We start from the raw sequence: 288,358 nt of genomic DNA on the forward strand, positions 1-288,358 counted from the left end.
CTGTTTCGAGCTGAAAACCTCCACATTTAAGCCTCTGTTGACCCAGGACGTCGTGACAGAACAGAGAAGTTTCAGAAGAGCTTGGGATCAGCAGTTTATCTGGACATTCCACTGTTAAAGGAGATTTTGTAATGAAAGATGTGCAGACGGATTGGCGCGTCAGCAGGGAGCCGGCGCGGCGCGCCGCCACAGGAAAAGCACCTCCGTGTTGATAACCATTTGTAAAAACCAGGTGGCTTTTGATGGCTTTCAGTAGAGTGAGTATCTGAGAAATTGTTTAACAGCTGGGACATGTTCCAGCTTGTCCTTAAGGCTTCCAAGAGAGGTGTTTCTCTGTGGCTCCAGGCCATGAGGGGCTGCCTGCCGACGCGCCAATCCGTCCGCACGTCTTTCATTACAAAATCTCCTTTAACTGTTGTGTGTTGGGGGGTGTGGCTGGATATTTTGGTGTTCTTTTCTTTTCTTTGCTCTTCAGGTGGCATGGAAACTGATTTGTCTGTGGAGAAGGTGCTGGCTGAAGAGTCCTCACCCTCATCAACATCATGTGTAGCACCTGTGACTGGTGCTCACATGCAACCTTAAAGACTTTCAGCTGAAGCAGATAATTGGATGGCGTTCTGCATTTAAGGCATGTGTGATTCAAGCAGAACTGCCGGGAACTCGACCTTGTGGTGTTCGTTTGTGGGGCGCTGGGGACCGCGCCTGGGTTTGACACATCGGGCCCGTGGGGCAGGGAGGGGTGAGGGACGCATGCTGTCAGCACACATCAAAGGTGATTAAGTGTTTGACTAATTGTTGATAGTGACTTGGTATTTTGTTGCGCAGTATACTTGAATTGTGATGAGGATTGTGCAGCTTGCTTCTCACTGCTGTGGCGTGCGGACAAGTGGTCCTCCACCTGTTGTGAGAAGCTGCTCATTTGCATAGAGCTTAAGATTCAGACCTGCATGTGTTGCTGGTGGTGTGTGTCTTGGATGTTGGTTGTAGCTGCTGACTTGCCTCGTCTCTTCTATGCTTCGCAGGGAGTCGGTTTGTCGTGTCCACCTGGGGGGTGTTTGGCGGTGGTAGTGGGTCCGGGAGCGCCGGGCTTCGATCCTTTTGGGCGCTGGGGAGCGTGCCAGCCTTCACTCCACCAGAAGGACGCTTTTTCAGTTCTTACACTTTGTTATGCACCAGTGGGTGAAATAAATACATTGTTTTTGTTGTTGGAGCCGCTTTCTGGTTGTTTTTGGCGCTGGGTTCCGTCTGACGCAGGTCCGCTCCTCAACCCGCGTCGACACATAACAGTAGTTCCCGGCCATTCCATAATGGACCCAGCGGCAGAGGCGGTTCCTTTTGCCGAAAAAGTTCAAGAACACTTGGAGAAAATATGGGAGCAATTACAGCATCTCGCAAACCAAATTAAACAAACAGACGCCCGTGTTATGGAGCTTGCAGCGCAAGCCGTTCCGCTTCCTGCTGCTCCAGCTGCGGCACCATCGATACTGGTGCAGATAACTCCGTCACCCAGAGATTCGGCGTCCGAACCGATTGTTTGTTGTCCGGAGCCTTGTGCGGGAGATGTCGAAGCCTGTGCTTCGTTTTTGATGCAATGTTCTCTGGTTTCTGCTCAGTCAGGTTGGAATGCCGCAGCTTTATGAGGAATGGTTGTAGATGGGTTAAATGAGTCATTAAAAGACGAGCCGGCAGTCCGTGACGAGCCAAACGATTTAGATGTGCTAATATCGTTGGTGATTCGTCTAGATGATCGGATGAAGGAGCGTGGACGCGAGAGAGGGCGGCCTTCAGAGCAGGTTTTTTCGTCTGGGCTGCCTCTTCTTCGCTCCACTGAGGCTCCTCCGACGGGACCTCTGGCTCCTCCTGTTGACGAGCCCATGCAGCTCGGACGAGCAGAGATTACTGTATTGCCCCGACATATAAACGTCAAGAAAAATAATGGTGACGTATCTCCAGGTGTTCTGGGACAGGCAAAATAACACACATAAAAAAAAAAAAATCTAGTACGGGTTAATGTTTTGTTTTCTTTAAATAGGGGTTATAATTTGTTTGGGGAGTCAGAGGCGTGTCTGGTGGAGTGAATGTTAGGCGGATAGAAGCCCGTCTGGGCTCACTTAATCGTTAATTTTTTATGTGTTTTAGGTATTTTCTGTTTGGGTTGTTGGGTCGTTTTATTTTGTTGTTTTTTATTTCTCTACATCCCTAACCCCAACCTCACTTGCCCCAAGACCGTTTGTCTTGTGGGTTGTGGGGTGGTGCAGGTTGGTCACGCTGAGCATTCTCAGAAGACCTCTGCACCTAGGGGGGGGGAGGTGTTAGAGGCGTTTTTCTTGGTTTGGTTAGGGCCCGGTTCCACTCCAGCCTCGGTGAGCCTTTGTACCGTTCGTCATTGGTGTTGCCGGGGTGTGGTGCAGCGGAGACTTACCTCAGTCGGAGGGGTGGGCCGATCTGTTGCCGTTCGCCATTTCGGTAGTTCCACCCCTCCCGAGAGGCTGGGGTATGGTCGAGTTGGGGCACCGGACGTATTTCCGGTTCTCCGCTGCGCCTTGGGGTTGGAGCTGGGTTAGTTTTTTCCTGTTCCCTTCTCCGGCTTAATGTTTTGAGCCGTTCGCCAAAGTTGAGCCGCCCAGGGGCTCTGGGAGGGACCCGGGGTCTTTCGGGGTGCCGGGGAGGGTAACAGGGTTTACGGTCGTTTTATATCCCCCCGGGGTTGTTTTTGGTAGTCCTCTGGGGGTTGATTTTTGATTTTGTTCTGTTTCCTTCCGGGTTCCACCTCCAGGGTTGATGGGACGGTCCTCTGGGGGGGAATTGGCTTGGGGCCAACTAGCCAAGTGTGACCGGGTCTGGGGTTCCGGGGTTGTGGGGAGGGTACCTCCTGAGGTTGATGGTACGGTCCTCTGGGGGGCGCCGTTTGCATAACATTAACAGTGGAATGTCCGGGATAAACTGGCTCATCCCGAGCTCTTCTGAAACTTCTCTGTTCTCTCACGATGTCCTGGGTCAACAGAGGCTTAAATTTGGAGGTTTTCAGCTCGAAACAGGCTGACGACGGCGCCTCAGAGCGTGGTGCGACGTCCCGCTCCGTGGGAAGTCCTTAAAGCGACAGTAAGACTCCATAATCTCTCATCAGCCATTAAAATGTTCACCAAAAACCAGCTGAATTTCTCGAAAGGTGTCCACTTCGATCTGCCTCACAGGTTCTGAAAAAATTTTGATAAAGCAAAGCGCCAGTCTCTTAGCAAGTTGTTAGACAAAGGAATTCCGACGGGAAGGGTGGACCACTCCTCACTCAAAGCCTGCCACAGGTGAATGACGTAACCGCAGGCGTGAAAAAACTCTCGCATGCCCACGAGGGTTCAAGCTTGGTCTGATGTAATCGCACGTGATTCAAATCCATATAGTTTTTGAAAAAAATAAAAGGGTCCTCGTATACTAATTACAACAAGGTGGAAAGTTTTTGGTGGGATGTTGGTGCCACTTCATTCATAAAAGAATTGGAACAGCTGATATTCATTATGCTGCATTTAAAGTGATGATTAAATTTGAAATGCTCATTAATTTTGAAAGGTATAATAACACTAGTACGCCCCTGATATTTGAACAATATTTGCATTTATTATCATCTCCTTTCTGTTACATTTGAAAGAACCTCAGAAAGCATGCACTGGCCCTGGGTTTGCTACTAAGAACATTAATAGGATATGTGTACGAAGTTCAACAATGCAAAACTCCCTTCTAAAGAACTATCGGTACATGACACTGTGTTATTCAATTTAATAACCCACACACCTTTAAATAATTTGGCAGTGTCATAAAACTAACATGTAGTTTGAAATAAACTGTACAAATTATAATTACTTTTGTCATTGACAGTGTTTGCCATCAATTTAACCTTAAATTGACATATTTATCAATGGAGCTTTGCAGAGCATCTTTCTTTCCTAAATCAAGCAAAGTCACCATTACAAATCCACAGAAACAGAGATTTAAAACTAGATAAATAGCCCCTGATATGTGAACAATATTTGGCATTTATTATCATCTCCTTTCTGTTACATTTGAAAGAACCTCAGAAAGCATGCACTGGCCCTGGCTTTGCTACTGAGAAGATTAATAGGATGTGTATACATAGTTCAACAATGCAAAACTCCCTTCTAAAAAACAATTATTAAGTCTGTACACAACACTGTGTTATTCAATTCAATAACCCACACACCTTTAAATAATCTTACATTGTCAGTGTCATAAAACGTACTTTGAAATAAACTGTACAAATTATAAATTACTTTTTATCATTGACAGTGTTTGCCATCAATTTACCCTTAAATTGACAGATTTATCAATGGAGCTTTGTGGAGCATCTTTCTTTCCTAAATCAAGTCACCAAATCCACAGAAACAGAGATTTAAACTTATATAAATAGTTATTTCTTTTATTTCTGTGAAAATACCTGAACTGGTGGTTTTTTTGTTGTTTGTTTTTTCTTGTTATGAATCCATAACCTACAGCAGGTTGTGAGTAGAACCCAGCTCACAAACTTCCTGTGCACCTGACAGGAGAGCCTGGCTGTGATCTTACTGCCAGCCAGTGTGGCGGTGAAACATTGCTCTGTGGTCATGTTCTGAGTCATCCACAGGTTATTCTTTAATGATGTGACTGTGGAATGTAATTTTATTTATTAATGAACTGAAATCAGTAAAAATATTCTATTGTACCTGCATTAATGGTAAATCACCACCAGGTGGAGATGTTGTTCCATTTCAAGAACCTTGAGTGTAGGCTGCTGTAGGACACAATGACAAACCTGTTGCTTATTGTAGTAGATTACTAACAGTGCTTAAATATGTCATATATACAGTGAATAAATTTAACATACTAACATAAACATCGCAATAAAGATGCTGAGTGCTTGCAGTATGTGCACCCTTAACTTTATTTCACAGTACTTTGTCTGAAAGCAGTTATCATAGTATTAAGAATTTATTTTTTTTTAAGAAAAACACATTGTTGTGCTCTGTTTGTTTCGATGCACTTGAACAATATTGTGGAACGTTGTAAAGGTATTCTCAACACTTATTAGACACAGAAGTGCTACAATATCAGTATTAAAACATGTTGATAAATAGCTAAATGAACTAGAACCTGACAGCACTCAGAAGATATGGAAATGTATTTATAAAATAACAACAAAAGGAGACTTGTCAACAATATCAACATTGGAAATAAAACAAAGAAGTTTACACATTTACACATTTCCCAAAATATTAAGGCGATTGCAATATTAAGTCAGACAACCAAGTCAACACTTCACAAAGTGATATGTAGCACATTCACATCAGGCTCAGCATGCTTCATATCACATTAAGGAATAACAACCTCTTGAATATAAGCAGCAATATTACATACAAATGACATAAAAAATGACTACTTTATGGAATATATGTCATCTAATAAACTGATTCTTTCACCTCAACTCTTCAAAAAGATCACAAACTTTGGTTTAGATTATATATTGAGCCTTCTTTCACATTTTTACTGGTAGTGATTTAAATCACAACTATTTTATTTTATTTTTATTTTTTTTTGTCACAAAGTCGCTATGTTATACATTCAGTAACCTTCTTTGACCTGGCCAAAACTGATGTTAGAGATGCAGATAGAAAATTTTTTTAATGATGATATTTATTAATGCTGAGAGTGGATCATTCGAAAAAATGTTGAAATTCCTGAAAATATACATTTAAAATTCGGTGGTCATGCAGTTTTGAAGACTTGTTGCAATCACATCAATTACTTTTTCTATTTTAAAAAAGTGGGATGAATATGCATGAAAAATAAGAAATGAAAGAAAAAAGATAGGTTCACCTTTTTACAACCCCAGTTATTTTAAATTGTTCATAGCGATTAAACCTCTGAGTGTGTCATTAACTTCTTGAATGACTGCTTTCTGTAAGAAATCCATTTTTGAAAAATTTGTTTCAAAAGGAATGAATGACAGTCAACTGAGAAGCTGTCCCGAGCATTACAAAGATCCACTGTACACTCAAAATAACAAGTACCATATTGTTCTGATATAAGATGATCTTGGTTATACACCACCCCCCTTTTCAAGGCATGTTAAAAAAAAAAAAATCTGAAGGTGAAATCTTTTTTGTAACAGAAATGCTTTAATTTGAAATGAATCCTAATAGAAGCATGTTTTATAAGCAGACCATTTTTCTTCAACTGTGTACTGCCAGACCTTGTGGGCTTGCTAGTGTCTTACAATATATTCTGTCACAGTGTTATTTCATGGATGCTTGAGAGTTAATTGATGATTTGGCTGTAATTCTGCTTAAAGTTTGCTTCTCCTCAGTTGCACAGGCTCCTTGTGCACATGACTTTTTTCTGCCAGCAAAAGCTGGTGCACATGGTGCTGTGTTTCATCCCAGTGTTTTCATTTTTTAAAAAGTGGCCACATGTGGATAATGCTTTTCCAGGAACCCAAAAAACATCTAATAAAAAAGAATTACATGGTTAAAAACACAATACTCACCAGCAACATTTGGACTCCATGTAACTGCTTCCACAAAAAGCGGAAGGGTTGTCACTACAGTCCAGGGGGATCCACTCATGTCAAGGTACTTGGTGCCACCTACTGTTGTGGATGTATCAAGATGTAAAAGTCTATATCCTGCATATACAATATGATTTTTTTTTCGTGATGTATTTCCACGAAACCAAAAACACTGGTCTTATATTCAGAACAATACAGCAAATAATGCCTACAACTGCATTCATAATTGTCAGCAGGTTAGTGGTACAACATCTGAAAAACTATGGCCAGCTATGCTTTTTTGTTATTATACACCAGTTTATATTAACCCTACATAAATCATTAAGTTAACTTTGTGCAGACTGTACAAAACTGATGCGATGGATGGTAATTACTTCTTTCAGAAAATTTAGGATTCCACCAGGATACGTGTTTGTCATCACAAAATACAAAAGCACATTAATAACTGCTTAGTGCAATTTTAAGGTTGGTGAAAATGGGGTTTTGACTTCTGACTTTAGACCTCTGCTGCAGCTGAAAATGAGGATTCTTTCGTAGGACATAAATGTAAAATGGTGTCACGCAAAAACCGCTCCTTCTAACAAATGTGTTCATAAATGGCGCATACAAGTGATGAGCAATGTAATAGAACCTCACTCATTCTAACATTTTTTTTCATATTTTGAGTTTTTTGCTCCAGTAAAACAGCTCATGAGTGATCCAGACCTGTCATATAAATAATCTGTTGTCGTTCAAACAGGTTTGAACAACAACAGGTTTCCACATCATAACTGATCTGTTTTATTTGCTGCTCTGTTTAATGCTACAATATCAACTGTAGTATGATTCTAAAGTAATTCTCATTGCCTGATATTAATTTATTATTAAGCTATTGCTTTATTATTTGGAAATACAAAGTGAGACCAGTCCTGGGAATATGAACACAACCTCATGCCTCCATTGATGAAGGTAGTAAAACCGTGGTCTTGTCCTGTAAGTAAAATCAAAATGTTATTTTATATATTTTAAATCATCATGATTAATCATCATGGTACAATGATATTTTTAACTGCAAAAACCGTGAAACAAAGTTTCCTTTAGAAACACATTTTGTTAATTAAATCACAATTTATATTTAGTTTAAAGATAATAATTCATGCATTCATTCATTTTCTGGTGCCCGCTTGCTTCAGTTAAGGGTCATGGGGCTATCATAGGGTGAAAGGCAGAGTACACCCTGGGACAGGATGCCAGTGTATTGCAGGTTTTAAAGATTAATGCAGTTGAAATGCTGTATTTACTGTGAATTCTTCATGAACATACCATGAATCATCATGAGCCTGTTTTGAATGAGCTATATAAACATATCGCAAAGAAAAACGTTAAGACTTGTTTATTAAAAAAGGTACAAATTCACAGCCGGTAAGTCAGGGATCAGTACCACATTCTCAAATTTTACTCGAGCATGTGGATGTCTGTCTGGTACAGTAGTGTTCAGAATAATAGTAGTGCTATGTGACTAAAAAGATTAATCCAAGTTTTGAATATATTTCTTATTGTTACATGGGAAACAAGGTACCAGTAGATTCAGTAGATTCTCACAAATCCAACAAGACCAAGCATTCATGATATGCACACTCTTAAGGCGATGAAATTGGGCTATTAGTAAAAAAAGTAGAAAAGGGGGTGTTCACAATAATAGTAGCATCTGCTGTTGACGCTACAAACTTAAAACTATTATGTCCAAACTGCTTTTTTAGCAATCCTGTGAATCACTAAAGTAGTATTAGTTGTATAACCACAGTTTTCATGATTTCTTCACATCTGCGAGGCATTCATTTTGTTGGTTTGGAACCAAGATTTTGCTCGTTTACTAGTGTGCTTGGGGTCATTGTCTTGTTGAAACACCCATTTCAAGGGCGTGTCCTCTTCAGCATAAGGCAACATGACCTCTTCAAGTATTTTGACATATCCAAACTGATCCATGATACCTGGTATGCGATATATAGGCCCAACACCATAGTAGGAGAAACATGCCCATATCATGATACTTGCACCACCATGCTTCACTGTCTTCACCTTGAACTGTGGCTTGAATTCAGAGTTTGGGGGTCATCTCACAAACTGTCCGCAGCCCTTGGACCCAAAAAGAACAATTTTACTCTCATCAGTCCACAAAATATTCCTCCATTTCTCTTTAGGCCAGTTGATGTGTTCTTTGGCAAACTGTAACCTCTTCTGCACATGTCTTTTATTTAGCAGAGGGAAGTTGCAGGGGATTCTTGCAAATAAATTAGCTTCACACAGGCATCTTCTAACTGTCACAGCACTTAGGTAACTCCAGTGTTTGATCATCCTGGAGCTGATCAATGGGTGAGCCTTTGCCATTCTCTTAATTCTTCTATCCATTTTGATGGTTGTTTTCCATTTTCTTCCACATACTCGTATATCTGGTTTTTTGTCCATTTTAAAGCATTGGAGATCATTGTAAATGAACAGCCTATACTTTTTTGCACCTGCGTATAAGTTTTCCCCTCTCCAATCAACTTTTTAATCAAACTACGTTGTTCTTCTGAACAATGTCTTGAACGTCCCATTTTCCTCAGGCTTTCAAAGAGAAAAGCATGTTCAACAGGTGCTGGCTTCATCCTTAAATAGGGGACACCTTATTCACACCTGTTTGTTCCACAAAATTGATGAACTCACTGACTGAATGCCACACTACTATTATTGTGAACACCCCCTTTTCTACTTTTTTTTACTAATAGCCCAATTTCATAGCCTTAAGAGTGTGCATATCATGAATGCTTGGGCTTGTTGGATTTGTGAGAATCTACTGAATCTACTGGTACCTTGTTTCCCATGTAACAATAAGAAATATATTCAAAACCTGGATTCATCTTTTTAGTCACATAGCACTACTATTATTCTGAACACTACTGTATATACCTTTAACAACATACAGGGGGAAAAAACCTTGCAGTAAAAAATAAATTTAACTTTCCTAGCAAGCAGCATCTTCCCTCTGAACAACTATGTATTTTGAGTTTTTGAACTCAGACTTTATGTGATATAGTACACTGGAAGAATGCTTGAAGCAAAATAAAAACAGTTGCCAACAGCATGAAATAAACATACAGTATATTAATATATATACATAAAAGCTGCCATAGACAGATCAGAATACATATCTGTTACATTCATCCATCTGACTCTCCTAAAACACAGCCAGAGAACATGGCGGCTTTCCCCCCATGCCGTTTACTACCAGACTTCAGAATTCACTAGCTTCACTACCAGAATTCCTTATCCTGCATGTGTATACTGTCTTTGGCCAATAGCGGCCACAATGCTTCCAAATTAAGACAATACCAGAAAATACAGAAAACTTTTACAAATACAGAAACACCTGCATCATTTCCATAACAGGTACAAGAATTGCATCAAAAATGTCGTGAAAATAGAAAAACGGTCACAGAGAACACAAATATATATATATTTATACAAACTACTCTAAAAAAATGATAATGTGTCTGCTGCAAATTCAGACAATACATGCAAACACGTTGCAAACTTTCACAACATTACAGAAGTGCACAACACAAGATTCTGCTGTGAGGTCTTTAACTGATTTCTACTATTCAGCGCACTGTAATTAAAACAATGAAACACAGAAATACAGCTAGCATAAGAGTAAAATGATGAATAAAGTTAATCAGCTCTGCCAACCAGGTAGAGATAAAGAGCAGTGCACCGCAAAAGCACTGAAAGGTCTGTAAGTAAAAGTCCTCGGAGCAGAAGCCGCTGTTTGTTTTGTGGGTACTTCCTTTGCATTGTGAAGCTTTGCAGTGTTTTTGTGTTTGGTTGCATTGTGTGAATTTGCACAGAATTGCTGCATTTGCTGCAGGTTATTTTGGTTTGCATTCTCTGAGGGCTCTTTTTTTTATTTGCAAGGCATCTTTGATACAAGTACCTGTTGTTGAACTGATGCAGCTATTTTTTTTCATTTATAAATGTTTTCTTCCTTTCCTGTTTTTAAAAAAATTCTATGATATTTTCACTTTTAGAGAAACTAATAACAATTTTAAGAAAACTAACACGTAACAATTTCTAAGATTTTGTACGGTTCCCAAACTGTGGAGAAACACTTGTAAACATTTCAGGTTTTTCTACTTTGGTAGCAAAGATACAAATGATGGTTGATGAAAGAAGACACAGCTCAACTATATCAAGCAAAAAATTTTATCAGATTCCTTCCAGTGAGTACAGAATTTAAGTGTAATTTAGGGGATGTTAAAAGAGACTCCAGGTATAGAAACCTTTAAAAATGAAAGGAAATAAAACTGATGCTGACCATTAAGCAGACAAACATCCTCATAGCTTTAAAGAAAAATAATTAAAAAAAAATTCTCATTTAATGAACTTGATGTCAGCTATGATTATGTTTCCATTTATACAGCAAACATAGAGAACCATATCTGTACATAGGTTTGTTGAATTAAATATACAGGGAAGAAATGAAGATCTTTTTAAATGAAGGCTTCAGATAGTTCTTCAAAAAACATATTGAGGTTCCAGGAGACATTTCTTCATATAGTAATTTCATTGTACACAACAACAAATCCACTGTCACAGGACTTGGCCAGGCGATACCCAATACTCTATTGTAACATATATATTCTTAATTTGCGATATATTGTCTCTGTAGATGAAGGTTCTCAGTCATCCAGGCTGGAGATACCTACAAATTCTCTTTCCAGCAACTGGGCTTCTTGTTGATCTTCAAGATGTTTCTCCCCTCATCACATCTTGAAAAACAATAAGAAGTCCAGTTGCTGTAGAAGACATTTCTAAACGTCTCTGTAATAGATAAAAGCTTTAATGTTTCACATAATGACAAATCTTTCATTTTAAGGGAGCGTACCCATTTTTTTCCTCATAGTTAAACGAGAACGTCATACACATCAGTTCTAATAATGAATCCTTTGTTTCCATTGTTACATGAGGTTCTTGTGTCACTTCAGTAAATTCCATTAAAAGTGCTTCAAGAGGTTAAGATTTATGTTGAGCTGATACTCCTTTCCAGTAGTCTAAAATATCATGCAGATCTTCGTCCTTCGCAAACTGGACTTTCTTGCGGAGCGCATGACCTGCGGCCATATACTCCTCATCTTTGTGTCGTTTTCGGTGGAGTTTGAATCGCTCCCAGATGCTGTGTGAAGGTTTGCAGTAGTACTCAGGGCTTGAGGAGTAACTTAGATTGTGATAGTGCGATGACAGTTGAGAATATGCTAAGTCTCTGGAGCGGGAATGAGTAAGAGGCTCCAGCATGGGTGACTTGTGGCTGTCAGGTCCTTCAAGCTCCTCGATCTGGGCATCGGGATACGAGTGTCGGTGGTCGCTGTACTGACGGATCTTCTCCGCCTCAGCCCTCAGGATGGCTGCAGCAGGTGTTACAGTGAGGATAGTCTCTCCTGTTGAGGACGTTTTCTCTATGTACTTGGATTCAGAGCGATAAGGCCTGGGGCTTCTCATGGGCCCTCCTGTGGCAGTGCTGGGCCTCTTTGGCGAGACATCTGAGGACCGATGCCTCTGCAGAGAATGGTGGTAGCTGTCCTTATAAGCTGGGGCCAGAAGCCCAGATTTGCTCTGCGGATGTTCTGATATTAGTACTAGCTGTGGCTCTGCAGTCGACACAGCTCCTGATTTCACCCCCTGAAAAGAGGTGGACTCTGACTTCAGAGCATCTATACAGTTATTTATTATCTGATTCACTTTATCCACCTCTTTCGCAATGGTGGAAATCTCCGCCACTGATCCCTGGCTATTCCCAGCCATTCCCATCTCACATTCACGGCGTTCATGATGATCCATGCTTCGCACTTCCATGTAATTTCCTTTCACCATTTTAGGTGTGTCGCTTATTTCTTGAAATTTGTACTGTTCTATTTCGCTTGCAGATGGTAAATACGGCATCCGAGTCATGCTGTCCCCTGCCAACAGTTGCTTCTGTGACATTCGAGAAATAGTCCCTCCTTCCAGTTCCTGGCTGTACTTAAGCTCCATGATATTTTTCTTCAGGTTACCTGATTTTTTGTGCTTTTCATCTTTTTGCCGCTTTTTCCTCAAGCAGTAGTAGACAAGACCCAGAAAAACAACCATGCTAAAGAGGCAGCCTAAAATTGTCATAATGTAATGAGTAGCCGTTGTGTTGTTTATCACTCTATCTTTTCCATTCCAAGGGCCAGTAGTGATTGTCAGACAGGTGTGGTTGTGTCGAAGAGAATTACGTATTGAGATGACACAGTATGTGTAGTTATTGTGGGGCTCGAGGTTTTTTAGATCAATATCTTCCTTAATATCTTTCAGATTCTGAATAATTGTCAGAAAACTGTTGTTGTACAGAACCAGAAGGTACATCTTTTTATAAGGATTGGGAATATGGACTGAGATGGTTGCAGCTGTATTTGAGACTTTCTTCACTTTCATCATAGGATTTACTTCCACATCATTGTTCATTGTACTAATTGTAATGTCTTCTGGTTCTGTCCCTGAGGGACAATCTTCCAGCCCACAAAGAGTTGAATCCGGTAGGGGACTAGTAGTCTCAGTGGGCACAGGAAGAAATGGTGTCACATTATCCTCAGTACACACAGTGTTGAGCATGTGAAGTGCATTTCGATATTTTGGATTGTTCGGATTCTGGCTCAGCAGGCTGTACCCAGAGATATCAGGTGGGGAGTCACACACCATACGTTCATTCGTCTTGTTCGGAAAATTGGAGAGCCATTTGACAAAACCAAATAACTCACATGAGCAGTTAAAAGGGTTAATGTACAGCTCGCAGGTGGTAAGCTTCGTCAAGCTGGTAAATGTGGCGCCATCTAGCTGCTGAATTCGGTTCATGGAAAGGTCAATGTTCTCTAGGTTGGGGCATTCCCAAAAGGCATTGGGTGTCACAGTCTCGATCAGGTTTGCCTGGAGGTAGAGGTACTGCAGCTTTCCTAAACCCCTGAGGATTCCCTCTGTCAGGTTCCGCAACTTGTTGAATCCCATTTGAAGGATTTGTAAGTTAAACTGAGCAGAAAAGGCCCCGTCCTCGATATAGGAGATCTCATTCTTTGTCAAGTTAAGGTAGGTTAAGTTGGCAAAGCGACTGAGGGCAGAATAATGGATACTTTTGATTTTGTTCTCATTCAGACGTAGGTCCACAATGGTGCTGTTGATATGCTGTGGCACAGCTTCATAAGGTGGTTGGTTTTGGCTACAAATTGCAAGCCATACAAAGCCCTTTTCACCCTCAATTAACCAGCAGTCTCCATTGACTCTGCCAATATGAGTCAAATATACAATGACTACAGACCAAAACAAGGCACTCGTCACCATGCCTAAGTTGCAGGCCATTGGTGCTTTTCTGAGGGTCATGTGCTGGACCAAACAATGAGAAGAGTTTTATACCACCGTGGTTACCCTACAGAAGAGTTGACTCTGTTGGTAAATCAGCTGGATGTTGAATTGTTCAGTGCTGGAAACAAAATCGTCTCATGAGCATCTTCATTGACAGATGGTAATGTCTCCATGTAAAAATCACAAAAAAAAATGTATTTCTCTTTTTGGTGAGTTTCATTCATTGGCCTCCTGTGAATTTGTGGTGATACGCAGGCGACATGTCACTGCTTCTCGTTGGATTGTGCTTTGTTCTTTAGCGGCTAACATCTTTAAACACTCTCATCTTATTATTCCTGCCACCGTCTTCTTCTGTGCATCTCTCTCATTTGCCTCGATGGATACCCTGCAAGACAAGCACACAGTGCAGGCAATAATGAGGTTTTTATCCAGATAAGGCATGCACACATTAAGAATATTGTATGTGTTACAAAATAATGTTGTCTGAGCTTGCAGTCAGAGGATTTATGTTTACTGTGAACCCTCCTCATTCATGGTCAACCAATTATTTTGTAGACAATTTAAGCAGTGTTTGCAGTCCCTGTGGCAGACTGCTATTAAAGGAAACCATTGGCCAATTACCACATGACAGGTTGGGAAAAGCAGGGTTGCTGTGTTCACACCATTAACCTGAGCACTGTCAGGTGCCACCAAAGCAGCCTGATGTTAAGAAGCTCCTTTAAATCAATTATACAACACCCTGAATAATGGGATTTTGGAAGAAACTGTTCAGGATGTTTCTCAAACAAACTTAAATAGTACAGTTGCCATGGAATATGGCTAAAAGGAAAAAATAAAGGTACATTACCATGATAAACCTGCAGACAGGCAAACTTTGCGTGTTGGTTCGGTTCTATACACGCTTCTAAATAATAATAATTCTAATTATAATAATATTAATAATAAAGAAGCAGAAAACTAACTGTATTCATTGTTCTTACAGACTTTGTATGAATGGTGGTTCAGCTGATGTGCCTGATTTTCTACAATATGCAAATACCAAAATAATGTTGATGATACAGCCTACAGTAGCAAATTACTTGCAAACTGTTGCAGAATCTGAATTACACAATGACAATCAGGGTGTCCTTACCTATTGGGTGTGTGTGTGCACGTGCATGAGGTCTTTATGTAACACTTATGGAGCTAAATCCAGGCCAAAAGTTTTGTAATCTGAAAATAAAAAAAAAGATTGAAAAAATAAATTTTGAAACTGAAATTTCAATGTTTGTTCTTGAATTTTATAATAATTTAAAAAGTATTATCAAAAATAAAAATAAGTGTAAGATATATATTTTTCAGTTTAAATATATTTTTGATTCAGCTCTGTAATTATTTTGAGCAAATAATTTATTTTCATTCATATTTATTTTTTTTCACTTTCAGATCTTTTTTTTCAGTTTCTTTTTTTCCCCTTTTTTCATTCTCTCTATTTTCTTTCACGCGCCAGCTGCGTAGTAATCCGCGATGGAGATGGGAGCAGAGTCATTACCTATCAAAGTGCCAACGTTTCCTGAAAGCAACATCATGTGAGGACTGATTGCTCTGCTGTCACTCACAATTCCACGCCCCTGTCAATCGAAGCCACACCCTCCCACACCAGAACGGGGCCAAAAGTTTGAAACTGAAAAAATAAGATCTGAAAGTGAAAAAAGTTCTGAAGGTGAAAAAGAAATATGAATGAAAATAAATTATTTGATCAAATAATTATTTAGCTGAATCAAAAATGTATTTAAACTGAAAAATATATATCTTACACTTATTTTTATAATACTTTTAAATGATTATAAAATTCAAGAACAAACATTGAATTTTCAGTTTCAGATTTTTTTTCAGATTACAAAACTTTTGGCCTGGATTTAGTTCCATAACATTGGTTACGTAAAGTCAAGTAATGACAAATATTCACTTTAGCTAGCTGACGTTAGCTAGATGAACTGTAACATAAGGCAAAAATCAGAAACTAGCTCACGTTAGCATAGACACATCACACAATCTAATTAGGAACTTCTAAAGGTAAGAAAGTAAACTTTATTAAACAAGCTACATAGCTACTGACAATCAACGACAATATTGTTTGCTTGGACCACAAACCACACATTGGACCACAGACGTATATGAGCCTTTGCAATGCAGACGAAACATTCAACTAAGAAATTGTTTGGGTCACTTTCAGGGTGTCTGAAATTCTATACAAGGTTTTCCAGGCATGAATATGTCAAATATAATATAATATTTACAATTACAGATGGATAAGCTGTTGTTTTTAACCTCCTTTGAGAGGTTTACCTTAAAGGAGACCTGCATTGAAATAAATGTGGTCAGATTTCAGAAAAGAAATAGCTGATATGTATTTATAAGACCCTTGTGAATGCAGTAAAGTAAATCTGTAAGCCCAAATTTGTAATTCAGCTGAGAAATATTCGTTTAAAAATGACAAAATTGCAGCTAACATTTAGCCCTCTGTGAAAACAGTTTGTACATCCGGATCACTTCCATGACGTTGGTGACAAGACGACGCGCTCCCGCCTTCAGTCCGATCCCGCATTGAAATTGATTTTATCTCTTAGTAATGTTACTGTTATACACATCCTGGTTTCAACATCCAAAAGTAAGCTGCAATGAATGTGAGATACAGCTCTGCTTGCTCAGATTCGGGGATCAGATCAGCGGCGGCATCGACAGCGGGCGACATTATTCCCTGACGCCTCGCTCTCACTGCCCCCAATACGCTTACCGAGTGCATGCGCTCGTTAAATGCCGCCGCGGCACTCACACCCCCGTGTCTGCTGTGCAGCCAGCACCACCTCTCTGTCTACTGAATGGAGTTGCAGCCAACTTGGCACAAGTCCAGAGACTATGCTCGCCATTTTAATGCAGTGCGCACGGTGACACCTGTTGCTCGCAAGGACAGACTTCTTGCTGCAAAATCGGCAGCGCCGCACGTCTCGGTAATCAGAGCCGCAGAGCTCCGTGGCCGCTGAGAGAGGTTTATATATTTTTAATGACTTGAATTCTTTGCGGGTCTCGCCTCCGTAGCCCGCGATGGTACACCGGAGGTGAAAGACAGTAGATTTTCAATGCGACACCACTCAATCAAACGGGCGTATGAAAAAGTCCACAAAAATAATTTTCAAGCACAAATAAAAGAAATGTGTACTCACCAAGCATACCGCAAGACAATATGAAGTTTTAAAAAGTAGATCCTTCCATATAAGACAAGAAAAAGGTGCAGATGCAAACTGACGTAAATACACAAATTACAGTTGGCGCTCGCAATGCATGCTGGGAGAGGGTCTTGTCCCTGACGTCTCGGCAGCGTCCATGATGAGAGGGACAATTTGCGGAGGGCTAAATGTTAGCTGTAAATTTGTCATTTTCAAATGAAGATTTCTCCGTTGAATGACAGATCTGGGCTTGCAGATTTACTTTACTATATTCAGAAGGATGTTATGTGTAAATATAAGTCATTTTTTGGTCCAAAGATCAGACTGCATTTATTTCAATGCAGGTCTACTTTAATATTCTTAATTGGAGGGGTTCAGACCCCCAGAAGACCACCTGTGCCAATTCTCTATCTAAGGAAAATATAATTTGTTAGAGTTTGTACCTTTACCAAAGTGCAAAATCGCCCATCTTGTAAATATGTAAAATATAGTTATTAAGTACAGCAAATGTTCTCCTTTGCTGTTTCGTAGAGATGCACCTCATAGTGTAAATGTGTCTACTCCATGTTAGATGTTGTGTCACATCAATTCCTTCGTAGAAGTGTTCCACACAATCATTTCGAAAATACCTTGGAGCTGTCTTTTAATTCAGAATCACCATAACATTTTATATTTTCTGTTTTAGGTCATTGTCAATCCTGTTTCATGTGATTGTCTGATTAGTTTTCCAGTCATCCTGATAATAAACCACCCAACAAAGAGCAGCGGTCAAAAACATTTTCTCCTTGGAAGTGATGACGCTGTTTGTTGCTCAGGTATGCAGTAGTGCTTCAAAGACTGCAATCACCCATAATAAAGCCTCTTCTGAAGCAATTTGTCTGACTGAATTAAACATGCAGCAAAGAGATATTTAAAACAAATAGTCATCCTTGTTGACAATTTAACTGCTATTTTACCAGATGTTGGTGTTATCAGAATAAGGGATTAGTCTAAAATGTGGTCAGTGTATCTAACCTTTACCATGCAGGACAAACATTCTTCTAATAAGTAAAATTTTGCATTATTTATTGAAACCATTTTGACTCTCTGTACTGTTCTAATGAAAGTGGACTCTGCAGATAATTGGTTAAACACCAGATTTCCCAAAAGGAGGAATAGAAGTTAGAATGATTTGATAATCTATACAACTAGTGGCTCTTTCTTTTCAGAACATTGCATTTAGTACTTAACGAGATTATTATGAACAGAATCTCTGAAAAGATTTAATTCAGTGCACAAAATGATGGATTTTCCACCATTAAAGCAAAACACCTGGATGCCGAGGTCCTTCACATCATGGTGTTAGGTACAGCCAAGCTTTCCATTCTGAGCATTCATTTTCCATTCATTTTGAATTCTGACCTGCTCATACTGTTCTTTTGTCCATATAGAGGATTTAGATAGATATAGAGGAAGGATTACTTCAAAACTACTTCATGGATTCTCACCAAATTTGCAGCACACATAGATATTAGGGCATGAAAGACTTCACTGAATTTTGGAGGTGATCCAGATCGGGATTCTGGATCACCTCCAAAATTTCAATGTGATGCATCCTTGCACAGGTTATTGAAAATTAATTGCATTTAGCAGGTGAAACGATAAATCAGTCTTATACAATTACACAAAAGTCAAACAATACATGGCTGTGCTCCCTCCTCCTCCCCCAATCACCACCACCACCTCCATCTGGAAGAGCACAGTAAAAATAGTAAAAAGATACAAGGTGTTTATGACTCCTGGACGTGGCACAGTCCCATTTTTACCATCACCACTGATTAACAGCAGAACACGTCTAGTTTGGTACACATCAAGTTCTGTGTAATTCATGCAATTGCTTCCCTTAAATTGTTCTTTCTCATCAGCTACAGTGCTGTGCATCACACTGCTTATAGGCAGGGCAGAACACTGTGGGAAAAAAAAGAAGAAACCTGGAGGTGATGTGTGGCCGCACACTGCCCTCTGTAATCTGTGCTCCATTTTTAATCTGGCATTGCTGGTTCCGACACAGGGCCAAGATGTGATGCCTTGTGGGGGGATGGCAGAGGGTGAGAAGGTAATTTTGACTGTTAGAGGACATGGTTTTAACACACAGAGATCATCACACTATTACAACTGAATAAATGTGACAGTTTGTAGCAGACAGAATCTACTTCAACCTGAAACACCACTCGCCACCTGAAGACCCACCCCGCTGTCATTTGACCTTTTTGGCTTGTAGCATTAGAATAACACAGGTAGTTCACTGCTGTTTCATAAATCATGTTGGAAATACACTTGTCTCACCATTGTAACATAATTAGGCTACTGACACTATGATAAAAGCGTGTTACTCCCCAGTGCAGTTATGCACACATACTCCAGTTCTGAGGGCAATGTGAGAGTCACGTTCAAAGTCTGGAATATCTACATCTACTACATCTGGCCCGGATGTATTTGCTGTCTGGGTATGGTTAGTCAAGCACATCAATCAATCAATCAATTTTTTTATATAGCGCCAAATCACAACAAACAGTTGCCCCAAGGCGCTTTATATTGTAAGGCAAGGCCATACAATAATTATGTAAAACCCCAACGGTCAAAACGACCCCCTGTGAGCAAGCACTTGGCTACAGTGGGAAAGAAAAACTCCCTTTTAACAGGAAGAAACCTCCAGCAGAACCAGGCTCAGGGAGGGGCAGTCTTCTGCTGGGACTGGTTGGGGCTGAGGGAGAGACCCAGGAAAAAGACATGCTGTGGAGGGCAGCAGAGACCTATCACTAATGATTAAATGCAGAGTGGTGCATACAGAGCAAAAAGAGAAAGAAACAGTGCATCATGGGAACCCCCCAGCAGTCTAAGTCTATAGCAACATAACTAAGGGATGGTTCAGGGTCACCTGATCCAGCCCTAACTATAAGCTTTAGCAAAAAGGAAAGTTTTAAGCCTAATCTTAAAAGTAGAGAGGGTGTCTGTCTCCCTGATCTGAATTGGGAGCTGGTTCCACAGGAGAGGAGCCTGAAAGCTGAAGGCTCTGCCTCCCATTCTACTCTTACAAACCCTAGGAACTACAAGTAAGCCTGCAGTCTGAGAACGAAGCGCTCTATTGGGGTGATATGGTACTATGAGGTCCCTAAGATAAGATGGGACCTGATTATTCAAAACCTTATAAGTAAGAAGAAGAATTTTAAATTCTATTCTAGAATTAACAGGAAGCCAATGAAGAGAGGCCAATATGGGTGAGATATGCTCTCTCCTTCTAGTCCCTGTCAGTACTCTAGCTGCAGCATTTTGGATTAACTGAAGGCTTTTCAGGGAACTTTTAGGACAACCTGATAATAATGAATTACAATAGTCCAGCCTAGAGGAAGTAAATGCATGAATTAGTTTTTCAGCATCACTCTGAGACAAGACCTTTCTAATTTTAGAGATATTGCGCAAATGCAAAAAAGCAGTCCTACATATTTGTTTAATATGCGCATTGAATGACATATCCTGATCAAAAATGACTCCAAGATTTCTCACAGTATTACTAGAGGTCAGGGTAATGCCATCCAGAGTAAGGATCTGGTTAGACACCACCGCAAAAGGACATGGGAGCAGTTGTCAAAAAAAAACAGACACAACTTTGGCCACAACTTTGGCCCCAATGAATGGCCTTCAAAAATTTGACTTTGGCCTGGGAAATTCCAGAACCCAGCTCAAAATACGTGCCAAGTTTGATGCAAATCCCAATGATGTCACTTGGGCAATTCCATAAACAACCTACGTACGTATGTGTGTACAGTTTTGACATCGGAGCTGGAAAATACAAACAAAACAACTTTGACATTTGACTCCAATGAGCTTGGCAAAACAAACCCTTTAAGGACAATTATGGAATTAAGTGTCAAACGCATATCAAGTCTGTTTGAAATTAGTGAAAGGACGCGAGAGTAGTAGGGGAACAGGCAGGCAGGCATACAGACAGACAGAGTGTTGCTTATAGTGTGGTTGTGTCACTGTTCAGTTACTTAAACACCTGAATGTATGAATATCTTCAACAGGTTTTCCTTATTGTGCCTTTCAGTGTGTAAATCTGCTGTAAATATTAAATGAGGAAGCTTGAAGTCATTATTAATCAGTTAATGCTTTTTTTTATAATTCCCAGGCTTTGCAGAACCTAAATATGGTAAATAACGTACAGTAATCTGTACTGTCTTGCTGTGAAAATACCAAAAACCTTTCCAATAAATGTTTTATTTAGAGACAAGCACCATAAAGAATTCTTTGGCACTGTGGGACTACATAACAACAACTGCTAGTAAACTCAATAAATAAGTAAATAAAATAAAACATGCTGGATTTCAGTAGGATGTGATCACATTTTTAGAGCTTCTTTGTTAATGTCCTGTGTAGGTTCAGTTTTGCCACTGTTCAAGCAAGGTAGCGTCCATGCACACTTCATAAAAGGTGATATTTTGGTGCACAAATGGATCAGGATTTTGACCTGTAGAAATGATTTATTTGCAAGTTTTATCTGCAGTGGAACTGCAATAATCACCTATTAAAGGCCAGACTTTCAAGTGCAGACAGAAAGGATAAATAAATGGTGTAGTTCGAGTCACCTAAACAGAACGGCTGTCATTACAAATCCACAGTCACGATGACAAAAAAAAAAAAAAAAAAATCACAGAGTAGCACTGAAGACACAAATTCTTTCAAAGACCCGGAGAGGAAAAAGGTTCCAAATGAAATGATCCATGAAATGAATATGAAGAACACAGCTCTACAGAATATCTGACAATGCAAAATGATGCATTGCTCTTAGTGTCTGGCCTTCGTAGTGCACGGTGGAGCCTGGCCTCCTCTGACCTTGGTACAGTACCCTCCAAAAGTAATGGGACGCTTGATATTTCACACATTTTAATTTGTTTATGCTATTTCAAATACAAAAAGTAATTCAGGCTTCTCAATATAAAAAAAATCTAAAAATATCTTCCTTACAATCAAACTCAAAGCAAATCTCAACAACTTGATAGAAATTACTTAAAAATGTAGATGCCAAGATGACGGGTTGCATAAGCAATGGGCCACTTTGGTATAATACCTGTAAATAATCACTTTGATTGCCAATTTTCTTCAGACAAGTCAGGGGATGGATACATGTACATTTCCAAGTCACTTGTCTTGGACTTATTTACATCAATTAGGATTTAATACAAACATTTTGCAATTTGCAATTTTACAAACATAAAATGAATGTATTCAGACAGGAAGCCAAACTGGGTTGTACAGGACAGTCAGGTGCTTAACATTTGAGAACATAAAGTAGCTGAAGGAAGGGATTAAATAAACAGAGATGGCCAACACATATACAGGGCTGGAAATTTGAATCTGCCTGGTCATACCCACAGCCGTCTATTTTGGGGGTAATTTTCAGTTAAACTTTAAAAAAAAGGGTACCAGTTTGTTCCCCATGTCATATAGTTTTTAGGGCTACATATTATAGTTTGGGAGTTTATCGCATATGGTGCAACACTGTGTGGTTTTACATAAATGACTATTTTGGGGGTAATTTTCAGTTCAACTTTTAAAAAAATAGTACCAGTTTGTTCCCCATGTCATGAGGCTTCAGAATGTATATAGTTTTTAGGGCTACATATTATAGTTTGGGAGTTTATCCCGGACAGACAGACGTAGCCCTTTATGTATACAGATGTGTATGTATGTATGTAAGTATGAACAGGGCGGGGTGTCTTGGACCTTGACAAATGTAGGCAAACTCTGTTCTTTTCTAGTCTGAAATAAAATGTACAGATCTGACAAACACAGTTGAGTGCATAGGAGCTAGCAGCCACTACCACTGGGCCACTTAAAGTGACCACAGCCCTAATTATCCCCCTGCTCCTTCCTCATGTACAGGGACTGTACATGTGGACAGTCAACACCATTATTCTGCACCAGGCTGTAAACATTTGTTTCTGCTGGAACATTGGGAATTTTAACATGGGGTCGATGGGGAGTGATTCACCTTTGGTGCCCCAAGTGTCCGTTCAAGAATCTTTAAGATTTGGCACTTCAGGGTTGGCTTCATTTCTCAGCAGTGGCAGTTGAGGCTTGGACCCAACCTTTGTTCCCTCACAGGGATTCTGTTACAAGTTGTTTTAGCATCTAAGTAAAATAACTTAAACCTCAATGAGCCTCCTGTAATTTCAAATGCATTGGCTTGTTTTTTTGTTTGTCCACAGCATTTGCTCGTGTCTCATCTGCAATTCAATTATGACGTCACCTTTAAACCATGCAGCAATCACTGTCCCTGTAGTTCCTCCTTATGGTAATCACAAAAGTACAGGGACATTAATACCGATAGGCTATGCGTTACATTTTGCATGACAAAATGACATTTTTGCATTGACGCATTGTTTTGTAACCCTGCATTGGCGTCCCAGCGAATTTGCATCACTTGTCAACAAAAACAACGTTACGCCGGTAGTGTTAAGTTGTTGGAGGGAAAACAAACCAGACAGCCACATTAAAATTAATTTTAGTGCATTCGTTTTATGCAAATCCCACCATACTCTGTATTCCGATGTCCAAATAAGCCTAAGGCAGACATCAGTGTTATGTTTCCTTATGAGAGCTGAGCTCTATTTGCCACCATAGACCCACTTTCCATAATGGCAGCAATCTGTATGGTCCAGTGGTAGTCCTGCGTGCAGCAGGCCAGAACAACCAAAGCATCAGAGCTGAGTAGATTCCACCTATCACACACAGGCAGCCATTCCACAGCCTTTTTTCCTCTCCACTTAGGCTTTATATTCTGTGTAATGAAGGCTTTTCTTTTTCTTTTGGTCTTCTGTGGATAACCTATTGAAACCCTGCTCCTGAAGAAAGGTTCAAAGGCAGTCTTATACATGTCTGTTTATGTTTTTCCAGAGCCCTTTTATGCTTCATGTGCTGCACACTCAGTATTTGACTTCATTTTTTTAAATGCCTGCATGCAGCTGCAGCAAATGTGAGGTGTATTGTTTTTGGTCCTGTGTGTCCACCTGCCTGTGTGCAAAATAAATAAATAAAAATCTATGGCTTTTCATTCAATTTGGACCAAACTTTGTCAAATGACTGAGGGTCAGCAAGTGTATTCATTCATTCATTCATCTTCTACCACTTAGTCCAATTATGGGTCGCGGGGGGCTGGAGCCTATCCCAGCAGTCACAGAGCGCGAGGCGGGGTACACCCAGGACAGGATGCCAGACTGTTGCAGGGCCACAAATAGACAAACAAACACAGACACACCCACACACACACCTACGTGTTGTGTGTTGGGGGGTTTGGCTGGACATTTTGGTGTTGTTTTCTTTTCTTTGCTCTCCAGGTGGTATGCAAACTGGTTTTTTCTGTGGAGAAGGTGCTGGCGGAAGAGTCCTTCACCTTCATCAGAACTATTGTCTGCACCTGCGGAGGATGTTCACGTGCAGGCCTAACGACTTGCAGCACCTGTGGACGATGCTCACGTGCAAACTTAAAGACTTTCAGCTGAAGCAAATAATGAGATGGCGTTCTGCATTTAAGCCATGAGTGATTCGAGCAGAATTGCCGGGAACTCGACCTTGTGACGTTCGTTTGTGAGACGCTGAGGACCGCGCCAGGGTTTGACACATCGTGCCTGTGAAGGAGGACGGGTGAGGGACACATGCTGTCAGCACACATCAGAGGTGATGATTGTCTGAATAAGTGTTAACAGTAATTTGGTATTTTGTTACGCAGTATATTTGAACATTGATGAGAATTGTGCAGTTTGCTCCTCACTGTCGTGGCGTACGGATTGATGATCCTCCACCTGTTTTGAGAAGCTGCTCATTTACATAAAGTTTAAATTCAGACCTGAATGTGTTGCTGATAGTGTGCGCCTTTGAAGGACATTTATTGTAGCTCTGTTGACTTACCTCACCTTTTCCGTCCTTCACAGTGTCAGTTTGTCGTATCCACCTGGGGGGTGTTCGGCGGTGAATCTGAGTCCAGAAGCACCGGGCTTTGATCCATTTGGGCGCTGGAGAGCACGCTGTCCTTCACCTCGCCAGACAACCGAACATTTATGTTGTACACAAATTATTGCACAGGAGGGAAATAAATTTGTTTTGTTTTTGGAACCGCTTTCTGGTTATTTAGCGCTGGGCCCTTGTCAGATGCTGGTTCGGTTCTCTGACCCACATCAGCACATAACAGTAGTTCCCGGCCATTCCAAAATGGACCCAGCGGCAGAAGCGGTTCCATTTGCGGAAAGAGTTCAAGAACACTTGGAGAAGATATGGGAGCAATTACAGCATCTCGCAAACCAAATTAAACAAACAGATGCCCGCATTACGGAGCTCGCAGCGCAAGCCGTTCCGCTTCCTGCTGCTCCAGCTGCAGCACCATCGATACCGGTGCAGATAACTCCGTCACCCAGAGATTCGGCTTCCGAACCAATTATTTGCCAACCGGAGCCTTATGCAGGAAACGTTGAAGCCTGTGCTCCGTTTTTGATGCAATGTTCTCTGGTTTTTGCTCAGCGACCGGCTTCCTTCTCTTCTGATGGTAGCCGTGTCTCATATGTGACAAATTGTGGTGACGCCTTAGCTTGGGTCACTGCGTTGTGGAGCAATAACTCTCCATTGTTAGGATCCTTTAAGGATTTCTACCGGGAGTTCCGATTGGTTTTTGACCATCCGGTGAAAACAAATACCGTTGCCCAACGGTTGCTGAATCTCAGGCAGGGGAGGTGGAGTGCGGCGGATTATTCCGTGGATTTCCGAATTTTTTCTGCTCAGTCCGGTTGGAATGCCGCAGCTTTGAGAGGAGTGTTTGTGGATGGTTTGAACGATTCATTAAAAGTCGAGCTAGCAGTCCATGACGAACCAAAAGATTTAGATGAGCTAATATCTTTGGCTATTCGTCTAGATGATCGGATAAAGGAGCGTGGACGTGAGAGAGGGCGGACATCAGAGCGGGTCTTTTCGTCTCAGGGCTTTCCCCAACACAGATCAGGGCTGCCTCTTCTTCGCCCCACTGAGACTCCTCCGACGGGACCTCTGGCTCCTTTTGCGGATGAGCCCATGCAGCTCGGACGAGCTGAAGCCGCCATATTGCCACGGTCACATAAGCGTCAAGAAAGATAATGATGACGTATCTCCAGGTGTTTTTAGACAGGCATAATAATGCACAAAAAAAAAAAAAAAAGGGGGCAGACCTTTGGTTATTTAGTTATTTGGTCTGTTTTTGTTTTCATTTAGGGGTTATAAATTGTTTAGGGACTTAGAGGCGGTTCTGGTGGAGTGAACGACTGGCAGTTTGGAGCTCGGCTGGACTCAGGTAATCGTATGTTTTCATTATTTGGACTTAGGTAATTTCTGTTTGAGGAATGGGTCGTTTTGTTTTGTTGTTTTTATTTCCCTGTTTCCCTAACCCCAACCTCACATGCTCTAAGACCGTTTGTCTTTTGGGTTGTGGGGTGGTGCAGGTTGGTTACGCTGAGCGTTTCTCAGAAAATCTCTGCACCTAGGGGGGGTTGTCAGGGGCATTTTTTTGGGGTTTGGTTGATGCCCGGTTCCACTCCAGCCCCGGTGGGCCTTTGACTGTTCGTCATTGGTGTTACCGGGGTGTGGTGCAGCAGGAACGTACCTCAGTCGGAGTGGTGGGCCGATCTGTGCCGTTCGCCATTTCGGTAGTTCCACCCCTCCCGATGGGCTGGTGGTATGGTCGGGTTGGGGCACCGGACGTATTTCTGGTTTTCCGCTGCGCTTAGGGGATGGGACTGGGTTAGTTTTTCCTGTTTCCTTCCCCAGCTTGGTAGTTTTGTGCCGTTTGCCAAAATTGAGCTGACAATAGGCTCTGGGAGTGATCTGGGGTCTTTCGGGGTGCTGGGGGGGGTAACAGGGTTTGCTGGTTGTTTTATTTGCCCCCGGGGTGGTTTAATGAAGTCCCCCGGGGGTTGGATTTTTTTGTTTTTTATGTTTCGTTCCAGGTTCCACCTCCAGGGTTGATGGGACGGTCCTCTGGGGAGGAATTGATTGTGGGGCCGACTAGCCAAGTGTGGCCGGGTCTGGGGTTCCTGGGTTGTGGGGAGGGTGCCTCCTGGGGTTGATGGTACGGTCCTCTGGGGGGCGCTGTTGCTCCATGTATACCTGGGGACCTCTGTGGGATTCCGGCTTTGGTTGTTACTCCTGGAACTGGCGGTAAAGGTCTTCTGGGGGGTGTTGGGCTCTGCACGTCGTTCTGGGGGGGGTTGTTTGTTATTTTTCTTTGTGAATTTATGTTTGTATTGTGTTGTTGGGGCTATGTTGGGTTATTGGATTTGGGAGTTTTTCTTTTCTTCCCGGGGTTGGATGGGCGGTCCCCTGGGGAGGATTTGGGTGGGTTTTGTGTTTTTCTTGTATGTTAGGTTGTATATGGGACTCTTTTGGGGTTTTTGTTGATGCCAGCCGGCCTTCCAGCCGCGGTGCCCTGTCCTGCTGTCTGCTGTGGACTTTGGGAGCGTTACGCCGTCGGCTTCCTGTCTTGGATCCCGGAATGAGGTGCTGTTCTCGGGTCTGGTCTGTTCGGTTGCCGGGAGGCTTCCCGTTGATGGGGGGGTACTGTTGTGTGTTGGGGGGTTTGGCTGGACATTTTGGTGTTGTTTTCTTTTCTTTACTCTCCAGGTGGTATGCAAACTGGTTTTTTCTGTGGAGAAGGTGCTGGTGGAAGAGTCCTTCACCTTCATCAGAACTATTGGCTGCACCTGCGGAGGATGTTCACGTGCAGGCCTAACGACTTGCAGCACCTGTGGACGATGCTCACGTGCAAACTTAAAGACTTTCAGCTGAAGCAAATAATGAGATGGCGTTCTGCATTTAAGCCATGAGTGATTCGAGCAGAATTGCCGGGAACTCGACCTTGTGACGTTCGTTTGTGAGACGCTGAGGACTGCGCCAGGGTTTGACACATCGTGCCTGTGAAGGAGGACGGGTGAGGGACACATGGTGTCAGCACACATCAGAGGTGATGATTGTCTGAATAAGTGTTAACAGTAATTTGGTATTTTGTTACGCAGTATATTTGAACATTGATGAGAATTGTGCAGTTTGCTCCTCACTGTCGTGGCGTACGGATTGATGATCCTCCACCTGTTGTGAGAAGCTGCTCATTTACATAAAGTTTAAATTCAGACCTGAATGTGTTGCTGATAGTGTGTGCCTTTGAAGGATATTTATTGTAGCTCTGTTGACTTACCTCACCTTTTCCGTCCTTCACAGTGTCAGTTTGTCGTATCCACCTGGGGGGTGTTCGGCGGTGAATCTAAGTCCAGAAGCGCCGGGCTTTGATCCATTTGGGCGCTGGAGAGCGCGCCGTCCTTCACCTCGCCAGACAACCGAACATTTATGTTGTACAGAAATTATTGCACAGGAGGGAAATAAATTTGTTTTGTTTTTGGAACCGCTTTCTGGTTATTTAGCGCTGGGTCCTTGTCAGATGCTGGTTCGGTTCTCTGACCCGCGTCAGCACATAACACTAAGGACAATTTTAAAGATTCCAATCCACCTAACCCGCATGTCTTTGGATGTGGGAGGAAACCGAAGCACCCAGAGGAAACCCATGCAAACACGGGGAGAACATGCAAACTCCACACAGAAAGGCCACGGGAATTGAACCCACAACCTTCTCGCTGTGAGGCAACAGTGCTAACCACTAATCCACCGTGCTGCCCTCAATGACTAAGTTATTTGTTTTTAACATACACTGTATGCCGGACAAAGCATGTATGACATCACCCGTAGGTTTTCTATAGAGACCTTAGTGCAGCAGATAAGAGAATATTTACAGAGGAATCCTTCAAATGGTGATGCAAGCACCAAAGCTACCGTAAATCCTCTTTTGAAAAAACTGTCCACTTGAATTTCCAGTAGGCAGCCACGTAGGGGTCAATTGAAGAATTACACAGGGGTCGAAATTTAAAGATGCTGAAAAATTCCTGAAAAACTCTTTTGTCCCTCAGGCCATCAGATTGTAAAACTCCTCACTAGGGGGGAGGAAGAGTAACAGGAAGACAGGGGACGGGAAGGAGAGGAACAGTTTAAGCCAGCAGCAAGCAGTATTTCTGGTATTTATATTTGTATTTACATTTTGCAAATTGTTTTTTAATTCTACTTTTGATACTCTGTGTGCTTCTTACCCTGTGTGCTGCTATACAGTGCTATTGGAACCTCACTTTCCCTGAGGGAGTCTTCCCAAGGGATTAATAAAGTTCTTTCTAATCTAATCTAATCTGAAGTTGTGTGTCACTGTTGTATTGGTCCCATGACCTTTGACCCGGTAACCTTGAAAGGTCAAACTCATCTGAAATGGCTACTTTGATTAATTTGTTAATGATACAGCTTTGGTTACTATCAAACACAAATATAACCTTGGCTCACATTGAAAGATCAAGCTTGAGTTCATAACATTGATTGCTGGATGCATTTCTAAACAAGGAAAAAGTCTGCAGAGGGGTGAAATGCTGAAAACAACAAAAAAGCAAGTTTCTCTCTGATGGTAACAAATTGGATTGTATATTCCTGGCTCTAAATGTGAATTGAGTGTCATAGTCTGCCATACAGAGCCGGAGGGGTGCATCTCCACCAAGAGCCAGGGCTTCAAGGCAAATTTTGACAGAATAAGCTCCAGAAAGCCATGGAGAAAACAAAACCCAAACATCAGCGCCAAGATACCCCTCAATAATGTCATATAGGAACCATGCTGACTGTACTGTCTATGGCCACCCTGTCTGGCTCTATCACACACCGTCTGTTTGTCAGTGCATCTGTCCAAAATATTTCATTATGCACACTAGAACTGAACACTTTTCTGTTCTGTGTCCAGACCTGCAGATAAGTCCGCTATCAAAAAAATCTGTTTTTATCATCTTGAACTGCTGCTTTTTGTTGTTTCTACCGCGCCTTTCTGTCTGCCGCATTGTCACAGGGAAGGTGCCTCTATCTCCGAGACCCGTCCTCATCCATACCAATGACTGGCCTTTATTTGATGGCATTGGAAATGCATGTACCTCTTGTTGGGAAGAATGAGAAACGTAAAGATGGGAAACCAGGAGTGAAGAATCAATTGAGTTGAAATGGAAGTGCTTCTCTGGGGGAAGGAAAACATCGGGCTCATTGAGGTACTGAATTGCTTTGGAGAGAAGGGGAATGAGGGCACACAGGCTTGGCTTACAAGAGATGATATTAAACTCATGCACTAATTACTCTGGGAATATTGCTTGGAAAAGAATTTATGGCCCCTTGTTCATTGAGCACTGTTTGCTAAAACTTAAACAACGAAGCAATGCAGTGGTTTGAATTCTCACACCAGTGCTGTCGAGCAGTGATTCCCAAAGTGTGGGACACAGTTCCTTGGTGGCTCATAAAGGTACTGCAAGTGTGGTGTCAGAGGGAATGAAAAATAATTTCTGTATTTTCTGGACTCTAATTCAAATTAGAGTATTAGTCACATCTGTCCAAAAAATGCATAATTAAGAGGAAAACATACATAATAAATAAAAAACAAAATAAAAAATCTGTGTATGTCATGGACATGATGAGTGAAGCTCTTCAGCATGTCACCATGTCATTTAGGTCCTGCAGACTTTTTTTTTTTGGAGTAAATGCTTTGGTAGAGCATGAGCATGGCTAAAACCTTTTCAGCTTCTGGGGGGTGCACAGCCCCCCCAGACCCCCCCACCTTTTTAAGCATTTTTCTTTTTTTGCCTACAATATGGCCAAATTATCATATCACAATATTGTCATATCAATATATGATATGAATATGATTTCACACAAAGTGCAGCAACAGTGAAAATTAAACATTCTTAAACAAAACAGTAATAATACCACACGCATTTTGCACTCATCATAAGCTTAGGGTACAGTGCCACCCAAAAGTATTGGAACACTTGGTATTTCACACATATTATGTTAGAAAGATTAAAAAAGAAAATAAGTTTATAAAATCAAACCTTCACTGTGCCTTGTGATAGAATCACTATGATGACCACTCCAAAATGGCATCCGCATTTCTTGCACCTCAGCAACCAATGCGTCTACGCTTCTTTATAATGCCTATGTTCGTCTACCATCGGTTTGTGACTTTTTCTGGCTTTTTACAACAATGTTGTCCGGTTTGTGGCTCTTTCTCCACTGGGGCTGAATTTTGTGCCATTTCCGGTTTGTGTCTTCGTCTACCATAGAGCGGGCTTTGTGCCGCTCGTATAAGTCACACAGCTGCAATTCAATTTCCATTCAATTTGATTTATTTTCATTTATATAGTGCCAAATCACAACAAAGTTGCTTCAAGGTGCTTCACACAAGTAAGGTCTAACCTTACTAACCCCCAGAACAGCAGTGGTAAGGAAAAACTCCCTCTGAGGAAGAAACCTCAAGCAGACCAGACTCAAAGGGGTGACCCCCTGCTTGGGCCATGCTACAGACATAAATTACAGAACAACTCACAAAACGAATATACAGGAAATGCTGTTGGTGCACAGGACAGGAGGGTCTCCAGCACAAATACCACACCCTTCTCTGCATGGAGCTGCACCTAAACAGAGAGAAAAAACAGAATCAGGCATCAGAAAGACAAGAAATACAGTATAAATTGCCAGCATTAAACAACAAGAAAAACAGGAAATACTAAGGTGATCGCCGGCCACTAGCCCTAAACTTCACTAAAAGACCCAGAATTTAGGTAAAGTTGAGGCCGTGACATGCTCCATTTCCTAATAAAATGAATTAAAAGAGTAAGAAGCGTAGAACTATACTATGCCAGTATGCTAGCCATATGAAAGGGAAAATAAGTGCGTCTTAAGTCTGGACTTGAAAGTCTCCACAAAATCTGACTGTTTTATTGATGCAGGGAGATCATTCCACAGAAAAGGGGCACGATAAGAGAAAGCTCTATGACCTGCAGACTTCTTATTCACCCTAGGGACACAAAGTAGTCCTGCACCCTGAGAACGCAAAGCCCGGGCCGATACGTAAGGTTTAATTAGGTCAGCTAGGTAGGGAGGTGCCAGTCCATGAACAATTTTATAGACTAGTAGAAGAACCTTAAAATCTGATCTCACTGGGACAGGAAGCCAGTGAAGGGATGCCAAAATGGGTGTAATGTGGTCAAACTTTCTGCTTTGTGTCAAAAGTCTGGCTGCAGCATTTTGAACCAATTGGAGACCCCTAATGCTGACCTGTGGAAAACCAGAAAATATAACATTGCAGTAGTCCAATCTTGAAGAGATAAAGACATGGATCAGGGTCTCAGCATCAGCCATAGACAGGATGGGACGAATCTTCACTATATTTTGCAAGTGGAAGAAAGCAGTCCTAGTAATATTTCTAATGTGGAGGTCAAAGGACAACATAGGATCAAAAATTACCCCAAGGTTCCTCACTTTGTCCATGTGATGTATGACACATGAACCTAGGCTAAGCATTAACTGGTCAAATTGATGCTAATGTCTCACTGGACCAAGAACCATGATTTCAGTCTTATCAGAGTTTAAAAGTAGAAGATTTCTAGACATTCAGCTTCTCACTGATGCAAGGCAGTCTTCTAAGGATTTTCTGTCAATGAGATTACCAGGAGTTATCGGCATGTATAACTGAGTATCATCAGCATAGCAGTGAAAGGTAATCCCAAAATGCCGCAATATGTGCCCAAGGGGTTCTATGTAAAGGGAGAAAAGCAGGGGGCCTAAGATGGACCTCTGTGGAACCCCAAATTTCATGTCATTAAGGTTAGAGGTTGTGTTCCTGTACAAAACACAGTGAGACCGACTGGTCAAGTATGACGTCAACCATGCAAGGGCACTCCCAGTAATCCCAAAATGATTTTCCAGCCTATCAAGTAGAATATGATCCAGGGAATCAAATGCAGTGCCAAAATATAACAGCACCAGAACCGTAGTGGTGTCCGAATCCATTGAAAGCAGAAGATCATTCACCACTTTGGTGAGAGCCGTCTCTGTGGAATGATATATTATAAAAGCAGACTGCAGCAGCTCAGAGAGATTATTCTCAGTAAGATAGTCCATGAGATGCTGTGACAATTAAAATGCTTAATAGATTGACAACCCATATATATATATATATATATATTATTTAGTCATTTTAATCCAATTACAAATCTGATTGGTTAGTCGTGTGAGATTTCAGCCATATAATATTGGGGTAATGGCAGCAAAATATTCAGCTGTTTCATATTGGGATGTATTATTCTGTGCCCTGACCAGTGTTTTGACGAGATGTCATTCCTGTTGAATGTCATTCCTGTCCTCCGTGCAACTGCATATGCACACGCATGCGCAGTATTGTCAGGACGCGGAACTGTCGATTTATGCGACAAAAACCACAATTTGACAGAACACTGGATGCGTGTGCTGCTAGCTGTTAGCGCTGTTAGCTGAGAGTGAGAGAAAGTCATGTACCGCCGCTGAAATGGATGAAAGTATTGATGTGGATTCTGATAACAGAATTACCTTTTCACATTTAATGAATTTGATGGATTTTCACATTTGATGGATTACTCCACACTCTGATCACTGTTGGAGCGACGCTGCCTCACGGTAAGCCTCGCTGACCAAGTTACCTACAGAAAAAGAAACTGTGCAAACAATGGAATTGTTGTCTGATGATTTGCAGACGTTCATGCTGTTATACGGTCGCAAATATCCATTTTACCGGCTCCTCTAACACGTTGCTGTAACACTCCTTTTTACCAGCTCCGCTAACGTGTCGCCAGTAAAGCTCAATTTGCTACCGTATAACCAGCATGAACATCCGCACATCATCAGACACAACAGAGTTATTCCCTAATTTTATTGTGGCCAGACTAAGGCACACCTGTGCAATAATCATGCTGTCTAATCAGCATCTTTATATGCCACAACTGTGAGGTGGGAAGGATTATCTCCAAAAAGGAAACATGCTCATTATTACAGATTTATACAGATTTTGAACAATATTTGAGACAAATAGGCAGAGGTGTCAAGTAACGAAGTACAAATACTTCGTTACTGTACTTAAGTACACTTTTTAGGTATCTATACTTTACTCTATTACTTATTTTTCTGCCTACTTCTGACTTCTACTCATTACATTTTCCACACAATTATCTGTACTTTCTATTCCTTACATTTTTAAAACAAACAGCCTCGTTACTCTTGGCTTCAGTTTAATGTTTATATATATCTATATATTTCACGTCATGTGCGCCTGTAATCAACTTTTCTGCAGCACGGCTTTGCTTTGAACCGTGAACCAATCGAAGCAGTGGTTCGCAGATTGAAGCAATGCTCCGACCTATTGCTTCGTTTATTCTGTCTTTTGCTTAATTTACCCACGCTAAAACCCTAAAGAGCATACTTCTGTGAGTATTATTTACCTTTTCTATGTTAAACCGACCTGTTATGGTCTTCTGAAACAGCTGATGTATTTTATAACTTAAAAACGGGAGCGACGCTAACGCGTTAGCATGTCTATGGCATTTTCAATGTTAAAACTTAGCATTAAGCAATTGCAGCTCTCGTCACGTTCGGGTGCATTTGTTTTCAAATTGTAATATTTCTTAAATTTATTTTTGTTTATATGTTAATAATCTAATGATTATTATATACAATTTTAGAGAAAGAGGCAAAAAGAACCTGAATAGAAACACAACAGAAAATATAAAAGCAACTAACAATGAACATACATAAATAAATACATACATAAATAAATAAGTGTTTCCTGTGAACACCTAGTGACTCTTCCACCTCCACTTCATCCCTGTCTTATTTAATGACAGTTTGTTTCGGTCAAACCATATTTTCAATTTGTTAATTTCTTCAGTGATTTTCTCCAGAACTATCTCCCAAACTAGAAAACTGAGAGAGAAAGAGCAGAATACTACTGGAATGAATTTGAATAAGGAAAGTTGTGTTGTTGTTTTTTTTTCCTTCACTAAATGGATGCTGCACTCACTGCAGTTTATTGTCTGGAATAGTCCCAGATTGCATTTCAGAGCTTCTAGAATTGAAACATTTTCGTGCAGGTGGTGTTGGGGGGTAATTTTGGGTTTTGGGTCTTGGGCCACATGTAGAACGAATCAGTTTTTAAATTAAGCTTTCAATTCATATAGTGGCATCTACCTTTTTTTAAAGGTTACTTTATACTTTTATACTTTAAGTAGGTTTTGGAGCACATACTTTTTCACTTTTACTTGAGTAAAGAGGTGAAGTTGATACTTCAACTTTTACCAGAGTGTTTTTAAACTGCAGTATCTATACTTCTACTTAAGTAACAAATGTGTGTACTTTTGACACCACTGCAAATAGGTCTTTGGTGTACAGGGTGTCCAAAAAAAAAGTGGCACAAAATAAAGCTATAGAAAATCTATACACTTTTGGATACTGATATCTGTCATATGACATCTTGAAGCATATTTCAGGGAATTTTATCTCTGGTGTTCATTTCTAATTTTGCCCCACTCTGTAAGTTTTGGTGTTCACAAGATGTGCTCAATATGTGCACCGCTCCTCTGGCTTGGCCAGCTCTCCCTTTGTTAACACTGAACAGTTCTATCAATTTGAAACTTCTTTACAATCCTCCATATTGTCTTTCTGTCTGGAGCTTTTCTAACTGCAAAATGACATTGATATTGTCATTGGGTTTGCACGATTGATTTAGTCACAAAGCAGAATTCCATCCATTTCCCTTTTTGCTCGATTGTAATCGGCATCCTCATTGGATCAGTCTCAAAACTACATCAGAATAAATTCCTCACATATATCTTGATGTCTGAAAAAAACAAAAAAAAAACAAAACAGAATTTAGAGTGGAATCCTACAAATGGTGATAAAAGCATTAAATTTGGCAGAAATAGTCCTCAGACAATCCTCTTTTGAAAAAACGGATTGGCTACTTGAATTTTCAGTTGATTTTCAGGTAGAGGTCAATTGAAGAATTACACAGAGGTCAAAATTAAAAGATGCTCCAATCATATTGAAAAATATTCTGCATTATTTGCCTGATCATAAAGATTCCAAAAAGGTATGGTTTGAACAGTCTGTAACTGAATTCTATGGAGTTATGGGATAAAAACAGCAAGAATGGTGACAAAGGTCAGTGTTAAAGTTGCTCCAATTTGGTAAAAAGTGATGCAAATTACTAGTTGAGTTAACACAGTTTTAAAAAGGAATAGTTTGGACCATGTATCATCCTTACTTATCATGTTAAGGGGTAACATATGTCACATGTCATAGAATCCAATAGACGTAGACCTTGTTTGACCTTTACTTTGGAGATCAAGCATTCAACACTGTCAACACTATTCCATTTATTAATCTTATTAGCTTAACCAATAATTTGCATCACTTTTTTTTTTACCAAAATTGGAGCAACTTTAACTTTTGACCCCTGTACAAAATGAAACTGACCTTTGTCACCATTCTTGCTGTTTTTATCTCGTAACTCCATAGAATTCAGTCACAGATAGTCCAAACTGTACCTTTTTGGAATCGTTATGATCAGGCAAATAATGTGGAATATTTTTTCAATATGATTGGAGCAACTTTTAATTTTGACCTCTGTGTAATTCTTCAATTGACCCCTACCTGACCACCGATTGAAAAGCCAAGTGGCCAATTGGTTTCTTTCAAAAGAGGAGTGTCTAAGGAGTATTTCTGCCGAATTTGATGCTTTTATCACCATTTGCATGATTGTTTCAGTTATCTGCTGCACTAGTTGGCACCTTTAACATCAGTGACAGCTTGGAGTCTTTTATGGTCGTTGTGGACGAGGCTCTCTGATGGTGAAGGTGCCACTGAATACGTCTTGGACTTTATTTACACCAATTATGAAGAAATACAAACAGTATGGCACTCTATGGAGTAGACAGTTCTCAAAAACTGAGTGAATGTGCAAGAAGGAGAAGAGTGAAGAAAGCCACCAAGACACCCAGACAACCCAGAAGAAGTTATAGGCGTATGTGGTTGTGATCGGAGAGACTGGGCTGAGTGCAAAGTCTGCATTTTGCCTCACTACTCTTAGCTTCATAGTGGAGTAGAGCGGAGAAGGATTTTCTTTCACCAAAACCGATCAAATCTCAGCTTGCATCTCAGACAATTTGTACCTTCTTTCAGGTCTTCTTTTTTAAGAAAATCCTCCTCTATGCCACTTCATCATGAAGATGTATAACCTTAAAGAATTACCCTTGAGCACCACACTTATCTCATGTTTTTTCAAGTTGGGTGAATATTTTAACAGTAGTTGGAGGGTTAATTCTGCCACTGTCCACATGGGATGATGTTTACAGGCTGGGTGACCACCTACAGACCTGGATGTAGATTTATCACCAAAACCAGTAGGGGTGGTGGCCAAGTGGTTAGTACGCTTGGCTTCAGTGCAGAAGGTTCCTGGTTCAAACCCCATCCCTGCCACATTTCTCCATGTAATGTGGAGTTGTGCCAAATCAACATGCAGATCCACCTTGGATTTGCTGTGGTAAAAACAAGGGAACAGCCAAAAGGGCTTACTTTTTTTAAACACAGAATGGGGCCTTTGGGTTTAACGCCTTGATCAACGACACTTTGACACACACATACGGTAACCACCAGCTCCTTAAAACTCCATAGAAAATCCTGTGTAACTGAGTTATGGTTGATTTTTATATAAGAGAATTAAATGTGCACCCATCAAACTTGGGCTACATTTGTTATCGTGCCCTATAATCTGACTTCAAATTGTGCAGAGCACAACAAAACACAAGCAGCATCTTACTTTTGCCAATTAGCAGAGATTTCTCCTAATTAGATGGAACTTAGCATCAGGATAAAAGCCATTACTCAAATGTATATTGATTTCAATTAATACTGTTAATAGAAATGTGTTAAATGTCAAATGTTAAATTCTTTTTGGATAATGAGACTAAGTATACCTTGGATAGAAAGTTTGGGGCCATACAGATATGCACAAGCACTGTGAATCTGAATATCTTCCCAAAGTTACATTCAACCTGTTTTACTACTTGGTATTCCACACTGGTGTCATACTTTGTAAAACTTTAAATGACTTACTGCCCTGCCATCACTTGTAAATTCCCAATACCTTACACTATTGTTCTTCAGCGTATTGAGAGTCCTTCAGCAGTCTCATGACCTAGTACGATTTAAGCTGAGACGAGACCAAAAAAAAAAAAAAAAAATCTCATTAGAGACTAAAAGCACTACTTTGTGCGACACCTCTTATAATGATGATAAGCCGTGGAAAATGGCAGGGAATCACAGTGTGCTCATGGAAACACAAGACACAGCAAAGGTCCACAGGTAGCATGAAAACAACATAATAAACTGCTTCTTCCAAAACAGGAAAGCAACATAGTGTTGTGACCTGTACAAAAGCACAAAAACTTGATTCCGAAACAAATCTGTAGCAGGGCAGCTCCATAGGATGAATACTCAACAAGGACAAAAAAAAGTGACTCGTGCAACTGAGAGCATTTATCAAAGGAACAGAAGCAACATATAGTTTAATTTAAATCTATATCTTTGAAACCAAGATATAACTTGGAATAACACCTGAAGGTTCAAATGCAATTTTCCAGACCATCAACTGACCATCTATTCGGCATGTTATTTTGGCCTTCGAGCCAAGCATCTGCCAAAGATGAATTTGCTGACACATGATATCTTGAAGTATTGCTGGGGCATTAAGTGTGACTGAAAGTGATATAAAACGCACTGTATAGGCAAATTTAACAGAGTTCCTTGGAGTCAACTCCCTAATGTGCATAATTTTATTAATATCCCAGTCTGAAAGAACGATAGCTCACTTATTCTGACAAAATCTGCGATAAGACAGCTCTCCTTATCATTGTCAATTACCTCGCCACGCTTGGCTAAAGTTTCACCACCAATTAACCTTCAGGAAGCTACTGGAGCTAATTCAATTGAGGCCATACAGCAAGACGGGGAGTTTGATTGGCAGCCCAACCTGCCTCAGTGTTGTGATTGACAAACTGTGAACAGTAGTGCGGCCATTCCCTCTGCTGCCTGTTTATATCCATGGGCGCAATTTGGTGGGGGATAGGGGGGACATGCCCCCCCACCTTTTCAACCAGGGGGAACAGAATATGGTATGTCCCCCCCACCTTCTGACATATATGTGTGTACTTGAAACATGCTATGCCAGTCTTATGTGCTAAACCATGTCAGTCTTATGTGCAAAACCATGTTAGAATAGTATCTTTGTTTCTGCAAGTTTGTATTTTTAGCAGCATTGACTTGTTTACAACACCTGTTTCTTGTTTGTTACATTCAGAATTTTCTGGGACTGCATTTGCCCAGATTTGAAACCAAAAATAATTGCCTCTAGGGACTAGTGTCTACACATAAGTATCAATGGACCATATGCTAATTTACTAACTTCTGAAAGTTAGAAACGGAAATCAGAAAAGCTATCTGGGACCTCAGAAAGCCCATCTGCAATTATTGCTTGATCTCCAAAATTAGTCTATGCAGCGAAATTATGTTCAGTATGAGTGTTGTCATTAGTGCCACTTTGAAAATTAAATTCATGATAAGTAATTTATCCTAAACTTATGATCTGTTATTTTTTCAAACTTATGCAAAAACAAATCTTGAGAAAAAAAATACAGTATGCGATAGTTAATAATTATTAAGAGCCTGGTCTTTCATATTTATGAATACATTTTACGACATTGCAGTTGTTTATGCTGGCTATTCTCAGAATAAAGTACTTATATCCATAGTTTCAAATTGCATAAGTCAAATGGTGTCCACTTTATGGTCTTCTCAAAACATTAAAATTACTGTTCTGGATGCTCAGAATGCATCTGAGCTTATCAAGAAACCGCTGGCTTCTGGGGGCCTAAAACGGCCCCCGGACCCCCGCCCTATGGGCTTCGGCCCTGCGGGCCTCGCACTTTACCCCCCCAATTTCTAGTTCTAAATTGCGCCTGTCTGTCTGACCTGGTTGACTGGCTGACACACTTTGGAAGAGGATGTGATTACATTGAGATCATTGTCACAAGAGTCCCAGAATGCAAGTTTTGACAGATGGCTCATTTTTTTCGGGGTAAGTGAAAATTGAATTTTCTTACCTAAAATTTGTTAGAAATAACCTGCTATGACCTAACTGTGAAATAATTGGAAGTGTCTTTAGGGATGGGTATCGAGAACCGGTTCCTTTCGGGTATTGTTAAGAAATGTTTCGATCCACCGACATCAATAAGCTTTGTGCTTAACGATTCTGTTATCGGTCCTTCAGAGTGGCAGTTGTTTTGGCGGGTGTTTGTCAGGAAAATGATCATTTCTCTACACTGATTACAGACCCTGCAGCGGGTCCTTAATCAACTTTTCTGCAGCGCGGCTTTGCTTTGACCCTTGAACCAATCGAAGCATGGTTCGCAGATTGAAGCAATGCTTCGGTCGATTGCTTCGTTTATTTCTTTCTTTCGCTTAATTTTCCCCCGCTAAAACCCTAAAGAGCATACGTCTCTGAGTATTATTTACCTTTTCTATGTTAAACTGACCTGTTATGGTCTTCTGAAACAGTTGATAGATGTATTTTATAACTTAAAAACGGGAGCGATGCTAACGCGTTAGCATGTCTATGGCATTTTCAATGTTAAAACTTAGCATTTAGCAGACCTGGTTGCTACAGACCTGGATGTAGATTTATCACCAAAACCAGTAGGGGTTTTAACATTTTCAATGTTAAAAGTTAGCATTTAGCAATTGCAGCCGTCATCATGTTCGGGTGCATTTGTTTTCAAATTGTAATATTCCTTAAATTTATTTTTGTTTATATATTAATAATCTAATGATTATTATATACAATTTTAGAGAAAGAGACAAAAAGAACCTGAATAGAAACACAACAGAAAATATATAATAGCAACTAACATAAATAAATAAATACATACAGAAATAACACCTAGTGACTCTCACACCTCCATTTCATCCCTGTCTTATTTAAGTTTAATGACAGTTTGTTTTGGTCAAACCATATTTTCAATATGTTAATTTCTTCAATGATTTCCTCCAGAACTATCTGACAAACTAGAAAACTGCTGCATCCTAGTAAGAGCAGAATACTACTGGAATGAATCTGAATAAGGAAAGTTGTATTTTTTTTTCTCACCTAAATGGATTCAGCACTCACTCCAGTTTATTGTCTGGAATAGTCCCAGATTGCATTTCAGAGCTTCTAGAATTCAAACATTTTCGTGCAGGTGGTGTTGGGGGGTAATTTTGGGTTTCAGCTTTCTTTTGTTTTTCACCACTTTCATCCCTGAATATGAGTTGTGATTCACTTTTGTGCGGATTAAAGTTACTAACTGGGACTCCTGTCTCGTTGCGAGAAAGAAACGAGAATCATCCTCCGTTCTGTTCACACAGCTCCAAACGTTGCGCGGCTCTCTGACAAGTCAAGATAGAATGATAGAATCCAGTCTGAATTAATAACTTCAAAGCGAAACACAGTTTTTTTATTTTTATTTATGTCCAGAGATCAAGGATACAGTGACTAATCTCATATTTATTTACTTTAAGACTCAAGGAAATACATAGAAAACCTGTAAAGCCTACTTTTAGTACAAAATTCACGAGGTATCGATAAGGGAATCGATAAGGAATCGGATCGATAAGCAGAATCGATAATGGCATCGATATCGATAAAACCTTATCAATACCCATCCCTAGTGTCTATACATACTAGATACGGTGTAGCAATCACTAATCAATCACCTAATTACAACCCAGTCACACACCCAAGTTGTCACATTTGACACAAAATGTTAGTTTTGACCAAAAGTCGATCTGTGACGAATCACGTACGCTTGTTGCATCACAAGGTGACTCTAACCCTAACCATAACTATAACTTCAGCCATAACCAAAACACAGATGATTGTTCCCTGATGATGCAGAAGTGAAGCAGGTCATTCCGTACCCATCACTAAATGAGACAATGGGGGCCCGAACTCATCACATCTCGGCAGAAAGACCAAGCATGAAAATGTGAGGAGTTGGGAGTGAGAAGGTATAGCTCATCAAGCATTAACAGCCACTAGGATTTTAACAAAATTCTATTTTTATACATTCAACAATGTGACACATGCTGTGCAACTTTTGAAAAGTCCACGAGTCTTTTACAAGTTAATTTTTGCTCAGGTGGTAGGATGTGCTGCTTATTAACTGAAGTGTATGTATGTATATATATATATATATATATATATATATATATATATGATTAATGATACATTTATTGTTATTTACATTAATTATTAAGATCCTGTTGTCTTATGTAAAATTTGTACATGTTCAATAAAGCCCCTCAATCAATCAATTATAAGCAATATTTATGTTTTAACAGCGTCTGCAGGAGGCCGTGGGTGTGTGCATACATGAGCTTTTGACAAGAGCAGAAGTTAGCTTTGGGTTAGCGGACGTTAGCGTGCATGGTGGCATCTGCCAAATGTCTTGTAAATCACTCCAGAGGTCCTATCGGGTTACAAAAACAGCATTTTCAGGTTTAGAAGTGTTTATTTATTTTGTTTTATAAAATATATGAGGTTATATTTGCACACAAACAAAACTGAGTTTGCAGCTAGCTAGACCAGCCTGCAGTGTCACCATGCTAACGTTCGTGAAATGTCTTTGAAATCACTTCAGAGGTATTATCGGGTTACAAAAACAGCGTTTACAGTATAAAAGTGTTTATTTCTCGCTTTTACATAATCTATGACAAAAGGTTATATTAACACACAAATGAAACAGAGTTTGCAGCTAGCTAGACCAGCCTGCAATGTCACCATGCTAATGTTTGAGAAATGTCTTGTAAACCACTTCAGAGGTGTTATCGGGTTACAGAAACAGCATTTACAGTTTTAGAAGTGTTTATTTTTTCGCTTTTATGTAATAATATATGATAAAGAGGTTATATTAACACACAAATGAAGTTTGCAGCTAGCGAGACCAGCCACTGACGTCACAGTGCTGCTCTACTCTGATAGGTTGTCACACCCCCCACCGCACACACAAAAAAGCAGAACAGAATGTGATTTTTTAACCTTTTAAAATAGGTCAAGGTTAGCCATCTCAGAACTTGTCCAATTTCTGTGTCCCAAGAATGTTCCTGTAAATTTGAAATAGGACTGGACTTATGTTGCGCACAGACAGATGGCCATATTTGAAAATAAGAAAATAACCAACAACAAAAAACCTCTCAAATGCTTACAGCTTTTCTTGATGCTGTTGTTGTGCAACAACTGTGTCACTATTTCAGCAGTGCCCTCTGATGCTCATAACACTCTGTTGTGTCCCTCTCCTGCAGAGGAGGTCTAACAGACCGGGGGCAGGTCTATTTTCCCTCAGACTCAATATGGAGGGTTGAGGGCGACAACAGAGGACCCACACTGTCGTCAGATTGAAAGGTTTTTGGTTCACAGCCGAATATTAAGTTTAGACGGAAGGAAGATCTCAACACAAGACGACAGGAGTGCAACTGGGAGAACATTTACCCCAGTTAAGCAAGAGGCTGCAATAAATAAACACTTTAAATGCTAATGGATATTTCTTGAAAAATAACTGGCATAAAATGCTCTGATACCATTGAGTGTAAGAATTTGCATTTTTATTGTGGTTTTCCAATTGAATGTACTTCTACAATCTACTGTCATGGAAAGGAAAGCAGCACTGGTTCTGGTAATGTAAAAGAGAAAGCTGCTGTTCCTTTATGAAGTAAAAATACTGACATGTTAATACACTAAGTCCTTGTACTGTTGGGAAATTATAGAACAGCTCTCACATTTAAGTCTCACTGTTATGGTCACGATGACCCTATTCACATTTGTTTTGCTCGTCTCCTGTGTGGGAGACATTTAATGTGGATACATCTCTCTCTATTTAAAGAAACAATAGCTTTCATGAGGTTTTTAATAGCTGGTTCCAACACTAACATGAATAATTTAACTCCTCTATATGAAGACAACTCTCACTCTCAAGAAGCCCTCATCTGCATTGGCGGGGACACATCTTCACTTGTAGGAGTGTGCATTGTCAATAAATGTCATATCTGTCATAACCTGCAAAGAAGACGAGGCAACGGCAGTTATCACTATACAACGAAGTATTAGGTCATATGTCTGGATTTATTAATTTTGGATAGATTCTTTATGTGGCTGACAAGATGAATGACTTCATCACATTGGTGTACTTGTACTTTGTTGAATGGACTCTTTTGTTTGATGCTTTACTTTGAAATTGGATTGGGCCTTGAAATAATTGTATTGTTTAGTTAAAAGTAAAAGTTTCAGATGGGGTCACCCTTTCATACTGAGGTTGACACATATCGTTGTGGCTCTTTTAAGCTTACTATATATATATATATATATATATATATATATATATATATATATATATATATATATATATATATATATATATATATATATATATACGAGGTCTGTTAGAAAAGTATCCAACCTTTTTATTTTTTTCAAAAACCTGATGGATTTGAATCACGTGTGCTTGCATGAGCCAACCTTGAACCTTCGTGCGCGTGCGTGAATTTTTTCACGCCTGTCGATTGCATCGTTTGCTTGTAAGCAGCCTTTGTGTGAGGATGGGTGTCGTCTCTCGTCGGATTTTCTTTGCAAGGAAAATGGCGGAACGACTGGAGCAGCGCGACTGCATCAAATTTTGCCAGAAACTGGGCAACAGCCAGGTGGAAACCATTCAGATTATTCAGACGGCTTTCGGTGACGATCCTCACCGCATGCGCACGAAGGTTCAAGCTTGGCTGATGCAATCACACGTGATTCAAATCCATATGGTTTTTGCAAAAAATAAAAAGGTCTGATACTTTTCTAACAGACCTCGTATATATATATATATATTAACCAAATGAAATGTCTACATTGTTGATGTAGAGTTACATAAAAAATAATATATCAAGGTCAATATTAAAACATAATACACACAATATTTACATGAACAAATAATATTTAATTTGTGTATTTTATACATGAGATTCCAGTTTGAATCAATTCATTGTTATTTTAAAATGTGTAAAATAGCAGAAAGAACTGAAATATGCAACTGCGCATCTATATATCTATATCTATATATATATATACACACACACACACTGTGAGGGATAACATGAGCTGAAAAGATTAAAAATGGTCTCACTGATGTATTTTATTCTCCATTTAAGATGCTGCGCTTTCATTTCTTTCACAGTTATCTTACAGACCACAGAAAGCTGAACGTGACATGGAAGCTTATGTACCAGAGACATCTGCCACAAACCTTTTTAAATACATTTTTTACAATTATCATATGTTATATGTCACTTAAATTAGGAATTTCATATAAACAGTGACTCACATAACATGAGTCTGAACATATGTAATAATTCGTTTACCAATTAAACTTATTGGAATGTTTTAGATAGAAATCACCTTAAAAATGAAATGCAGATATTGATAAGCGGAACTGTTATAGCCGGTAGCTACAGATCCTTTTTTCAAAGTCATTTGATTCAGGGTTTTTGACAATCAGCAAAAAACAGAAATCATGATTTAAGCTGCTACTGACTTTGGCATACATTGATGTGACTGCATATTGTATGTGTTGCATGCAACAACATACAGCACATTCATACAATGTAGCAGATTGACAAAAATCTCTGTGAAACGCCAGAGAAGGCTTTCCCCAGGGGTCCAAATATCCTGTCTTCTACACAGATCAACATAGCTCAGCAGAGGGTGACATTGTACTGGTGGAGCGAGACGTTTGTCGATGGTCCACTGACTTACTATAGGACATAGTTCAACTTCATCATCGGAGGGAGGCTGCATTCATAGCACACTCCAGTAACGAGCAGTAACGTAGCTTGGCAACGCTGATAATTGGCTCAATGTTCGTGACATCAGGTGATGTAGCCTTTATAACAACTTCAGCGTAACTGCGATTGTGTCGCTTACCACTCATACATAATCAAGACATTCTACACATTCCTTCACATTTCTTCATATTTCTACTTATTTCTTCATGCCCAAGGGATCCAGAGGATGTAATGCATCCAGTCAAGCCTCTGACGTCATCCAGCGGAGACCGGCGGAGCAGTAACTGTGTACTAGCGGAGGTGACGTAGTGTTAACGAAGCTAAAAGTGCTAACTTCTAAAGTGCTAAAAGTGTTAACTTTTAGCATGAATACTGCAGATTTTATGCATGTTGAAAAGTGTTGCCCTACTTATCAGATTTGATGGACAGAGAAGGCTGTAGACAAATGTGGGACTCGACACAGCAGCTCTGGTCAAAAGAGGTATTTACTGAATTACTCAGTGGGGTCTGGTACACAGAGAGGCAATGGTGTGGTCGGTAAAACAGGCAGGTGGTCAAAACACAACATGGCAGCAGGATTTGAAAACACTATGACATAGAGCTAGAAGCGAAGGCACAAGGTGCAACGATCAGGCGAAAAACCAATGCCACCAGTGACACCCAGTGATGAGCTGCAGATTGGAAACGTGTGTGGAACGATCCAGAGCAGGGTGTGGCCCAAACAGAGTGTAACGCTCTCCACCAAGCACCAAGAGAGACAGACAAAAAAGCCCAAGCTGAAAACACCCAGCCAGAGAAGTCACAATCCAAAATCTAAACTAAGCAAACAATAAAAACTAAACCCAAACAGCACAAAACCAGAACAAAATGAGACGAAGACCTAAACTAAACATGGCAGATAACCAGACAAAACACATTTCATGACACTACTAACAACTTAGCTGGCGGACCTCGGTGCTGGTTGACATTAATCAACTTTTCATCTTTGGAAGATCGTTGGGAGCTGGAGAAAACCAAAGGAATGCCAACACTTCCCCTGGGTGTGGCAGAGAGAAGCCTTCTTTCAAGAAGTGGACATGTATTGGTTGTCTGGTTGATTGCCATCCAGAGCTCCAAATTGATTCTACAGTGTAGTGGATTCAGTGACACCAAGGCATGCTCTCTGACCTGACCTGACCAATATTGATTTATGCCAACTTTCACACTGCGGCTACATATTGGTGTAGCGCTGACTCTTGCATCACTTAACCTTTACAGCACTATTAAATACGGCTCGGGTCCTTTCTATACAAATGGATGTTTCGCAGTGAACTCTGGAATGCATTTTTATTTTTAGCTCTGCATGCATACCAGAAAAACACTTATGTGCATCAGTGATTATAAGTGTTTTACTCAAGGACAAGACTGTGTGAAGGACTTGCTAGTTTTGAAGGGAGGATTTTTTTTTTTAGGTGTATGCACTTTCCGTGTCTTTAACTTTCGTCATAAAGTAAGTAAAGTGATCTGTAAGAATTATAATACGTTAGCACAGATGATAAGACAATTGGATGAGTTAAATTTTGGGAAGCACTAATGCTGAACTCCTGACGAAGTCATATGCTAGATTTTTATTTTATTTTTTTTAATTCTGATTGAGCAATGTATTTTCTACTCAGGTAATCACATGAATCATTAATCAATAGGTGCAAATGAGTAGTTCAGAATTTTAAATATGAATGTCACTGTCACTGAGAATGCCCAGTGTTCCATAAATCTTGCTGAAAGGGAGATAGTGATTAAAACCAAGTTGAGTTTACACAGTCACCATGTGTTGTCTGATTGATATCTTTGAGACAAAGGCCCTATTTTCCAACTAGAGCAAAGAGTTATTTAGTAGTTTCCACATGATGCCCTTGTGGTTTTCAATAATGAGTGGAAAGGTAGTCATTTGTGTGCTCATTGGTATTTTGTTGTAAATATGAGATGTGGTCAGGTGTGCTGGTGTGTTGGCATTGTCTGGCTGCAGAACATGGTACAACAAAGACCACCTTCCATACAGTAATCAGGTTTACAGTGCATGCAAAATCTATTGGTATACACAACAAAATTGGTATACCCATCAAGAAATACACAGCTTCACCCTACTGCTTTAACCTCCTAAGACCAGGAGGTTCTCATGAAACAAAACCTAGTATTATGGTCTAGACAACCAAAAATGTCATGTCCACATATGTGGATGCCAGGCCCTAGGAGGTTAAGGCTTCACCTCAGGGAGCTTTGGTGGTTGTTTCCTAGTAGTGCGCTCAGAAAAGATTGGTAAAACATGAACTCACCAGAAAACCTCTCACTTGCATCTACTTATGCAAGAGTGCTGTAGACCTGGTGCACTCCATCATGAAGGGGATGACAGGTAACACCCTTTCTGGTTTCATTCCTAACCCTAACCAAAATTGATTTGTGACAATGAAAATAAATCTAACTGGAATAAACAAGCTTAACATTATTTAAAATATCAATTAATTCAGGAAGACTAGGATTAGTAACTCGGAGATCCAATGTACTCGTTCATACAACATGAATGAATGGATTACAGATTGAATTTAAACAATTTTGACCATACTTACAAAAAAATAAAACCATTTGGATTCTAAGGTAGATGAATAAATTGAACTTAAATAATAAAATTAGATCTTAACAGCAAGCAGTGTTTATATAACATGACTGAATCTTCCAGCTTCTCCATTTTGGCTGCTGGTCACCACAGTAGATCTGAAATGTATCTGCATGTTGATTTGCCAGATGTTCTACACTGGATGTCCTTCCTGTCAAACTTTGCATTACATGGAGAGGGGGCACTTGTGACCTTGAATCAGGAACCCGCTGCTTGGAAAGCAAGCGCACTGCAGCACGGTGGCTTAGTAGTAGTTAGCACTGTTGCCTCGCAGCAAGAAGGTCATGAGTTCTGTTTGGAGCTTGCATGTTCTCCCCGTGTTTACGCGGGTTTCCTCTGGGTGCTCCGATTTCCTCCGATTTCCTCCCACATCTAAAGACATGCAGGTTAGGTGAATTGGAAACTTTAAATTGTCCAGGTCTCCCTTGCAAAAGAGGTCTCGATCTCAATGGGACTAACCTGGTTAAATAAAGGTTAAATCAAATCAAATCACTACCTACTTGGCCACCAACCTGCTCTGGTGTTCATGTAACGTAATCAAGACAAAGCAATTGCACAGATTTGATTAGATGGGAATGTGCTGCATGGTTCAATTACATAAATTCAACAAAATATATGTGCATATGATAGAATGTCAAATCACAGTCCAAAGTCAAGAACAACTTCATAAATCAATACTTACAATTATCTGTTGGGGTGCAAACAAATACCACTGGAGCAGAGATATGCATTGCGACATGTGAGGCAAAGATTTACTGATGCTTTTAGCAAAGGATGACAGCGGATTAAATTCATTTGAGTGGGGGGGGCTATTATTCACAACTATACTGATCCTTCACTTTCTTTCACCAATTTAAGGATCCCACAGTTTCTACAACTGATGGAGGCTAATCCCCAATATGCTTCAGGATAATCCCTTCAAATAAATCTTCTCTCGAGTCATCAATTAAATATCCAGGCTGATTGAGGTCACAATAATTTACAGCTCGATAGGATCTGATTGCTTGTTTTTACTGGGAATAGAAAAGTATCATGTCACTATTTGATGGCTATGAAATACTGAAATTAAGACCTTATTTTAAATGGTTTCTGCAAACGGTAAAGCACAAGTGAGCTCATTCACTTGCTCCACTGTGCTTTTAAAACCACCCAGCCTCATGCGATACGTGAAATGCAACACCCAGACAAAACGTCTTGGATAATTGATTACCTGACCTGACCCGCCACAATACGTATGCTTGAGTGGCAGCATGTCAGACACAGTGAAAAGCAACACCGGTGTAGCCTAAGGGCCTGTATTGTCACTATTGTTCTGCGCTCTTTACACATCTGATAACCTGCCATCTCCAAAAGTTCACAGATGACGATAAGATCCATCAGTCTGAGCAACAAGGGTGAGTACAGGTGATTTGATAGTTCTGTTGTTGCGGAAACAACCGCCCGAGTCTCAAAATGAACAAAACTACAGGGGAAATGGACAGGAAGCGATGGGACTCGATGGGATCAAACAAAAAGTGAACACCAAAGTGATAAAACAACAAGGAAAGGGCCAGGACTGAGTTCCTGAAATGTGCACAACAGATTCATGATTATCATATTATGCTGACAGGGTGGCATAAGGCTGCTGATACTCGCAGCTTAAACATGCCCATAAAGAAGCCTGACTGTGTGGTCAAACTGGAGCATCTAGAGGTAGTTGTGGAGAAGAGGATGGCAGCCAAGATCATTTCCATCCTGGCTAACCCCTCCCACCCCATCTGCAGCAGATGGGCAGCACTTTTCTTAACAGGCTTCAGGTGCTTGTGCCAACTGCCACCAGATGCCATAACAGCAACAATGAGAACAGGCTCAGCCTGATACTTTAGTATTGTGCATATTAGCTTTGGAAAAGAGTATCATGTTGCACCATATGTAGAGATAATAATATCACAATAATATCATTTATTTGTTTTGCACTAGACATTCAGACAGAATTTCTATTATCTGTCATTTTCAGTCTGCCGTTGCTTTTAGGGATGTAACAATGAACAAATATGAATTAAAATTGATTTTAAGCCTCATCACTACTCGTCTTCAAACTTACTAATCTGTACACCTGGAGTCCATGTGGACCACACCGGTCACTTTACGAGGTGTATTAGATAATCAATCAATCAATCAATCAATTTTTTTATATAGCGCCAAATCACAACAAACAGTTGCCCCAAGGCGCTTTATATTGTAAGGCAAGGCCATACAATAATTATGTAAAACCCCAACGGTCAAAACGACCCCCTGTGAGCAAGCACTTGGCTACAGTGGGAAGGAAAAACTCCCTTTTAACAGGAAGAAACCTCCAGCAGAACCAGGCTCAGGGAGGGAAGAAACCGACACTTTTATTTTTTTTAACTATATGGATTTGAATGATGTGCGATTACACCAATCATGCTTGAACCCTCGTGCGCATGCGTGAGTTTTTTCACACGTATCGGTGATGTCATTTCCCTGTGGGCAGGCCTTGAGTGAGATGTGGTTCAGCCCTCTCGGCTGAATTCCTTTGTTTCACACGCTGCTCGAGACGGCGCGCGTTGCTTTATCAAAATTTTTTTTGGACCTGTGAGGAATATCCGAGTGGACACTATTCGAGAAATTTAGCTGGTTTTTGGTGAAAAGTTTAACGGCTGATGAGAGATTATGGGGTATTTCTGTCGCTGTAAGGACTTCCCACGGAGCGGGTTGTCGCGCAACACTTCCAGGCGCCGTTGTCGGCCTGTTTTGAGCTGAAAACATCCTAATTTAAGGCTTAATTCACCCAGGACGTCGTGAGAGAACAGAGAAGATTCAGAAGAGGCCGGCATGAGGACTTTATGCGGACATTCCACTGTTTAAGGACATTTTTTAATGAAAGTCGTGCGCGCAAATTTGCCGAGTCGTTTCCGTGACGACTCGGCGAATCTGTGTGCGCCGCGACAGGAAAAACACCTCCGTGTTGAAAACCATTTGTAAAATTCAGGCGGCTTTTGATGGCTTTCAACAAGTGAGTAACTCAGAAATTGTTTAACAGCTTGGGCATGTTCCAACTTGCCTGTTAAGGTTTCCAACGGAGGTGTTTTTCCTGTCGCGACCCCCCGCGGTCGGGTCCGGCCCGACATGTGACTCTGCCCGCACGTTCTTTCATTACAAAATGTCCGTTAACAATGGAATGTCCGAATAAACTCATGCTGACTTCTTCTGAAAGTTCTCTGTTCTCTGACAACTTTCTGGGTCAACAGAGCCTGAAATGTGGAAGTTTTCAACTTGAAATGGCGAGACGCTGCCACCTCGAAGCGCAGATCGCCGTCAGGTGCCGTGGGCCGTCCTTAAAGCGACACTACCGGACCAAAATCTCTCATCAGCCGTTAAAATTTTTACCGAAAACCAGCTGAATTTATCGAATGGTGTCCACTCAGTTGTGCCTTACAGTTTTTTTAAAAATTTTGATCAAACAAAGCAGCAGTCTCTGAGCCATTCCTAAACAATGAAAAAAACGACGAGAGGGTGGGCGACTCTCGCATGCCCACGAGGGTTCAAGCTTGTCTGATGTAATCACACGTGATTCAAATCCATATGGTTTTTGAAAAAAATAATAAGGTCGGATACTTTTCTAATAGACCTCGTATATCTATTGTGAACAGAGACTTGGTTATCTGGGTGATAAATCACATTTCATTTGAAAGACTTTTGACATATTTTTTTTTAACTTTTCAATACAAAAATTAAATACTTACCCATACTTCCTATAATTTCTCTGATGCAAATAACGTAAATCAAATGCTCTGCAGTGCAATAGTTATGAAAAATTGACTCTCACCTCACAATATTGCAATGGAGTCTGACCAGATACCATTAAATTAATTTGAAGTCCAAGGAGACCCCATAAGAATAATTATTATGGAGTGCACAGTATTTAATCAAACTGGATCAAAATAAGGGAATTTGAAGACAACTATATAGGTGACTGTTACAAAAATGTCTGCTGAATAAATATAACAGTTCAGAAAGTATATTTAAATTACAATATAATTTGTTAATACTGTCATACCAAAGTTATGCCATGCTATGACAGCTGGCTTCTTTTTCTGGGCTTCTTTTCTGCTTCTGCATGTGGTGCAGCCCCCAGTGGTAAACCACTGCTGCAGCACAGTAGCAAAAACTGCGTTGGTTACTCGTGAAACATGCCACTTTTTGCTCATTCTAATTAATAATGGAAAATGAGTGTCTACATTAAACAAAGAATTCCATTGCAGTGAATCCTTCAATAATAAAAAGTATTGTTCCTGAATCACATCATAGCCCATGTATGATGATGAAGATGACGAACCTTATTGTTATATTGTATAGCCTTAGAGTTATTGTACATACGACAACATTTATCTTCTGCATTTAATCCATCCTAATTACAGTGAGACACAATCCAACCACTAGGAGCAGTGGACAGCCACAGGCTGGTGTCATGGGGCCAACTAAAGATGTAGAGATGTTGCCTTGGTCAGACCCTAAATATGCATGCTTTTAATGGTGGGAGGAAACCCAGGCAGATACAGAGAGAACATCCAAATGTTATGTGTCGGACGCAGGACGGAGAACCGACCAGCGTTTGAAGGACCCAGTATAAAATAAGCAGAGCACGGTACAAAGGATAACTGAATTTAATAACATAACAGTGATGTGCAAAATACAAACAAATAAGTGCGCGGTCTGGTGTGGTGGAATGCCGGTGTGCTCCCAGCAGCACTAATGGTCCGGAGCCAGAAACAGTTCGGACCCAAGGACCCCGCCGACACCCCCCAGGTGGCCGCGACAAACCGAGTCTGTGAAAGAAGAAACCATCATGTGAGTCCACACTCCACACACAGAGAGACCACTCAAAGGTGTACACAAACAGCAAACACTTCCTGGCTTAATTACCAATCAGCTTCCCACCCTGCAGGCATGGAACACCCAGTTCACAGTCTCACTGCAGTGGAAGCTGATTAAACGACTAACATAACAGCTCAATATAATAAGGTGTGAGGGACACCACATTTACTGACTGTACTAATGTTAGTCACAAAACCTAAAGTACCTCAGGAAGTGTGCTGACGAGCGTGAGACCTCACGCCCTCCTCTTTCACAGACCATGGCATCAAACCTGGACGGTCTCTGCATCCATGATGATGAGATGGCTCTCAAGACGACGATCTCACCCGTCTGGTCACAAGGTCGCGTCTCTGGCAAATACACACTGTGTACTCCAGACTTAAATGCAACCATGCTCCAATCCATGTAGATGCATCACAGCTGTGAGTCCTGACGAGCTGCACATGACCAGCCTCAGGTGATCAGGGTGAGGTCCTGATAGCTCAGCCACACAGCCACTCAGTCCTGACGCAAGCCACCTGGAAGGAAAAACAAAAGACAGAACAAAAGACAGAAACAAAAGGCAGCCAGGCACCCCCAGCCATACAACACCAAAGTCCATACAGAAAGGACTCGGGAATGGATGGAATCGAATCTCAGACCTTCTTGCTGTGAAGCAAGTGTGCTAACCACTGAGTTACTGTGCTACCCAGATGTAGATTCATATAAATCTCTCAATCACATGGTTTCAGAGAACACATCTGAAACATGTTGGAATGGATTCATGAAAAAAATGCTTTGCGAGTAAAAACTCATTTCTCAAGAGTAGGACATTTTGACTCACTGGGAACAATGTTGAGAAATGTCGGTTTCTCAGAATGCTGAAGTTAGAGAACCAAGCCTACTGTTTCTGGCTCAGGCTCAAAACCTCTCAAATTGCCTCTCATAAACAGGGGACGGTGGCTTGTGCCGCGTCATCGCAGCTTGGAGCGCGGCGCGCCGAGCATCCTTAAAGGGGTCCTTAAAGCTGTAGTAACAGACCTTATTCTCTGTGAAGCCCATAAAATTTTCACCGAAAGCCAGATAAATTTTTCGAATGGTTTCCAGGTGCCTGTCTCTCACAGCTTCTGAAAAAATTCTGATGGAGAAAAAGTCCTTTTGATTCCGCCATTTCCAGACAATGAAAATCCGACGAGGGGGCGGGACCACTCCTTCCCAAGGCGTGCTCACAGGCAAATGATGTCACCGACAGGTGTGGAAAAACTCAAGCATGCGCACGAGGGTTCAAGCATGTCTGACGTAAAAACATATGAATGAAATCCATATAGTTTTTGAAAAAAATAAAAAGGACTGTTACTTTATTGACAGACCTCGTGTATATATATATATATATATATATATATATATGGACAAACCACACATAGGGCATAGATGAAAATCTTGTCTTGACTCTCCCAATATGCCATCTGGCAAAACTGAGTTAAAATTTCATGTCTTCCCTTTAAGAAAATCCTTCTCTGTTCCACTCTACAGTGAAGCTGTGGAACAGTTGACGCAACAAACAAAATTTGCATGGTGTATGGTTTTCGCTGCAGCAACCCTTTTCACACACACACACACACATTCAAAACTAGAATATACGAGGGGTCCATGCTTCCTCTTTAATCCTAAATGCTAGGCATGTGGAGATTAATCTATACGAATCGGTACCTAGATACAAACGTGCGCAATGCGAGTGTATCGATTCATTCAGTGTGCATTGATTCAGCTGACAGGTGAATTTGTGATGCATCGCGCTCTGCATGCTTACATCGATTTTTTCCAAGGCACATTGAATGCAACATCACTACTTTGACGGATGCCCGAAAGCACATTTCTACTGCAACAAATCTATTTCAACATGGAGGCAAGCGACAACAGCACAAGCAGTTGCAGGAGATTTTTGATGCACCTCAAATATTTAAATCAGGCGTTTGGAAATACTTTGGCTTTTTAAAAAATTATGGGAAACTTGACAAGATGCAGGTCGTTTGTAAAGAATGTCGTGGCTGCCGATGCCGTGTGCCAAGGCGGTACTCTGTCAATGAATGACTCAATTTAAATCACTCATTGAGAGTCATGTTGTCTTACTGTTTACTGTTTAAGTTCTGACAGTGATGAAACAGGTTCCAAATATGAAGGATCCGATTCCTGTTCCTTAATGTTGACTCTGGTACATTTACTGCTTATAAGGAGTAAAACAAATCCTCTGCCTCTAGTAGAATCAGAAGAAGAATACCATAGTACCTACCATATGAACTGCAGCTTATTGTTTTCTATTTGAATTTTGGCAAAGGCTATTTGCCCAACCATTGAGCAGATAAGTCATACATTGAACATTACACGTCCAACTGTTGGGCAGATAAATATAATGTCTTACCTTATTCGCCCAACTGTTAGGCAGATTAATATAATGTCTTACCTTATTCGCCCAACCGTTGGGCAGATAAATACAATGTTTTACCTTTTTTGCCCAGCCGTTGGGCAGATAAATACAATGTCTTACCTTATTCGCCCAGCCGTTGGGCAGATAAATACGTCTTACCTTATTTGTCCAGCCGTTGGGTATATTAATATAATGTATAACCTTATTTGCCCAACCGCTGGGCAGATAAATATAATGTCTTACCTTATTCGCCCAACCGTTGGGCAGATAAATACAATGTCTTACCTTATTTGTCCAACCATTGGGCAGATAAATACAATGTCTTACCTTAGTCGCCCAACCATGATCATGTATTTGACACGTTTTGTGCATCTAAATTACATTTTTTAACCACTTTTTTAAGACTCTATTGCGGTGTGAAAACAGGGTATCTTTGACACATTTAATGGTGCTGGGTTTAATTACTGTGGAAAAAAAAACACCATAGTGGATGAAAGCAGACAAACTTCATAAGTATTTTTAACGGAAGCCTGTTAATGATGACAAAACAGTTTTTATGAACAAAATGCTGCTTGTTGTAAGATGGTGTTAGTTTGACACTGTTCCCTGGGTGTGATGAGCCAAGCAGAACCGTTTTAGATCACAGCCCCTCCGTGGGCTGCAAACCCTCCCGCAGCCGGTGAGAAAATATCCACCTTTTCCCCCCCGTGTTGAAACCGGAAGTGAACTTACAAGTGCGATCATTGGTCGGTTGTGGTTGGGCGTATATGCTCGCTTATTTACTTTATTGAACCAATAGTTGGGCGTATAGCCACTCCATTGAATCTTTGGTCCAATTTCCTTGCATTGTGTTGAATCGCATCGTATCGCATTGTGAGGAATTGAATCACCATCAAATACATATCAAATCACATCAAATAGGGGACGGGGTGAATCATATTGTCAGTATCGTCATGTATCGCTATATGTATCTTATCGCTGGTAGTGTATTGAGATGCGTATCAAATCGTTGCCTAATAAATACACATGGCTGTGTTTTGTTTTGGTGCTCATAGCATGGCACTGAAAGAAGAAAACAAGTTGAAACTCCAAACAAACACTTTAATCCTCATAGTGTTGATCAGACTTCAAGCTCTGCAGATGACACGTCCTTTAACCGACTTTTCTTTGGCACTATGCTCATCATGTGTATTGACTGGTGGATTAGCCATGGATTCTGTTTGATCCTCTTAAGATGACAAGGGTATGCTCACGCTGCCATACTGTTGACAAGAAACGTGCCAAATTCCTGCACTCACCTCTGCAATCTAACTTGAAGTTGTCAGTGTTTGAGGGCATTCCCGGTAGTGCAGATGTTCACAGATTTCTTTTCTTGAGTTCTGGGGAAAGATAAATGATTGAGAAACATGTAAGCAAAAATGCTGAGATTCTTTGTAGTTTAATGTACTTTGACTATTTATACAGTCATGTTACAGCCACATGATGAACCCAGGTGTTTTGAAGATAGATAGATAGATAGATAGATAGGATACGCTGTCTAGGAAAGTTTTTTCACTCTGAAATTCCAAGTAAATTTTAATTGCATATATTATTTTTTTAAAGAATAACTCCAGTAACATTTAATAGCAAAATAGTTTCATTGAATTTTACTCTGTCTTTATTCATAAAAAGTAAAACCTTTCAGCTGTTCCCCTTGTTTTCACTCCAGGTTGCCACAGCAGATCCATTTTTGGATCTGCATGTTGATTTGGTACAAATTCTACACTGGATACCTTTACTGACGCACCTCCACATTACATGGATAAATGTGGGTTTGAACCGGGAACCATCTGTACTGAAACCAAGTGCACTAACCACTCGTCCACCACCCCTGCACGTTGGCTGCTCTTTTTTTCACTCAGAGTCGCCACAGCAGATCTTGGATCATTAGTTCATGAATGTGTTCATTATAAAACAACCATCGATGCATTTTGATGCATCTTTTTTCTAAACAGAATTTCTTTTGTTTCACTGACAAATTTAAGTATTTTTAATAATCCATAGTAGGCAGAGGTGTGGCCAAGTGGTTAGTGCACTTGGTTTCAGTGCAAAAGGTTCCCAGTTCAAACCCCACCCCTGCTGCATTTCTCCATCAAGAAGGGCACCCAGTGTAGAATTTGTGCCAAATCAACATGCAGATCCAAACTGGAGTGAAAACAAGGGGAACAGCTGAAAAGTTTTACTTTTTATGAATAAAGACAGAGTAAAATTCAATGAAAATATTCAGTTGATAATTGCTAGTAAATGTTACTTGAGTTATTATTTTAGAAAAAACTAATATATGCAAGTAAAATGTACTTTTCTGAGTGAAAAAACTTTCCTAGGTTTTTTTCAAGTAAATATCACTCCAAATTTTTTTCAGTGAAAAACGAAATCACACATTTATTATAATTGTCCTTTCGGCCGCTCCTGTTTGTTCAAGGACACCACAGCGGATACAACCAGATCCGCGTTGGTATTGAGCACAACTTTTACACCGGATGCCCTTCCTGATGCAACTCCAGTTTTACCTGGAGAAACACACACACAGTCTCTGGTGTTCCGAAGAGGACTCCCATCCAAGTGGTAACCAAGCCTCATACTGCTTAGCTGACAGGATCAGTTTTACACAGAGCAGACTGGCTACACACATTTATTATTATTAATAATAATTATAGAGACTATTTGTTTAGACCGTTCCAAGGAAGCAAATCACTAAACATCAACTCTAACAATAAAAGAAACAAGGGCAATAATAAATAGTACACTACAATAATACAAACAATTTCCCAAATGTAAGCGCTGACAGTAGAGAAAAAAGTGCAAAAGGTGTTTTTCCTCTTCAAGAGAGATTTTTAACAGGTGAACTGTTGTGTGGGCCGCTGAAGAGGAGGTACTGCTGGCCCACCACCAGAGGGCGCCCTGCCTGAAGTGCGGGCTTCAGACACGTGAGGGCGCCGGAGCAACCGGGAGTGGCAGCTGTCACTCATCAACATCGCCAGCTGTCACTCATCATCATCATCCACACCTCCATAAGAGCCGGGCAGCATCTTCACCTCACTGCCGAGAAACCGTCTACCGAACAAGTAAACGTCTCAGCCTTTTTGGTGCCATACAGTGGTAACGTCTTTACTTCTGTGCTTGACTGACATTAATTCTGAGTTTGCAGACTCTGTTTAGTGTGAATTCAGGATCTGTACGAGCTCCGTGAGAGTTGTGATTGAGAGGTGGAGGTGCTTTCCACCTTTATGTTGAACTGTTTGCTGGGTGTTCACGCACCCACCATCACCTGTCTGTTCTTCCTGCCAGCAGTACCCGATCTGACAGCCGGAGGCAGTGGCCACCTGAGCACCCAGCGCTTGGTGGCTCCAGGATTGCTTCAGGTCCGGTGGAGTGGAAGGCGTGTGGGATCCGGCTCTTTTCTGGACGGGCGTCTTCTATCCTCGAGCCTGCTCACACATCAGCGCAACTAATTTGACTGTTGATCTCAGTTGTGTTGTCTGTTGCTTTGTTGTGCACATTCACAACATTAAATTGTTATATTTGGCTTATTCCATTGTCCGTTCATTTGTGTCCCCTGTTGTGGGTCCATGTTCCTACACTTTTCACAACATGAACCTTATATTTTGCCTAATTATAAGAGATTAGTGTATGAGTTAAGAAAAAAAAAATATGAACAAGATCAACTTTATTTAACCCAAAGGAAATTATTTTGCCAGAGTACTGAAACAGTGACAGTAAACAGTGAACAATGTTGTTTAACTTTGTTCATTATGTATTAATTCTGCGGGGGGGATTATACAGTCTGATTGCCACAGGTAGGAAAGGCCTCCTGTGCCATTCTGTGGTACACCTCTGTGGTCTCGGTCTGTGGCTGAAGGTGCTCTGACAGGATGCCAGTGTGGCATGCAGGGGGTGGGAGGTGTTGTCCCAAATGCTGAGAAGTTTCCTCAACATCCTCCTCTCTGACACCTCCACCACAGACTCTAGCTAAACCCCCAGGACAGAGCCAGCTGTCCTGATAAGCTTGTTGAGTCTGTTCATCCCAGCTACGTTCAGCCTGGTGCCCCACCCAGCACACTACAGCATAGAAGATGAAGCTGTAGACCACCGAGTGGTAAAACATTTGCACTGTATTCCTGCAGACCTTGAAAGATGTGAGCCTCCTGAGGAAGAACAGTTGGCTCTGACCTTTCTTATATACAGCATCTGTGGACAGTCCAGTCCAGTTTGTTGTCTATGTGGATAGCCAGGTACTTGTAGTAGTCCGCAGTGTCCACCTCAGCTGGTAACTGAGGTGGACGCTGGTAACCATCTTCTGAAGTCAGATTAGTCAAGTCAGGAATTGTAGTCTCAAAGAAGACAATCACTAGAGGCCTGGACAGGACTAGACTTTGAGGTGGCAGACCAAGAAAAACTCCACTTCTGTAGAAATGGCACCCACAAGTCAGACTGAAGTATACTTAGGACAACCTGGAGAATTCTGCAGACTGGAAGCATGTGCTTTGGTCATTTGAGGAAAAACTGGAGCTCTTTGGCCACAGAGATGTTGCTTATGTTTGAAGAAAGAAGGGAGAGGAGTATAACCCAAAGAATACCATCCCCACAGTGAAACACAGCGGTGTGAATATTATGCTGTGGGGATGCTTCAGTGCTTCTGGAACTAGGAATCTCCTTAAGGTGGGAGGAACCATGAAGGAAGAAGGATATGTGAAGATTTGGAAAGAAAAAACCTCAAGCAGTCAGCAGCAAAACTGGGTCTGGGTCATCGCTTTGTATTCCAGCACGACAACAACCCAAAAGATATGTCACTCCTGGTGAAGAACTACCTGCACAACACCAAAGTGAACATTATTGACTGGCCTGAACATTCGGGACTTGAACCCCCGTTAAAATTTTGTGGGGTGAATTGAATACCAAGGTCTATGCCAGATGACCACCAAATCCGGAGGAGCTTGAGAGATTCACTACAGACCAATGGGCTGAGATTTCTCAGGAGACATGTCTGAGACTTGTTGAAAACTATGACTGCTGGCAGTTATCCAACAAAAGGGACACAGAACTGACTATTAGCATCATTAAGCTTAATAATTATGACCCTGGTAGATATCTATCTATCTATCTATCTATCTATCTATCTATCTATAGGTAAATAGATAGATAGGTTTGTCTTCCAACACAACAACAGCCCAAAAGATATCTATCTATCTATCTATAAGAGTTCAGATGCAAAACATAGTATCTCCAAAACCATAAAAATTTTAGGTGAGGCCAATATGTACTTGGCTGTCAAGGGGACCATCATTGTGCAAAATATGAAAGAATTTGAATAAACTGTTTTCATTTTACTGATGAAAGTCTGTGCATTTCTGAATATGGTTTCCTTTAAATCTCCATTTTCAACTGTATTTTTCTCCATTAAAAAAAATACTTATTGGGTTTTGCATCTGAATTCTTTATATATATATATATATATATATATATATATATATATATATATATATATATATATATATATATATATATATATATATATATATGCTTTACTGTACTAGAGTTTGGTGTACAATCACATAGGTTTTTCTTCATGGAAACTGCCATCCAAAAGGCAAAGATAATAGCTCTTGCAGAAAGGAGACAAGCAAAAAAAAAAAAAGGAATTTCTTTTTTCCATTGTAGTCTCCAAAATAAATTCCCCAGCATGAACATTTTCCTTCTCTCTCCGTCTTTTTTTTTTTTTTTTTGTAAAAGAATTGGAACCACCTCATTAACCTTATCTAGCAAGTACGAGCTAATGAAATCCTCTGTTTCCATTTCTGCTCTTGCCAGCAAAGTTGGTTTTACTAATTAATCAAACATCAGGTCTCCCCCAATGACTCCCCGTACAGTGAATGAGAATGTGTTCTCTACACCACCCAGGGGGAAAGCCTGGCAACATTTTTCATGCCCTTTTTTACTGGACGCTAAAACAAAGAGGAGACGGTGTTTTCTATTCACTAAAAGAAGTCGCGGAAAAAAAAAAATCCAAATCGTACCGAGGCTTCATCTCTGCTTTGTGATTCAATTTAAGTCCTCTCAGAGTGCAGTGACGCATCAGTGGAAGGCTGCAGTTTTCCCACTTACACACATATTAAGCTCCAGATTACTGTGCAGTAATCAGTATTCACATTACTCCTTTTGCTCTAATGTGTTCTCATCCCCTATGATTCAGAGCGTGCAATGTGCCGTATCAGATGAAAAGCACGGGCAAAATTCAATCTTCAACAATCAGCAGTGGAAATCTGCAAAGTTAATATATTTCCAGTAAATGAACAGACAATAGATAATGAAAGTCAGTTAGTTTCTATGGTTGGTATTTCCATGCCAGTCAAAGGGGGAAGGGTCTAAGTGGCCCACGGCACCTGCCTTTCAGCAAATACCCGTGACAAAAAAAAAAGCAGCGGAACCAACAGAAAAGAGGATTTTGGGAGTCTTCAGCAGTATTCTTTTAATTACTCATCATAATGACTCCATTTAGCTGCTCAATGACCCATTTCATGGCACCGAACAGGCACGGGAGCTTTCTGTCCTTGGCAGGGTTAGTCCTGCAGCTGCCCCTGCACACCATGCTTCAATCTTTTATCCCCCCCACCCCCCAGCTGAGTTTAAACAGACCACTTTTTCCTCAAGACATAGTAGGTCATTTTCACACCTAATACTTCACTTGTTTTGTTCGGACCCAAAACCAAAATGTGCTACACTTTTTCCATGGTGTTTTTTGTTATCTCAACATTTATAAGTAGACCAAAGGGTATAAGGAAGAACCACAAGTGAACACATAGCCCCCTCATTGGTCAGAAATATTGTGTTTATGTTCCGGAGTTAACATCTGTAAGACCCAGAGGTGGGTACAGTTCAGCTTATTAGCAAAGCTAACGTTTTTGTTAGCGGATTAGCTTTTGCGCTAAGTTTGAAAAAAGTTTACCAGACCAATTAGCTTCCACTAAATTTAGTTGTATACATAAGGTTTAATGCAGAATACAGAACCAATGGCTCTCAGAGCCTACTCACAACAGCCCATAATGACAACATGAAAAAAGCTGTTTTCTTGGGCAGATGGGCGGCCAGCTTAAGTAAGAATCCTGGTGGATCTAAACTTCTTCCATTTACAGACGATGGAGGCCACTGTGCTCATTGGGACCTTTAAAGCAGCAGAAATGTTTCTGTACCCTTCAACCAGATTTCTGCCTTGAGACAATCTTGCCTCAGAGGTTGATAGATAAGTCCTTTGACTTATGCTTGGTTTGAAAACCATTACAAAACCAATTAGCTTCCACTAAATTTAGTTTTATATATAAATTTTAAGGTGGAATACAGAACCAATGGCTCTCCAAGCCTATGGACGATTTACTCAAACTTCTATAGATACATTATTCACAGCGCTTCACTTTTTCCACAGTTTATGTTCCACCCTTATTCCAAAATGGAGCAAATTAATTTTTCCCCTCAAAATTCTACTCACAACACCCCATAATGACAACATGAAAAAAAGCTGTTTTCTTGGGCAGATGGGCGGCCAGCTTAAGTAAGAATCCTGGTGGATCTAAACTTCTTCCATTTACAGATGATGGAGGCCACTGTGCTCATTTGGGTGTTATGTGTCGGACGCAGCTCGGAGAACCAACCAGCATTTGAAGGACCCAGTATGAAATAAGCAGAGCACGGTTCAAAGGATAACTGAATTTAATACATAACAGTGATAATATAATAAAAAAGTGCGGCCTGGCGTGGTGCGCTCCCAGCAGCGCTAACGGTCCGGAGCCAGAAGCTGTTTCGGACCCAAGGACCCCGCCGACACCCCCCAGGTGGCCGCAACAACCGAGTCTGTGAAAGAAGGAACCATTATGTGAGTCCACACTCTACACACAGAACACTTAAAGGTGTACAAACAGCAAACACTTCCTGGCTTGATTACTGATCAGCTTCCCAACCTGCAGGCATGGAACATCCCGTTCACAAAACTCCACTGCAGTGGAAGCTGATACATGACTAACAAACAGCTCAATACAATAAGGTGTGAGGGACACCACATTTACTGACTGTATAACTGTTAGTCACAAAATCTAACGTACCTCAGGAAGTGTGCTGACGAGCGTGAGACCTCACCCCCTCCTCTTTCACAGACTGTGCATCAAACCTGGACGTTCTCAGCATCCGCTGCTGATGAGATGGCTCCCGAGACGACGATCTCACCCGTCTGGTCACAAGGTCGAGTCTCTGGCAAATACACACTGTGCACTCCAGTCTTAAATGCCAACATGTTCCAATCCATCCAGATGCACTACAGCTGTGAGTCCTGACGAGTCGCAGGTGATCAGGGTGAGGTCCTGACAGCCTCAGCAACACAGCCACTCAGTCCCAAACGCACGCCACCTGGGAGGAAAACCAAACAACAGAAACAAACCGGCAGCCAGGCCCCCCCAGCCATATAACATTGGGCCTTCAAAGCAGCAGAAATGTTTCTGTACCCTTCAACCAGATTTCTGCCTTGAGACAATCTTGCCTCAGAGGTCGACAGATAAGTCCTTTGACTTTATGCTTGGTTGGATAAACCATTACCAAACCAATTAGCTTCCACTAAATTTAGTTTTATATAGAAATTTTAATGCAGAATACAGAAACAATGGCTCTCAGAGCCTATGGAGGATTTACTCAAACTTCTATAGATACATTATTCACAGTGCTCACTTTTTCCACAGTTTATATTCCACCCTTATTCCAAAATGGAGCGAATACATTTTTTCCCTCAAAATTCTACTCACAACACCCCATAATGACAACATGAAAAAAGTTGTTTTCTTGGGCAGATGGGCAGCCAGCTCTAGTAAGAGTCCTGGTGGATCTAAACTTCTTCCATTTACAGATGATGGAGACCACTGTGCTCATTTGGACCTTCAAAGCAACAGAAATGTTTTTGTACCCTTCAACCAGATTTCTGCCTTGAGACAATCTTGCCTCAGAGGTCGACAGATAAGTCCTTTGACTTTATGCTTGGTTGGATAAACCATTACCAAACCAATTAGCTTCCACTAAATTTAGTTTTATATAGAAATTTTAATGCAGAATACAGAAACAATGGCTCTCAGAGCCTATGGAGGATTTACTCAAACTTCTATAGATACATTATTCACAGTGCTCACTTTTTCCACAGTTTATATTCCACCCTTATTCCAAAATGGAGCGAATACATTTTTTCCCTCAAAATTCTACTCACAACACCCCATAATGACAACATGAAAAAAGTTGTTTTCTTGGGCAGATGGGCAGCCAGCTCTAGTAAGAGTCCTGGTGGATCTAAACTTCTTCCATTTACAGATGATGGAGACCACTGTGCTCATTTGGACCTTCAAAGCAACAGAAATGTTTTTGTACCCTTCAACCAGATTTCTCCTTTGAGACAATCTTGCCTCAGAGGTCAACAGATAAGTCCTTTAACTTTATGCTTGGTTTGTGCTCTGACATGCACTGTCAACTGTGGGACCTTATATGTAGACAGGTGTGTGCTCGGCATGTGGAGATTAATCAATACAAATTGGTATCTAGATACAAACGTGCGCGATGCGAGTGTATTGATTCATTCAGTGTTCATCGATTCAATTGATGGATGAAATTGTGATCACATCACTCGCTGCATGCTTGCATTGATTTTTTTCCAAAGGCACATTAAATGCACCTTCCCTGCTTCGCATTTTGTCTTCAACATGGGCAGAAGCCAGAAAGCACATTTCTACCATAATAAACATGGAGGTCCACGAATGGTTGGAGATTTTTGATGCACCTAAAACAATAATAATAATTAATAATAATAATAATAATAATAATAATAATAATAATAATAATAATACCATAATACCATATTGAATTGCAGCTTTTTATTTTCTATTTAAATTGTTGTATAATTTCTTTGCATCATGTTGAATCACATTGCATTGCACCAAAATGCATCCTATAACATTGTGAGGAATTGAATCGCCATCAAATACATATCAAATCGCATTGAATCGGGGACGGGTGAATCATATCACATCGTATCATCAGTATCGCTATATGTATCATATCGCTGGTAGTGTATCGAGATGCGTATCGAATCGTTGTCAATGATGAGATTCACATGCCTAGTGTGTCCCTTTCCAAATCATGTCCAAACAAGTGAATTTACCTACCCCAGGTGGACTACAATTAAGCTGTAGAAATGTCTCAAGGATGATCAGTGGAAACAGGATGCACATGAGCTCAATTTTGAGCTGTGAGTACAAAGCCTGTGAATCAATTTGCAAAAACAAAATAAAATGTCACATTGTTATTATGGGGTACTGTGTGTAGAATTTTGAGGGAAAAATGTATTTCATTCATTTTTGAATAAGTAATATAACAAATAGTGAAGCCCTGTGAATACTTTCCAGATTATTATAAATTATTGCTCATTTTAGATTGGAGCGCGAGCAAGACAGACAGTTTAAGACTGCATATGCTGTTTTGTGGATGTGTAACTGTACCATCATGGAGAAGATGTAGCTGAGCCAGAAGGAGAATTGCTAGATTTGCCAGATTTATGCTCCTATCCTCACCTATGATTATTACCTTTGGCTAATGACTGAAAGGACAATGTCCTGGACACAAGCGGTGGAAATAAGATTCCCCTATTGGGTGTCTGTGCTTCAACTCTAGGACAGACTGAGAAGCTCAGGTATCCATGAGGGACTCAGAGTAGAGCTGCTTCTTCTTCACATCAATAGGAGCCAGCTGAGGTGGTTCAGATATCTGGTAAGGTTGCCCCCTGGTCAACTCTCAAGGGAGGCCTTCCCGGCACATACACCTGGGGAAGATCTAGGACACGCTGGAGGGGGTACAGTATCTCCCAGATGACTTGGGAATACCTTGGGATCCCTCAGAAAGAGTTGGAGAACTTGACTGAAGATAGGGAAGTGTGGGATGACCTGCTACCCAGACCCAGACTCAGATAAGTAGAAGAAAACGAATTTATGAAATTGTTCAATTATTGTCACATGGAGAAGACAATGACGGACTTCAGCATAATTGCCACTATTATTTACATGAAAAAAATGTGTGATATTTTTCATGTCAACATCACAGGCTGGAAATCACAGCTGCTATGCTAACGGTATTTATTTGAACTTGACAAAAATGGATGCATAAAAGCTTGACATTGATGATGATTGATGTCATTCTTTTTTGCGCTGAAGTTGCTCTTAAATGCTTACAAACCTGTGTTTTAAATTGGTCTTTATCATTTATTATTGCTTGTACTGGGTGAAAAATCTGCATGGCTGAAAATCTTGTGCAGCGATGAACAGCATCCTTTATAAATAAATAAATTAAAAAAATAAAAGTATTCACTTTTCATTATTTGTTTTTTGTGGGTTAATTTTGAAGCAATTTGGAAAAATGCACAACATAAAAATAAGTTTTCAGAAGGTAACCCAGGCCTATATATATATATATATACTTGCTGGGGTACCCGGCGCTGCCCGGGTTAACCTGTTTTAGACGTAGGCCAAATGTCAATCATTTTAATAAAACAATTGACCATCATTTGTTTTTGTCATGCTGATGTCTTACAAATGTAATATTTAATGGGCTAAAGTTTGTCCAGCAGAACTATAAGAGGTGGACTCCTCAAACTAAGTTGAAATATTTGGTTAAAAGGCAAACACATTTGAAGTCCTTCATGCAGACTGTGTTTTGCAATCGAATTTATAATAAAATTACACACAAAAGATAGGTAACAGTAAATGTGAATATCAATGAATCACAGAGAATAGAATCAAAGAGAATAGATTAAAGCGTTAGTCCAGTAACCAAAAAGAATTAAAGTGAAAGTTCTTTTTGTCTAAGGGGTGGTGTAATTAAAATTCTGACCACTTTACTCAGGCTTTCTTGATGACATCATCAGGATTGGGGGTGGGGGGGGTAGTGAAATTAGAATTCTGACCGTTTTATACTTTTTGTACTCAGGCTTTCTTGATGACATCCTCAGGATGGTGGGTTGTAGGTCTATAGATCTATAGACCTGGGCAACCAGGGCAGCTTGACCCGGTTGCCCAGTAACCATAATAAAAGATAAATAGATAAAGAGAATAGATTAAAGCAAAAAATTTTTGGTTACGTACAACTTTTAAAAAAACTTCTGTGTGTTTGACTGCAGAAGTGAGTTTTTAGCTCTTAAATGTTAAATGGACTGCATTTATATAGTGCTTTTCCATCTGTATCAGATGCTCAAAGTGCTTTACAATTATGCCTCACATTCACCCCAATGTCAGGGTGCTGCCATACAAGGCGCTCATTACACACGGGGAGCAATAGGGGATTAAAGACCTTGCCCAACGGCCCTTAGTGGTTTTCCAGTAAGGCGGGGAACTTACCACTCACTTGTTTTCCTCATTGATTCTGGACACACTGACATTGAACCCTTGCTGATAAATAGACTGTGTTTCCATTCACAGTGACTTTGTTGGTGGTGAGTATGAAGGAATACTGGTCCAAGCTGAATCCCAGTACCTTTAAAAATAATGGCTACCTGACACACACCCCCCTCCCGTCAGTTCCTTGGAGGATTTTCTATAAAAATATTATAAAATCTCATAAACCTGTTGGCAATAGCTATGCTTTTTTGGGGATTGATATGGATCTCTTGCACACACTAATGCTACATAGTGCATATTTAATTTCATTGTACAGTTGACACTTTTATATGCACACAAAGAGCGGTATCCTTCCATTATGCTGCTCTCTTCCAGCTGGAATGGTCTCGCTTCTCGAAGGCGTTGACATTTTTTTTCCTTTTTTTTTCATCATAAAGCCCAGCAAAGACAGTCAGGTTTCAGCCCTGGAGGAAAGGCTGCAGAAGGTGGTGGTGGGTGGATAGGTGGAGGGGTTGGGGAGGGTTGGTGAGAAGAAGCAGACCCCATATGGTCCAGAGGCGCTGGAATAGCTGGCATTTCTCCAGGACATTGACCCGGAGCATTGAAAGGTTGAGCACTGGCACCGATCTGACAGATTCTGCTCAGCTGCTATGTGCAGAGGAGTGCACATGGTTATGAGGACCAAAATAGCTCACTGTGGTCCAGATTTTGACCACAACTGTTTAGAAATTAAATTGCTGATAATATATTGTGTTCCACGTCAGCCTTTTATGAAATTATCATAAACTTGTAGCAAATGTTTGGTTATTGATTGTGAAGTTTCTAATGAATCCAACACAAAGAAAGCAGCTATTCAGAAAAGAACTGGCCCAGAGTAAATGTATCATCTGAAAGTACGGGGAAAAAAAGCCAACTTTCTTGTTCTGATGATTTATTAATTTGAAATATTAGTGTGTCCAAGTGTTTCCTGTGCAACTGCTTTGGTGTTTATATGGATATAAAGACAGATTTACTAAATGTGCTGCAACTGTTGGATGTGTTCATTATTTGGGATAATTCAGTTTCTGTTTGAATATTCATCATCAGCCCCATGTCTTTTCATGTTATATCTTTTATCTCAAATTTCCACAAGTCACAAAAGGTGTGTTAAGAATGACATTCGTATGATATTTTTTATATTATGGCTGTATCACTACCACCAATGAGCTAATGTTTTACAATCATAACATTTCATAACAATCATAAAATCATAACTTTGTATTTTTTTTTGTTTGTTGTTTTAGATCATTACATTTTAAATTCCGATTTTAATCTTGTGTTAATTTAATGTAGCATATATAATAGTTTTATAAATGCAGCTATTATTCAGAAATAAATATAAGTGTGAATAATTGTCATTCTTGACCATGTTTCCAACAAAAATCCTAAAAAGTAGAACATGGCCACCATCTTCCATCTTCTTCTGCAATTAATGCTACATGTACAACCTGCTTATTGCTGTATTACTGCCACCAAAAGGGCAGGAGTGACACTACTTCACAGATTTTGTAGAGAGCCTCAAGCAATACATTAAAACAGTGAGAACAGTGAGACCCAGCAATACTGCAGTTACAACAGCTCACCAGCTAAAGACATGTCATTAATAAATAAAACGACAAAAGATTACTTCTCAGCAGATGGATGTATATCACCCTAATGCTGAGGACTGAGGAAATATGAATTATATTTGGAATATATTGCATACAGTAAGAACTGTCATCTAGCTTTAGATAAACTTACTTTTATTATAATTCTGAGTATGCCGATGCGACAAGATTCATGTTTTTACAAAATCTATTCACACAATGTGAACTTGATTAATGCAACCAGAAATGCATTGATTGGCAAAATGAATGGATGTTGACATCGCAATGCATTCTGGGTTGATTTTTCATACATGGGTGCAGGGCTTATCATAGAAATTGCCATTGATTTACCTGCAATCACAGTTTGAGATGGTTTAATGCCCAGCCCTACTCATCTGGTGTAAAACATCTCCATCATCCAAATATTACATAAAAGGTCACTAGACCACCTCCACCCCCCAATCTCCATCCCTATCACTAGGCAAGAGGTCAGACAGAGAACAGAACAGAAAAATGTTGTGTCTCTAGGGTGAATAAAAAGTCTGCGGGCCATAGAGCTTTCTCTTATCGTGCCTCTGTTTTGTGGAATGATCTCCCTGCATCAATAAAACAGATTCTGTAGAGACTTTCAAGTCCAGACTTAAGATGCACTTATTCTCCATTTTGTGTGGCTAGCATACTCACATAGTATGTTACTATACTTCCCACCCATTTAAATTCATTTTATTAGTAAAGAGAGCAGGCCACAGCCTCAACTTTATCTAAAATCTGGGTCTGTTAGTGAAGCTTAGGGCTAGTGTTCAGTGATCACCTTAGTATTTATTCTGTTTTCCTGTTGCTTAATGCTGAAAAATTATACCTTAAGTGGAGCCTTTCTGGCTGACCAATTCTGTTTTGTTTTTCTCTCTATTCAAGATGCAGCTGGATCCACATGCTGGATTGAATGATTTGTGTGGTGGACGCCGGGCTCTGCTGTAGGAACAGATCCAACGAGTGGCTCAACGCCCAACTCCCTGTCCTCTGACAGTTGATTGGACACTTGCATGGACTGTTGTCAATTGTTGTTGTGTTGTGTTCTTTATTGTAAACTTTTATGGTACAGTAGACTGGCCTAAGCGGAGGGTGACCCCTTTGAGTCTGGTCTGCTTGAGGTTTCTTCCGCAATATCATCAGAGGCAGTTTTTCCTTACCACTGTTGCCTGTGTGCTTGCTCTAGGAATTTGTAAGGTTAGACCTTACTTGTGTGAAGTGCCTTGAGGTAGCTTTGTTGTGATTTGGTGCAATATAAACTAAATAAATTGAAATTGAAAAAAGAATGAACGATCCACCTTAACATCAATTCTGTCCACATCAGACAAAACAACAATCACTGGCCAAATATATTGCCACCTACATGCTGAGGAAAAGCAGTACTGGTGGAGCATAACATATTGGAGCATCTTTTGAATAGAAAACTGGAGGCTGATTGAAAGTGTTTCTTTGCTGCATTTATACCCTCAGAAGGATTTATATCAAGACTTCTCCTGCAGCCAGTGAGCATCAGATGGTAGCAAAAAATGCATCGACCTTGACACATGAGCCAGGTTGTACAATATGGATCCTTCTATGAAATATACATCCTTAATATATAAATAAATATTACTCTAACACAGTTATCTGAAAAGCCTTCATCACACTGGCGATAACACACTCACAAAAATGAAGCATGCAGCCAAAAGTTAAACATTAATGTAAATGCGGTAGAATGAGAAAAAAAAAGGTGTTGCTTTTTTTCTGAGAGTGTTTTCACTTTTTGCCAAGCACACGTCAGGCAAAATAGGCTCAATGAGAAAAAACTTGTGATTTTGACAGGTTAACAAGGTTGTGGGTGAATATATTTTCTCTGATGTATTTCATTGAGACGTGAGATGTCAATCAAGTGTTTGCCTAATGTAGATTGCCTTTCGTGAAAAGTGTGGCAGCTGGGGTGGAGGTGGCTGTGCGAAAGCAGAAGAATCTTCATAGAATCAGCACAGTCACAAGTAACAGCCTGCACAGTGCGAGCAGCAGGCCGCTTAATTACCGCTGTTCTTTTATAAGTCCGCTCCGATGTGCAGTGTTGTTTGCGACTGGAGTTGTGAAAGCTGTCTGCCAGTTTTGCTGACTTACTGTTCATTAATGCCTTCTTTCAAAATACGCCAGACATTGCAAATGGGGTTGAACCCACAATTGCTGAGCCTGAAGAGGACTAAAATCGTGCACAAGTGCATCCATTTCAACACTTGCCTACATCATTTGACACCCAGAAAACTTTGAAGTTCCATTTTCTAAAAAATAAACAAGCACTAATGCTTATTGTATCCTGAATTGTAACAAATTCCAGTAGATTTTAGAAAAAAAAAAAAAAAACACACATTTGCAAGCAGAATGGGTTCCCTGATAGCTTCATGAAAGCAAGATACTGCTGTGCAACTCCATCGCTCATTCAATACTAAAGCAGCACAGCATGTTTTCTAGAGCACGCACATAATGATGCTGTAATGGTGCTACAGAAAAATAGAACATGGCAGGTCTTTGACTTCAGTGCTGAAGTAAAATATGATGAGGGCAGAGTATGAAAATGTTCCCATCTACAGATGAAGAATAAATGTGTTACCTCATATGAAATTAAATACAGAAAATAAATAAATGAGCAATTCAGTTTACAGCAGAGAAACTGTCAGAAATACACCGATGGTGGTGAGTGGCAGCAGAATAAATTGAATCTGTCAGACACACAGGTATTTTCAAACTGAAATACTCTACACCATAAAAAATAAAAAAATTAAAAAATATCTGTCAGACACACAGGTATTTTCCAAAAAAAAAAAAAAAAAAAAAAAAATATATATATATATATATATATATATATATATATATTCATTCATTCATTCATCTTCTACCGCGTAGTCCAATTAAGGGTCGCGGGGGCGCCGGAGCCCATCCCAGCAGTCATAGGGCGTGAGGCGGGGTACACCCAGGACAGGACGCCAATCTGTCACAGGGCCACAAACAGACAAACAAACACAGACACACCCACACGCACACCTACGGACAATTTAAAGATTCCAATCCACCTAACCCGCATGTCTTTGGATGTGGGAGGAAACCGGAGCACCCGGAGGAAACCCACGCAAACATGGGGAGAACATGCAAACTCCACACAGAAAGGCCACGGGAATTGAACCCACAACCTTCTCGCTGTGAGGCAATAGTGCTAACCACTAAGCCACTGTGCCGCCCATATATACAAGGTCTGTCAATAAGTAAGGAGATTTTTTTTAATGAAAGACGTGTGGACGGATTGCAGTGTCGGCTCACAGCCGCCGCGATGCTCCGCCACAGGAAAAACACCTCCGTTGGAAGCCTTAAGGACAAGTTGGAACATGTCCAGCTGTTAAGCAATTTCTCATATACTCACTCCACTGAAAGCCATCAAAAGCCAACTGGATTTTACAAATGGTTATCAACACAGAGGTGTTTTTCCTGTGCCTCCGCACCGCGCCGGCTGCGTCCCAACGCGCGGACCCGTCCGCACATCTTTCATTAAAAAAATCTCCTTTAACAGTGGAATATCCGGATAAAATGCTGAAACCGACTTCTTCTGAAACTTCTCTGTTCTCTCACGACGTCCTGGATCAATAGAGCCTGAAATGTGAAGGTTTTCAGCTTGAAACAGGCTGATGACGGCGCCTGAGAGCGCTGCACGACGTCTCGCACCGTGGGAAGTCCTTAAAGCGACAGAATCACCTCAAAATCTCTCATCAGCCGTTAAAATTTTCACTGAAAACCAGCTTAATTTTTCGAACCGTGTCCACTTCGATGTGTCTCACAGGTTTAGAAAAAATTTTGATCAAACAAAGCGCCAGTCTCTCAGCAACTTCTCAGACAAAGGAATTCTGACGAGGGGCTGGACGACTCCTCCCACAAGGAGTGCTCACAGGCGAATGACGTCATCGACAGGCGTGGAAAAACTCACGCATGCGCACGAGGGTTCAAGCATGTCTGACGTAAAAACATATGAATGAAATCCATATAGTTTTTGAAAAAAATAAAAAGGACCTATACTTTATTGACAGCCCTCGTATATATATATATATATATATATATATATTGTTGTGTGTTGGGGGGGGCGTGGCTGGATGTTTTGGTGTTCTTTTCTTTTCTTTGCTCTCCAGGTGGCATGAGGGCTGATTTGTCTGTGAAGAAGGTGCTGGCTGAAGAGTCTTCACCCTCATCAACATCATGGAAAGCACCTGTGCTTGGTGCTCACGTGCAACCTGGACGACTTGCAGCTGAAGCAGATAATTGGATGGTGTTCTGCATTTAAGTCATGTGTGATTCAAGCAGAACTGCCGGGAAATCGACCTTGTGACGTTCGTTTGTGAGACGCTGAGGACCGCGCCTGGGTTTGACACATCGAGCCCGTGAAGCAGGGAGGGGTGAGGACACATGCTGTCAGCACACACGAAAGGTAATTAAGTGTTTAGGTACTTGTTGATAGTAACTTGGTGTTTTGTTACACAGTATACTGGAAGTGTAAAGAGTATTGCGCAGTTTGCTTCTCACTGCTGTGGCGTGAAGGATAAGTGATCCTCCACTTGTTGTGAGAAGCTGCTCATTTGCATAAAGTAAAAAAAAAGGACACTGACCTGAGTGTGTTGCTGGCAGCGTGTGTTTATTGGAAGATATAGTTGTATCTGTTGACTTACCTCACCGTCTCTTTGCTTCACAGAGAATCAGTTTGTCGTGTCCACCTGGGGGGTGTTTGGCGGTGGTAGGAAGTCCAGGAGCGCCGGCTTTAATCCTTGCGGGCGCTGGAGAGCGAGCCGCGGATCACCCCACCAGAGGGACGTTGTTTTTTATGTTTTTACACTTTTAAACACAGGTGTATAATAAATAGTTTTTGTTTGGAACCGCTTTCTGGTTATTTTTAGCGCTGGGTCCTGTCTGACGCAGGTTCGCTCCTCAATCCGCGTCGACACATAACATATATACAAGGTTGGGTAGGATTATAATGAAAGAATACATGTGGATTACATGTATGTATGTATGTACATACATTTGGATTACTTGTAATCTGATTACTTTTGGATTACATTTCAAAGTAATCCTACCCAACCTTGTGTGTGTGTATATATATATGGAGTTGTGTCAGGAAGGGCTTCCGGTGTAAAACTTGTGCCAAATAAACATGCAGATCCACCTCAGATTTGCTGTGGTAATCCCGAGTGAAAACAACGGAGCAGCCGAAAGGATTTACTCATATGCACATACAATTGGCATTTTATAATCTCTACCTATGTTTGGACAAATATCCAAATCTATGTCTTTGGATCCCTATTTCAGTGGTTCACATAACAGAAAGAGCACAAAGTGTTGGTTCACGGCTGCACAAACTGTGTGGGTGTTTCCTGATGCCCCCTGCTATTTTGTTTCACACAAATGAAGGCCTTTGCAAAAATGGGCTCAGTGAACTGGATTATATGTATGTAGTGTGGTGACTAATTATTATTCTCTCAGCTGTGGAGTGCAAAATGACACCAATGGAAAAGAAAATCTGCAGCCAAATGCTTTTACATTTGTGTCTTTTTGTGTCCATATTAAAAGCTCATTGTGTTTCCTACTCATGCCGATTTTGTTTTCATTCATTCATTTTCTGCTACTAATCTGGGTCTGGGTCGCGGTATTAGCAAAGTAAGCCACCCATATCGTACTTCTCTATCCTCAGCCAGACCCCTTATCTCCTTCTATGAAATCTCTAGGTGTTCCCAAGCCAGCTGGAAAATGTCTTAGGTCTTCTCTGAGGCATCCTCCCAGTTGGATGTGCTTATAAGACTACCCTAGGGAGGTGACTAGGTGGCATCCTCACCAGATGACCAAACCACCTCAGCTGGTTATTCAACATAAAAGAACAGCAGCTGTACTTTGAGCTCCTAGATATGCCAAATTCTCGCTTTGTCCTCAAATGTAATGTTGTGTGGGCCGCTGAAGAGGAGGTACTGCTGGCCCACCATCACCAGAGGGCGCCCCGCCTGGAGTGCGGGCTCCAGGCACCAGAGGGCGCTGCCGCCTCACTGGAGCAGCCCAGGTGACAGCCGTCACTTATCAACTGAAACAGCTGATACCCATCAGCTGATGGGTATATCAGCTGGACGGCATCTCCATCTCATTGCCGAGATATCGTTCTACTAGGAAGGTAACGTACTCAGCCAATTGTGTTGTCTTCTTGACAGTAATCCTTTGTTGCTTGTGTACAGATAGTGAATACTACAGCTGGAGACTGTGTTGGACTTGTTCTGGATAAGTACTCACATTCCTGCACTTATCAGTATTTTCCTGACGAGAGGTGGAGGTGGTGTTTCCACCCTACGTGTTGCTGGGTGCAGCCGCACCCACATCTGACTGTTTCTGTTCCTCGCCAGCAGTACCGGATCTGACGAGCGGAGGCAGTGGCCACCTGGGAGTTCGGGACTTGGCGGCTCCAGTATTCCCGGGGTTCGGTGGCAGAGGAAATCGGGTGGTTCCGGTTCGACTCAGACGGACGTCTCCTATCGTCGAGCCTGCCCACACGACACCGTTGGAATTGGTTTATTTCACAATTGTGATCTGTTGTGTTTGTTGTGCGTGTTCACAACAGTAAAACCTTGTTATTTGACTTTCTTCATTGTCCGTTCATTTGTGCCCCCTGTTGTGGGTCCGTGTTCCTCACTTTCCCCAACATGTAAGTCTGGATACTCTACAGTCATTTCCACCGCTTGTATCTGCTATCTTTTTCTTTCAGTCATGACTCAAAGCTCATGACCACAGGTGAAGATGGCATAATCAGTGGGTAAATTGAGAGCCTCACCTTCTGGCTCAGCTCATCCTTCACCATGATGTTCTGGTACAACATTTGCAGTACCTCAGATGCCTCACTGATCTCACAGATAATCTTATCCTCACTTGTGAACTGATTTGTGGCAGCATGATGGATCAGTGAGTAGCAATCTTGCCTCACATCGAGAACGTCTTAGTTTTGTTCCACCCATGCTCAGCTCCATTCTGTGTGGAGTCGGCATGTTCTCTCCATGTTTGTATAGGTTCCCTTGGGATACTCCCGCTTCCCCCTTCTTCCAAAGGCATACAGGTTCAGTGAATTGGAGTCTTTAAATTGACCTCAGGTAAGAGTGTGCGTGGTGTCCTGTCCTTGGTGTGCCTCCTTTCTTGCAGTCTGTTTAATGTTAATTTAATGTTAATTTCATTTAAAAAGAGGTTTTATTTTTTTTACATAATGTTTAATTCTGTGAAATTGTTTCACAAGGCGATAACAACATATGATTACAGCAACATGATTAAAATTTCATCATGGTCAAAAAGGTTTCATAAAATGGTATTTATGCTATAATTGTTGATATTTTGGCAAGGCTAGGAGAACTGTGATTGGTATAGATAACATATTTATTTTTAACATTAATATTTTACTGCTGGTGTAAAAATACACTTACAGTCAGCTCAGGGTCTGGAGCTGGGCTGTCTTGACAATTCAAGGTGAAACGAAAGCAAGCTTTTGCAGCAGACAGGGTCCCTGAACCTTAGGTCAACCTGAATACGGACAGCAAATATTATATTTTCTCTGGACAGCTCTAAATTAGATTGACAACTTGTTGTTGCTCCCATGCCTCCGTAGAGGAATAAGATTTTCTCATGGTATGCTTCATTCTATTTTCAAATCCATTTTGAATTGTTCTTACAGTTGGATGTCTCTCTTTTCTTAACAGTTTATATTATTGGTTCCAGTCAGCATTTTAAGATGCTGTTTTGTACTTAAGAGTGAAGCACAATGTGATATTTTAAGCCATATATTAAAAGTTGTACCAGTAGTCACTTTTGAGTTTTCACCAAAAAAAATGTCATGTTGAGTGATAGTTATTACAAAATACCTTTATTTGTGTGGTAGTAGGTCCCTTGAGCTTCTCCCTTGTTTCACTCAGGGTCACCACAGCAGATCCGAGGTGGATCTGCATGTTGATTTTGCACAAGTTTTACACCTGATGTCCTTCTTGCCTCAACTCCATATGCATGGGCGCAATTTGGTGGGGGATGGGGGGCATGTCCCCCCCACCTTTTCAACCAGGGGGGACAGAATATGGTATGCCCCCCCACCTTCTGACATATATGTGTGTACTTGAAACATGCTATGCCAGTCTTATGTGCAAAACCATGTCAGAATAGTGTCTTTATTTCTGCAAGTTTGTATTTTTAGCAGCATTGACTTGTTTACAACACCTGTTTCTTGTTTGTCACATTCAGAATTTTCTGGGACTGCATTTGCCCAGATTTGAAACCAAAAATAGTTGCCTCTAGGGACTCTACACATAACTATCAATGGACCATATGCTAATTTACTAAATTCTGAAAGTTAGAAAAGGAAATCAGAAAAGCTATCTGGGACCTCAGAAAGCCCATTTGCAATTATTGCTTGATCTCCAAAATCAGTCTATGCAAGGGTGATTCTTTAACTATGGGCACTATTGGCCTTGTAAATGTAATTTCCACCACACCATTGCCTTACAATATAAAGCGCCTTGGGGCAACTGTTTGTTGTGATTTGGCACTATATACATGTGCTCTGATGTCAGTGTTTATCTCCATAGAAACTACCCAAACAATCTTTCATACAAACTGTTTAACGGGACATTACAGTGTTGTGGTGGAAATTATGGCAATAGTGTGGGACAACTACATTTTGTTTAAAAAAATCACAACAGTTGTATGACATTGAATACCCCAATTATGTTTTGATTATTTTACTGATATTTTATTCAGAGATATTTTAAAACATTAGAAAAAACATTTCTTTACCATTCATTTTTATCGTTGAAGATCAAAAGTCTTGGTGTGGGACAAGCACAAAACGGCAATATTTGCATATAATGATGCTAAAAAAAAGGTGAAAAAGTCATAGACTACTAGAACAAATTTCTTAACACACTTTCATTGTAAAGATAACTATAAAAGTGTGAAATTTCCCCTTTTTTCTGTTTTTCATACAATATGATCAAAGGACATAATAAGTGCCCGTAGTCTAAGAATCACCCGCAAGTGAAATTATGTTCAGTATGAGTGTTGTCATTAGTGCCACTCCGAAAATTAAATTCATGATAAGTAATTTATCCTAAACTTATGATCTGTTGTTTTTTCAAACTTATGCAAAAACAAATCTTGAGAAAAAAAATACAGTATGCGATAGTTAATAATTAAGAGCCTGTTTTTTCATATTTATGAATACATTTTACCACATTGCAGTTGTTTTTTAATGAAAACTCAACCTATCATTCTTTTTAAGTTCTACACATGTGGTGATACCTTATTTACACCAGGATGTTAATAAAATCAATGCTGGCTATTCTCAGAATAAAGTACTTATATCCACAGTTTCAGATTGTATAAGTCAAATGGTGTCCACTTTATGGTCTTCTCAACATTAAAATTACTGTTCTGGATGCTCAGAATGCATCTGAGCTTATCTAGAAACCGTTGGCTTCTGGGGGCGCCCATCACAAAATTACAGCTAATATTATTGTTGAAAAAGTTTTTTATTTTGGGGGGGTGGGGGTCCATGGCAAATACACTGACCATGCTCCACAAGTTCTTGTAGACAACATGAAAAAAGGAAGCACACGTGCAAAGTTTGAAATCACATGGTATTTGATGGAGCCATGGAATTTCCAACTTCCAACATGGGAACATATATCTAATGAGGCATAAAACTTTACTCTCACCACTGACTAATACTGGAAAACCAAGTAAAAATGCTTTTATTATAACTAACATTAGTACTGACAACTAACCCAGCAGTCGAGCAGACAATTAAGTTAAAATTTTGTCCAGAGTTCATCCTGGCAGCAGGGGTGCCGAAAAGGGGAGAATAAGGAGAATGATTCTAGGGGCCCATGATTGACAGGGGCCCAGAGATGCCCCAATACAATTATAATACTGACAAAACTAATTCATGCATTTATTTCCTCTAGGCTGGACTATTGTAATTCATTATTATCAGGTTGTCCTAAAAGTTCCCTAAAAAGCCTTCAGTTAATTCAAAATGCTGCAGCTAGAGTACTGACGGGGACTAGAAGGAGAGAGCATATCTCACCCATATTGGCCTCTCTTCATTGGCTTCCTGTTAATTCTAGAATAGAATTTAAAATTCTTCTTCTTACTTATAAGGTTTTGAATAATCAGGTCCCATCTTATCTTAGGGACCTCGTAGTACCATATCACCCCAATAGAGCGCTTCGCTCTCAGACTGCAGGCTTACTTGTAGTTCCTAGGGTTTGTAAGAGTAGAATGGGAGGCAGAGCCTTCAGCTTTCAGGCTCCTCTCCTGTGGAACCAGCTCCCAATTCAGATCAGGGAGACAGACACCCTCTCTACTTTTAAGATTAGGCTTAAAACTTTCCTTTTTGCTAAAGCTTATAGTTAGGGCTGGATCAGGTGACCCTGAACCATCCCTTAGTTATGCTGCTATAGACGTAGACTGCTGGGGGGTTCCCATGATGCACTGTTTCTTTCTCTTTTTGCTCTGTATGCACCACTCTGCATTTAATCATTAGTGATCGATCTCTGCTCCCCTCCACAGCATGTCTTTTTCCTGGTTCTCTCCCTCAGCCCCAACCAGTCCCAGCAGAAGACTGCCCCTCCCTGAGCCTGGTTCTGCTGGAGGTTTCTTCCTGTTAAAAGGGAGTTTTTCCATCCCACTGTAGCCAAGTGCTTGCTCACAGGGGGTCGTTTTGACCGTTGGGGTTTTACATAATTATTGTATGGCCTTCCTTACAATATAAAGCGCCTTGGGGCAACTGTTTGTTGTGATTTGGCGCTATATAAAAAAATTGATTGATTGATTGATTGATTGAAAATAATATTGGGGGGGCGGGGGTGGCTGGCCAATAAGATTTCTTTTCATTCGGCCCAAACTCCTTGGCGGCGTCCGTGCCAACAGGGTCTCTGGTGGTCTGTGTACATTAGCTGTCTCCATCTCTATGTTTCTCTTTTCATTTTAGGTCATTTTCTGGCCTTTTCACTCAGAACTAAAGGCCTACATCATTTATTCATCTCCATGATGCTAATGCTTGCATATGTAATGCAACATTGCAGTGTGCCACTCAAACAGCATGTTGGGAAAATGTGTATTACGGCACCTTGTTGTTGCATTTTACCCCACATGGCTGAAATATCACAAACTCTTTCCAGAAGAAGCAAATTTTGATCATATCGACAGTTAAGACTATGAATAATTCATTTGAATACAAAGGAACAAAATTATAGTGGTGCCAAAGAATATCCGTTATATGATATAAATGATACACTTTTAACCTGTGATTTGGATGCATTATTCCAAAGTAGAATTCCTAATCTTCTTTCTTTGCTGTACAGACAGACTGGTCCCTGGAGTAACAAAGTCAGAAAGCTATTAATTGGTGCACACTCTGTGCTGTTTTGTCTCGCCTGGGGAATCATTCATTTAATGCCTGTTCTTTACGTCTTCATTTGGTCGTCTTTGCTTCCAGGCCAGCTGTGAATAGCAACTAAATGTCAGCCTGTGACCAGGAGTGGCCTTTGTGCACACGCATGTGACACAAGCATTAATGTCTGTTTTGGCTCTCCAGGATTATTCATCAAGAACATCTTGTGAAACACCATAATAACTTTTACTCACAGCCAAAGTCAGAGCCCTTGAGTGACAAGGACAGTAATTTGTTATTATCTGGAATAATTGGGGTAGAAAGATAAGCATGACAAGAAAAACAGGAGCTGTGCATGATTTTACTCTATACTGCATTTTTATTTTTAAATCTGAGCAGGTTTTCTCCAGGGCAGCACAAGCTGAACGGAGCATTATGTGAACACACTAATGCATGCAAGCTCTTTTCAGGCAAACAAAAGATTCATGCTACATTATGCACTTTCTATATGATGATGCAGCTGGACCTGCAGACATTTAAATCATTGACATTCCCTTTTTTGTGTGTTGTGTATTAATATTTTTGAGTTGGGGCTTTGGAAATTGGAATGGCTTTAATAAATTACTAAGCCTTGAGGGGGGTTAAACATAATTTGATTTCCCCCCCCCCCAACTATCTCGGTGCTGCCAAAATTGAACTATTAATGCTTGACCACTTGCACACTATAAATGTGTGTAAATGCATCTGTGTCTTGTACGTCTACATCTCTAGTTATCAAACCAGAATGAATAAAAGCACTGTTAACATATTTATTTGGTAACTCTGTTAAAGTATGAAAAAAGGTTGCTGTTTGATGTAGCAATTTTGAGTTTGACAGGTGTGTTTTTATCTGAATTTTTGGCAATAGGCTGATAATCCTGGGCCAATAAAAACAAGGCGGTCTTTTAATAATCTGAGGTAAAATTAAAACATTTTGGAGTGTCACAGAAGCATAAAATGATCTGTTCCAGCAATAAATTATGTTTATAGCAGGAGCACTTCTATGACCATTATCATCTTTGGTGACCTTTAATTTGAAATCTCAAACACATGAAAATGCAAAAGTAGCCAAAAGCAGAATTTACACACTATGGCCCCTTTAATAAGGATATGATTTGCTCAAGAGTTCAATATGGATTATTGTAATTCTCAAATGTTTTTTTGAAAGTTAAAACCTGAATGGGGAAAAAAGCTCAATCATTTTAATTAAAACTATTTAAAACTTTCTATCATCTTTCAAACAAATAACTGAGTCATTCCCAAATGTGCAAATGTCACAGTCCACTTTGACGTCGCTTGACATTATTATATTTGACTGATACATGAGATTAAGATGAAGTATTTTCTGATATACAGTATATAATGTTAAAATAAGTCAGCACATTGAAGAACAACTTGTCAATTAAAGCCCGCAGCTTTGTTTAATTACTTCTAGTTACATTTTTAAAGAAATCCTAAATATTTTGGGATAATTTTAAATTTTAAAACTAAAGATTATTTATATTTCACTTTCCATCAGCAAACGGAAGGCTAATCCTCAGAGTGTGAATAGGCCATTAATATTTTGCAAAAGTCAAGGCATGTGAGTGTTAGTGCATCTAGAAACAAGACCAATTAGGGATTTCTGACATCTGCCAAGGTTTGACAAAGACTCAAAATAAAAGATATGTGATTCACATCGTGACCCTGTTTTAGCTGGATCTGGATTCCACAACACAGTGCAGTAATTGCATAATGATCCAGAATGGTCTGACTGATCAAGATGTTTCAATCTGATATTTAATTCACAAGATGAACCAAAATAGTGTCTTCCCGATCTTGGTTTTACATCATGATGTTATGTATCTGTGAAGTAGATTTGACGTAATCTTTAAAAGTCTACTACATGAAATCCTGATCCAGAATCTGGATCTGGGTCCAGATCACTTCCAAAATTTAATGGAGTTTTCCCAGGCCTAACACCAATGGAAATTTGTTGAAAATCTGTTAAGTAGTTTCGACATAATCCACAAAATCCAACAAAGTGAAGCGTACAAATTGAAATCCTGATCCAGAATCCAGATCCTTATCACCTCCAAAAGACAGTGGAGTCTTCCATGGCCTAACATCTATCTGTGGTGAAAATGTTATCAAAAGCCGTGCTGTAGTTTTGACGTAATCCTGCTAACAGACAGACAAATAAATAAATGCCGATGATTTTGTTATGCACTTGGCGAACGTAATAAATCATTTCGGCTTGAATGATGATTTAGCTGCAGTTATTTTCATGAAAGGCTACAGTTTAAGCTAAAATTAAAATACAATGCAGATTGCTTTACGGGTTTAAAAGATAAGCACTATGAGAACAAGCTCTGCACACGTTCACCCACAGATTCACATTTTACCTGTCTTTCCACTTTCTTTTTATGTCTTCAGTGAAAGTAACCACATCCATATACTGTATTGTCTGGACTCTGTTCCCCACAAGAGAAAGGATCAATTTCATTGCATTTACGCTACTAGGACCCCTGACACAGTTGCATATTCAACATATAGGACAGGCGAGTTGTCCTCAATGCCAAATGCCAAAGTTCATTGAAATAGCAAATGAACCAAGTTGTCAACTTGTCATATTTTAAACAAAAATGGTAAGTTTGTGCGAGAGACATCCAGTGGTATTCCTGTAAATGTTCGCTGATGGCATTAAGGAAGAGATACCGTGAAATTACAAGGAAATGGCACACACGTCCAGTGCTTTTATATGAGGTCCAAATAAAAGCTCCTATCCAGAATCAGCTGCAGTACAGTCTGAGCTCTGCTGCAATGCTTTGATAAAGACCTATCTCCGGTGCAAAATCTCCCCACCAGCTCGACTATTAATTTAAAATGAATCCTGTCATCAGTGGTGTCAGTTCTAAATGTGATTCTGAGGGTTACAGTGAAAGTCTGAAAAGTATCCTGTGGTTCACTCTGGGTGTTTTTCAGCCTGTCTAATTATGGTTATCATTGGAAAATCTGCCAGAGTATTTTATGCCAGAGCATTTTATGCAGAGCGAAACTGGATTTGAACACCATAGTTACTATTTAAGCATGTTTAACTCTAATAAAACAGATTATTTCTATATTTATGTGCTCTACAATCTAAAGGTCTCAGTTTATCTGGGAGCCACTGATGACATTGCTCGTTCCATGTTGGGTGACCTGAGCACTCAGAACACCAATTCTTCATTTTTGGTAAAGGTTTTTGAGATGGTAGTCCTGAAGAAAACACATTTATTTCAAAGATTAAACATGTAGATGCTGTTTTAAGGTCAGTGGGAGAAAATGTACCAGCATCTTCAGATATAGATTAACTTTTCTTTCTGCAAAAGGGCATCTTGTATAATATTACCAGCTCTGTGCTGGGTCGAGTAAATGTATTTATGTTGACCATTACTGTAGATCTTGATAAAAGTCAAATGTGAACTCAGGTCCCTTTGTCCCTCTGATCTGCAGGCACAACAAAAGGATTGCTTTAAAATAAATAAACAGAATCAGTCTTGATGACATGATGCTCTCAGAGACTGGAGTCAGTATCTTTGCTAGGTTCATACTGGGTGTGTTGTGGTCTGTCCCCTGTCCATGTTGTATGTCTTTTCTGTTAGTTGTGGTGTTTTACTGTTTTGCACACTTTAGCCTTTCTCGAGTTCCACTTTAATTTTCAGCCTTTGTTCCTTGGTTTTGTACTCAGTTTCTTTGGGGTTCCCTTTTAGTTTGGTAATTATTTCTCTTGTGTTTTTGGTTGTACTCACCCCCAAAGCTCCTTGTGGTTTGATGTTTCACTCTGTCTCTGTCAGTGTGTGTTTGTAGGTGTGTCTCTGTCACTAGGTGTTCCTTCAAAGGTGAGTCTCATTGTAATCACCCCCCTCTCTTCCATCTTCTTGTTACATGTCACTATTTAAGTACTTCACTTGTGTTTGCTGGATTACTTTGAGTTGAACACTTTGACTCCTGCTCGTCACTCCTGTTTTTTTGGTTCCTGTGCTCCTGTGTCCCTACAGCCAAGTGTATTTCCTTATCAGCTTGTCAACACCTCATTTCTGCTCTCTGAAAAGATGACCCCCCCCCCCCCCCCCCCCATTTTTTGGATTGGATTGCAGCTACTGGTAAAATAAAACCCCTTTTCTTTACATCTTGTGTGACTGTCTACATTTTTGGGTTCAAGTAAAGACAAATCTCAACAGGGTGATGATTATTATGTCCAACAAAAATCAGAGGACAGTAATCCTGTAATTCTGATTATAATATATTGTATCTTTGAGACATCATAAGACATCTAGTCAAAAGTATGAAATAAAGGGATTGATTGATTCAAAGGATTCAAGCAATCATTTCTGAAGCTGATTCAGATCAATACCAAAATGAACGACATCTTCTTGATTTCAACCCCAAAATTTAATTTAATCCACTGACCCTCTCTTTTGTTTTTTTTTTTGTTTTTTGAGTGGGCCCCAATACAATTTTGTGTGCAGGTACCAGCAGTGTGTGCTGGTACCTAGACCATTGCTATAAACAGAACTGTGCGCAAAGCATTTACAGGAGCAGCCACCTATGTTTCCTGAGGTGAAGCAGTTAAGTGCATCATTACTCCAACACCTCCTCTTCCTCATCCATCTAGGCAAAGAATTCCATCAGAAGGAGCCCCATCTCCACCTTCAGGTACATTTGGGGTATCCCTTGACCCTCCCGTCTTGATTGATCACATTTTCTCTAAATGGAAACAACCTGAAAAAAATGGCTCTGAACATTCAGTAGATTTGACAAATTGACACTAAGCTCAGTCAAGTTGTGCTTTGAAGTCTGTCCAGATACGATATCAAATTGAGGGCATACACACACACACACATATATATATATATATATATATATATATATATATATATATATATATATATACGAGGTCTGTTAGAAAAGTATCCGACCTTATTATTTTTTTCAAAAACCATATGGATTTGAATCACGTGTGATTGCGTCAGACAAGCTTGAACCCTCGTGCGCATGCGTGAGTTTTTTCATGCCTGTCGGTTGCTTCATTCGCCTGTGAGCAGGCTTTGAGTGAGGTGTGGTCCACCCCTCTAGTCTATTTTTTATTGCGAATAAATGTGTGAACGATTTGGATCTTTGCTTCATCAATTTTTTTCCAGAAACTGTAAGAGACCTCCAGGTGGACACCGTTCGAAAAATTAATATGGCTTTCAGGGACGATTTTATGGGGATTACACAGATTATGGGGTGTTACTGCCCCTTTAAGGACGGCCCACAACTGCTGAGAGCGCAGCGCACTCCCAGCGCCGATGGACAGGCTGACACCCCGCACAAACAACCAGATCATTTCCAACGTGAAAGCTTTGTTGATCCAGGACCTCGTCTGACTTTCACAAAAAGGCAGAAGATGTGGACATCAGCACTTTTTTCCGGCACATTCCACCGTTACAGGAGGTTTTTTTCATGGTAAAAGAAGCCGAGGGACGCACCATGGAGCCGTTCATTATGCGGGACAAAACCACCTCGGTGTTGGTCTTACAGGACAGCTTTCAGGTGGATTTCAGACGGATTCCGGTTGCTTTCCAGTCATGTGAATATCCGATTGTGATTGTGCATGAGCTGAACATGCCAGAACATGTCCTGTGAGGCTTCATCACGGCGTTTCTTTTCGCCATGCAGCTCCGCCGCGATGCGCGGAATTTCTCCGCCTTTGTTCCTCTTTCCATGACAAAAACTCCTGTAACAGTGAAATGTGCCGTTCATTTCTAAACTGGACGCTGTCTTGATCTGGTATGTCCTCTGACTAGCACAGGAATTGTGAAAAGACGTGGACATCAGCACTTTTTCCGGCACATTCCACCGTTACAGGAGTTTTTGTCATGGAAAGAGGAACAAAGGCGGAGGAATTCCGCGTGTCGCGGCGGAGCTGCATGGCGAAAAGAAACGCCATGATGAAGCCTCACATGACATGTTCTGGCATGTTCAGCTCATGCACAATCACAATCGGATATTCACACAACTGGAAAGCAACCGGAATCCGTCTGAAATCCATCTTTAAGCTGTCCTGTGAGACCAACACCGAGGTGGTTTTGTCCCGCATAATGAACGGCTCCGTGGCGCGTCCCTCGGCTTCTTTTTCCATGAAAAAAAACTCCTGGAACGGTGGAATGTGCCGGAAAAAGTGCTGATGTCCACATCTTCTGCCTTTTTGTGAAAGTCAGACGAGGTCCCGGATCAACAAAGCTTTCACGTTGGAAATGATCTGGTTGTTTGTGCGGGGTGTCAGCCTGTCCATCGGCAGCAGTTGTGGGCGGTCTTTAAACCGTCTGGATCACTCCTTAATCTGTGTAATCCCCATAAAATCGTCCCTGAAAGCCATATTAATTTTTTGAACGGTGTCCACCTGGAGGTCTCTCACAGTTTCTGGAAAAAAATTGATGCAGCAAAGATCCAAATCGTTCAGACATTTATTCGCAATAAAAAATAGACGAGAGGGGTGGACCAGTGCTCACACAAAGCCTGCTCACAGGCGAATGACGCAACCGACAGGCATGAAAAAACTCACGCATGCGCACGAGGGTTCAAGCTTGTCTGATGCAATCACACGTGATTCAAATCCATATGGTTTTTGAAAAAAATAGTAAGGTTGGATACTTTTCTAACAGACCTCGTGTGTATATATATATATATATATATATATATATACCCTGCGATTTAGCAAGTTCTCCCACTTAGAAATCATGGAGGGGCCTGAAATTTTCATCTTGGGTTCATGTCCACTGTGAGAGACATAGTCTAAAAAAACAGGAAATCACAATGTATGATTTTTTTTTTTAATTTATTTGTATGTTACTGCTGCAAATAAGTATTTGATCCCCTACCAACCAGCAAGAATTCTGGCTCACACAGACCTGTTAATTTTTCTTTAAGAAGCCCTCTTATTCTGCACTCTTTACCTGTATTAATTGCACCTGTTTGAACTTGTTACCTGTATAAAAGACACCTGTTCACACACTCAATCAATCACACTCCAACCTGTCCACCATAGCCAAGACCAAAGAGCTGTCTAAGGACACCAGGGACAAAACTGTAGACCTTCACAAGGCTGGGATGGACTACAGGACAACAGGCAAGTAGCTTGGTAGAAGACAACAACTGTTATGATTATTTATTAGAAAGTGGAAGAAACACAAGATGACTGTCAATCTCCCTTGGTCTGGGATTCCATGCAAGATCTCAGTTTGTGGGGTAAGGATGATTCTGAGAAAGCTCAGAGCTACACAGGAGGACCTGGTCAATGACCTGAAGAGAGCTGGGACCACAGTCACAAAGATTACATTAGTAACACATGATGCTGTCATGGTTTAAAATCCTGCAGGGCAGCAAGGTCCACCTGCTCAAGCCAGCACATGTCCAGGCCCATTTGAAGTTCACCAGTGACCATCTGGATGATCCAGAGGAGGCATGGGAGAAGGTCATGTGGTCAGATGAGAGCAGAATAGAGCTTTTTGCAATCAATTCCACTTACCATGTTTAGAGGATGAGAACAACCCCAAGAAAACCATCCCAACCGTGAAGCATGGGGGTGGAAACATCATACTCTGGGGGTGCTCTTCTGCAAAGGGGACAGGACGACTGCACAGTATTGAAGGGAGGATGGATGGGGTCATGTATTGTGAGATTTTAGCAAACAACCTCCTTCCCTCAGTAAGAGCACTGAAGATGGGTCATGGCTGGGTCTTCCAGCATGACAATGACCCCAAACACACAGCCAGGGCAACTAAGGAGGGGCTCCGTAAGAAGCATTTCAAGGTCCTGGAGTGGCCTGGCCAGTCTCCAGACCTGAACTCAATAGAAAATCTTTGGAGGGAGCTGAAACTCCAAACCTGAAAGATCTAGAGAAGATCTGTATGGAGGAGTGGACCAAAATCCCTGCTGCAGTGTGTGAAAACCTGGTGAAAAACTACAGGAAACATTTGACCTCTGTAATAGCAAACAAAGGCTACTGTATCAAATATTAACATTGATTTTCACAGGTGTTGAAATACTTATTTGCGGCAGTAACATACAAATAAATTATTAAAAAATCATACATCATACCTCATACCTCATACATCATACATACCACTGCTCCTGTTCCTGCTCTAGGCTTAATAAAGTGGTGTCCAGTTAATATTCTTTGCTTACATTACTGTCTGTGTTATTTAATCAGACTTTTGCTGTAATGTACAATCTGCTATGTAGTTCATGAGCTGCACCCCAAGCATGGGGTCAGTAATTAATTAAAAAAAAAAAAACTGCTGTTTGGTCTCAGTGGTTACAGATATATATGGATAGAGTCCAAAACGTTCATTTCCAGATTTTAGTTTTTTGTTGTTGTTTTTTTTAATTATAGGAAAAATGCTTAATTGGAAACAATACATGTAGTTGGGTTTGCTGAATAATTTAAGTCCAAATTTGGCTTTCTATCCTGAGTGGTTATTGCCGTCTGAGTCACGGGTGAATCTGGTTGTGGGAGTTATTATGGTAATGCTTGAATTTCAACAAACTGCTCCATTTGAGCTTGTGGAAACTTTTATCCAGTAAATAATTTAGTGCAAACACTGAAACCATATGACCAGCTGTTTGTGAGAAATGAGAAGGTCGACTGACAGGTTGATATACTATAGCGCCCCACATGAAATTTATTCTTCAAATTTGAATTGCATTTCATCTCATCCTTCAGCCCGGGAGGATTGACTAAGTCATGTTTGGTTACGTGCAAAAGCTGGCTTTACTCTGTAAAGGACAAAAGGCGTAAGGCCTCCATAAAGAGGAGCTCACAGCTTAATTGGTGGGATCAGGGGAGTCTTAGAGGACTGCAAGATGTAAAAGCCTGGGAAGCTCTGCACCCATAAGGACTTAGTATTTACAGTGGTTGTTAAAATGACAGAGTGCTCTACATTTCTGCTGTGAAGTTTATTCTTTTGCCAAAAGTTGTCATGAACAAAATGTATTGTAAAAATCAATGACAGTGACAGAATGCAGTGACAGTTCATATTTAGGCAAATGTGTGTTTATCTTGGACATCATCTGATATGAACATTATTTATCTATTTACTGCTCTGTGTCACACCACAAGGCAGTTGAAATGAAACAATGATGATCTGCTTGTAGTTTTTAGACTTTCAGTTTAAATTCAAGGGCTTTAACAAAAATGTTGGCTGTGCTTCAATTCAGGGGTTACATTTTGCGAAGGCTGTGTTCTGTGACGATCCGGCCTTCCGAGGACTTAGATTCCGAACCAACCACTCTGAAATGAGAATGTCTAGTCCTGGCGCATTTTGTGATTGAGTCATTAACCTATCCCACCCTTCCCTCTGTTGCTATGCAACCCTGACAGCTGCACGTAACAAGTTAGCGTAGTGGGCGTGACCTATGTTTTAATACTTTTTTAGCCCTTATGTAGCAGCTGCACTCTGCGTTGTGTTGGTTTGACTCTGCCCATTCGCTTCCCTCAGGACGCAAACTCATGATCTGTGGCAGGGCGGACTCTCAAACTGGAAGGCTAAAACCCAGGGCTCGGGTCTTGTAACCAAAGAATCTTTTTGAGCTGTTGCGGATGGAGAATCCTTCAAAATGGTATAGCCTTGTAGCCCCACTATGACGCATGTGGTCACCGAATGCAGACTTCGAAGGATGAGGCCCCTGAGTTCAGACTCAGCCATTGTGTTATCTATTTAGGCTTTACAACCATTTTAACTCTACCGCCTTGATGTTTAGAGCCCGTCAGTAACTGGACAAAGTAAAAATAAGGATTACTGTAAGTAAAAATCAAGAATTTTACAGGACGTTTTCTTGAAACAAGTCAGGAGATGGATACATGGACAGTTTCACCTCACTGAATATGCCTTGGACTTTATTTACACCAATCTGCAAGAAATGGCAAACCTGTATGGAGCAGGTTTATGCATCCATCCTCTAATTCTTCTCAAGAAACCAGGCTGTAAACACGATGATTTGTATAAAACGTACTCCCAGTACTTAGTTTGTCCAATCACTTCTGGGCTCTGAAACTGGATACTGTATATACTGTATATACTGTATACAAATGGTCATCTAGATTATAAAAGCCAAGTGGCCTCTGTATGTGTGTGTGTGTGTGCGTGTGTGTATGGCTTTGATCACGCAAAAAATGGGGAAAATTGATATTTACTGTTTGGTATGCTTACATATTTTGGGTCAAGAATGAATGCTGTGAAAATGGAAAGTTGACAGGACCAATACTGTTGGAGAAATTAGAAATTTTAGCAAACATTGGTTAGCTAAAAAAACAAATGAATGCTGCGCTGCAATGCACTGTGGGAGTTTGGGGCTTTGAGGTTTTAAATGTTGTTATTATGGTTTGTGCTAGTTTAACAGTGTGCGCGCGTGCATGCATGCAGCTTTGATCAGGGACAAACAGAGCACAGGTGACAATTGGTGTTTGGTATGCTTATGTATTTTGGGTCAAGGATGAACGGTGCTAAAACGGATCACTGATTAATATTAATCAGTGGACTAATATTTTTGGTTATTAACTGCTGTTGCTAATTACATTTTGGACTCACACACCTTTCCAGCAGGAGGCAGTAATTCATCTTTATATTCAAAGCATATGTAAGCATAGTGTAAGCAGGGTTTCGTAGGATTACTTTGAAATGTAATCCAAAAGTAATCAGATTACAAGTAATCCAAATGTATGTACATACATACATGTAATCCACATGTATTCTTTCAAAGTAATCCTACCCAACCTTGAGTGTAAGCGCATTTAATTGTAAATATGTTAAAAATACATAGATGACACAAGAAAGTGAAAACACCTATTTCCATGGTGGTGCATTTAAAAATCAAATGAAAAACAGAAGCAAAAATAAAATAAAAATAACATTAATGATAATAATAATAGTGTGTATATGATAACAATCACCTAAACAATTTAAAAATACATTAAGACAATAAATTCACATTAACAATTACATCATTAACAGGAAATAAAAAAAAGGGTTGAGCTCCTCTTCTAAAATTTGTAGAGGTCTAAGCCATTCCAAGTCATTGCTTAATTTATTGCCACCCTTAAAAATGTCAGCTACCCATTTTATGAACATTACCCAATCTAGAGCCCGTGGATCCCTACGGGCATCACCCTAGTAATTCCGAAATGAATGATCCAATATTTAAATCCTTTGAAGTAAAGCTGAAAGTCCACACTATCAGACTGTTTCATTGGAACTCCACTGTGGTGGTTTACAGAAGCCAATTTACAAAAATTGTGCCAATCTCCAAATACTGTGTTCTGACCATACATCAGCTTGTGAAGCTCGCCACGCTCACAGGAGCACAGCACCTGTGCTGCACATATGTTAACATGAGAACCCAAAAGGACGCAGTATGCAAGCTACACTCCGCCTGAGCAGCTTATACGAGCAGTTTTGCGGGGCATGTCCGAGTCCCTCAGCAGAGTGTGCTGCCGAGACACAGCTTGCCCTTTGCACACACTCTGTCTGTGCTGATTATTTAGAGCAAATCGCCTGGCATTCTCAACTCCCGCAACTCCGTTCATATCCAATACTGTATTCAGCAGTCGTACGCGTTAAAAATCAATTTGGTGCTGAAAACTTGTGACTGTTCATTAATCCGCTCATGAATGTGGAATCGCTCAGACCGCGCTGGCTCCTATGACAGTAACGTGAGTGGCGAAGCCTTAAAATCTCTTCTGACCACACAGTCTCGCTTTCCAGGTGAGAGCACTTAATTCTCCACACACCCCTCTGCAGTGGACCCACTCAATAAATCACCAGCTAACGCTCCGACTTTATGTTGCAGTGGCGGTGAGGATAAAATGTCATGACTCAGCAAAATGAAGGCTGAAAAACCTTGTTAAAGTTCTATATTGCATTATAAAATCTGAGAAATTAGTTCAACTCAAACATTTTGACAAAGCAGATTATCTCAAACTGTTTAAGTTTAGTTAATTGAAGTGATTCAGTGGCCAAAACTTGTTTTGTTTAAGCAAAAACAAACCTAGCCAATACATATTAAATTACTTTAAGCACAGTTTGACTTACTAGTTCATGGACTAATCCAGTAACCTTTTGGTTTGGGGTCACTAACACTCAGCTTTATTGTCTGAAAATGAAAGAGTTCTTACTTTTGGAAGCCAGTAAATAGTGCTTAATTCCTTTCTTGGGTTATTGAGGTAGCCTCAGATGTTATATATGTTGTAATTAACAACAACCATAATGGAATAATTTATTAGCAGTTGTGTAAAGATGGACTGAACTTTTTGGGGACGATGGTACAAGTTGTTAGTGCAGTTTAGTCTTAATCAAAAGCACGGGTGGATCAGTCCCCAAGTACTCCTGTATGCTGTAAAGACAGTAAACCACAAAATGTTGTCAGTCCATCTTAATTCTGTCTGGGAAAACCCCATTGGGAGACCACTAGTGCTTCCCCACTTCCTACAATTAGCCACACCACATGGCCATAGTATTGTAACTGAAGTTCCTTCACAGGCCAAGCAGTGTCTCATCAGAATCTCTTTAAATAATCATTCACTTGACACAATTGCTGTAGTACCCAGGGGCCCACCGGAGAGACACTGTGCCAAAGACATCCAGTCGTTGCCTTAGGTCACTGGTTAGAATTCAATGGTCTTATCTTGAAAATCTATGGTGCACAGACTTTGCACATAGCACAGGTCAATTTGCTATTTATAGGGTACACAAAGCTGGGTACAGGCTGCAAAGGAACTGGATTAATCCTCTCCATGAGTCATACGTATATTTTGACCACAGCAGGAAATTAACCAATTAGTGCTATCTATCATGCCTTTGGTGCCTGTTGCTCCCACTGAGAAAACAGATTTAACTTGAGAGGTTTTCTGGCAAGGACCTCTGCCAAAGTGTTTGCTAATCCTTGAGGTGAAGAAGAAGTCGGCAGGTCAAAGAGCTTTTTCTCATCATGCACCTACTCTGTGGAACAGTCTTCCTGTGTCTGTGAGACATTCTGAGTGCGTGGACATTTTAAAATCAAGACTTAAATCTTTTTTATTCTCTTTCGTAGGAATACTTTTTATCATTTATTCTTTTACTTGTGTTTTTTTAATTATGTATTTGATTTTTTTATTTCTGTTTTAACTCACTTACTTTAAATTTTATTTTGAAGTATTCTATGTGTGCTGCCTTGAAGCGACTTTTGTTGTGATTTGGTGCTTTTATAAGCTGATTAAATTAAGTGAATCATAAACCTGCTTATGTAAGGCATGTCTCGGTATTACAGCATTTAAATATCACAAACACACTGTGGTCAGCTTGTGACTTGTACTTAACGTCTTTGCACGAGTAGTCGACTTTAGAACCATCAGTATGTTAATGATAAAACAACGCCTTAAAGAAATATGGCCAGCCCAGGTGCATGTTATTAATATACATAATTTATTTCAATCTTGCTTCAGTCTTTTAGATGTTGGCCATGGGTCTCACCTTGCCCTGATTTTCACCAGGAGTTGACAGTTTATTCAAGTAGTCCCAATAGCAAATTAATAATATCACCAGCAATATAAATTGTAAGTAATCCTAAGATGCTAGAAAGTGTTAATATCTGTGTTGTACAATTAGATGATTCAGCAAAAGTGCTTTACATTAATCTACATCTCAATTTTTCAGTTTAATTTCTTTCATTTATATAGCACCAAATCACAACAAAGGTGCCTCAAGGCACTTCACACAAATAAGGTCTAACCTTACCAACCCCTAGAACAAGCACACAGGCGAAAGTGGTAAACAAGCAGACCAGACTCAAAGGGGTGACCCTCTGTTTGGGTCATACTACTGACAAAAATTACAAAACAATTCAAAAATTCACCATTGCAATTGCCTGATTCAGTGTAAAACAAATTAACAAACAAGCAAAAAGTATTTATTGATTCCACTTGAGTGCATTATGTCATCTTGTTGGTTTCACTCAGTTTCAAAAGGGTCACCGCTAAAAATGTTACTTTACAATGGCGTAATGTAACTCAATCAAAACTGCAGTATGGCTTGTTTGAGTAAAGTGTAGTCAACAAATCCTTTGTACAGTGTTATTAGCCATGAGTGATCCTGGATTTCTCACACATAATACAGTTTTCAAACTCGAGTAGTACAGCACTCAGACACTGGGTTGCTAATAATATTCTAATATCAAAAAGTTGTAAAAATGGTATTGTGTTCTTTACGTTCTACACAGTAAACTGAATGGTTGCATTCCATTTAAATATGCATTTTTCTTCAACGGTAAGCAACTGTTTATTTTATTTGTTAATTTAAAGTTTGGATTAATCAAATTTTACAAATTTCAAATAAAATTAAATTAAAAAAATAGTATGTGAAAAAACTCTTATTTACTGTCATATGTCTGATTAAGGTAACAGTCCCTTGTGAATGAACTGAATAATTTAAGAAGGAAAATGAACAGCTATCATCTATAATACAAAGGGCAGAAAGTAACGTGAGATGGATGCATGTACAGGCACTGGTGTCTGAGAGAGACTTGTTCACAAAACAGATCACATTTTATGGTTTAATTTAATGTCAGCTTCAGGGGTGAGAAAGTTATTCTTATTGCTCTCTTGTAAGGATTTCCCCACCTTACCTGTATTCAGACTTTGTGTTAATGCACATAATGATGCAGGATCTCTAATAAAAAGCCATGCACACCTTTAAGGTTCAACAGCACAAATGGGAGCAGCAACTATTTTCACATTTCGTCTCTCAGCACTTAAAGGATGGTAGGAGCAGCAAGTGAAGTATGTTCACTGAAGGCATTGTTCAGTGTCCTCAAATTGACACATCCTGCCACAGCTGATTCATTAAAGGCTTGGAGAGGGACTGGTAATGCACTTTAGGGCCTGATGATGCTACAGCATCAACAACGAAGCCATACAGTCACTGCGAATGTTTGTAGTCTTTAAAATGTATATGACATCTGCCAAGGACGTAATAAAATCATCTGCGTTTATTTATCTGCCTGTCTGGCTCCATGATTACATCAAAACTACTGCACAGATTTTGATGAAATTTTCAACAGAGATACATATGATGTCATGGAAGAATCCATTAAGTTTTAGTGGTGATCCAGCTCCAGATCTGGATTCGGGATCAAGTTTCACTTTATATAGGCTTTGCAGGACTAATTTTAGCAGGACTACGTCAAAACTGCTGCATGGATTTTGACAAAAGTTTCAACACAGATACATATGAGGCCATGGAAGACTCCATTAAATTTTGGGGGTGAGCTGGATCCTGATCCACATTCCAGATCAAGATTTCCCTTTATATAGACTTTGAAGGAATACGTCAAAACTACTTGATGGATTCTCACCAAATTTGCACCACTGAATTCTGAAGGTGATCCAGATTCAATGTGAAGAAGCAGTGGCTCTGTTCCAAGTCTCACCTGCATAGTCGAGCTTCTCACCCTGTCCAGGAGTGTAAGCCCAGATACCTAACGGAGGAAAGTCATTTCCACCGCTTGTATCAGAGATGTTGTTGTTCTATCATTACCCAAAGCTCAGGACCATAGATGGGGACAGAAGCATAAATCAACTGGTAAATCGAAAGCCTTGCCTTGTGGCTCAGATTTCTTTTCTATGATGTCCAGTACAGTGTCTGTAAAACGTCAGACGAATCTCCAATCTGTCTATTAATCTCACACTCCATCTTGCTCCCACTCGTGAACAAGACCCCAAGATACTTAAACTCCTCTACTTGGGGCAATGACTGTCCTTTGACCAAGAGGGGACAATCCACCCTTTTCTGATGGAGGACCATGGTCTGAAATTTGAAGGTACTGATCTGTTTCACTGCAAAAATCCACTTGGTATGAGCACAGCCACTGCCTCGAGTTTCCGTTCATCCTATATATGCGGCTTTAGTTGACCGACAGTGGCACATTCTTTCTCAGTGGTCTTTTCATACATTTTCCATCTGCAATTGGGTTCTGTGCTGGACCTTTGATACATTTTCCAGCATCTGTTTGTGCTGCTTTTCCTTTCTTCCTCTGCTTGTTGGACATTGATGGGATCTGTCCCAGTGCACATGTTTGCTTCTCCTGTTGAACAACTCCTTTGTTGCATCTTTGCCTTCCAAACCATGACAGCTTTCATAAGGTGCAATGCAGCTGCTGTGATTGTCTTGTCTTAAACTCCCCAGACACAGGTAGCTTCTCTGAGTTCATCCTAAATTTTTGAGTTCTGCAGCATAACTTTATATTCTGCTCACTCTCACAGATCCTGATCTTTGCCTCTGTGCAGGATTGCCTGCAGTGTGTTTGGATTACATGGAGGCTGAAACTGCCTGTGGCAAATTCAGCCTTTCACAAACAAACAAATAAGGGCTGGTGATGAGATATTTGACAATTTATTGACATTTCCTGTTTGTCCATATTGCTTATTAAACTATCCTATAAATACTGATATGTTTCAGCCTGTGACTCCTCTTTAGGGTTAAAGAATAAATGCTAGTCAGATTAAAACCTCAACCTCCATAATCAAGCCTGTTGGTTGCAATCGCCAAATTGACAATCGGTTTATTTGCAAGAAATTATTTTATGAAAAATCGAGTTTGGGAAGGGCTGAATGAGATTAACAGGGCCAGCAGTCCAATATGTACCAATATAACACAATCTGCATTGGTATCTTCAGCATGTTAGCAGTGAAAGCTCGAGGGATCTGCAGTGCTGGAGCTGAACTCTTCCATATGGGTGGAGATGATCTTCTCCTGGTGAGGTATCATCTCAGGAGACTGGAAGAAAGGACTTATTGACTTTCTGGAAAGGAATGGGTGATCACCAGACAACTATGGGAGTATCACACTACTCTGGATACCAGGAAAGGTGCTTACAAGTATCACTCTGAATAGATTCAGTAACCATTACTTGCTGAGTACCTTTGTGGCTTTGTGCCCAAAAGTCACCGACTGACTGCCTCCTAGTTCTGCATGTACTAATTGAAATATCCTGAGAATTCATGTAATACCCATGAAGTTATTGAACATAGCTGACCTATGTACAGGTACTATGCAGACTGGGTAGAACCTTTGACTCCTTCCCAGTGAAATCTGGTGTTTGTCAGAGATGTGTTGTGGCTCCTACTCTATTCAGTGCATGCATGGACTGAGTGTTGGGGAGGGTTATGGAATCCAGCAACTTGGTTACCTTTGTCAGCAAGAAAAGGTTTTCTAACCTTGACTCTGCAATGATGTTGTGATCTCTACAGAATCAATGGATACCTTGATTACAGCCCTTTGGAAACTTAGCAAGATGTCAAAGCATCTCAGCCATCAGAAGTGTATCTGTACGCAGCAGAAGTGCTTAACTTTCATGTGTTTGGGTTCTCAGCTTCAAAGATGAGATATGGTGTCCTTCATCACTTATTGTGTTCTTCTGAGACTTGACAATAATCCAATCCACATAGGTGAGACTAAGCAGCCATTACACAAAAGGCTATACCAGCACCGCAGAGAGGGCACCAGTGGACCTCAGTTTGCAGTTCATCTCCACCTTAAAGACACTAACCACACGTTTGAGGACAAGGAAGTTAAAATATTAGCCAGAGAGAAGAAGTGGTTTGAGAGAGGGGTGAAGGAGGCATTGTATGTGAAACAGTTGAAACCCAGCCTTAACTGAGGAGGGGGTCTGAGACATGCTTTGTCCCCTGTTTACAATGGGGTACTCAGGTCAAAGCTGTTTCAGTCTTTTGTTCATGGCAATGAGTCATTCACGTCATCAGGAGACTCGTCAGGAAAGCCATCAGTCCCATCGTTAGGAGGGACAGCTACCCTGTCATTAAGAGGGTGCTAACTAGAGCACAATAGGTGCTAATTAAAGCAATTGTTTAGGCACTAGCCAATAGCAGTCTGCCTCTCGGTAGGAGGGGTCTGGTTAGGTTTAAAACTCCAGCTTTGGTGGCTTCTGTTTGTTCTTCTCTACAAGAGTCAAGAGAGAAGTCAGACTACCAGAGCAAGAATTGTAGCTGAGGAAGCTTCTGCGATTTGAAGCAAAACGTCCTCACGTCAAGCAACCCAGTCCAGTCGAAGATTCAAGCTTCTCTACTACCATGTGAACTGTGAAAATGAGGGCTCCAGTGAGCAGAATCGTGATTTAATATATATGGTTGACCGTGTGTCTGTGACGGACTGGCGTCCTGTCCTGGGTGTTCCCTGCCTCGAGCTCTATGACTGCTAGGATAGGCTCCAGCCCCCCGCGACCCTTAATTGGAGTAAGCGGTTGAAGATGAGTGTGTGTGTGTGTGTGTGTGTGTGTGTGTGTGTGTGTGTGAGTGTGGTTGACGGTGTGTGTGTATGTTCATGCATGTACGCTTTCATGGTCAGCCTTAGATATTAGAAGGCTGAGCGTGTGTGTGTGTGTGTGTGTACTTATGTTGTATGTTTTCAACCTAAGGGCCCCGGTGACCTCCCCCTTGGTGCCCCAGTCACCATAGCAAGTTCGGTTGCTTAATTACTGTGACTGTGCATAGCGAACACACACACACACACACACACACACACACACACACACACACACACACACACACACACACACACACACACACACACACACACACACACACGGTCAGCTTTATATAGTAGATTAAAAGTTAAAGGTGTTTTTACTTATTTACATTTAATGGCCTCTCATGGCCCACCTGCCATACTTTCACAGTTCATGTAGGGGCCAGGGCCCACACTTTGGGAATCACTGTATTAGAAAAAGAGACTTATTTCACACAACACCACTGTTAAAGGTGAGTGACACATTCTGAGGCGTGATTGCTGACTGTGTGTTTAAAACAAAAACACATTATTTCAAACCACATCAGAGACATAATATTGTCAAAAAACTGAACGCACGCGTTCTTTACAGCAGAATATTCATGTTATATTCACATGGATAATTTTCCTTCTTACTCAGCCTGTAAAGGCATTAAGTAAAGTGTGATGATTCTTGGTGGTGCTTCCGGTCTCACACACCTCAAGCTCAGCCATCATCAGTGAAGGTAGTTTGACAAGTTAATTAAGCCACAGAGAATGAATGAGTAACCTAATTAGAGGAGAGCAGACGAACGGACATGTCCAGCACAGAGTTCGTGCAAACACTGTAATAACAATAATGCTCTGTGTGCCTTTTGGGCCTGACATCAGAAGGTATGAATGCTCACACGGGGAAATGTCTTATATTGTGGTGGAAGAGCTGTCAGAGGAGGTTTTGTTGAAACTACAAAGAACAGGGAGTCTTTAGGCTGAGTAAAACCTGCAAAAATGTCAGTTCCCAGTGAATATAATATTGTCAGGTAAATAAATTTTCAATTTAAAATTTATGACTAAGTCTTGCTGTTAAGGGAACTCTAATGATTATATGACGTTTGCATTTTTCCCCCCCTCTACCACAATTGCTCCAAAAACTATAAAGTAATTTTAATTAAACATAGTGGAGTGTTTTGGCATAGGCTAAGAAATGGCACCCTCCCAGTTTGGAAATTCATTGTCTGAAAGACATCAAATAGTTGACAAATCAAAAAAAATAAGAAAATGAAACTGCCACCCTGAGCGTGACTGGTATCTTGCCAAAAGATGAACAAGAGAGACAAGCACCATGAAGAAGGACTGACAGGCAAGGCCATTTGCTATACTCATGTCAAATGTGGAGGCAAAACAGCACAAATTGCGACCAGCAAAGGCTTTTTTTTTTTGTTATTTTAGTGTTTGACCTTACTGTGACCTTTGACCTTGCCCCTTTTGTGTGCTGAAAGGTATCTCGATGATAGGACTGCTATATGTGAACTTACAACAGTCTGCAAGGATGATTTACATGCTTTTTCACAACCTTAAAAAATTCCAAATTTTGCAAGTTTCGTCAGGATGAAGTCATCAAATGACATCACAACTTAAAACTTTTGATATAGTGTAGATCCACTTATCAAGCCCTTTCACTGGGTGTATCACGCAACATGTTTACTTAAATCTGAAATTTGACCTCATTTAGGTCACCTTTGATCTCAGGTGAAACCCTGAAGGTCCAGCTCAATTGCTTATCCCAGGTAATGGCTTATGGGAAAGGCCAATCACTATATTCATGCAAAACGTGCAGGCAAAAGTTCAAAAACTGTGACCAGGAAAGTTGTTTTGTTGAATTTAGTGTTTGATCTTCCGGTGACATTGACCTTTGACCTTGATCCTTTTGTGTACTGCAAAGGTATCTTGCTAGGGCTGCTATATAAGAAGTTGCAAGAGTCTGCAATGTAAACTGTGTGCTGCAGAGTGAGTTAAAAGTGAACAATGCAATGATTACAAAAACAAACAAACATACTGAGTATCTTGCAAAAGTTTTGTTTGGGCAAGAAAAAAAAATTATGGTAATCCTGTTTTGATGCCTCATTTGCTGCAACCTAAGTTTCAACAGACGTTTTCCAAAATGGAAAGACAACCTTAACACTGGCATGGAAAATTAGCAACACTGTCCATGTGCACAAAGTCAGCTGTGTAAAACAAATCTTAAACCTGGCCAAGATACCCGAGCAGTGCTTCAGCACCTCCTATGTGTGCTTCCTGGGGAGATTGCCAGGTCGGTCAGCGCAGATCACCGCAAGTCAGGAAAGTTCAGTAAAACCTGTGCTAATTTTGAACATGTTCAAAATTTTTGGAAGTTGGGTTGCCTCACCCTCAAACAACTTCATGTAGCCCATTAGAGCGCCTTGGGGCAACTGTTTGTTGTGATTTGGCGCTATATAAGAAAAAAGTTGATTGATTGATTGATTAAAGGCTTAATGGAACGTGGCATCCAATTTTCACACAGAGTACAGAAAGGACCCAAAGATTTCAAAGGTTGAGGATGGCATGTATGCCACGTTTGCTCATGATGAATTTGTTTTGCCTTTGTAATATGCGATCATATAGAAGCTGTGTCTGCCACCTGCTGGATGGTTTAATTGACCATAAGCTAACAAGTTAAGTTAACAACCACGTGACAAAACAAATTTGGCCTGGCACACTGGCAAATATGGAAAGAAATATACAACATAATGGGAATGTAAAACTAAAATGTACTAAGCTGTAAACCTCAGCAGCCTCAAATGAACCCCTCTCAGGAGAAGCAAAAGTTGCAGTTCCTTGATCGGTCACTTGAGGCTGACTCCAAAACAGAGCACATTTCCATAGGATTCCATGTTAAAATGTCTAACTTTAGAGCATAAATAAACGTTTACAGCCTGGTGCAATTTTTTTTTTTTCCAACTTCTTTGTTTATTAAGATGTTTGTTAAACCATATAATTCTGTAAAACTGGGGGAGTGGTCACGTTGAGTAAACAGTGGCTCTACCGATTGTCTCTGCTTGTCATAGTATCTTTAGCTCAGAGGCTGCTCAACGCCGCTGCTCACTGTTTTGGAAGGCTATGTCTGTTTGTGCCATACCTGGAATAATATGGCTTGTTTTGTGATGAAATGTCCAAATGGATCTTCAAGCAGTCCCTGCTGCAGTATTCACTCTAAATGGAACTTTTGCCTTATTTAATGTTGCATGGCAACAGTGTTAGCACTTTGAGCAATTGACAGTAGCCTGATACATTAAGCCCCCGTTAATGCACGATTACTAAGAAAATCAGCGGCTCATTACTTTTAATGTCCACGCTAAATCAAATCATTAGGAGAACCACCACACATTCCCCCAAAATATGATTTAATAAACACCCAAACCCAGGTTAGCCTGTTAGCTTAGCTGGTTCAGACTCAAAAAGAGAGGCATGTTTGGGCTTGTTTTGTAAGCCACCCATGCTCCACCCCTTTACACATTAATGAGTTAATTGTCCTGCAGCTGTCAACGTGGCGATGTCCAAACATGAGCTTCATAAAGGGAAACTTATGGGTGACATAATGCTGGCTTTGTCCAGTATGTATACCGTTGGTGGTCTGTACACTCACTAGTAGAGGTGGGCGATACCGGGAATTTTGGTATTGATCCGATACCAAGTAAATACAGGCCCAATATCGCCAATATCGATACCGATACTTTTTCATATTTAAGCTTCATAGATCCAAAGGATCCAAAAGACCTAGGATAGAATTTGGCCAAACATTGTGACAACAAACTACTACTTTAACTACTTTAACTACTTTATTGTCACAATCAACATTTTTGTTTAAAAAAATATCACTCAACACAACTTAAACAAAATCTCCTGAGGTAGAGGGCTGTCTCGAGGAGAGCACTGAGTGGGTGGGCCAGGCTGAGCCTACCTGCATGGCTGTTGGCTGGCGCCACTGAGCCATGTGACCGCACAACAAAAGACCAGGGGGGGGATGCGCTGCTCCTTGTTGTGTTACACAGCGCAGTGTTGCTCTTACAGACAGAGAGTAGACTTTGATTAATCTGTGTGTGCAGCAGTCAGTGCGTGCGGGAGAGAAAAAAGCTTGAGTATCGATCTTTTTACACGAGGATCATTCAATATCAATACCAGCGTTGGTATCGATATTAGGATCGATCCGCCCACCTCTACTCACTAGGATGTATGCTGCTTGTGGTTCCTCTAAATATACATATTTCTACCTCAGTAAAACAAGAAATTAAGCTAAGGGCACCAAAATGCAGAGGAGCAGTGACAGCAATTGGAGATCATAGACTGTACTTTCCACTATCACAGTGGCGTTATTAGTCTGGCACTTTGGTGAACATAGATTTGTACTCATTAAATCCAAAGGGCTAATTCAGTCCAGGACAGATTAGATGACACTAAGGGCAGGATCTATTCCACCCATGGGGCAAGGCAAGGGTAAGCAATAGAAGCAGGTATGTGTACATGAAGAAGATTAAAGGTTTCAAAGGGCTGTATCATATCTGCCATCCTAACGCCCATATCGACTTCATAATGGCCTCTTAGATCTACAGCTGCTTGTTCTCGATGAGGGTTAACGGCTGTGGAAGCACCACGGACACTTTGTAGAGTGTAAACCCCTCAGTGCCCCTCATATTTATCTAATAGATTACAATTTGTTCATGTAAATGGGGAATCTTCTTCACAGACTAAGGTTAATTATGGAGTTCCACAAGGTTCTGTGCTAGGACCAATTTTATTCACTTTATACATGCTTCCCTTAGGCAGTATTATTAGATGGCATTGCTTAAATTTTCATTGTTACGCAGATGATACTCAGCTTTATCTATCCATGAAGCCAGAGGACACACACCAATTAGCTAAACTGCAGGATTGTCTTACAGACATAAAGACATGGATGACCTCTAATTTCCTGCGTTTAAACTCAGATAAAACTGAAGTTATTGTACTTGGCCCCACAAATCTTAGAAACATGGTGTCTAACCAGATCCTTACTCTGGATGGCATTACCCTGACCTCTAGTAATACTGTGAGAAATCTTGGAGTCATTTTTGATCAGGATATGTCATTCAAAGCGCATATTAAACAAATATGTAGGACTGCTTTTTTGCATTTACGCAATATCTCTAAAATTAGAAAGGTCTTGTCTCAGAGTGATGCTGAAAAACTAATTCATGCATTTATTTCCTCTAGGCTGGACTATTGTAATTCATTATTATCAGGTTGTCCTAAAAGTTCCCTGAAAAGCCTTCAGTTAATTCAAAATGCTGCAGCTAGAGTACTAACGGGGACTAGAAGGAGAGAGCATATCTCACCCATATTGGCCTCTCTTCATTGGCTGCCTGTTAATTCTAGAATAGAATTTAAAATTCTTCTTCTTACTTATAAGGTTTTGAATAATCAGGTCCCATCTTATCTTAGAGACCTCATAGTACCATATCACCCCAATAGAGCGCTTCGCTCTCAGACTGCAGGCTTACTTGTAGTTCCTAGGGTTTGTAAGAGTAGAATGGGAGGCAGAGCCTTCAGCTTTCAGGCTCCTCTCCTGTGGAACCAGCTCCCAATTCAGATCAGGGAGACAGACACCCTCTCTACTTTTAAGATTAGGCTTAAAACTTTCCGTTTTGCTAAAGCTTATAGTTAGGGCTGGATCAGGTGACCCTGAACCATCCCTTAGTTATGCTGCTATAGACTTAGACTGCTGGGGGGTTCCCATGATGCACTGAGTGTTTCTTTCTCTTTTTGCTCTGTATGCACCGCTCTGCATTTAATCATTAGTGATTGATCTCTGCTCCCCTCCACAGCATGTCTTTTTCCTGGTTCTCTCCCTCAGCCCCAACCAGTCCTAGCAGAAGACTGCCCCTCCCTGAGCCTGGTTCTGCTGGAGGTTTCTTCCTGTTAAAATGGAGTTTTTCCTTCCCACTGTCGCCAAGTGCTTGCTCACAGGGGGTCGTTTTGACCGTTGGGGTTTTTACATAATTATTGTATGGCCTTGCCTTACAATATAAAGCGCCTTGGGGCAACTGTTTGTTGTGATTTGGCGCTATATAAATAAAATTGATTGAATTGATTGATTGAGTGCTCGCATGAATAGCGCCAACAGCACTATTCCACCATCATATTACGAAAGTATGAGGATACATGAAAGACTCTCCTGAACACGCAGTTACTAAAGCAAATCTTTCCACAGCATTGTGCAGCCATTACCTCTCCGACACAAAAGCCATAGTACTTACGTCTCTCACCTTCCTTCTCCTTTCTTTCCTTGTTCTTTCCAGTTTCCTTGTCATTTCTGCTCTCTCATTTGTTTACTGACATACTTGAAATCCTACAGTAAGCGTATAAAACCGACTACAGCCAATCTATACCCATCTGAGTTAAGATATGTCTCATAAAGCATAGTCCAAAACATCCATCACATCCGTCTGTGACTGAAAAGAGGTTAGTGAATGAACAATGATGTTACTGCACAAAGATTAGATTACATAAAAATCTGTTTTTTGCAAAAAAAAATTGATACTTTACAGCTAAATATGGCAAGAGCATCATTTTAAATATGATTAATGTTATAAAGGTGCACCTCTGTGTTTGCAAAAACTTTGTTGCTACAAACAAAAACAAATAAGACCACTGAGTGTCAACCTTTGGTGCTGAAAAATTAAGCAAACACGGAAAAAAAAAAAAAACCTGCAGTTCTGCAATTGGTCACTTGAGGCAGTCTCCAAGAGCAAGTCAGTGACCATTGAGTCTCATGTTAAAATCTCCAGCTATACAGCAGATATAAATATTTTTACCACCTGGTCCAAAAAAAAAGCGATGGTTATGCCAATATCGTTGCAGGTGAATGAAAGTCCAAGTCTTTTGGGTCCTGGTGTTGCTTGTTTTTCTGTACGGTCGTGAGACTTGGATGCTAAATAGTGGCCTAAGGTGACGACTGGATGTCTTCAATACTAGGTGTCTTCAAAGGATCCTTGGGTACCACTGGAATTACTTTATATCAAATGAGTGGTTACTAAGAGAGCCTCAGATGAGGAGTATCACTTTCATTTTGACTCCACCAGTTGGAGAAAGATCACCAGCTTATGCTCCCAGACTTGGATGGACTTATACTCAGTTTCTTTAGCTAGTTTCATGAGAACTTTACCAGAGGCACACTAGCTGTGGACTCTACTGTGTTCAGCTTTTCTGAGCATTTGGATCCAATATGTGACAAATTGGACCATGTAAGAACTCTGTGCTACAGCATTTCCACTGAGTGAAATTTCAGATTTATTTAATGGGTACGTTATCACCATTACCACTAATTCTTGAGGTCAGCGCTACTTCAATTTGGCAAAGTGGCCAATCCGAAGGCGAGAATTTGTGTTTCCGTGACTGGCCGCTCGGTGAAAACACGTTCGGTCTGTATGCTGCTCTGTTTAAATCAGCCGGTTTTTATTGTTTCTAACTTGCTTCTAACGGCCAGTTGACAGCTCTCACTGCCTGGAACAATGAGATTTATACACCAAGACCTGAAATGAACCATTGTACATTGAATTGACTTTATTAATGAGTCTGACCCCTTTGAAAAGTGACCAAATTAGATGTATTTGTATTGAGTTCGGCGATGTTTTCACCGACAAAACCTGCCTCTCGAGGTGAAATGCCTAGATGACTGACCTTGAGAATTAGCATGCATTCATAGCTGGTAGCTACATGGATAGTCTCACGGTTATTGAAGCTATATGCTAGTCACAGTTTTTAATACAAACCACTTATTACAACCCCAATTCCAATGAAGTTGGGATGTTGTGAAAAATGTAAATAAAAACAGAATACAATGATTTGCAAATCCTCTTCAGCCTATATTCAGCCTATATTTGGATGCCTGCAACATGTTTCAAAAAAGCTGGGACAGTGGTATGTTTACCACTTTGCTACATCATCTTTCTTTCTAACAACACTCCTCAGTGTTTGGGAAACTGAGGACACTAATTGTTGAAGCTTTGTAGGTGGAATTCTTTCCCATTCTTGCTTGACTTCAGTTGTTCAACAGTCCGGGGTCTCCATTGCCATATTTTGCACTTCATAATGCACCACACATTTTCAACGGGTGACAGGTCTGGACTGCAGGCAGGCCAGTCTAGTACCTGCACTCTTTTACTACGAAGTCACGCTGTTGTAACACGTGCAGAATGTGGCTTGGCATTGTCTTGCTGAAATAAACAGGGACGTCCCTGAAAAAGACGTTGCTTGGATGGCAGCATGTGTTGCTCCAAAACTTGGATGTACCTTTCAGCATTGATGGTGCCATCACAGATATGTAAGTTGTCCATGCCATGGGCACTAACACAACCCCATACCATCACAGATGCTGGCTTTTGACCTTTGCGCTGGTAACAATCTGGATGGTCCTTTTCCTCTTTTGTCCGGAGGACACGACGTCCATGATTTCCAAAAACAATGTGAAATGTGGACTCATCAGACCACAGCACACTTTTCGACTTTGCGTCTGTCCATTTCAAATGAGCTCAGGCCCAGAGAAGGCGGCGGAGTTTCTGGCTTTCGCTTTGCATGGTAGAGTTTTAACTTGCACTTGTAGATGTAGCGACGAACTGTGTTAACTCACAATGGTTTTCTGAAGTGTTCCTGAGCCCACACGGTAAGATCCTTTACACAATGATGTCGGTTTTTAATGCAGTGCCATCTGAGGGATCGAAGGTCACGGGCATTCAATGTTGGTTTTCAGCCTTGCCGCTTACGTGTAGAAAGTTCTCCAGATTCTCTGAATCTTCTGATTATATTATGGACTGCAGATGATGAAATCCCTAAATTCATTGCAAATGAACATTGAGAAACTTTGTTCTTAAACTGTTGGACTATTTTTTCATGCAGTTGTTCACAAAGTGGTGATCCTTTCCCCATCTTTACTTGGGAACAGCTGAGCCTTTTGGGGATGCTCCTTTTATGCCCATTCATGACACTCACGTGTTTCCAGTTAGGTGTTCTTTGAGCATTCATGAACTTTCACAGTCTTTTGTTGCCTCATCCCAACTTTTTTTGAAATGTGTTGCAGGCATCCATTGCAAAATGAGCAAATATTTTAAAAGAACAAAGTTTATCAGTTTGAACATTAAATATCTTGTCTTTGTGGTGTATTAAATTGAATATAGGTTGAAGAGGATTTGCAAATCATTGTATTTTGTTTTTAATTTACATTTTACACAACATCCCAATTTCATTGGAACTGGGGGCTGCATTTAGCCACAACCCAGTCTGCAAAACTATGAGCAATTACCCAAGCCTAGCTTGTGAATTAGCTTGGTAACTTCAAAATTGGTGCATGATTGGGTATCAACCATCTCACTCAGGTCTTGTACACAATCCAGTCCTTCACCAGTTTGGAGGGAGTTAGGTGTGAGATCACCCATACGTTTTCTGAAGAGTGAGTTTGAAGCTCAAGTGAGGTGGCCTGATTGATGCTATCTTTCAGATGCCTCACCTCTTTACTTATTTAGAGGTTTCCCAGGAGTCAGGCACTGCCAAGGTAGCAACAGCCAGAGTCATGCCTCTTGAGCTTCAAACTCACTTTTCAGAAAACTTATGGGTGAAGTCATGGGAGGTGTGGCCAGTATTTATGCAGACTGTAGGCCTGACATGTCTCTGTAGACAGGTGCAGTCAAGACTGTCTGCAAGGACATTGAGAAATGATTGGCAGTTGTTGCACAGTCAGCCGCACATGCAACTATTGTATATAGCCAGCTATTTCATTAACAGGTCATTTCAATTTAATTTGTCAGAATCAGCAACAAATCTGAAGCAAAAATCATTTGGATGGTCTACATCTGTGCCATATCTGCAAGTGAGATCCCCAGCTTGTTTTGTGCTACCGTGACACATGCACCAAAGTTCATGTCTGTACTTCAACACTGTGTGATGTTCTCACATGATCTGAAGGAAAAAGACTGAGGCTACATCCAAACATGCAGAAATAAGCAGAATGTCACAATCAGCCATCTCTCCAAATACCCAGCATGCATTTAGTAGCAGGAGAACAATTCCTGGATGATCTACTACCACCATAGCACGCAAACAGACTACACTATCCTACCCCATGAAGCTTGGTAACTGAAGAAGTATTTCACAGGATTGAGTTCAGCTTGGGACTCTGACGAGGGTGGTCGCATCTCCTCCACTCTCCTTTATCTCTGTTCTCTGCTTTAACCTTCAAGTCTGTACTTCACCAGACTGTGAATTCTTCAAATTATATTGGATTCTGGATCTATTGGACTACTATTGGATTAACCATGGAATTGATCAGCTGGTCTCTGAATGCTATTGACACCATTTTTTCTACAAGAAGGTCAGGACCGGGGGATCCTACCTGCCCAGATGGAACGTATCCTGCGGGCTATGTTCTTGACTCCTGGAGTTCCTGGCATGTGGCATGCTTGGCGCCTTTCTCCGTTGAGACGTGAGGATTTATTCATTTTTGGCCTTATGGTAGCAGGGTTGGTACTTTTTGGCTTATGTGCTGCCCTGATCTACCGGAAAATTGGCAAGACGGCAGCATCAAGAACCACGGCCCCTCACTTGGCTGTCAATGATTAACGAGGTTGGCAAGGCAGTGCATTCTCAGACTGCGATGACTCTTGAACTCAGACCCAAATTGGATGACATCTTGGAGCAGATGCGTGCCTTGCAGTTGAAGTTTAAAATTTCAGAGGCCGGTGAATATTCTTAATTCATAATTGGGAATATTCTTAATTCATAATTGGGATTTGGTTCTTCAAGTGGAACTGTTAAAAAGTGTTTTTCACTGCTCAAACCACAACACGGCAGGCTTATCAAGCCTGAAGGTCAAATTGCCCGACTGTTTTCCCTCCAGAGGAATTTCTTCAGCCTGGGGATCATTTGGCTGTTTCTTATCTCAACTCACAAAGACAATAAACTGCTTTTCACTGGACTGAACATGCTCCACTCCCTCCCCCCACCCCCCTCCTATCCCCCATCAACACTCCCCACTCCAGCGTCTGCTCACATCACTCCTTTCCCCTTCTGCGGGGGTGGTGCAGTTTTAGCTGCAACCCCCGTTACTCCCCCAAGCTGACGGCGGCGCATCTCAGGGTTGCTGTGTGACCTTCACCCACTTGCCTCAATTTGGATAAGGGACTTCTTCAACTTAGTGCACATAAACAATGTCAAATGTGTATGTGCTGTCTTTAATTCTGATGTGTGCCATTATTATGATAAACAAGTAATAATTGTGGACTAATTGCTGTCTGAGGTAACTGGAGTGTAAACATAATTTCTCCACTGTGAGATCACCTAAAGTATATCTCATAAAGTATATCTCAAAAAAATGAAAAAGCAGTGCATAAGGAGCCATTTAAAAAGTTTGTCATTGGAACAAGAAGTTTCACTGTATACATGAGTGTGCACATCTGTGCCATCTCTTAACATCTAGATCAAGGGCAGTGGTATATTGGGTCCAAACTGTGTTTCTACTACTCTCACTTTCTTATAGTATCTACAACATTAACAGATGTATAGCATGTACCAATCACCATCAAGTAAATACAAAGTATTCAGACACAGGATGAGAGACAATGAGGGTGAAGGGGGCGTGGCAAGTGGAGTAAACAATCTATGATTGAATGTTATGGAGTTATGGGGTAAAAACAACAAGAATGGTGACAAAGGTCAATTTCAGTTTGTACAGCGGTTAGAAGTTAAAGTTGCTCCAGTTTTGGTAAAAAGTGGTGCAAATTATTGATTGAACTAATAGGATTCATAAATGAAATAGTTTTGACTGTGTTGAATGCTTGGTCTGCAAGGTAAATGTAGAGCAATGTCGACGTCCATTGGATTCTATGACATGTGACATATGTTACCCTGTAACATGATAACTAAGCATGCCACATAGTGCAACTATTTCTTTTAAAATCCTATTAACCAATAATTTGCATCACATTTTACAATATTTAGAGCAACTTTAACATTTGACCCTTGTACAAACTAATGCTGACCTTTGTTACCATTCTGCTGTTTTTTAACCCCATAACTCCATAACATTCAGTCATAGATAGTCCAAACTATACCTTTTTGGTATTGTTGTGATCAGAGAAATAATGTGGTATAGCTTCAATATGTTTGAAACATTTTTAAATTTTGACCCCTGTGTAATTCTTCAATTGACCCCTACCTGGCCGCTTACTGAAAATTCAAGTGGATACTCAGTTTTTTCAAAAGAGTAATGTCTAAGGAGTATTTGTGCCAACTTTGGTGCTTGTTTCCAGATTTGAAGGATTCCTCTGTAAATATTCTGTTATCTGCTGCACTACTACACCCAAAGCGATCAAAGGGAATAATGTGATTATTAATCATCAGATGAGTAAAACCGCTTAAATCATTATAAAAGTCAGTTTTAAGCAGAAACAAGGCGGTAATTGGTGAATCGCTGCTGATGCCCCAAAATGACGTAGCCGCAGCAGCACGTCAGAAGGCAGTGAAGGCAGGGCGGACCGATTTTTAGGTGGGGCCGTTCCGTTGGCGACACCGGATTCCACATCACTGTGTGGACACTGCGTTCATGAGTCTCTGATCTGCTGCTGTTTGAACATAACTCGCCTTTTTTCAAGTGTTTGGAAATACAGGGCAGGAATATGAAGATGTTGATGCTCAGTCAAAAACCACACCATTTGGGTTTTTTTTTTTTTCGTTCCAACAACTGCACTTAAAGTGGAATGTAAAGATATTTGTCTTGCTCAGGGGAAATCCAAATGTTTTCCTTTGGCGCTGCTGCATATTTATGAAACCTGAACGTCGAGGCTGAGATTGTGTTCACACTAAGTGTGATTTGCAGCACGGTGCTCGTGCCTCCTTGCCATATAGTATCTTTCTACCATGGCTGCACACCAGCCACCTAAAAGCATCTTCTTCCACTCAGAGAAAATCAAAAATGCTCTGCACCTTTCGATGTCTGCAGCCCAAACCACTAATGCATAGCTTATTATCTTGCAAATGCACTGCATCCTATCTTTGACTGGGTCTTCATGAAAGAGCTGTGGTATTTCTGTTCCCCCCAATATAGATTCAGTATTGTGCGGCGCAAAAGTGAAAACCAATCCTCAGGTGGCATAAGAGCTGTCACTTTCGAGAGGGCGTTGAAAGTCTTACGATGAATAATTGACAGTCAGCAAAGCAACAAAAGCCGCAACGTGATTCCACGCAGGCTGCAATGAAGTTTCTCTTTTCTTTCATTGGGAGTTGTTTAGAATCCGCTGCACAAATTACTGCATTCTGTGTAATTTTAATTTTAGCAGTGTTACAAGAGAGGGTTGCCTTGATTGTTATTACCACAAAAACAATTAACAACAAGAAAGTATTCCTTTGTGATATTGCATTTTGTTTACTGTGAGAGGATTATTGCCCAACTTTATATTAACACAATTTTAAATCGGAAGAGCTGTAACATGAGGAAAATATTACTTTAGGTGCCGACCAGAGACAGAAAAAATTCCATTAAAGGAATGCTCTGAATGACAAAATTGCAACATCTCCAATTCACGTAGGCTAGAATGTAGTAATTAATGGACATAACACATCATTAACAATCAAGCCGCTATATGTGTTGTGTGGGCCGCTGAAGAGGAGGTACTGCTGGCCCACCACCACCAGAGGCGCCCTGCCTGGAGTGCGGGCTCCAGGCACCAGAGGGCGCTGCCACCTTATGGGAGCAGCCTGGGTGACAGCTGTCACCCATCACTGGACACAGCTGTTCCACTCAGCACGGAGGTATATCAGTAGGACGGCGTCTCCACCTCAGTGCCGAGATATCGCCTTAAGATAAGGTAACGTTCTCTGCTGTACTTCGTACATCATTATATTGTCTTTCTTGTTGAGCATTGCAGGACAGCTGTTTACAAGAAGCCGTAGCTTCAGATAAGTACTCACCTTCCTGCAGCATTGTGACGTGAGGTGGAGGCGACTTCTCCCCTCCTCTGTGTTACTGGGTGCAGCCGCACCCACACCTGTGTGTCTACTGTTTTCCTTGCCAGCAGTACCGGATCCGACGAGCGGAGGCAGTGGCCACCTGGGAATTCGGGACTTGGCGGTTCCAGTACTTCCAGGGTTCGGTGGCAGAGGAAACCCGGGTGGTCCGGTTCGACTTGGACGGACGTCTCCTACCTTCGAGCCTGCCCACACGACACCAGTGGAAGTCGGCTTACCCCACATTGTCAATTGTTGTATTAGTTGTGCACATTTCACAACAGTAAAACCTTGTTAGTCACCTTCTCCATTGTCCGTTCATTTGCGCCCCCTGTTGTGGTCCGTGTTCCTACACTTTCACAACAATATGTGCAAACCGGCTCAAAATCTGATGAATCTGATTTAAATTAGATCATAAATCTGTCATCAGATGTTTTCTGTGAAAACTATCTACTCAGCATCTACAAACTCTAAACACCCAAAATCTGCATAAAATTCCTCACTTACTCTAATTCAGTCTTAGAGGACTCACATTTTGACAGGATAGATAGCTTGAGCTCCAACAGTTTTGTCATTTCCTCTACATTTTGCAAGATTGAGCCAGACAACTGGCAAGCATAAAGAATAGTACCTACTTATACAATCATAATAAATTTGGTTGCTTAATATTATCTTACTGTTTTCGGTATCAATTTGGCTTGAGCCCAGATTCCAGGTGTTTTATCTGTCATGGGATGGGTCCAGGCTATTTGGACTCTAGTCCTTGCTGCTACGCCATGGCGGAATCCTTTGAGGATTTACTCCTCTGAGGTCTCTAGGCTGCCTCCCTAGTGATGCCTCAGCTCTCCTCCAGGCACCCGGCCAGTCTCCTCTTGATCAATTGCAGATACTGGGCCACGTTCCTAATAATTTATCTGACCTGTTGGCCTGCCCCGCTCATGACCTGTCTGTCCTCTATTGGCCTTTCTACCTAACAACATGTCTGTCCTCTGTCAGCCATCCAGCTACCCTCCTGATGACCTGTCCATCTTTTGCTGGCCATCTCCTTGACAACTTCTCTGTCCTCTGTCAGCTACCTGGCTATTCCCCAACAACCTATCTGTCCTCTGTTGGCTGTTCCCGTGACAATATATGTGTCCTCTCTCAGCTATCTGTCTACTGGCAAGGCTTGTGTGGGTGTGTTGAGTCTAAAAAATGAGGTGTGGTCAGGTACAGAGCCCATATGTTGATATCATATTTCAGTAGAAAGAAACTCCAGCACTGTCTGGTGTTGTACAAAGACCATGAGACTCAGACATATCTTATATAAATGGGTTCAGAACACACACACACACATACATCCTGGCTGCCTGCACATGTTGTCAGCAGATACCTGCAATCATCCTTTAGTATGATGGCATATTATGGCCACTGGATGGGGAGAGAGGATGGAGTGCTACCCCCTTCCAACTCTCTGTCTTCCCCTCTCACCACACACACACAAATGTACATGTTCAAGCAATGCATTTTATAAATCTAACATATGCAGTGATATTCAAAACTGCTGTACATCAATGGTGAACACATTTAGCATCAGTGTCTTTGATATGAAGTTGCAATGTGATGTCTGTGATGGAAAAACACCACAACCCCCCACCATCTCTCAGACACAGGTGCCATTATATGCCATAAAATAACACAATGAATGGGAAATGAAATGAACCATAAAATGAATCATGGGTAAGCACGAATGGAAAAACACAAAACCTCATCTTGCTTCACCACACTACTTCACCACAGGGAGCTTTGGTGTCTGCACCTTGCATAATGAAAGTTTGAAAGTATTTTAAACCAAGGTGCTTTGTACCTGGCACTCTTTATATTAATACAGGGTATAGGTACCACTCTGATTGCTTGACAGAACTGGTGCAAGACAACTATCAGTGCCCTATGCATACCACAGGCCACTGGACTGACCATGAAATGCCATGACTGAAGCTGACACAGCACACTGCAGTCCTGCTTTTGGAATATACTCTGACAGGGTGGATAGGCCCACTGATGACATGATGGATGGATGCTAGCCTTGCACCCAGGGTGCTGGATGACCCCCTGCCTGCAGCGGAATTGCTTGCATGGTCATGCTCAATTAATGCACTTTGTTTTTGATGTTACCCTGGTTTTCTGTTCCTGTTTCTTTAGCTTTTTTTTAAACTATTGTAAAAAATTGTAACTGTCAGAATGGCCTAAGCTAGTGGGTTACCCCTTTTAGTCTGGTCTGCTTGAGGTTTCTTCCTCAGTATCATCAGAGGGAGTTTTTCCTTACCACTGTCGCCTGTGTGTTTGCTCTAGGGGTTGGTAAGATTAGACCTTACTTGTGTGAAGCGCCATGAGGCAGCTTTGTTGTGATTTGGTGCTACATAAATTAAATAAATTGAACTGAATTAAGTAAGGGGGCACAGGGTTTTCCATGGGTGAGCATTTTTTACCAAATACAGTAAGTATTTGATCCACTGTCAATTTACCAAGTTTTCCCAATCTACAAAGAATGGACAGATCTGTAATTTTTTTTGTAGATACACTGCAACTGTGAGAGACAAAATCTAAAAAAGAAAAACTAAAAATCAGAAAATCACTGTATGATTTTAAATAATTAATTTGCTTTTTATTGCATGAAATAAATAATTGATCACCAACCAACCAGCACGAATTCTGGCTCTCACAGACCTGTTAGTTCTTCTTTATGAGAGCCCTCTTATTCTGCACTCTTTACCTGTAATTAACTGCACATATTTGAATACTTGTTACCTTTACAAAAGGCACCTGTTCACAACACTCAATCAGTCACACTCCATACCTGTCACCATAGCCAAGACCAAAAGAGCTGTCTGAGGACACCAGAGACAAAATTGTAGACCGAGCACAAGGCTGGGATGGACTACAGGACAACAGGCAAGCAGCTTGGTGAGGATAGCACACAACTGATGGCGAAATTATTAGAAAAACGGAAGAACACAAGATGACTGTCAATCTTCCTTGGTCTGGGATTCCATGCAAGATCTCGCCTCATGGGGTAAGGATGATTCTGAGAAAGTCCAGAACTACATGGGAGGACCTGGTCAATGACCTGAAGAGAGCTGGGACCACAGTCACAAAGATTACATTAGTACACATGACACCGTCATGGTTTAAAATGCTGCAGGGCAGCAAGGTCCCCCTGCTCAAGCCAGCACATGTCCAGGCCCCTTTGAAGTTCATCAATTACCATCTAGATGATCCAGAGGAGGCATGGGAAAGTCATGTGGTCAGATGAGACCAAAATAGAGCTTTTGGTATCAACTCCATTCACTGTGTTTGGAGGATGAGAACAACCACAATAACACCATCCCAACCGTGAAGCATGGGGGTGGAACATCATACTCTGGGGGTGCTTTTCTGCAAATGGGACAGGACGACTGCACCGTATTGAAGGGAGGATGGATACGGTCATGTGTGGTGAGATCTTGACAAACAACCTCCTTCCCTCAGTAAGAGCACTGAAGATGGGTCATGGCTGGGTCTTCCAGCATGACAATGACCCCAAACACACAGCCAGGGCAACTAAGGAGGGGCTCCGTAAGAAGCATTTCAAGGTCCTGGAGTGGCCAAGCCAGTCTCCATACCTGAGCTCAATAGAAAATCTTTGGAGGGAGCTGACACTTGAAACCTGAAAGATCTGGAGAAGATCTGTATGGAGGAGTGGACCAAAATCCCTGCAGCAGTGTGCAAACTTGGTCATGAACTACAGGAAACATCTGACCTCTGTAATTGCAAACAAAGGTTTCTGTACCAAATATAAAAGTCTGTTTATCTATTGTATCAAATACTTATTTTATGCAATAAAATACAAATTAATTATTTAAAATACAATACAAATAAAATACAATGTGATTTTCTGATTTTTTTTTTTTATTCTGTCTCTCAAAGCTGAAGTGTACCTATGATCAAACTTACAGACATCTCCATGCTTTGTAGGTAGGAAAACTTACAAAATCGACAGTTGATCAAATACTTATTTGCCTCACTGTATGTTATGCATGCATGCATATCTTAACCACTTATAAGTTATTGTTGAAACTTCTTATCATAAGTGAGCAGGATCATAGCATCTGTGGGCATAGGTGAGTGGAGCGGGAAAAAAAATCCTGAGGCATCATCTCTGGCTCAGTTTGCTCTACTTTTGGATGCTGGGGTGAGGTTGCACCGGTCCAGATTATAATATGGATTGTTTTCTTTTTAGAGTGGGGAGAAAATTTACCAGAACAGGGCATCAACATCTGTGTGTGCTCACATGTTCTTGCCCACAAATAACAGAAACTGTTGTGGGCTGCCTGCTCTTTTCCTGCTGCTGCTGCTCCTTTTTCCCCCTCTGCACAGGTGGCACGCTGCAAGCTGATCGACACGCCTGATCTTCATCCAATCAGCACCTGCATAAGAACCCCGGCTCCTCATTCTATCTTCACCAGAATCTCTGCTAATCTTCTAACAGTAAGCTTGGCTTCTCTGTTTTTCCAGAAATAGAATTTTGCTGACTTTTTTGGGTGTTTCCACACACCACCTGTCTGAGCCTCAGCTTAGAGTTGACTTCGTCCTCGTTGCTGCCGCACCGAGACCAGCTTGACCTGCAGCCTGTGCGCGGAGCTCTCACACTCTGCTTCTACCAGCTAAGTGTTTGTTCACCTCTGCACCTCTGCTCACACGAGCCGCTTCACACTGAACTCTGCTTGGAATATCATACAACTGAACTGTGAACTTTTTCCTGATGACAAACACTAAGAAGCAACTGAACAGTTTTCTGGCCGTTTGCTTATTTGGACCATCTGCAATCAGTTATCACTGATTCAAACTGAACTGTGAACTTTTATGATAAAATATAACTTGAAGAATCTGAACTGTATCACTCTAACAACTGCATTCCTGGACCAGCTGTGATAGTTTGTCACTGATTGACTGTGAGAATCACTTCTGGAAGTGACTGGCTCAGCACTCACTCTTCTGTCTCTACTCCCGAGTCACGTCGAGAGCTTGCAGGCGGCCACCTGGCTTCGGGTCCCTTCCACCTGAACTGAAGACATTTGGGCTGCGGTTCCCCTGTTTCCACTGCTGAGCGGGCCGGTCTCCACGTGGCTAGATTGCCACACACTTAACTCATTAACCTCAGTATTTGAACTCATTGTAAATAAATCTCTTTTCTAATGTACCTTTTCTGCTCCCTGCTTTTGGGTTCATCCTTCATCCACGCCGAACCATAACAGAAACATTAAAGTCACACTTAATATATAAAAAAATCCCCCAACACAGGTACACTTTAAGCTCAATGTAATCATAAAGTCAGCTTATTTTGCAGTTTTGCCCGTGTGCTTTGGGTGAAATTGTCTGTCTCAGCATAAGTTCAGAAGGATATGATGGTCAGTGGTGAAGCATAGGGTTTGAAGCCAGGGGGTTCTTGGTTCAAGGTCCTGCCAGACTGGAACCTCACTAAAGGCTCTTGGACAAGGTTTTTAATCTCCCAATTCCTGTATCATATTAGTCCTCAATTCATTTTTAATCTTGGTCCATGGACAAATGAAGCCAGAATAAGCTGAAGCTAAAAGGCTCACCCTGGTGCAGGAGAGTTGTTTTTTTTTGTTTTGGTGTGTGTGTGTGTGTGTGTGTGTGTGTGTGTCATGCTTCACTAACCATGGATTAACAGTGAGCTTTAACATCAGCAAACTACCAGTGCTAATATCCAATTACACAAACATTTCATTCAGCGGGAAAAACTGAAGCAGACTTCAAAAATAATTGCATAACAAGCCATATTATTACAGATATTTGTTATAAAATCTGCCCCACAGTGACTATTAAATTGCACAGCTAACGTCGCTCAAGGCACGACTGTCAATCCATTTGACCATGTTACCGCCTGAGCACAAATTTATTAATTTTAATCTTATAAATTTATTTGAATATTTCAATATTTATGAATTTGTGTTGAACATATTTAATGTAATTTAATACAATGAAGTTTGAGATATTCTGGACAGATTGCCCCCTTATGTGTTCCCGAGGTGCCCACACTGTTACTTGATATTATTTTTGGGCTAGAACACATACCTGTACATGTCTCATGAAAATGGCAAATCCAGTCCATTTGTGTCAGTATTTACTTCTATTAAACAGCAATGTGGAATCAGATATTCTACAGATGGACTTATGCTCACTGTGTTTTTGTGTCTACCACCAAGATGGGTCATTTTTTATGTCTAAATCCTAAGCACACTATTATATTAAAAAATAGATAATTATCTATTTATAAAGTATAATATTATATAAAAATGTTATTTACAGCTAAAATATTTTAATGCTGGATGTGCATGAAACCTTTGCACATTAGTATGTAAACAGAAATTCCAAACAGTCACCACCATGGACTAATTTGTCTCCAGGCTGATATGTAATTACAGAATATGTAAATACAATACTATACAAATAATGAATGTTTATGAGTGCAATGGTAAGAATATTTCATGAAATATTCTTTCCATTGCATGAATAAAAAAGTTCATTATTTGTTTTAAATAACACCTAAATAGCTCCTTGTCATTTGATATTTTATTAATTTACAAACAAGAGAAAAGGGACTTACATTTTGGTGTGGTTCCAAACAGTCCAACACAAACTTTATATAGCAATCCAATCCAAAATTTTTTTAGTCAACTTGCAAAAACAGTCAGCTATGTATCTGATGCCATGCATTAATGTCTTCATGTACAGACTGCCATCTGCTTTCCTTAGTCCACCGAAAAATTGCGACAAAAATTTATTGAGCTTTTTATCCGACAACATTTCTACTTCAGCTAGAGACGTCCCAGCGAACACTGCAAATGCCTCCAGGCGGCTTACAGCATAGTGGATTTGTTTTTTTTCGTTAGAAGAATTAGCACTGACACTAAGCTTGTTCAAATCATCATCTGTCACCAAAACAAATCCCACCATGTTTGTTTTTAAGGTAAGCGCCGTCACCACTAGTGTGAGCATGCCAGGGTCAGGGCATGCATGCCTCTGTTGCTATGCAACCCTGACAGCTGCACGTAACAAGTTAGCGTAGTGGGCGTGACCTATGTTTAATACTTTTTTAGCCCTTATGTAGCAGCTGCACTCTGCGTTGTGTTGGTTTGACTCTGCCCATTCGCTTCCCTCAGGACGCAAACTCATGATCTGTGGCAGGGCGGACTCTCAAACTGGAAGGCTAAAACCCAGGGCTCGGGTCTTGTAACCAAAGAATCTTTTTGAGCTGTTGCGGATGGAGAATCCTTCAAAATGGTATAGCCTTGTAGCCCCACTATGACGCATGTGGTCACCGAATGCAGACTTCGAAGGATGAGGCCCCTGAGTTCAGACTCAGCCATTGTGTTATCTATTTAGGCTTTACAACCATTTTAACTCTACCGCCTTGATTTTAGAGCCCGTCAGTAACTGGACAAAGTAAAAATAGGATTACTGTAAGTAAAAATCAAGAATTTTACAGGACGTTTTCTTGAAACAAGTCAGGAGATGGATACATGGACAGTTTCACCTCACTGAATATGCCTTGGACTTTATTTACACCAATCTGCAAGAAATGGCAAACCTGTATGGAGCAGGTTTATGCATCCATCCTCTAATTCTTCTCAAGAAACCAGGCTGTAAACACGATGATTTGTATAAAACGTACTCCCAGTACTTAGTTTGTCCAATCACTTTGGGCTCTGAAACTGGATACTGTTATACTGTATATACTGTATACAAATGGTCATCTAGATTATAAAAGCCAAGTGGCCTCTGTATGTGTGTGTGTGTGTGCGTGTGTGTATGGCTTTGATCACGCAAAAATGGGGAAAATTGATATTTACTGTTTGGTATGCTTACATATTTTGGGTCAAGAATGAATGCTGTGAAAATGGAAAGTTGACAGGACCAATAGTTGGAGAAATTAGAAATTTTAGCAAACATTGGTTAGCTAAAAAAACAAATGAATGCTGCGCTGCAATGCACTGTGGGAGTTTGGGGCTTTGAGGTTTTAAATGTTGTTATTATGGTTTGTGCTAGTTTAACAGTGTGCGCGTGCATGCATGCAGCTTTGATCAGGGACAAACAGAGCACAGGTGACAATTGGTGTTTGGTATGCTTATGTATTTTGGGTCAAGGATGAACGGTGCTAAAACGGATCACTGATTAATATTAATCAGTGGACTAATTTTTGGTTATTAACTGCTGTTGCTAATTACATTTTGGACTCACACACCTTTCCAGCAGGAGGCAGTAATTCATCTTTATATTCAAAGCATATGCATAGTGTAAGCAGGGTTTCGTAGGATTACTTTGAAATGTAATCCAAAAGTAATCAGATTACAAGTAATCCAAATGTATGTACATACATACATGTAATCCACATGTATTCTTTCAAAGTAATCCTACCCAACCTTGAGTGTAAGCGCATTTAATTGTAAATATGTTAAAAATACATAGATGACACAAGAAAGTGAAAACACCTATTTCCATGGTGGTGCATTTAAAAATCAAATGAAAAACAGAAGCAAAAATAAAAATAACATTAATGATAATAATAGTGTGTATATGATAACAATCACCTAAACAATTTAAAAATACATTAAGACAATAAATTCACATTAACAATTACATCATTAACAGGAAATAAAAAAAAGGGTTGAGCTCCTCTTCTAAAATTTGTAGAGGTCTAAGCCATTCCAAGTCATTGCTTAATTTATTGCCACCCTTAAAAATGTCAGCTACCCATTTTATGAACATTACCCAATCTAGAGCCCGTGGATCCCTACGGGCATCACCCTAGTAATTCCGAAATGAATGATCCAATATTTAAATCCTTTGAAGTAAAGCTGAAAGTCCACACTATCAGACTGTTTCATTGGAACTCCACTGTGGTGGTTTACAGAAGCCAATTTACAAAAATTGTGCCAATCTCCAAATACTGTGTTCTGACCATACATCAGCTTGTGAAGCTCGCCACGCTCACAGGAGCACAGCACCTGTGCTGCACATATGTTAACATGAGAACCCAAAAGGACGCAGTATGCAAGCTACACTCCGCCTGAGCAGCTTATACGAGCAGTTTTGCGGGGCATGTCCGAGTCCCTCAGCAGAGTGTGCTGCCGAGACACAGCTTGCCCTTTGCACACACTCTGTCTGTGCTGATTATTTAGAGCAAATCGCCTGGCATTCTCAACTCCCGCAACTCCGTTCATATCCAATACTGTATTCAGCAGTCGTACGCGTTAAAAATCAATTTGGTGCTGAAAACTTGTGACTGTTCATTAATCCGCTCATGAATGTGGAATCGCTCAGACCGCGCTGGCTCCTATGACAGTAACGTGAGTGGCGAAGCCTTAAAATCTCTTCTGACCACACAGTCTCGCTTTCCAGGTGAGAGCACTTAATTCTCCACACACCCCTCTGCAGTGGACCCACTCAATAATCACCAGCTAACGCTCCGACTTTATGTTGCAGTGGCGGTGAGGATAAAATGTCATGACTCAGCAAAATGAAGGCTGAAAACCTTGTTAAAGTTCTATATTGCATTATAAAATCTGAGAAATTAGTTCAACTCAAACATTTTGACAAAGCAGATTATCTCAAACTGTTTAAGTTTAGTTAATTGAAGTGATTCAGTGGCCAAAACTTGTTTTGTTTAAGCAAAAACAAACCTAGCCAATACATATTAAATTACTTTAAGCACAGTTTGACTTACTAGTTCATGGACTAATCCAGTAACCTTTTGGTTTGGGGTCACTAACACTCAGCTTTATTGTCTGAAAATGAAAGAGTTCTTACTTTTGGAAGCCAGTAAATAGTGCTTAATTCCTTTCTTGGGTTATTGAGGTAGCCTCAGATGTTATATATGTGTAATTAACAACAACCATAATGGAATAATTTATTAGCAGTTGTGTAAAGATGGACTGAACTTTTTGGGGACGATGGTACAAGTTGTTAGTGCAGTTTAGTCTTAATCAAAAGCACGGGTGGATCAGTCCCCAAGTACTCCTGTATGCTGTAAAGACAGTAAACCACAAAATGTTGTCAGTCCATCTTAATTCTGTCTGGGAAAACCCCATTGGGAGACCACTAGTGCTTCCCCACTTCCTACAATTAGCCACACCACATGGCCATAGTATTGTAACTGAAGTTCCTTCACAGGCCAAGCAGTGTCTCATCAGAATCTCTTTAAATAATCATTCACTTGACACAATTGCTGTAGTACCCAGGGGCCCACCGGAGAGACACTGTGCCAAAGACATCCAGTCGTTGCCTTAGGTCACTGGTTAGAATTCAATGGTCTTATCTTGAAAATCTATGGTGCACAGACTTTGCACATAGCACAGGTCAATTTGCTATTTATAGGGTACACAAAGCTGGGTACAGGCTGCAAAGGAACTGGATTAATCCTCTCCATGAGTCATACGTATATTTTGACCACAGCAGGAAATTAACCAATTAGTGCTATCTATCATGCCTTTGGTGCCTGTTGCTCCCACTGAGAAAACAGATTTAACTTGAGAGGTTTTCTGGCAAGGACCTCTGCCAAAGTGTTTGCTAATCCTTGAGGTGAAGAAGAAGTCGGCAGGTCAAAGAGCTTTTTCTCATCATGCACCTACTCTGTGGAACAGTCTTCCTGTGTCTGTGAGACATTCTGAGTGCGTGGACATTTTAAAATCAAGACTTAAATCTTTTTATTCTCTTTCGTAGGAATACTTTTTATCATTTATTCTTTTACTTGTGTTTTTTTAATTATGTATTTGATTTTTTTTTTCTGTTTTAACTCACTTACTTTAAATTTTATTTTGAAGTATTCTATGTGTGCTGCCTTGAAGCGACTTTTGTTGTGATTTGGTGCTTTTATAAGCTGATTAAATTAAGTGAATCATAAACCTGCTTATGTAAGGCATGTCTCGGTATTACAGCATTTAAATATCACAAACACACTGTGGTCAGCTTGTGACTTGTACTTAACGTCTTTGCACGAGTAGTCGACTTTAGAACCATCAGTATGTTAATGATAAAACAACGCCTTAAAGAAATATGGCCAGCCCAGGTGCATGTTATTAATATACATAATTTATTTCAATCTTGCTTCAGTCTTTTAGATGTTGGCCATGGGTCTCACCTTGCCCTGATTTTCACCAGGAGTTGACAGTTTATTCAAGTAGTCCCAATAGCAAATTAATAATATCACCAGCAATATAAATTGTAAGTAATCCTAAGATGCTAGAAAGTGTTAATATCTGTGTTGTACAATTAGATGATTCAGCAAAAGTGCTTTACATTAATCTACATCTCAATTTTTCAGTTTAATTTCTTTCATTATATAGCACCAAATCACAACAAAGGTGCCTCAAGGCACTTCACACAAATAAGGTCTAACCTTACCAACCCCTAGAACAAGCACACAGGCGAAAGTGGTAAACAAGCAGACCAGACTCAAAGGGGTGACCCTCTGTTTGGGTCATACTACTGACAAAAATTACAAAACAATTCAAAAATTCACCATTGCAATTGCCTGATTCAGTGTAAAACAAATTAACAAACAAGCAAAAAGTATTATTGATTCCACTTGAGTGCATTATGTCATCTTGTTGGTTTCACTCAGTTTCAAAAGGGTCACCGCTAAAAATGTTACTTTACAATGGCGTAATGTAACTCAATCAAAACTGCAGTATGGCTTGTTTGAGTAAAGTGTAGTCAACAAATCCTTTGTACAGTGTTATTAGCCATGAGTGATCCTGGATTTCTCACACATAATACAGTTTTCAAACTCGAGTAGTACAGCACTCAGACACTGGGTTGCTAATATTTCTAATATCAAAAGTTGTAAAAATGGTATTGTGTTCTTTACGTTCTACACAGTAAACTGAATGGTTGCATTCCATTTAAATATGCATTTTTCTTCAACGGTAAGCAACTGTTTATTTTATTTGTTAATTTAAAGTTTGGATTAATCAAATTTTACAAATTTCAAATAAAATTAAATTAAAAAAATAGTATGTGAAAAAACTCTTATTTACTGTCATATGTCTGATTAAGGTAACAGTCCCTGTGAATGAACTGAATAATTTAAGAAGGAAAATGAACAGCTATCATCTATAATACAAAGGGCAGAAAGTAACGTGAGATGGATGCATGTACAGGCACTGGTGTCTGAGAGAGACTTGTTCACAAAACAGATCACATTTTATGGTTTAATTTAATGTCAGCTTCAGGGGTGAGAAAGTTATTCTTATTGCTCTCTTGTAAGGATTTCCCCACCTTACCTGTATTCAGACTTTGTGTTAATGCACATAATGATGCAGGATCTCTAATAAAAAGCCATGCACACCTTTAAGGTTCAACAGCACAAATGGGAGCAGCAACTATTTTCACATTTCGTCTCTCAGCACTTAAAGGATGGTAGGAGCAGCAAGTGAAGTATGTTCACTGAAGGCATTGTTCAGTGTCCTCAAATTGACACATCCTGCCACAGCTGATTCATTAAAGGCTTGGAGAGGGACTGGTAATGCACTTTAGGGCCTGATGATGCTACAGCATCAACAACGAAGCCATACAGTCACTGCGAATGTTTGTAGTCTTTAAAATGTATATGACATCTGCCAAGGACGTAATAAAATCATCTGCGTTTATTTATCTGCCTGTCTGGCTCCATGATTACATCAAAACTACTGCACAGATTTTGATGAAATTTTCAACAGAGATACATATGATGTCATGGAAGAATCCATTAAGTTTTAGTGGTGATCCAGCTCCAGATCTGGATTCGGGATCAAGTTTCACTTTATATAGGCTTTGCAGGACTAATTTTAGCAGGACTACGTCAAAACTGCTGCATGGATTTTGACAAAAGTTTCAACACAGATACATATGAGGCCATGGAAGACTCCATTAAATTTTGGGGTGAGCTGGATCCTGATCCACATTCCAGATCAAGATTTCCCTTTATATAGACTTTGAAGGAATACGTCAAAACTACTTGATGGATTCTCACCAAATTTGCACCACTGAATTCTGAAGGTGATCCAGATTCAATGTGAAGAAGCAGTGGCTCTGTTCCAAGTCTCACCTGCATAGTCGAGCTTCTCACCCTGTCCAGGAGTGTAAGCCCAGATACCTAACGGAGGAAAGTCATTTCCACCGCTTGTATCAGAGATTTTGTTGTTCTATCATTACCCAAAGCTCAGGACCATAGATGGGGACAGAAGCATAAATCAACTGGTAAATCGAAAGCCTTGCCTTGTGGCTCAGATTTCTTTTCTATGATGTCCAGTACAGTGTCTGTAAAACGTCAGACGAATCTCCAATCTGTCTATTAATCTCACACTCCATCTTGCTCCCACTCGTGAACAAGACCCCAAGATACTTAAACTCCTCTACTTGGGGCAATGACTGTCCTTTGACCAAGAGGGGACAATCCACCCTTTTCTGATGGAGGACCATGGTCTGAAATTTGAAGGTACTGATCTGTTTCACTGCAAAAATCCACTTGGTATGAGCACAGCCACTGCCTCGAGTTTCCGTTCATCCTATATATGCGGCTTTAGTTGACCGACAGTGGCACATTCTTTCTCAGTGGTCTTTTCATACATTTTCCATCTGCAATTGGGTTCTGTGCTGGACCTTTGATACATTTTCCAGCATCTGTTTGTGCTGCTTTTCCTTTCTTCCTCTGCTTGTTGGACATTGATGGGATCTGTCCCAGTGCACATGTTTGCTTCTCCTGTTGAACAACTCCTTTGTTGCATCTTTGCCTTCCAAACCATGACAGCTTTCATAAGGTGCAATGCAGCTGCTGTGATTGTCTTGTCTTAAACTCCCCAGACACAGGTAGCTTCTCTGAGTTCATCCTAAATTTTGAGTTCTGCAGCATAACTTTATATTCTGCTCACTCTCACAGATCCTGATCTTTGCCTCTGTGCAGGATTGCCTGCAGTGTGTTTGGATTACATGGAGGCTGAAACTGCCTGTGGCAAATTCAGCCTTTCACAAACAAACAAATAAGGGCTGGTGATAGACAATTTATTGACATTTCCTGTTTGTCCATATTGCTTATTAAACTATCCTATAAATACTGATATGTTTCAGCCTGTGACTCCTCTTTAGGGTTAAAGAATAAATGCTAGTCAGATTAAAACCTCAACCTCCATAATCAAGCCTGTTGGTTGCAATCGCCAAATCGACAATCGGTTTGTTTGCAAGAAATTATTTTATGAAAAATCGAGTTTGGGAAGGGCTGAATGAGATTAACAGGGCCAGCAGTCCAATATGTACCAATATAACACAATCTGCATTGGTATCTTCAGCATGTTAGCAGTGAAAGCTCGAGGGATCTGCAGTGCTGGAGCTGAACTCTTCCATATGGGTGGAGATGATCTTCTCCTGGTGAGGTATCATCTCAGGAGACTGGAAGAAAGGACTTATTGACTTTCTGGAAAGGAATGGGTGATCACCAGACAACTATGGGAGTATCACACTACTCTGGATACCAGGAAAGGTGCTTACAAGTATCACTCTGAATAGATTCAGTAACCATTACTTGCTGAGTACCTTTGTGGCTTTGTGCCCAAAAGTCACCGACTGACTGCCTCCTAGTTCTGCATGTACTAATTGAAATATCCTGAGAATTCATGTAATACCCATGAAGTTATTGAACATAGCTGACCTATGTACAGGTACTATGCAGATGGGTAGAACCTTTGACTCCTTCCCAGTGAAATCTGGTGTTTGTCAGAGATGTTGTGGCTCCTACTCTATTCAGTGCATGCATGGACTGAGTGTTGGGGAGGGTTATGGAATCCAGCAACTTGGTTACCTTTGTCAGCAAGAAAAGGTTTTCTAACCTTGACTCTGCAATGATGTTGTGATCTCTACAGAATCAATGGATACCTTGATTACAGCCCTTTGGAAACTTAGCAAGATGTCAAAGCATCTCAGCCATCAGAAGTGTATCTGTACGCAGCAGAAGTGCTTAACTTTCATGTGTTTGGGTTCTCAGCTTCAAAGATGAGATATGGTGTCCTTCATCACTTATTGTGTTCTTCTGAGACTTGACAATAATCCAATCCACATAGGTGAGACTAAGCAGCCATTACACAAAAGGCTATACCAGCACCGCAGAGAGGGCACCAGTGGACCTCAGTTTGCAGTTCATCTCCACCTTAAAGACACTAACCACACGTTTGAGGACAAGGAAGTTAAAATATTAGCCAGAGAGAAGGGTTTGAGAGAGGGGTGAAGGAGGCATTGTATGTGAAACAGTTGAAACCCAGCCTTAACTGAGGAGGGGGTCTGAGACATGCTTTGTCCCCTGTTTACAATGGGGTACTCAGGTCAAAGCTGTTTCAGTCTTTTGTTCATGGCAATGAGTCATTCACGTCATCAGGAGACTCGTCAGGAAAGCCATCAGTCCCATCGTTAGGAGGGACAGCTACCCTGTCATTAAGAGGGTGCTAACTAGAGCACAATAGGTGCTAATTAAAGCAATTGTTTAGGCACTAGCCAATAGCAGTCTGCCTCTCGGTAGGAGGGGTCTGGTTAGGTTTAAAACTCCAGCTTTGGTGGCTTCTGTTTGTTCTTCTCTACAAGAGTCAAGAGAGAAGTCAGACTACCAGAGCAAGAATTGTAGCTGAGGAAGCTTCTGCGATTTGAAGCAAAACGTCCTCACGTCAAGCAACCCAGTCCAGTCGAAGATTCAAGCTTCTCTACTACCATGTGAACTGTGAAAATGAGGGCTCCAGTGAGCAGAATCGTGATTTAATATATGGTTGACCGTGTGTCTGTGACGGACTGGCGTCCTGTCCTGGGTGTTCCCTGCCTCGAGCTCTATGACTGCTAGGATAGGCTCCAGCCCCCCGCGACCCTTAATTGGAGTAAGCGGTTGAAGATGTGTGTGTGTGTGTGTGTGTGTGTGTGTGTGTGGTGTGGTTGACGGTGTTGTGTCATGCATGTACGCTTTCATGGTCAGCCTTAGATATTAGAAGGCTGAGCGTGTGTGTGTGTGTGTGTACTTATGTTGTATGTTTTCAACCTAAGGGCCCCGGTGACCTCCCCCTTGGTGCCCCAGTCACCATAGCAAGTTCGGTTGCTTAATTACTGTGACTGTGCATAGCGAACACACACACACACACACACACACACACACACACACACACACACACACACACACACACACACACACACACACACACACACGGTCAGCTTTATAGTAGATTAAAAGTTAAAGGTGTTTTTACTTATTTACATTTAATGGCCTCTCATGGCCCACCTGCCATACTTTCACAGTTCATGTAGGGGCCAGGGCCCACACTTTGGGAATCACTGTATTAGAAAAAGAGACTTATTTCACACAACACCACTGTTAAAGGTGAGTGACACATTCTGAGGCGTGATTGCTGACTGTGTGTTTAAAACAAAAACACATTATTTCAAACCACATCAGAGACATAATATTGTCAAAAAACTGAACGCACGCGTTCTTTACAGCAGAATATTCATGTTATATTCACATGGATAATTTTCCTTCTTACTCAGCCTGTAAAGGCATTAAGTAAAGTGTGATGATTCTTGGTGGTGCTTCCGGTCTCACACCCTCAAGCTCAGCCATCATCAGTGAAGGTAGTTTGACAAGTTAATTAAGCCACAGAGAATGAATGAGTAACCTAATTAGAGGAGAGCAGACGAACGGACATGTCCAGCACAGAGTTTGTGCAAACACTGTAATAACAATAATGCTCTGTGTGCCTTTTGGGCCTGACATCAGAAGGTATGAATGCTCACACGGGGAAATGTCTTATATTGTGGTGGAAGAGCTGTCAGAGGAGGTTTTGTTGAAACTACAAAGAACAGGGAGTCTTTAGGCTGAGTAAAACCTGCAAAAATGTCAGTTCCCAGTGAATATAATATTGTCAGGTAAATAAATTTTCAATTTAAAATTTATGACTAAGTCTTGCTGTTAAGGGAACTCTAATGATTATATGACGTTTGCATTTTTCCCCCCCTCTACCACAATTGCTCCAAAAACTATAAAGTAATTTTAATTAAACATAGTGGAGTGTTTTGGCATAGGCTAAGAAATGGCACCCTCCCAGTTTGGAAATTCATTGTCTGAAAGACATCAAATAGTTGACAAATCAAAAAAAAATAAGAAAATGAAACTGCCACCCTGAGCGTGACTGGTATCTTGCCAAAAGATGAACAAGAGAGACAAGCACCATGAAGAAGGACTGACAGGCAAGGCCATTTGCTATACTCATGTCAAATTTGGAGGCAAAACAGCACAAATTGCGACCAGCAAAGGCTTTTTTTTTTTTGTTATTTTAGTGTTTGACCTTACTGTGACCTTTGACCTTGCCCCTTTTGTGTGCTGAAAGGTATCTCGATGATAGGACTGCTATATGTGAACTTACAACAGTCTGCAAGGATGATTTACATGCTTTTTCACAACCTTAAAAAATTCCAAATTTTGCAAGTTTCGTCAGGATGAAGTCATCAAATGACATCACAACTTAAAACTTTTGATATAGTGTAGATCCACTTATCAAGCCCTTTCACTGGGTGTATCACGCAACATGTTTACTTAAATCTGAAATTTGACCTCATTTAGGTCACCTTTGATCTCAGGTGAAACCCTGAAGGTCCAGCTCAATTGCTTATCCCAGGTAATGGCTTATGGGAAAGGCCAATCACTATATTCATGCAAAACGTGCAGGCAAAAGTTCAAAAACTGTGACCAGGAAAGTTGTTTTGTTGAATTTAGTGTTTGATCTTCCGGTGACATTGACCTTTGACCTTGATCCTTTTGTGTACTGCAAAGGTATCTTGCTAGGGCTGCTATATAAGAAGTGCAAGAGTCTGCAATGTAAACTGTGTGCTGCAGAGTGAGTAAAAGTGAACAATGCAATGATTACAAAAACAAACAAACATACTGCGTATCTTGCAAAAGTTTTGTTTGGGCAAGAAAAAAAATTATGGTAATCCTGTTTTGATGCCTCATTGCTGCAACCTAAGTTTCAACAGACGTTTTCCAAAATGGGAAAGACAACCTTAACACTGGCATGGAAAATTAGCAACACTGTACATGTGCACAAAGTCAGCTGTGTAAAACAAATCTTAAACCTGGCCAAGATACCCGAGCAGTGCTTCAGCACCTCCTATGTGTGCTTCCTGGGAGATTGCCAGGTCGGTCAGCGCAGATCACCGCAAGTCAGGAAAGTTCAGTAAAACCTGTGCTAATTTGGAAACATGTTCAAAATTTTTGGAAGTTCGGTTGCCTCACCCTCAAACAACTTCATGTAGCCCATTAGAGCGCCTTGGGGCAACTGTTTGTTGTGATTTTGGCGCTATATAAGAAAAAAAGTTGATTGATTGATTGATTAAGGCTTAATGGAACGTGGCATCCAATTTTCACACAGAGTACAGAAAGGACCCAAAGATTTCAAAGGTTGAGGATGGCATGTATGCCACGTTTGCTCATGATGAATTTGTTTTGCCTTTGTAATATGCGATCATATAGAAGCTGTGTCTGCCACCTGCTGGATGGTTTAATTGACCATAAGCTAACAAGTTAAGTTAACAACCACGTGACAAAACAAATTTGGCCTGGCACACTGGCAAATATGGAAAGAAATATACAACATAATGGGAATGTAAAACTAAAATGTACTAAGCTGTAAACCTCAGCAGCCTCAAATGAACCCCTCTCAGGAGAAGCAAAAGTTGCAGTTCCTTGATCGGTCACTTGAGGCTGACTCCAAAACAGAGCACATTTCCATAGGATTCCATGTTAAATGTCTAACTTTAGAGCATAAATAAACGTTTACAAGCCTGGTGCAATTTTTTTTTTTTCCAACTTCTTTGTTTATTAAGATGTTTGTTTAAACCATATAATTCTGTAAAACTGGGGGAGTGGTCACGTTGAGTAAACAGTGGCTCTACCGATTGTCTCTGCTTGTCATAGTATCTTAGCTCAGAGGCTGCTCAACGCCGCTGCTCACTGTTTTGGAAGGCTATGTCTGTTTGTGCCATACCTGGAATAATATGGCTTGTTTTGTGATGAAATGTCCAAATGGATCTTCAAGCAGTCCCTGCTGCAGTATTCACTCTAAATGGAACTTTTGCCTTATTTAATGTTGCATGGCAACAGTGTTAGCACTTTGAGCAATTGACAGTAGCCTGATACATTAAGCCCCCGTTAATGCACGATTACTAAGAAATCAGCGGCTCATTACTTTTAATGTCCACGCTAAATCAAATCATTAGGAGAACCACCACACATTCCCCAAAATATGATTTAATAAACACCCAAACCCAGGTTAGCCTGTTAGCTTAGCTGGTTCAGACTCAAAAAGAGAGGCATGTTTGGGCTTGTTTTGTAAGCCACCCATGCTCCACCCCTTTACACATTAATGAGTTAATTGTCCTGCAGCTGTCAACGTGGCGATGTCCAAACATGAGCTTCATAAAGGGAAACTTATGGTGACATAATGCTGGCTTTGTCCAGTATGTATACCGTTGGTGGTCTGTACACTCACTAGTAGAGGTGGGCGATACCGGGAATTTTGGTATTGATCCGATACCAAGTAAATACAGGCCCAATATCGCCAATATCGATACCGATACTTTTTCATATTTAAGCTTCATAGATCCAAAGGATCCAAAAGACCTAGGATAGAATTTGGCCAAACATTGTGACAACAAACTACTACTTTAACTACTTTAACTACTTTATTGTCACAATCAACATTTTTGTTTAAAAAAATATCACTCAACACAACTAAACAAATCTCCTGAGGTAGAGGGCTGTCTCGAGGAGAGCACTGAGTGGGTGGGCCAGGCTGAGCCTACCTGCATGGCTGTTGGCTGGCGCCACTGAGCCATGTGACCGCACAACAAAAGACCAGGGGGGGGATGCGCTGCTCCTTGTTGTGTTACACAGCGCAGTGTTGCTCTTACAGACAGAGAGTAGACTTTGATTAATCTGTGTGTGCAGCAGTCAGTGCGTGCGGGAGAGAAAAAGCTTGAGTATCGATCTTTTTACACGAGGATCATTCAATATCAATACCAGCGTTGGTATCGATATTAGGATCGATCCGCCCACCTCTACTCACTAGGATGTATGCTGCTTGTGGTTCCTCTAAATATACATATTTCTACCTCAGTAAAAACAAGAAATTAAGCTAAGGGCACCAAAATGCAGAGGAGCAGTGACAGCAATTGGAGATCATAGACTGTACTTTCCACTATCACAGTGGCGTTATTAGTCTGGCACTTTGGTGAACATAGATTTGTACTCATTAAATCCAAAGGGCTAATTCAGTCCAGGACAGATTAGATGACACTAAGGGCAGGATCTATTCCACCCATGGGGCAAGGCAAGGGTAAGCAATAGAAGCAGGTATGTGTACATGAAGAAGATTAAAGGTTTCAAAGGGCTGTATCATATCTGCCATCCTAACGCCCATATCGACTTCATAATGGCCTCTTAGATCTACAGCTGCTTGTTCTCGATGAGGGTTAACGGCTGTGGAAGCACCACGGACACTTTGTAGAGTGTAAACCCCTCAGTGCCCCTCATATTATCTAATAGATTACAATTTGTTCATGTAAATGGGGAATCTTCTTCACAGACTAAGGTTAATTATGGAGTTCCACAAGGTTCTGTGCTAGGACCAATTTTATTCACTTTATACATGCTTCCCTTAGGCAGTATTATTAGATGGCATTGCTTAAATTTTCATTGTTACGCAGATGATACTCAGCTTTATCTATCCATGAAGCCAGAGGACACACACCAATTAGCTAAACTGCAGGATTGTCTTACAGACATAAAGACATGGATGACCTCTAATTTCCTGCGTTTAAACTCAGATAAAACTGAAGTTATTGTACTTGGCCCCACAAATCTTAGAAACATGGTGTCTAACCAGATCCTTACTCTGGATGGCATTAACCTGACCTCTAGTAATACTGTGAGAAATCTTGGAGTCATTTTTGATCAGGATATGTCATTCAAAGCGCATATTAAACAAATATGTAGGACTGCTTTTTGCATTTACGCAATATCTCTAAAATTAGAAAGGTCTTGTCTCAGAGTGATGCTGAAAAACTAATTCATGCATTTATTTCCTCTAGGCTGGACTATTGTAATTCATTATTATCAGGTTGTCCTAAAAGTTCCCTGAAAAGCCTTCAGTTAATTCAAAATGCTGCAGCTAGAGTACTAACGGGGACTAGAAGGAGAGAGCATATCTCACCCATATTGGCCTCTCTTCATTGGCTGCCTGTTAATTCTAGAATAGAATTTAAAATTCTTCTTCTTACTTATAAGGTTTTGAATAATCAGGTCCCATCTTATCTTAGAGACCTCATAGTACCATATCACCCCAATAGAGCGCTTCGCTCTCAGACTGCAGGCTTACTTGTAGTTCCTAGGGTTTGTAAGAGTAGAATGGGAGGCAGAGCCTTCAGCTTTCAGGCTCCTCTCCTGTGGAACCAGCTCCCAATTCAGATCAGGGAGACAGACACCCTCTCTACTTTTAAGATTAGGCTTAAAACTTTCCGTTTTGCTAAAGCTTATAGTTAGGGCTGGATCAGGTGACCCTGAACCATCCCTTAGTTATGCTGCTATAGACTTAGACTGCTGGGGGGTTCCCATGATGCACTGAGTGTTTCTTTCTCTTTTTGCTCTGTATGCACCGCTCTGCATTTAATCATTAGTGATTGATCTCTGCTCCCCTCCACAGCATGTCTTTTTCCTGGTTCTCTCCCTCAGCCCCAACCAGTCCTAGCAGAAGACTGCCCCTCCCTGAGCCTGGTTCTGCTGGAGGTTTCTTCCTGTTAAAATGGAGTTTTTCCTTCCCACTGTCGCCAAGTGCTTGCTCACAGGGGTCGTTTTGACCGTTGGGGTTTTTACATAATTATTGTATGGCCTTGCCTTACAATATAAAGCGCCTTGGGGCAACTGTTTGTTGTGATTTGGCGCTATATAAATAAAATTGATTGAATTGATTGATTGAGTGCTCGCATGAATAGCGCCAACAGCACTATTCCACCATCATATTACGAAAGTATGAGGATACATGAAAGACTCTCCTGAACACGCAGTTACTAAAGCAAATCTTTCCACAGCATTGTGCAGCCATTACCTCTCCGACACAAAAAGCCATAGTACTTACGTCTCTCACCTTCCTTCTCCTTTCTTTCCTTGTTCTTTCCAGTTTCCTTGTCATTTCTGCTCTCTCATTTGTTTACTGACATACTTGAAATCCTACAGTAAGCGTATAAAACCGACTACAGCCAATCTATACCCATCTGAGTTAAGATATGTCTCATAAAGCATAGTCCAAAACATCCATCACATCCGTCTGTGACTGAAAAGAGGTTAGTGAATGAACAATGATGTTACTGCACAAAGATTAGATTACATAAAAAATCTGTTTTTTGCAAAAAAAAATTGATACTTTACAGCTAAATATGGCAAGAGCATCATTTTAAATATGATTAATGTTATAAAGGTGCACCTCTGTGTTTGCAAAAACTTTGTTGCTACAAACAAAAACAAATAAGACCACTGAGTGTCAACCTTTGGTGCTGAAAAATTAAGCAAACACGGAAAAAAAAAAAAACCTGCAGTTCTGCAATTGGTCACTTGAGGCAGTCTCCAAGAGCAAGTCAGTGACCATTGAGTCTCATGTTAAAATCTCCAGCTATACAGCAGATATAAATATTTTTACCACCTGGTCCAAAAAAAAAGCGATGGTTATGCCAATATCGTTGCAGGTGAATGAAAGTCCAAGTCTTTTGGGTCCTGGTGTTGCTTGTTTTTCTGTACGGTCGTGAGACTTGGATGCTAAATAGTGGCCTAAGGTGACGACTGGATGTCTTCAATACTAGGTGTCTTCAAAGGATCCTTGGGTACCACTGGAATTACTTTATATCAAATGAGTGGTTACTAAGAGAGCCTCAGATGAGGAGTATCACTTTCATTTTGACTCCACCAGTTGGAGAAAGATCACCAGCTTATGCTCCCAGACTTGGATGGACTTATACTCAGTTTCTTTAGCTAGTTTCATGAGAACTTTACCAGAGGCACACTAGCTGTGGACTCTACTGTGTTCAGCTTTTCTGAGCATTTGGATCCAATATGTGACAAATTGGACCATGTAAGAACTCTGTGCTACAGCATTTCCACTGAGTGAAATTTCAGATTTATTTAATGGGTACGTTATCACCATTACCACTAATTCTTGAGGTCAGCGCTACTTCAATTTGGCAAAGTGGCCAATCCGAAGGCGAGAATTTGTGTTTCCGTGACTGGCCGCTCGGTGAAAACACGTTCGGTCTGTATGCTGCTCTGTTTAAATCAGCCGGTTTTTATTGTTTCTAACTTGCTTCTAACGGCCAGTTGACAGCTCTCACTGCCTGGAACAATGAGATTTATACACCAAGACCTGAAATGAACCATTGTACATTGAATTGACTTTATTAATGAGTCTGACCCCTTTGAAAAGTGACCAAATTAGATGTATTTGTATTGAGTTCGGCGATGTTTTCACCGACAAAACCTGCCTCTCGAGGTGAAATGCCTAGATGACTGACCTTGAGAATTAGCATGCATTCATAGCTGGTAGCTACATGGATAGTCTCACGGTTATTGAAGCTATATGCTAGTCACAGTTTTTAATACAAACCACTTATTACAACCCCAATTCCAATGAAGTTGGGATGTTGTGAAAAATGTAAATAAAAACAGAATACAATGATTTGCAAATCCTCTTCAGCCTATATTCAGCCTATATTTGGATGCCTGCAACATGTTTCAAAAAAGCTGGGACAGTGGTATGTTTACCACTTTGCTACATCATCTTTCTTTCTAACAACACTCCTCAGTGTTTGGGAAACTGAGGACACTAATTGTTGAAGCTTTGTAGGTGGAATTCTTTCCCATTCTTGCTTGACTTCAGTTGTTCAACAGTCCGGGGTCTCCATTGCCATATTTTGCACTTCATAATGCACCACACATTTTCAACGGGTGACAGGTCTGGACTGCAGGCAGGCCAGTCTAGTACCTGCACTCTTTTACTACGAAGTCACGCTGTTGTAACACGTGCAGAATGTGGCTTGGCATTGTCTTGCTGAAATAAACAGGGACGTCCCTGAAAAAGACGTTGCTTGGATGGCAGCATGTGTTGCTCCAAAACTTGGATGTACCTTTCAGCATTGATGGTGCCATCACAGATATGTAAGTTGTCCATGCCATGGGCACTAACACAACCCCATACCATCACAGATGCTGGCTTTTGACCTTTGCGCTGGTAACAATCTGGATGGTCCTTTTCCTCTTTTGTCCGGAGGACACGACGTCCATGATTTCCAAAAACAATGTGAAATGTGGACTCATCAGACCACAGCACACTTTTCGACTTTGCGTCTGTCCATTTCAAATGAGCTCAGGCCCAGAGAAGGCGGCGGAGTTTCTGGCTTTCGCTTTGCATGGTAGAGTTTTAACTTGCACTTGTAGATGTAGCGACGAACTGTGTTAACTCACAATGGTTTTCTGAAGTGTTCCTGAGCCCACACGGTAAGATCCTTTACACAATGATGTCGGTTTTTAATGCAGTGCCATCTGAGGGATCGAAGGTCACGGGCATTCAATGTTGGTTTTCAGCCTTGCCGCTTACGTGTAGAAAGTTCTCCAGATTCTCTGAATCTTCTGATTATATTATGGACTGCAGATGATGAAATCCCTAAATTCATTGCAAATGAACATTGAGAAACTTTGTTCTTAAACTGTTGGACTATTTTTTTCATGCAGTTGTTCACAAAGTGGTGATCCTTTCCCCATCTTTACTTGGGAACAGCTGAGCCTTTTGGGGATGCTCCTTTTATGCCCATTCATGACACTCACGTGTTTCCAGTTAGGTGTTCTTTGAGCATTCATGAACTTTCACAGTCTTTTGTTGCCTCATCCCAACTTTTTTTGAAATGTGTTGCAGGCATCCATTGCAAAATGAGCAAATATTTTAAAAGAACAAAGTTTATCAGTTTGAACATTAAATATCTTGTCTTTGTGGTGTATTAAATTGAATATAGGTTGAAGAGGATTTGCAAATCATTGTATTTTGTTTTTAATTTACATTTTACACAACATCCCAATTTCATTGGAACTGGGGGCTGCATTTAGCCACAACCCAGTCTGCAAAACTATGCAGCAATTACCCAAGCCTAGCTTGTGAATTAGCTTGGTAACTTCAAAATTGGTGCATGATTGGGTATCAACCATCTCACTCAGGTCTTGTACACAATCCAGTCCTTCACCAGTTTGGAGGGAGTTAGGTGTGAGATCACCCATACATTTTCTGAAGAGTGAGTTTGAAGCTCAAGTGAGGTGGCCTGATTGATGCTATCTTTCAGATGCCTCACCTCTTTACTTATTTAGAGGTTTCCCAGGAGTCAGGCACTGCCAAGGTAGCAACAGCCAGAGTCATGCCTCTTGAGCTTCAAACTCACTTTTCAGAAAACTTATGGGTGAAGTCATGGGAGGTGTGGCCAGTATTTATGCAGACTGTAGGCCTGACATGTCTCTGTAGACAGGTGCAGTCAAGACTGTCTGCAAGGACATTGAGAAATGATTGGCAGTTGTTGCACAGTCAGCCGCACATGCAACTATTGTATATAGCCAGCTATTTCATTAACAGGTCATTTCAATTTAATTTGTCAGAATCAGCAACAAATCTGAAGCAAAAATCATTTGGATGGTCTACATCTGTGCCATATCTGCAAGTGAGATCCCCAGCTTGTTTTGTGCTACCGTGACACATGCACCAAAGTTCATGTCTGTACTTCAACACTGTGTGATGTTCTCACATGATCTGAAGGAAAAAGACTGAGGCTACATCCAAACATGCAGAAATAAGCAGAATGTCACAATCAGCCATCTCTCCAAATACCCAGCATGCATTTAGTAGCAGGAGAACAATTCCTGGATGATCTACTACCACCATAGCACGCAAACAGACTACACTATCCTACCCCATGAAGCTTGGTAACTGAAGAAGTATTTCACAGGATTGAGTTCAGCTTGGGACTCTGACGAGGGTGGTCGCATCTCCTCCACTCTCCTTTATCTCTGTTCTCTGCTTTAACCTTCAAGTCTGTACTTCACCAGACTGTGAATTCTTCAAATTATATTGGATTCTGGATCTATTGGACTACTATTGGATTAACCATGGAATTGATCAGCTGGTCTCTGAATGCTATTGACACCATTTTTTCTACAAGAAGGTCAGGACCGGGGGATCCTACCTGCCCAGATGGAACGTATCCTGCGGGCTATGTTCTTGACTCCTGGAGTTCCTGGCATGTGGCATGCTTGGCGCCTTTCTCCGTTGAGGACGTTGAGGATTTATTCATTTTTGGCCTTATGGTAGCAGGGTTGGTACTTTTTGGCTTATGTGCTGCCCTGATCTACCGGAAAATTGGCAAGACGGCAGCATCAAGAACCACGGCCCCTCACTTGGCTGTCATGATTAACGAGGTTGGCAAGGCAGTGCATTCTCAGACTGCGATGACTCTTGAACTCAGACCCAAATTGGATGACATCTTGGAGCAGATGCGTGCCTTGCAGTTGAAGTTTAAAATTTCAGAGGCCGGTGAATATTCTTAATTCATAATTGGGAATATTCTTAATTCATAATTGGGATTTGGTTCTTCAAGTGGAACTGTTAAAAAGTGTTTTTCACTGCTCAAACCACAACACGGCAGGCTTATCAAGCCTGAAGGTCAAATTGCCCGACTGTTTTCCCTCCAGAGGAATTTCTTCAGCCTGGGGATCATTTGGCTGTTTCTTATCTCAACTCACAAAGACAATAAACTGCTTTTCACTGGACTGAAACATGCTCCACTCCCTCCCCCCACCCCCCTCCTATCCCCCATCAACACTCCCCACTCCAGCGTCTGCTCACATCACTCCTTTCCCCTTCTGCGGGGGTGGTGCAGTTTTAGCTGCAACCCCCGTTACTCCCCCCAAGCTGACGGCGGCGCATCTCAGGGTTGCTGTGTGACCTTCACCCACTTGCCTCAATTTGGATAAGGGACTTCTTCAAACTTAGTGCACATAAACAATGTCAAATGTGTATGTGCTGTCTTTAATTCTGATGTGTGCCATTATTATGATAAACAAGTAATAATTGTGGACTAATTGCTGTCTGAGGTAACTGGAGTGTAAACATAATTTCTCCACTGTGAGATCACTAAAGTATATCTCATAAAGTATATCTCAAAAAAATGAAAAAGCAGTGCATAAGGAGCCATTTAAAAAAGTTTGTCATTGGAACAAGAAGTTTCACTGTATACATGAGTGTGCACATCTGTGCCATCTCTTAACATCTAGATCAAGGGCAGTGGTATATTGGGTCCAAACTGTGTTTCTACTACTCTCACTTTCTTATAGTATCTACAACATTAACAGATGTATAGCATGTACCAATCACCATCAAGTAAATACAAAGTATTCAGACACAGGATGAGAGACAATGAGGGTGAAGGGGGCGTGGCAAGTGGAGTAAACAATCTATGATTGAATGTTATGGAGTTATGGGGTAAAAACAACAAGAATGGTGACAAAGGTCAATTTCAGTTTGTACAGCGGTTAGAAGTTAAAGTTGCTCCAGTTTTGGTAAAAAGTGGTGCAAATTATTGATTGAACTAATAGGATTCATAAATGAAATAGTTTTGACTGTGTTGAATGCTTGGTCTGCAAGGTAAATGTAGAGCAATGTCGACGTCCATTGGATTCTATGACATGTGACATATGTTACCCTGTAACATGATAACTAAGCATGCCACATAGTGCAAACTATTTCTTTTTAAAATCCTATTAACCAATAATTTGCATCACATTTTACAATATTTAGAGCAACTTTAACATTTGACCCTTGTACAAACTAATGCTGACCTTTGTTACCATTCTTGCTGTTTTTAACCCCATAACTCCATAACATTCAGTCATAGATAGTCCAAACTATACCTTTTTGGTATTGTTGTGATCAGAGAAATAATGTGGTATAGCTTTCAATATGTTTGAAACATTTTTAAATTTTGACCCCTGTGTAATTCTTCAATTGACCCCTACCTGGCCGCTTACTGAAAATTCAAGTGGATACTCAGTTTTTTCAAAAGAGTAATGTCTAAGGAGTATTTGTGCCAACTTTGGTGCTTGTTTCCAGATTTGAAGGATTCCTCTGTAAATATTCTGTTATCTGCTGCACTACTACACCCAAAGCGATCAAAGGGAATAATGTGATTATTAATCATCAGATGAGTAAAACCGCTTAAATCATTATAAAAGTCAGTTTTAAGCAGAAACAAGGCGGTAATTGGTGAATCGCTGCTGATGCCCCAAAATGACGTAGCCGCAGCAGCACGTCAGAAGGCAGTGAAGGCAGGGCGGACCGATTTTTAGGTGGGGCCGTTCCGTTGGCGACACCGGATTCCACATCACTGTGTGGACACTGCGTTCATGAGTCTCTGATCTGCTGCTGTTTGAACATAACTCGCCTTTTTTCAAGTGTTTGGAAATACAGGGCAGGAATATGAAGATGTTCATGCTCAGTCAAAAACCACACCATTTGGGTTTTTTTTTTTTTTCGTTCCAAACAACTGCACTTAAAAGTGGAATGTAAAAGATATTTGTCTTTGCTCAGGGGAAATCCAAATGTTTTCCTTTGGCGCTGCTGCATTATTTATGAAACCTGAACGTCGAGGCTGAGATTGTGTTCACCTAAGTGTGATTTGCAGCACGGTGCTCGTGCCTCCTTGCCATATAGTATCTTTCTACCTGGCTGCACACCAGCCACCTAAAAGCATCTTCTTCCACTCAGAGAAAATCAAAAATGCTCTGCACCTTTCGATGTCTGCAGCCCAAACCACTAATGCATAGCTTATTATCTTGCAAATGCACTGCATCCTATCTTTGACTGGGTCTTCATGAAAGAGCTGTGGTATTTCTGTTCCCCCCAATATAGATTCAGTATTGTGCGGCGCAAAGTGAAACCAATCCTCAGGTGGCATAAGAGCTGTCACTTTTCGAGAGGGCGGTTGAAAGTCTTACGATGAATAATTGACAGTCAGCAAAGCAACAAAAGCCGCAACGTGATTCCACGCAGGCTGCAATGAAGTTTCTCTTTTCTTTCATTTGGGAGTTGTTTAGAATCCGCTGCACAAATTACTGCATTCTGTGTAATTTTAATTTTAGCAGTGTTACAAGAGAGGGTTGCCTTGATTGTTATTACCACAAAAACAATTAACAACAAGAAAGTATTCCTTTGTGCATATTGCATTTTGTTTACTGTGAGAGGATTATTGCCCAACTTTTATATTAAACAAATTTTAAATACGGAAGAGCTGTAACATGAGGAAAATATTACTTTAGGTGCCGACCAGAGACAGAAAAAATTCCATTAAAGGAATGCTCTGAATGACAAAATTGCCAACATCTCCAATTCACGTTAGGCTAGAATGTAGTAATTAATGGACATAACACATCATTAACAATCAAGCCGCTATATGTGTTGTGTGGGCCGCTGAAGAGGAGGTACTGCTGGCCCACCACCACCAGAGGGCGCCCTGCCTGGAGTGCGGGCTCCAGGCACCAGAGGGCGCTGCCACCTTATGGGAGCAGCCTGGGTGACAGCTGTCACCCATCACTGGACACAGCTGTTCCACTCAGCACGGAGGTATATCAGTAGGACAGCGTCTCCACCTCAGTGCCGAGATATCGCCTTAAGATAAAGGTAACGTTCTCTGCTGTACTTCGTACATCATTATATTGTCTTTCTTGTTGAGCATTGCAGGACAGCTGTTTACAAGAAGCCGTAGCTTCAGATAAGTACTCACCTTCCTGCAGCATTGTGACGTGAGGTGGAGGCGACTTCTCCCCTCCTCTGTGTTACTGGGTGCAGCCGCACCCACACCTGTGTGTCTACTGTTTTCTTGCCAGCAGTACCGGATCCGACGAGCGGAGGCAGTGGCCACCTGGGAATTCGGGACTTGGCGGTTCCAGTACTTCCAGGGTTCGGTGGCAGAGGAAACCCGGGTGGTTCCGGTTCGACTTGGACGGACGTCTCCTACCTTCGAGCCTGCCCACACGACACCAGTGGAATTCGGCTTACCCCACATTGTCAATTGTTGTATTAGTTGTGCACATTTCACAACAGTAAAACCTTGTTAGTCACCTTCTCCATTGTCCGTTCATTTGCGCCCCCTGTTGTGGGTCCGTGTTCCTACACTTTCACAACAATATGTGCAAACCGGCTCAAAATCTGATGAATCTGATTTAAATTAGATCATAAATCTGTCATCAGATGTTTTCTGTGAAAACTATCTACTCAGCATCTACAAACTCTAAACACCCAAAAATCTGCATAAAATTCCTCACTTACTCTAATTCAGTCTTAGAGGACTCACATTTTGACAGGATAGATAGCTTGAGCTCCAGACAGTTTTGTCATTTCCTCTACATTTTGCAAGATTTGAGCCAGACAACTTGGCAAGCATAAAGAATAGTACCTACTTATACAATCATAATAAATTTGGTTGCTTAATATTATCTTACTGTTTTCGGTATCAAATTTGGCTTGAGCCCAGATTCCAGGTGTTTTATCTGTCATGGGATGGGGTCCAGGCTATTTTGGACTCTAGTCCTTGCTGCTACGCCATGGCGGAATCCTTTGAGGATTTACTCCTCTGAGGTCTCTAGGCTGCCTCCCTAGTGATGCCTCAGCTCTCCTCCAGGCACCCGGCCAGTCTCCTCTTTGATCAATTGCAGATACTGGGCCACGTTCCTAATAATTTATCTGACCTGTTGGCTGCCCCGCTCATGACCTGTCTGTCCTCTATTGGCCTTCTACCTAACAACATGTCTGTCCTCTGTCAGCCATCCAGCTACCCTCCTGATGACCTGTCCATCTTTTGCTGGCCATCTCCTTGACAACTTCTCTGTCCTCTGTCAGCTACCTGGCTATTCCCCAACAACCTATCTGTCCTCTGTTGGCTGTTCCCGTGACAATATATGTGTCCTCTCTCAGCTATCTGTCTACTGGCAAGGCTTGTGTGGGTGTGTTGAGTCTAAAAATGAGGTGTGGTCAGGTACAGAGCCCATATGTTGATATCATATTTCAGTAGAAAGAAACTCCAGCACTGTCTGGTGTTGTACAAAGACCATGAGACTCAGACATATCTTATATAAATGGGTTCAGAACACACACACACACATACATCCTGGCTGCCTGCACATGTTGTCAGCAGATACCTGCAATCATCCTTTAGTATGATGGCATATTATGGCCACTGGATGGGGAGAGAGGATGGAGTGCTACCCCTTCCAACTCTCTGTCTTCCCCTCTCACCACACACACACAAATGTACATGTTCAGGCAATGCATTTTATAAATCTAACAATATGCAGTGATATTCAAAACTGCTGTACATCAATGGTGAACACATTTAGCATCAGTGTCTTTGATATGAAGTTGCAATGTGATGTCTGTGATGGAAAAACACCACAACCCCCCACCATCTCTCAGACACAGGTGCCATTATATGCCATAAAATAACACAATGAATGGGAAATGAAATGAACCATAAAATGAATCATGGGTAAGCACGAATGGAAAAACACAAAACCTCATCTTGCTTCACCACACTACTTCACCACAGGGAGCTTTGGTGTCTGCACCTTGCATAATGACAGTTTGAAAGTATTTTAAACCAAGGTGCTTTGTACCTGGCACTCTTTATATTAATACAGGGTATAGGTACCACTCTGATTGCTTGACAGAACTGGTGCAAGACAACTATCAGTGCCCTATGCATACCACAGGCCACTGGACTGACCATGAAATGCCATGACTGAAGCTGACACAGCACACTGCAGTCTGCTTTTGGAATATACTCTGACAGGGTGATAGGCCCACTGATGACATGATGGATGGATGCTAGCCTTGCACCCCAGGGTGCTGGATGACCCCCTGCCTGCAGCGGAATTGCTTGCATGGTCATCTCAATAATGCACTTTGTTTTTGATGTTACCCTGGTTTTTCTGTTTCCTGTTTCTTTAGCTTTTTTTTTTTAAACTTTGTAAAAAATTGTAACTGTCAGAATGGCCTAAGCAGTGGGTTACCCCTTTTAGTCTGGTCTGCTTGAGGTTTCTTCCTCAGTATCATCAGAGGGAGTTTTTCCTTACCACTGTCGCCTGTGTGTTTGCTCTAGGGGTTGGTAAGATTAGACCTTACTTGTGTGAAGCGCCATGAGGCAGCTTTGTTGTGATTTGGTGCTACATAAATTAAATAAATTGAACTGAATTAAGTAAGGGGGCACAGGGTTTTCCATGGGTGAGCATTTTTTACCAAATACAGTAAGTATTTGATCCACTGTCAATTTAGCAAGTTTTCCCATCTACAAAGAATGGACAGATCTGTAATTTTTTTTGTAGATACACTGCAACTGTGAGAGACAAAATCTAAAAAAGAAAAAACTAAAAATCAGAAAATCACTGTATGATTTTTAAATAATTAATTTGCTTTTTATTGCATGAAATAAATAATTGATCACCAACCAACCAGCACGAATTCTGGCTCTCACAGACCTGTTAGTTCTTCTTTATGAAGCCCTCTTATTCTGCACTCTTTACCTGTATTAACTGCACATATTTGAACTTGTTACCTTTACAAAAGGCACCTGTTCACACACTCAATCAGTCACACTCCAACCTGTCCACCATAGCCAAGACCAAAGAGCTGTCTGAGGACACCAGAGACAAAATTGTAGACCAGCACAAGGCTGGGATGGACTACAGGACAACAGGCAAGCAGCTTGGTGAGAAGGCAACAACTGATGGCGAAATTATTAGAAAACGGAAGAAACACAAGATGACTGTCAATCTTCCTTGGTCTGGGATTCCATGCAAGATCTCGCCTCATGGGGTAAGGATGATTCTGAGAAAGTCCAGAACTACATGGGAGGACCTGGTCAATGACCTGAAGAGAGCTGGGACCACAGTCACAAAGATTACATTAGTAACACATGACACCGTCATGGTTTAAAATGCTGCAGGGCAGCAAGGTCCCCCTGCTCAAGCCAGCACATGTCCAGGCCCCTTTGAAGTTCATCAATTACCATCTAGATGATCCAGAGGAGGCATGGGAGAAAGTCATGTGGTCAGATGAGACCAAAATAGAGCTTTTGGTATCAACTCCATTCACTGTGTTTGGAGGATGAGAACAACCACAATAACACCATCCCAACCGTGAAGCATGGGGGTGGAAACATCATACTCTGGGGGTGCTTTTCTGCAAATGGGACAGGACGACTGCACCGTATTGAAGGGAGGATGGATACGGTCATGTGTGGTGAGATCTTGACAAACAACCTCCTTCCCTCAGTAAGAGCACTGAAGATGGGTCATGGCTGGGTCTTCCAGCATGACAATGACCCCAAACACACAGCCAGGGCAACTAAGGAGGGGCTCCGTAAGAAGCATTTCAAGGTCCTGGAGTGGCCAAGCCAGTCTCCATACCTGAGCTCAATAGAAAATCTTTGGAGGGAGCTGACACTTGAAACCTGAAAGAACTGGAGAAGATCTGTATGGAGGAGTGGACCAAAATCCCTGCAGCAGTGTGCAAACTTGGTCATGAACTACAGGAAACATCTGACCTCTGTAATTGCAAACAAAGGTTTCTGTACCAAATATAAAAGTCTGTTTATCTATTGTATCAAATACTTATTTTATGCAATAAAATACAAATTAATTATTTAAAATACAATACAAATAAAATACAATGTGATTTTCTGATTTTTTTTTTTATTCTGTCTCTCAAAGCTGAAGTGTACCTATGATCAAACTTACAGACATCTCCATGCTTTGTAGGTAGGAAAACTTACAAAATCGACAGTTGATCAAATACTTATTTGCCTCACTGTATGTTATGCATGCATGCATATCTTAACCACTTATAAGTTATTGTTGAAACTTCTTATCATAAGTGAGCAGGATCATAGCATCTGTGGGCATAGGTGAGTGGAGCGGGAAAAAAAATCCTGAGGCATCATCTCTGGCTCAGTTTGCTCTACTTTTGGATGCTGGGGTGAGGTTGCACCGGTCCAGATTATAATATGGATTGTTTTCTTTTTAGAGTGGGGAGAAAATTTACCAGAACAGGGAGCATCAACATCTGTGTGTGCTCACATGTTCTTGCCCACAAATAACAGAAACTGTTGTGGGCTGCCTGCTCTTTTCCTGCTGCTGCTGCTCCTTTTTCCCCCTCTGCACAGGTGGCACGCTGCAAGCTGATCGACACGCCTGATCTTCATCCAATCAGCACCTGCATAAGAACCCCGGCTCCTCATTCTATCTTCACCAGAATCTCTGCTAATCTTCTACAGTAAGCTTGGCTTCTCTGTTTTTCCAGAAATAGAATTTTGCTGACTTTTTTGGGTGTTTCCACACACCACCTGTCTGAGCCTCAGCTTAGAGTTGACTTCGTCCTCGTTGCTGCCGCACCGAGACCAGCTTGACCTGCAGCCTGTGCGCGGAGCTCTCACACTCTGCTTCTACCAGCTAAGTGTTTGTTCACCTCTGCACCTCTGCTCACACGAGCCGCTTCACACTGAACTCTGCTTGGAATATCATACAACTGAACTGTGAACTTTTTCCTGATGACAAACACTAAGAAGCAACTGAACAGTTTTCTGGCCGTTTGCTTATTTGGACCATCTGCAATCAGTTATCACTGATTCAAACTGAACTGTGAACTTTTATGATAAAATATAACTTGAAGAATCTGAACTGTATCACTCTAACAACTGCATTCCTGGACCAGCTGTGATAGTTTGTCACTGATTGACTGTGAGAATCACTTCTGGAAGTGACTGGCTCAGCACTCACTCTTCTGTCTCTACTCCCGAGTCACGTCGAGAGCTTGCAGGCGGCCACCTGGCTTCGGGTCCCTTCCACCTGAACTGAAGACATTTGGGCTGCGGTTCCCCTGTTTCCACTGCTGAGCGGGCCGGTCTCCACGTGGCTAGATTGCCACACACTTAACTCATTAACCTCAGTATTTGAACTCATTGTAAATAAATCTCTTTTCTAATGTACCTTTTCTGCTCCCTGCTTTTGGGTTCATCCTTCATCCACGCCGAACCATAACAGAAACATTAAAGTCACACTTAATATATAAAAAAAATCCCCCAACACAGGTACACTTTAAGCTCAATGTAATCATAAAGTCAGCTTATTTTGCAGTTTTGCCCGTGTGCTTTGGGTGAAATTGTCTGTCTCAGCATAAGTTCAGAAGGATATGATGGTCAGTGGTGAAGCATAGGGTTTGAAGCCAGGGGGTTCTTGGTTCAAGGTCCTGCCAGACTGGAACCTCACTAAAGGCTCTTGGACAAGGTTTTTAATCTCCCAATTCCTGTATCATATTAGTCCTCAATTCATTTTTAATCTTGGTCCATGGACAAATGAAGCCAGAATAAGCTGAAGCTAAAAGGCTCACCCTGGTGCAGGAGAGTTGTTTTTTTTGTTTTTTTGTTTGGTGTGTGTGTGTGTGTGTGTGTGTGTGTGTGTGTGTGTGTGTCATGCTTCACTAACCATGGATTAACAGTGAGCTTTAACATCAGCAAACTACCAGTGCTAATATCCAATTACACAAACATTTCATTCAGCGGGAAAAACTGAAGCAGACTTCAAAAATAATTGCATAACAAGCCATATTATTACAGATATTTGTTATAAAATCTGCCCCACAGTGACTATTAAATTGCACAGCTAACGTCGCTCAAGGCACGACTGTCAATCCATTTGACCATGTTACCGCCTGAGCACAAATTTATTAAACATTTTAATCTTATAAATTTATTTGAATATTTCAATATTTATGAATTTGTGTTGAACATATTTAATGTAATTTAATACAATGAAGTTTGAGATATTCTGGACAGAATTGCCCCCTTATGTGTTCCCGAGGTGCCCACACTGTTACTTGATATTATTTTTGGGCTAGAACACATACCTGTACATGTCTCATGAAAATGGCAAATCCAGTCCATTTGTGTCAGTATTTACTTCTATTAAACAGCAATGTGGAATCAGATATTCTACAGATGGACTTATGCTCACTGTGTTTTTGTGTCTACCACCAAGATGGGTCATTTTTTATGTCTAAATCCTAAGCACACTATTATATTAAAAAATAGATAATTATCTATTTATAAAGTATAATATTATATAAAAATGTTATTTACAGCTAAAATATTTTAATGCTGGATGTGCATGAAACCTTTGCACATTAGTATGTAAACAGAAATTCCAAACAGTCACCACCATGGACTAATTTGTCTCCAGGCTGATATGTAATTACAGAATATGTAAATACAATACTATACAAATAATGAATGTTTATGAGTGCAATGGTAAGAATATTTCATGAAATATTCTTTCCATTGCATGAATAAAAAAGTTCATTATTTGTTTTAAATAACACCTAAATAGCTCCTTGTCATTTGATATTTTATTAATTTACAAACAAGAGAAAAGGGACTTACATTTTGGTGTGGTTCCAAACAGTCCAACACAAACTTTATATAGCAATCCAATCCAAAATTTTTCTTAGTCAACTTGCAAAAACAGTCAGCTATGTATCTGATGCCATGCATTAATGTCTTCATGTACAGACTGCCATCTGCTTTCCTTAGTCCACCGAAAAATTGCGACAAAAATTTATTGAGCTTTTTATCCGACAACATTTCTACTTCAGCTAGAGACGTCCCAGCGAACACTGCAAATGCCTCCAGGCGGCTTACAGCATAGTGGATTTGTTTTTTTGCGTTAGAAGAATTAGCACTGACACTAAGCTTGTTCAAATCATCATCTGTCACCAAAACAAATCCCACCATGTTTGTTTTTAAGGTAAGCGCCGTCACCACTAGTGTGAGCATGCCAGGGTCAGGGCATGCAATGGTACAAAACGTATGGAACCAAATTTTTATGGTAAATGGAAAACAATGGCAAATGGGACAAATGAGACATCCAAATCACCAATCAAATGACAAGAATCTGTTTAGGCATTATATAATAGAAAATAAAATATTTAAAATTTTGTTTTTAAATAATATATTATTGTGTGAGTTGGGGCACAAATTTTACATCATGAATTTCACTTTGCTTGTCAGCCTGTACAATCTCATTATATGAGAAACCCTACATGTACCAGCACTTATATATTCTAATGTATGTAATTTTCCAACAATAAGTGCAGCCCTTTAACAGCTCACTGCGCTGTATAAGGGTGATTCTTTAACTATGGGCACTATTGGCCTTGTAAATGTAATTTCCACCACATCATTGCCTTGCAATATAAAGCGCCTTGGGGCAACTGTTTGTTGTGATTTAGCGCTATATACATGTGCTCTGATGTCACTGTTTATCTCCATAGAAACTACCCAAACAATCTTTCATACAAACTGTTTAAAGGGACATTACAGTGTTGTGGTGGAAATTATGGCAATAGTGTGGGACAACTACATTTTGTTTTAAAAAATCACAACAGTTGTATGACATTGAATACCCCAATTATGTTTTGAATATTTTACTGATATTTTAAAACATTAGAAAAAAGTTTCTTTACCATTCATTTTTATCATTGAAGATCAAAAGTCTGGGTGTGGGACAAGTACAAAACGGCAATATTTGCATATAATGATGCTGACAAAAGGTGAAAACGTCATCATAGACTACTAGAACAAATTTCTTAACACACTTTCATTGTAAAGATAACTATAAAAGCGTGAAATTTCCCCTTTTTTTCTGTTTTTCATACAATATGATCAAAGGACATAATAAGTGCCCGTAGTCTAAGAATCACCCATAACCGGCTGGAGATTTAGTGGATGATGTGCTTTTTCTGACTAGGATCACGGGAAATGAGTGAACACATGTAGATTTCGGTGAGCAGTGGCTCAAAGGTGAACCACTCCACCTGCTTGTCAATGTAGAGGAAACAGTATGCACTGACTGTTGCCATGGAAATGTTTTAATCAGTCTTTTCAGTCTGTAGCATTGTCCTTAATGGACGCTTTGCAACAATGAGACCATGAGTGGCGTCAAAGCCAGTCGGATTCATCCCCTCATAAATCGCTTAGTTCCCTAATGATGGCTCTTTTGCTGGGTTTTATTTCATGATGTTCCATTTCTATAGTCAGTAACTGAAATTTACCAACTAAGTTAATGATCCACTCAAAATAGCCACTATAAGTCATCAATATTTGCTTTAGATCATGACTGTTAGAGGAAAGGATAAAATACGCATGTCCTGTTGCACCATAATAACAAATATAAACTCTGATACAAAGACATTCTACGTAGATCAGTTTTTCATTTGTAATTGAGGTTGGCAGACTGTTTTTTCTTATTTCAAAGATTGTTCAGGTTTTTGTTCTTAATTTGTTCAGATGTTGCCAACTGACACAATTCAATTGAGTTGGTTCAAGTATTCTGTTTTTCAATGCAACATTAGCAGCACCAATTGATAAACAGCACTTTACACAGAATTTCACACATAAAAATATCGCAGCAACATGTTCACAAATAGCCGTAGGACAGCAATGTGTGCACATGGATGAGTTGATGAGTTAGAATTCCAATCTCAAGGACAGTTCCTGGGATTGGAGTGGAGGGGGAGAGGACCAGGAAACTCCAACCCCTGAATACACATGGAACACACCATGCACTGAGATAGAATATATACCACTGAAGGGAGAACATGAATGATTCTCTTTGAGTGACAAGGATGGACAGGAATAGGAATGAACATATCAAAGGGACAGCTCAGGTGTGACAGTTTGGAGACAAAGTCAGAGAGGTAAGACTGAGATGATTTGGACATGTGCAGAGGAGGGACCCAGAGTATATATAGGGAGAAGGATGCTGAGGATGGAGCCACCAGGCAGGAGGAGAAGAGGGAGGCCAAAGAGGAGGTTTATGGATGTGCTGAGGGAGGACATGCAGGTGGGACAGTGTGAGATGGAAACAATGGAGAGAACATGATAAATACACACATGAGATAATGAATAGATATTCATGAAAAAAGTATACTTTATGTGCATTATCTATTGAGAAATAATGAAAAGAGAGTGGGGGGGGGGGGGCATTCCTTGATCTTCACCCTTAATTAGATCCATTCCAATGCTTAACCCAGCAATATTTTTTAGATTTTATCATATTTTAAGTAATTTCCATTTTGAAGGTACCTATGTGCTACATATCAAAATATTCAGAACAATCTCTGTTTTCCGAATGTGTCACATATTTGTCTGGAATACTGTATGTGAAAATATTTTGGGTCTAAATCTGAAAAAAAAAAAAATCTTTTTTTGGAAATTATTCAGATCCTATTGAAAATGCATCTTAATTCATGTGGACACACTGTTTTAGTGGTAGAAATGAGTTCATCAAAGTCTTTGGCTGACAAAAGTAGTGAAAAAAAAGAAAAAGAAATCACTCATCATTTCCAGTCATGTTTTCAGTTTTCCCCTCATAAAAATTGGGTGGCTGTGTGCTTGGAGATCCTGGAAATAGAAAATAGCCCATCCACATGATTTTCTGACTGTATGCATTGTATGTAGGGCTAAATAAAAACTGTTTTCAGGCTGTCAATACCTTTTTAGCATTCATGAGGGTTTAATGGCAGTATGAATTTGTCTGACTCCTGAACAGAGTGACAGCACTGACAGAGATCATCGAGAAAAGGAAGTGAAACAGGTGACACTTTGTAGTTTCACAAAGTGGTCAAATGAAGCCTGTGACATTCCGTTACTGATTTATTAAAAGAAATATGACAGTAAAACACAGTTGGACATGCAGGTGTGTCCATCAACCTTAGAAGATTAAAAGCTTCTTGCTTGGCCCATATAACACCCTTTCACCAAGTTAAAAAAAAAAAAACCTGGTTCATTGTTATGTGTAATCCTGCTAAACGACAGATAAACAACAATGATATTACCTCCTTGGAGGAGGTAATATTATCATTTGACAGTGTCTCCTTACATCATGTGTTCACCCTTAGCTCAGAGAATTACACTGTGGGAAGACCGTGAATGACAGCACAAAGAGCACTTGTTTCTTTGTGCTGGCTTTAAAAAAAAACCCAGTCTCCACACAACACAAAACATCCTCCAGACCAAACTGAGTCGTGTTGTATTTGTACAAGAGGACTGTGAAAAATGGAGCATTTTCTCAGCACGCAGACACAGACTGCATCCCCACAGAGGAAGAAAAGAACCGACTGTCACTTCCACGAGTTTAACAGCTGATCTGTAGGAAGGAGTCTGTCTTGTCCAAGAGGACTGAGCAACATGTTCACGCTTCTTCTCCGTTTATCTTCTCCTTTAACTGCCAACATGTAAGACAGGTTATGATCGGTGGAAGTCACTTGACATTTTCTCATCAGGTGACACACGCCAATCACCGCGGGTGTACTGAAGGAGCTCGGGGAGATATGACGCGCCGAGCTGAGGCTTGTGATTGACTCATGCCTTGCAGCTCAGGAAGGTATACTGTACGGCACCGTCTGTCGGCGGCTTGGAAACATGTTTTCATGTGACAGTTTGCTGCCTTTTCTTCTCCTCCGGTCCTTCGTATGCGGCTGTTAGTTTGCTGTCGCGGAGCCAAACCCAAGCAAGCATCAGAAGACTAGCATGTTATCTCCCCGTGCAGGTCGAAGCTTAACATCTTGAAGTGTTAAATCCTATAAAATTATTCTGCAACAAATGAAGGAATAACTTCAGTGTGAGCTTTCGGGGGAAAGTGTGCTTTTTAATGTGATGCTCACATGAATTTTCATACAGCATGACTGATAACCAGAAGAGATTCTCACTATTACCTCACCGTGCACAATAGATTTTGCCCAGTAGATCGCTTTTGTACCTTAAAGAAAAATGTATCCATTTGCACAGCGTGATTAATAGAAAAAAGGGAGGAGTGATAGGTGATGCATTTATTAACAAGAATATAAATGATCACATTTCATGAAGTCCTTTGTGTCAAATGACTTGAAATTGATCATTCAAGTAGAAATATGACATTTAGTCTTCAAGATATGTAATTTAGAGATAATCTGCTGACGTGATTCAGCAACAAAATTTAAAAAGGTCATATTGTGCTTTTTTTTATTTTGGTATCTGCATTTTAAAGTAAAATAGAGTTCTTCAACATCATCAACTTTCATAGTTCTGTGACTGTACATGAAGAAAGTGTCCTATGATAAGCAGAATTTAGGCCTAAAATTGTCAGGTCCGCCCCTGTCTTTGTCCCATGTCCTCCTCTGCTTTGCTCTCTGCTTTACACTTTGATCCTCTGATTTTGTTTTTCAGTTTAGGATTTCTTTGGTCACTGCTTTTATTTTACATTTTACACTATAGTCATTGCTTGTAATTTCTGTTAGTTTTGGATTTTGTCATCTATAGTTTCAGCCCCTGCCTTTAATTCTATTGTTGATCACTTTCCACTTCTCACCTTTGTTTTTCTTGGTTTTGTTTCTTTTCTCCTTCCATGTGTAGATTCTTTTGCATTATATTTTGGATTCACCTTTCAGTTTATTTCTGTCTGCTTAGTGTTCACACTACTGCACTCTCTTGCACCAGCTCATCCCATCTTTGTCTCCTCCCTCCACACCTCCATTTCTGTCTGCTTTGCTTTTTGTCTCACTGCACTGTCTTTCTCTCATCTTTGTCTCTTTGTTTCCCACACCTGTGCCTTGTTTGCTGTGATTGCCACCTCTGTTACTTAAGCCTTGTGTGTTGTGTTTTTCTTGTTAGTTCGTTGTTTCTGCAAACCTCGTCTAAGCCTTTTGTCATAGTCCTGATTGTTTTGCAGATTTTTTGACTTTGCTTTGTGTTTTTGGATCACTGTTTTGTCTCAGCCTTTGAACTCTGTGTTACTGTGTTTTTGACCTCAGCCTTGCCCCTGTCTGACACCTCTGCCACGCTGACTGTGTACCAAACTACTGCCTGCTTATGAGATAAAGCCTTTTTGATCAATCCTACACTTCTGTATGTGAGTATACCTTTGTGTCCCCACCCTCTCTGAGCCACGTCGCCTTACAGCATGACAAAAATGCAACCCAGTCTCACGGCAAGTCATGATTCAGCAGCACGAAATATACATTAATCTATTGGTTTGTGATATTGTGACAAAAAGCACCTCATTTTCATCGCAATATAGACTGGGTTGGACTATAACACTTAGAAGATGGCGATATGAAGACAAGCTATGGAAAAGAAGCCCCCAAAAAGTCTCACTGTTGAAAAAATGTGGTGAAAAGGTTACAGTTTGCCAAACATGACTGGCCTAAAGAGAAATGGTGCAACATTTTGTGGACTGATTAAAGCAAGATTGTTCTCTTTGGGTCGAGGGCCTGCAGACAGTTTATCACCCCCAAACACTGAATTCAAGCCACAGTACACTATGAAGACAGTGGAGCATGGTGGAGTTAGCATCACAATATGGAGATGTTTCACTAGGGGAGGTGATCTGGTGGTTAAGCGTTGAGCTTGAGACCAGAGGATCTTTGGTTCAAATCCCAGCCTGACTGTAAAATCACTGAGGACCCTTGGGCAAGCTCCTTTATCCCCTAGTTGCTCCCGGTGTGTAGTGAGGGCCTTGTATGGCAGAATGGGGTGAATGTGAGGCATTATTGTAAAGCGCTTTGAGAGTCTGATGCAGATGGAAAAGCGCTATATAAATGCAGTCCATTTGCTATTTTTCTCATACTATGCTGTCGGACCAATTTAATCACATAGCAGGGATCACGGATCACTTTGAAAACGTCAAAATACATGAAGAGGTCATGTTACCTTATGCAAAAGAGGAAATGCCTTTTGAAATGGGTGTTTCAACAACAACCCCAAACACAACAGCAACAAGCAGCATCTTGGTTCCAGACCAACATGATTAGCGTTATGGAGTGGCCAGCCCAATCCCCAAATCACAATTCAATAGAACACTTGCGGGCACAACATCAGAAATGCTGTTTCTGAGGCAAAACCAAGAAATGCAGAGGAATTGTGGAATGTTGTCCAATCCTCCTGGGCTGGAATACCTGTTCAAAGGTGCCAGAAGTTGGTCAACTCCATGCAACACAGATGTGAAGCAGTTCTCAGAATCAGTGGGTATACAACTAAATAGTGAGTCACAGGAAAGCTAGATTTTTCAGTTTATACAATATTTGTTTATAAAGAAAACTGCAGACACTATTTTTTTGAACAGCCTAATATTTCTTGTTGTTCACTTTCTGTAAAGTAATAACGAATTTGATACATTTTTCCATTTTTTTCATGTTTTGATTTGGAATAGAATGTGCAGTGTTCTCAATGCATTTAAGAGTATCATGAATTTATGTAAATGCATCACTTATAAGCACAAATTGTAATTCTGCATAAAATGACAAAGTATATTTTGTGGAAATGCGTCTCATAAACCCTACTGTTGCTGCAGCAGTGCAGTGTGAAGAGGTGGGAGTGTCGACCAGGCAGACTGTTTAAGTCACTCAGGCTGTGCGTATCAGGCCATTAAACATTGTCTGAGTCTGTGCTGGTCAGCACACTGTGCTCTGTGGTGGGAAGCTGGGGAGGCAGGGGTGGTAAACAAACTGTCAAAAAGACCTATTCTGTTTCTAAAAAGCCTAGAGACAGCAACAAAGACAAAGATGAGGTCTAAACTGGATCTTAGACAACACATAGTGAGCTTACACTGCTACACAACACCTTCAGCCTCTGGCTCCGCACCCCGAGATGCTCCAACAGCTTTTCTAGTGTTTTATTTTAATACTTGGTTTGATTTATAAGTTTGGCAAATCTCAAGGCATTCAGTATCATAAACCCACAATACACACAAGGAGCTGGGGTTTTTTGGGGGGGGTGTTTTGTTTCTTTTGTTCCACACAAGGACAAGAATATAAGACACAAAAAATAAATTTAGTACTGAATTTTACTGGATTTTGTGGGAACTGTTTGCGTGTTTTGCATCAAAACCCAAATGGGTCAACAAGACTTTTCTCAATGCACAATAGTCATCTCATAATTAAATTAAAGGGAAATGCCATGAGTGGTGCACCACCGTCTTTTTTTGTGAGTTTGCTCAAACACACGTACCTCCGCATTTATTAGATCAGTGGCACAAGAGAAATGGTGTCAAGAAAATTGCCTGGGGTGGTGTTGGCTCTCAGCTGATAACGATAGCCACACATTCATTCTCCTCCACTCCAGTAACACACAATCCCAGTTTCCAGCTGAATCTGAAATCTGATGAGTGCATTCTAAGCATGGAAAATAATGGCTCTGAGGGATTGCAAGAAATATTATTTTTTTAATCTTGTTTTGCACCTCCCCGTGACCCAGATGTATACTCAACAAAAATATGAAGACAACACCTGGGATGCTGGAGGTAGGAGTGCTGAGGGTGTTGTTGCACCCCCTCCTGATGGGGGCCTGTAGCTCCAACTATAAGTCAAATTAAGCCCCTTCGGCATCTCCCTTGTTTTCACTCGGGGTCACCACAGCAGGTCTGAGGTGGATCTGCATGTTGATGTGGTAAGTTCTATTTTACTTATTATTATTATTATAATAAGTCTAAACCTAACCTTAACCAAAATGCAAATGCACATTTATGAACATTAAATATGAAACGTGCTTTGTATGCATGCAGATATTCATGTGAACATGAGTGCAACATGAGTTTTTTCTCAGATGTTTTTTTTCATGAGATCAAGCGAAAGAGCTAAGACTTGTTGTGCGCACACAAGGTTTATTGTTCCCAGATTTTGTGAGTGAAAACTTGAGGTGTGGCATAATGCTGATTAAGCAGCATGATTATTGCACAATTACCCCTTGGACTGGTCACAATAAAAAGAAAATGCACAACTGATCTTAATATAAGTGGGTGGACGTGGTGCTGGTCCTGGGCTGGCATAGATACATGTAGAGCTGGCTCTGGTTACATGGGGTTTCCGGGTATGAGACTAGCCTGAAATTACACGAGAGGCATCTTATGGTGTTAAAGTACAGATGTGGGCACAATTCACTTTAACAGCTAATTTGGTTTTGAGCTTACTTTGAAAGAAATTAGTAGAGCAATTAGCATCCACAAAATTTCATTCTGCTAATGTTAAGTCAGCTAACAGTTCTTTAAAATGTTTAATGGTCAAAAATATTTGTCAACTGTAAAATCATGTTTGTTCCTTTTATACACTAATCCAATCCAGGGTTTTCATGTATCCCATAATCCCTTGCGTGCCAGAGTCGCTGCAGTCAAAACAACATAGAGAATCCACATGACAATTGTAAATGAATATTATACTACAAAAATGTATTTTTTATGCGTTTCATCATGTTAATAAGAGACTGCATGCATGATACCCTGAAAACTTGCTAAAACAATTATAACAAATAATCAGTGTCTGTTATGTTTATTCTGCATGGAATTAAATGAAAACCGAATTTCAGACATATTATATATATATTAATCTGAAACAAAGAGGACAAACAATGTTGTAAAGAACAATAATCAAGACATTAAAGAGCAAACTTCACTTTACCCCAGAACAACATGATCAGGAAGCGTCACAGCAGCTCCCATTGGAAAATAAGACACAGTCTGTGATTCTCGCATGTTTATATAAAATAAATGCAGTAACAACGTCTATAAATCCAGAGAATGTATTCATGAGAGTTTTAGGCACAATATAGAAATAGTTTTATCTTGCGATGTCTGTGTGCAGCGGTTAAAGTGCAGCCCGATCAGAGCGTCTGTGTTACTGAGATCTCGCAGCGTGGTGACCTCTCCGAGGTTTTACGGGATTTGAAACCTGAAAAGGGTGGATAAGCGAAATCGACATATCAGGCAAAGGCAGAGTAAATGCATTAATTATATTAAAATTATTTTCCATGTTTTATTTTTCATTTCTTAAGGTCTCCTTTTTGTACTGTGAATAAACTGCATGTTGACTGTAAATTGTTTTATTTCATTTGTTCATTTATTTGTCTGGTCTTTGCATGCAAAATGTTTTTTTTTTTTTGGAACTTCCATGTTTGCAGTTCATCATCTCAAAATTACAACTCTTTACATCTGTTTTTCAGGATATTCAAGCCAAAACACAAAAACGAAACAAATCAAACAAAAAAAGCTGTGACAACCACTGAACAAAACCCAAAGCAAAATTCATACAATAAAAGTTAGCAGTTAGCAATGGTGTTAATGTAGCTTTTCAGTTAATGAATTAGCAGTTATCAAAGCTAATTTTAAAGTGAGCTGTGACAACCACTGACAAAAAAATCCAGAAAAAAATTCATACAATAAAAGTTTGCAGTTAGCAATGGTGTTAATGTAGCTTTTCAGTTAATGAATTAGCAGTTATCAAAGCTAATTTTAAAGTGAGCTGTGACAACCACTGACAAAAAACAAAACAAAATTCATACAATAAAAGTTAGCAGTTAGTAATAGTGTTAATGTAGCTTTTCAGTTAATGAATTAGCAGTTATCAAAGCTAACTTTAAAGTGAGCTGTGACAACCACTGACAAAAAAATCCAGAAAAAAATTCATACAATAAAAGTTAGCAGTTAGCAATAGTGTTAATGTAGCTTTTCGGTTAGTGGATTAGCATTTATCTAATCTAACATTTAAGTGGGCTGTGACCACTGCAGCTGAAATAAACATTGGTTTGACAGCGAGCAGCTCTGGTACACATTTGTGCAGTCAGCATAATCATGCTGGTTATTCAGCATTTTGATATGTCACATCTGGCAGGTGGCTGGAATATCTTGGTGAAGGTGAAGTGTGGATCTAAACAAATTTGTGTACAAAATTCAAGGGAAATACGCCTTTTATGGGCATAGAACTCCGAGATATTTTCCTTCAATGTGTGAAAAATCTGAACAAAAACAAAAGTGTTGCATTTATCTTTTTTTGTTGAATATACAGTAGTGTTCTGAATAATAGTAGTACAATGTGACTAAAAAGATTAATCCAGGTTTTGAGTATATTTCTTATTGTTAAATGGGAAACAAGGTACCAGTAGATTCTCACAAATCCAACAAGACCAAGCATTCATGATATGCACACTCTTAAGGCTATGAAATTGGACTATTAGTAAAAAAAAAAAGTAGAAAAGGGGGTGTTCACAATAATAGTAACATCTGCTGTTGACGCTACAAACTCAAAACTATTTTGTTCAAACTGCTTTCTTAGCAATCCTGTGAATCACTAAACTCGTATTTAGTTGTATAACCACAGCCATTTCTCTTTAGGCCAGTTGATGTGTTCTTTGGCAAATTGTAACCTCTTCTGCACATGTCTTTTATTTAACAGAGGGACGTTGTGGTGATTCTTGCAAATAAATTAGCTTCACACAGGTGTCTTCTAACTGTCACAGCACTTACAGGTAACTCCAGACTCTTTGATCATCCTGGAGCTGATCAATGGGTGAGCCTTTGCCATTCTGGTTATTCTTCTATCCATTTTGATGGTTTTCTGTTTTCTTCCACTTGTTTCTGTTTTTTTTTTTTTTGTCCATTTTAAAGCATTGGAGATCATTGTAGATGAACAGCCTATAATTTTTTGCACCTGCATATAGGTTTTCCCCTCTCCAATCAACTTTTTAATCAAACTACGCTGTTCTTCTGAACAATGTCTTGAACATCCCATTTTCCTCAGGCTTTCAAAGAGAAAAGCATGTTCAACAGGTGCTGGCTTCATCCTTAAATAGGGGACACCTGATTCACACCTGTTTGTTCCACAAAATTGACAAACTCACTGACTGAATGCCACAGTATACTATTATTGTGAACACCCCCTTTTCTACTTTTTTTTTTACTAATAGCCCAATTTCATAGTCTTAAGAGTGTGCATATCATGCATGCTTGCTCTTGTTGGATTTGTGAGAATCTACTGGTACCTTGTTTTCCCATGTAACAATAAGAAATATACTCAAAACCTGGATTAATCTTTTTAGTCACATAGCACTACTATTATTCTGAGAACTACTGTATATACGTGGCCCGTACATGCATAACACGGCACAACTATGATGTCACAGAGTGAAAAGCAACACTGGACAGAATGTTTCTAACATGCATGTGTCAGATGTGAAGTCAGTGTGGCGTGAAATCAATTTACAAAAGATCGTGCATTTCCGTGGGGACAGCAGGAGACAATAAAAGGATATGAAAGAATGAACATTGCTGTACACAAATGGCTCTAATGGACACAATGATCATCCCCAAATGAATCTAATTACAGAGCTGTTATTCTTGCACCTCACGAGGCTTCTTGTCTTCATAACGGCAGTTACTCACTGGCAAAAGGCGATAAAATAAAGTTGACCACATCACCCTCTGCTAATAAACTCATATCCGTCCCAGCAGGTTGACAGTTAAATCGAAACAGATGCCAGCTGTCCAGTAAAGCTCAACCACGAAGGTTGTGGCTGCAGTGAAGTTGACAAGATTACCTGGGGGATTACCGTGCTGTAAGTACACTAACAAAATGGCTTGACGAGCACACAATTACTGTGAAATGTTTGAGACAAACTGATAAAATCTGCTGGCGTGAATGTGGGTGCTTGAGTCACTGTCACATTCCAAAAGTTGCTCCTGCAGCCACAGGCTAGAATGTGAAAGCCCAATCAGAAATATATTTCAAACCAAAATAATAATAAATTCAAGGCTGTTATTTAGCCCATTCATTGCAGTAATACTAAAAATATGCTTCAGAAAATCTCATAACTCTCAACCTTGAAAATTTGTATGTATTTATTTCATACTATCTGGCCAAACATTTTAAATACTAAGTGGATGGGATGCATATTTTGAAGATACTATACTTATGGTGTAAATAATTCTTGGCATGTGTAAACGTTTCAAGATGTTACAATGAAACTAGCAAAAACATGTCAAGAAACAGAGCTGTGACTTTGAACTTAAACAGGAACCTAAATTTTTCTAAGATTTAAATATTAATGCATTGCCTGTGGAGATCCATGGGCACTAGATTGGTTAGCGTTTCTAAAATATGTAGCTGACATATTTTAAGGGTGGTAATAAATTATGCAAAGTTTCTATAATGAGTTGGAATGGCGTGTGAGTCCAGAATGTAATAACCAATGTCCATTGTTCACTGTTACGTAATACCTGTACTTTCTCCAAAAATATTAGCCCTATCAACATTCCATTTTGGTGGCGTTCATCTTTGACGCAAAATACATAAGCAATTGTACATGCCGATAACTGCTGGTAATCTCATTTCCATAAAAACACTAGAGGATTGCCTTGCATCAGTGAGAGGATGGACTTCCTACTCTTAAACTCTGATAAGACTGAAATGATGGTTCTTGGTCCAGCAAGATATCGGCATCAATTTGACCAGCTAGCATTTGGCCTGGCTTCGTGTGTTCCTCACCTTATTATACAGATAAGGTGAGGAACCTTAAGGTGATCTTTTATCCCGCATTGCCCTTTGGCCTCATATTAGGGCTATTACAAGAAGTTCCTTCTCCCATCTGTGAAATATAGCGAGGATTCATTCCATCCCGTCTATGGCTGATGCTGAGACCCTGATCCATGCTTTTGTTTCTTCCAGATTGAATTATTACAATGTTACCGCAGTCCAGCATTAGGGGTCTTCAATTGTATCAGAATGCTGCTGCCAGACTTTTGACATGGAGAAAATTTGACCACATTATACCTATTGTAGTATCTCCAACGGCTACCTGTCTCTGAAATTGGATTTTAAGGTTCGGCCATTAGTTTATAAAATTGTTCATGGACTGGCACTGACCTACCTAGCTGATTTAATTAAACCCTATGTGCGGCTCAGGCTTTGCGTTCACAGGATGCAGGATGACTGTGTTCCAAGGGTGAAGAAATTCTGTGGGTCAGAGCCTTCTCTTGCTGTGCACCTGTCTTGTGGAATGGTCTCCCAACCTCAATAAGACAATCAGATTCTGTGGAGACTTTCAAGAACAGACTTAAGACACTTTTTTTTTTTCTCAGTCCTTAGAGAAGCTTGAATCGTCTACTGGTCTGGGTAGCTTCTCGTGCCAAGCAACCAAGTCCAGTTGAAGATTGAAGCTTCTCTACTATGGAAACCACCTGGACAACTGAGAGCCTTCACAGTAACATCTCAGTCCCATGGTTGGCATGTTGTGTTAGCATCCTTTTTAATTCTTTTTAATTTTTTTTTAATCTTTTTTATTGTGCTTTTTTGATTTTTTTTTATTGTGCTTTTTGATCTTTTAATTTTTTAATATTGTCTTTGAACTGTTTGTGTGAGGTGCGTTGAGGCGATGCTGTCATGAATCGGCGCGTTATAAACTGAAATTGAATTGAAGCATATCAAACGGCAAATGTCAGCTGTCTCCAGTTTGTGTTCAAAGGTCCACGCATGCACACACACACACACACACACACACACACACACACACACACACACACACACACACACACACACACACTTATATGTATACAGAGGCCACTTGGCTTTTAATAGGTAGATGATTTTCTGCTCCCTGCTGGAATAGCATGAGTCGCAAATTTAATTATCAATATCCATTGTTCACTGTTAGCCAATATCCCTAATTTCTGCTATATATATATATATATATATATATATATATATATATATATATACACTCAACAAATATAAATGCAACACTTTTGGTTTTGCTCCCATTTTGTATGAGATGAACTCAAAGATCTAAAACTTTGTCCACATACACAATATCACCATTTCCCTCAAATATTGTTCACAAACCAGTCTAAATCTGTGATAGTGAGCACTTCTCCTTTGCTGAGATAATCCATCCCACCTCACAGGTGTGCCATACCAAGATGCTGATTAGACACCATTATTAGTGCACAGGTGTGCCTTAGACTGCCCACAATAAAAGGCCACTCTGAAAGGTGCAGTTTTATCACACAGCACAATGCCACAGATGTCGGAAGATTTGAGGGAGCGTGCAATTGGCATGCTGACAGCAGGAATGTCAACCAGAGCTGTTGCTCGTGTATTGAATGTTCATTTCTCTACCATAAGCCGTCTCCAAAGGCGTTTCAGAGAATTTGGCAGTACATCCAACCAGCCTCACAACCACAGACCACGTGTAACCACACCAGCCCAGGACCTCCACATCCAGCATGTTCACCTCCAAGATCGTCTGAGACCAGCCACCTGGACAGCTGCTGAAACAATCGGTTTGCATAACCAAAGAACTTCTGCACAAACTGTCAGAAACCATCTCAGGGAAGCTCATCTGCATGCTCGTCGTCCTCATCGGGGTCTCGACCTGACTCCAGTTCGTCGTCGTAACCAACTTGAGTGGGCAAATGCTCACATTCGCTGGCATTTGGCACGTTGGAGAGGTGTTCTCTTCACGGATGAATCCCGGTTCACACTGTCCAGGGCAGATGGCAGACAGCGTGTGTGGCGTCGTGTGGGTGAGCGGTTTTCTGATGTCAATGTTGTGGATCGAGTGGCCCATGGTGGCGGTGGGGTTATGGTATGGGCAGGCGTCTGTTATGGACGAAGAACACAGGTGCATTTCATTGATTGCATTTTGAATGCACAGAGATACCGTGACGAGATCCTGAGGCCCATTGTTGTGCCATACATCCAAGAACATCACCTCATGTTGCAGCAGGATAATGCACGGCCCCATGTTGCAAGGATCTGTACACAATTCTTGGAAGCTGAAAATGTCCCAGTTCTTGCATGGCCGGCATACTCACCGGACATGTCACCCATTGAGCATGTTTGGGATGCTCTGGACCGGCGTATACGACAGCGTGTACCAGTTCCTGCCAATATCCAGCAACTTCGCACAGCCATTGAAGAGGAGTGGACCAACATTCTACAGGCCACAATTGACAACCTGATCAACTCTATGCGAAGATGTGTTGCACTGCATGAGGCAAATGGTGGTCACACCAGATACTGACTGGTATCCCCCCAATAAAACAAAACTGCACCTTTCAGAGTGGCCTTTTATTGTGGACAGTCTAAGGCACACCTGTGCACTAATCATGGTGTCTAATCAGCATCTTGATATCTCACACCTGTGAGGTGGGATGGATTATCTCAGCAAAGAAGTGCTCACTATCACAGATTTAGACTGGTTTGTGAACAATATTTGAGGGAAATGGTGATATTGTGTATGTGGAAAAAGTTTTAGCTCTTTGAGTTCATCTCATACAAAATGGGAGCAAAACCAAAAGTGTTGTGTTTATATTTTTGTTATATATATATATATATATATATATATATACATACACACACAGTGTTCAGAAGAATAGTGCTATGTGACTAAAAAGATTAATCCAGGTTTTGAGTATATTTCTTATTGTTACAAAGGAAACAAGGTACCAGTAGATTCATTAGATTCTCACAAATCCAACAAGACCAACCATTCATGATATGTACACTCTTAAGGCTTTGAAATTGGGCTATTAGTAAAAAAAAAAGTAGAAAAGGGTGTTCACAATAATAGTAGCATCTGCTGTTGATGCTACAAACTCAAAACTATTATGTTCAAACTGCTTTTTTAGCAATCCTGTGAATCACTAAACTAGTATTTAGTTGTATAACCAGTTTTTCATGATTTCTTCACATCTGCGAGGCATTAATTTTGATGGTTTGGAACCAAGATTTTGCTCATTTACTAGTGTGCTTGGGGTCATTGTCTTGTTGAAACACCCATTTCAAGGGCATGTCCTCTTCAGCATAAGGCAACATGACCTCTTCAAGTATTTTGACATATCCAAAGTGATCCATGATACCTGGTATGCGATATATAGGCCCAACACCAAAGTAGGAGAAACATGCCCATATCATGTTTGCACCACCATGCTTCACTGTCTTCACTGTGAACTGTGGCTTGAATTCAGATTTTGGGGGTCGTCTCACAAACTGTCTGCGGCCCTTGGACCCAAAAAGAACAATTTTACTCTCATCAGTCCACAAAATATTCCTCCATTTCTCTTTAGGCCAGTTGATGTGTTCTTTGGCAAATTGTAACCTCTTCTGCACATGTCTTTAACATATTTAACAGAGGGACGTTGCGGGGGATTCTTGCAAATAAATTAGCTTCACACAGGCATCTTCTGTCACAGCACTTACAGGTAACTCCAGACTGTCTTTGATCATCCTGGAGCTGATCAATGGGTGAGCCTTTGCCATTCTGGTTATTTTTCTATCCATTTTGATGGTGGTTTTCCATTTTCTTCCACGCGTCTGTTTTTTTTTTTTGTCCATTTTAAAGCATTGGAGATCATTGTAGATGAACAGCCTATAATTTTTTGCACCTGCGTATAAGTTTTCCCCTCTCCAATCAACATTTTAATCAAACTACGCTGTTCTTCTGAACAATGTCTTGAATGTCCCATTTTCCTAAGGCTTTCCAAGTGAAAAGCATCTTTAACAGGTGCTGGCTTCATCCTTAAATAGGGGACACCTGATTTACACCTGTTTGTTCCACAAAATTGACGAACTCAGAGTGAATGCCACACTACTATTATTGTGAACACCCCCTTTTCTACTTTTTTTTACTAATAGCCCAATTTCATAGCCTTAAGTGTGCATATCATGAATGCTTGGTCTTGTTGGATTTGTGAGAATCTACTGAATCTACTGGTACCTTGTTTCCCATGTAACAATAAGAAATATACTCAAAACCTGGATTAATCTTTTTAGTCACATAGCACTATTCTTCTGAACAGTGTGTGTATGTATGTATATGTGTATATATATATATATATATATATATATATATAACAAAAATATAAACGCAACACTTTTGGTTTTGCTCCCATTTTGTATGAGATGAACTCAAAGATCTAAAACTTTTTCCACATACACAATGTCACCATTTCCCTCAAATATTGTTCACAAACCAGTCTAAATCTGTGATAGTGAGCACTTCTCCTTTGCTGAGATAATCCATCCCACCTCACAGCTGTGCCATATCAAGATGCTGATTAGACACCATGATTAGTGCACAGGTGTGCCTTAGACTGCCCACAATAAAAGGCCACTCTGAAAGGTGCAGTTTTGTTTTATTGGGGGGGATACCAGTCAGTATCTGGTGTGACCACCATTTGCCTCACGCAGTGCAACACATCTCCTTCGCATCATCCGTGAAGAGAACACCTCTCCGTGCCAAACACCAGCGAATGTGAGCATTTGCCCACTCAAGTCGGTTACGACGATGAACTGGAGTCAGGTCGAGACCCCGATGAGGACGACGAGCATGCAGATGAGCTTCCCTGAGACGGTTTCTGACAGTTTGTGCAGAAATTCTTTGGTTATGCAAACCGATTGTTTCAGCAGCTGTCCGAGTGGCTGGTCTCAGACGATCTTGGAGGGGAACATGCTGGATGTGGAGGTCGTGGGCTGGTGTGGTTACACGTGGTCTGCGGTTGTGAGGCTGGTTGGATGTACTGCCAAATTCTCTGAAACGCCTTTGGAGACGGCTTATGGTAGAGAAATGAACATTCAATACGCGAGCAACAGCTCTGGTTGACATTCCTGCTGTCAGCATGCCAATTGCATGCTCCCTCAAATCTTGCAACATCTGTGGCATTGTGCTGTGTGATAAAACTGCACCTTTCAGAGTGGCCTTTTATTGTGGGCAGTCTAAGGCACACCTGTGCACTAATCATGGTGTCTAATCAGCATCTTGATATGGCACAGCTGTGAGGTGGGATGGATTATCTCAGCAAAGGAGAAGTGCTCACTATCACAGATTTAGACTGGTTTGTGAACAATATTTGAGGGAAATGGTGATATTGTGTATGTGGAAAGAGTTTTAGATCTTTGAGTTCATCTCATACAAAATGGGAGCAAAACCAAAAGTGTTGCGTTTATATTTTTGTTGAGTATATATATATCCCATCAACTTTCCATTTTCACAGAATTCATCCTTGACCCAAAATACATAAGCATACCAAACGGAAAATGTCATCTCTCCCCAGTTTGTCTGATTGAAGCCATACACGCACTCACGTGTTCTCACACAGAGGCCACTTGGCTTTTAATATATGGGTGATTCTTTAACTACGGGCACTATTGGCCATCTTAATTTACTAAAAATGCTTCAACAGAAACACTTTAAAGATTTTTATTTTGTTGTTTATTTATTTTGATATTTTTAAGAAGCTAGATTGGTATCATCATTCACTGATATTTAACCTACAAAAAAAATGAACACACACAGCAGTCCAGTCATATTGAAGCTCAATATGGCCCTAATTTACTGAAAGATCCTTCAACACAACTAATTTGAAAAGAAAGACCTAATTATATTTTCAAAGACATCTTTCCAAACCTTAGATCTTCCAAAATTACAGTTTAAAATAGCACTTTGTCTTTGAGCTTCAGTAAAAAGTATGTCCCTTTGGCTGCTCCCTTGTTTGCACTCAAGGGCACCACAGCAAATCCGAGGTGGATCTGCATGTTGACTTCACGCATATTTTACGCTGGATGCCCTTCCTGATGCAACGCACATTACTTGGAGAAATGTGGTAGGACTTTGAGCTTCACTAGGGCCCCAATATATTTAAAAATCCTTCAACACAAGTAATTTAAAAACAGACTGCTATACTTGAATAGACAGAGTGATGACATACTTTTCAAAACACTGATTGACATTGCAAAATCTGTTTAAAAGAACAGTTTGACCTTGAGCTTCAATGTGGCCTTAATATATTGAAAGATTCTTCAACACAATTATATAAAAGGAAATGCTTGATTATAATTTTACAGAAAGAGTGATGGCATCTTTTGTAGCTGTTGGGTTTGCAAAATATTAGTAATACCAAACAGTGCAACCTTGAGTTTTCAGAGTATCTTAATTCATCCAGATGTGATTAAACTTCAGCAACTTGAAATGTTACACTTTTTTTATGTTTTTATAAGTTAGAAGTGCATCATTGATGGGCATTTAGAAAGATGGATAGTAGTACAACAAATATTGAAAGTTTATAAGAACATCACAAAGTCACATCTTACCTCTGATGGCATTAAATTGCCAAACCAGTATTTATAATAATGAATCCTAAAAAATTTTTTATATTTTTTCCTGGTATCTACTTAACTCAACATATTGAAAAGCCTGCATACCACTTAGAGTGTAATCAGCCCTCAGCCAAAATTATATTAGATTTCTGACTCCCATCCATGAAACTCTCATCAATGTAACATTAGGCTTGAAGCTGCAGAAATTATGGAAACCGTTCATTTAAGGACCGGCTTCTCCCCCTGATGAAACCTTTTGCGAGATGCAATATATTCATGTTTCACAGAACCCCACAAAGTCACATATCATTTTTTTATGGCATTAGAAAGTCCAGCCAGAATCTATAAAGATGAAAAACTCCTTTCAAAGCCAAGGAACCACTTCCTAACTGCAGTGTCACACTGATGCACAGCCCCGTTCTCCTACATTGATTATGAACCTGAATTGGATGACTCATAAATATATATGTAGCTAAAAGACTTCTTAACATTATACCCAGTAGTGATATCAAGTAAGAAAACTGATCCCTTGCACAGGAATAACTGTCGTTATACATTACTAATCACCTCAGTTGTTTTCCGAGTAAAGTGGAAAAATACTGAAATTTATATAGATCAAGAGATGAAAAAAAAAAACTTGAGCGAAACTGTAAAATATCAAAAGGATATTTTCAAGTTGCACTTGGAACCCTGGCAGAGCCAATAAGCAGCACCTGTCATTTTGTCTGCAATCCAGTGACATTTTGCTGAGCTGATCTTCTTGCCCATGACCTCATTCAACACTTATTATTGATTTAGACAAAAATGTAGAACTTCACAGCCTGTCTGTAAGGCGCAAACAGGGTTCTGTTAGTGATACTACAGTACATCCAAATGTTTTACCGTTGAATACCTTCTGCAAGCTTCACAGAGAGCAGAGCAGTTGTTTCACCTCACATTGGCTGTGATGGAGTCCATTGGAGTTTTTAATTTTATAGCAAAACAGATATTATAGTATATTATATTGAACTAAAACAAGGATTATATATATACAACGCCTGGCAAAAATGATGGAATCACCGGCCTCGGAGGATGTTCATTCTGTTTAATTTTGTAGAAAAAAAGCAGATCACAGACATGACACAAAACTAAAGTCATTTCAAATGGCAACTTTCTGGCTTTAAGAAACACTAAGAAATCAAGAAAAAAGGATTGTGGCAGTCAGTAACGGTTACTTTTTTTAGACCAAGCAGAGGAAAAAAATATGGACTCACTCAATTCTGAGGAATAAATTATGGAATCACCCTGTAAATTTCCATCCCCAATACTAACACCTGCATCAAATCACATCTGCTCGTTGACATTAACCCTATGTCATGAAATTGACCGTGTCTTTTTGCAAGGAATGTTTTCACAGTTTTTGCTCTATGGCAAGATGCATTATCTTCTTGAAAAATGACTTCATCATCCTTAAACATCAGAAAAGTGTCCAAAATATCAACGTAAACTTGTGCATTTATTGATGATGTAATGACAGCCATCTCCCCAGTGCCTTTACATGACATGCAGCCCCATATCAATGACTGTGGAAATTTACATGTTGTCTTCAGGCAGTCATCTTTATAAATCTCACTGGAATGGCACCAAACAAAAGTTCCAGCATCATCACCTTGCCCAATGCAGATTTGAGATTCATCACTGAATGACTTTCATCCAGTCATCCACAGTCCACAATTGCTTTTCTTTAGTAACCTTGTTTTTTTCTGTTTAGGTTTTAATGATGGCTTTCGTTTAGTTTTTCTGTATGTAAATCCCATTTCCTTTAGGCGGTTTCTTACAGTTCGGTCACAGACGACTCCAGTTTCCTCCCATTCGTTCCTCATTTGTTTTGTGCCTTTTTGATTTTTGAGACATATTGCTTTAAGTTTTCTGTCTTGACGCTTTTATGTCTTCCTTGGTCTACCAGTATGTTTGCCTTTAACAATCTTCCCATGTTTGTATTTGGTCCAGAGTAGACACAGTTGACTGTGAACAACCAACATCTTTTGCAATATTGCGTGATGATTTACCCTCTTTTAAGAGTTTGATAATCCTCTCCTTTGTTTCAACTGACATCTCTCGTGTTGGAGCCATGATTCATGTCAGTCCACTTGCTGCAACAGCTCTCCAAGGTGTGATGACTCCTTTTTAGATGCAGACTAACAAGCAGATGTCATTTGATGCAGGTGTTAGTTTTGGGGATGAAAATTTACAGGGTGATTCCATAATTTATTCCTCAGAATTGAATGATTCCATATTTTTTTCCTCTGCTTGGTCTAAAAAAGTAACGGTTACTGACTACCACAATCTTTTTTTCTTGATTTCTTATAGTGTTTCTTAAAGCCAGAAAGTTGCCATTTGAAATGACTTTAGTTTTGTGTCATGTCTGTAATCTGCTTTTTTTCTACAAAATTAAACAACTGAATGAACATCCTCCGAGGCCGGTGATTCCATAATTTTTGCCAGGGGTTGTGTGTGTATGTATGTGTATATATAGATAGATAGATATAGATGTTTGTTTTCTGTTCATGAAAATTCAGTAAGGTATATCTTCTATTATACATTCCAGTTCTAAGGTAGAACTCTACTAGTGTATACTACAGTATATATAAATATCTAAAAAAAAAAAGAGTAGTGCCACTTAGGTGTCTGGTCTTGAGAACCAGTGATGGTAGGTTTCTTTATTTCCTAATTCAAAGTGTAACTTTTTTATGCTTTGTTTGAAATGAAAAACTTTTCCAGCTATAGTTTTAGTATATGAGTAGCTAATAACGGGGGTTTGATCACTGATGAAATTTGGTAGTTTTTTGGATTGGTTTGCCATGTAGAATCTGATAGTTTGATCATTTCAGTGCCTTTGTTGTGAAAAGGAATTTTCAAGAAAGATTTATTACTAGACTGGCGTCCTATCCTGGGTGTACTCCACCTCACACTCTGACTGTTGGGATAGGATGCTGCCCCCTGTGACCCTTAATTGGACAAAGCGGTTGAAGATGTGTGTGTGTGATTTATTACTATCTTTGGTTATTGTAGTTTTTTCCATTTTATGTAAACCTAACCTAAAGCTAGCTAAATCTTTTATAACAAGAGGAATATAAATAGGTAATTTTTGTTCTACAAGTATTGTATTTGCTAAAGCTATTAGGATGCCAAGTTTTTGTTGTAAAACCGAAAAAATTAATTTGATAAGTTCATGTACTAACCCAGGTCTATTGTGATTAACTATTTCTCTCAATCTAAGTTCTAAATCTGTCTTTGTAGTTGCATGTTGTCTATTGTGCTTACCTGATCTTTTTTTTTAACGTTTTTTGTTAAAGTATGTCCATACTACAATATGTTCAATATCTTTTTTAGCATGTGCAAGGTCAGTTATAGCTCCAGACTGGCACAAGGATGACTACCTTGGGGTCATACTGGCTGCTTTTTGACATTTTTCTCCAGATATGTTCATGTACAAAAGAACTGTCGTGTGTGTGTGTGTGTGTGGTGGGGGGGGGGGTGTTCCCAAAAACCTGAACAAAACCTTATTTTATGCCCATACATAGGTTGCAACGTATCAGTGTGAGATTACAGAACTTAGTACAAAATACACAGGGGACTGGAATAAAAAAATCATAACTATGAACAATGAAATAATGGGAGAATATATATATATATATATATATATATATATATATATATATATATATATATATACATTTTCCAAGGCTTTATCTGGAGTCGGGTTACGGGGGCAGCAGCTCAAGCAAAGCTGCCCAGACCTCCCGATCCACACACACACCTCTCCCAGCTCCTCCGGGGGAACCCCAAGGCGTTCTCAAGCCAGCCGAGAGATGTAGTCCCTCCACCGTGTCCTGGGTCTTCCCCGGGGCCTCCTCCCAATGGGCGTGCCCGGAACGCCTCTCCAGCCAGGCGTCCAGGGGGCATCCGGAAAAGATGCTGGAGCCACCTCAACTGACTCCTTTCGACGTGGAGGAGCAGCAGCTCGACTCGGAGCTCCTCCCGAGTATCCGAGCTCCTCACCCTATCTCTAAGGGAGCGCCCAGCCACCCTGCAGAGGAAACCACCTCGGCCGCTTGTACTCGCGATCTCGTTCTTTCGGTCATGAGCCAAATCTCATGACCATAGGTGAGGATCGGAACGTAGATCGATCGGTAAATCGAGAGCTTTGCCCCCCTACTCAGCTCTCTCTTCACCACGACGGTCCGATACAGCGACCTCTTCACTGCAGATGCTGCACCGATCCGTCTATCAATCTCACGCTCCATCCGTCCCTCACTCGTGAACAAGACCCCGAGATACTTCAACTCCTCCACTTGAGGCAAGGACACTCCACCTACCTGAAGAGGGCAAAGCACCTTTTTCCAGTCGAGAACCATGGCCTCGGATTTGGAGGTGCTGTTTTTCATCCCAGATGCTTCACACTCGGCTGCAAACTGCCCCAGTGCACGCTGAAGGTCCTGATTTGATGAAGCCAACAGAACCACATCGTCCGCAAACAGCAGAGACGAGATTCTGTGGTTCCCAAACCAGACCCCCCTCTACACCCTGCCTGCGCCTAGAAATTCTGTCTATAAAAATAATGAACAGAACCAGTGACAAAGGGCAGCCCTGGCAGAGGCCAACATGCACTGGAAACAGGTTTGACTTACTACCGGCAATGCGAACCAAGCTCCTGCTGCAGTCGTACAGGGCCCGGATAGCCCTTAGCAAAGGATTCCGGACCCTGTACTCCCGGAGCACCCCCCACAGGGTGTCCCCAGGGACACGGTCGAACGCCTTCTCCAGATCCACAAAACACATGTGGACTGGTTGGGCAAACTCCCATGAACCCTCGAGCACCCGATAGAGCGTGTAGAGCTGGTCCAGTGTGCCGCGACCAGGACGAAAACCACACTGCTAATCCTGAATCTGAGGTTCAACCATCGGTCAAATCCTCCTCTCCAGCTTTCTAACAACCTCGGTGACTTCGGCCTGGGTAATGGATGAGTCTGCCTCTGAGTCCCCAGTCTCTGCTTCCTCTTCGGAAGACGTGACAATGGGATTGAGGAGATCCTCGAAGTATTCCTTCCACCGCCCGACAACATCCCCAGTCAGGGTTAACAGCTCCGCACCCACACCGTAAACAGTGCTGGAGAGCTGCTTCCGCCTCCTGAGGCGTCGGACAGTTTGCCAGAATCTCTTCGAGGCCAACCGATAGTCCTCCTCCATGGCCTCCCCGAACTCCTTCCAGACCCGACTTTTTGCCTCTGTGACCGCACGGGCTGCAGCACGCTTGGCCTGCCGGTACCTGTCAGCTGCCTCTGGGGTCCCACCTATCAACAATGATAAATAGGACTCCTTCGTCAGCTTGACGGCATCCCTTACTTCCGGCGTCCACCACCGGGTTCAGGGATTGCCGCCGCGACAGGCACCAGAGACCTTGCGGCCACATCAACAATGGAGGTGGAGAACATGGTCCACTCGGACTCCATGTCTCCAACCTCTCCCGGGATCTGGGAGAAGCTCTCCCGGAGGTGGGAGTTGAAGACCTCGCTGACAGAGGGTTCCACCAGTCATTCCCAGCAGACCCTCACGATACGTTTGGGCCTGCCAGGTCTGACTGGCTTTCTCCCCTCCAAGCAACTCCAACTCACCTCCAGGTGTTCATCGGTCGACAGCTCTGTCCCTCTTCACTTGAGTGTCCAAGACATGTGGCCGAAGGTCAGATGATCCGACTACAAAGTCAATCATTGACCTCCGGCTCAGGGTGTCCTGGTGCCACGTGCACTTATGAACACCCTTGTGCTCGAACATGGTGTTAGTGATGGACAAACTGTGACTAGCACAGAAGTCCAACAACTGAACATCACTCGGGTTCAGATCGGGGAAGCCGTACTTCCCGATCACCCCCTCCAGGTCTCAGTCGCCGCCCACGTGGGCGTTGAAATCCCGCAGGAGAACAATGGAGTCCCCAGTCAAAACGCTATCTAGTACCCCTCCCAGGGACTCCAAGAAGGTCGGGTACTCTACACTGCTGCTCGGCCTGTAGGCCGAGACAACAGTGAGAGACCTGTCCCTGACCCGAAGGCGTAGGGATGCGACCCTCTCGTTCACTGGAGTAAACTCCAACACATGGCAACTGAGCTGGGGAGCAATAAGCCATGCGACCCCAGCTCTCCGCCTCTCCCCATGGGCAATGCCAGAAAAATGAAGCGTCCAGCCCCTCTCCAGTAGTTGGGTACCAGAGCCCAAGCTGTGAGTCGAGGTGAGCCCGACTATCTCTAGTCAGTATCTCTCAACCTCCCGCACAAGCTCAGGCTTCTTCCCCTCCAGCGAGGTGACATTCCACGTCCCAACAGCCATGGGCTGTGAGCATGGACCGGGCCGCCGGGCCACCCACCCTCGACCACCAATCCACCAGGCCTCTGCACCTGACCCCCATGGCCCTCTGTGCAGGTGGTGAACCCACAGGAGGGTGGGCCCATGTCGCTCTTTTGGGCTGAGCCCTGCCAGCCCCATGGGCTAAGGCCCGACCACCAGGCGCTCGCGCGTGAGCCCCAACCCCAGGCCTGGCTCCAGGGTGGGACCCTGGCTCCGCCATACCGAGCGACGTCTCGGTCCTTGATTTTTTTTTTTACTGGTCATGGAGGTTCTGAATATATATATATATATGTATATATATATATATGTATATATATATATATATATATATATATATATATATATATATATATATATATATATATATATATATATATATATATATACTCAACAAAAATATAAACGCAACACTTTTGGTTTTGCTCCCATTTTGTATGAGATGAGCTCAAAGATCTAAAACTTTTTCCACATACACAATATCACCATTTCCCTCAAATATTGTTCACAAACCAGTCTAAATCTGTGATAGTGAGCACTTCTTTGCTGAGATAATCCATCCCACCTCACAGGTGTGCCATATCAAGATGCTGATTAGACACCATGATTAGTGCACAGGTGTGCCTTAGACTGCCCACAATAAAATGCCACTCTGAAAGGTGCAGTTTTATCACACAGCACAATGCCACAGATGTCGCAAGATTTGAGGGAGCGTGCAATTGGCATGCTGACAGCAGGAATGTCAACCAGAGCTGTTGCTCGTGTATTGAATGTTCATTTCTCTACCATAAGCCGTCTCCAAAGGTGTTTCAGAGAATTTGGCAGTACATCCAACCAGCCTCACAACCGCAGACCACGTGTAACCACACCAGCCCAGGACCTCCACATCCAGCATGTTCACCTCCAAGATCGTCTGAGACCAGCCACTCGGACAGCTGCTGAAACAATCGGTTTGCATAACCAAAGAATTTCTATTTTCAGAGTTTCAGAGAATTTTACCTTTCAGAGTGGCCTTTTATTGTGGGCAGTCTAAGGCACACCTGTGCACTAATCATGGTGTCTAATCAGCATCTTGATATGGCACACCTGTGAGGTGGGATGGATTATCTCAGCAAAGGAGAAGTGCTCACTATCACAGATTTAGACTGGTTTGTGAACAATATTTGAGGGAAATGGTGATATTGGGCCTCATGTATCAACGTGCGTACGGCGATATTTGAGCGTATATGGGGTGTACGCCAAAGTGGCTGCGCTACTTGGCATTTATCAATGTGGTCGTTGGTGTACGCTGCGCTGAAAATATACACCAGGTCAAGAGGTGGTGTAAATTATACACCAAAATGAACCAGCTCTGGAATCCACATAAAAATGTAAATGATCATGATAAACAGTGCCATTATACAAATCAATGCATATGTTACATTAACACTTTCCTGATTATACTACATAATAATCAATACAAATCCCGCTTCGTTGGTCTCGAGCACGTTCAGTGGCCACAGCACTGACTGCAAAGAAAGCGCTGCTCGCCTTTTTCTCCACAGCCTGGAGCCAGAGCAGCGCTGAGCTTAACTTTGTGGTGTGATCATTTTAGACAATGAAATTGGTAATTACAACTGTAGTGTTGTCATTCCCTTCGCCTGTGCTGCAATCAGGTTTTGTCTTCTCCATTCGTTTGTCACAATAAAATAAAGTACATTTTAAGAATAAAGAAATCCAAAAAATTAGGCGTGTCTTATTAATTGAACGAGCAAATATCCACGTCAAGAATTATTGACATGTGAAAAGAGAATACAGTGGTCCCTCGCTATAACACCGTTCACCTTTCGCGGCCTCGCCGTTTCGCGGAGTTTTTAGTCCAATTTTGCATGCATTTTTTTTAGTGTTCTGTGTTCTGCGTGTCTGTTTATAAGAATCTTCTCGCCCAGAAGAAAAAAGAGCACCAACAACTACTCATAACTGTGTTTGTCACTCAGAAACAAACACCTGCAGCCAGGTGTGAGTGGAAAAAGTTGCGGCATCAGGACGCAGAGGCGCAATCTGTGAAATACTGGTCAGTCACTATTAATTATGTGTCCAACCTTGTACGTTGATCATTAAAATTAAATGTTAGTTCTAAAAGCCATCATAATTATTTATAGGAAAACATTCTATTTTTATTTCTCAAACAAATGTTTGGGCCTGAAAACAGTTTGGTATTTTTCTAACAAGGTTTGAACTTTGAGAGTGTTTACACACGAGAGAAAAGTGAGAAAATGTTCATGCTTGATTGAGAGTGTATAAAGTGGTTTTACAGCTTTGAAACATCTATAATTGTAAAAATAACGCTGACTACGTCGTGGTTTCGCGTATTACGGGCTATTTTTTACACTTTTGACGCTCTATTGGCACGCGTCGTGATTGGTGGAGTTCTTTTTCTTTGCCGTCTTCTTGGCTTCCATATCGTAAAATGAGGGTGTGTCTGAAGCGGAGTCTGAATATTTATGGACGTGTTTATTATAATTACGATTGTTTTCACCCGCTGCATTTGGGCAGGTGCGCACTGCTTGATACATGTCACGGCAACTTTGGTGTACTTCAAATTTACACCGTAAATTTACGCCACAAGTGCACAACTTTGATACATGAGGCCCATTGTGTATGTGGAAAAAGTTTTAGATCTTTGAGTTCATCTCATACAAAATGGGAGCAAAACCAAAAGTGTTGCACTTATATTTTTGAGTGTGTGTGTGTGTGTGTATATATATATGTATATATATATGTATATATATATATATATATATGTGTGTATATATTACACCTTATTGTTTAGCTTTTATAAAATGGGTGGTGGGGGTGCATATAGGGAGTCAGCAATGTGATGCTGCGGCTCTTCATCACTATGTTCATATTTTAATTAAATATGGGCAGCTTCAAATTCAAAGAGCTCATCTGCACATTTTTTTTCATTACATTTACTGTGGTAAAAACGCACACATGTACCTCCGAAAGGATCCACTTCATGCTTCCCAACATATGTAACAAACGTTTAGCTAATAGAAGCATTTTAGCATGAAGATTTAACTTGGCTCACCCTCACACTTAATCACACTACACTGAAAAAAATTATACTTTGGATCAACTTAAAAAAAAGGGATGTAGTTTGTTGCAGCTAATTTTTTTAGTTTTAGTTTTTCACAATGTATATTTATGATTTGGTAAAGTGATTCCAGCAGATTTAAACTGGAAATCACAATTTTCCATTATACCAATGCAAATAAGTACTTTGAATGGAGTGCACTGTTTTCACTTTTCAGTGTATATACTGGATGCATTCAATTTTCAGTATTTTCTCCCTAGTGAAAATTTTACCTCCAAAACCTAAAAATGGGCTCCAAGTTAATATATATACATTTTATTGTTCACCTGAAATGCAACAGTAATGGGCCTTTCACACTGAACGCGTCAGAAAGCGATCTAAAAAGCATTATTTTCAATGACACGTGTTGCTTTTTAGAGGCGTCAGAAGTGTCACGTCAGAAGTGTCACGTCAAAAGCTGAGCTAAAGTGACGCTTCTGACGGGAGCGCGCATTGCTGCTTGTCGACAGGCTGACGCGGTCAAAGTTCAACCCAATCCAACTTTTGACGGTCTGAGCTGTGATGTAGCTTCGCACTGTCCAATAGGAATGACGCCTCTAGACTAGTGGCAAAAACCACTGATCTGTACAAAACAGATTGGTGCCGAAACCACTGATCTATACAAAACAGAAATGTGCTACAGGACTCCTCATAGAGCAGTTTTCTGAAGAAAAATCCTTGCAATTTTTTTTAACCTTAAAATTTCTTATTACTGTTAAAAGTTTAGAACACATGTAATTACAATAGCTAAATAAATAAATACAAGGTTCTTTAGAAACCTTTCATCTGTAAATTAAAACCACCTGTAACCTTGGAGATTTATTTTTAGACAAATAAAATAACATGGAAATTTGTACCAGAAAAACAAATGTTTATTACCTCTGCCAAGGAGGTTATGTTTTCAGTCATTTGTTTCTGTGTTTGTCAGCAGGATAACTCAAAGTTTTGAACGGATTTTGATGAAATTTTGTGGAGTGGTTGGAAATGACAAAAGGAACAAGTGATTAAATTTTAGTGGTGATCCGGATCCCGATGCTAACGTGTTAGCATGTCTATGGCATTTTCAATGTTAAAAGTTAGCATTAAGCAGCTGCAGCTGTCATCACGTTCGGGTGCATTTGTTTTCAAATCGTAATTTTTTTTTTATTTATTTTTGTTTATATATTAATAATCTAATGATTATTATATACAATTTTAGAGAAGAGACCAAAAGAAATAGATCACTGTGCCAAGGAGGGAATCTCTTTAGGGTCAGTGACCCTATGGCCTTTAGAGAAGTGTTTCATAAATGTTAAAAAATTCATATATTTGCAGTTTAGTTGAATAATAAATTGAATTTTGTCTCATTTGTTTTTGTCTATAAGCACATGCAATATCAATATCAGTGCTCAGATGACAGTAGCTTCTGGGAAAGGTGCAAGTTGCAATAAACTGTGATGCCAAGCGCTAAGGATACATGCTATCCAGTCACAGCAGATGAAACGTTTTTTACTACTGAGCAAACATTGTTAGACCTTTTTAGGTTCAATGATTCCACAGCGTGTAGATGTTATGGCGTCAGTGACCCCATGACCTTGGCGGAGGTTTGCACTGTCTGAGTGCTTCTAGTTATAAATGCAACAGGAGATAATTTAAGAATGACTGCAGTGTGATTGTAAAGTAGGATTTCTGTGACATAAACCTCATGATTTTTTTATTTTAGTCATTTCAACTTGTAATTTCATCAAAATTTGTGATTGCCTTTAATGTTGTGATCAGGACAGAATAATTTCTAAAATATGAATTTGACTAGTGATTGTGAATGTTTTCAAATTGTGCACAATAAGTGGAGAGCTTCTACCTGTGCAAATGTCTTTTGACTTTGATTTCGTGGACATCTTTAATGATCCATTCATTTATTGTTAAAAGATAAAATGAAACAGCTTTTTAAAAAAAAATAATAAAATAGTTGCTGTTGAAAGAGCCTTTTATTTAGAAGCAGGTGATGTTATGCTGGATTCTCTGGACCAACTGAAGGTCTCTTCTGCAGCTTTGAACTCCGGTGGTGTTGAAGACACTTTTCTCCTATTTTGAAGAGCAGAGATGTTTTCTTTTGACTGGACTTTGTGGTGTTCAGCTCATCAATGGAAGTTTTTGAAGTGCATCTGTATTTAGGTTGTCTGCACAGCAAATGTTCCTGATTTTATATATATATATATATATATATATATATATATATATATATATATATATATATATATATATATAGTGAGGAAAATAAGTATTTGAACACCCTGCGGTTTTCAAGTTTTTCAAGTTCTCCTACTTATAAATCATGGAGGGCTCTTCATCTTAGGTGCATGTCCACTGTGAGAGACATAATCTAAAAAAAAAAAAAAATCCGGAAATCACAATGTATGATTTTTTAATAATTTAGTTGTATGTTACGAAACAACTGACGTCACGACGCGTTGGGAAGCTTTGACCCATCATGCTGATGCCTACGATGTGAAATGCCCATAAGTATTAGATTCATTTTGTTTATATAGCGCAAAATCACAACACAATTCACCCAAAGGTGCGTCACAAAGGTAAAGTCTAACCTTACCAGGACGGAAATCAGGGCCAAAATTGGGCAATGTTAAAGAAGGGTAGCAAGTGGACATAACTAAACAAGGCTGCACTGTTTGAGTGGTGTGACTACAATAAACATTGTATTCACCAGGAACGGTGAATCGTATTATACACCTTAACAACTGGGAAATGACTTTTTTAAAGTTATACTTTTCCAATTCCGCAAAATAAATGAGCAGAATGTTTTATTTCTGCTTCGATAGCGGCAGAAATGGAACATTCTCTTTGGAATTCACTGTCAACGAGGTGTGGCGAGAGAGATGAGGTAGAATAAAAACAGATCATCTTAGCAGACAGGGTTCGAAAGGGAGACAAAAACATGAGGTGAAAACAAAGGTGAAGGAAGAGGAATGGGGTGGCCGCGAAAAAAGAACAGATGAGGGCAGTGAGCGCTGCTCGACCGGCTTCTTGTCGGCGTGTGTGTGTTTGTGTGGCTTTAGGTTAATACGGCCACAGCGGCACAACCCACATCTCACATCACACTCAACAGGTGGGTCAACAAGGGGCAACTCAGACAGGCAGGCAGGAGCTTATCGTAATTCTGAGAAAGAGAAAATCCAAGATCCCATCCACACTGAGTCGCTGTAATCGATGCTGACAGGTAATTCGGAGAGACGCACAGGAGCGCTCACAGCGTGCAGGAGTGGCAGACGTTTGTGTGGCATTGGTTCCTCCACCCCGTGCATTCAGAGTGCTTGGCATTTCAAATAAACACGTATTTTATAGGAATTAAAAACCAATTCAGCATGGCGCTAATGATGACGGATGAGACGGGAGAGTAAATTTTAAAATGCACTGGATGGTATTTGACTAGCGCTCAGCTTACACAAGCAGACTGGCCTCATATTTTCTTGAGTAAATAGAATTACATGTATATTACCGCAGTTATTTTGCATCATGTGCAGCAGACATGCTCAGCGATAATGTGTAAGATTTAGAATCTTTCAGAAACATGTTCTCATCCTCTGACTCTGGTAAATAGACTTAATTTTATTCTAACAGCATTAAATGGCCCATCACTTTATTTTGTTTACTTCCCCTTGCATATTGAACATTTGCTTTTCCTCAGATGACAACACCCAGCCAACAATCACAGAGCAGGCAATGTTATGGGGGTAATCCTCTCATCCTAAAGAAAAACGCCCGGTCCCTAGCTCATTTTGAGGTGTCCATGAGTTAATACTTATGTTTCACTTGATAATGTTACCATTTTTGAATTTTTATGATGACATTACCCTTATGTGAAATTTGACGGACTTCACCAATTGTAATTTCAGTCCATTCATCCACACCCGCTAAACATATTTTGTCAGATCTGAAGCCAGCTTGTGAAAACCAGACCGTATATACAGTAAATCCAGAAAGTATTCACAGTGCTTCACATTTTCCACATTTTGTTATAGCTTCATTCAAAAATGAATAAAATGAATTTTTTCCTCAAAATTCTACACACAATACCCCATAATGACAATGTGAATACTTTTTTTAAGATTTTTGCAAATTTATTAAGAATAAAAAAAAACTAAGAAATCACATGTACGAGGTCTATTAGAAAAGTATCCGACCTTATTTTTTTTCAAAAACCATATGGATTTGAATCACGTGTGATTAGCAGCAATCTTCCATCCCAGCTTATTAATTAATCAAAAACCCAGACAGAGCTTTAATTCATTTGAAAGCTTGTCTCTTAGTCTTGTCCATCCAAATTGGAAGTCCCAAAAACCAGTTTTATTTGTTATTATCTATCATCCACCTGGTCGTTACTGTGAGTTTCTTTGTGAATTTTCAGACCTTTTGTCTGACTTAGTGCTTAGCTCAGATAAGATAATTATAGTGGGCGATTTTAACATCCACACAGATGCTGAGAATGACAGCCTCAACACTGCATTTAATCTATTATTAGACTCTATTGGCTTTGCTCAAAATGTAAATGAGTCCACCCACCACTTTAATCATATCTTAGATCTTGTTCTGACTTATGGTATGGAAATAGAAGACTTAACAGTATTCCCTGAAAACTCCCTTCTGTCTGATCATTTCTTAATAACATTTACATTTACTCTGGACTACCCAGCAGTGGGGAATAAGTTTCATTACACTAGAAGTCTTTCAGAAAGCGCTGTAACTAGGTTTAAGGATATGATTCCTTCTTTATGTTCTCTAATGCCATATACCAACACAGTGCAGAGTAGCTACCTAAACTCTGTAAGGGAGATAGAGTATCTCGTCAATAGTTTTACATCCTCATTGAAGACAACTTTGGATGCTGTAGCTCCTCTGAAAAAGAGAGCTTTAAATCAGAAGTGTCTGACTCCGTGGTATAACTCACAAACTCGTAGCTTAAAGCAGATAACCCGTAAGTTGGAGAGGAAATGGCGTCTCACTAATTTAGAAGATCTTCACTTAGCCTGGAAAAAGAGTCTGTTGCTCTATAAAAAAGCCCTCCATAAAGCTAGGACATCTTTCTACTCATCACTAATTGAAGAAAATAAGAACAACCCCAGGTTTCTTTTCAGCACTGTAGCCAGGCTGACAGAGTCAGAGCTCTATTGAGCTGAGTATTCCATTAACTTTAACTAGTAATGACTTCATGACTTTCTTTGCTAACAAAATTTTAACTATTAGAGAAAAAATGACTCATAACCATCCCAAAGACGTATCGTTATCTTTGGCTGCTTTCAGTGATGCCGGTATTTGGTTAGACTCTTTCTCTCCGATTGTTCTGAGTTATTTTCATTAGTTACTTCATCCAAACATCAACATGTTTATTAGACCCCGTTCCTACCAGGCTGCTCAAGGAAGCCCTACCATTATTTAATGCTTCGATCTTAAATATGATCAATCTATCTTTGTTAGTTGGCTATGTACCACAGGCTTTTAAGGTGGCAGTAATTAAACCATTACTTAAAAAGCCATCACTTGACCCAGCTATCTTGGCTAATTATAGGCCAATCTCCAACCTTCCTTTTCTCTCAAAAATTCTTGAAAGGGTAGTTGTAAAACAGCTAACTGATCATCTGCAGAGGAATGGTCTATTTGAAGAGTTTCAGTCAGGTTTTAGAATTCATCATAGTACAGAAACAGCATTGGTGAAGGTTACAAATGATCTTCTTATGGCCTCGGACAGTGGACTCATCTCTGTGCTTGTTCTGTTAGACCTCAGTGCTGCTTTTGATACTGTTGACCATAAAATTTTATTAGAGATTAGAGCATGCCATAGGTATTAAAGGCACTGCGCTGCGGTGGTTTGAATCATATTTGTCTAATAGATTACAATTTGTTCATGTAAATGGGGAATCTTCTTCACAGACTAAAGTTAATTATGGAGTTCCACAAGGTTCTGTGCTAGGACCAATTTTATTCACTTTATACATGCTTCCCTTAGGCAGTATTATTAGACAGTATTGCTTAAATTTTCATTGTTACGCAGATGATACCCAGCTTTATCTATCCATGAAGCCAGAGGGACACACACCAATTAGCTTAACTGCAGGATTGTCTTACAGACATAAAGACATGGATGACCTCTAATTTCCTGCTTTTAAACTCAGATAAAACTGAAGTTATTGTACTTGGCCCCACAAATCTTAGAAACATGGTGTCTAACCAGATCCTTACTCTGGATGGCATTACCCTGACCTCTAGTAATACTGTGAGAAATCTTGGAGTCATTTTTGATCAGGATATGTCATTCAAAGCGCATATTAAACAAATATGTAGGACTGCTTTTTTGCATTTATGCAATATCTCTAAAATCAGAAAGGTCTTGTCTCAGTGATGCTGAAAAACTAATTCATGCATTTATTTCCTCTAGGCTGGACTATTGTAATTCATTATTATCAGGTTGTCCTAAACGTTCCCTGAAAAGCCTTCAGTTAATTCAAAATGCTGCAGCTAGAGTACTGACGGGGACTAGGAGAGAGCATATCTCACCCATATTGGCCTCTCTTCATTGGCTTCCTGTTAATTCTAGAATAGAATTTAAAATTCTTCTTCTTACTTATAAGGTTTTGAATAATCAGGTCCCATCTTATCTTAGGGACCTCGTAGTACCATATCACCCCAATAGAGCGCTTCGCTCTCAGACTGCAGGCTTACTTGTAGTTCCTAGGGTTTGTAAGAGTAGAATGGGAGGCAGAGCCTTCAGCTTTCAGGCTCCTCTCCTGTGGAACCAGCTCCCAATTCAGATCAAGTGCTGCATGACGTCCCGCTGCGTGGGAAGTCCTTACACCGACAGAAACACCCCATAATCTCTCATCAGCCGTTAAATTTTTCACCGAAAACATCTTAATTTCTCGAATAGTGTCCACTCGGATATTCCTCACAGGTCCAGAAAAAATTTTGATAAAGCAACGCGCGCCGTCTCGAGCAGCGTGTGAAACAAAGGAATTCAGCCAAGAGGGCGGGACCACATCTCACTCAAGGCCTGCCCACAGGGAAATGACGTCACCGACACGCGTGAAAAAACTCACGCATGCGCACGAGGGTTCAAGCATGATTGGTGTAATCGCACATCATTCAAATCCATATAGTTAAAAAAAAAAATAAAAGGGTCGGTTTATTAGCTAATAGACCTCGTACATACGTATTCAAAGCCTTTGCCATGAAGCTCAAAATTAAGCTATTGAGTTTCCACTGATCATCCTTTGTTTCTACATCTTAATTGGAGTCCCCTTTGGGTAAATTCAGTTGTTTGGAAATGATTTGGAAAGACACACACCTGTCTACATATAAGGTCCCACAGTTGACAGTGCATGTCAGAGCACAAACCAAGCATAAAGTCAAAAGAACTGTCTGTAGACCTCCTAGACAGGATTGTCAGGAGGCACAAATCTGGGGAAGGGTACAGAAACATTTCTGCTGCTTTGATGGTCCCAATGAGCACAGTGGCCCCATCATCTGTAAATGGGAGAAGTTTGGATCCACCAGGTCTCTTCCTGGAGAAAGCCGTCTGTCAAACCTGAGCAATCAGAGAACAACTTCAGCCAGGGAAGTGACCAAGAACGAGATGGTCACTCTGTCAGAGCTCCATCATTCCTCTGTGGAGAGAGGACAACCTTCCAAAAGGACAGCCATCTCTGTAGCAATCCACCATTCAGGCCTGTATGGTAGAGTGGCCAAATGGAAGCCACTTCTTAGTAAAAGGCACATGGCAGACCCCCTGGAGTTTGCCAAAAGACACCTGAAGGACTCTGACCATGAGAAACAAAATTCTCTGGTCTGATCTGACAAAGATTGAACTCTTTGGTGTTAATGCTAGGCATCATGTTTGGAGGAAACCAGGCACCATCCCGACAGGGAAGCATGGTGGTGGCAGCATCATGCTGTGGGGATGTTTTTCAGCAGCAGAAACTGGGAGACTAGTCAGGATGGAGGGAAAGATAAATGCAGAAATGTACAGACACATCCTGGATGAAAACCTGCTCCATAGTGCTCTTGACTTCAGTTTAGGCTGTTTAGGCTAACCTTGGTTCAGAGGTTTTATTAAAGCTTATTTTTGGGTACTGGGAGGTGGTTTTCATGACAGGTGGCTTGGGTGTGGGAATTAAAATTGACCAGTTTATTTCCTCAGGTTAGTAGATTAACTTCATTTAGTGTCATCAAGCTACTTATAGATGTTAAAAGTGCTGCCAGTGGGCTCTCTAACATATAAAAACAGGCATTTATTTCTTAAAATTAATCTGAGTTAAAAACAAATTCACCTCCTATACAGTTGTCATGGAGGGGGAAACTAGCTATCGTGATCATCCCCTTGGCCCCTTCCAGTTGCTGGGGTCCTCAGCACTGAGACACCTGCATGCTGGAAAATGCTCACAACACATGATGCCTCACAATGCAAGTGACACTCTTCATCTGAGTCTCCCTGAGCAACCATTCATTTGACACAAAGTAAAGTGGTATTTTAATTTAAATTCCAATTTATTTTAATTTATATAGTGCCAAATCACAACAAGGTTGCCTCAAGGTGCTTCACACAAGTAAGGTCTAACCTTACATACCCCAGAGCAACAGTGGTAAGAAAAACTCCCAGTAATCCTCCAAAAGGGACCTACTGTGTTGCCAATGACACACATTCATCACCTTAGTTCAGTGGTTAGCCTCAAATTGTCACAAATATAGTATAAAAAATGAACACCAGAGCCCTCAAGACTCTGACCTTTATTTTTCTGCTATGGTTGTAGCATTGCCAAACACCTCTGGCCAGCCACCTCATGATTCCATAAAATGTTCCTAGTTGGCTCTAGTCTCAAAGGCCAAGGACCCAGTGTCAATGCCACAATAAGTACATATCTCTACAAGATTCACACATTGATTACACATAGAAACACTTCAGATGGCTGAGTCCAGAAAGGCATTGAAAGCCTGGATCTTGGTCCCTGTCCAGGACAATCACAAACCCAGACACTCTGATTCGTCACTCATCTTCTGAAGTGCTGCAATCAGATCTACTGTTTGCAAAAATCACCTGTGATCTCAAGATCATTAATCCTTTCCTCCCAAACAAGGGCAACTAACCCACTGGTTGCCACACCTTATCCAATGACCAGTTCCATCTAACCACTGTAAACCCAAATGTTCAAATTAAAATGATTAAGTAGTGTAAACTCAAAGTTTTAAGAAAATGTTCAACTTACTTTAATATTTTAAGTTTGTGTAACATGGTCTTGCTTTTTGAGTAAATTAAACTAAATTTTTTGATTGACTTGAACTAACTGGATATTAAGGAAGCAAAACATCAAAGCATAACTTAAGCACACCTTAAAAAAATTATATATGAACATATTTGAGTTGGCTTAATGAGCACTTTAGCAGGGGTGGTGGCCAAAATGGACCGCATTTGTATATAGCGCTTTTCCATCTGCATCAGATGCTCAAAGCGCTTTACAACAATAATACCTCACATTCAGCCTGATGTCAGGGTGCTGCCATGCAAGGTGCCCACTACACACCGGGAGCAACTAGGGGATGAAGGACCTTACCCAAGGACCCTTAGTGATTTTCCAGTCGGGCTGGGATTTGAACCGTGGATCCTCTGGTCTTAAGCCCAACGCTTAACCACTAGACCATCTCCCTTAAGACCACCACCTCCCCTAACCAAGTGATTAGTGTGCTTGGTTTTGGTGCAGAAGGTTCCCAGTTCAAACCCCACCCCTGCTATACTTCTCCATGTAATGTGGAGTTAAATGAGGAAGGGGATCTGGCGTAGAACTTCTTTCAGCTCAACATGCAGATCCACTTCTGATCAGCTGTGGTGACCCCGAGTGGAAAAATTAGTGAGCAGATGAAGGGACTTACTTTTACTGAATGAACACTAATTGTAATCATGAGGTACAAGTAGCATATAATTGAAACTTTTAAGTTCTGGGAACAACTGACTTTTATGTTTATGAACCCAAAAATATTGTGGCAATTGATTGCCTCAATATTTTTGAGTTCTGCTAACTTGTTCGGGTTTAGCAGATACCACTCCTATAGCAGTGGTATCTGCCTTGATAGTGTCATTTCAGCTACGCTAGTGCTGCCTGGTTTAGTGGTCTTTCTCAGTGGTAAAGGGAGATTACAAGTCATGCAGAATAAAATAATTACATACTTCCCAGAACACACATTGGTTATAAACAGTTCACAGGCAAATCTCCAAACATATTGGAGTATTGAGGTGACCAATTAAAACTTGTTCATATTAAACATATGACCAAGAAGTGCCATATGAGCAGTACCATTCACCCTGCCATGTGGTGAATGGCACTGCTCCATATTATCTCACATTTAATGTACAACTGGTTCAAAATCAGCATGACTACAGAACTAGAACTACTGAAGCATCATGTACAGTACCAAGAGTTAAGGGTTTAGGGAAAAGTATTTTATTTGAACAGGAATTTGTTTGTGGAATAGTATATCTTAATTAGTCAAATTGTCAGGTGAAATATACTTAAAAAAAGGAATTTTTATGGTGTAAATTGCAGAAGCAATATAATGGCATGTATATTACTGGTTTTTGTGAGTTATTGTGAGCTATTTTCCCACCAAGTAAAACTTGGTGAGAAAATAGCTTTGTAAAAATCTAATTTGTCTTTTTATCGTCATGATTTAATCTCAAATATTTCAATTTGTATTGCTGTTTATGTGACTTTATTTTTTTTTAAATAGTGTTTTTTTTTTTTACTTGTTTGAAGTTGTTGGAGGACCATACTGGAAATAAGTGTCTTTGCTATAAATGTGTTTTTTTATTGCTATTTGTGATGTTTTTTAAATTTGTGTTTTTAATCTTGTATTTGAAGTTGTTCGAGGACCACACTGGAAATAAGTGTTTTTATGCTATAAATTTTTGTTTTTGTTGTTATTGCTGTTTGTGTGATGGTTTTTTTTTTATCTTGTATTTCAAGTTGTTCAAGAACAACACTGGAAATAAGTGTTTTTATGCTATGTTTTTATTGCTGTCTGTGTGATGTTTTTTTTAAATCTTGTATTTGAAGTTGTTCGAGGACCACACTGGAAATAAGTGTTTTTATGCTATGTGTTTTTATTGCTATTTGTGATGTTTTTTTAATTTGTGTTGTTTTTAATCTTGTATTTGAAGTTGTTCGAGGACCACACTGGAAATAAGTGTTTTTATGCTATAAATTTTTGTTTTTTTTTGTTGTTGTTGCTGTTTGTGTGATGTTTTTTTTATCTTGTATTTCAAGTTGTTCAAGGACCACACTGGAAATAAGTGTTTTTATGCTATGTGTTTTTATTGCTGTTTGTGTTTTTTTGTTTTTTAATCTTTGAAGTTTTTCGAGGACCACACTTGAAATAAGTGTTTTTATGCTATGAGTTATCCTCAGTTTTGTTTGTACCTGTATTTTTTTATTGCTATGAATTTTACTAAAATAAATCTTATCCAATCCAGAACATATCCCTAAATCTGTGAGTAATCACTGAACACAAGTACAAACATCAGCTGTACTCCTTTGCAACACTGGTTTTTGCAAAGCATGTAGTTGCTCAAACTACGTTCTGGGGCGATCCCGACAATCTGTGTGATCACCAAAAGTGTGTTCTGACGTGATTCTTGATATCGTGGGCTGTGCATGTGTTAACCTTGCTTGGTTTAACCTTATCATTGAATTTCACTGTTACTGCAGTACAGCAAATTTATAACAGTATCTAGTGACAAACTCCAATACATAATCTAGATGTAGTCTGTTGTCTCCACAGCTCCCTGTATGCTTTACAACAGTTTGAATCAATAAAAACAATACAGGGTTGTCAGTGGTCTCCACACTTAATACACTTAGTAATCTTGATGTTTTCTTCCAAACACTGAAAACATAAATGGAGGACAGCAAATCAATCAATCAATCAATTTTTTTATATAGCGCCAAATCACAACAAACAGTTGCCCCAAGACGCTTTATATTGTAAGGCAAGGCCATACAATAATTATGTAAAACCCCAACGGTCAAAACGACCCCCTGTGAGCAAGCACTTGGCTACAGTGGGAAGGAAAAATTCCCTTTTAACAGGAAGAAACCTCCAGCAGAACCAGGCTCAGGGAGGGGCAGTCTTCTGCTGGGACTGGTTGGGGCTGAGGGAGAGAACCAGGAAAGACATGCTGTGGAGGGGAGCAGAGATCGATCACTAATGATTAAATGCAGAGTGGTGCATACAGAGCAAAAAGAGAAAGAAACAGTGCATCATGGGAACCCCCCAGCAGTCTACGTCTATAGCAGCATAACTAAGGGATGGTTCAGGGTCACCTGATCCAGCCCTAACTATAAGCTTTAGCAAAAAGGAAAGTTTTAAGCCTAATCTTAAAAGTAGAGAGGGTGTCTGTCTCCCTGATCTGAATTGGGAGCTGGTTCCACAGGAGAGGAGCCTGAAAGCTGAAGGCTCTGCCTCCCATTCTACTCTTACAAACCCTAGGAACTACAAGTAAGCCTGCAGTCTGAGAGCGAAGCGCTCTATTGGGGTGATATGGTACTATGAGGTCCCTAAGATAAGATGGGACCTGATTATTCAAAACCTTATAAGAAGAAGAATTTTAAATTCTATTCTAGAATTAACAGGAAGCCAATGAAGAGAGGCCCATATGCAGGCTACCATGGAAATTTGATATCTCGTGGCTGTGAATCCAGATCACATTAAGAAGAGAAGGGCGGTCAATCTGGGAGCCTCAAAGCTGCCAGTGGGCTCTCTCCAGATTTTTGTCAGAGGCTATGTTGTGTAATTCAACTATTTTTTTTGCCATACTTGGCTACTGGAAGGCAGCCCACAAAAATCAGCACTGTGTATCGATATATTGTATAATACTGTAATCCAAACAAATTTGCTTTTTGGATCGATTTGGTGGTTCAAAATTAATCAGTCCAATCTAGTGTTTCCCCAATCCTGCTCCTCAGTACCTAAAGTCTTGCACCTTTTCCATTTATCCCTGATCTATGCACACCAGATCAGCTTAATGATTAAGTTTAGCCAACATTTGGTGTCATTGGAACACACCTGACGTGGCTCATTATGTGCAGCTGCAGCATTGAGAATTGGAAAATGTGCAGTACTTTGGGTCCCGAAACCCAGGATTGGGAACCACTGGTCTAATCATCTCAAGATGAAAACGTTTGTTTTTGAGGTGTTGACACTTTAGAGAAGATGGACTCATTTATATAGTGTATTGAAGTGTGACATCCTGTATCCTTATCAATGGTTCTACACTATCTTTTCAAAATGCCCATTTTGTGCTTTGAAAAGCAATCTGAGTGCATTTTCCATCTTTGTGGACACTGGTGATGGAGACACACTTTACCATTCAATGAAATAGGAAAGTGTGTCCAAACTTTTGACTGGTACTGTAAGTTATTAAAACATTGTATTAATCATCAGTTTGCAGACACACCGCTATTTACCAAGCTTCCTACATTGGGATTAAACACAGGAAGAACACCAGTTTAATAGCAGACTGTCACTTGTTATGAATATCTGCGACTATAAGCAATAGGTTGGTCATCCTCGTGTGCTATTGTAGCGGCTGCACTCTGCGTTGTTATGACTACGCCCATTCGCTCCCCTTGGGATGCGAACTCACGATCTCCAGCATGGGAGTCGGACTCTCTAACCAGAAGGCTAAAACCCAGGGCTCTGGCCTTGTGACCAGAGAATCCTTTTGAGGTGTTGGGAGTAAGGTTTACTAACCACATCTGCACAGCAACACCTGCTGGCCTCCATTACACTCACCCCCCTAAACTCACTCCCATCCAGGTCACGGCACTATTGTAGCGGCTGCACTCTGCGTTATGACTCCACCCATTCGCTCCCCTCAGGACGTGAACCTATGATCTCCGGCATGGGAATAGGACTCTCTAACCAGAAGGCTACAACCAAGGGCTCTGGCCTTGTGACCAGAGAACCTTTTGAGCTGTTGGGAGTGAGGTTTACTAACTACATCTGCACAGTGACACCTGCTGGCCTCCGTTACACTATGGTTCTTGAAATGGAGCAATATCATCATCTGGTGGACATTTACCATTAAAGCAGATACAGTATAATCAGTGTTGCCACAGTTACTTTGAAAAAGTAATCCAATTACCGATTAGTCCTTGAAAAAGTAACTTAGTTACTTTGTTGATTGCTTAATTTTAAAACAAAATTAGATTACTACTTAGTTACTTTCAACAGCTGTCAACAACACCCCCCTCCCCTGTCACCTCAACATGAAAATAGCCAGTTTTGCCAATATTCATTTTATTGGAAGTGCATTTTTAACAGTAATGTAAACAATGTATGTTCAGACATTTTAAGTTGAATTCAAATACTATTTCCTGAAAAGTTTTTGTAAAACATGAAATAGTCTTTCTTGACATCAATGAACATAAATACTTGTTTTATAATAGACGGTCTTTCTTGACCTCATATTTAACTGTTGACAGCACTGTAACAGTAAAACTAAACAAATTATAACCTACATTCTTTATAAATCTAACAATTAAAATCTTTCTACAATTTTTCTAACATTTAAAGTCTTTATAAACATTTTTATCATTAAAAGTAGTAATATGAAAAAAATGTCTTCAAAAGTGAAGCTTTTTTTGCCATCTGAGCAGGAAGAATGGATTACGTGAATATATGTGGAAAGCATGACAAGATTGATCCTTTTGTTATGTCATCCTCAGAAAAGAGCATTAGTATTTGTTGACACGTCACAGATCCTCAGCTGTTTTTAGTGAGGACACTCACCAAGCAGCAGAGTTTTAAAGAAAAAAAAAAGTAATGACAACTGTTTTTTTCAACTCTGAACTGCTGCACAAAACAGCAGATGATCAGCTTGCAGCATCAAACGCTAAAAGTGGGCAGTTCAGCCAAACCCTTGCCCTCCACCTGCCCACAGGCCAATTTTAATGCTGTGATCAACCCACACTATCAATCGGTCAATCGCAATCAATGTATTGGGGCACCCCTGATTTATTATTCTTTGTCTTTCGGCTGTTCCCGTTAGGGGTCGCCACAGCAGATCAATCATTTCCATCTCACCCTGTCCTCTGTATCTTCCTCTGTCACACCAACAACCTGCATGTCCTCTCTCAGCACATCCATGAACCTCCTCTTTGGTCTCCCTCTTCTCCTCCTGCCTGGTGGCTCCATCCTCAGCATCCTTCTCCTTATATACCCTGGGTCCCTCCTCTGCACATGTCCAAACCATCTCAATCTCGCCTCTCTGACTTTGTCTCCAAACCATCCCACCTGAGCTGTCCCTCTATGTTCATTCCTAATCTTGTCCCTTCTTGTCACTCCCAAAGAGAATCTCAACATCTTCAGCTCTGCCACCTCCAGCTCTGCCTCCTGTCTTTTTTAGTGTCACCGACTCTAAGCTGTACAACATAGCTGATCTCACTACTGTTTTGTAAATTTTCTCCTTCACTCTTGCTGATATTCTTCGGTCACAAATCACTCCTGCCACCTTTCTCCACCCACTCCACCCTCCCTGCACTCTCTTCTTCACCTCTCTACCACACTCTCCATTACTTTGAACAGTTGACCCCAAATATTTAAACGCATCTACTTTCACCACTTCTACTCCTTGTAACTGCACTATTCCACTGGGCTCCCTCTCATTCACACACATGTACTCAGTCTTGCTTCTACTGACTTTCATTCCCCTTCTCTCCAAAGCATATCTCCACTTCTCCAGACTAGACTCAACTTGCTCTCTACTCACTACAGATCACAATGTCATCTGCAAACATCATAGTCCATGGGGACTCCTGTCTGATCTCATCCGTCAACCTGTCCATCACCACTGCAAACAAGAAAGGACTCAGAGCTGATCCTTGGTGTAATCCCACCTCCACCTTGAATGAGTCTGTCATTCCGACTGCGCATCTCACCGCTGTCACAAAAATAATAGTAACACAGTGACTGGGGAGCAGTCAGATACCGACATCCCTGAGTACAATTGAAATTAACCAAGTGTTCTAGTACATATAGAACTATTTAAAGCAACAGAATTTAGCCTAAAACTCAGAGCTGCTGAGACGTAAACAGAAGACTTGTCCCTGCATTATCACTTATTTATTTGATGCTAGCTTGCAAAATTCCTCAGTCACCTGAAAAAGAATTATACTTTTCCATGATCAGTTTTCCACTCCATGCAGTGAATTTGGATAATTAGAAAAGCAGGATGCCCATGAGGCTTTTGTGAAGGCATTCATTTTAAACCTATTTGTGGGTGATTCTTTAACTACGGGCACTATTGGTCTTGTAAATGTAATTTCCACCACACCATTGCCTTACAATATAAAGCGCCTTGGGGCAACTGTTTGTTGTGATTTGGCACTATATACATGTGCTCTGGTGTCACTGTTTATCTCCATAGAAACTACCCAAACAATCTTTCATACAAACTGTTTAAAGGGACATTAGTGTTGTGGTGGAAATTACGGCAATAGTGTGGGACAACTACATTTTGTTTAAAAAAAAAAAATCACAACAGTTGTATGACATTGAATACTCCAATTATGTTTTGGTTATTTTACTGATATTTTATTCAGAGATATTTTAAAACATTAGAAAAACGTTTGTTTACTATTCATTTTTATCATTGAAGAGCATAAGTCTGGGTGTGGGACAAGCACAAAACGGCAATATTTGCATATAATGATGCTGAAAAAAGGTAAAAGTCATCATAGACTACTAGAACAAATTTCTTAACACACTTTCATTGTAAAGATAACTATAAAAGTGTGAAATTTCCACTTTTTTCTGTTTTTCATACAATATGATCAATGGACATAAGTGCCCGTAGTCTAAGAATCACCCTTGTATAGAACAAGCCACAAGAGACCTGTGACATCATCACTTTGGTAATCTATGTATTTATCTATCTGTTCATTCACTCACTACATGACTACATTGTGGTTGCACCATTTCTTACATCTATAAGGTGGTGGTTGTTGTCATATCTCAAACCATATCTCAAAACATAAATGGACATCACTGAAATTTGGTGGAAAGGCAAGTCTTGAGTCAAGGAAGAACCCATTAAATTTTGGTGCAGATAAAGGGGCAAATTCATCCTTTGATGTGTGTGTGATATTTGATACTAGATCAAAGTAGTGAACAATCAGGGTATAAATTGGAGAATTATGATCAAAAGACAACAATCTGGATAATTGGTCAATATGAAGGCTCAGTATCAACTTACAAGATGACATAAGTAAACGTGGTCAAAGGTCTGCCGATGAGATCAAAGGCCATTAGTTCACATGAAACATCAGAGGATCAAAAAATGGACCAGAAATAATTAAAATAACCCTCCCACAGAGAACAGTGATAAAAGCCTATCCCAGGAGTCATAGGGTGTGTGTGTGTGTGTGTGTGTGGGTGGGGGGGGGGGGCAATAATTTGTAGATCTTGGATACTGCATAGCAATGCAAAAAAACTGCATCCTTTTTTAAAAAGTTTGTCCTCATTCATATGTAGCATCTGGAAGATGTGATGTTTCGATGTGATACAGGGTATTTAAATAACACAGGGTGAACACAGCCCAGTCTCAACTGCCCCCCCAACACACACACACACACATCACCCCAAAGTTGGTGATACTGTCACGGAAATGTCACACACATTTTGTGAACTAATAGATTAAATCACATTTCTGATGCCCTCGCAAACTGGTGTGACAAACAAAATGGAGTTTGCAGCTAGCTAGACCAGTCTGACGTCACCACACTAACATCAGCATTTTCAGTTTCAGAAGTGTTCATTTCTCATTAGGTTTTACATAATTTATGAGAAAGTGGTTATATTTACACACAAAATGGAGTTTGAAGCTAGCTAGGCCAGCCACTGACATCATGGTACCACTCTACTGTGATTGGCTGTCACCCTTACCCCTCAAAAAAAAAAAATAGATTGAAGCAGAATGTGACTTTTTAACCTCTTAAAATATGTCAAGGTTAGCCATCTTTGCACTTGTCCAAGGTCTGTGTCCCACAAATGGTCCCTGTGAATTTGAAGCAAATGGAAGCAAAGTCTTTGCAATACCCGATTGCCAAATTTGATGGCCTCGGGTAATAAAATAAAACAGCACCCACCATAGGTAATTCTGCATTTTGATATCATTAATAAACAGTTGGTGCTTGCAGTTGAACCTCTAAATCCCAAACAAGCCCATTAAAGCCAGCAAGTCAGAATTGGTATATTAAGTGTTTGACCTGCTAAATGACCCAAAGAGGCCAGCTGACCTCTTTTCCTCTTTTCTCCTTAAAAGCAATTCTTGTCCGCAAACATCTCAGTAATGTGCATATTATTTTTGCAGTACACCAAGCAGAACAGCGGTTCTTAATTTGACTGTTTCTCCACCCAAACCTGATCAGATAACTCAGGTGTGTTTGGATCATCAGGAGGTAGGACGGGTTTTGTAGTCAGAGATGGCAAACAGTGCAGAGCTGTGGCATCAACGCTATTACGCAAGTTTGTTGTGAACTAAGAAAAAGCAATTTAACACTTGACGAAAGATCAGCCAACACAAGTATGGGAGGCTGAGCGTGTTGACAGAAATGGAAACTTAATCAAACAGGATGGCTTCTCAAAGTTCAGATTTCTTTTCCCTGTGGGAGCTCCCTGAAACCTTTTTGAGCAGTTTGAGGTCTTTCCTGTCCCGCCTTAGTTCAAAAATCACCCGAGCTACAGAGGAAAAACAGCCGAGATCTCCTTCTGAACAGAAACTCACTCCATCAGCTTTTATTTATTGATATATTCAGACACAAAAACCTTAAAAGCTTTGATGTACACACTGACCGTTACTGAATGACATACTTTTTGCTACAGTTCATCCGTTCTTTTTTGCATTCTAGTAGCTGCAAGTTGCCATCACTTTGAAGGCTGTTCACATAAAATATTTACACATCACACCACTTTTTCCCTTGTTTTCGAGCTGTTAGCCAATTTCAACTATGGTGGCACAGAAAAAAATATTCTTTGGGTCATGCACGTGCCTAAACATAAGAGATGAAGACTCCTGCAGTGCAGTGGTGAACAGCACGAGTTGAGCAAACAGAATTTGACTCCACCATCCCCCTCCAAAAATACATATTCACCTTGTTTCAATGATCATTTACATAGCCTCAACATAAGTCTAGATGTCTAGAGCGAAAATGGTTCAAGACTAGAAGTATTCCACCTTGCATGATTATAAGCATGCAAGATTGGGTAGGATTACTTTGAAATGTAATCCAAAAGTAATCAGATTACAAGTAATCCAAATGTATTCTTTCAAAGTAATCCTACCCAACCTTGCACATTATATAACAGCTGAGTTGATCCTTGTGGGTTGTATATCACTTGACATAGATTATGAGTACCATTTGCCGTAGGGAATAACCCTGTTGTGTCTGATTTGCGGACGTTCATCCTGGTTATACGGTCGCAAATTGAGCTTTACCAGCATGAATATCTGCAAATCATCAGACACAACAGGGTTATTCACATTCTAATCCAATTCCATCATTTCCACGGTTTATTTTTCTGTAGGTAATTTGGCAGGTTAGGCTTACTGTCGAGGCAGCGTAGCTCCAACAACGGTCAGGGCACGGAGAAATCCATCAAATGTGAAATTCCATTGAATCCATCAAATGTGAAATGGTAATTATCAAAATCCACATCTTTTTTTTTTTTGCCTCCTTCCTCTCGGCCGAGACGGTCGCATTTTTCTCTTCTCCCTCCCTCCTTATCTTTCCTGCTTCTGTGGCGTGTTGTCTGTGAGGCTGCCAACTTTGCTCTTCTGGATACAGCAAAAATGGATCTGTTAAGTGGTCTCTGAACGCAATTGGCACTATTTTTTTTCTACCAGACACTCGGTAGCGGAGGACCCGACATGTCCTGCCGGGACACACGTGATGGGTTACATGATGGACAGTTGGAGGAAATGGCAGGTCATGTGCCTTTACACGCTGTCTGTGGAGGACATCGAAGATGTGTATATAGTTGGCGCGGTGGTGACAGGGTTCCTGCTGTGTGGAGCGGGCATAGCGCTGGTTTACCGGAAAATTAAGAAAGTGGAAGCGGCAATAATTGGCCCCTCCAGGCTGCCCCACATGATTGATTTGATTGGAAGGGCAGTGTCAGCTCAGTCAGCAGGTGTTAACCGCGCATTGGATACCATCTCGGGAAGAATGGCTGCACTGGAAAACCGCATTGATCATCAGTAATGACCACATCTCCTCTCCTAATTCAGATGTATTGAAAGCCACTCTCTGACTGTGGAATCTTTCAGGCGTCTGCTAATCTGGATTTTCATTCGGCTTCCCAAAACACAGCTGCACTTCAACGCCGCTGTGATAAAAACCTCCTGGAAGAAGAATGCTCATGCCTCATTCCCTGGTCTCCCCCCGCCCTCAGCTTCTCCAGCTCTGACGTTGACTGTGGACAGTGGACTGTTCAGGGCTGGGCCCCTCCTCCCTCCAGAATGGACGAACAAGGCCGTTGATGGCGCCTAAAGGCGGCCTCCGGAGTGTTCTGTCTAACTGAACTCTTACAAATCTCGATCATCGTCTCTCATCCTGTTGTTGTGTGTCATCATTGTTCATTGTGCTGATGGGTTTTTTCCTGCATTGCTGCTGCATGATTCAATGCAGCAGCAATGAAGGTTTTTCTTCACCCAAATTTTACCTTGTGTGTGCTTTTTTTTTATGTGTTCATGTACCGGGCCGGCTTATGTGTGTTGTGTGTTGTGTGTGTCGTCTGTCATCATGAGGCCGGTCATGGTTTGCTCAGCCCTGCTGTTGACCTAAGGCAGGATATACATCTGGAGTTGGTCCCCGGGCGCCTAAAGGTGACTTCTGCTCCTAACTGGCAATTAGGATGGGTTAAATGCAGTAAACACATTTCATTGTGCAGGGAACATGTTCCTTTGTGCATATGACAATAAAATTCTTTTGAATCCTTGAATCAATACGTTCGTATGGTACCTTAAATTCACCCATTTCTGCGTCATCAGTATGTTTTTCTCTCACCTCAGCTAACAGCACCATTACTGACATCTGCGTAGCAGCACGCATGGCTAGTCAGTGCACGAAGTAATACATTAAATATAAAACGGGTGAATATTTTGCAACCTTACACCCGATATTATGCGGTCTGAAATCTCACACGATTAACCAATCAGATCTGCAGAAAAAATGTAATTGGATTAGAATAGTTCTTTTTTTAGCGTGCAATTTTGGTGCTATTGCATGCCCCGACCACCACGCATGCTCATACTACTGGGGGCGGCGTTTAGCTAAACAGTTTGTTTTGCTGGCAGATGATGATTTGAAGGAGGGTGATTCTTAGACTACGGGCACTTATGTCCTTTGATCATATTGTATGAAAAACAGAAAAAAGGGGAAATTTCACACTTTTATAGTTATCTTTACAATGAAAGTGTTAAGAAATTTGTTCTAGTAGTCTATGATGACTTTTTCACCTTTTTTCAGCATCATTATATGCAAATATTGCTGTTTTGTGCTTGTCCCACACCCAGACTTTTGATCTTCAATGATAAAAATGAATGGTAAAGAAACATTTTTTCTAATGTTTTAAAATATCTCTGAATAAAATATCAGTAAAATAATCAAAACATAATTGGGGTATTCAATGTCATACAACTGTTGTGATTTTTTTTAAACAAAATGTAGTTGTCCCACACTATTGCCGTAATTTCCACCACAACAATGTAATGTCCCTTTAAACAGTTTGTATGAAAGATTGTTTGGGTAGTTTCTATGGAGATAAACAGTGACATCAGAGCACATGTACTCAACAAAAATATAAACGCAACACTTTTGGTTTTGCTCCCATTTTGTATGAGATGAACTCAAAGATCTAAAACTTTTTCCACATACACAATATCACCATTTCCCTCAAATATTGTTCACAAACCAGTCTAAATCTGTGATAGTGAGCACTTCTCCTTTGCTGAGATAATCCATCCCACCTCACAGGTGTGCCATATCAAGATGCTGATTAGACACCATGATTAGTGCACAGGTGTGCCTTAGACTGCCCACAATAAAAGGCCACTCTGAAAGGTGCAGTTTTATCACACAGCACAATGCCACAGATGTCGCAAGATTTGAGGGAGCGTGCAATTGGCATGCTGACAGCAGGAATGTCAACCAGAGCTGTTGCTCGTGTATTGAATGTTCATTTCTCTACCATAAGCCGTCTCCAAAGGCGTTTCAGAGAATTTGGCCGTACATCCAACCAGCCTCACAACCGCAGACCACATGTAACCACACCAGCCCAGGACCTCCACATCCAGCATGTTCACCTCCAAGATCGTCTGAGACCAGCCACTCGGACAGCTGCTGAAACAATCGGTTTGCATAACCAAAGAATTTCTGCACAAACTGTCAGAAACCATCTCAGGGAAGCTCATCTGCATGCTCGTCGTCCTCATCGGGGTCTCGACCTGACTCCAGTTCGTCGTCGTAACCGACTTGAGTGGGCAAATGCTCACATTCGTTGGCGTTTGGCACGTTGGAGAGGTGTTCTCTTCACGGATGAATCCCGGTTCACACTGTCCAGGGCAGATGGCAGACAGCATGTGTGGCGTCGTGTGGGTGAGCGGTTTTCTGATGTCAATGTTGTGGATCGAGTGGCCCATGGTGGCGGTGGGGTTATGGTATGGGCAGGCATCTGTTATGGATGAAGAACACAGGTGCATTTTATTGATGGCATTTTGAATGCACAGAGATACCGTGACGAGATCCTGAGGCCCATTGTTGTGCCATACGTCCAAGAACATCACCTCATGTTGCAGCAGGATAATGCACGGCCCCATGTTGCAAGGATCTGTACACAATTCTTGGAAGCTGAATTTGTCCCAGTTCTTGCATGGCCGGCATACTCACTGGACATGTCACCCACTGAGCATGTTTGGGATGCTCTGGACCGGCGTATACGACAGCGTGTACTAGTTCCTGCCAATATCCAGGAACTTCGCACAGCCATTGAAGAGGAGTGGACCAACATTCCACAGGCCACAATTGACAACCTGATCAACTCTATGCGAAGGAGATGTGTTGCACTGCATGAGGCAAATGGTGGTCACACCAGATACTGACTGGTATCCCCCCCAATAAAACAAAACTGCACCTTTCGGAGTGGCCTTTTATTGTGGACAGTCTAAGGCACACCTGTGCACTAATCATGGTGTCTAATCAGCATCTTGATATGGCACACCTGTGAGGTGGGATGGATTATCTCAGCAAAGGAGAAGTGCTCACTATCACAGATTTAGACTGGTTTGTGAACAATATTTGAGGGAAATGGTGATATTGTGTATGTGGAAAAAGTTTTAGATCTTTGAGTTCATCTCATACAAAATGGGAGCAAAACCAAAAGTGTTGCGTTTATATTTTTGTTGAGTATATATAGCGCCAAATCACAACAAATAGTTGCCCCAAGGCGCTTTTTATTGTAAGGCAGTGGTGTGGTGGAAATTACATTTACAAGGCCAATAGTGCCCGTAGTTAAAGAATCACCCAGGAGCTAATTGATGCTGCTTATTCTTCTAACACAACAAAAAACGAATCCACTATGCTGTAAGCCATCTGGAGGCATGAAGAGCTGTTAGGATGAAAAGCTGGACACATTTCTGATGTGATTTTTTGCCGGACTTTTTTTTTTTTTAAGAAGTACATGAAGTCAGTGCACGGCATCATGGATTACATCATCGCAATTTTGGACTCCAATTTAAAGTTTGTGTTGCACTGTTAAGCTCCAGTGGAACACCAAAATGTAAGTCTTTTTTTGTTTATAAATTAAAAAAATATCAAATGGCAAGGATCTGTTTTAGCTGTTATAAAACAAATAATGAATGTTTTCTTTCAGTGGAATAAACATTTAATTTGATGAAAGCTGGAATGTACCATTCAACCAGGCGAAGCCGAGTTGAAAGAAACATTCCATCTTTCACCTCATGAAATATTCTTACCATTGAACATTCATTATTTGTATACTACAGGGTGTTTCAAAAGTCACTCATGGTTTTTATTTTCTCTTTTCTTTGCAAATATACGATGTAGGGTATTAATCTTGTGCTGCTGCCCTCTTCAGTGACTGAGAATTTTTTCAAGTGCAAATTTGTAGTGTTCTGTTGTTTTCTTGAAGTCAATCAATCAATCAATCTTTTTTTTTATATATATAGCGCCAAATCACAACAAACGGTTGCCCCAAGGCGCTTTATATTGTAAGGCAAGGCCATACAATAATTATGTAAAACCCCAACGGTCAAAACGACCCCCTGTGAGCAAGCACTTGGCTACAGTGGGAAGGAAAAACTCCCTTTTAACAGGAAGAAACCTCCAGCAGAACCAGGCTCAGGGAGGGGCAGTCTTCTGCTGGGACTGGTTGGGGCTGAGGGAGAGAACCAGGAAAAAGACATGCTGTGGAGGGGAGCAGAGATCGATCACTAATGATTAAATGCAGAGTGGTGCATACAGAGCAAAAAGAGAAAGAAACAGTGCGTCATGGGAACCCCCAAGTTTTAAGCCTAATCTTAAAAGTAGAGAGGATGTCTGTCTCCCTGATCTGAATTGGGAGCTGGTTCCACAGGAGAGGAGCCTGAAAGCTGAAGGCTCTGCCTCCCATTCTACTCTTACAAACCCTAGGAACTACAAGTAAGCCTGCAGTCTGAGAGCGAAGCGCTCTATTGGGGTGATATGGTACTACGAGGTCCCTAAGATAAGATGGGACCTGATTATTCAAAACCTTATAAGTAAGAAGAAGAATTTTAAATTCTATTCTAGAATTAACAGGAAGCCAATGAAGAGAGGCCAATATGGGTGAGATATGCTCTCTCCTTCTAGTCCCCGTTAGTACTCTAGCTGCAGCATTTTGAATTAACTGAAGGCTTTTTAGGGAACTTTTAGGACAACCTGATAATAATGAATTACAATAGTCCAGCCTAGAGGAAATAAATGCATGAATTAGTTTTTCAGCATCACTCTGAGACAAGACCTTTCTAATTTTAGAGATATTGCGTAAATGCAAAAAAGCAGTCCTACATATTTGTTTAATATGCGCTTTGAATGACATATCCTGATCAAAAATGACTCCAAGATTTCTCACAGTATTACTAGAGGTCAGGGTAATGCCATCCAGAGTAAGGATCTGGTTAGACACCATGTTTCTAAGATTTGTGGGGCCAAGTACAATAACTTCAGTTTTATCTGAGTTTAAAAGCAGGAAATTAGAGGTCATCCATGTCTTTATGTATGTAAGACAATCCTGCAGTTTAGCTAATTGGTGTGTGTCCTCTGGCTTCATGGATAGATAAAGCTGGGTATCATCTGCGTAACAATGAAAACTTAAGCAATACCGTCTAATAATACTGCCTAAGGGAAGCATGTATAAAGTGAATAAAATTGGTCCTAGCACAGAACCTTGTGGAACTCCATAATTAACTTTAGTCTGTGAAGAAGATTCCCCATTTACATGAACAAATTGTAATCTATTAGACAAATATGATTCAAACCACCGCAGCGCAGTGCCTTTAATACCTATGGCATGCTCTAATCTCTGTAATAAAATTTTATGGTCAACAGTATCAAAAGCAGCACTGAGGTCTAACAGAACAAGCACAGAGATGAGTCCACTGTCCGAGGCCATAAGAAGATCATTTGTAACCTTCACTAATGCTGTTTCTGTACTATGATGAATTCTAAAACCTGACTGAAACTCTTCAAATAGACCATTCCTCTGCAGATGATCAGTTAGCTGTTTTACAACTACCCTTTCAAGAATTTTTGAGAGAAAAGGAAGGTTGGAGATTGGCCTATAATTAGCTAAGATAGCTGGGTCAAGTGATGGCTTTTTAAGTAATGGTTTAATTACTGCCACCTTAAAAGCCTGTGGTACATAGTCAACTAACAAAGATAGATTGATCATATTTAAGATCGAAGAATTAAATAATGGTAGGGCTTCCTTGAGCAGCCTGGCAGGAATGGGGTCTAATAAACATGTTGATGGTTTGGATGAAGTAACTAATGAAAATAACTCAGACAGAACAATCGGAGAGAAAGAGTCTAACCAAATACCGGCATCACTGAAAGCAGCCAAAGATAATGATACGTCTTTGGGATGGTTGAGTAATTTTTTCTCTAATAGTTAAAATTTTGTTAGCAAAGAAAGTCATGAAGTCATTACTAGTTAAAGTTAATGGAATACTCAGCTCAATAGAGCTCTGACTCTTTGTCAGCCTGGCTACAGTGCTGAAAAGAAACCTGGGGTTGTTCTTATTTTCTTCAATTAGTGATGAGTAGAAAGATGTCAACAGACTTTTTCCAGGCTAAGTGAAGATCTTCTAAATTAGTGAGACGCCATTTCCTCTCCAACTTATGGGTTATCTGCTTTAAGCTACAGGTTTGTGAGTTATACCACGGAGTCAGGCACTTCTGATTTAAAGCTCTCTTTTTCAGAGGAGCTACAGCATCCAAAGTTGTCTTCAATGAGGATGTAAAACTATTGAAGTGCCGTGCTGACTTTAGAACAGAGGTGCAAAATCACTGCTTGGATGGAGGTGCTTCAATATGTGACGGTAGTGCAGCAGTGATTTCAGGCACTGTGTGGACCTTATTATGCACAAGACTGAAACACCATCATCAACACCCACAGGAAGTTCATAGAGATTGGATCCATGATAGATAGAACTTGTTCAAGAAGACCCTAAAGTCGGCAGAGTGAGGAGAAGGTTGCAGCTGTCTGGCTGTCTTAGTCAAGGAAAGTCCATTTAGAGAGCATGTTCAGAATTGAATATCAGCGCTACTTCTATCCCAAGGATCTTGCAGCATGAGCTCAGGCTCTTTCCCTACAAGATCTGTGTTGTCCAAAAGTTTGAACCACAAGACTACGACAGCCTTGTGGATTTGTGTGAAACTCTGTTGGATCCTTTCCAGAGAGACGATCCCATACTGGAGCAGTTCCAGCAACAAAGCTCTCTTCCACCTTTCTGGTCATTGCAATTGGCATAATACCTGCATATGGGGAACTGCCAATCCTGTGCAAATCCACAAGCACGAGCGGAATACACCTAAATTAATCCTCTGGTGTTCTTTTTCCACAGCTGGCTTAATTGACCCATTCCTCTTCTGTAATTGAGAAGTACACTCTGTGAATGTCAACGGGAACAACTACCTCTGTATGCTTCAGGAATTCTGTCTCTCCAAACTGTCAGCTGTAGCTAACATGCAGCAAGTCATTTTCTGACAAGATGGTGCCCCAGGGCATTATTCACGTGAAGTTTGTGTGTTCCTGGATGAGCAGTTCCCGGATCGGTGGATTGGTCATCGTGGTCCTATGGAATGGGCTCCCCATTCCCCTAATCTCATCAAGTCGAAAGTCCAAGGAAGAAGGTCTCGGGATCTCCCAGTGCTTGAACGCATCAGAAATGCGTGTGCTTCGGTGACTCCCGAAATGTTGTCAGATGTTGGACAGGCATGCGTGACACGGTGACTTGATTGCTATGAAAGTTGGTCCACACGTTGAGGTGTACCACTGATTTATGGATGAACCTTTCCAAATCAAAGATGGTACCACAAATATTCTCAGTTGATGTAGATTTTACCATGCAAATTTCATCCACTTTGTTTCAAACAAATTTTCAACAAACACAAATCCATGACTGACTTTTGAAACACCCTATATTGGCTACATAGTGAGCCTATTACTCTGATTTGACTAACAAAACCAAGCATAATTCAAAGTTCCTGTTCAACATGTTGGCAACACTATTCAAGGACAACCACCTGTAAGTCACTCTCCATTTACAGCTCAAGATTTCTTAGATTACTTCAAAAAGAAAATATGACATTAGGTCAAATATATCTCAGCATGCCTTAGTCCTGTCACTGCATCCTGTTACTGATGTGGACGCCATCACTAATACGTTACCTAGATTTACTGAATTTGACATTTCACTAGGTGTGCTGACAAAACTTGTAACTTCCGCTAAATGCGCGTCTTTTCAACCCTGTACCTGTTTAAGGACTTGTGGCCTACACTTGGACCTATCGTGATGGAAAGTATTAACCTGCCACTAACCTCAGGATCTGTTCCTAAATGTTTTAAAGCCGCAGTGATTAAACCAACACTTAAGAACTCTAACCTTGACCCCAGTCTACTGAAAAACTGTAGGGTCATATCAAACTTCTCATTTTGTTATAAAAATTCTTGAAAAAGTGGTTTCACAGCAACTCATGGTCCACCTTAATGAGAATAATCTCTTTGAGCCACTGCAGTCTGCATTTAGAATGTACTATTCCACAGAGACAGCTCTTACTAAAGTGGTAAATGATCTGCTTGCAAGGGATTCAGACACCATCACTGTTCTGTTACTGTTTGATCTTAGAGCTTTGTTTGATACGCTGGAACATCGTATATTACTCAGTAGGCTATAGTGAATCATTTTGGGATTGATGGGAATGTCTTTGCATGTTTGACATCCTTCCTAACCAGTCACTCTCACTGCGTTCTGTACAATAATGTCACCCCAAATCTTATTCCTATGAAATGCCGGTTTCCACATGGGTCCCTCTTAGGCCCCTGCGTTTATCACTTAATACATCTTGAGCACATACAATGACACTATGGGATTACCTTTCACTGCCACGCTGATGACACTTTAGAGGATTGGCTTGCTGCAGTGAAAAGCTGGAGGTTTAGCAATTTCTTACTTTTAAATTCGGAGAAGACCAAAATGATGGTCCTTGGTCCAAAAAGACAGACAGCAGTTTGACTAGCTAACGCTTAACACGGACCTGTGTGTCATACATCACAATGAAAAGTCAGGAACCTTGGGGTGACTTTTGATTCCAAATTGTCCTTTGACCTACACAAAATGCTGCTGCCAGAATTTTGACAAGAAGCAGAAGGTTTTGGCCTCCCTTCATTGGCTTCTTGTCTCTGTGAAGTCAGAGTTTAAGGTTGTTACAAATTTATAAAGTTATTCATGGACTAGCACCTCCCTACCTAGCTGACCTAATTACAGCCTACATACCGACTGTGCTCTGCATTCTCAGGATGCAGGATGGCTTTGTTTCCTAAGGTGAAAAAGTCAGCAAGCCACAGTCTTCTCTTATCCTGCACCTGTTGTGTGGAATGATGGGATGTCGGATTCCGTAGAGACGATTGAAGTCCAGAATAAAAATGCATCTATTCTCCCTCTCATATGACTAGTTGTGTAGTATAGAACTATGTTTCCTCTCCTTTTAAATTCATATTATTAACAGAACAGGTCTCAGCCTCACTACATCTAAATTATGGGTCTTTTAACTGTTAGAATGGCCTAAGCAGTGGCTCATCCCTCTGTTTCTGGTCTGCTTGAGATTTCTTCCTCATTATCATCAGAGGGAGTTTTTCCTTACTGCTGTCACCTGTGTGCTTGCTCAGTGGGGGGAGGGAGGCATGTGTTTGGCATCTGTGTGTGTTAATGTTCAAAACTTGAGAATTAGTGCATTATTTTAAAATTAAAAGATATGTTATATTTTCACTTTGTACAAATGACAGACTTGACATTAATGTAGTTAAACTATCTGGATTAATTTGGTTTATAAATCAAAACGATAAGTCAACCCTTCTTTCCTTTTGAGGACTTTGGCCTCACAGCTGAACCACTGTATCCTGTGAATGGAAATGATTCTTCCTTACAGCAGTGGTCAGGGCGCACAAAGACTGAAGTGGCTCACTGGTTGTTGGGTTTGTGATCATCTTTGATTCTAATCAGAAGCATTGGCGGTGTCTAAACTCAAAACCGGCCTGTCAGTAGCTGAGTGTGCCAGAGACAATACTGAATGTTATCGGTTAACTGTAGCTTCCGCTAATTTTTTTAGTGGTTTATTGGTTTAACATTATAAAAGTTAACTTTTCAGTTAGCTGATTAGCTGTTATCGAGGCTAACTTTTTGGCTAGCTGTGCCCACCACTGAGCGCTACACAGCTAAGAATAAACATCACAGCCAAGACAGGTGCTGATCTCCTGCTTTAGCTCATTCTCCAGTTTCTAATTGTCACCTGGTTCTGGTTTCTAAAATGGAGTTGTTTGACAAGAATCGAATTGTAACCATGCTATCATATCAAAACAAATGGAATAATCATAAATTAAATACAGGCTGCTTTATATGAGCATCACAAAGTTGATCCTGGTGATATACATAGACAATATTTCAGGGTTGCTATGGAAACTGAAGCCACTAAAGGACAAGATCAGTCAGAGAATATGACAAACTGAGTCTGAGAATGTGTTTGTGATGGCAAATGTCAGTAATATTTTGGGGTTACAGTGGGAATACTTAAATTCTTTTTGGAAGGAGGGGGTGCCACAAGGCTTGACTATAGAGCTGCCTATGTAAACATGCTCATATAAAGTTCAGAAAGCTGCTTTAAATTTATGTCAATGTACCATCATCTACTCAAATGACTCATGCGTAGACTGAATATATGTTGGATATCTGTGTCACTGCATAATCATCCTCTCAGATGTCACATCAGTTGGAAGTGTGGAGGTATTTAACAAGCAAAATAATAATGTGGAGCAAATGTCCTAGCATTTTTATTTAAAAATACAGTGACACAAATCAGGTTTGACAGAACAGATGCAGTTAGTCAGATCTGAATTTCTGTTGGAAGGGTACAGAGTTCGATGTTTCCCACAGTCTGCACTTTTCCACACGGGCATATCTGCTCCTTCTGATGTGGATTTATACACTTGGCCAAAGTGGATTAGACTTTTTAATCAGGTCCATATCTTTGAAAACTATCACAGAGAATTAATTGAAATTTCAACTGAGCTTTTATCCAGTGATTAATGTCGGTATAAAGCCTTTTTTTTTTTTTGGATTGTCCCACACATTTGCAGGCAAATTTGTTCTCATTACTGACGTGACTTATGTTATTATATAAAAAGGTGCAGTTAACATAATTATTGGCTTATTTAGTATTACAAACCAATATACAGTACATAGTTGGGAGCCAGTGAGATTGTTGTTCTGAACCCTGCATATCGCATGTTTACATTATGCCAAATTTATCCACTTAATGCAAAACATATTAATCATGGTGTTATCACAGGCATTACATTGACATAACAGAGCTACCTCTTTGAAATCTTCCCTGGAGGTGGGACTGGAGGCATAACAGTGGAATCGACAGAGGGACTGCCTGCGGGAGATAGCATTGAAGACTGAACAGGCGTACCTGCAGGGCTAATAGGCACTTTGCCCCTCAAACATACAGTATATACAGTACTGTTCCCCTCACCGGCTTATTCACGTAGTTCATCCTGCACTCTGTTGTCAAAGGGCCAGACTGATGCTCTTCTGCTGATACAGAGAGTTATATTTGCAGCCCTGCAGCCCTGCAGCCTCATCACGGAGCATCTACTGAAGCCCACATAGCTTTTAAACAATATTTCCTAAACATTTTCTCTTTGTTTCTGCAACTGAGACGGTCTCCAGCATTTGTCTGTTTTGATTCCCCATTGTATTTCTGGCACTTTCCTTTTGTGAGGTATCCCGCATCAGGCCCACCCCTGCTCTGATATTCATCACTCCCAGGTCAGAAAGTAGCTGCTGGTTTTCCACCAAATCAGTGTCTAGAGGTTTGAGGTGTGACAAAGTGAAGATCTGTTGAATGTTTAAGCAAACTGTTTTACACTTTCACCATGAAGCCAGTTTAGAGTGTTTTACTGGAAAAACAACTTCTGCAGCATGCTGCCTTATGCAGAAATCTTGGTAAGGCTCAACTCCACCTATCCTGTGGAAGGTATAGCCATGAACTGGATGTCTGAATCATCCACTGAACACAAAAGGCTGTCTGGATTACTCTGTCGAGGTGCTTTCAAGGCTGAGAGGCTGAGCGAGGCGTGACAGTGCCTGGGTTTGAAATCAAGACTCAGATCCATGTGTTTAATGATTTTCTGAAAGTGCATCTATGTTGTGAAAGTGTTGCACTTGGAAAGACAGTCACCTGTCTTGGTAGTGACATTCATGTATCTGGATCTTAGGCCTTTTAGGCCAAGAGACACCTGGAAAAACCTTATTGTGTCCGGATGTTGCTGGGCAGAGATGTTTGGCAATGCCGATTAATTTTATGTGCATGATTCTTCCTGTCTTACTCTATAGTTGTCAGTCTTGGACTCTAACCAATGACGTAAGGTGACGACTGTTTGTCTTTAGTAGGAGGTCTCATTGGTGTATCTTTGGGTAATTTTTCTAAAGTTTATTTATTTACTGTAAAGTTGTCCTTAACTGTTGCTTCATTTTAACATGAATTTTACTAAAGGGTGAAATTCCTAGCTTCCTCTTTCAGTGCTCAGAATTTCTGCTGCAATACCAGTTCGTCCCCTGTCTCTTTTTATTCCCCCTGTAAAGTCTTTTGGTCATTCATCTTTTAAAAACACCGGAATCACTGCCTGGAATGAGTTACCCAGTCATATCAAGTCAATTGAGTCCAAACATGCTTTTAAAAAAGGGGTGAAATGTTTTTCACATGATCATTTTATCAACAGTCATGTAACCTTTTTATTCTATTTTACTGTATTTATCTTTATTTTGTTTTACTATTTTCTTCTTTATGTCAACACTTTTATTTTTATTACTTGGGTAGCAGTATTAGTATTTTTTATTCTATCAATATTTTTAGTATCATTATTTAGGTTAAATATTGGTATTATTGTTAATTTGTTATACATTACTTTGTTTTTATTTTAAATAATTTGTCATTATTAATTTAGTATTCCCTTTATGTTGTCTGATTGTATTTTTTGACTTTTTCCAGACCACAGTAGAAACAAATGTTTTTCACTTTCTTGTGCTATCTGTGAATTTTAATTGCCAATTACTGTACGTATGTATTTTGTGAATTATTTTACTATATAAATTCAATCAATCAATCAAATTGTGCTAGAATGTATTGCCATTCTTGATATTCTTTAAAATTCCTGAGTTGCAATTCTGGAGAAGGCCAAAATGGATAGACAGATGGATATACAGTATAACCTTTCAAGCAGCAGATACACTATGATAGGAAGAGGAATTAGAGTATCCGCTGCACCAATCACTACTTCTCCCCAACAACCCGAAGCAAAGCTCTTCAGTGAAATCACTAGCTGAAATATTAATTTATAACAAAGCCTTACACTCTCTTTGCTCTTCATGACACATGATTAGCCAGACCTGTACGAGATTTAAGAGTTTTGTTCACACTGCATGGTGAGGTTCTTTCAGGATTGACAAAAGGTCTAATATAGGACTTTCAAATGTACTGTTAGAAAGTGCTGAACAACATTATTATGACATAAAAAAAATTACATGCTATAAAAGTGATTACCGCATACACACACAAAAAAACAAAATTCTAAAATAACATTGGTAACATTTATAACAGACAAAACAACATACGTACAATATGGAACAAAATTGAACAATAAACACCTCGATAATTTGATACATTTAGAACACATGCTACTTCGCTAGCCAACGCTGTTACCAATTTATAGCTGGATTGACTGAGACAATGCCAGTGAAGTGCCTTGTCAAGGACACACGTGGGAACGCATCGCATGACGGGGAACTGAACCCAGGTCAACATACTGGTAGCCCAACTTGTCTGAATGTGCTACCTGCTTCAAAGACAACATAATATAATAATTCCATATGTTAAGAATTTAAATAAGCAGAGAAAATATACATTTTTTGTCTTGTTTGAAATGAATAAACAGAAGTTAACTGTGTGATGTCAGCAGGCAGATTATTCCCAAGAAAATGTGCGTAATATAAGAGCCCTGCAGCCTGCTTACTTCTTTTTCACCTTTGGGGCACACCTGCAGATTGTGATGCAGAGTGGGGAAAGGTACCTACATTATAAACTCTTCTGCTTGCATTGTGCAGTTTCGGTGCAGTGAGTGATTCTGTAGAACAGAATTTGGTACCCTTATAGCACCCTGATAATAATTCTATGGTATTATGTTGCTGTGAAAAGCCTTTCCCTTGTTTGGAGACCAAGTTTTGCAACTTAGCTATATTCTACAGATAAAATGAAAGAACATTTTATGTTGACAAGGCACCAAGAGGATTAACTCGTTGATAGCAAAGTGCTGTGCTCATAAACTAGTACTACCTGTGTGTACAAGGGGTATTGTGTATCCCCAGAGGACAGGAAAGTCTTCTCTCAGATACAAAATATCTGAAGTCCCAGTGGGGTTCATTGTTTGTGAACAGAAAAGAACCCTCTCTGCTTGTTCCTTCTGTTTAATAATGCACATATTCATCTAATCTGTCCATTTAATGAACTCCACATTATATTCTTTGTGCACAGCTTTGCACAGATTTTTAAGTGGTCTTGCTATAGAAGTGGGAAAGCATAATTGGTACATGGTCTTTACATATCATCTCCATATTTATTTGATGCCTAACAATCTGGCACCCCAGATTCCTTCTTTGTGTGAGCTCCAGCCTCTCAGTGGGAAAGTACCAACCCGTGTCCATTTGCCCAGAAAGGCAGTCCTGTTTAATGAGCATTGGAGGGCATGGGGGAGAAGACAACAGGTGGAACATCATGATGCCCTGCAGCTGGGGAAGAACTGCTTTTTCTCACCAGCCTTTGACCTGAATAACAATCGTTTTGAATTTTCAAAGTATGTTTGGAAAGTGATGCAACTGCATGTTACCAACACATTTATCTGCTCTTTCATCAATGGCAGGGAAAAAAGTTATATTCACAACATGCTATTCATCTGGCTGTTGTTCAGATGCTGGTTCTCAATGTGGCACATATCCAAGCAAATATTGATATGTTTCTGATCCACTGCTGTAAGCAGCAAGTAGGCTGCCAAGAAAGGTCCTGCATCCGATCTGCATCGTGAGCTGTAGAATTTGGTGAGAGCACTCTCAAAACTTGACAAGCACAATGACTTCATTCCTCTGGACCCACCAAATGTAGTGAGTTCTCCCATTCAATGTGTCTCCCTTCCGTTATTGCTTTTGAAAGCCCGTTTGCTTGTTCTGCATCACTTTAGTCTGCAATCAGTCTGCTTTTAATCAGCTCCGAGAGAAACGCAAGTTTTTATTCTGTGAAACAACGTAGTGCTTTACTTATGTTTCAGTGTTCCATTTTGTAAGTGAAATGCGCTCACAGTAAGGCCCATTCATTTTGTCCATGTAACGCCAGGTTCTTTAAATAATTCACATCAGCTTGCAGTCTTCTAAATGTGTCAATGAATGTCCAGTCAAATATGCAGTGATGCTCTCCATCCTGAGTGCTATGGCACACTGTGGCCTAATGACGGTGTGGATGCTGGCACATTTTCATCAGAAGATGCTTGTGTGTTTTCTCCAAGTTTGGAAGCAGTTTCTATGGTAATGACGACTTATCTACTTTCTCATTGACAATCGGTAGATTGCTGCAGTGTCACTGATTGCAAATTAAATAATTTATGCATACTTGTACACCATTTAATCAGAAGATGCATGGGTTTTGGTTGGTGAAGTTGTGCTTCTCACTTAGAATGCTAAATGTCAAGTTAATTTTATTTCTGTCACATCAAATCACAACAGATGTTATTTCTGTGCACTTTACATGTAGAAAAAGCCAAGACTGTACTCTGAGTGTAGAATTTACAGAAATCCAACATGCCCCAAAAGCAAACATTGAGTGACAATGGAAAAGCCAGACAAATGGGGGAAAAACCTCAAGCAGCACCAGAATCTGGAAGGGCCATCTGTCATTGTTTATAGTGTGAAGGGGGTCACGCTGTGCAGTATTATTTTATATTTAAATATGATCATGTTTCATGGAAAACATCCTCCAATTTCCAATTCAACAGGTCCCCCATTTCTATGTGTGTAAATGTAGAAATTACCTGCTAGAAATACACTTAAAGCTTTAAACTACTTATTTTGTAATTATTGGATGTATGTTACAAATATCTATGGGCTCTCTCATCCACCCAGTGCAAAGGTGCTAGTTTGCACCAGATGTAGTTGTCATTTTAATGATAAATACCCACATTCTGTAAATATTTGTTGGTCTTAAAATTAGCTGTGGGCAGGTGCATATTCATTCATGGCACATTCATATTATCCTTAAGGTGCAGCTCCATCCAGAGATGGGAGTTGTGTTTGTGTTGGCGACCCTCCTGTCCTGTGGACAAACAGCAATTGTATATTCGTCCTTGAATTGTTCTGTGAATTATTTCTGTAATTTGTTTGTAGCATGGCCCAAGCAGAGGGTCACCCCTTTGAGTCTGGTCTGCTTGAGGTTTCTTCCTCAGAGGGAGTTTTTCCTTACCACTGTTGCTCTGGGGGTTGGTAAGGTTAGACCTTACCTGTGTGAAGCGCCTTGAGGCAACTCTGTTGTGATTTGGCTCTATATAAAGGAAAATAAATTGAAATTGAAATCCTTCACAAGAATGCATTTGTGCTGTAGTCCACCAAAAACTATATCCAAAGTAAAGTACTGTCTATTGCTTTATATAAAGAGCAAAACACTCAGACACACCATACATAAATGGATGTGCTAAGCACATATATACTCTGATCACCTTCACATATCATGACATAACACTACTCACCTGGAATGGTGACAGCCCTACTGGAAGTGTGTCAGGCATCTTGTTGCTGTATTAAAACCCAAGCTGGTCACAATCCTACGTTGTTCACAGAGAAGGCAAATTTTAATCATATAGCCAATATGAGTTTCTGAATCCTTTATTTGAATACAAAGGGAAAAATATGATAGTGCCAAAGAAAATACTTATGTTATTTTATATGTTAAATCTTTAAAAAATCAAAAGGGACTACACCTTTAAAAAAAAATAAACTTAGAAGCAAATGATGCCTCACGTTCACCCATTCACACACTGATGTCGGGCTGCAGCCATGCAAGGTACTCACCACACACCAGGAGCAACTCGGGGATTAAGTACCTTTTAAAGACTTTTCTTTCTCATTCTGATGCTTGGTTTGAACTTATGATGCCCTGACACTTGCACGACTTTGATATGCACACTTACACGCACGTCGTCATAACGAGCCGTTCAAAAAAATCTTTCCTTCTGGAGCGGTCTTCTGTGATTCAGGAAGCGATTAGAGCTGTTTTCAGCAGCCAGCTTGCAGAGAAAATGATTAATCCACTACGAAATAATTATTTTATATACGCAGCATCCACATGCCGGCGCCCCTCTCACATTGTCTACACCTGTTAAAGACGAGTTTACTCTCCTGCAAGACGCAGTGCATGCATCAAAGTCATGCAAGTGTAAGGGCACCTTTAGAACCTCTTGATCATGGCTACATACATACATAAATGCAATGACTTTCTGACAATGATTGGCTGATTAGAAATTTACTTTGACTTTTAAATTGAATAGCCACTTTAAGAGCAAAAAAAACACCCAAATGCTTTTTATAAAGGGCTCATGTTGCAAAATGGATGGAAATGGTTGTGGTGAATACCTCCTTTAAGAAAAGGGAGGTGCACAAGGTGACATGAGTGGAGGAAGGTGCACACAGGTGGACTACATTCTTTGTGGGAGATGCAAGCTAAAAGAAATTGGAGACTGTAAGGTGGTGGCAGGAGAGAGTGTAGCTAGACAGCATAGGATGGTGGTTTGTAGGATGACTTTAGAGGTGAAGAAGAGAGTGAGAGTTCAACAAAGGATCATATGGTGGAAGCTGATGGAGGAAGACTGTGAAATTCAGTGAGCAGGTCAGAGAGGCACTGGATGGAGTGGAAGCAATTTGGACAACTAGAAAAGTACTGCAGATATGGTGAGGGAGACAACTAGAAAAGTACTGGGTGTGACATCTGGACAGTGAAAGGAAGACAAGGAGACTTGTTGGTGGAATGAAGCTGTCCAGGAAAACATAAGGAGAAAGAGGTTGGCGAAAAAAAATTGGGATAGTTGGAGAGATGAAGAAAGTAGTCAGGAGTACAAGAAGATGCAGTGTAAGGTGAAAAGCAAAGTGGCAAAAGCTAAGGAAAAGGCATATAGTGAGCTGTACAAGATGTTGAATAGTAATGAAGGAGAAAACAACTTATACCAAATGGCCAGACAAAGGGATATAGCTGGAAAAGATGTGCAGTAGGTTAGGGTGATAAAAGATGCAGATGGTAATGTGCTGACAAATGAGGAGAGTGTGTTGAGAAGGTGGAGGGAATATTTTGAAGAGCTGATGAATGAATAAAATGAGAGAAAAGGCTGGATGATGTGGAGAGAGTAAATCAGGTAGTCCAAGAGATAAGTAAGGATGAATTGTAGGCAGCTATGAAGAGGATGAAGAGTGGAAAGGCAGTTCCAGATGACAATCCAGTGGAGGCATGGAAATGTCTAGGAGTGGTGGCAGTGGAGTTTCTAACCAGATTGTTGAATAAAATCCTGGAAAGTGAGAAGATGCCTGACGAGTGGAGACGTGTGCTGGTTCCTGTTTTTAAGAACAAGGGTGATGTGCAGAGCTACAGTAACTACAGAGACATAAAGATGATCAGCCACAGCATGAAGTTATGAGAGAGTAGTAGAAGCTAGGCTTAGAAAACAGGCGAAGATCTGTGAGCAGCATTATGGTTTCATGTCAAGAAAGGGCACTCCAGATGCAATATTTGCTCTGAGAATACTGATGAAGTATAGAGAAGGCCAGAAGGAGCTACATTGTTTGTGGACTTAGAGAAATCTCATGACAGGGTGCCAATAGAAGATTTGTGGTGTTGTATGAGCAAGTCTGGAGTAGCAGAGAAGTATGTGATGGTGGTGCAGCATGTACAAGATTAGTGACATCAGTGAGATGCACAGTAGGAATTACAGATTCATTCAAGGTGGAGGTGGGAATACACCAAGGATCAGCTCTGAGTCATTTCTTGTTCACAGTGGTGATGGACAGGTTACCAAATGAGATCAGACAGGAGTCTCCATGGATTATGATGTTTGCAGATGGAATTGTGATCTGTAGTGAGAGTAGAGAGCAGGTTGAGTCTATCCTGGAGAGGCGGTCATATGCTCTGGAGAGAAGGGGAATGAAAGTCAATAGGAGCAAGACTGAGTACATGTGTGCAAATAAGAGGGAGCCCAGTGCAATAGTGTGGTTACAAGGAGTAGAAGTGGAGAAAGTAGGTGAGTTGAAATACTTAGGGTCAACTGTCCAAAGTAATGGGGAGTGTGGTAACGAGGTGAAGAAGAGAGTGCAGGCAGGGTGGAGTGGGTGGAGAAAGGTGGCAGGAGTGATTTGTGACCGAAGATTATCTGCAAGAATGAAGGGGAAAGTTTACATGACAGTAGTGAATGTTGTACGGTTTAGAGACGGTGACACTACCAAAAAGACAGAAGGCAGAGCTGGAGGTGACAGAGCTGAAGATGTTGCAATTTTCTTTTGGAGTGACGAGAATGGACAAGATTAGGAATGAACATATCAGAGAGACAGTTCAAATGGGATGGTTTGGATACAAATTCAGAGAGGTGAGATTGAGAAGGTTTGGTCATGTACAGAGGAGGGACCCAGGGTATATAGGGAGAAGGATGCTGAGGATGGAGCCACCAGGCAGGAAGAGAAGAGGGAGGCCAAAGAGGAGGTTTATGGATGTGCTGAGGGAAGACATGCAGGTTTTTGGTGTGACAGAGGAAGTTACAGAGGACAGGGTGAGATGGAAATGATTGATCTGTTGTGGTGACCCCTAACAGGAGCAGCTGACAGAAGAAGCAGCAAGGGGTCATTTTGCATATCTTCTCAGCAAGCTACCACAGATCACCAGGTAATGATTTTTCTGCTATGCACCACACTTCAAGATGTAAACAAAGCTTGCTTCACATGCACCACACTTCAAGATGTAAACAAAGCTTCCTTACTCAGCTACTTCTCCTCAACCTGCTCTCTGTTGTGGTTTGGGGAATCGGTCTTGGGGGGGGTGGGCAAGGGTTTCACAGAGCTGAACTCACATGCCCTAAACATACACACATGGAAAGCTCAGCTGTAAACATGGAAATACAGCCAGACCGTAACGGGACAGAAAAGCTCAGAGCACAGAGGGAGTAGATTTTCTCTATGGGATACCATTAAACCATTAAATTTTATTTGGAAAACAGTTGTTGGCTGGTCTGTTAATGTTTTATTAATGTTGGAAACGCCATTCATATTGCCTACACCTGTCACTTTAAACAAAGGGCAGCAGCTTGCCATTCCGTTGTTTGCTATGGCTCTTTTCTGGCTCTCACACATCTTGTTGGTTTGTCATACAGTGGAATAAAGCTTGACGGGCATGTCTTGCCCATAGAGTGAGTCCAGATATGGATTTGTGTTGCATATGTTTAAAACATTTGCAAAAGTTTAAAATAAGCCATATCAAGCCTAAATTTACTTTTTGGAGGAATATTTCAAAATGCAGTCATAGAAGTGTGCAATTTAAGATATGAAACCCTGAAGATATCAAAATGTAAACAGATAATTAAAATAATGGTCATTTTGCAAAATATGACCCTGTTGTATTGAGATATCCACATGCAGGAAACATGAAAACCTGCATGGTTTGTAATTCAACAATATGCTCAATTACAACCCCTGGCAGTCATTATGGAATCACCGGCCTCGGAGGATGTTCATTCAGTTGTTTAATTTTGTAGAAAAAAAGCAGATCACAGACATGACACAAAACTAAAGTAATTTCAAATGGCAACTTTCTGGCTTTAAGAAACACTATAAGAAATCAGGGAAAAAAATTGTGGCAGTAACAGTTACTTTTTTAGACCAAGCAGAGGGAAAAAAAATATGGACTCACTCAATTCTGAGGAATAAATTATGGAATCATGAAAAACAAAAGAACGCTCCAACACATCACTAGTATTTTGTTGCACCACCTCTGACTTTTATAACAGCTTGCAGTCTCTGAGGCATGGACTTAATGAGTGACAAACAGTACTCTTCATCAATCTGGCTCCAACTTTCTCTGATTGCTGTTGCCAGATCAGCTTTGCAGGTTGGAGCCTTGTCATGGACCATTTTCTTCAACTTCCACCAAAGATTTTCAATTGGATTAAGATCCGGACTATTTGCAGGCCATGACATTGACCCTATGTGTCTTTTTGCAAGGAATGTTTTCACAGTTTTTACTCTATGCCAAGATGCATTATCATCTTGAAAAATGATTTCATCATCCCCAAACATCCTTTCAATTGATGGGATAAGAAAAGTGTCCAAAATATCAACGTAAACTTGTGCATTTATTGATGATGTAATGACAGTCATCTCCCCAGTGCCTTTACCTGACATGCTGCCCCATATCATCAATGACTGTGCAAATTTACATGTTCTCTTCAGGCAGTCATCGTTATAAATCTCATTGGAGCGGCACCAAACAAAAGTTCCAGCATCATCACCTTGCCCAATGCAGATTCAAGATTCATCACTGAATATGACTTTCATCCAGTCATCCACAGTCCATGATTGCTTTTCCTTAGCCCATTGTAACCTTGTTTTTTCTGTTTAGGTGTTAATGATGGCTTTCGTTTAGGTTTTCTGTATGTAAATCCCATTTCTTTTAGGCTGTTTCTTACAGTTCGGTCACAGACGTTGACTCCAGTTTCCTCCCATTCGTTCCTCATTTGTTTTGTTGTGAATTTTTGATTTTTGAGACATATTGATTTAAGTTTTCTGTCTTGATGCTTTGATGTCTTCCTTGGTCTACCAGTATGTTTGCCTTTAACAACCTTCCCATGTTGTTTGTATTTGGTCCAGAGTTTAGACACAGCTGACTGTGAACAACCAACATCTTTTGCAACATTGCGTGATGATTTACCCTCTTTTAAGAGTTTGATAATCCTCTCCTTTGTTTCAATTGACATCTCTTGTGTTGGAGCCATGATTCATGTCAGTCCACTTGGTGCAACAGCTCTCCAAGGTTTAGATGCAGATTAACAAGCAGATCTGATTTGATGCAGGTGTTAGTTTTGGGGATGGAAATTTACAGGGTGATTCCATAATTTATTCCTCAGAATTCAGTGAGTCCATATTTTTTTTTCCCTCTGCTTGGTCTAAAAAAGTAACTGTTACTGACTGCCACAATTTTATTTCTTGATTTCTTATAGTGTTTCTTAAAGCCAGAAAGTTGCCATTTGAAATGATTTTAGTTTTGTGTCATGTCTGTGATCTGCTTTTTTCCTACAAAATTAAACAACTGAATGAACATCCTCCGAGGCCGGTGATTCCATAATTATTGCCAGGGGTTGTAGTGTCATGCAAACCTGACCTTGTAGCCCCATAGAAGACCACAGAACAAATACTACACATATGCCTCATAAAATTATTCATGAGTTGCCCTGTTCTTTTCAACATTCCTGTCTGTTGACATTCGTTTGTGACACTCCAGCACAGTTTAATATTGCAGGACATTTAAGTTCTGTTTGCTTAAACCTCTTGACATGTGCTCATGCAGCTGCTTCCAACAATACCAGCATGGTTAAATGTCATGGAAATACAAAAAATTGTATTTTGTTTTCCTGCCATCTTTTCAGACACAACGATGCAGAACTTCAATACTGAAACAGCTGTTGGGGATTCTCGTGAGATCAAAGCCTTCTGTTCCACCAGCCGCACAAGTCAAGAGATTCTTGCAACAGTAGCAGGATTATTCCTCATAATGAGTGGGAACTACATTGACCGATACATGATTTAATGTGATATAGAGTTTACAAATCATGTGTTTTTCATAATAAAACTAAACACACAAACAAAAGTTATGCAATTTAAAATAAACCATGGGTGGCTATATATAGTACAGTGCTGTACAAACGTTCACACACACACCACTGCACAGGCATGCTGCTCTGTACACTTGATCCTGTCGAATCTCAAAATTTAAGCCTGATTAGTACTTTGAAACACAAGGATCTGTGAGCATTTCTCTCAATGCAGAGCAGTATCATTAAGGGCATTTGGTATGAAACTTGTAGCAAATCCCAAACCTTGACCATTAGATAATAAAAAAATAGTGTTATTTATACACATTCAATACTACAATAAATGTAAATGTGGAAAATCAAATTTGCAGTATGTTTTACAATATGCCATAAAATGTTAACGATAAAGTTCTGTAATTATTATAACTATTATTAGTAGTAGTAGTAGTAGTCATATACTGTAAAAAGAATTCAGTGGATCAAAGTTTAATTTAACAATTTGCCAGGATCTTTTGAAGTAATTTCAGTTTTGATATTATTGAGTAAATGTTGTGGGTATTTTATAGTAAAACTAACTCAAGTTTAGCTAAGTAGTTTTATATACTTGATTTTCTCTGTGCTCTACAAAGTTAATTACACTGAACCAACTTGATTAAAAGGTTTGTGGTGTTGTTACGTAACCTAATTGTTCAAATTAAATTCTTGTAACTTTTTGCATTCTATGCAGAAATGTCCATGCATTTTTTTTTTTTTTTTTTTTTTTTTTTTTTTTTTTTTTTGAGGAATAGTACATGGTCTGCATTTATATAGCACTTGTGTGGTCAAAGGGCTTTAGAGTGATGTCTCAATTCACACACCAATGTCAAGGTGCTGCCATGCAAGGCACTCACTGCACACCCGGAACAACTTGGGGATGAAGGACCTTTCCCAAAGGCCCTGAGTGTTTTTCCAGTCTGACTGGGATGTGAGCCGAGGATCCTCTGTTCACAAACCCACCTCTTTAACCACTTGGCCATTAACCACCCCCCCATTAGCAACTTATTTCCCTTAAATCATCATAAATTACAGGTTGCAATTCCAATTTTATGATCACTTTATTTTAAAACCAGTCAACTAATGTGCGAACATAAACGTATCTACAGCTTTTTATCGAGGTAATAACATCAACTTACTAAAATATATACATGCAAAAACCTTTTTCATGCTACAATGGCTTTTCAATTTAAGTTATACACACAAAACCTGTGAAACGTTTGAGAGTGTGGAACATTTACGGTCTACGGGAAGTGTCTACTCTAAAAATTATTTTTGTCGAGTCAATATAACAGATGTAATGCAATAATGCACATATTAATTAACCATGTGTTTTATTATTGTGCCTGGTTCTGTTTATGTATTAATTTGATCTTGTGTAATACTGTCAATAATAAACACGTCACAAAACAAACAGGGTTTATAGTGTTTAGGCATCGTAGTGCTCAAGGAGCCATGCAGCACATAACAGTCGCCTGTCTGTATCGGCATGTTTAACATCCACAAACTCTATTTTAATGACAGTAAAACACTGAGCCACTCACTATAACATAAAACACATAGTTCTTTCTTCATCATATGTTTGGTTTTGCTAAAAGGATGACAGATCAAAGGCATTCTCAGACACTAAAAATATGGCATCTGAGGAGTGCTTCAACGTGACTATTATGTATCACCGGCTCTAATGGGCTCTTATGTACAGGATATTCATCAAGCAGAGCAGGTGCCTGCAGCCACATATGCTGCCACGCTGTTTTGCATCCCACCGTCTAATTACTTTGCAGAGAAGATGGCAAGAGACAGCACAGTGTTCAACGCGCATCACACTCCTATTTGAGATGTTTGCTTACGAAAGGCTTTCGTCTATCATAGGGTGGCCAGCAGGCGGCTGGGAAAACTACACAGATGCATTTTTGGAATCTCGGGTGGATTAATTTTTGTGCTCATGTAAACTAACTACAACTGATTCACGCCCCAGGAGTGAATCCCTACATCTTCCAGTTGATCCTCACCATCAGTCAGTGGTTACAGGATGATCGGTTTTTCAGGGAACACGCTCGACTTTTCTTTTTGACTGCACTCGAGCCGGCATGTAATCAGAAAGTATATTAAAGTACCAAACGATGATGTTACACCTGCAAGGCCCCCCCCCCCCCCCACCACCCTTTTTGCAACACTCCTGGAATCCAAAACGGTGTCACTGCCACTTCCAATAAACTCCCAGTAGTAAACACTATTCCTCCCTGAGATGAGACCAGGCCATGCAATCTGCATTTAATGACTCATGAGTTGCTGATAAAAAGTGGTTTGCTAATGGTATTTTTTGCACGCTTTCAAGGAGATAACATCTCCTCTTGGTTTTTGCAGTGGCTGTAATAAAACATGCCATGGAGCACTTGTGTTTAAGCAGCAGCAGGTTATTTAGTTTTATACCAATCTCATAACAGCCAGTTTTGATGAAACTCTTCAAATGTTTGTTCTCGTTGACTGATTAATTGCAGTAATAGTTTGTATTTGTTTTGAAGGTCATGTGCCATTTTCATTGGAAATCTTGGTCTTCGCCTCAGAGAAACCACCAAAAACCAGCCAGTGCCAACAGTGGAAATGAAATTGCCAGAAAAATCTTTTCAAACTTGTATATCTCTGTAAATATGACTGCATTATATGTTGAAATAGTCAAGTAAATAAATATGGGCAGGTAAACAATGTATAATTCCTTCTTCAACTCACACATGCTGTACAAACATTGTCCCTCTGACACATACACTTGTCCTCAAGCATACAGACATTTTCAGGGGTGAATATGTGCAGCTTTCACACATACATGTAGCGATCTTCACCCATACACTCTTAGTATTGTCCCCAGGTGTGGTAAACAATTGTACAAGTGTGTGTGTGTAAGGGACAATATGCATATGAAGAGTTCAGATGCAAAACCCAATATCTCCAAAACCATAAATTTTTTAGTTGAGGCCAACATGTACTTGGCTGTCATGAGAACCATCAGTGTGCAAAATATGAAAGAATTTGAACAAACTGTTTTCATTTTATTGATGAAAGTCTGTGCATTTCCGAATAGGGTTTCCTTTAAATCTACATTTTCCTCCATTTAAAGAGAAGAGCACTTACTGGGTTTTGCATCTGAACTCTTTATATGTTTGTGTAAAAATCAATGCATGAATGTGTGAATTAATATATGGACAGTATACCTGAAAAATGTGAGGGACAATGTATGTATGTGTGAATATTGACATATGTGAATGCGAGAAGCAACAGTGTTGTTGTATGTGTGTATCTGTAAGGCATAATATATATTTCACTCACTCATACACTTGAATGCATTTGTATATGAGAAGCAGTACTGCAAGTGTACGTGTGAGGGCCAGTATATGAATACATAATATACTGAGTCTCTCATATACATATATTGTCCCTCACATGCACACTTGTATGTATATACACGTATGTATGTATATGTGTATAGAAGCAGTACTGGAAGTGTATGCGTGTGCAGCAATATATGTATATAATGTGAGACTCAGTATGTTTGAGAGACAATAAATGTATTGGTGGGGTTCAGTATATGTACAACCCCAATTCCAATGAAGTTTGGATGTTGTGTAAAATGTAAATAAAAACAGAATACAATGAGTTGCAAATCCTCTTCAACCTATATTCAATTGAATACACCAAAAAGACAAGATATTTAATGTTCAAACTGATAAACTTTGTTTTTGTGCAAATATTTGCTCATTGTGAAATGGATGCCTGCAACACGTTTCAAAAAAGCCGGGACAGTGGTATGTTTACCACTGTGTTACATCACCTTTCCTTCTAACAACACTCAATAAGTATTTGGGAACTGAGGACACTAATTGTTGAAGCTTTGTAGGTGGAATTCTTTCCCATTCTTGCTTGATGTACAACTTCAGTTGTTCAACAGTCCGTGGTCTCCGTTGTCATATTTTGTGCTTCATAATGCACCACACATTTTCAATAGGTGACAGGTCTGGACTGCAGGCAGGCCAGTCTAGTACCTGCACTCTTTTACTATGAAGCCATGCTGTTGTAACACTTGCAGAATGTGACTTGGCATTGTCTTGCTGAAATAAGCAGGGACGTCCCTGAAAAAGACGTTGCTTGAATGGCAGCATGTGATGCTCTAAAACCTGGATGTACCTTTCAGCATTGATGGTGCCATCACAGATGTGTAAGTTGCCCATGCTATGGGCACTAACACACCCCCATACATCACAGATGCTGGCTTTTGAACTTTGCGCTTGTAACAATCTGGATGGTCGTCTTCCTCTTTTGTCTGGAGGACACGACGTCCATGATTTCCAAAAACAATTTAAAACGTGGACTCATCATACCACAGCACACTTTTCCACTTTGCATCTGTCCATTTCAAATGAGCTTGGGAACAGAGAAGACGGCGGTGTTTCTGGATGTTGTTGATGTATGGCTTTCACTTTGCATGGTAGAGTCTTAACTTGCACTTGAAGATGTAGCGACAAACTGTTAACTGACAATGGTTTTCTGAAGTGTTCCTGAGCCCATGCGGTAAGATCCTTTACACAAAGATGTCAGTTTTTAATGCAGTGCCGCCTGAGTGATCGAAGGTCACGGGCATTCAATGTTGGTTTTCAGCCTTGCCGCTTACGTGAAGAAAGTTCTCCAGATTCTCTGAATCTTCTGATTATATTATGGACTGTAGATGATGGAATCCCTAAATTCCTTGCAATTGAACATTGAGAAACATTGTTCTTAAACTGTTGGAGTATCTTTTTTCACGCAATTGCTCATGAAGTGGTGATCCTCGCTACATCTTTGCTTGTGAACGGCTGAGCCTTTTGGGGATGCTCCTTTTATACCCAGTCATGGCACTCACCTGTTTCCAATTACAGTAGTGTTGAGAATAATAGTAGTGATTAATCCAGGTTTTGAGTATATTTCTTATTGTTACATGGGAAACAAGGTACCAGTAGATTCAGTAGATTCTCACAAATCCAACAAGACCAAGCATTCATGATATGCAAACTCTTAAGGTTATGAAATTGGGCTATTAGTAAAAAGTAGAAAAGGGGGTGTTCACAATAATAGTAGCATCTGCTGTTGACGCTACAAACTCAAAACTATTATGTTCAAACTGCTTTTTTTAGCAATCCTGTGAATCACTAAACTAGTTGTATAACCACAGTTTTTCATGATTTCTTCACATCTGTGAGGCATTAATTTTGTTGGTTTGGAACCAAGATTTTGCTCGTTTACTAGTGTGCTTGGGGTAATTGTCTTGTTGAAACACCCATTTCAAGGGCATGACCTCTTCAGCATAAGGCAACATGACCTCTTCAAGTATTTTGACATATCCAAACTGATCCATGGTACCTGGTATGCGATATATAGGCCCAACACCATAGTAGGAGAAATATGCCCATATCATGATGCTTGCACCACCATGCTTCACTGTCTTCACTGTGAACTGTGGCTTGAATTCAGAGCTTGGCGGTCGTCTCACAAACTGTCTGCAGCCCTTGGACCCAAAAATAACTATTTTATTCTCATCAGTCCATAGAATATTCCTCCATTTCTCTTTAGGCCAGTTGATGTGTTCTTTGGCAAATTGTAACCTCTTCTGCACGTCTTTTATTAACAGAGGGAGTTTGCGGGGGATTCTTGCAAATAAATTAGCTTCACACAGGCATCTTCTAACTGTCACAGCGCTTACAGGTAACTCCAGACTGTCTTTGATCATCCTGGAGCTGATCAGTGGGTGAGCCTTTGCCATTCTGGTTATTCTTCTATCCATTTTGATGGTGGTTTTCCATTTTCTTCCACTCATCTCTGGTTTTTTGTTCATTTTAAAGCACTGGAGATAATTGTAGATGGACAGCCTGTAATTTTTTCCACCTGTGTATAGGTTTTCCCCTCTCCAATCAACTTTTTAATCAAACTACGCTGTTCTTCTGAACAATGCCTTGAACATCCCATTTTCCTCAGGCTTTCAAAGAGAAAAGCATGTTCAGCAGGTGCTGGCTTCATCCTTGAATAGGGGACATCTGATTCACACGTGTTTGTTACACAAAATTGACGAACTCACTGACTGAATGCCACACTACTATTGTTGTGAACACCCCCTTTTCTACTTTTTTTTTTTTTTTACTAATAGCCCAGTTTCATAGCCTTAAGAGTGTGCATATCATGAATGCTTGGTTTTGTTGGATTTGTGAGAATCTACTGAATCTACTGGTACCTTGTTTCCCATGTAACAATAAGAAATATACTCAAAACCTGGATTGATGTTTTTAGTCACATAGCACTACTATTATTCTGAACACTACTGTAGGTGTTCTTTGTACCTTCATCAACTTTTCCAGTCTTTAGTTGCCGCATCCCAACTTTTTTTGAAAAGTGTTGCAGGCATTTATTTCAAAATGAGCAAATATTTGCACAAAAACAAAGTTTATCAGTTTGAACACTAAATATCTGGTCTTTGTGGTGTATTCAATTGAATATAGGTTGAAGAGGATTTGCAAAAATCATTGTATTCTGTTTTTATTTACATTTTACACAACGTCCCAACTACATTGGAATTGGGGTTGTATGTCTGTGTGAAAAAATAAATAAATTATATATATATATCAATCAATCAATCAACTTTTTTCTTGTATAGCGCCAAATCACAACAAACAGTTGCCCCAAGGCGCTCCACATTGCAAGGCAAGGCCATACAATAATTATGAAACACAGTCTACGTCTAAAGCAACATAACCAAGGGATGGTCCAGGGTCACCCGATCCAGCCCTAACTATAAGCCTTAGCGAAAAGGAAAGTTTTAAGCCTAATCTTAAAAGTAGAGAGGGTATCTGTCTCCCTGATCTGAATTGGGAGCTGGTTCCACAGGAGAGGAGCCTGAAAGCTGAAGGCTCTGCCTCCCATTCTACTCTTACAAACCCTAGGAACTACAAGTAAGCCCGCAGTCTGAGAGCGAAGCGCTCTAATGGGGTAATATGGTACTACGAGGTCCCTAAGATAAGATGGGACCTGATTATTCAAAACCTTATAAGTAAGAAGAAGAATTTTAAATTCTATTCTAGCATTAACAGGAAGCCAATGAAGGGAGGCCAACACGGGTGAGATATGCTCTCTCCTGCTAGTCCCCGTCAGTACTCTAGCTGCAGCATTCTGAACCAACTGAAGGCTTTTTAGGGAACTTTTAGGACAACCTGATAATAATGAATTACAATAGTCCAGCCTAGAGGAAATAAATGCATGAATTAGTTTTTCAGCATCACTCTGAGACAAGACCTTTCTGATTTTAGAGATATTGCGTAAATGCAAAAAGGCAGTCCTACATATTTGTTTAATATGCGTTTTGAATGACATATCCTGATCAAAAATAACTCCAAGATTTCTCACAGTATTACTAGAGATCAGGGAAATGCCATCCAGAGTAACGATCTGGTTAGACACCATGCTTCTAAGATTTGTGGGGCCAAGTACAATAACTTCAGTTTTATCTGAGTTTAAAAGCAGGAAATTAGAGGTCATCCATGTCTTTATGTCTGTAAGACAATCCTGCAGTTTAGCTAATTGGTGCGTATCCTCTGGCTTCATGGATAGATAAAGCTGGGTATCATCTGCGTAACAATGAAAATTTAAGCAATACCGTCTAATAATACTGCCCAAGGGAAGCATGTATAAAGTGAATAAAATTGGTCCTAGCACAGAACCTTGTGGAACTCCATAATTAACTTTAGTCTGTGAAGAAGATTCCCCATTTACATGAACAAACTGTAATCTATTAGACAAATATGATTCAAACCACCGCAGCGCAATGCCTTTAATACCTATGACATGCTCTAATCTCTGTAATAAAATTTTATGGTCAACAGTATCAAAAGCAGCACTGAGGTCCAACAGAACAAGCACAGAGATAAGTCCACTGTCCGAAGCCATAAGAAGATCATTTGTAACCTTCACCAATGCTGTTTCTGTACTATGATGAATTCTAAAACCCGACTGAAACTCTTCAAATAGACCATTCCTCTGCAGGTGATCAGTTAGCTGTTTTACAACTACCCTCTCAAGAATCTTTGAGAGAAAAGGAAGGTTGGAGATTGGCCTATAATTAGCTAAGATAGCTGGGTCAAGTGATGGCTTTTTAAGTAATGGTTTAATTACTGCCACCTTAAAGGCCTGTGGTACATAACCAACTAACAAAGATAGATTGATCATATTTAAGATTGAAGCATTAAATAATGGTAGGACTTCCTTGAGCAGCCTGGCAGGAATGGGGTCTAATAAGCATGTTGATGGTTTGGATGAAGTAACTAATGAAAATAACTCAGACAGAACAATCGGAGAGAAAGAGTCTAACCAAATACCGGCATCACTGAAAGCAGCCAAAGATAACGATACATCTTTGGGATGGTTATGAGTAATTTTTTCTCTAATAGTCAAAATTTTGTTAGCAAAGAAAGTCATGAAGTCATTACTAGTTAAAGTTAATGGAATACTCAGCTCAATAGAGCTCTGACTCTTTGTCAGCCTGGCTACAGTGCTGAAAAGAAACCTGGGGTTGTTCTTATTTTCTTCAATTAGTGATGAGTAGAAAGATGTCCTAGCTTCACGAAGGGCTTTCTTATAGAGCAACAAACTCTTTTTCCAGGCTAAGTGAAGATCTTCTAAATTAGTGAGACGCCATTTCCTCTCCAACTTACGGGTTATCTGCTTTAAGCTACGAGTTTGTGAGTTATACCACGGAGTCAGACACTTCTGATTTAAAGCTCTCTTTTTCAGAGGAGCTACAGCATCCAAAGTTGTCTTCAATGAGGATGTAAAACTATTGACAAGATACTCTAACTCCCTTACAGAGTTTAGGTAGCTACTCTGCTCTGTGTTGGTATATGACATTAGAGAACATAAAGAAGGAATCATATCCTTAAACCTAGTTACAGCGCTTTCTGAAAGACTTCTAGTGTAATGAAACTTATTCCCCACTGCAGGGTAGTCCATCAGGGTAAATGTAAATGTTATTAAAAAATGATCAGACAAAAGGGAGTTTTCAGGGAATACTGTTAAGTCTTCTATTTCCATACCATAAGTCAGAACATATATATATATATATATATATATATATATATATATGAGCAAAAATATGTTCAGAGGAGTAATATCTACAATATACAGTATATATTTGTGTATAGACTAGAATACATTATTTTCCCACCTACATCCTCAAGTTTGTTTGTTTTTTCCATACATGGGCTTATGTAGTTTTGAGCCAAATATGAGTTTTCACAACTTTGACATTCTTCCCTTCCAACAAAAACAGCCTGTTTTCCCTGGTAACAGGTGGATGTCACACGGGATACTTCAGATTAAATCAATGCAACCGCTCTTGTAAAATTGCAAAATAGCTTGTGCTACTTGAATTTTATGGTTGGTTGAGAGCTGTGGAGCTAAAACATGTCATGCTGCTACACCATATGTTTTGCGGCTTTGTCTACAAACCTTAACTGGTGCCTTTGATTATATTTTGCACATTGTTAATCATGCACCCAAAGCACCCCTGTTTGAAAATGCAGTCAGTCCAGTCTCATTAAGTGTTATATTAAATAGAAAACTATTAGTACTGAATAGAAATAACCGTCTTATAAATGGAAAGTTATTGATTGCTTCACAGCTTATCGCTGGATGAGTAATTTGTGTTTCTAACTATCATGTAAGTGGGGTGGGCAGTATCGTGGCTTAGTGGTTAGCACTGTTGCCTCACAACAAGAAGGTTGTGAGATCACTTCCCACCTGAACCTTTCTGGGTGGAGTTTGGATGTTCTCCCCATGTTTGTGTGGGTTCCCTCTGGATGCTCTGGCTTCCTCCCACTATCTGATATGCAGATTAGGTGAACTGGAAACTCCATAAATTGACGGTAGGTGTGCGTGCTAGTAGGAATGAGTTTGTCTGTATATACATAGCCCAATGACAGACTTGTGTCCTGTCCAGGATGTACCTTGCCTCTTGCCGTATGACTGCTGGTATAGACTAACGGTATGGAAAATGAATGAATATAAGTGAGGTTATTTCAATTAATTTCATTTACAACTGTATATAGCACCAAATCACAACAAAGCTGCCACAAGGCGCTTCACACAAGTAAGGTCTAACCTTACCAACCCCTAGAGCAAGCACACATTCGACAGTGGTAAGGAAAAACTCCGTCTGATGATTTGAGGAAGAAACCTCAAGCAGACCAGACTCAAAGGGATGACCTCTCCGCTTAGACCATGCTACCGACACAACTGACAATACAAATATACAAGAAATTTTGGGAGTCCATGCTGGTGTACAGGATGTGATGCTTGCAGATGAAGACACCCACTCCCACCTCAAACAGACAGAAAAAACAGAATCAGGTGGCAGAAAGACAACAAATATGGTATAATTTGTCCACATTAAGCAACAAGAAAAACAGAAGAAATACTATGAGCTAAAGTGTCAATGGGCTCAGCATGGCTATATATTACGCCTAAGACCTGATATGGGTAAGTCCAAATCACAAGAGGGCTGACAAGAGACTTCGTAAATAATCACACATGAACAGCTATAAATATAGACATTAGTCATACACTCAACAAAATATAAAGCAACACTTTTGGTTTTGCTCCCATTTTGTATGAGATGAACTCAAAGATCTAAAACTTTTCCACATACACAATATCACCATTTCCCTCAAATATTGTTCACAAACCAGTCTAAATCTGTGATAGTGAGCACTTCTCCTTTGCTGAGATAATCCATCTCACCTCACAGGTGTGCCATACCAAGATGCTGATTAGACACCATGATTAGTGCACAGGTGTGCCTTAGACTGTCCACAATAAAAGGCCACTCTGAAAGGTGCAGTTTTGTTTTATTGGGGGGGGATACCAGTCAGTATCTGGTGTGACCACCATTTGCCTCATGCAGTGCAACACATCTCCTTCGCATAGAGTTGATCAGGTTGTCAATTGTGGCCTGTGGAATGTTCATCCACTCCTCTTCAATGGCTGTGCGAAGTTGCTGGATATTGGCAGGAACTGGTACACGCTGTCGTATACGCCGGTCCAGAGCATCCCAAACATGCTCAATGGTTGACATGTCCCGTGAGTATGCCGGCCATACAAGAACTGGGACATTTTCAGCTTCCAAGAATTGTGTACAGATCCTTGCAACATGGGACCGTACATTATCCTGCTGCAACATGAGGTGATGTTCTTGGATGTATGGCACAACAATGGGCCTCAGGATCTCGTCACGGTATCTCTGTGCATTCAAAATGCCATCAATAAAATGCACCTGTGTTTTTCGTCCATAACAGACGCCTGCCCATACCATAACCCCACCGCCACCATGGGCCACTCGATCCACAACATTGACATCAGAAAACCGCTCACCCACACGACGCCACACACGCTGTCTGCCATCTGCCCTGGACAGTGTGAACCGGGATTCATCCGTGAAGAGAACACCTCTCCAACGTGCCAAACGCCAGCGAATGTGAGCATTTGAGGGTTGCGTCAGGAAGGGCATCTGGCGTAAAACAAGCCAACACAACTATGCAGACTCAGAATCGAATTCCCATACCGGATCGGTCGCGGCCCGGGTTAACAACGTCCGCCACCGGTGCTATTGCCCAACAGGGTGCCGGTGGAAATTGGGCTACTGCTGGGCGAAGACGACGAAGAAGAGGAGGAAAACGTTGCCACAAACAGCGGAAGAAGAAGAAAACTAGAAGGGTGGAAATGAGAGTGGGGACTTTGAATGTTGGTAGTATGACTGGTAAAGGGAGAGAGCTGGCTGATATGATGGAGAGGAGAAAGGTAGACATATTGTGTGTGCAAGAGACCAAGTGGAAGGGAAGTAAGAGCAGGAGCATCGGCGGTGGGTACAAGTTGTTGTACCATGGTGAGGACAGGAAGAGAAACGGTGTTGGGGTCATTTTAAAGGAAGAGTATGTTAAAACTGTGTTGGAGGTTAAGCAAGTGTCTGACAGGGTGATGAGTGTGAAGTTGGAAATTGAAGGGGTGATGATGAATATCATCAGTGCATATGCCCCACAGGTAGGTTGTGAGATGAAGGGGAAAGACGATTTCTGGAGTGTGTTAGATGAGGTGGTGGAGAGTGTGCCCAAGCATGAAAGAGTGGTGATAGGAGCAGACTTCAATGGGCATGTTGGTGAAGGGAACAGAGGTGATGAGGAAGTAATGGGTAGATATGGTATCAAGGATAGGAATGGGGAAGGACAGATGGTAGTTGATTTTGCAAAAAGGATGGAAATGGCTGTGGTGAATAACTACTTTAAGAAAAGGGAGGAGCACAGGGTAACATATAAGAGTGGAGGAAGGTGCACACAGGTGGACTACATTCTTTATAGGAGATGCAAGCTAAAAGAAATCAGACTGTAAGGTGGTAGCAGGAGAGAGTGTCACTAGACAGCATAGGATGGTTGTTTGTAGGATGACTTTAGAGGTAAAGAAGAAGAGAGTGAGAGCTCAACAAAGGATCAGATGGTGGAAGCTGAAGGAGGAAGACTGTTGTGTGAAATTTAGCGAGCAGGTGAGAGAAGCACTAGTTGGAGGGGAAGCAATTTTGGACAACTGGAAAAGTACTGCAGATGTGGTGAGGGAGACAGCTAGGGCAGTACTGGGTATGACATCTGGACAGTGGAAGGAAGACAAGGAGACTTGGTGGTGGAATGAAGAGGTCCAGGAAAGCATAAGGAGAAAGAGGTTGGCGAAAAAGTTTTGGGATAGTCGGAGAGATGAAGAAAGTAGACAGGAGTACAAGGAGATGCGGCGTAAGGCGAGAAGAGAAGTGGCAAAAGCAAAGGAAAAGGCATATTGCGAGCTGTACAAGAAGTTGAATAGTAAGGAAGGAGAAAAGGACTTGTACCGATTGGCCAGACAAAGGGACAGAGCTGGAAAGGATGTGCAGCAGGTTAGGGTGGTAAAAGATGCACATGGTAATGTGCTGACAAGTGAGGAGTGTGTGCTGAGAAGGTGGAGGGAATATTTTGAAGAGTTGATGAATAAAGAAAATGAGCGAGAGAAAAGGCTGGATTATGTGGTGGGAGTAAATCAGGAAGTAAGAGATTAGCAAGGACGAAGTGAGTTTTTCCATCGAGTGATTATCTGAGAAATTGTGGATGTGCCTGGATATGCCAGAACATGTCCAGTGAGGCTTCACGGCTTCAACCACCGACAGCTGTCTGAATGCCATCTCAAAGCCGTCATGTGAGACCAAAACGGAGGTTTTGTCTCGCTCCAGTAGCGAATCCATCGTGACGCGCGAAGCCTCCGCTCGGCTTTCCATGACAAAATCTCTTGTTAAAAGTGAAGTCTGCCGGAAAATGGTTGATGTCCAGCTCTTGTGATAACCAGAGAAATGGCACACGATGGTCACAGATCCAGACAGCCATCCGTTTAGAAATGAAATGGTTGTTCAGCCTGTCGATGGAATTCTGATGGAAAAAAAGCCCAAATCATTCCGCCATTTCCTGACAATGAAAATCCAATGAGGGGGCTGGACCACTCCTCACTCAAAGCCTGCTCACAGGCGAATAACGCAACTGACAGGCGTGGAAAAACTCACGCATGCACACGAAGGTTCAAGCTTGTCTGACGCAATCACACATGATTCAAATCTATATGGTTTTTGAAAAACATAATAAGGTTGGATACTTTTCTAATAGACCTCGTACGTATATATATATATATATATATATATATATATATATATATATATATATATATGTGTGTGTGTGTGTGTGTGTGTTCCAAAGACTTTTATTTAAAAAAATATTACGAAGGAACACCTCATGAACACCTTGTCAACCAAAAGACAAGTAAAAACAGGAAAAAATGCATTAAAACTGTACTGTAAAAAATGTGACAAATGTTTACTAAAAAAAGGCAACAGTGACACATAATATAAATGAACAGATTTTAAGTTCTACAATTTTGTTTAAAAAGTATTTAATACATTAACTAAACCTAAACAAAAAAAAATTAAGTGCATGTTAAAAAAAGCAACAGTTGAAATGTGTTTGATTTAGCAATAGCACACCAAATGATGAGTTATATTGCCAAAAAATAACTTCAGTTTAGCTAACGTGTTCTCACTGGACCACTCTTTGGGCGAAACTAATTTCCAGAAAGTTATCAACAAATAACTAACTTGAAGCCTACATTCCATTTTCTTTAAGTCAGTGTTTCTTTCAAAAACCCACAGCCAAGTGTACACTGCGTACAGCGGAGAGAAAAAAAAGAAGCAGCACTTAAACACTAAGCTATTTTCAATGAACCGTCTTTTGACCAGAAAGTTATGTGTTGCTCTCAAAATCCACAGGTTTTGAATTTGAGCACAGCAAGCAATGAGCAGAAGCAGCAGGATGAGTGGAGTCTTCACACGACATGGTTGCTAGGTAGAATTTAAAATGGGCCCCTCCCCTCCCTTACAGAAACTTGAGACAAAAAGTTAACTCTGCTTAACATGATCATTGCACTGAAAATTTCAGTTGAATAGTGCAATCAACTAATTTAGTTTAGTAATGAGAATGCTTTTTTACAAAACACGAAAGAATAATTAATAACTCAGAAATTTAAGTTAAAACAAAATCTGGGTTAAAAGTGTATGTTGAAAATTCTAATATAATAATAATAATAATAATAATAATATACACTGGGAAAAGAGAATAGTCAAACCAACTTAAATGAATTGTTTCAACTGCAACATCTAAATAAATTAAGTTGTTTGAACTTACGTTTATAAGTTAGATCAACTCTAACTTACAAACTTAAGTTCAAACAACTTAATTCATTTAGATGTTACCAATTGAAACAACTTTTTAAGTTGGAACTTTTTTCAGTGTATATATGTATATACGTGTGTGTGTGTGTGTGTGTGTGTGTGTGTGTGTGTGTGTGTGTGTGTGTGTGTGTGTGTGTGTGTGTGTGTGTGTGTGTGTGTGTGTGTGTGTGTGTGTGTGTGTGTGTGTGTGTGTGTGTGTGTGTGTGTGGAGAGAGAGAGGCAATATAGAGAGATTAATGTGAATAGCATCAGCGGAGGTGCCTGAATGAAGTCAGAAGATTCTGTAATTACATGATAGGCACACTGTATGAAATGAAGATTTCAGTTGTTTTAAATATTTTGATTATTTCAGGAGTTCATTTGCTCAGTCAGATCAATGACACTCTAATCCCAAATCTGAAAGAAAATAAAAACACTATCTAGATTAAAGAATTCTCTCAAATGAAGCATTTCTCCAATTAAACAATTTAAAATCAGTGTTTATATATTTCTTTAATAATGATGTTTTTGTTGATTTTTTAGCCAAAGTCTTCTACATCCTTCTTTTCAGTGCAGCCGCAATTTGTCCTGCCTTCTACTGAATTGTTTGTGGTTACAAAATACATTGCTTACACAGTCTTGATCACAGAATTGTTCGAGCAGACTAAAAATGTGGGATGCTACCATTCAAACTGTGCACAATATAGAACCCTATAGCAAACTGTCTTGTGTGCTGCAGTTTTCATTTTGAAAAGCTTGGTCACATTTCCAAAACCCTTGTTCCCTGAGGATATCTGTCTCTCTCAAACAGCAATTTATTGAACAGGGCAGCCTCGTCTTTTCCACTCCTCGCTGTCATGAGAAGCTGTAATTCTCTTTCGGTATCCTCAGCATCTCTCTCTCTCTCTCTCTCTCTCTCTCTCTCTCTCTCTCTCTCGCTCTCTCTCTCTCTCTCTGTCTCTGTCTCTGTCTCTCGCTCTCTCTCTCCTCCACAAAGAGCCACGCTAAAACAACATGCATACAAAACAGCTGACTCAATCATCCAGCTGCATAATCAAGATAAGGGAGACAGGGACAGGAAATGTGAAGACCAGTGGAAGAGACGGCTTAAGCAACAGCAGCAGAAGTAGGATGTTTTGCAACACGAATTAAGATGTGATTTACAATTATTGCAAAGGATGAGCTGGAAGAGATCATATAGGAAATGACTCGAAAGACGATCATTATTTGAAAGCTCATCTATGAAGCTTTTTGCCACTAGGAGAGCAACACATTATTTCACTAGAACAGCAATGATGCAGCATTCCTTTGCTTAAAGCCTGGCAGCTGGGTAGAAAGCCAGTGATTTTTTTTTCTTTTTTTTCCATCTCTGAAGGCTTCTCATGCTGTTGGCTGGAGTGGAAATGCAGGTGCAGGTTAGATTAAACGTTTTGCATTGTTTGAACATTTTTGAAAGCCTGGTGCTCTTAAGCCCCCACACCTCCAACACACCCACGCTGAACGCAGAACTTAACATTTCCCAAACACAAAAATCCTCAGATCTGAGTGGCACTTGAATGCATCCTATAAGCAATGCATTTGTCTTTTAAACTTTAAGAAACGTTATATATATGTGTGTGATTAACAGATTATAATGTGACTGGCTAATTGCTTTAAAAAAATAAGAGTTGGATCTGATTTTCAGGAAATCAAACGTGCATCTCAGTAGAAGTTGCATTTGAATTTCAGCACCACGGACAGCACCCCCGGTCCGTCAGTTCTTTTGGGTGGGAACTGTTCGTGGTGCTGAACCTGCTGTGGCTTTACACGTGCAGAGCAGCAGTGACTATATTTTACCGGATAAAATGCATTTCTTTGGCTTAGCGAACAATCAGACAAAAAAAAAAAAAAAAAAAAAAAAAAAAAAAGAAAAGCAGAAGGAAACTTCAGAAAACCCGAGAGGAAAGTGCGCTCGCGCTGCACGTCAGCTTCCAAAGCTCTCAAAGGAAACATTTTACCCTCATCACAACTTCAGATCGCACTTATTTCCAACAACCACACACCACCGCTAGTTTGCAGCCACCTGCAGAAGATATATATATATATATATATATATATATATATATATATATATATATATATATATATATATATATATATATATATATATATATATATATATATATATATATATATATATATATATATATATATATATATATATATGTGTGTGTGTGTGTATATATATATATGTGTGTGTGTGTGTGTGTGTGTGTGTGTGTGTGTGTGTGTGTGTGTGTGTGTGTGTGTGTGTGCATTTTTTTTTTTAACTCCAAAGAATCAAACGCCGGGAGAGGAAAAAAGAAAACAGCTTACCTGCTTGGAGAACGCGCAGCGACTTCCAGACACGAAGCTAGCCTCTTCACCACGAACACAAACACGTTTTCATGTGCACATGAGATATTTATGCTTCGGAAAGAAACGGGAGGGGGGAAAAAATCCTGGTGTTTCGTTTTCGGTGACTGTGGCGCAGTCTCACGGATCCATTGCGCGGCGATCGCTTGAATTCTGCGCTCCTCTCACGCCGGACTCCTGCTTCGGCTTCTTCTCTTCTTTTTTTTCTCTCTCTCTTACAGCTGACACGGGTTGGAGTTTAACCACAATCAGAGGAGGCGGGTTGGTATAGCTGTAAAACTGACTCAGTTACTGCGCGAATAACTGCGGCAGGAGCGCATGTTGATCCTCCCAGTGTGACCGAGGGAAAGTTTAAATCTCTTAATAAGATTGTTGATCGCAGCAGGGCTATAAATGGTGGCGGCTCCGCACGGCTGGCTGCTGCTGTGTCATCTCCTCCAGCTCACAGCCCGAAAACAGTTTAAAGTGTCAGGCGGTATAGACAAGCTGAGCAAACTTCTCCTCTCGTCTTCTGAGGCTGCGATGATTTTGATTTCACTTTCACAGCTGGTTTGAGGGGAACTTTAAATTTGTTCTTAAGAAGATATTTTCTCACACCGACCAGCAGGGGGCCCTGAATAATACGAGAAATTATTCTTGTGTTCATATGACACATTTCGGTGCCTATGGGTCACAAGGTCAGGTCTATAAGGTCTATATTTTTTTACATTCATGATGGGTATTTGCATGCATAGTCCTTTCGTTTTCAGAGCCCATAAGTAGTTGGACAAACCAAATATAAGGATTATTGTTCATCTGTGTGCTGGATCCTGTCACATCTTAGAAGGTAAGCAGGTAGGTCCTGATCAGTACTTGAATGGGAGACCCCTTGGGGACACCATGAGCTGTGTGTGTTTCTCCAGGTCAAATTGGAGTGACAGGGAGGAAAATAAGTATTTGAACATTTGCAAGTTCTCCCACTTAGAATTCATGGAGTGGTCTGAAATTTTCATCTTAGGTCCATGTCCACTGTGAGAGACATAAATTATTTAAAAAAATCATACATTATGAGTTCTAGATTTTTTTTTTTTTTTAAAGATTATTTGTATGTTACTGCTGCAAATAAGTATTTGAACACCTACCAACCAGCAAGAATTCTGGCTCACACAGACCTGTTAATTTTTCTATAAGAAGCCCTCTTATTCTGCACTCTTTACCTGTATTAGTTCGCAATGCTTCCATCTGGTCATACATTGATGTCTAAGAAATGTAAGACCAATAGGTATAAGAACTCCTTTGTTCCTATTGTTATTAGATTTTTAAATACTATCACGAGTGGTTTTTAACTAGGTTTTCTTATTATTGAGTTATTATGTTTACTGTGTGGTGAGTTTTCATGGTGAGTTTTTATGCTATATTTTAGATCATGTTATGTCTATGTATGTCCGAATGTGTTCTACTGCTGGCTGCACAACAAATTGTCCCTGGATGGCTAATAAAGTCTACTCGATACTTGATACTTGATATTAATTGCACCTGTTTGAACTTGTTACCTGTATAAAAGACACCTGTTCACACACTCAATCAATCACACTCCAACCTGTCCACCATAGCCAAGACCAAAGAGCTGTCTAAGGACACCAGGGAAAACTGTAGATCTGCACAAGTCTGGGATGGACTACAGGACAACAGGCAAGCAGCTTGGTAGAAGACAACAACTTTTATGATTATTTATTAGAAAGTGGAAGAAACACAAGATGACTGTCAATCTCCCTCGGTCTGGGATTCCATGCAAGATCTCACTTTGTGGGGTAAGGATGATTCTGAGAAAGCTCAGAACTACACAGGAGGACCTGGTCAATGACCTGAAGAGAGCTGGGACCAAAGATTACATTAGTAACACATGATGCTGTCATGGTTTAAAATCCTGCAGGGCAGCAAGGTCCCCCTGCTCAAGCCAGCACATGTCCAGGCCCATTTGAAGTTCACCAGTGACCATCTGGATGATCCAGAGGAGGCATGGGAGAAGGTCATGTGGTCAGATGAGACCAGAACAGAGCTTTTTGGAATCAACTCCACTTACCATGTTTAGAGGATGACAACAACCCCAAGAAAACCATCCCAACCATGAAGCATGGGGGTGGAAACAGCATACTCTGATTGTGCTCTTCTGCAAAGGGGACAGGATGACTGCACCGTATTGAAGGGAGGATGGATGGGGTCATGTATTGCGAGATTTTGACAAACAACCTCCTTCCCTCATTAAGAGCATTGAAGATGGGTCATGGCTGGGTCTTCCAGCATGACAATGACCTCAAACACACAGCCAGGGCAACTAAGGAGGGGCTCCGTAAGACATATTTCAAGGTACTGGAGTGGCCTGGCCAGTCTCCAGACCTGAACTCAATAGAAAATCTTTGAAAGGAGCTGAAACTCCAAACCTGAAAGATCTAGAGAAGCTCTGTATGAAGGAGTAGACCAAAATCCCTGCTGCAGTGTGTGCAAACCTGGTGAAAAACTACAGGAAACGTTTGACCTCTGTAATTGCAAACAAAGGCTACTGTAACAAATATTAACATTGATTTTCACAGGTGTTCAAATACTTATTTGCAGCAGTGACATACAAATAAATTATTTAAAAAATCATACATTGTGATTTCAGAATTTTTTTTTTTTTTTTTTTTTAAGATTGTTTTTCACAGTGGACATGCACCTAAGATGAAAATTTCAGACCCCTCCATGATTTCTAAGTGGGAGAACTTGCAAAATCACAGGGTGTTCAAATACTTATTTTCCTCACTGTATATCAGGAAGTGTGTGTGAAAGCTGTGCCAAATCCCAATGTGAATCTGTATTGGATCAGCTGTGGTGACCCTGAACAAAACAGTGGCTGCTGAACGACAAACAGCATTGTTAAAACGGTACTCTGGCATTTTTGTAAACCTGTGCAGCTTGTATGGAAATGCAGCACAGCAAAGTTCTACCAGAGGACTCAGATTTTTAAGTAGTCTCCCAGAATTAACATCAGCTTTAATCTCTGAAGGAAGCAGGTGTTACCATTAGTCATTAGCTTTTGATCAACAGCTCTCACTGTTTACATATCACTGTCGGGGCTTCCCCTCCTCCACCCAACCACCACCAGTTTTTCCCCATCAGCTGCTAAGGGGGGGCATGCTCCACCCCTACCATTTCTATTAGTAGGATTCATGATCATCTCAAGGCTACTCTCTGCCATGATGGGGACCAGCGCCCAATATCCTCCTGACTACCAGGCCATATATATATATATATATATATATATATATATATATATATATATATATATATATATGGCCTGGTGGTTGGCTCTCACTGCGGTATTGTATCACTTCCTGTTCCGGAGCACAGCGGTGTTTTTCTGTATCTGTTAGCTGTTTAATCTGCACAGTTAGATTGATCTAGTTATCTAGATTACGATTTGTTTCCCAGTGTAATCTTTACGTGCCTTAACTAAAGCACTCCTTCTGCTGAATCACCTCTAAATTATTTACACATTATTCACTTTGCGTGTTTTTAGGAATCCGCTAGCTTAGCGTAGCTACTAGCGCTTAGCCGATTTAGCATGGCGGCTTCTCCTGTCTCTCCCGCACTTTTCTGCTCTGGGTGTGAAATGTTTAGTTATTCCTCGGCCTCCTTTAGCAGTAACGGTACTTGTAATAAGTGTAGCTTATTCGTAGCTTTGGAGGCCAGGCTGGGCGAATTGGAGACTCGGCTCCGCACCGTGGAAAATTCTACAGCTAGCCAGGCCCCTGTAGTCGGTGCCGACCAAGGTAGCTTAGCCGCCGTTAGTTACCCCCTGGCAGATCCCGAGCAGCCGGGAAAGCAGGCTGACTGGGTGACTGTGAGGAGGAAGCGTAGCCCTAAACAGAAGCCCCGTGTACACCGCCAACCCGTTCACATTTCTAACCGTTTTTCCCCACTCGACGACACACCCGCCGAGGATCAAACTCTGGTTATTGGTGACTCTGTTTTGCGAAATGTGAAGTTAGCGACACCAGCAACCATAGTCAATTGTCTTCCGGGGGCCAGAGCAGGCGACATTGAAGGAAATTTGAAACTGCTGGCTAAGGCTAAGCGTAAATTTGGTAAGATTGTAATTCACGTCGGCAGTAATGACACCCGGTTACGCCAATCGGAGGTCACTAAAATTAACATTAAATCGGTGTGTAACTTTGCAAAAACAATGTCGGACTCTGTAGTTTTCTCTGGGCCCCTCCCCAATCAGACCGGGAGTGACATGTTTAGCCGCATGTTCTCCTTGAATTGCTGGCTGGCTGAGTGGTGTCCAAAAAATGAGGTGGGCTTCATAGATAATTGGCAAAGCTTCTGGGGAAAACCTGGTCTTGTTAGGAGAGACGGCATCCATCCCACTTTGGATGGAGCAGCTCTCATTTCTAGAAATCTGGCCAATTTTCTTAAATCATCCAAACCGTGACTATCCAGGGTTGGGACCAGGAAGCAGAGTTGTAGTCTTACACACCTCTCTGCAGCTTCTCTCCCCCTGCCATCCCCTCATTACCCCATCCCCGTAGAGACGGTGCCTGCTCCCAGACTACCAATAACCAGCAAAAATCTATTTAAGCATAAAAATTCAAAAAGAAAAAATAATATAGCACCTTCAACTGCACCACAGACTAAAACAGTTAAATGTGGTCTATTAAACATTAGGTCTCTCTCTTCTAAGTCCCTGTTGGTAAATGATATAATAATTGATCAACATATTGATTTATTCTGCCTTACAGAAACCTGGTTACAGCAGGATGAATATGTTAGTTTAAATGAGTCAACACCCCCGAGTCACACTAACTGTCAGAATGCTCGTAGCACGGGCCGGGGCGGAGGATTAGCAGCAATCTTCCATTCCAGCTTATTAATTAATCAAAAACCCAGACAGAGCTTTAATTCATTTGAAAGCTTGACTCTTAGTCTTGTTCATCCAAATTGGAAGTCCCAAAAACCAGTTTATTTGTTATTATCTATCGTCCACCTGGTCGTTACTGTGAGTTTCTCTGTGAATTTTCAGACCTTTTGTCTGACTTAGTGCTTAGCTCAGATAAGATAATTATAGTGGGCGATTTTAACATCCACACAGATGCTGAGAATGACAGCCTCAACACTGCATTTAATCTATTATTAGACTCTATTGGCTTTGCTCAAAAAGTAAATGAGTCCACCCACCACTTTAATCATATCTTAGATCTTGTTCTGACTTATGGTATGGAAATAGAAGACTTAACAGTATTCCCTGAAAACTCCCTTCTGTCTGATCATTTCTTAATAACATTTACATTTACTCTGATGGACTACCCAGCAGTGGGGAATAAGTTTCATTACACTAGAAGTCTCAGAAAGCGCCTTAACTAGGTTTAAGGATATGATTCCTTCTTTATGTTCTCTAATGCCATATACCAACACAGTGCAGAGTAGCTACCTAAACTCTGTAAGTGAGATAGATTATCTCATCAATAGTTTTATATCCTCATTGAGGACAACTTTGGATGCTGTAGCTCCTCTGAAAAAGAGAGCTTTAAATCAGAAGTGCCTGACTCCATGGTATAACTCACAAACTCGCAGCTTAAAGCAGATAACCCGTAAGTTGGAGAGGAAATGGCGTCTCACTAATTTAGAAGATCTTCACTTAGCCTGGAAAAAGAGTTTGTTGCTCTATAAAGAAGCCCTCCGTAAAGCTAGGACATCTTACTATTCATCACTAATTGAAGAAAATAAGAACAACCCCAGGTTTCTTTTCAGCACTGTAGCCAGGCTGACAAAGAGTCAGAGCTCTATTGAGCTGAGTATTCCATTAACTTTAACTAGTAATGACTTCATGACTTTCTTTGCTAACAAAATTTTAACTATTAGAGAAAAAATTACTCATAACCATCCCAAAGACGTATCGTTATCTTTGGCTGCTTTCAGTGATGCCGGTATTTGGTTAGACTCTTTCTCTCCGATTGTTCTGTCTGAGTTATTTTCATTAATTACTTCATCCAACCATCAACATGTTTTATTAGACCCCATTCCTACCAGGCTGCTCAAGGAAGCCCTACCATTATTTAATTCTTCGATCTTAAATATGATCAATCTATCTTTGTTAGTTGGCTATGTACCACAGGCTTTTAAGGTGGCAGTAATTAAACCATTACTTAAAAAGCCATCACTTGACCCAGCTATCTTAGCTAATTATAGGCCAATCTCCAACCTTCCTTTTCTCTCAAAAATTCTTGAAAGGGTAGCTGTAAAACAGCTAACTGATCATCTGCAGAGGAATGGTCTATTTGAAGAGTTTCAGTCAGGTTTTAGAATTCATCATAGTACAGAAACAGCATTAGTGAAGGTTACAAATGATCTTCTTATGGCCTCGGACAGTGGACTCATCTCTGTGCTTGTTCTGTTAGACCTCAGTGCTGCTTTTGATACTGTTGACCACAAAATTTTATTACAGAGATTAGCGCATGCCATAGGTATTAAAGGCACTGCGCTGCGGTGGTTTGAATCATATTTGTCTAATAGATTACAATTTGTTCATGTAAATGGGGAATCTTCTTCACAGACTAAAGTTAATTATGGAGTTCCACAAGGTTCTGTGCTAGGACCAATTTTATTCACTTTATACATGCTTCCCTTAGGCAGTATTATTAGACAGTATTGCTTAAATTTTCATTGTTACGCAGATGATACCCAGCTTTATCTATCCATGAAGCCAGAGGACACACACCATTAGCTAAACTGCAGGATTGTCTTACAGACATAAAGACATGGATGACCTCTAATTTCCTGCTTTTAAACTCAGATAAAACTGAAGTTATTGTACTTGGCCCCACAAATCTTAGAAACATGGTGTCTAACCAGATCTTTACTCTGGATGGCATTACCCTGACCTCTAGTAATACTGTGAGAAATCTTGGAGTCATTTTTGATCAGGATATGTCATTCAAAGCACATATTAAACAAATATGTAGGACTGCTTTTTTGCATTTACGCAATATCTCTAAAATCAGAAAGGTCTTGTCTCAGAGTGATGCTGAAAAACTAATTCATGCATTTATTTCCTCTAGGCTGGACTATTGTAATTCATTATTATCAGGTTGTCCTAAAAGTTCCCTAAAAAGCCTTCAGTTAATTCAAAATGCTGCAGCTAGAGTACTAACAGGGACTAGAAGGAGAGAGCATATCTCACCCATATTGGCCTCTCTTCATTGGCTTCCTGTTAATTCTAGAATAGAATTTAAAATTCTTCTTCTTACTTATAAGGTTTTGAATAATCAGGTCCCATCTTATCTTAGGGACCTTGTAGTACCATATCACCCCAATAGAGCGCTTCGCTCTCAGACTGCAGGCTTACTTGTAGTTCCTAGGGTTTGTAAGAGTAGAATGGGAGGCAGAGCCTTCAGCTTTCAGGCTCCTCTCCTGTGGAACCAGCTCCCAATTCAGATCAGGGAGACAGACGCCCTCTCTACTTTTAAGATTAGGCTTAAAACTTTCCTTTTTGCTAAAGCTTATAGTTAGGGCTGGATCAGGTGACCCTGAACCATCCCTTAGTTATGCTGCTATAGACATAGACTGCTGGGGGGTTCCCATGATGCACTGTTTCTTTCTCTTTTTGCTCTATATGCACCACTCTGCATTTAATCATTAGTGATCGATCTCTGCTCCCCTCCACAGCATGTCTTTTTCCTGGTTCTCTCCCTCAGCCCCAACCAGTCCCAGCAGAAGACTGCCCCTCCCTGAGCCTGGTTCTGCTGGAGGTTTCTTCCTGTTAAAAGGGAGTTTTTCCTTCCCACTGTAGCCAAGTGCTTGCTCACAGGGGGTCGTTTTGACCGTTGGGGTTTTACATAATTATTGTATGGCCTTGCCTTACAATATAAAGCGCCTTGGGGCAACTGTTTGATGTGATTTGGCGCTATATAAAAAAATTGATTGATTGATATATGTGTGTGTGTGTGTCTTGGTGTTGAGGAGGATATAACTCACCATGGACCTTGACTTTCTGTGCATTAAAATTATTAACTTTAGCTTGCCTTCTGAGTCCTTCTGGTTGACATTTATTCAAGACATTTGGTGCATATTCCTATAACTATCTATGTACATGAGCAAAATGCATCTGCAAAAAAAAACAAAAAAACATTCACAATCATGGGTTAGAGTTAAGATTAGGATAACAGAGAAAGCAAAAAGAGGAATATTCCTTTACCCCCAGCCCCATCCTTTTTTTTTGTCATGTGATCACATACTCCCAGCTGATGATTATGTGGGTTGTATTCGGATTATTAGCTATGAATGCTTAATGAGAACAGGTTGCATTTTTTTCAACATGTACTTTAATTTTAAATGGTTTTGCAGTCATCTTTTCGATCAAGACAAAGCCTATTTTAATGAATGCAGCATTGATTCAGAATGAAAACACCATTAGTGGCTAAAAAGATGCATAAAGTAATTGTGTAGCCAAGCCAAAAATAAATACATAAATAAATAAAATAAACAGTAAACAGCTTCTGGTCACCACTGAACAGGTGAAAATATAATTCATAGTATCTGGTAACATGAAGACAATCTCTGTGGTTGTAAACCTCACTAGATGTAAAGAAACTTTTAAAATGATAGCTCATTCAGTTAGCCACTTACCTTACTGTCCAGTGCAATCTGCAGAGCTGCTCTCCACTGAGTCATTACAAGTTGATTGTTGATGAGCTCTTGTTCTTATGTAGAACACGAATGAGCTTCTCATCAAGGGCTGCTTGAAATGACTCAGTGGAGATCAGTGCTGCTGAATTTGAAGAAGGCTAAGGTAAGCAGCTAACTGTATAATGATAGTAAGGTACCGTATGTAATGATTCATAGGTTTGCTTTAAAAAAAATAATTTGGAGATTTGGGAAAACTATACATTTTTAGAAAGCTTATGAAATGTAGAATCCAAAAACAATGTTTGCTTTTTTAAAGGTTGTCATGGTGGCCATCTTGGATTTCAAAACCAAGCATGGTGCTGGTATTTGCTAACTGCGTAAACACAAAGTTCACCAACAAATAACCACAAGTCAAGTAAGTAAAAAGTTAGTTTCCAAAGGGTGCCAGTTATGACAAATCAAGATGTCGGCCATAGTTTTCCCAAATATGTTGTTGTTCATTTGGCTGCTCCTGTTTTTGTTCTGGCACAAGTTTTACGCCGGATGCCCTTTCTGATGCAACTCCAGTTTTACCTAGAGAAACACACACAGCTGCTGGTGTTCCAAAGAGGTCTCCCATCCATCTGCTTAGCTTCTGATATCTGACAGGATCAGGCTTACACAGAGCAGATCAGCTGCTATATTTTTCCTATATATATATATATATATATATATACACACACACACACACACACACACACACATACATAAAACCTTAATGGAATTACACAAGAAACGTGACTGTTAGTTTTTTTTTTTTTTGCATACTCAGTGACTAAATCAGTCCTACGGTGATTTTTTTTTTTTTTTTTTTTTTTTTTTTGTCCTGAATCAAAAATATCTCAAATTAGAGTACAGTTCTCTGCTAACATAAATCCTCATATTTACAACCAGTTTTCATCCTCCATCTGATACAATCCCTTAAAACACTGCAATGATGCCTCATATTCTCCCGGTCACAACACTGATGTCAGTGTGCTACCATGGTCAACTGCACACAGTACCATTTTAGATACCATGTTGAAGTGTGCCTTAGTAATTTCCCAATCTAACAAGGAATTGAGTCAAAGAAACTATGTTGTTTCAAAACAATGTTTGATCGAGCACAAGTGGTCTTGGTTGACCACCAGACCTACGCTGTGCAAATAAAAAAAACCTGACAAGCTCACTTCAAGTTCCATGTCACTTCAAAGCCACACACATATTGAGATAGACAGAGAGAGAATGAAGAAGTGTCTGCTTCAGTCTGGTGGCTTTGTGATTGTATTATGTGAGTTTTAGAAAATAACCACTGTTAACTAATCTGAAAAATATTATTTGTCTGATTTAATAAATTTGTGGGACAAAATTGTTTCTCTCTGTCTGTCTGTCTCTCTCTCTCTCTCAACTACATACACAAAGTCTTTTCCACAGGGATGTGTGAAACAATCAGAATATAACAGTTTGTACATTTTTGTGCAGAAACAGTTTTTTCTCTCTCTTTCTAAAACAACCACACCTGCTCCTAATCCATCTTCAATTTAATTTTTTCCAATTTATTTCATTTACATAGCACCAAATCACAACAAAGTTGGCTCAAGGCGCTTCACACAAGTAAGGTCTAACCTTACCAACCATCTTCAATCCAGCATCAACTCATCATCCAGCAGGTGGCAGACACATCTATCGGATATTGCAGTGGTAAAATAAAGTTTCTTTTTGGATCGATTTGGTGCATCAAAGTTCACCAGTAGTTTATTCGCATTATATATCAAAATAATAACTTGGTCATTTACAAGATGATTGTATTCATTGTTTTTAATTATTGTGTTAACGACCTGGATTAGATGGACTAAAATAATAATCTCTGCAAATATTGTTCTTGTTCTTATCCCAACTATTACTAGTAGTATATCAATAACATACGTGAAAAATATTTAAATGATTGCTTATGTTTGTGCACCTTGAAATTCTACTGATATAAAGAAAATACAATCAAGACCTGCCTGACTTTTTGGATGTTTGTTACAGACCATATTTTATAGGGAAAAACAAATATTGCATAATACGCACAAGCACTTTAATTTTTCACACTATTATTATCCAGTAACATAGATTTGTTAATTGTTGACATAAATGTGCTGTCTCCTATTTGTTTGATAAGCGTGCACAAGCTAGAAGAATCAAAAAATTTCACACTGCTCTGTCAATACCAAGTTAAAAAGGATTAAACGGAGGCGAGCAGGGAACGGGAGGAGCTTTTGTTGGAGCTATGAACTCTGTGATACCAAATCAATGCATATCAGTATGAAAACAGCAGAACAAAAATTTCAATTTTACATCCGTACCATCTCACATCAGTATTCATAAACTATCTACGATCTATCATATAAACAAAACCAAAGGCATAAACAACAAGGTGCACAAATATGACGTACAGACAGAGCCGTGTGATCATAACAGGATAAATCCGCCACGGAAAGTGTGACAAGGAGGGTCCGAGAAGCCTAAATGGAAGAGCTAAAAATACATTGATAAAACAGTGAATGAGCTGGTCTGGTGCCATAAGGGTTAAAACCAGATCACTTGTCTTGTCTCTGAGTAAATGCAGTCCCAGATTTAATTAATGGAAAGTGCAGTCTCATGTCCTCTGTAATGACGTAGCCAGGGGGGTCGGCCTGTCAGGAGGCAGCAGTCAGCCTGCAGAGCCTCTTCTGTGGCTGTGTGTGAGGACTTGGCACAGATGCTGTGATGTTATGTCTCACTGCTGCAGTCAGTCTGGAGCTGTGATGTGTGGACGTGGCCACAGCACTGAGAATAAAAGACAGACGCTCGGTATCACACGCTGCAACATCTTAGTGACCTCGGGGTAAGCCTACCCTGCTGTCCCATCCCGATACGATAGCCTTTGAGCTGGGTGCTGTCACTGAACAACGGCGTGAATTCAAAATATAAAGGCTTCGCAGCTGTCAGAGGTCACAGCCAACGGTGTCCTTCTTCTTTTGAGAAACTGGAGCAACATGTATTGTGACAAATTGGCAGTATTTATGCTTTACTTTTGATGTGTAGCAGCAAATAGAAAAACAAAAAATAATAATTGAATGTAGAATTTGTATGCATAGAGGATTTTGGATAAAACAATTCGTGGAGAGATCTTTGACTGAACAGTCAAGATTAAATTTACAGTATGGCTGCAATCAGACCAGCATTGATGGATGAGGCAGAGACATGGTGGCTCCATCCTCAGCACCCTTCTCCTGATATACCCTGCAACCATTCTTTGGACATGCCCAAACCACCTCGGTCTTGGCTGTCTGACTTCGTTTCCAAACAGTATAACCTGTCACTCTTCTCCAGCCACTCCACCTTGCCTGGGCTCTTCTCTCCAGAGCATATCTCTGCTTCTTCAGGCTCACTGCAACCTGCTTCCTACTGCCACTACAGATTTCCACATCATCTTCAGAGTTAATAGTTTTTTTCAAGGAATAGTTTGCACCATGTCTCATGCTTAGGTATCACATTACGGGGTAACCTGTTTCACATGTCATAGAATCCAATGGATGTCAAAATTGTTTGACCTTTGCTTTAGAGACAAAGCATTCAACAATGTCAAAACTGTTCCATTTACTAATCCTATTAGTTCAACTAATAATTTGCACCACTTTTTACCAAAACTGGAACAACTTTAACTTTTGGCCCCTGTACAAACTGAAATTGACCTTTGTCACCATTCTTAATGTTTTTACCACATAACTCCATATCATTCAGTCACAGTTAGCCAAAACTATACCTTTGAGGAATATTTATGGTCAGACAAATAATTTGGTATAATTTCCAATATGACTATTGCATTTTAAAATTTTACCCCTGTGTAATTCTTCAATTGACCCCTACCTGGCCGCCTACTCAAAATTCAAGTGGCTGGTCAGTTTTTTTTTTTTAAACAGAGTAATGTCTAAGGAGTATTTGTGCTGAATTTGGTGCTCGCATCACCATTTGAAGAATTGTTTCAGTAATCTGCTGCACTAATATTTCTCCATCAGCGCTCTCAGTGCAAACATTGCAACTTAAGTGCTCTTTCTCAGCATGACACCATATTGCTACTCAAAGATCTTCGCCCTCCTCTCAGCCTCACTTTAACTACTCTTACCCATAGCTTCATGCTGTGACTGTTCAGCTTTATGCCTCTGTAGTTGCTACAGCTCTGTACTGCACCCTGAATCACTATATACACACTTCTCAACTCCTCAGGCATCCTCTCACTTTGTTAGATTTTATTTAACAATCTGCTTTAAAAGCCCAACTGCCATCTATCCTAAGAGTACCTATTACCCCTGGAACAGTGATCCAGAAGCTTTTCTCTTCCACATCCTTTCTAATACTTCCTTCAGCCCCTAGTATTTCTCAATCATCATGCACTTTCCTTCTGATGTTGCCATTATTTTGGATTGCCACATCAACCATAACTGCACTTTCTGCTTCTTGGCAGTCATCAATATGAGGTTGGTCAGTTCCACAAAACTGTAGCTCTGATGTTTCCCATATAGTGCTCCTAGTCCTTGGCACAGATATTCCTGTACACTAACCCACATGGTGCCTCAGTGTGTGCTGTCCTAGCTTGCATCCTGTCCTCGGCCACTATATGCAGGACAGTCTAAGGGGCATCTTTTCACAGTCTGAATCTTGGGTCCACAGTTTTGTTTACTGTTGCGAGTAGAACAGTGAATAATTTCATTAAATAATTTGTTAATTTACTATTTGAGGATTAGGAAACAATAAACAATTATCTGAAGTAATTGTTACATTTAGTATTGCAAGCTTTCAAAGCAATGTGTGATACAGTTAGAAGAAAGTCTTTCAAGTATTTTCAAACTGAATTATGTGGAGCAATCATTTTACTTCATTCATTCATTCATTAGTTCATTCCTTCATTTTCCCAAGACAGCTAAGAAATATGATCCCTCCAGCGTGTCCTGGGTCTTCCCTGGAGCTTCCTCACAGTTGGACATGCCTGGAAGACCTTCCTGGGGAGAAAACCAGGGAGCATCCTCACCAGATGCCTAAATCACATTAGCTGGCATGAAGAAGCAGCTGCTCTTCAGGATAGTTGAGCTTCTCACCTTGTCCCAGAGTGTAAGCCCAGATACCCAAAGGAGGAATCTCATTTTTACCACTTGCATCCGAAACCTTCTTCTTTTGATCATTACCCAAATTTCATGACCATAGCTGAGGATAGGAGTGTAAACTGACTGGTAATTGAAAGTATTGCCTTCTGGTTCATCTCTTTCTTCATGACAGTACAGTACAGTGTCTGTAAAATGTCAGATTTACTTAGTCATTCAATAATTATTTTCATTTTTTTTTTCAACTTAAATTTGCATATTTTTTTGTCAAAATTGTAACATCTGTACTTTCACTAAATTTTCCCAATTAATGTACTGAAGTAATTCTCTGAATGGTTGATTGACATGTCAGTCTGTCTGCTTACATAACAGCTGCAATTTTGTTATTCAAACTGCTAATATATGTGCATAATATAGCTAGATCTATTAATCTATTTTTTAAAAAGAAAAGACCAAAATAAAAGATTTTGGCATCATACCAAGGTGGCAGTGCTTCATTGTGCAAATATGGAGCAACTGTCACAAATGAAAAGGGTATAACGTTACCAAATAAAGTCTGGGTATTCAAGAGGAATGGAAAATGAGGCAGATAGGTGGACTATATTATTCAAATTCTTCATTTACTGGCTAAGCCAGTTTGGTTCTACTGCAAATAAGAGGGATGGGAATAATTCAGAGGACGAGACGTGACTGCTGGTTGACATAATGGGAAATCTGCTGTCAGTGGCGTGCTGGCGATCCATCTTAATTGCTAAGCAGTGGGACGGACATCTACAGCTGGGAACAAATGAAATGTCACACACCCGCAGGTGCTCATTGACATTAAACAGCTGCACTTACATATGGTAAATTGTTATTGGCCTCTCATCTATATACAAATATGTCAAGTGGATGGAGAGTAGCCGCTGGGATGGCAGCTTTATGATGCATTTAAACATGATCTGACATCTATATGCCACTCATATATCATCCCGGATTACAGATGGCAAGTACACTCAACAAAAATATAAACGCAACACTTTTGGTTTTGCTCCCATTTTGTATGAGATGAACTCAAAGATCTAAAACTTTTTCCACATACACAATATCACCATTTCCCTCAAATATTGTTCACAAACCAGTCTAAATCTGTGATAGTGAGCACTTCTCCTTTGCTGAGATAATCCATCCCACCTCACAGGTGTGCCATATCAAGATGCTGATTAGACACCATGATTAGTGCACAGGTGTGCCTTAGACTGCCCACAATAAAAGGCCACTCTGAAAGGTGCAGTTTTATCACACAGCACAATGCCACAGATGTCGCAAGATTTGAGGGAGCGTGCAATTGGCATGCTGACAGCAGGAATGTCAACCAGAGCTGTTGCTTGTGTATTGAATGTTCATTTCTCTACCATAAGCCGTCTCCAAAGGCGTTTCAGAGAATTTGGCAGTACATCCAACCAGCCTCACAACCGCAGACCACGTGTAACCACACCAGCCCAGGACCTCCACATCCAGCATGTTCACCTCCAAGATCGTCTGAGACCAGCCACTCGGACAGCTGCTGAAACAATCGGTTTGCATAACCAAAGAATTTCTGTACAAACTGTCAGAAACCGTCTCAGGGAAGCTCATCTGCATGCTCGTCGTCCTCATTGGGGTCTCGACCTGACTCCAGTTCGTCGTCGTAACCGACTTGAGTGGGCAAATGCTCACATTCGCTGGCGTTTGGCACATTGGAGAGGTGTTCTCTTCACGGATGATGCGAAGGAGATGTGTTGCACTGCATGAGGCAAATGGTGGTCACACCAGATACTGACTGGTATCCCCCCCCAATAAAACAAAACTGCACCTTCCAGAGTGGCCTTTTATTGTGGGCAGTCTAAGGCACACCTGTGCACTAATCATGGTGTCTAATCAGCATCTTGATATGGCACACCTGTGAGGTGGGATGGATTATCTCAGCAAAGGAGAAGTGCTCACTATCACAGATTTAGACTGGTTTGTGAACATTATTTGAGGGAAATGGTGATATTGTGTATGTGGAAAAAGTTTTAGATCTTTGAGTTCATCGCATACAAAATGGGAGCAAAACCAAAAGTGTTGCGTTTATATTTTTGTTGAGTATAACTAAAGATATACATAGTATGACTGAATAAAGACATAATCAAGACTAAATCAGTGACCAAACTGGTTTACTCACAGAAGTGCATAGGTCTATGAATTTACCTGCAGCCCATACAAAATTGAATATAATAATTAGTTACATGGCAGAATCAACTAATGTGTCAAGAGAGTTTTAATTGGAGGAGGAAAAAAATGTGATTTGTGGGCAAATTCTAAGTTCAATAGGAGCAATTTAAGTAATAAGTGTAGAAAATTTATTTAACAGCCTCAATCAAGTAATTTGTGTACACAAGTTATTCCTAAGCATAACTGATGTGAGCAATTTGTTCCCAGAGATATTCAGTTGAATACAATAACTTGTGGGCAACAATTACCTGAGTAATGCTCTCAAATTAACTTTTTTTTGTTTTATTTTATTTTTTTTAAAATAGTACCCTTGACTTGTGTATGTGCCCAAACTGCTTAATGTCTGTTCTTCAGTGAAAAATCTGTTGTTACAAATTAATCAGTCTTGTAACGTATCAGTTATGCATTCATTGAATTAATTCCTTCATTTTCTGACACTTATCTGGGTCTGAGTCATGGTAGCAGCAGACAAAACATATCCTTCCACACTTCCCTGTTCTTGGCCAAGTCTCTTCCTTCCTAGGGGATCCAGAGGTGTTCCCAAGGCAGGTGGGAAATATAATCCCACCAATGTGTCCTGAGTCTTCCTCAAGTTCTTCTCTCATTTGGATATGCTGTTACGTTATGCAGGAATGACTAAATTCTAGCTGTTAAATTAACTGACATGCTTAGAAATGCTATTTGTGACTCTTAAATTAATACTTTTTGTCCCCAAATTAGTTAATTGAAAGGACACTAATCAAGGACAGTTTTTATGTGATTTGTGCATGGACATACAGTGAGGAAAATAAGTATTTGAACACCCTGCGATTTTGCAAGTTCTCCCACTTAGAAATCATGGAGGGGTCTGAAATTTTCATCTTAGGTGCATGTCCACTGTGAGAGACATAATCTAAACAAAAAAACAAAAAAAAATCTGGAAATCACAATGTATAATTTTTTAATAATTTATTTGTATGTTACTGCTGCAAATGAGTATTTGATCCCCTACCAACCAGCAAGAATTCTGGCTCACACAGACCTGTTAATTTTTCTTTAAGAAGCCCTCTTATTCTGCACTCTTTACCTGTATTAATTGCACTTGTTTGAACTGTAGATCTGCACAAGGCTGGGATGGACTACAGGACAACAGGCAAGCAGCTTGGTAGAAGACAACAACTTTTATGATTATTTATTAGAAAGTGGAAGAAACACAAGATGACTGCCAATCTCCCTCGGTCTGGGATTCCATGCAAGATCTCACTTTGTGGGGTAAGGATGATTCTGAGAAAGCTTAGAACTACACAGGAGGACCTGGTCAATGACCTGAAGAGAGCTGGGACCACAGTCACAAAGATTACATTAGTAACACATGATGCTGTCATGGTTTAAAATCCTGCAGGGCAGCAAGGTCCCCCTGTTCAAGCCATTACATGTCCAGGCCCGTTTGAAGTTCACCAGTGACCATCTGGATGATCCGGAGGAGGCATGGGAGAAGGTCATGTGGTCAGATGAGACCTGAATAGAGCTTTTTGGAATCAACTCCACTTAGCATGTTTAGAGGATGAGAACAACCCCAAGAAAACCATCCCAACCGTGAAGCATGGGGGTGGAAACACCATACTCTGATGGTGCTCTTCTGCAAAGGGGACAGGACGACTGCACCGTATTGAAGGGAGGATGGATGGGGTCATGTATTGTGAGATTTTGACAAACAACCTCCTTCCCTCATTAAGAGCATTGAAGATGGGTCATGGCTGGGTCTTCCAGTATGTCAATGACCCCAAACACACAGCCAGGGCAACTAAGGAGGGGCTCCGTAAGAAGCATTTCAAGGTCCTGGAGTGGCCTGGCCAGTCTCCAGACCTGAACTCAATAGAAAATCTTTGGAAGGAGCTGAAACTCCAAACCTGAAAGATTTGGAGAAGATCTGTATGGAGGAGTGGACCAAAATCCCTGCCGCAGTGTGTGCAAACCTGGTGAAAAACTACAGGAAACATTTGACCTCTGTAATTGCAAACAAGGGCTACTGTACCAAATATTAACATTGATTTTTACAGGTGTTGAAATACTTATTTCCAGCAGTGACATACAAATAAATCATTAAAAAAAATCATACATTGTGATTTCCGGATTTTTTTTTTTTTTTTTTTTTTTTTTTTTTTTTATATTATGTCTTTCACAGTGGACATGCACCTAAGATGAAAATTTCAGACTCCTCCATGATTTCTAAGTGGGAGAACTTGCAAAATCGCAGGGTGTTCAAATACTTATTTTCCTCACCTTAGTTAATTTAAGAGTGTGAATCAAGTAGTTTCTGTGCCCTGTTGTCAGTTAATAGCGGAAATGTCAGTCATTTGTGCCCATAGTTTTAATTGAACACAGTAATGTGTGCCCAATAATTATTCAATTAAAGGTTTGAATGATGTAATTATGGTATGCAAACAATGACTTTAAAATTTAGACTAAAACAATTTATCAACACAAATGATTAGTTCTAGAGTACAAATTAACAACTTGCAATGAAAAATTATTTTCCCTATTACATCTAGAGGAAACATCCACAACAGTTAACCCCTTATTTTTTTATTACTATTTTATAAAAGCTTCATATAATTTAAGAGGTTCACATTGTATTGAAGCCCATTCTTATTCTAAGTTGTTAAAATTATAATATTAAGCAATATCAATCATGCAAATACACTTCCTCAAAATTGCATGAACTCATTTTTAATGGCTTCATTTAAAATTGTACTTAGACGACAACAACACAGAGCAACAAAAAGACAAATGTAAATCAGAGCAATGAAAAAAATTATATGCAGACGCCGAATTAACCTGCACAACACTTACCAAAAGAATGCAGTGAGCAAACTAACACAGGCAAAAGCATTTACATAAACACGAGGTAGAGCCCTGAGTGAGACTAGGTTAGGTTCACATTTCCAAAGCCATGTGTCTTTGTGGGAGGACCATTTGCATTCTTTTCAATATTTAATCAACACACACAAATTAGCAATAGATTATTCATCTCTGCCTGAAAAATAGTTTAAAAATTTGTCACAGGTGTACATTTCTACCCACACGGCTTTGGTCGCAAGCTTTGAGTTTTAAAATGCTTTTGTTCTATTGAATATCAATCAGCCATCATCTCTGACAAGGAGACTAATTTGAGATTTTATCTTCTTATCAGCAGTTCTGCAGGAGTCATGAGATGCCTCTTAAGCTGAGATATCGCACTTGTCTTTGTGCTTCGCCTGCATCTCCACTCATCTCACAGTCAAGGTGGCAGGCTTACCTCATCACTTCTCTGGGAAACATTAGGCGCCACTTCCATACTTTGCCTCTAATTTAGTGAAAATGAAGTTGCCCCTCCCCTTTTGTGTTTCCTGTGAAGATATTTGACGACTTGGGCAGCGAGTGAGAGCGACAGCTCGTGGTGAAGTGTTGCGCGTGGGCAAACGCAGCCGGCACTCAGAGCGGAGGGCTGAGGCCCTGTGGTGACCGCCTCAGCGTGACCGCTGGGATAAACACACCACCTACACTAAAAGCCTTACAAAAGAGACATGGTTATTCCAACAGCTGTGACACGCAGCCCGTACTCAGGGACTCTGAAATGAACAAGGTTTATTTATGGCTGGCTGAGGTGGAACACAGACTGAAAATACCTGATATTGGTGCTTTCCTCCGTCCCTGCTGAGCTACTCTGCACGAGGTTGATGGTTCACCCCCCACGACCCTCAAGGGTACAGAGCTCTGTGTCTGTAAATAGTGTCTACGTTATACTGATACACTTTCAGGGAGTATGCTGTGAGGTTGTTTTGACAGGCGATGCAGTGCATGTATAATTAAAAGTGGCTAAGTACCTGGGTGTCTGTTTTGGCAGTTTTTATCTGCTGTATTTTCCCCAACCCATTAGCATGGAGACAAGACAAAAACAGGACTATACTATATACTTTTTGCATTTTAGATGAGGAAAATGGCACTAATTCAATCCATAATTCAGTGACATGCAGTAAAAATTATTTTTTTTATCAGCAAGCAAGCACTCCTAATGTTGTCGTTAGAGGTCCAAATGGAATGGACCGTTACAAGGTGCTGGACTCAAACGCTGGGAGCATGAACTAGAACAGGTTGTGAATGAAAAGAGCTTTATTTACAACACTAAATAACTTAAAGTACTGTGATGAGCTGGAGGCAGCCTGCTGAGCCGAGACCGGGCCCACATATAGTGGTGGAAGTTGGGAGCCGCAGAGCACACAGGGCCAGACTTCGGAGTATGAGTACGAGCTGGAGTATGGAGCTGGAACTGAGGCCAGGTGGGACACAGAGAGCCAAGGACGAGGAACTATGAGGATGGAGGAGAACAAATGTGAGTGATTGTACTTGTAACATTGGAAGCCTTAACAAACAAACAGTTCACTGAAGGCTTAAACAGGAATGTTCTCACGTCCAGGAATAAAGTTCAATGTCTAGGAAATAAGGTTCTCTGTTCAGGAATTGTTCACAGAAATGCAAATAAAAGAAAAAAAATACAGTGATGATTACATTACTTTGAATTATCTTCTTTGCAGAACCCGGGATATCTCATGTTTTGGTCAACTTCATTTAATTTGATAACATACATCCATTCCTGCATTTGAGGCCTGCAAAAAAGTTTAAAAAAGAAGAAAAAAAGAAGAGACAATTTATTCTTCATAAAAGAATTTTAAAGCATCACTTTTACAGCCACTTTTCTTGACACAAGTCAGGGGATGGACACAAGCATTTCCAAGTCACTGAATATGTCTTCAGCTTCATACCATTTACTTATCAGTTGCTAAGAACTACAAACTGTGTGGTACTGTGTGTATCTGTGTCAAGTTTGTGTTCTTTTGGCTTGCTTGGGGTCACCACAGTGGATCCAGCACAGGTCCGCATTGGGATTTACCACGTTTTACACTGGATGACCGTCCAGATGCAACTCCAAGATTACCAAGAGAAACACACAGCCCCATATTTTTCAAAGTGGTCTCCCATCCACGTATTAACCAGGACCCATACTGAGATCTGACAGGATCAGGCTTACACAGAACAGACTTTCTGCATAAATCTGTGTCAAGTAGTTAAAATTAAAAATTGATGTGGTCACCCTGGAAGAAGACTAGTGAGGGCAGCCACCAAGACACACAGGCAACTCTGACAGATTTAAAATTTAACATGCATTTATTTAAACTCTCTAGATGTTTAAATGGTTTGGGTTTTCATTTGAAATGTATTTTGCCTTTGATACAAGGTTTTACATAATGAAGGTTGCAAATATTTGAGGCGATAAAAAGGAAATGATGTCCATGAACAAGATAAATGATGAGCACTGTGTCAACTTGTGAAAGCAGCTACCTTGCTCCAAACAACTGGACAACCCCCCCCCCCCCCCCCCCCCCCCCCCACACACACACACACACACACACACACTTCCATTAGTAGGGCGACCCTGAATAACTCACCCTTCAAGTTCCATACCATACAAGGCAGCATTGCTGCCAGAAATGTGTGGAACAGCAAGGGGAGGGCAATGTTTTGAAAAATAACAAGTAAAAAAAATAATCATAGATTCAAAACTTTCAGAGTTGGGTAAAATTAATGATATAACCTTCCCTTGAGCACTGAGAAAACAACAAAGGAGAGGTTTTTCATGCATTTATCACCAGTGGTTAAATAGTTTTGTAAACATGAGAGAATGGCACCATATGATGACACAGGAACAGTTTCATAAATCTTTGGATTTAAATGATTAGAACTGGAGAGATTTCTGATTGGAGAACACTCCTTTATTCTGTTACTTTTTAATTAGCGAGTTTGGCTGCATGAGATCCTGTGACTTCGTGCTTTATACAGACAGCAATTCTCTCACCTGTCTCCACACATACTGACAGCCGTTTCCAGCCCCAGAGGGGCAAAAGTAACTGGTTAATTATTCATATTGTGAAATTGATGCTCGCTTTCATCATCTGAAGTGTCTTCAGAGACACCTCCTGCATGCTGTGCAGACACACGGTGCCCCCAGTAGTGTTGTAGTAGAGGGAAGAACCTCTTTTAATGTCCATTCAAATGGACTTGATATTCTTAATTTATATTTATGTGAGCTACTATAAAGACACCCTAATTGTTATGTGTCGACGCGGGTTGAGGAGCGGACCTGCGTCTGACTGAACCCAGCACTAAATAACCAGAAAGCGGTTCCAAAAACAAACATTTATTTCCCTTTCGTGCAATAATTGTGTACAACATAAAAGTGCGTTTGGCGGAGTGAAGGAAGGCGCGCTCCCCAGCACCCAAAGGGATCGAAGCCCGGCACTTCTGGACTCAAGTCACCACCAACACCCCCCAGGTGGACACGACAAACTGACTCTGTGAAGGATAGAAGAGGTGAGGTAAGTCAACAGCTACAACTAATATCCTTCAAAGGCACACGCTATCAGCAACACATTCAGGTCTGAATTTAAGCTTTATGTAAATGAGCAGCTTCTCACAACAGGTGGAGAATCATCAGTCCGTACGCCACGGCAGTGAGAAGCAAACTGCACAATTCTCATCAATGTTCAAATATACTGCGTAACAAAATACCAAATTACTGTTAACACTTATTCAGACAATCAATCCCTCTGATGTGTGCTGACAGCATGTGTCCCTCACCCGTCCTCCTCACAGGCACGATGTGTCAAACCCAGGCACGGTCCTCAGCGTCTCACAAACGAACGTCACAAGGTCGAGTTCCCGGCAATTCTACTTGAATCACTCATGGCTTAAATGCAGAACGCCATCTCATTATCTGCTTCAGTTGAAAGTCTTTAAGTTTGCACATGAGCATCATCCACAGGTGCTGCAAATCATGCTGATGAGGGTGAAGGACTCTTCTGCCAGCACCTTCTCCACAGACAAAACCCAGTTTGCATACCACCTGGAGAGCAAAGAAAAGAAAAGAACACCAAATGTCCAGCCAAACCCCCAACACACAACACTAATAGTATATAAGATTGTGTCAGCGTTAACGTGATGTCGTCTACTGAAATAGAAGATGATGCTGAGATGTTCACATTAATGTTGTGAAGTTAAAATACATTGGTAGCACATGATTAATGTCCTCGCAGCTGTGATATGGCACATTCATTAACAGTGATTCAGTTATCACAGGTGCTGTGCTGACAACGATGTGGATTTTTGCTGAATGAAATTCCTTAGATTTTATACTTAGTTTGCATAAAATGTGTTTTTATCTGTCAGTATTTAATTCTTCCATCCATTTGTCCACCCAACCAACCATCCATCCATCCATCCATCCATCCATGTTATAAATTACATTTCAGTTGGGGTGTAATTTTTCATCTATTTTTCATGGCCCTGCTTGAATCAGAGATTTTTAAAAATTTAAAAAGGTATTCTAACATGCTTCTGTTTTTACTTGATATCACTTCAAAAAGTGCTGCTTTGAAATCCTAGAAGGTTGTGATTAGTTATTGTCATCAAAATGTTAAGAACCAAGCTAGATAGCAAGGAATTCAGTTGTGCTGCAAGAAAGCTGCGCACCAGATCTTATCCATTTTTTTTATTATTATTATTAACTGATATGGCTTTCTGAAGATAAACTGTTGTACAAGTATGAAGTACAGCAAATGTAAGAAGAAGAAAAAATGCTGCGCACAAATTACTCAATATGTAATTTTGAGTTACTGTGTTTTTCATGTAAAAATCTATTTAAGCATAAAAATTCAAAAAGAAAAAATAATATAGCACCTTCAACTGCACCACAGACTAAAACAGTTAATGTGGTCTATTAAACATTAGATCTCTCTTCTAAGTCCCTGTTAGTAAATGATATAATAATTGATCAACATATTGATTTATTCTGCCTTACAGAATCCTGGTTACAGCAGGATGAATATGTTAGTTTAAATGAGTCAACACCCCCCGAGTCACACTAACTGCCAGAACGCTTGTAGCACGGGCCGAGGGCGGAGGATTAGCAGCAATCTTCCACTTCAGCTTGTAATTAATCAAAACCCAGACAGAGCTTTAATTCATTTGAAAGCTTGTCTCTTAGTCTTGTCCATCCAAATTGGAAGTCCCAAAAACCAGTTTTATTTGTTATTATCTATCGTCCACCTGGTCGTTACTGTGAGTTTCTCTGTGAATTTTCAGACCTTTTGTCTGACTTAGTGCTTAGCTCAGATAAGATAATATAGTGGGCAATTTTAACATCACACAGATGCTGAGAATGACAGCCTCAACACTGCATTTAATCTATTGTTAGACTCGATTGCTTTGCTCAAAATGCAAATGAGTCCACCCACCACTTTAATCATACCTTAGATCTTGTTCTGACTTATGGTATGGAAATTGAAGACTTAACAGTATTCCCTGAAAACCCCCTTCTGTCTGATCATTTTTTAATACATTTACATTTACGCTGATGGACTACCCAGCAGTGGGGAATAAGTTTCATTACAGTAGAAGTCTTTCAGAAAGCGCTGTAACTAGGTTTAAGGATATGATTTCCTTCTTTATGTTCTCCCAATGCCATATACCAACACAGGGCAGGAGTAGCTACCTAAAATCTGTGAGTGAGATAGATTATCTCGTCAATAGTTTTATATCCTCACTGAGGACAACTTTGATGCTGTAGCTCCTCTGAAAAAGAGAGCCTTAAATCAGAAGTGCCTGACTCCGTGGTATAACTCACAAACTCGCAGCTTAAAGCAGATAACCCGTAAGTTGGAGAGGAAATGGCGTCTCACTAATTTAGAAGATCTTCACCTTAGGCCTGGAAAAAAGAGTCTGTTTGCTCTATAAAAAAGCCCTCCGTAAAGCTAGGACATCTTACTACTCATCACTAATTGAAGAAAATAAGAACAACCCCAGGTTTCCTTTCAGCACTGTAGCCAGGCTGACAAAGAGGGTCAGAGCTCTATTGAGACGAGTATCTTTAAATTTAACTCGTAATGACTTCATGACTTTCTTGCTAATAAAATTTTAACTATTAGAGAAAAAATTACTCATAACCATACCAAAGACATATCGTTCTCTTTGGCTGCTTTCAGTGATGCCGGTATTTGGTTAGACTCTTTCTCTCCGATTGTTCTGTCTGAGTTATTTTCATTAGTTACTTCCTCCAAACCATCAACATGTCTATTAGACCCCATTCCTACCAGGCTGCTCAAGAAAGCCCTACCATTAATTAATGCTTCGATCTTAAATATGATCAATCTGTCTTTATTAGTTGGCTATGTACCAGAGGCTTTTAAGGTGGCAGTAATTAAACCATTACTTAAAAAGCCATCACTTGACCCAGCTATCTTAGCTAATTATAGGCCAATCTCCAACCTTCCTTTTCTCTCAAAAATTCTTGAAAGGGTAGTTGTAAAACAGCTAACTGATCATCTGCAGAAGAATGGTCTATTTGAAGAGTTTCAGTCAGGTTTTAGAATTCATCATAGTACAGAAACAGCATTAGTGAAGGTGTTATGTGCAGACGCGAGTTGAGGAGCGCGACCAGCGTCTGACTGAACCCAGCGCTACAATAACCAGAAAGCGGTTCCAAAAACAAAACAAATTTATTTCCCTTTTGTGCAATAATTGTGTACAACACAAATGTGCGTTTGTCTGGTCAAGGTGAAGGACGGCGCGCTCTCCAGCGCCCAAATGGATCGAAGCCCGACACTTCTGGACCCAGACTCACCACCGAACACCCCCCAGGTGGACACGACAAACTGACTCTGTGAAGGATGGAAAAGGTGAGGTAAGTCAACAGCTACAACAAATATCCTTCAAAGGCACACACTATCAGCAACACATTCAGGTCTGAATTTAAGCTTTATGTAAATGAGCAGCTTCTCACAACAGGTGGAGGATCATCAGTCCGTACGCCACAGCAGTGAGAAGCGAACTGCACAATTCTCATCAATGTTCAAATATACTGCGTAACAAAATATCAAATTACTGTTAACACTTATTCAGACAATCATCACCTCTGATGTGTGCTGACAGCATGTGTCCCTCACCCGTCCTCCTTCACAGGCACGATGTGTCAAACCCAGGCGCGGTCCTCAGCGTCTCACAACCGAATGTCACAAGGTCGAGTTCCCGGCAATTCTGCTTGAACCACTCATGGCTTAAATGCAGAACGCCATCTCATTATCTGCTTCAGCTGAAAGTCTTTAAGTTTACACGTGAGCCTCATCCACAGGTGCTGTGAGTCAGTAGGCCTGCACGTGAACATCCTCCACAGGTGCAGCTAATACTGCTGATGAGGGTGAAGGACTCTTCTGCCAGCACCGTCTCCACAGACAAAAATCAGTTTTCATACCACCTGGAGAGCAAAGAAAAGAAAACAACACAAAAACATCCAGTCAAACCCCCCAACACACAACAGAAGGTTACAAATGATCTTCTTATGGCCTCAGACAGTGGACTTATCTCTGTGCTTGTTCTGTTAGACCTCAGTGCTGCTTTTGATACTGTTGACCATAAAATTTTATTACAGAGATTAGAGCATGCCATAGGTATTAAAGGCACTGCGCTGCGGTGGTTTGAATCATATTTATCTAATAGATTACAATTTGTTCATGTAAATGGGGAATCTTCTTCACAGACTAAGGTTAATTATGGAGTTCCACAAGGTTCTGTGCTAGGACCAATTTTATTCACTTTATACATGCTTCCCTTACGCAGTATTATTAGACAGCATTGCTTAAATTTTCATTGTTACGCAGATGATACTCAGCTTTATCTATCCATGAAGCCAGAGGACACACACCAATTAGCTAAACTGCAGGATTGTCTTACAGACATAAAGACATGGATGACCTCTAATTTCCTGCTTTTAAACTCAGATAAAACTGAAGTTATTGTACTTGGCCCCACAAATCTTAGAAACATGTCTAACCAGATCCTTACTCTGGATGGCATTACCCTGACCTCTAGTAATACTGTGAGAAATCTTGGAGTCATTTTTGATCAGGATATGTCATTGCTTTTTTGCATTTGGGCAATATCTCTAAAATTAGAAAGGTCTTGTCTCAGAGTGATGCTGAAAAACTAATTCATGCATTTATTTCCTCTAGGCTGGACTATTGTAATTCATTATTATCAGGTTGTCCTAAAAGTTCCCTGAAAAGCCTTCAGTTAATTCAAAATGCTGCAGCTAGAGTACTGACAGGGACTAGAAGGAGAGAGCATATCTCACCCATATTGGCCTCTCTTCATTGGCTTCCTGTTAATTCTAGAATAGAATTTAAAATTATTCTTCTTACTTATAAGGTTTTGAATAATCAGGTCCCATCTTATCTTAGGAACCTCATAGTACCATATCACCCCAATAGAGCGCTTCGCTCTCAGACTGCAGGCTTACTTGTAGTTCCTAGGGTTTATAAGAGTAGAATGGGAGGCAGAACCTTCAGCTTTCAGGCTCCTCTCCTCTGAAACCAGCTCCCAATTCGGATCAGGGAGACAGACACCCTCTCTACTTTTAAGATTAGGCTTAAAACTTTCTTTTTTGCTAAAGCTTATAGTTGGGGCTGGATCAGGTGACCCTGAACCATCCCTTAGTTATGCTGCTATAGACTTAGACTGCTGGGGGGTTCCCATGATGCACTGAGTGTTTCTTTCTCTTTTTGCTCTGTATGCACCACTCTGCATTTAATCATTAGTGACTGATCTCTGCTCCCCTCCACAGCATGTCTTTTTCCTGGTTCTCTCCCTCAGCCCCAACCAGTCCCAGCAGAAGACTGCCCCTCCCTGAGCCTGGTTCTGCTGGAGGTTTCTTCCTGTTAAAAGGGAATTTTTCCTTCCCACTGTCACCAAGTGCTTGCTCACAGGGGGTCGTTTTGACAGTTGGGTTTTTTCCGTAATTATTGTATGGCTTTGCCTTACAATATGAAGCGCCTTGGGGCAACTGTTTGTTGTGATTTGGCACTATATAAATGAAATTGATTTGATTTGATTTGATTTTTCATGAACAGTACTGTAAAAGGTTACTACCTTCATTCATTTGACCTTCCTGTTTCTTCTTTAAATTTCTACCAAATTGAACTGTGACATGTGAATCTTTGCTGTCACACAATGGCAGATGGTAAATAATTTATGCACACTAGTAATGAATTTGAGACCCTGATTTAAATGTGATCACAGATTCCTAAACAAAGTAATTTGAACAAAAACTAGAGGTGAGTAAAATAAGTTAGAGTGAAGGCTGATTTAAGTCATTATGTCCAGGTTTTAATTGGATAGCAAGATCTAAATAATTTCTGCACACATATTCAGAAATTGAGAGAACAATTTAAGTATTTCATAGAGAAATATAACTAGTTCAGAGCCTGTTTGAAGTAATTTTTGCACAAATGTTTTCTCTAATTTCAATTAGAGATCACAGTCTAAGTAATTTTCCCTGTCGGTTCTCTCTGGGTGCTCCAGATTCCTCACACTTCCAAACGCATGCAGACTAGGTGAACTGATTACTCTAAATTGACCGTGTTGCTGAGTTTGTCTTGTCTATATGTGGCCCTGCAACAGACTGACAGCCTGTCCAGGGTGTACCCTGCCTTTTGCCCACTGACTGGTGGGATAGGCTCCAACCCCCCTTAACTGTAGTAAACCGGTATAGAAAATGAAAGAATGAATCAAAGTAATTTATAGACACTTTCCTAAACTGAGAGCACAATTTAAATAATTTGTACACAGTTAGTCTGAGACCAGTATTAATCAATTCATGCACACAAATCATGAATTAACTAGACATATCAATCAATCAATCAATCAACATTTATTTATAAAGCACTTTACAGCACCGACTGGTGTCCAAAGTGCTTAACATTAAAAACACAAATTTACAAAAATAAAACACATATAAAATAAAATTTTAAAACAACACATAAAAAAGAACATAAAAATAACAGAACATGTCACCTCCCCACTAAGTGTTAAATGCCAGTTTAAATAAATAAGTCGCTAACTTAGATTTAAAAAGTGCTAGGTCAGGAATAGTACGTAACTCAAGAGGTAGCTCATTCCACAGTCTCGGGCCAGCTACCGCGAAAGCATGATCACCCCAGCGTTTATATCTTGACCTTGGAACATCTAAGTAAAGCTGGCCAGACGCCCTTAATGTCCTACTGTAGGTGCGCAAAGTAAAAATTTCAGACAAGTAGGGAGGTGCAAGGCCATAAATAGCTTTAAAAACAAACATTAAAATTTTAAAATCAATTCTAAAATGAACTGGAAGCCAGTGGAGTGAGTACAGGACGGGCGTAATATGCTCACGTCTAAAAGTGTTTGTCAAAAGATGAGCAGCAGCATTCTGCACCAACTGGAGACGTGCAAGAGACGACACATATGTGCTCATAGAATTTGAATTATCTTATGCATTAAGTAATTTGCGCACACAGATTTCTAAAATGAGACAGCAACTGAAGTAGTTTGGACGCAAAGTTCATTAAGACTACTATTAATCAATCTATGCAAACAAATTTTGAATTGAAAACAGCACAGTTTAAATAATTTGTACATAAAGTTAGTCTGAAACCACCATTAATCGATTTATGCACAGCAATTATGGATTAACAAGGCATACTTAAGATGTTTGGGCACACAAAATTTGAATTATTTTATGAATTAAGTAATTTGTGCACACAGATTCTTAACACGAAAGAGCAATTGAAGCAGTTAGTCAATACAATTATTGATCAATTTGTACACACAAAGTTTGAAATGAATTTTTTTTTTAGCCATAGTCTTTTAGCCATAATATGAATTAATTTGTGCACTCTTACCATTCAAGTGTACAAAATATTATTTTGCCTGTACAAATTACTTTTTTTTTCCATGACATCTGTATGCAAAAAATCATATTAGCCCTTTTTATTTATTCAACAGGCTACCAGCTTATCCCCCCTGAGATTTAACAGCTTTTTATGGTACTGGAGGATGTCTACATTCACAGTTGACCAAGTTAACAATTCACTAACATCCTTGGTATTGTTATGCTGTAGTGGCGCTGAAGGTATCCTTCCAGATTGTTATGCAACACGTGAGAAAAGATTTTCTACAAAACCGTTTCTACAAATGCTATTTCTGAGCATGTCACTAAGATAGCTTACACATCAGACACCTGATGGCAAAGGGTGCTGACATCATTATTTGGTGCCTCTGAATGTGACTTGTATGAATCATTTCTGACCACTGTGGAAAGCAGTGACTGTAAAACAGGCTTTTACATTCTGATCAAACATCATTCCACACAGTTTTGTTTTATCACTTACAGGCTCTGACTCATGATATAAGATGTAAACATTGTGGTCAGGGGTCACGGGGGAGATCAGGGGCATGGACTTGGGCATTATTTATATTTGTATGTGTTTATTTAAGTTCAGCGTTGGTTTGCCGTAGTTGCGGTTTTCGCGTCTGTCTGCAAGCAGTTAGGAATGAGGCGCCCACCAGTCTGAATATGTCTGGTGGCAACCGGGGAGCCTGGGCCTCTCGGTGCCCCATCCATAAGAGAGCTGAGCCCAGCAGGCAGCCCACACAGATGATGTGCATACTGACAAAAGGACATCCGCCCACATCGCTTTGTTTAAACGATTTCTCAGCTCACGGCAAAAAAAAGGAAAAAAAAGCAGAACAGATTGTGAAGTGTGTGATCAGTGGAGGTGGGAAAGTGTTTAGAGAAAATACTTGCCTCAGTTCCTGTAAAACTTTTCATTACTGCAGTGTGGTGTTGCCTCAATCAAAAAGAGGAGGGTTGAAGGTTGTGAGCCGGCCTGTAATTTTTGACAGATGGTGCAGACAAACATTGTTTTGATAAACTCAGGTAAACAGTGCTTCGCTCTTTTGAACACTATGGCATCTGTGAAGGTGAGCAAAGGGCAGGTGAAGTGCAAGCACAAGCTCAGCGATTATTGCAGGTGGTGCCGCCGAAGCTGCACAGCAATAAAGGTGTGCCACACATTCCGCTTGACACGACTTCAGTCGCAGCCTTAACACAAAATCCTTCATGAGCATATTAGTTCGACATACTAATTACACCTCATTAGCAAATACATTTATACGTAAGGCCTTATTCGATATAGATTTGGATGTGAAATCACTTGTGCCAAAAGTGTACATCTGTTTTTTTTGTTTGTTTTGTTTTGTTTTTTCTGAATTTGTGACATTTGATGAACGGTAAATCAGCAACCGTGGCGTCCGAGGCACTGATGAAAAAAGTGATTAAATAAATAAACTGTTCTCAGGGAAACAGCAGAAGATTAAATTAATCTGTATTCAGCTTTGTCCTAAAGTTGTGGTCGAGTGTTTGCATACGCTCATTATGGGCATGAATGTCATGGTAATTTGGGGCTTTTAATGATGTCTTTGTACGGTTGTTTTGTCAAGTTGAAATGATTGTACAGCATACATTATTAATGACTCCAAAAAAACAATTGAGTGCATAAGTTTAAATTTATTTTGGATCTTCTCTAATCCACACAGGGTCAAAATTATACATACACCCCCACAAATATTTGGTTAAATGTTCCTTAGCAAGCTGCACCTTCGCCAGACGCTATTGGTAGCCATCAACAAGCTTTTGGCATGATCCCGCCTGGATAGATGACCACTCTTCTTGGTAGAATTGGTATAGCTCATTTAAACTGGTTGGTTTCCTGGCAAGGACCCCGCTAGTCCATAAATTTTCATTCGGGTTGAGCTCAGGGCTTTCTGAATGCCATTCCAGAAGCTTAATGTTAGCCTGCTTTATCTAACCAACAACTACTTTTGATGTGTGTTTGGGATTATTGTCCTTTTGGAACACCCCAGTTGTTGGCAAATTTCAACCATGTGGCTGTTGATTTGAGGTAACATTGAAGAATTTGGAGGTAGTCATCCTTCTTCATTATTTCATCCACTTTGTGCAGAGCACCAGTACCACTGGCAGAAAAAACAGCCCCATGTTTGACAGCTGGTACAGTGTTCTTAGGTATGAAAGCCTCACCTTTATAACTCCAAAGATATCTCTTGTCATTGTGGCCTTATAACTCAATCTTTATCTCGTCTGACCATAAAAACTTTTTCCAGAAGACATTTGGCTTGTGCATGTGGATGGCTGCAAATTTCAGTCTATCTTGAAAGTGCTGACCTTGTGTGGATTAAAGAATATCCAAAAATAAAAAAAGTTCAAACTTGTGCACCCAGTTTTTTGTTTTTTGGAGTCATTAATCCTGTACAATCATTCTACTCTGGCAAAACAAAAGTTCAAAGAAATCATAAAAAAGCCCCAAATTCTGAAAACTTTCCCAAAAACGTCTGACATTCTTGCCAATGACTAGTATATGTAAACATCCAACCACAACTGTATGTGGATGCATATTTCCCATCCAATTATTTAGCCTTCCTCCTCCTTTACCATGCTTTGACAACAGAAGGTTATCAGAGCTTAATTTATCTAGAATTCACATATAATAAATCGTAAATATAACACTTTTTGTACTAAGAACAACAACTCGGACGGAAAACCCTCACAGTATGTGGGTACCCACGATGGTCCCTGGACAAAGTGCAGAAGTCCCAGAAAACAAAGAGACCAGATAGACAGACAGGAGACGGAGACAAGAAGAAGAGGAGTGTCTCTCCCTTATTTAGCAGGAGTAGGGGAAAAACTACAGAGGATCTTCAGACAGCACAAAATCCCAGTTTACTTTAAACCGGTTAAGACCTTCAGACAGAAATTAGTTCACCCTAAGGACAGGATCCCTAGTTACAAACAGAGCAATGTAGTGTATTCTATCAGATGTCAGGAAAACTGTAATGAACACTTTTGTTGGCTTCTGTTTATTCTTCTCTACAAGAGTCAAGACAGAAGTCAGACTACCAGAGCAAGAATTTTAGCTGAGGAAGCTTCTGCGATTTGAAGCGAAACGTCCTCGCGTCAAGCAACCCAGTCCAGTCGAAGATTCAAGCTTCTCTACTATGGAAACCACCTGGACAACTGAGAGCCTTCACAGAAACGTCTTGCACTATTACACTGAAAAAAGTGAAACACAGTGCACTTCATTCAAAGTAGTTATTTACATTGGTCTAATGGAAAATTGTGGTTTCCAGTTTAAATCTGCTGGAATCACTTTACAAAATCATAAATATACACTCAACAAAAATATAAACGCAACACTTTTGGTTTTGCTCCAATTTTCTATGAGATGAACTCAAAGATCTAAAACTTTTTCCACATACACAATATCACCATTTCCCTCAAATATCAAATATTGTTCACAAACCAGTCTAAATCTGTGATAGTGAGCACTTCTCCTTTGCTGAGATAATCCATCCCACCTCACAGGTGTGCCATATCAAGATGCTGATTAGACACCATGATTAGTGCACAGGTGTGCCTTAGATTGCACACAATAAAAGGCCACTCTGAAAGGTGCAGTTTTATCACACAGCACAATGCCACAGATGTCGCAAGATTTGAGGGAGCGTGCAATTGGCATGCTGACAGCAGGAATGTCAACCAGAGCTGTTGCTCGTGTATTGAATGTTCATTTCTCTACCATAAGCTGTCTCAAAAGGCGTTTCAGAGAATTTGGCAGTACATCCAACCAGCCTCACAACCGCAGACCACGTGTAACCACACCAGCCCAGGACCTCCACATCCAGCATGTTCACCTCCAAGATCGTCTGAGACCAGCCACTCGGACAGCTGCTGAAACAATCGGTTTGCATAACCAAAGAATGTCTGCACAAACTGTCAGAAACCGTCTCAGGGAAGCTCATCTGCATGCTCGTCGTCCTCATCGGGGTCTCGACCTGACTCCAGTTCGTCGTCGTAACCGACTTGAGTGGGCAAATGCTCACATTCGCTGGCATATGGCACGTTGGAGAGGTGTTCTCTTCACGGATGATGCGAAGGAGATGTGTTGCATGTGGCGTCGTGTGGGTGAGCGGTTTTCTGATGTCAATGTTGTGGATTGAGTGGCCCATGGTGGCGGTGGGGTTATCGTATGGGCAGGCATCTGTTATGGACGAAGAACACAGGTGCATTTTATTGATGGCATTTTGAATGCACAGAGATACCGTGACGAGATCCTGAGGCCCATTGTTGTGCCATACATCCAAGAACATCACCTCATGTTGCAGCAGGATAATGCACGGCCCCATGTTGCAAGGATCTGTACACAATTCTTGGAAGCTGAAAATGTCCCAGTTCTTGCATGGCCGGTATACTCACCGGACATGTCGCCCATTGAGCATGTTTGGGATGCTCTGGACCGGCGTATACGACAGCGTGTACCAGTTCCTGCCAATATCCAGCAACTTCGCACAGCCATTGAAGAGGAGTGGACCAACATTCCACAGGCCACAATTGACAGCCTGATCAACTCTATGCGAAGGAGATGTGTTGCACTGCATGAGGCAAATGGTGGTCACACCAGATACTGACTGGTATTCCCCCCCCCAATAAAACAAAACTGCACCTTTCAGAGTGGCCTTTTATTGTGGGCAGTCTAAGGCACACCTGTGCACTAATCATGGTGTCTAATCAGCATCTTGATATGGCACACCTGTGAGGTGGGATGGATTATCTCAGCAAAGGAGAAGTGCTCACTATCACAGATTTAGTCTGGTTTGTGAACAATATTTGAGGGAAATGGTGATATTGTGTATGTGGAAAAAGTTTTAGATCTTTGCATTCATCTCATACAAAATGGGAGCAAAACCAAAAGTGTTGCGTTTATATTTTTGTTGAGTGTACATTGTGAGAAACTAAAAACATTAGCTGTAACAAATTACATCACTTTTTTTAAGTTGATCCAAAGTAGCATTTTTTTCAGTGTAGAACAAAGCTCATTCCAGTCATAAATAATGTTTTGTGAAGGGCTTTGAACTGTTGTCACTTAATAAGGGCCAATACCCAGGGATATAAAGTGTCCACATAAAAATATAGCCTTGTTGAGTATGTACTATAGCTGAATAGGAAAACCATCCAATTCCATTAATTCAAGTTCATTATATAGACAATGAAGGCGGTTCATCACACTGGAATGCCATTATCTCCTGTGTCTTGTAGATTCATTGCAAATTCGAACCAGCTGCAGGGTCTGTAATATTGCACAGGTGATTTGTGCACTTTCATTCAGGCTAGTCTATTTTTGCAATGTTCATGTGAAAGCTTGGCGATATTGGATCACAGGCACGACTTCAGTGGAGCTGCAACTGAGACAGACTAAAGTGTAAATGTATTATCTTCTCTTTTCTCTCGAGGAGTGGCATTGACAGATGTTATCTTCTACACATTGTTACAGCATGTTATTATTGAGTGCTTTCTAACTGTATTGACAATGGGGTCTATACTTGTTCAGTGTCTTTGGCAGGAAGTCAAGTTCATTCTTGGTTGGTGTTACACTCCATCTGGAAAATTGCTTGTAGCTGAGTATGCATTATTGGTGCTTTCAAGATAATATCTCAACTTTTTTTTTTTTTTTTTGCAGATGATGCACCGTTCTCTTGACTACCACAGATTAACAACATCAGTGTACTTTGAAATAGTTTGCAGGTGACTGAAAAGCTGTTGGATAGACCCTTCAACAGTTAATAAACAAACAATGAATAAAAATCTGTTGTTTTTAAAGTTTAGAAACAGGCAGCCTGTGGTTGTAGAATAATTATTTAGGGGGAAAATATTAGTAATATAAATATCTTTATAGCAACAAATATTTAATTTCTCTACCTGCTTCCTCTATTCCAGGTGTCATAGGGTGGGGCAGGATGCCAGTCTATCAGAGGGCAACACATAGACAAACAAACGTTCACACTTATGGTCAATTTAAGGTTACAGCTCACCTAACCCTGCACAACTTTAGAAGTAGTAGGAATGGGCAGAACCCAGAGGGAACATGGGTAGGATGTTCAAACTCCATAACAAACTTCTAACATGTTGTAAGGCAATAGTGGGAGCCACTAAGCCACCATGCTGCCACTTTATAGAAAAACCTGTAAATATTGTTTTGTAAAGCTGTTGTAATTTACAAAAAAAAAAAAAAAAAAAAATCATATTTACATTTTAAACCAATAAATCTAACAGCATCTTTTCTGCTAAATTAAAATGATCATCTTATTTTTAGATTAATTATTTACACAGGATTAAATTCAGTTTGTACTTATTGCACATTGAATCCCATTTGCTCCAGGGCACCACAGAGGGTTTGGCATCTGTTTGTCTCAAACCACGCCAACTGTATAGGGTGAATGGACCTCGAGCAACCTTGAACATTGGATATTTCGCTGTCACACAACAGGAACTACTCTGAAAATGTAATGAATTGTATATCATATTGCCATATTAACATTTTTTATTGTATTTGTACAAGGTATGTTAATAGGAGGAGGTCTGAAAAAAATCACAGAGGATTTGGTCCAGTATATTAGTTTAGATTACTTTAGAATAGATAGAACTTTATTAATCCCTTGGAAAGGCTCCCTCAGGGAAATTGAGGTTCCAGCAGCATTGTATAGCAGCACACGGGATAAGAAGCACACAGAGCATCAAAAGTGAAAGTAAAAAAAAAAAAAAAAAAACAAACAGACCAATTTGCAAATATAACTATAAATACCAGACATATTCAATCAATCAATCAATTTTTTTATATAGCGCCAAATCACAACAAAACAGTTGCCCCAAGGCGCTTTATATTGTAAGGCAAGGCCATACAATAATTATGTAAAACCCCAACGGTCAAAACGACCCCCTTGTGAGCAAGCACTTGGCTACAGTGGGAAGGAAAAACTCCCTTTTAACAGGAAGAAACCTCCAGCAGAACCAGGCTCAGGGAGGGGCAGTCTTCTGCTGGGACTGGTTGGGGCTGAGGGAGAGAACCAGGAAAAAGACATGCTGTGGAGGGGAGCAGAGATCGATCACTAATGATTAAATGCAGAGTGGTGCATACAGAGCAAAAAGAGAAAGAAACAGTGCATCATGGGAACCCCCCAGCAGTCTATGTCTATAGCAGCATAACTAAGGGATGGTTCAGGGTCACCTGATCCAGCCCTAACTATAAGCTTTAGCAAAAAGGAAAGTTTTAAGCCTAATCTTAAAAGTAGAGGGTGTCTGTCTCCCTGATCTGAATTGGGAGCTGGTTCCACAGGAGAGGAGCCTGAAAGCTGAAGGCTCTGCCTCCCATTCTACTCTTACAAACCCTAGGAACTACAAGTAAGCCTGCAGTCTGAGAGCGAGCGCTCTATTGGGGTGATATGGTACTACGAGGTCCCTAAGATAAGATGGGACCTGATTATTCAAACCTTATAAGTAAGAAGAAGAATTTTAAATTCTATTCTAGAATTAACAGGAAGCCAATGAAGAGAGGCCAATATGGGTGAGATATACTCTCTCCTTCTAGTCCCCGTCAGTACTCTAGCTGCAGCATTTTGAATTAACTGAAGGCTTTTTAGGGAACTTTTAGGACAACCTGATAATAATGAATTACAATAGTCCAGCCTAGAGGAAATAAATGCATGAATTAGTTTTTCAGCATCACTCTGAGACAAGACCTTTCTGATTTTAGAGATATTGCGTAAATGCAAAAAAGCAGTCCTACATATTTGTTTAATATGCGCTTTGAATGACATATCCTGATCAAAAATGACTCCAAGATTTCTCACAGTATTACTAGAGGTCAGGGTCATGCCATCCAGAGTAAGGATCTGGTTAGACACCATGTTTCTAAGATTTGTGGGGCCAAGTACAATAACTTCAGTTTTATCTGAGTTTAAAAGCAGGAAATTAGAGGTCATCCATGTCTTTATGTCTGTAAGACAATCCTGCAGTTTAGCTAATTTGTGTGTGTCCTCTGGCTTCATGGATAGATAAAGCTGGGTATCATCTGCGTAACAATGAAAATTTAAGCAATACCGTCTAATAATACTGCCTAAGGGAAGCATATATAAAGTGACTAAAATTGGTCCTAGCACAGAACCTTGTGGAACTCCATAATTAACTTTTAGTCTGTGAAGAAGATTCCCCATTTACATGAACAAATTGTAATCTATTAGACAAATATGATTCAAACCACCGCAGCGCAGTGCCTTTAATACCTATGGCATGCTCTAATCTCTGTATAAAATTTTATGGTCAACAGTATCAAAAGCAGCACTGAGGTCTAACAGAACAAGCACAGAGATGAGGTCCACTGTCCGAGGCCATAAGAAGATCATTTGTAACCTTCACTAATGCTGTTTCTGTACTATGATGAATTCTAAAACCTGACTGAAACTCTTCAAATAGACCATTCCTCTGCAGATGATCAGTTAGCTGTTTTACAACTACCCTTTCAAGAATTTTTGAGGAGAAAAGGAAGGTTGGAGATTGGCCTATAATTAGCTAAGATAGCTGGGTCAAGTGATGGCTTTTTAAGTAATGGTTTAATTACTGCCACCTTAAAGCCTGTGGTACATAGCCAACTAACAAGATAGATTGATCATATTTAAGATCGAAGCATTAAATAATGGTAGGGCTTCCTTGAGCAGCCTGGTAGGAATGGGGTCTAATAAACATGTTGATGGTTTGGATGAAGTAACTAATGAAAATAACTCAGACAGAACAATCTGAGAGAAAGAGTCTAACCAAATACCGGCATCACTGAAAGCAGCCAAAGATAACGATACGGTCTTTGGGATGGTTATGAGTAATTTTTTCTCTAATAGTTAAAATTTTGTTAGCAAAGAAAGTCATGAAGTCATTACTAGTTAAAGTTAATGGAATACTCAGCTCAATAGAGCTCTGACTCTTTGTCAGCCTGGCTACAGTGCTGAAAAGAAACCTGGGGTTGTTCTTATTTTCTTCAATTAGTGATGAGTAGAAAGATGTCCTAGCTTTACGGAGGGCTTTTTTATAGAGCAACAGACTCTTTTTCCAGGCTAAGTGAAGATCTTCTAAATTAGTGAGACGCCATTTTCCTCTCCAACTTACGGGTTATCTGCTTTAAGCTACGAGTTTGAGAGTTATACCACGGAGTCAGACACTTCTGATTTAAAGCTCTCTTTTTCAGAGGAGCTACAGCATCCAAAGTTGTCTTCAATGAGGATGTAAAACTATTGACGAGATACTCTATCTCACTTACAGAGTTTAGGTAGCTACTCTGCACTGTGTTGTTATATGGCATTAGAGAACATAAAGAAGGAATCATATCCTTAAACCTAGTTACAGTGCTTTCTGAAAGACTTCTAGTGTAATGAAACTTATTCCCTACTGCTGGGTAGTCCATCAGAGTAAATGTAAATGTTATTAAGAAATGATCAGACAGAAGGGAGTTTTCAGGGAATACTGTTAAGTCTTCTATTTCCATACCATAAGTCAGAACAGATCTAAGATATGATTAAAGTGGTGGGTGGACTCATTTACTTTTTGAGCAAAGCCAATAGAGTCTAATAATAGATTAAATGCAGTGTTGAGGCTGTCATTCTCAGCATCTGTGTGGATGTTAAAATCGCCCACTATAATTATCTTATCTGAGCTAAGCACTAAGTCAGACAACAGGTCTGAAAATTCACAGAGAACTCACAGTAACGACCAGGTGGACGATAGATAATAACAAATAAAACTGGTTTTTGGGACTTCCAATTTGGATGGACAAGACTAAGAGACAAGCTTTCAAATGAATTAAAGCTCTGTCTGGGTTTTTGATTAATTAATAAGCTGGAATGGAAGATTGCTGCTAATCCTCCGCCCCGGCCCGTGCTACGAGCATTCTGACAGTTAGTGTGACTCGGGGGTGTTGACTCATTTAAACTAACATATTCATCCTGCTGTAACCAGGTTTCTGTTAGGCAGAATAAATCAATATGTTGATCAATTATTATATCATTTACCAACAGGGACTAGAAGAGAGAGACCTAATGTTTAATAGACCACATTAACTGTTTTAGTCTGTGGTGCAGTTGAAGGTGCTATATTATTTTTTCTTTTTGAATTTTTATGCTTAAATAGATTTTTGCTGGTTATTGGTGGTCTGGGAGCAGGCACCGTCTCTACGGGGATGGGGTAATGAGGGGATGGCAGGGGGAGAGAAGCTGCAGAGAGGTGTGTAAGACTACAACTCTGCTTCCTGGTCCCAACCCTGGATAGTCACGGTTTGGAGGATTTAAGAAAATTGGCCAGATTTCTAGAAATGAGAGCTGCTCCATCCAAAGTGGGATGGATGCCGTCTCTCCTAACAAGACCAGGTTTTCCCCAGAAGCTTTGCCAATTATCTATGAAGCCCACCTCATTTTTTGGACACCACTCAGACAGCCAGCAATTCAAGGAGAACATGCGGCTAAACATGTCACTCCCGGTCCGATTGGGGAGGGGCCCAGAGAAAAAAAAAATGTTGCAATCAATGTCACCCCACATGACATTGATTGCAATGTCATGTGGGGTGGTTATGTTTGATCATTATGTTCTGGTGGTGGTTTGCTTTGTGTTTTGTTAACTGCACTCTCTGGTTGGGTGGTTGGGGTTTGTGTGTGTCTTGTTCCCCTTGTTTGCCACGCCCTTTTCCTGGGTGTTGCTCCACACTTGTTCCTCATTTTTTTCTAATCACTGGTTATTTTAGCCCTCTGTTCACATCCATGCCTTGCCAGTTTGTTGTTCCATTGTGTCACTGTTCCAGCCTTTTGTACCTTAGTTCTTGATTCTGTTTGTTTTTGCTTAGCCGTGTTTTTGAAACCTTGCCTGTTTTTTGACCTCGCTTCCGTCTCATGTTTTGGAAACTGTTGCTGATCTTGGCTTGCCTTCCCATGTACCGACCTTGGTTTCATTACCCAGTAAAATGTTTTTTATTCATAATGCTCCAAAGGGAATCTTGCATTTTTGTCCTACCTTTTTGGGTCCAAGTCCATGACATGCTACTGGTTTACTGTCTATTACTGTTCCTCTCCTTCCCATCCTCTGTCTTACTGTTACTCCTCCTCCCCCTGAGTGAGGAGTTGTGCATTCTCATGATCTGAGGGACAAAGTAGTGTTTCAGTCTGTTGGTCCTGCACTTGTAAGGAAGGAGCAGTCTGTGGCTGAAGAGGCTCATCTGGTTGCTGATGATAATTTCATGAGACATTTTATAAATATACGTGGTAAGTTTTTATATTTTTTGCTTTGACGTTTGACACCCAGAGTGGTATAGGTGCAGTTGAAATTAACAACATATGTTTAACGCTTCACACGGAAATACCTTGACACTGTGTGCTGTGTATGATTGTTGTTTGTGACAGAATTGGACTAACACCTGATACTGACACAGCTGTACAAACCCCATATTGCTCACGCTGTGGTAGGTCTGTACTTTTATTTTGATTAAGCTTGTGACTCGCAGAGATAATCACACATTACATTTTGACAGAGCGACTCTCAAAGGAAAACACTGCAAATCAAACAACTACATCACTGGGGGGTCCCTTAAATGAGCCTGTACAGAAGCCAAGGGGGGGGGGGGGGGGGGGTGCTGAGTGAGCAACAGAAACTAAATCAGAGAGTCTCTTCATAAAATGTCTAGGAAGCAAAAAGCAGTTACTGTAACCATACAAAAGCAGCATCTTTAATAATTAGCGTACATTTTTTTTTAAATTGCTCAATGCTGTCGTGCTATTCAGGATGCCAGGAAGAGGTTTGAATACATCCACATGGATTATAAAGTTTCAAATACGCAAATCAGCAACTATAAGGGCAGCAGATGGCATTGCCACAATGATCCAATGAAGAATCTGCTGTCGGCATCAGCTAACTGCTTGTTACGAGTCAGGTTTTTTTTTTTTTCTTCACATAAATGTTCGCTGTGAGGGTCATATTTTTTTCAGTCCAGGACATGTCTAAATTTGAGATTTAGACATGTTTAGATTTAAAGATAAAAAAAAAAAAATTCTCATGAAAATTGCAAACAAAATTAATGTCAGAATAATTGCCTTGGTTCTTGAAGATGTGAATTTGTTCTCACACAGAAAACCTCAAAAATAGAATAACATGGACCACTGTAACATATAGAACAATTTTAGCTACAAGTCCATGAGCCTGCAGCCAGTTCTGACTTAATCAATACCGCTAAAGGGAATAAACAACACTTACACTCCAGCCTGTTCATAACATGACCTACACAAAGATGTATGATAACCTATGATACCTTTAGAGTAGCTAAAGCCAGGTCAGGGTTAATTAAACTTGAAAACCTTAACACTTTATTTGTCTGATCATAAAGATTACAAAAAGGGTATATTTTGGACAACTATGAGTGAATCTGGTTTGTATAGGGGTCAAAATATAAAGTCACTCCAATTTTGGTAAACCATGACGCAAATTATTGGTTATGCTAATAGAATTGAAAAACTGAATAGTTTTGACTGTTTTGAATGCTCAGTCACCAAAGTAACAGGCAAACAAGGTCAATATCCATTGAATTCTGTGAAGTATGGCATATGTTCTTATGTAACATGATAACTAATCAAAAGAGATTGTGCAAAATATTCCTTTTTAAAATTCTATTTGCCCAACCAATTTTTGCAAGCAAACATTTATGAAAAAACACAACACTTCATCTTATTGCTTTACTGCTTCACCTCAGGAAGCTTTGGTGTCTCCTCCTACAAAGGATGCATTTTGATTCTTGTTCTCAACATAAATCCTCTGACTTGGCCCCACTTTCTAAACAGCAATCCCACTGGTTTTAGCACAACTACCACCTAAAGACAATGACTGCTGTCACTACCATGGTTGGTGTAATTCATACTCCACCCAAAACACACCCATGGCAAATTAAGTGAATAAATACACCCAGATTTGCAGCTTTGAGGACTCAGTTGTCTCCAGTGGTGGGAACTAACTTAAAATTCTAGCTATCACTGGATGTTTTGACCATTAACTCTAACTACTTGATTTTTTTTTTTTTTTTTTATGTTGGCTGAAGTTAGCAGAACTAAATTTAATAAAAGCTAAAATTTTTCAAAGTGAGCTGAAAAGCTAACTTGCGAACAAAAATGTACGTTTCTCTGGCTCAGCTCTAGCTGATTTGTGCCCATGACAGGCCATCTCTGCAACACAAAGACAACAGTAAGTAGGTTTCCATGGCACCCCAAATTGTGCAATTTGAAGTAGGGAATCTAAAATGTGGTTAATTAAAACATGCATCTATAAAAACACTCTCAAATATTGCAAACAAAAATTGCTCTCACATGATGTGGTTTTCCGAGCAATCCGAAAAGCCATATTTCTCAAAACTGGATTGTAAACCCTCTTTCTGCAATTATATGTCACATGATGTCTACAAATTCACGCCACATGTCAATGGTGGAAGAGATAGAATGCTTGTTAACCCTCTGGGGTCTGAGGGCATTTTTTGGACAGTTAATTCGCCTGGCATGAATGTTTTATTATTGCTGTTAACAGATCTCCCTGTATCCCACAATCAAGTTTTATGTCTCTTTTTTCAGGACAACCTGTACCTTCAAAATATATATGCTATAGTTGTGTTTTATAAGTGTAATAAAGGTTTACAATCAGAAATAAGAAAGGAAAAAGTAAAGTGGGACATAATTTTCCACACACATTTATTCAAAACACACAGTAAACTATAATAAACAACTGTTTTGACACTTTATAAAGGTAATTTGGGCTCTTGTGTGAAAGACTGTGCAACAAAAAGGTTCAAACAATAAACACAAATGCACATTTTGAACAATATATGGGTGATTCTTAGACTACGGGCACTTATTATGTCCTTTGATCATATTGTATGAAAAACAGAAAAAAAGGGGAAATTTCACACTTTTATAGTTATCTTTACAATGAAAGTGTGTTAAGAAATTTGTTCTAGTAGTCTATGATGACTTTTTCACCTTTTTTCAGCATCATTATATGCAAATATTGCCGTTTTGTGCTTGTCCCACACCCAGACTTTTGATCTTCAATGATAAAAATGAATGGTAAAGAAACATTTTTTCTAATGTTTTAAAATATCTCTGAATAAAATATCAGTAAAATAATCAAAACATAATTGGGGTGTTCAATGTCATACAACTGTTGTGATTTTTTTTAAACATAATGTAGTTGTCCCACACTATTGCCGTAATTTCCACCACAACACTGTAATGTCCCGTTAAACAGTTTGTATGAAAGATTGTTTGGGTAGTTTCTATGGAGATAAACACTGACATCAGAGCACATGTATATAGAGCCAAATCACAACAAACAGTTGCCCCAAGGCGCTTTATATTGTAAGGCAATGGTGTGGTGGAAATTACATTTACAAGGCCAATAGTGCCCGTAGTTAAAGAATCACTCATATACAAAATGGTCTATGCATTTTGTTTGTCTTCATTTCAAAGCAATTTCTGTCTGCTATTACACAAAGGTCACATCACAAACTTCTACTATGAAGTTGACTGTGTGTTTGTTCTCTCCTGCTCTGAAAGCAACATTCACACTTCGAGGCTCATTCAGTTTGAGGAGCGGCCTCTCCCCCCTCACTCCATTGATATGGTAAACAGTGCTTTGCGCCGGAGCCAGAGAGCTTGCCACAGGCTTATCCAGTAATATTCACAGGAAAACTAGTCGAGCAATCCTGATACTCACACGCTGTTTGAGCACGTGAGATTGTATGAGAGGCTCTCTGTCTGCTCACTTTCACTTTCGCTGTGCGTAATGGTGCAGGGTGCATTGGAGCAGCCAGGGGGCTGTTCAAATGGGTCAACTAGTAACACATAACTCCTAAAAGCAATCTTTGGTGTGTCACATGAGGTGAATCTGCCCTATGATTGGATTTTGGAAAACCATGTGACGGTGAACCAATTCTGATTGGACACTCACACTGCTCATGTCATCACACAGCTTCTATGAGGAGTACAAAGATGGTGGACGGTGGCTCGAAGGTCCGTGGAGTTAACTTTTCAGCCAAAAAAAGTTAAGTTTCTATCTCATATTATTAAAACGTTATTCATAATTTACTAAAGCTTAGTCTCACTCTCAGCTGTTGTATACGACGGTGTAGGCCCCAGAGGGTTCAACCTAATCATAGATGACATTCTAGCAATATTTGATATTAAAATACAACAAAATGCAAATATTTAGCATCCTACCCATCTGTTGCCATGACTACCGGAATGAGAGTTAGTCCAAAACCCAGTCATTGCGTTACACCACAAAGTTAAGTTACAATTTCACATTCTGAAATTACCACTTAATTTTTTCACAAATCTGTACTGGAAACCCAGAGTGATGATGACTCTGACTGTCAGCGATGAAGATGACTGGTTGTTGTCCACCAGAAACATGCTTCCACCACAGAATCAGTCTATGTGCATCTTTATTGAATGTTTTATTCAGGTCGAGGGCAAACAAACACTTGTTCGCCAACACAGTGAATTACAAAGGCACTAATGCTCGGCTGTGCAGTGTTTTTTAATTAATTGTCAGATTTGATGTGAGTATTTTATTAAGCCATTCAACATTTACAATATATTGCTTCTGTTGCGAGGATATCATTTCATTTGTCCCCTGAGCGGAGCAAGCTGAGGGAATATACAAATAAGCTTGTTTTATTTTGAGGTAAGCGTTGGCTGAAGGGAAATGTTGGCAGTTTGTGTCATTCTTTGTATTAATGATCTTTTACAGCTGCACCATTTGATGGCCCTCCAGGGCAACAGATGTATTCAAATGATTTTGGAGCAAACTCTGGTGCACTTTTCTCATGAATTTCCTCTTATTCCGCTCGATGGAAAGTCATCTCCTATACAACAACAAAAAAATAAATAAATAATAAATAAATAAAAGGGGGGTCGAGGACTAAAAGTCTGAAGATTGATGTTTCAGCAGTCTGTGCCAGATTTCACAATAAAGCATTAGTATTCATTATTATGCAAATTATAGTTTCTGTAGGGCCTTTTTGTTTTCTATTTCTTCTATCACCTTATAAGTTTTCCTTTCTTGGATGTGAAATCAGTGCCAGCCCGTGCATTAAATGAAATATGAAAAGCCTAAATGGAAGTTGCAGTGGATGCCTTAATTTGGTTGTGCCATGTCACACCAAATTACAAAAAAAAAAAAATTCCCATTAAAAGGTTTATAAGCCTCGATGCGAACGTGAAAGCTGCTGCGTGTCTCGCACAGGTCGCTTCACCTTGAATTTTAGTTAGAGTTTAAAATGCTTCTCATTACCAAATCTCACCAGTGTGCTTCCAATGTGTTAAATTACAGAACTGATTTGTTTTTTGAAATGTTTTGGTAACACATTATAAATGCATGAGCAGTCCAATTGAATCTACAAATTAGCATATTTTAATACAAACAGTGAATCCCAAAAAATAAATAAATAAAATCATTATTAAAACATTCACGGCAGCCGGGCGTGCTGAATGTCTTCAGGTGTCAAGCTGGAAGCCTGGCATTATCTGTGAATGAGGTCTGATACGACGTAAATACAACTATTTTGTTAACTAACTATGCAAAATAATTACTCCAAACAGATTGGTCGTAACATCCCTGGCAAGTGTGTGTGTATTAATCTTTATTGTGCTTCTGTGTGTCGAACTGATGAGGCGAGAGGGACTGCTTAACCAATAAAGTTATGAGAGCTGGCAAATTCTGAATTAAGCATTGTGATTATATGCTGTGTGGGGGAAAAAAAAAACCCAATCACAAAAACAAAAACAAAGGTAGTCAGCAACTAAGTGCATTTGTTTAAGTATAAATCTGTCAAAGACCATCCATGGCCCAATATGTCACAGTTTGATGGTTTTTCTTACAGACCAGGTTCAACTGACTTACTTAGTTTAAAATCTCCTCACGAGTTCATCAATAATGTAAATCTGCATAACTTAATATATTTGATGAATGGGATCATTTTCTTCACTTGTAAAGTAGAGTTTTGCTGTCATGACAATTTAAATGATCTCCACCCAGTGAGGAGCAGCTCTGGTTTGGTTTGTGTGTTGAAGCAGTTCATGTTCAGTCATCTGGTATAAAACTTGATGTGTGTCTGTATTTGGATCCATACCTGATCTGTTGTGATGCCCCTGACCCAAAAAAAAAAAAAAGAGAGATTTGATGGACAGGTATTTTATTAAGCAAAAATTAATATACGAGTATGGTGGCTATGATGAGGTTGGGTCATCATTCTACAATATCATCTATCCATCTATCCATATCTGAACTCACTTATTCAATTAAGGTTCATGGTGGGGGGCTGGGGGTGGGGTTGGAGCCTATACCAGTGGTCATTGGGTGAGAGGCAGGGTACACATATAGACAAACAAACTTGTTCATACTGTCTCCTACGGTCAATAAGGTCACCAGTTCATCTAAAATGCATGTCTTTGTAAGGAAGCCAAAACACACAGTGGGAACCCACGTGTTGAAAGCAAATCTGGGACCTTCTCACTGTGAGGCAGCAGTGCTAACCATTAATCCACCGTGCTGCTACAACATCGCCCAGTCGTATTAAATTAGCCCAGCCAGGAGACAATATTCAGGTCTGGTCTATCCAAGGCTGCTTAGACGGCCAACATCTAATGTTTGGCATTCGCAGGATGAAAATCCTGCATGCAGACTGAGCAAGCAGCCTTGACTTGTTCTAAAAAATTGTTGCATTGATAACAAAAAAATGAATAAATGTGCACAGGATTCAAAAGACTGCAGAAATAAGAAGGATATCATGTCTATGCCCATTTCTGTAATGATGACTTATTAGTTACTGTGATGAAAACACAAAAGCAGTCAGAGAAATGGAGAGTAATTTTAGATAATTACACCATCAAAGGGTCAACTAGAATTGATTGCTCTCATTGCCTGACTTAACTGATATGCTTCTTACCAATAAAAGTACTGCATAAAAGTACTACCCACTGTGCATTGGTGAGGCAGGAACATTCTGACAGTGACAAGTGCAGCAGTTAACCTTTTGCAGGCTGAAATGACATGGTGAGGAAAATGTTGCACTTTAGGTATTGTGGTAAAATGTCTTCTTTCTTGCACAGTCTGACACCAACATCAAAGTAACACTACATTTCAAAGGTGAGACAGCTGTGGTGTCTCACCTGTGGTGAGCAGGAGGTTATGAGTTTAGTAATTACAGTATGCAAGAAACTGACATTCAAACCATCTCCGCTTATAACGTGATCAGAAGTGCTCAGAGTGTGAAACAATGCTACATCTCTACAAAATATCAGGTCAGGTCAAACCTGGAGCATGTGCTAATGCTGCAGATCGTTGCATCTGGCACCTGGATGGCAACCACAGAGACAGACAGTGTTGCCACAGTTACTTTGAAAAGTTACTTTATTACCTCGGCCAAGGAGGTTATGTTTTCACCGGCATTTGTCTGTTAACAGGATAATTCAAAAAGTTTTGAACGCTTTTGAACCAAATTTGGTGGAATGATGGGAAATATGTCCAGGATCAATCAGTTAAAATTTGGTGACGATCCGGATTAAACTCTGGAATATAGCATAATGTATTAGTTTGCCCTTTTGTGAATCCACATCCTTCAATACTGATATGTGGCGTGGCAGAGGAATGCGCTCTACCGAGTGCCCTTCTAGTTACTTTACACAGTTACTTCATACACTTCCTTGATTAGCAGCTTTATGCAGTTACTGTAATAGGAGCTGCCAACAACTTGTAACTAATAAGTAATGTAACTAATAAGGTAACTAGTAATCTAACGTGGTTACATTTAAGTCTGCGTAATCGGCAAAGTAAGTCATCAACAAAGTAACTAACAGTTACTTTTCTGGTACACAATCTTAAAAATTA

General features: G+C 40.4%; 1 protein-coding gene and 1 long non-coding RNA gene across 2 annotated transcripts; one reads left to right on the forward strand and one right to left on the reverse strand.

The window, feature by feature from the left end:
- Nucleotides 1-7,642: 7,642 nt before the first annotated feature.
- On the forward strand, nt 7,643-7,930 carry LOC117528193. Its single transcript, XR_004565694.1, has 2 exons — nt 7,643-7,785; nt 7,816-7,930. It is a non-coding gene; the product is annotated as an uncharacterized LOC117528193 (long non-coding RNA).
- Nucleotides 7,931-10,593: 2,663 nt separating this feature from the next.
- On the reverse strand, nt 10,594-240,120 carry elfn1a (extracellular leucine-rich repeat and fibronectin type III domain containing 1a). Its single transcript, XM_034190056.1, has 3 exons — nt 239,558-240,120; nt 57,266-57,346; nt 10,594-14,324 (listed from the first exon to the last, which is right to left on the reverse strand). The coding sequence occupies exon 3, from the start codon at nt 13,955-13,957 to the stop codon at nt 11,585-11,587; it is 2,373 nt and encodes a 790-aa protein (XP_034045947.1). The 5' UTR covers nt 13,958-14,324; nt 57,266-57,346; nt 239,558-240,120; the 3' UTR covers nt 10,594-11,584.
- Between the last annotated feature and the right edge of the window lie 48,238 nt (nt 240,121-288,358).

Source organism: Thalassophryne amazonica, chromosome 16 (genome assembly GCF_902500255.1).
Source record: "Thalassophryne amazonica chromosome 16, fThaAma1.1, whole genome shotgun sequence".
Taxonomy (NCBI): domain Eukaryota; kingdom Metazoa; phylum Chordata; class Actinopteri; order Batrachoidiformes; family Batrachoididae; genus Thalassophryne; species Thalassophryne amazonica.

Excerpts from the sequence above, each read along its gene's own strand:
- elfn1a (XM_034190056.1), bottom strand. The coding sequence starts at position 13,957 with ATGACCCTCAGAAAAGCACCAATGGCCTGCAACTTAGGCATGGTGACG.